The sequence below is a fragment of the Cyrtonyx montezumae genome, unplaced genomic scaffold (assembly GCF_038088225.1).
Source record: "Cyrtonyx montezumae isolate F1298 unplaced genomic scaffold, pur_monq_1.0 scaffold_36, whole genome shotgun sequence".
Taxonomy (NCBI): Eukaryota; Metazoa; Chordata; class Aves; order Galliformes; family Odontophoridae; genus Cyrtonyx; species Cyrtonyx montezumae.
The window spans coordinates 4,770,795-5,051,020 of NW_027072041.1; the positions used below are offsets into that span (position 1 = coordinate 4,770,795).

The following is a 280,226-nucleotide window of genomic DNA, read 5'->3' on the forward strand; positions in this document are numbered from 1 at the left end:
TGGGTCCAGAAGAGAGCCATAAAGAAAATCAGAAGGCTAGAGCACCGGTCCTATAAAGAAAGGTTGGGGGAGCTGGGCCTGTTTAATTTGAAGAAGAGAAGGCTCTGAGGAGATATCATTGCTGCCTTGTAGTACTTATAGAAAACTTATAATCAGGACTGAGATTTACTTTTTATACTGTCTAATAGTGATAGAGTAAGGGGGAATGGTTTGGTTTCAAGCTGAAAAGGGTGATTTAGATTAAATATTAGGAAAAAAACTCTTTACTCAGAGGGTGCTGAACACTGGCATAGTCTTCCCATTCCAGGAGGCATTGATGGTCAGGCTGGATGGGACTTTCAGCAAAATGGGCTAGTGGAAGCTGCCCCTGCTCATGTCAGGGAGGTTGGCCCTGGGTGATCATTAGAGTTCCTTCTGACTCAAGCCATTCTATGATAAGGAGCTGTGTCTAAATTTTGGCTCCTAATACTTGGGTTTTGCAGTCCTGACATCACCAGCAAGTGCCAGAATAGCAGGGAACAGTTCTACTGGGAAAATCACTGGGGATCTGAGGTGTTTGGAAAGTCATTCTTCTAGAAAAAGCCTGTATAGATCATACAAAGCTACCAAGAGTATTAGGGACTGAGTGGGTATTCAGGGTCTCACAGGGCTGTGGATCATGTGTGTTGCAGAAGATGAAAGAGTTGTCATTGCATTGCACATTGTAGTATTTTTAGATCCCTAAATGTATGAATCAGAGTCCCCTGAATTAGTGATCTTTACAAAGAAGAGTTAGCACGTTAAAATTAATTTCATTTATATTTTCTACCTCAGTTAGCAATTAAGGATTTAAATTAAAATCTTCAGCCTGGTCCATGACAGAAATGACCCCCATGTGGGTTGTAATATAAAAATTCTTGGGTCCTAAAATCAATGTGGTTTAACATAGGCCTCCTAAAATAGAAAAAAGAAGTAAAGTATTCTCAGAGGAGGGAGCAAATGTGAAGTCTAATGGAGACTGATAAAGACCTAAACCATATCCCAGTAGGAGAAGATGTGAGAGATTTTGTCTATTAAGCTGCTCTAAACATTTATTCTGTCAGGTACAAACCTTGATTTCTATAAGGTTTCTAACTTCACAAACTAAGACAGATTCTCATGAGGTTGGTAAAAATTAATCCTTCCCAATTGCTAATAGTTGTACTGTAGTGCAGGGTCATTAAAATATTTCAAATAAAATAACAATAAAATTTTATGTTGAAAAACAAGTATTTTGTTCTTAGAAGTATCTGAACTGATAGTGATTTTTAAAGTACATTCAATCTGAGCAGGACAGCAGACTTGTGAAATTTCCATAAGAAAATGTCAAGCTTGGCAGAGTTTAATACAACTGGAAATTGCATGTCTAGGTAGAAAATATGATGAGTCTATTTCCTGGCGAATGGAGGTACAACCATTTCTATAATTTCTTTATCATGTAGTTCAGTTATTCACGTTCTACTGAGGACCTCAGGATCTCACAGATTTCATGCTAGCATTGAGCTTGGTATCTACACTGAACAAACAGGTTGCATCTGTACATATGATTTTTACTCTCTTTCTTGTGAAGCACGTGTTCTTAATGACTGGTGAAGATGCTTATTAAGAAACACAAACAAGACAGCATTTTTTTAATCTACTCACAGAAGAACGTTTTTCAGATCCCACCAAAATCTTCTCTGGGGACAGACTGCTTTGGGACCATTATGGTTTGGTGATTCCTGGCAGAAACTTAGAAAGGAGTAAATTTAGCAAACTGCTCATAAATCATGATTAAAACTGTGTTGTCTTAGATGATTTACTGACAGTTGTTTTCCTGAAAGACTATAGAACACATCACAGACTAAATACACAAGTTTTACATGTTAGAATATAATGATTCTCAGGTATCCTTTGTCTGAACTTCCGAACAGAATTAGAGATATTTAAGCAGGAAGGGCAGAGAAGTGCAAAGTAATGCTTGCATTAAAAACTTTATGGCATTAGCAACATGCTGTAATAACAAATCTTCATGCTGCCTACAACTTCCACTGTAATCTTCCCATTTACATTCAAAAATAATGCTCTTTATGGTTATAACTATAATTTCTCTTTAACATTGCTCCTGAAGGACCACAGGAATTTATTTTCAGTGGTTTTAGAAAAAGAGTCTTGATAAAAGAAAAGGTAAAACAAAAACAAAAAATTAAAAAGGTTGAAAATTCTGCAAAATTCTGACAAAACCAGCTTATCCCGATTCTGAGATTTCTTTGTGCTTTAAATAATTAAAATATCTCTCTTTTTTTAAATTTATTCTTGGAAACTGATAAAAAAAGGTATATCACAATTAATTAAGTTGTTAATCAGAGATGAGATAATAAATTTTTGACCCATTCACTTTCACCATTTTTTTCTTATTTTTTTCTTGTTTAAAAGAATGAACTAGGGAAAGGAAAATAAAAAAGAGGAGAAAGAAAACAAAGGCAAAAATAGATAATATTTGAAATGCTTGCGTTCTTCAGATTATCTAATAGCATTCCTGGATATATTGGCTAATTACGGAAATGACTGGGAAAAAGGACATTTTGCCATTCTCCACAGGGTCTCGTTCCCCCCCAGCTTTCTTCCACTGAGAGGTTAGATCACACTGTAGAAGGTTCTTAGCTGCACTCAGATCATGCTTTCACAGGCATCTCGCTCCAGAACCTACTATGCTCCCAAGAAGAGCTCCTCAACCTTTCCAGTGCTGCTGTTTTTGCAAGGCCAGTTGATATCCAGACAGTTTACCTGATAGATCTCACTATGCAGCTGCAGCAACATGGCACGCAAGCAAAGGAAAGAGATAGAAGTGCCCATTTTAATAGTGATCCAGAGTTTTTCTAGATTACTTTTGCCCACAGCCTCAGTGTGAGCCAGGACTGCAGATTTGATGCCTTGACATTTTACTTTGTTTTTTCTAGTAAACTTCTAAATTACTTACATACTATCATATCATTCACAGCAGCAATTAGTGAAGGAGGTTCAAAGATATTCTAAAAGGTACTGGCAGAGAAAAAAGTTATCATTTTAATGCTCAAATTTAGGAGTGGTTTTCAGAACACTCTTAATTCAATCAACTATGTTACCTTCAAGATTTCTTCATTCTCTCAGCAATACAAATTATATAGAAGGTGTTTTAAAATGTCATTTAAAAAAAACATTATACACTACATCACACCTTTAAATATGTACCTCACAATGAACAAAGAGCTTTTGAACATTATGTAAGACTATATTTTTTCATAAAAAGATGTTTTTAGGGAACGATGCGTTTGAGAAAATTTCTTTCAAAGTGCAAATATGAATTTGTAATACTGCAGCTTTAATTTTACTGTGAGTGAATACAACAAGACACACTTCTTTTTGTATTTAAAATAGGTTGTTAAACAAAACATACAATAATAATGCTATTTAAGATTAAGCTTTCTGTCTGTACACTTTTAGTGTTTATCTTTTTTCACATATTTCTTTCTGTTCCTCATTGACATTCTAAACAAAAGCAAACATTCTCTACCTAAACCTGTGTCCAAGTGTGAGCAATAATCTAACGTTTTCAAGAGGATAATGATAGTCTTATTCGACAAACAAATTCTCCCTAAAGATTACATAGACAAACATTAGCACTGAAATCAATTCTGGTGAACTGTACTATCAAAGGCACTCTGTTATTTCTCAAAATATAATGGTTTGTGTTTGGCTATCAACACCTACATCTTTATTAACAACTCTAAAACTTTAAATTTCTCTTCCATGTGACATTTTGTTAAATCTTATACACTTTTAATCAACATATTGAAGTATAAGGATCTATAAGGATCTCTTTGTAGTCATTTATTTTTACTCTTAAGTCATGTGAAAATAATATGAATCATCTCTAATGTGAAATTGGCAATATCCTTTTGCACAGACTCATTTCCACTATCTTATTCTCTAACACCAGCAACATAGGCAAAAGTATGGAATAGAATGTGTGTGTGTCTTTAGAGTAGACCTTAATTCTCTCTAATTTTTTACTTTGTCCACTTAACAGATGTAATTTGCAGAAAAATAAAACCAAACAAAAAAACCCACAGTGTAAATTCATTGTTATCCTGTAATAGTAGCAATAATAACAATAACAACAATAATTAACTGGTTTATTTTGAATTTAAGAATTCACTTTTTTGAATTTAAGAATTTCACTTAAGGAAAGATATCAAGTGGTATAAGAATTTCACTTGAGGCCTACATTTTGTTAGTTATGCCAGGGCTAAGCAAATACTTTCAGCTACTGATCCATTGCACTGTCTGCACACCTGCACAGTGAACTGGATCAGGGAACCAGTCTGGCTGAAAAATTTAAATCAATAGTACCCATCAAGTTGCTTGCACAAAAACAGAGGTGATTCAGAGTTTTCTAACTTTCAGAGAAGTGTTCTAGCCTACACAGTCACACTCATTCTGTGGTTGAAAAAAAATAAAAACAAACAAACAAACAAAAACGACAAATTTCACAGCAGGAAACAGAACTGGAACTAGAACAATTCATAAAGTGGCAAAATATCTGTGTGTACTCACTAGATGTTAAATCTGAGCCGCTTATCTAGGCAATCTGGAGAATCAAGAGAAGAAAGAACCGTTAAGTATGGAAATACAATTTTTTGAAAAAGAATAAAAGATTTCTTCTGCTATTCTTGTGTGGTTTAAGAGCAGACTGTGCCTCTATGCATATCCTACACAGAACATTCTGCTGTAGATTCAGGCTCAGTGACTACTATAGTGGTCTGTGAATAAATCATGTGGATAGACTTTCACAACCTCCCTCTAAGTATGAGAGAAATCTATTTCTGCAATCTTGTGATGTAGGTGTTATAAAGCATTTGACCTTCTGTGGTTTTTCGTGAAAGGATTCCTACATCTTCCTTCTCATGTAATACAGATATTTTTCTGAAAATTATATAAATATACTTTAAATGCCAATAGTTTGTATGATATTTTACATAAACTACCCTGAATCTGAATTTTCTCCAGATCTTTTACATATTTCAGATGCTAAAAATATCTTCTCAACCTTGAATGCAAAGCTGTCAGGTTAGATATATTAAGCACTGCTGATTAAAAAAAAATGTTCTGAATTTGTTTGAAAAGGAACATTGAGATTCACTGTGAGTCAGTTTTGTCTCTTTTAAGAATGAAGAGGCAGGTGATTTAAAAAAAAAAAAAAGAATATTTTATTTCAAATGGAAACAAGTGAATGAATGGTTTTTACACACAGTGTAAATCACAAAAGTATTGCTAACAGGCACAATCACATTTCACTGTCATGTTCACATATTGGAATCATTTGAATTTTTAGTGCTTTAACAGGAAATCACTTTTCATTCCATAATGAGACTCATTTCTCATTTCCTTCTTTAAAGTTTAATTCCAGCAATGAGGAAGGAGAATGTGCACTTATTTAGCAAGTATAAACAACAAGGAGTTGGGTCCTCAGCTTGCCACTTCTGGCTCATAGTCCCATCGCAATTTGAATAATGCGCAAAGAACATGGCAATATTTCCTTGCATCACAAGTTCAGGAGTGTGATGCTGTGATGAATGAGAATATGAATGAGGTCAGTAGAGATGGATTTGGTGTAGAAAGCTTAGAACGGTCTACCCTGAGATGGGCAGTTGAAGAGTAGTTCTCCCCCACTAATCACAATTGCTCAGGTTGACTACTGAATAGATGAAGAGAAGGTAGAAAGAAAATAGTTGTAATTCATATAAAAGGAGAAACATGAAACAATCACTTACGTAAGGATGTTTGCATATTAGATATTGATGGTTTCTGCAGGGTTTTTTTTTTTAATACAAATGTTAAGGCGTCAGTTTGTTCTGTGAAAAAAGAAAATACGTTAACTTCATTAAGAACTCATACCCCAATGAAAGCTTTTATTTTTAATCTCTGGAGAAAATCAAATACTTTACCTTTTAATAAAGGGGCTATGTATGAAAATATCACAAATGATTTTGGGAAGTTGAATGTTTTCTTTAATATAGCAATGGAACGCTAAAAAAGTGAAATGAAATGTGGAGATGATCTTCACTGAGGAGTATTTTCCACTGGGAACTCCACTGGCATTCGGTTGTCTCATTTAATTATCACTTTCCTGATTCAACCATTATTCATGAGCTTCCTTGTGTTCTTAAAAAGCTCTGAGCTGTGCTTGCCAATGTTATGGCACATTATGAAGCACAGTTATGCAGCAAGAGGGAGGGGGTGATAATGCATTGGTCTATACTGCTGGCATGTTTTCTGTTTGAACTCCTTGGCTGCCAGCAGAATGCAGAGCTCTTTATTCAAAACCTACTGCTGTTTTTTAAGCATTGTGCTGGTATTATGACCCTTTGCATTGCTTAGGTAAAATACGGCAAGTTGGATTTGTGCAATACAGAAACAGTGTGAATCATTTGCATGAAGTTTACACTAGTTTCCATTTGACTGCATTTCTCTTTTGTAACAGTGTTAAAGGAAATGCTCAGAGAGAAAAGTTCCTAGCAGATGCAGGCAGAATTCACCCAGTTAGGTTTCAGATGAATTTTAATTGGCATCAGTTTTATCCATCCATAAAGCGGAAGTATACTCATTCTTCCTTAATGCCCTCTCTGCCAAATGTAAATGTTTAGATTTTTATCTGAATTATACATTTCTAATTTATAGGGTTTGGATTTCTGCTAAAAATATATGTGTCCAAGGTAGTCAGGATAATGATAAGGACAGAAAAGCTAAATTAAAAATAGCTGTTCTCCTAAATGTGCCTCAAATCATGTCATAGTGAATTTAAAACAGAGGGAGGGAGGGTAGTCAGAATTGTATAACTTCTGTTCTAAACCACTGAATTTAGTTTATAATAGTAATAATCCTGAGAAAATCGGTCATTAATGAAGTTAACAGACAGTTTGCTAAAGTGTTATCTGCCCTTGGCTTTACCTTAGGCCATTAAGTCAAAACTCATCACTTGTTAATAAAGATGGAATTTTTTTTCCCCCAGAATTTTTGCTTAAATACAGAACTGGCACTTTCTAAGCACATTTATACAGCTCAGAACGTGGTTAGGTGGAATATTTATTTATTGAGATAAACACTGTGGGTTTTTTATTTTTATTTTTTATTTTCAGACGTGGAAAGCAAAAACAGGAAAAAAGCCCAGTGGGATTCTCAATTCTTAACTGTCTTGCATCAAATATACGTGAGAGTAAAAGTTGAACCACCCAAATTTATGCTGGGGTGAATGAAATAAAGACCAAAACTTGCTACACGGCCTTGTTGAAACATTTATTATCTCAAATTCCTCTTGCAAGCATGCAGACTCTTTTGCTTTAAATGAAACTATGAGGCAGTTTGAAATGAGATGCAGCTCCAATAAATTCAGTAGAGTTGCCTTTAACTCAGTTTGAATTTGGCAGCGAATTATACACTAACTGAATATTTACAAAATTCTGAAGTCTACACTTAGTCAAACCTTTCATTAATTTCAGTGGGAACAGGAATATTATGTGAGTGGGAGGTTGCTTGAATAAGCATTATTTTCATATCTAAATCCATTAACACTAGTATGAGCTATGAATGAATAAAACAGGCCAGCATCTATTCAGAATTACATCAGTGTAACTAAGAACAGAACTTGGCTCAGTATGCTTGGCTGAGGCTGCAGTTGCTAAGACTAGTCTATGAATTAAAAAAGCTGCTGCAACCATCATGTGCCAACTGAACCAGTACTGGAACTGTTGCACCTTCTTTGCTCCAAGGACTCATGGACAAAGCTTCCTCCACAAACCTCTGTCCCTCTGAGTGAGAACCATCAGGACTGATCTCCATGTTGTGCCAACTGCACCTTGTTCTTTAGAGCAGGATATCCAGCAAGTTACTCTAAGAAAGCAATACAACACTAAAAGGAGTAACCCCAGTAGACTGAGATGGTAATATTTTGGAGATGGCTGCTTATATTTTTAAAAATATGAATAGAAGTTGTTAGCTTTAGGAAGAGGACATAGTAAGTAATCTATTAGTGATAAATCTCAAATTAATCTTGGATGTTTTGCTTAAAAATTATGCTTTAACTCAAACAAATTCCTGTGGAAAACCTGTAGAATTTCTGGTCTTAATTGGAAATTATATCTGTATTAGAAGAAAATCTGGAATGATATTTGCATATACCCTCAGACCACAACAAGGTAAAAAGGTAGTTTTCTCTCATGCTGGTGGTTCCTATATTTCTCTATTAAGCAGTACAACTTTATTACATAACTTCACTTAACAGTTTCCTTAGTGCCTGTAATTAGAAGCTTGACCATACAACACCACTAGTTTTTCTTGCGCTCCATATCATCAAATAATCACTATTTTTCATAGCTATTCCTTGATGACATCACAATCTAAGTGCAAACACAGCATAGTAACTACAAATGATATTTTACTATATATATATATAGAGAGAGAGAAAACTGCACTTTTAAAATACACAATATCTCAACACTTACTACACATTTGGAGCATTTTATTTTTCATATGATATAGAACTAGCAGAAGTATGTAACCAAAATTGTATTTAACTGTGCAGAGTGTGAGATTCTTTTTTTAAATATCGTATAGATATAAAAGTAGAAAAATTTTGAATGCATAATTGGTTAAATACACTTTTCATTGGAAGCAAAAATTTTTTATGGTCTTCTTTGCGATATAAATGAATTTCAAGTACCAAAGAAGCCTCTGAGAAGTCCTTATCTCATACAATTTACCCTTCCTGTAGAAAGTTCCATCGTGCCAGAAGAATCCAGATGCAATGCCAGAGCTTTAAGCAGTCTCCCACATACCTAGGAACCCAACTGTAAAGACAAGTAAAGAGTCCTTGAATCTGAATAAAAATTCTATAGGAAAGTAGTAGAAGATCTCCTATGTTTGTGGTAATTCTGTTGCTAAAGATATGTGACAGTATTCTGAGCTAGCTGGAGTTCCCTAATCATCAGTGGTTGCACAACCAACTGTACTTCATGGCTGTAGTTCACACAAAGGAAGTATTTTTTTTCTGGAAATATTGAATGGATTGTCATGCAGAAAGAGAGATGATTGAAAGCATTTTTAATTCATGCTTCTCAGATATGCCTGGTTTTGACCATCTCTTCCTAGCCAGGTTGGTGGCCAAGATACACTGAAGGACAGATTGAGCTGAGCACTGCATACCTGTTGTGACATTTCTATACTTCTCTAGTGGTTTATAGAAATTACGCACAGAACTAGAGGAAAAGAAAATTGATCCTCATGGAAGTTTATAATTTAAATGTCAACTGACAGAGGCACAGTTTTGCAGGCAAGAAAGTTATGATCAATAGTTGTAAAAAAGTATAGAAGAATGTGAGTGGGTTTAGTGCGACAAGACAGCAATTTCCATTAGGAAAACCATATTTAACAATGTTTGCATGTTTTGAAAACAAACGGTTTCAGACAGAAAGTGAATCCTGGCCTTTGCCTTCCTCTTGGACAGAATGAAAGGTGTGGTTCACAAGGAGCTCTTCTAAATGTGACGCATGCAGTATGGTTGCCACAGGAGGAAATACATGCAGGGTGGTTCATTGGTTGCTTTGGAGTTCATATGATTGTTGTATATTTGACAGAGAAAAAAATTTATTTTATTTAGAAGTTATTCCTATTTCAGGAAGACAGCTTGTTGCATAAAGGAAGCAAGATTTATTAAAATAAAAGTACTAGTAGTCTCTTTCTTTTTTTTCTTTTTTTTTTTTTTTTTGAGTTTTGAGTTTTGGAGGAAAAAAAAACCAAACAACTGTAAACCTGGCTCAGCTTTGATTGCTTTCAAGGAATCTTTCACAATTTTGATGTGAATAATGTTTCCATTATACTTGTGGTTGCTTATAGTTACTTTATTTTTTCTGTTATTTTGAAATGATTTGGTACTGTTTGATATAATTTTATTTTTTGACACTTTACACATTTTTTGTATTATCTTTCCAATCAAAAAGAAAAACTGACAACGGCAGTCCAAAAATTTCTACTATCATACCAGGCACTATGAAGATCAACTCTGTCCCATCTAAAACCAGGATGAAAACATATAAGAATTATTTGATCATACTAATATCCTACCAAAGTTTTCTAAGATTGTACTTTTTCTTTTCTCCTAAGGATGAAGATTTTGAAAATTATGTTCACACATACAAGCTTGCACAAGCATAACACTTGCTCATTCTAGCAATCTTCATGAAATACAGGAATTATTATACTGTTTCATGTAATAGTCAAAGCTAATGTTTATTCTCCAACAGTTTTAAGCATCTTACATTTTAAATACATTTTAAATTTTCTGATCAACTTTTTGTTGTACAAACAGGTTCCAAAATCAAAGTGATGCATGCCAGTAGAATAGAGAGAAAGTCGTTAGTTTAATTATTGTTTGGATTAGGTTTTTTTCCACCTCTTCATTCTTTCACTGTACCTTTGCCTTCTGAGGCAAATAAATAAAATGAAAATAGAAGTCCTAGTGCCAACATCTTCTATCACTAACTCTTTTGTTAATAAATACTTCCCTTTTGTAAGGAAACTATCATAGCTTTGTCAGTCAGTTGACATGATGGCTCTCCCAGATCATAAATTTTCATCTTCTTCCTTTGAAAATTTATTTGTCAAAGACTTGTTTTGGACTAACACATTTCATGACTGTACCAATGCAGATTGCAAAGTTTTCTGTAACTTACTCTAAAACAAACACTGACTTCTTTTTACTCTCTCTTCTTACTGACCAACAACTTCAGAATCTCTAGCAGTATCATCATTGCTCAAATGATAGCATTTGCAAATTCTTCTGCAATACAGTTTTGGAAGAACTATTACGCAGCATTCCATCTCCTCAGTGTTTCCTCTGTTTGGAATCATCACTGTAGTTGTATGGTGCTGGATGTAGTTATTGCAAAATATATTATAGAAAACAATATGTAGCACTACAGTACATCAGGTAGGGTTTTTGGAGAGCAGAATGTGCCTGTAGGTCCTATTTCTTCAGTAAAAGTATAGGTTTATTTATCAGTGTTTTCATTTTTTCTATTTTTCTTTTCTCCTCTGTGTGTCTGTATCTATTGGTATTTATCTTTCTGTTTATTCTCTACCCTGTTGTTTTTGTAAGACAGTCATTTTACCATAAAAGCTTAAGAATTATGCATAATATAGAGTAACACAAATTTCTGTCCCACTTTAAAGCAATTTTCTATTTATTTTTTGTGACTAAGATGTTTACAAATCACAAATTTTTGGAAAGGTATAAGGAATATGAACATTATATTCTTTTTTTCTTTTTATTGTGGTAAATAATAGTGAAAAACACAGTGATCTTTGTGCATTTCTGTTTCCATATAGATCTCTAATCTTAGGTTATAATCATTCATTTGTGAATATGGGGTTTTAGCCTATCTTTCCATTCTTAATTTTACTGTATTGAAAATTGAGTCCTTTTCATCTGTATCCCTGCTGTTCTTCCATGAACATCATCTAAATGTTTTTGACTGATTCTATATTTTGTCTGTTAATTGAAATTACTATTGTGTTTTCATACCCCTTAATCATGGGCTTAATACCTCTTTAGAGAGTTGTTCCTTGTCTACCTGTCAAGAAATGAAATGTGTTTTAATGCATGAGCCTCTTCACTGAGATGCAGTGGCAAACTAAAATGAGTTTGAGGGCCTGGGATCTTGTTCTCTGTGACTGATATTCACACCAAAGAGAGATACTCACATTTTTGGCATGTCCTATTAGCAGCAGCATTCTGGAAGCAGTTTGCTTCATTTGAGAGTCTTGTAATAACTGGACATGTTTGGAGACTGACTTTTGTTTTCTGCATTCATAAATAGTGATATAGCATTCCTTAAGAAATCTCTCTCCTATTTCATGTTCAATGAATATTCAATGTTTAGAGAGATATTCATCTTTAAACTGGCCATATTTCACTTCAGAAAGTTCAGATAGAGTGAAGTGTTATCACTAGATAATAATAAGAATAAAAAATCATTAGAAAAATATGTGCACTTTACAGTGCAGTGAAAGTCTAACCTAGCTAGCTTTTTTTTTGCCAAGTGCCTTTACTTTGTTAGATACATTTTGCGGGTATTATGCAAAATGTTATGTTGCAGTCATATCACAATAGCTGCATATAGTGCAGGACAGGGTGCTAAACCTGCCTATGCAGCAAAATAAACTTCTTACACAAAGTTAACTCTCTATCACAGCTTGACTGTTGCCAGTACCCAAAATAATTCATTTAAAGCTTGCTCTGGCATCTTTATCCTTCGCTGTGTCCTAGTGGGCTTTTAAAACATCTTCCTATTCTTAGGATTTAAGGGTAAAACACCAGCAGAGAATATTTGCAGCGTGTCAGGTAAAACTTGCCATCCCGGGAAATGGAGATTTAAAGAGATTTTTGATCCTTGTTCTGTCTTCCACTTATACTTCCATGAGTCAGTTATACTGGAGATACTGAGATAGCTACTACTCACTGAGCTATTGAACACTAAAGACATTTAGCATTGTCTCCTTTTATGCTGAAACAATACACGATGACATTATACATCCCAAGAATTTGACAACAATTATTATTTTCAAATATATCTTATGAGAGTTTTATTCTGCACATTATCCGCAAATACGAGTTACTCAGCAATTTTGTATCTCTATACCTAGGAGATATCTCCTGGACTCAGCAGTACTTTTGTCTTATTGTAGTGAATATTAAATAAAGAAAATATATGATAACAGACAATTTTTATTAGTTAACATACATCTTTCATAAAAATATGTATACATCATAAATAACGTACTCAAAACAAAATAAAAGGCCCTTTCAAAACAATGTCATTTTCTGTATTAGATCAATCAGTACAGGAAAACATCAGAATTGTAGCAAAACAAGCATCCTTACACATATTTTAATTCAGAAAAACACATAACCACTTTTAATCTTAAGTATTTGTGTTAATATATTGTCATATCAAGACTTGCTATATCTGTCTGCCTCATATAAGGGGTTGAACTGAGGACACTTTTCCTCTCCTGGGACCAGCCTATGAAGTGGAAAAAAAAATTAACTGCGCAAATTGAAGTGGTGTTAACAACTTTGTAAGAGAGTTTTTTTAATGAAAAGAGAGCATGTATATTCACTTCTGCTCTTGGAGACTGTTTTTGTTATCTGACGTAACTATCTCGTTTGCCTTGTGGTGGCCTGTAAATGGATCATGCCAAAAATAGGGGTAAGCAATCTGTAGACTCTTTTATTCTCTTTAAATATCTGCTTTCACATTAAAAAAAAAAACGCAAATCTGTCTTTTTAGCATGTGTATTTTCAAAAGCCTGTGACTATTCTCATCTGCTTCGAAAACTAGGCCAACATTGGGCACTTTGAAAATCTCTGGTCTTACAGTTTGGACAGTGTTTGAGCATATTTTCACTTATCTGAAAATCAGTGTATTTTAGGATATGAATTTTATAGGTGATTATACTGAAAGCAATTTTAGTTTCATCATAAAAATAGGAGGTAACTTACTGTAGATCTTTTAGCCCACTCAAGATCTTTTCTAAACGTCTATTTGAAATTCATATATTTCTTTTTCATTGAGGATTTCAGTTTCAGTCATCATCTGAATGGAAGTGCAAAAAAGAGTTATGTTTCCCCTTAATTATACCTGCTCAGAAAGAGAAGTAACTAAGAAATACACTGGGTTTGAGCCTTCTTAGAATATAGAATTCATGTTAGTAAAACTAGCTAAATAGCTAGGTCACCAAAATGGATGGAACTAAAACAATGATTTTCTGTATAGACATAAGCTACTAACAGGAAAAATAAATATCAATTAATATTTTAAAATTCATTTTTACCTTATTTGATTTTAAAATATATAAAAGCATGAATAGCAAAACTCGTATTTCACCAGAAAAAATAAATTAATTTACTGATCAGCAAAAAGTCTGCATTCTGCTTCAGATACTTCAGATTGTTTTCATGATGCAAAAAGTAAGTTTAGTTGAGAGCTCAGTATAAATTTGAAGTGGAAACTCTCTGGATGCAATACATCCTTACTTTCTAATTTAATGTCTGATACTAATCCATATTGAAAAAATCACCTTGTTTCAACATATACTCCTGGTCCCCAGAGACTCTCTGGAGGAAGGTTGGAAATCTGTAGGTTGGTCTTTTGCCTCCTGCTTCTTGGAGCATGTTTTAGTTTGCTTTCTTATATTTCTTCCAGCTCTCATCTCTCTTTTTTCTTTCCTCAAACCCATTCTTGATCTTGGATTGTCTCAAAATAACTCAGGAAAGCGTGGCCCTGCCAAGGAAGGAGAACGTGGATGTTAATTTCTGGAGGTCATCACCTCTCAGCAGCTTTATCTCCAGAAAGACAGTCTTACACTGCTGCCTACTCATTACATCAGCATTCAGACATTCTGTACTTTCTCCAGAGCAAACACCAGGTTATCTGGGCTTAGGTGATACCATCAAATATAGCCTTTTCTTAGCCTGAGTGCTACAAGCCAAACTACTGTTTTAAGGTTTCAAGTTTAATGCGACTCTGACCAGCAACTGCACTCTTATAGAGATTTTTTGATTACAAGCCATCTTAGCAAAACATCATGAGAACAAAACAGAATATTTTCCCACCTGTTATCCACCCTTGCTTACAGGTATATTTAACTGAGAGATTTTATTCAGTGGTTTGGTGGCTGGCTCTGCACCTAAAGCTGGTGTAAGCCACTGTGTAACTTCAGCCTTTGGGGCGGGGGAGACTACACAGAAAGAAATTAGGCTTCCGTAACACTTAAAAAACAATACACAAGTAAGAAAAAGAACCTAAATTGTACACATTTTAAATTAAATTTTTGAAGCATTTCATAAAACATCATAAAATGCCATGAAGTACTTACAGGAGTTGACATTCCTTCTGCATGGGTAGGGATTGCTTTTCATTTAACAAAATGTAGGAAAGAAATGAAGTATGTTTTGCATCTTTTTTTGATTAAAAATAATCACCATAATAATAATATGTTACAAACTTACCTTCTAAAGCTAAACTGAAATAATAAAAGATTTCCTGCTACTGAATACTGTTTCTGAATGTGTCAGACTTTTTCAGGACTGTTTTTAAAACTATCTGTCTAGTTCAGAAAAAAAAAATCCAGTTGTTGAATTAAATAATATTCTGAAGAAAGTTTGAAATTTCATAGTGGTTATGAAACTTGATAGAACATAGAACCAATTTAGTGTTTGTGCATTCTTTTTTCCTCTTTTATTTATTTATTTATTTCTTTTCAGACTGCAGTGGGGAAGAATTTAGAAAGTGAATTAAAAGTGAAGAATCTATGGGAGAAGTTCAGATTCTTGAGTCTCTCAATAATTCCATTCCCTTCAATAATTCCAAATCATAAAACACGAAATTAGAAACTCTGTCTCATGGTTACATACAGTTAGTAATGTCTGCCTCTGAACTGTATCTGCTGGAGACAGATGAGACCAAGAAAACTCTTGACTAATCTTACTCCAATCACAACTAAGAAATTAGTTTTGGCTACAAGATAGATCTGACTTCCTTTCATGCAAACAGAAATTGGACACTGATATTCAAGAGAATGGAATGGGGCCTGTGGACACTGTTCTGCATTCACTAATTTTTAGGGGTGGAACTAAATCAGGCATAACTTGAGAAAGGTCTAATGAAGATAATGCAAATGATTAAAATAATAAAACCATATGACCCTAAATACTGTCTTAGAAGCGTCTCCAAAGAGGCTGGGGAAAGGTGTTAATGCAAGTGAATGTTCTGAAAGGCAATTTCTTAGTATTTAGTTTCCAGTGAAAGTATGACATCAATTACATCTTTTTCTACAATGTAATTGTTAACATTTTGAATAAAAGAACTCATCTATTATATTTTAACTCTTTTTGCCCTGCTTCTTCTAAGCTTTTTCTCTGAAGCACTCATGAAATGAGAAATCCTTTGAGACCATCTAACAAGAGCAGTGAACTGTGAGTACCATTTGGTTTATTTATACTGCTGAAGATAAGAGTTGAGTTTTGAAGAGTACTATAAATGTTGTACATAACCTCAGGTCTTGACGCTTTCCTGTATCATGCCTACCTGCTTGGGTATACAGTGATTGCAGTAGCCCTACATTTTGCAGTGCAGTTTTCATAACTCACTGGTGCTCACTGATGTTCACGTGTGTTTGTTGCATGTATAATTCAATTGCCACCACTAATGCTTGTCAAACAATATCTCATCTGAAGTATCAGGTAAATTGCAAATGCAGCAGCTCACTCCAGCTGCTGTAGAAGTTATCTCAGACATCAACATGTCTGAGCTCAGACTCAGACACTGATGGACCACAACAGAGGAACAAACTAAAAGTCTACCAGGACTTCTGAAAACAAATACATAAAAATTGCCACTTCGTATGGTAGAGGGAAAAGTAAGAGAATTTTATGGCTGAAATGATCTGAGCTTTGTAGATTAAAAAATAAAATAAAAAAATAGAAAATATACAAAAAAGTAATCATAGTCAAATAGAGGTATTTTGGTTTCTCTTGTTCTCTTTGTCTTCCTTGCCAAAAGCACCCTGTAAATTCCGAATCAATGTGTACTGGTACTTACTGCAGCAGAGTGAAATAGGAAAGAGTAAACAATGTGCTGCTTAGCAGGTAAACAGCTTGTTATTACCTATCAAAGTTTTGACTGGTGTTAAGATGTAGCTTTACAACAATAAAATCTTAAAGTCATGTTGGCATGGGCAATAAAAACAGGACTAGAAATACAAAAGAAGAGTCCTTATCTCCTCTTCAAATTTACCTGGCTTTTGTTACGGCTGCTGCACGGACATCCAGGAGGAATAAAAGTGTATTGGTTGCAGCAGACAAACTGAGAAGTAGGTAGAATATCTCTATCTCCCGGCAGCTTTTCTAAACCCTCTGGCACTAGACATGAGTTAATTAAAGCTTCACTCAAATTCCAAATTAGATATTAGGTAAATTATACACAATAGAAAGATTATATATATTTACACTTTCTAACTTGCTTTGTAAACTGAAGTACAAGTGTTGTTTTACTTCAATTATCTTAGAACGTTTTGCTCACCATAGTCAGGCTGATGGGAAAATACACCGAAAAGCCTTTTAGTCAGAAATGTCTGCAGCCACTCACATCTGCTGGGGTCTCCATTATAAAGAAAATATGCCACCGTTCTTGTGAAGGGAAAGGATGGAAAACATCATACGGAAGGTCTGCTGATGTAAGCAAATATAAGCAGCCTGTAAGGGTCTGTGAATAAAGATTCTAATTAAATGTCTCAAATGAATGCTAACAAGCAGCTATAAATTGCAGTATATAAATTGAATTAATTGATACAATCAGGTGGTCAAGGATATGAAAAGTGTATAATATCTGAGGAATTTCATGTGCTGGGTTTCGCTGATATTTTATTGTCTCCATCTTCTCCACATTAAGCCCAGTTAAGACAAAATTTAACAAGATCAGTTAGATCTGAACGTTTTCAGCACTGGCAGAGTTTTCTTCACATCGCAGTTCATTTTCAAACAGGTGTTTGGAGAGATGCTGCCTGCAAATCAGTCACTTGCTCCCAGGACTGAAGCTTTCCTAGTTTGTACCCAGTGAAAGCATCACAGCGCCTCTTTTCTATGCTGATTTTTAACTTTTTTCAGTGGAAATATGACTTATTGGATACCTCTGCTTTCTTGTATAACAGAACTGATAGAATTTCTTACATGAAAATGTATGAAATGTATGAAAGAATAAATCCATTCCGTCAGGTTCACATTTAACTGAACAGAATCTCAATTTGAAGTACATTGCATTTTGATTTATGGAGTTGATATGAATAATTTTGTCGGGACATACTTCAGTTTTGTTGGTGTTTTTTTGTTTGCTCTTTTTTTGTTTTTCTATTTCACTTTATGCTTGGAGTTAAAAACTGCGATCCTTGGAGTCAGGGTCTTGTTTCTAAAATGACCCGCTGTGACTGTATTCCATGATTTAGCACACGGAAAACAAAAATAAAAGCATTGGGAAGAGGCTGCAGCCAGTTTTCTCATGGGCAAAACGAGAGTTAATTCAGAGAGGGGGATATATCTTAGGAGAAATCTTGCTGTCCGCGGAACAGATCCGCTCCCGCACTGCCTGTCCCACAGCGGGAAAGCAAGCTGGTTTGTGCATCCAGGTTCGCTCTTTCATGAGAAAATAACTCACCACCAAACTTTCTTACTTTCGTCGGAAAAGGGCTTGCAGTTCCCCAAGTGCCAGTCTGACCGAAGCGAGCGCTTCCCACCCCCAAAGCAGCCCCGCCGCTCCACCCTCTCAACATACAACAACACGAAGGAACGAAGGTCCTTCCTGCGCGGTTACCTTTCTCCGCAGCTCCGGCGGACAGCACAGCCCTGCGCCGCCGCACCCAGCCCCGGCTGCCGGACAGCACCCGCCGGCAGCGGCACAAGTTGCCGAGCGCGGCGCGGAGCCCCCCGCGTGGCCGGGGCCGGGCCGGGGCTGGAGGCGGCGGCGCCGTGCCGCCCGCGGGCGCGGTGCCGGCCGGGCTGCGATTGGCGGCGGCGCTGACAGCGGGCGGGGCCGTGCCGGCGGCGCCGCCCGCCCCCCGCTATAAGCCGCTCGGCCGCGTCCTCCCAGGGTCTTTCTCCCGCTCTGCGCTGAGTCCCTGTCGCTGCGCGGTGGAAATCCGCACCGGGGAGCTGCTGAGGGGCGCGGGTGTCATGTGAAAGCGCACATGCTCCGCCAGCCCTGCAGCCCTCCTCGCTTCTCTCCCTCTTCTTTTTCCTGTCTGTGTGTGTTTGTGTGTTTTCCTTTATTTTTAACGTAACTCAGTTCCTTCCCCCTCCCCTGCCTGTCGCCAGCCAGCCGCGGCCCCGCCGGCCCCCGCAGAGCTCCGCGGAGGGCGGACGGGCGAGGAGCGCGCCCGGCGGCGAGCAGCCCGCGGAGCCGCGCCCCGCGGAGCCGCCTGGGAGGGATGGTTTTCCCGACAGAGCAGAGCCGCGGCGGCTGCCGCCTCCGCGGGTGCTGAGACGGGATTTTCGTGGTGCGGTTCCCGGGCTCCCAGCTTCATGACTGCGCGGAGCTGGGAGTCGCCAACACCATGCGAGGTAAGCGGGCCGGCGGAAGGGGAGCGGGTCTCTTCTGGGCAAGGGGCCGGGGAGGAGGCTTTATGAGAGGCGGAGGCTCGGGGCAGAAAGTTGGTGGGTCGCGCCCGCCCGTTGGCGTGTCCGCGGGGGATGTGCTATTCGCAGCCGCGGGCTCAGCCCCGAAGTGCTCTCCCTGGGCACCGCGCGAGGAGAAACGCGGCGCCGCCCTGGGCCGCAGAGGGCAGAGAGGGAGCGCGATGGGCGATGTCTGTGCCTCGAAGCCCCCACCGCCGCCCAGACCGTCCCCGTGACGCCGACGGGCGCGCTCTCCCGCTGCGGAGCCCGCACCGCAGGGCCCGCCTGCCCCGTGGTTCCTTTTCGCTGCTCGCAAGGAGTGCTGTTCCCCTTTCCCTCCCAGAAAGTTGTTCTCCGGACTTTTCGTAGCTTTGCGCGGATTCCCATGCGGTGCGCCTCCAGGCACCCCCTCACCGTGCCCGCAGCTCTCCTCCGTGGTTCCCCGAGTGAGCGTCCTGCGTAGCCCTGTTCCGTCCCTCTCCAGAGAGCAGCCGGAGCCGCGTCCTCTGCGCGGGGGAGCGCGAAGCATCCCTTCATCTGGGCTCACTGCAGGCTCGTGGAGAAGCCCCGTTGGGGCCGGGGGGGCTGCGTGCTGGGGTCCCCACTCCGGACCTTTCTTGAGGGCTTGTTGTTTCCGCGTGTTTCGGGGACAGGCGTGTCGCGGCCCTTTTTCATGGATCAAACGAGCAGAGGTGGGACGAGCAGCCCCGCGTAGCCGCGGGATTTGCGGACCTCCTCCTCCCCCCACCCAGTCCCTCTGTCCAGTTGCTATCCTCGCCCCACGGGCAGTAGTGGATCGCAAAGTGGGCTTCCTTGGTGTTATGGGGCCGGACGACTACAGCTCACGAGGAGCGGAACGCACTCGCGAGTGACAGCCCCGTGGCGTGCACGTTTCCTAGGTTTCCGAACTGTGTAATGAATGGGGGCAGAGATGCTAGAAACAACTTCTAGCTAGGATTTTCCTCGTGGAGTTTGTCTGCTCATTCAGCTGCGTGTGCTAGTAGAGCTAACAACCGCGCGTGTCTGATTTTTCTTTATAGAAACTGTAACTTTGTCGTTAGCACGGGGAAACAAAAAATCTCTTTCCCTCTCTTTTCCAAGAAGACAGGGTGTGCGCTTTGGAGTATCTGGCAAGTACTTGCTAAGCAGTATTTCTTTCATGAAAGAGCAGCCGGAAACTAAGAGGGAAAAACTCTCAAATCTGTATGCTGCTACCTTCCCCCTCTCCCAGTTTCAGCTTTTTCTTTTTTTTCTTCCCTTATTTAAAACGAAGCTTCTTCAGTGCGAGGAGGGCCAGTCGAGGGTTACTTTTGAAACCTGCCTGTGCTGCCTCGGCCTCCTCCCCGCCGTGCTGCGGGGCTGAGTGGTGGCCTTACTCCTGTGACGTTTAATGCAAGAAGCAGGGAGCAGGACCACGGCACACCTGGAGGCACCTCCACGAAGGGCTGTGCTGCGCTGTCCGCAGTGGTCCATGCAGAGGGTGATGCTGTAGCTTGAAGTTTGCGTGTTAGCGTGTGCGTTTTGCTTACGCTTGGAAATTCATGGGTGGGGAGAGAAGGTGTTGGTGTAGAGTGGAGAGAGGGCAAGCAGTCAACTTTCAGCCTTGTGCAGAAGTCGCTGTTGTAAAACACCTCTCTGGTCATGTCTTGCACTGACTACTTCAGCACTTTTCTCCTCAAGATGAGAGCAGTGTTTTACCCCATCAGATGGATGAGAACGCTGTATGCTAATAGAATATCTGTCCATCGCGTTTGTGGCTTGCCTAATAAATGAAATAAATATCACAAGTAATAGATTCTGACCTTCAGTGGATTAATGCTTTTAGACAGCTATAAACATCCATGTTAAGGGTTTAATGAGTTTAGCTGTTAGACTCGATGTTGGGTTTTGAGTAAGAAGCCTTCTTGTATGCGTGAGCTTTTCTCCAAGGCTTTTCTGGTCAGACTGTGATGTCCAAGCTGCAGCTGACACTCCCAGCCCAAAAAGCTGGAGTTGTGCCGGTATTGGACACCCAAGCACTGGGCAGGGGCTACCACCATCCCATCCCCTGGTAGCATTGCTAACACTGTAATACTGCATTTACGGTCACATCATTTTCAGAATGATGATCCTCTCTACTAACTCTGGCTTAAATCCTATTGAAGAAGCACAGCCATGATGATTTACAGCTAAACAATGCAGGAGACTGAGCGCTCAATCTGCCAGTGCTGTTGTGGTCAGAGCAGGTCCATATCTCTCCCTCTCGAACAAGCAAGTTGGTGGCTTTCCCTCTATAAAATGTAGGATGTAGGTAAAAAAGAGCAACATTCACAATGGCATTCCCATCCTCCCCACTCCTCTCAAAATCTTATGAGGGGGTAAAGACTGAAGAAATTTATGAAAAGCATTTTTAGTAAGACAGCTACATAATGCTCTGAAATAAACTTACTGTCTAACTAAAAAGAAAATAAGACATGGATTTTACCTTTTTGTCTAATTTGTTAAACTCATTTGCAAAGTTAACAGCTTTAACTTAGTGAATGATTTAAATAATGCAGCTGAGATGCAAACGTGTAGTTAGCAAGTCAAATTGCCTAATCTGGTCACTTGTTACCTGTATGTGCATAAAAACAGTGTGTGTTTACAACAATTTGATCTGTGGAAGTAACATAAAACAGCTGCATGGAATAGCCCTTTTATTGAGGTAGTATTCGAGCTTTCATTTCAGAATCTTGCAGAAGTGTTTTATGTTTTAAAGTGTAACTGAGCACCACAAAGCCAAGAAGTTTTTCTGTGTAGCTTGCTCATGTTGATGTCAGGATTGAGCAATGATGCAGGTTACATAATATTATTTTCCTAACATCCATGGAGTATTTATAAGCAACTAAACAAAACCTGTCTGTGGTATTGCTGAGAGAGGTTAAGTAACATGTACCGATAGTCTGCATAACAGAGGAATATGCAAGTTTTCTTCAATTTAACAGATGAGTGCAGGAGGTCTTGCTATAATCATTAAGGCAAATGAAATCTTTTTCAGAAGTTATTCCAGGAATAAGAAATCCAACTGAATTTGGAACTCTTAGCACTATTATTCTTAAAAAATAGAAATGAAGAATTTAAAAAGGTGCACCGACTATTTAAAGCAAATGTGGTAAAATGGAAGCAATGTTGATTTTTGATGGACTTAGTACCCTACCCCATGACACCAAAACCTATTTGTCATCACAGCATGGTGCACCCGACTGGTACCTGAATAATGTTATTTGACTTCATTGAGACTCCTTGAAACGTGATGGAAATGAAGCTTCTGGTGTTAGGCCTTTGCAGGTCAATTTTTAATAAATGTTAGTAAATGCGTAGAAAATAATGAGTCAGTAACAAACTGTTGCTATATTACATGGTAGGAAATACAAAGGTGTATTTTCATATAGAGCCACAGATCTCTATTTGGAATAAGCAAGTCTGAAGAATGAGATTCTGTTTATACTTCTGTATTTTATGTTGAATTACATTATATTTATGTTCCAAAAGGGTACTGTCCATTTATTTCTTTGTTTATACTACATTGTTGTATCATGCTAGAGCATTCGGGTGGGGGAAAGAGAGCATATTGAAGCTTCTTTACATACAACCATCTATCTGTTTTGTTTTCTTAGGAATTTTTACTTTAGAAATTTTTTTTCTATTAATGCAAAAATGAGTTTAGATTAGTAGAAATCTGGTGTCCTGTAGTATCGTGGTGAATTTTAAAACCATAAGGATATGGCACGTGTTAGCTGGAAGTAACTACTTGTTCGTGATACAGAAAATGTCTGGACATGCACTATTGACCTTTCACAAATAAATAGTGATCAACAATAACTTGGTATAATTTGCCTCTTTAACAATACAGTCATGGTTATGTGAAGAGGTTACTTAATTTGTCTTTTGTCATTTAAGTTACATCAATACAGGGAAAAATGTATCAAAAACAAACAAATAGGTATGTTTTGTGTAAATCAGATGTCAGAATTTCTGATTGAATTGCCTGTAGGGTGTTATCATGGATACTGCGATACAAGTATTAAGAAATGCATGTCTGAAGTATAACTTCAGCAGCACTGTGTGTTATTAACAGTTTGAGGAACTAGGATCCATAGTGGTATGGACACTGGTCGCCTGACACAGGAAAACAAAATCAAAGGAGTGAGTGATTCCCAAGCTATCCAGGAAATTGCTTTCCTTCCTCTCAAATAATGTGACAAATTTACAAACAAGGTCTGTGCTATGAAATTGAAGAATGCATGCTTTGTAGCTGAAGACAAAAGAAGCACACAGGAGTAAATATTGATTGAACTAATCATCAGATGAATAGGAATGAGCTTTACCAGTGCACCATTATAATGGGTTATGTTAACTAGCCCTTTGGTAGCCCATATGCTGCCCTTTCAACCCACGACCCTATGTATTGGGCACTTAATGAGGGAAGCCACAGGTGTTATAACGGCATTTATGGTAAATCAGGCTAAATAGTATAGTTATATAAATAACTGTATGCAGATTAAAAAAAATAATAATAATGTTAAAGTACTCAAGCACTATACAGAATCAGGAAATAACAATAGTGCATTAATATTATGCATTGTTTTACACTTTAAAGTTCTAAATCTCTTGATGTTGAGCTTAGTAATAAACCTGTTAAATTAACTTCAACCAGAGTACAAATTTTATAGAACCTGATATATTTGAATTTAAAATCAGTTGCTTTAAAGAGTAATTTTAACAGCTTTGATCACTTAGCACAGTTGGGGCTTTCCATAATGACTTTCATAGACAAACTATAGATGTCAAAACGTTGTTCCTTGTGCTTTATGTTTATAAAGTTCAGTGCTGTTTTTCCTTCAGATTCTGTTTGCAGTCTGGGCAAAGTCTGTAGTGCAGCTTTGAGAATAAGGCATCACACAGAGTCGCTGAGGGTGGCAGACAGAAGGCGCATTTTTTTGATTAAGCCATTTTCCTGCTTCTTTCTAATATTCCTTCCATAAATATATTCAAAACTATTTATGCTTGGGATTGAGAATAAAACACAGCTATGATCATGGCCTGAATTTCACTTAACTGAGGAGTACTTACTCCCTTGAGTGGTCCTGTGAATGAGAAGCACAGCCCTTTGTATGTCTGCTGTCTCTGTGTATGCCCGAGCTATATTTTTTTAAAGAAATACTCATGCTTAACTTTGCCAGACACATTCTGGTGGAAATTAATGCAAACAGAATGACAGCTGTTTCTGCCTCTGATTCAAGTATATAAGCTAATTCAGTTTGACATAAATGTGGTTATTATGATGTTAATGATGAATTATTTTGATGAATTGGCAATTACAATACATCTATAGAATTTTTAAGGAAGATCAACGCCTTTACTACTGCTCAAAAATGCAGTACATTTTAAAAATCATATGTTTATCTGGAATTTATTCATATACATTTGAAACTAAAACCCAAATACTCTTTACAAAGAGTAAACCAAAAGTAGTTGTGTTTGCTTGACAGACAAACTCATTTTGAATGAGTTTTTCTGTTATCGTGGGCCTTGTTTATACAAGTAGTTCATTTTGATTTGATGGGAGTTAGTCACATAAATAGGGCAAGCTAAGTTTGAGGCTGTTCTGTGTCCCTTTGATATCAATTGTTTTGTAATTGTAAATATATATATATGAAACATTAAAAAGGTCTAGTGATTGCTTCCCTGGAATTTCCATAAAATGAACTTCTACTCTTAACTGCCTTGGTCTCCTTGCTGCTCAAGTATAGCTATTGGCTCAGCTGGAAATCTGTATTTGCTGAAAGAGATGTCAGTAAAGATGCTACTTGTTTTCTAAGTTAATGCTGAAGTATAAAAATATATATATATTTGAAAACATCATTTTCTAACCAGTTGTCAATAAATCACTGTAATTGCTAAGCTTATTCTGGATACAGCACTGCTGCTGGCTTAAAAAAATAAAAAAGCCTTTATGTAAGAGAATACATATATCCACAGTATATTTAGGTATTAATATGCTATTGGAGATAATGAACATTTTAGCATGTCTAAAAAAAGCAGTATGGTTTAAGATTAGTTTTTCTGACTACTACAAAGTCAGTCTTTAATACATTTTCTCCTTATACAAGAGAGAGTATTCCAGTTAATGTCTGCTTAGTTTTAACACGATCACTTTGAAGGTTTTTTGAACTAGACAAGATCTTCACACCAAAATTACTCTTCAAAAATTTTTGTCTCTGCTTTACTATTCTAAGAGTGACTTTGTACTTCAGGGTAACACTTCCAATCAGACATGACTTTCTTGTATTTCATTTTTCCACTTTTTTTTTATAAATAATACTTATGAGGGTTTTTTCAGTGTAGATGTTCATAGAGGGAAAGAAAAATTAGATCAAAAGAAGACAAAGAAGTTGTTGAATTGCAGTTCAATGTGCTGTCAAAATAATGAGCTGTCAAGAGGGTAGCATACTGTATTTTGGAGCATGATAGTTTTGGTCTCAGATGAAATTATTGTTCTCCTAAAATAAACTTCAAGCATAAAAGGTGAAGCCATGGCTATTTATAAATAACTAACATTTAAATAACTGTTGTTATTGCAGGTAAAGTGCAACAGACTTTATCCAATTGGGTAGTTAAGGGGAAGATAAATATTTAGCATACATTGCACACTGAAGAATGACTAGAAACTATAGAAACTCTGCCCTGGAGCCAGTGGCACGTTCCTGTTAGCTACCTGAGTTAAAAGTATGCAACAATTACATTTCTGAAAGATTTATTAAGAATGAGAATCATTCCTGGAGAAGAATATCATCAATATATTAATATGTGAATTTAATATATAAGAACTCTATAAAACAAGCAAACAAACAAAAAAAAAACAAACAAGTATTCAGGAAAAATGTTACTTAAAGAAATTTGTCTTTGTCTTCTCCTTCCTTCTTGAAAAATTTGCTGTTTTACTAGGGATAAACTGCTTCCTGTAAACTTCTTAATTTAAGAGCCTGCCAGAGGAGTCCTCTGGAAAGCTGCTTTTTGGCACACTGCTAGAAACTCTTTCCTTTATCACTTTTATACTTCAACAGTGCAGCACTGATTTTGCTTCTGAAAGAAAGATGGAAAGAATGAAAGCAAATGTTACATTTCAGATCCCAACTGAGCAATGAAACAGGTGCTTTATTGTTTCTTTTCATATTTGTCTGTCTGGAAGAAGAATGAAGCAGCAAAGTGGCTTACTTCAACATGTATTGTTTGGGGGGATTTTGCACAATATTTGTGCAAAGATCTAGAATTGATACGTAATTGGAATTAACTGAAAGAGAGACCATGAACAGAAATTCAGTCCAGATATTCATATAGAGTGGGAACACAGAAATGAACAAATGTAGCACAGTCGCTAGAGAAGTATATTCGTAACTCGCAGCACAGTCATCAAACCTTTGTGAAGAGAAGAAACTTTTATTTTGGAGAAGGTTGCAATGATGATCAAGCAGAGCTTATTTAAGTTTGCTGTCATTATTTTATTTTCCCCTACATGTAAAAAATTTTGAAAGGGCACATTGGTTTGCTGTGAGCCCGCTAACGTTCTTCCCTTCCCCTTTAATGACACAACCTATTCGCTTTGTATCAGTACACGAAGAAATGTCTTACAAGAAAGCTACTCTTTTAATCCTTATTAATTGTTATATTATTATCTTAATAATCTTTATTATATGTATCAACTGTAGTTGTGGGAAATTTGCATTTAAAATTAGTTTTACTATATATTGGAAAATTCAAAAGCAGCAAGTATTTTGTAAGCTTTCTCATTTCTGTGTCTTCTAAGTAACCTGAAGTTACACCTAGAATCCTAAGAAAGTGTGATATAGAACAGTTTTCATTTATTTTATTGGAATGTACTTTGCTGAAGAGTCACCATTGTTAATATATGCTTGTTTCTTCTTAACTATGGCTGATTTGGGAAAATTCTATTAATCTATCAAATGATTAAGCAGCTAGATTAAAACCACGTCACCATTCTAAATAATTCAAGCTATGGATTGTTCAGTAGCTCAATGTTAATACCACTTTGCTGTACTATGCATTTATGAAGTTAAATATTTTTGTGGATTGAAAACAAAGTCTCTATCTGTGTTTCTGCAACTGTTGGAATTTGAAAGGTGAAAATTCAATAGTACCTGCAAATGACTATCTGTAACTTAATTAATAATTAATAACAATCTTCTGTAAGAGTTTGTATAGAACATCTGCTGAAGCATTTTGAGAAGCAGCAATTATCATACAAAGATTTCTTGAAAAACTGTTGCTATGTGTGTTTCAAGGGGATACACTTTATGGTGTATATGCACATCAGAAGAGTGCCGTCTTTCTGCAGAGTTGAGCTGTAGCTGATCCGAGCTGTATCTTTAATTTTGAAACAGAATTCCCTGTAGACTTTGCTCAAACATTTTGCTCTAAACCTAATGGTCTTATATGGCTCATCGGTTATTTACAGTCTAATGCTTTAGATGACGGAGCTAAACAATAATATCACCTTGAGTTCAGAGAATAAGGGGGAAGAGAACTTGCACTGTCTTACTTCATGACCCTATGCTGAAGTTCCTTTCTCTGTTTATTATTTGATTTGAGCTTGCCAAGATTTCAATATTTAATTTTGCAGAAATTCAAATGCTTTTTTTGTGAGCATCTGAACCAAGATGTTCTCTAAATCAGCAATTGCTATCATGTCTATTGTCCTGTCCTTCACAGCACTCCCTGTAAATAAGACCATTTGCAGCATGTCATTTTCAGGCTTCAGCAGAATACGGGAGGGAAACACTATGTCAGTTGCATCATAAAACTTAATAATATATGATTTCAAGAGGCAATTGAAACAAGTACAAGAGAAGATGAGAAGGAAAAAGAGAAAAAATACTTCTAAATTATGCTCTTTCAAAGGAAGGATAGTGACATGGAGGAAAAATTTTGAAATGTAAACAAAAAGTATATGAAGAGGAGGGATGAGGAGGGTTTTGGTTTGACTGGGCTTGTTTTATGTGGATCTGGGGGCAATGAGTACAGTCTTCAAAGTACTGATCTCTTCAATTTCCACTTGTTGGAGGCTGTGTTAACTACAGTGGGCATACCTTCAGGAATAAAGAAAGAGAAAAGTGGGACTAATGGAACAAAAGAATGAAATAAGAAATAAAAATACATGATGTGAATGCATTCCATGTGCTAGTTCTACTACTCGTTGTTACACTTGTATTTGTTGTAATAGGGCTGAAATCTATTTAGAGTTTAGCTAAATGCTGACATTAGAAATCCTCCCTCATTCATTTTACTGTATATCTAGAGCTCAGCTACTCAAGAGTGTTAGAAGTTGGAACATCACATACACAGTTATGTAAGCTGTCTGTAAGAATTTGGCGTTCACAGTGTTTCAGCCAAGTTAGTCATTTGCAAAATTAAAATGTCATTTACAAAATACATCCAAACCTGATCTTTTAAAACTCTGGATCAAAGCAAATGTGTTCACTTGTTGGTTGTGGGATTTTTTTTTCCCTAGCTTTCATATATTTTTGTCTCTCATTCTTAACTGTATTTTTTCAGCTATTGTAGTTAAAAAGCAGTACACATGGAAAGCTCCTTGACATTAAGTTTCATTCATGTGTTGGAAAACACAGAATTAGTTGATTAGTTTATTGGATCGTGATAAATGTCCATGCTATATAGAATGTTTTGCCCTTTTCACTTTTTTTCTCACATAAACAAAGGTTTATTTTTGTTTGGGATATGCTGTAGGAAATAAATAAAGGACCTGTTAAAACTTGGCTTGAGTACATCTCCATCATATACCTCTATTACATTTGTGTGCCTGTAGCCTTGGAGATAGAAGAGGTGCTTGAGAGATGAATCTCTTCTTCCCTTGTGTACTGCCTGCTTACCAGCACCTGCTCTTTCTCTTGCATGGCAAAAGAATTTGTCTTATGGGTTTTCTATGTTTTTTGGAGTTGTGTTTTTGAGGTTTGGTTGTTCTTTTGTGGTTTTTTTGTTTGTTTGTTTGTTTTTGTTTCTTTCTCTTTTTTTTTTTTTTTGGAGAAAACATTCTACTCTGCCTACTTCTTATATTAGGCTTTTTGAGATAGTGTAAACATGTAATGCTGAAGAGAGAATGTCCTGCCTTATAGCAGCAAAACATCTTTAGTTATATTTAAATAGAAACAGTGCACACAAGTCCTTTCTCCTTGCTCAGAAAATAAAGAGAAACAAAGAGCACTTTTATGATACTTTCCATTTTCCCAATACCAGGGTGGTTTTTAAGTATCTGCACCAGGTTTTCTTTCCCTTCTCTAGCAACCCTGCAGAGTTCATTGCAGAAGCAAATGATCACAAAATTCTCTATCACCAAAACAAAAAAGAAATCTGAATTTTCGGAAAACTACTCTAGTAGCGTAGGAGTTTCATTTACATGAATTCACTGCTTTCCCACCTCCCCCCTGTAGTTTTCTGTAAGTCCTAAGCATAAAACAGGCAGAGAGCCAAGCTGTCATCCGTTAACATCTATTTCATCCATTCTCAGGATCAGCTGAGCTAAAGGAGGTTACATGTCTCAGAGAAAAGTCCTTATGCTCTTATTGAAATGTTTGGGAATGCATCGCATTTTGACCCACTGTTAACCTACATTATCTTACGGTCAGAAATAAGCAACAGGATAAAATCATTTCAAAAAAGGAAATGCTATTAAATGCATATTGCATTTTTTCATAGTGTATCAAAGGAAATACTTCTATTTTACTATTAATAATAGTATAACTTCTTTATGAATTATTTTTATTTAAGTAATGAAGTTATTTCTGTGGAAATACTGATCACTGCCTAGAGGTCAACAATAATATTTTTTTTGTGGACTACTAAACCATCATTAACTTTATACTTACTTTACTATGGGAAGACAAGTGGAAAAGTTTTATGCTTGAGTTATGTGTATAGACTGGTTTTATGAAGGAATGGGTGTCATTTTGATGTTTTCTTGCATACGATATTTTGAAAACCCCTTAATGAAAAGAATGCTGAATTAAAGAATAAATTCAAATATATATATTATTTTACCATTTTGTGAATTAAAAAAACCCATCAATTTTCACTAGATATATTCACACATAAGCATACAAATTTACTTTTAATATCTATGTTTTTGTATAGTCTATAACGAGGAGGAAAAAAAAGAAATGATACACCACTTTCAAGTACTGCTTGCTGTAGGAGTCATTTAAATGTATGATTATGAGTTTTGGTTTTTACTGCAGTTTCATTTTTAGGATTTTAGATTTTATATGCAGTATTAATATTAATCTTTACCTCCACTGAGTATTTTGTTGCTTTAGTATGTCTCACATTATTTTAGTCTTGGTGCTTCTTCACTTCAGGAGTTGCTTCTATTGCAGATAGAGTTTTATTGGCAGACTAAACAGAAAATGGCCATTGAGTAGATATGAAGGACAGAACAGGAAGAAAATCCTCCTATCCTGTGCTGCTGAGAAAGGCCAGTTGAAGACAAGCTTGTATCTGTCCATACTACAATTGTCTATCATTTTGCATATGAATGAGTGGTTTTTGTAGTGATATTTGTCATCTCTATATACACGACAGCCAAAATAAATTGTAATTTTGTCTTGTTTTCTTCCCTACGTGACTGTTTTTACCTATTTGAAGAAAATAGTTCCCTTTCTATTGTGAAGACAGGCAGCATTGTTATTTCATAAAGTAAATAACTTTACTTTTTACAATAAAGTTCAATGGAATTTTGTTAATTAGTTAAATTGGAACTTCGGCAAGGATTTCTCGAAGGCAGGGAGTGATATCTGTGCCTTTGTATGTGATGTATTCTTCACTAGCAAAGGTTTCCAGCTTGATATCTCTTCTGCAATTTGACAAAAATTTAAAACCTGTTCTAGAAGGGTTATTTTTTCATTTGAATAGCTGCATGGGTGAGGTTACTGATGTAACAAAAGTCTTTGTCAGGTTGATCTCGTTAGGTGCAGATGAGATCCCAGGAGCCAAACTGTCCATGGCACTGAGGCTGTCTCCCTCCCATGTCATTTCACTATTGTGCCTCAATACTGACCTTGAAAGACCCTTTTCCTGTGGCCGTTATAACCTTGGCCTTGCTACTGACTGTGTCAACAGGGGTGCCAATTAGCGCTATGTGGTGGGTTTTGTTTTCCTTTTTTATGAACGAAGTCCATTGAGACCACCAGCTTACTTCAAGCAGGCCACCAAGTGCTGTGGCATTTTTATTTTGTTCTGTCACTAACCGACCTAGTGTTGAACCTACATCTGTAATCTGTTTGTAGGCTCTTTATTTATCGTTAGTTCTAAATCATTTCACTTTCTAAGAGAAAATGTTTTGTTTTGTTCTTTTTTCCTGAAGTACTATATGTTAACACAGTATTGAATGTAGCAAATATGAAAAATAGTTCAAGTTGCTTCTTGTGGATAGAGTTTGATTTTGCTTTAGAAAACTTGCAAAATTTTTATCAGAACTCTAAAGAATTTGCCAGACACAGAAAGAGATCACAGCAGGAATGAAAGATGCATTAGAATTTTGTATCAGATAAAGAGAATCCCATGTGTTACAGTAAACTTTGCAATCTAATATACAAACATGAGACTCTCTGTTATAGACTTCTCATAAGCAATCATGGTATATTTTCTAGTTACTGGGACATTTCCATCAAAAATATTTAAACCTATTCAGACATATTCCAGACTTTTAAGGTTTCAGTGATAGAAAATTGAGCTGAAAAATAGAGTTGTGCATAAGCCTAGCAGGGAGCCTAGGATTAAATCAGGTGTTCTGAAACATGATTCTCTATTTTTCTGTCAGCACTAAAGTTAGTTCAAATGAATCCTTTTTGGATGTATGTCAGCAAGATTTGCTCAATGTCCAATCAAAATGGTGATCATAAATCTCCATTTAATCTGTAATAGCACATGTCAAGTAATACGTGTATGTCTATATATTAGGCATTTCAATGGAACACAACATTCCTATTCTTATGTTTTTACAGTACATTTAGTATTTTAAACCTTTAAATATTTTTTTTCATAGTTGAGCAGAAAATAAGTTATGTAACTTAAACTGTTATGGGGTATTTTTTCATTATTTTCTCTCCCTCTTCTTGAAATCTGTGATCTCCAGTAATAAGACATTATTATAGTTGTTTCTATACCTTTTAATCCTTTGATGTTAAAGTTAAATAAATGTTAGAATTTTGTTATTGGCTACAGTAGACTGGAAATCACAAAGAGAGCAGAATTGGCTTGCTATTAAGTCATATTAAGGTTGCAGATTGGGCCATGCATATATACTTTTAAAGTAGCTGTCCTGGTACTGAAAAAAAAAGTCTTTATTTTGATTATTTGTATTTCTGAAAAAGCTGTAGCAGCAAACATATATGAGGGCTGCTCTGAAAGTAACATCTTCTATTTTATTATGTTTGCCCTCAATATCAGAGGTGGATGCTGGTGACATGACAATAGAGGTGGAGCCCCTCTCCCAGTAATCCCTTCATTTTGTTTTGTGTGACAGATGGCAGCAGAGGGGCAGTCTGACAAAACTGCGTCTGACGTGGAAGTGCATTTGAAGCAAAAGTCTGGAATTGAATTCCTCCATGGGCAAAAAGTGGCACCCATCGACACTCATCATTGCTTGTTAAATGTTACTGGTACCAACAGTGGATATGAGCACAGTGAGGCAGTGCTTAGTGTGTTGCAGCAGCATCAACAGCTACAGTGGGGTACCTCTGCTGGTGTGGATTTTTATTAACGTGGCATGCAGGTTCCAGTTCATTTCTGACAAAAATGCGTAGCAAGTAATGGTGATTGTTGAAAAATAGTGTTTTGTAGCTGAGGTTTTTTTTTTTCTATCAAATAGTGCTGATGTGCTCTTTGTAACTGCAATAATTTCCATAGAAATAAATAAGGAGCATTACTTTTGGAGTCACACAGGTAAACGATGGAACAGCTTAGCACATTATGCCAGAGCAGGTTTTTATCCCAATTGAGTAAATTCAACTGGCTACCTATCTAAGAATGAGAAGGCCATGAGGAGGAAGGACAAATGTATGAGTGTGAGGAACTCCATGAAGAGAGGGGGGGAAAATATCTGTGACAGAGATGAGAGAACTGGAGGATGGAGACACTTTGATCTTTCCTTTAGGTAAAATCTCCCTCCTGAGTACATTTTCTTCCATTATGATGAACTAGAAGAGATCTTTGTTTAGTGGTGCAGTGCCTCTGAGACCTAATTTAGCTTTTATAGGAAATTCAAAAGAAGATAGAGTGAACAAGAGAGACCAGAACAAAGATATGAGTTTGTGCTGTGAATATTGATACTTATGTTGCTTCTGTAAATCCTTTAAAAGAAATTCTATTAGAAAATGCCAACTTAGTCTTTTTACTAGAGGAAGAGTGAACTTTAGTGATGAACATTACTTCGTTATTCAGCTTTAGTAATGAAGGAATGGTACAAAAGTGTGTTCTAGTGCAGCAGGGTTTTGTTACTTTTAAATAACAGCTAGAAAGCCATTAAAGTCAAGTAGAAGTGCGTAAAAATGTAATTTAAATATGCTTTTGAAACTGCATCTTTTGATCTATAGTTTGAAGCAGATATTGGATTTGGAGAATATCATAAAAACATTCTCAGAAGTCTCAAAACCAAACATATGACATTTGTTATTTCTTCATTTGAATGAACTTACTTCCTTTGAGAGTTTTAAATGGCTTTGCTTTCTTCTAACATTTATTTTTGTAAAGGTCATCATTATCCTCACGAATTTGGAGCCTCCATGATGAGTTTGTATATATTTTCCCCTGTACTATACAATGCTATCTTTTCTTCAGGAATGGAGTAGTGTCATGTGTTCATATAACTCCATGACTGTTAGTCAGTAGGACCCATTTCCATGGAGTCTTGACATCAAAGCCCTGTTTTGCCACACTACAGATGTGCCTTTTGAGTATCACTTTGTACAAAGTGAAACAAATTCAGATGTTGGGGAAATTTCTTAGGAGTGATGTATGTTTCTATTATCAACACAGACAAGTTGGCTTGACATACAGTGTTACGAACAACTGTGAAACTCTTTTAGGCTAAAATGAGATAAATGAGATGAAATGAAGTGAATCACCCGTTAGTTGATTTAGGTTTTATTGGTACTTTTTATTATTTTCTTTTGCTGATCTATTTGTCCCACAGGTTCATGTTTTACTCGAAAATTTCCTTCAAAGAGTATTTGATAAATAAAAAATAAGCTTGTCAACACATATGAAAAGCTGATTTGAGTCAGCTCAAAAGCATACACTTTAAAGCGCACACTTTTAAGCAAGTCATATTTATACTTTATTCATCATCTAATTTTGACTGGCTTCCTGTTTCTTCTCTGATGAGCAGTCACTAGTAAATATCCTACTTTCGTAAACTCATGCCCACAGTGGCAGACACTAGTTTATGTCATGTTACTTACTGAAGCTTGTTGCTCCTGTTACTAGGCAGCTCAATTTACACAAACCAATAGAATTGTACAGTTTTCTTTCTCAGCAGATTTCAATTAAAGCCTGGAAATGTAACTGATTTATTTAGCTGGTCAGTTTGATTGTGAGAGGAAAGGCATCAAGAGCAGTTCTGCACAAAAGTTTGATCATTTAAAGTTTTTTATACTGAATTCAGTCAGTATCAGTAAAAATATTTAAAAAAAAACCTAAATATGGTGTGTTTCTGTTTTCTAGCGTATAAGTCAATTTGAATGAGAAATTAGAGCTTAACAGTTTTGTTTCCTTTGTTTTCCATGTAGATTGTATTGTTGAGGAGAAAAGCACTTGAACATGAACCAACAGAAAATCCCCATTTTATCTAATGTAATTAGGTGTTCCTCAGAATGAGTCTGTTGTGCAAAGGTACTTTTTGCTGAAGAAGGAAGCATAGGAGAAATTTTAAGAAATATTTGTTTCAAAAATATTATATTTAGAGCAAAAAGATTTGATATTAAACAAGATTCTTTGAAATGAACCCTGTAACTTTGTTGCCACCATTCTGGAAGGTTGGATCGCTGGGGCTAGCGATCTCCCCTGCTAGGGCCATTGCCATCACAGAAACCAATATGGATACGTAGAAAATGGCAAAATGGCATTTAATAAGGCATGGCAGCTCCTTATATACATATATATATCATTGTCTACGCCCCCTAGAGCATGTATCATACATCGCTCACAGAGCAAGGAAGGGCCTATCGCGTCACATCCCAGTGTCCCAGCCACGCCTACTGCAACATAACTTACATTTGTAAAAACACTGAGTATGTTGTGGATATAGGAACTCAAGTCTCAAAATAGGAAACTTTTTGAGGAATGTGTGCTGGTGTGCTGAGCTGTTGTTGAAAAAATGGAAACAGAAAAAGCAGAGCTTGATGGCATCATCTGCTACATTTAAATTAATTTTTTTAGTTATGTCTATAGCACAGATTGAAGAACGTTTTTATTGTCATGTGGCTGTTTTTCCTCAACAAAATGTTGGTATATCATTTTTGCCCATTGAGTGTTTTAACCATTTATTACTGGTTTTCAAGTATTTTTCTTGTTTTATCCCTCAACATTTTATGAACATACAGCTTTTTACCGAGAGTGATACAGAACTTGCTACTCAGAATTATACTGAATTTTAATTCTACAGTTGCGGTTGCTGCATTTTCAACTAATCTTTAATAGTAAGTAGGTCTGACCTACTCTTAAGGAGTAACATTGGTTAAAAAAAACATTGCTTAAAGAAGCACTAAGAAAATACAGAGATCAGTACGTACTACAGTTTTCCACAGCAACCCAGATAATTAAATTGCACGTTTTATTCTGATATCCAGGCATGCAAATTCGTTGTTTCATTTGCCCAAGTGTTAATTCAGAGAATAATTTGTATTAAGAATTTTATTTTGTTATTAAGGTGTCCAGGGACTTTTTCACCAAGTTCTGTCCAAATATGTAACATGTTCCTATGCTCTAGAAAGAAAGAGATGCATGTTTCCATGTTTAGATAATCATCTGATTCTTGGACTGTGTCCAATTGTTCAAGCCTTCCTAAATAATTACTGAAGTCTGTTCCACGCTTCCAGTTTTTCCAGTTGTCAGATGTGGTCTCTAGGGCACAATCAAGCTGGATACTTAATTCATGAGTTCTCAGAACATCTATGGCAAGATTCTAATACCTTCATACATAGAACTAGTGCTCTATACAGAGCCCCGTGATCTACTTCATAGTGTACCTTCTATGTTGCATCTGGTGCCAATATCCATCTCCTGGGGTCCTCCATTTCCTTCATCATTCCATGCAGGCTTCACAGCACCTACTGGAAGTCAGTATACTTTAGTAGGACAAAAGGGATTTTGCACAGAGGAATATAGACAGGAAGATGAAATATTTGTTAACATACTTGTACAGAAGAGAATGAAAAATGAAGAAGCTTCTCTACAGGACAGTGAGTCAAGAGGCAGAAATAGTAAGATACTGTATGATGTACTTAACACTCAACAAGAGCTAACAAAGCTTAGTGTTGACAAAGACTGGGTACTTTTGTCTCTCCTTATTTGTGCAGTATACAAAGAACAAGTATGACTTCACTTCTCAAGAAAGCTATATGAAACACTAGTTCTCCTTAATCTTTTCCATTTCCTTTGTTTCTGTTTTTTGTTTGTTTGTTTGTTGTTGCTTTGTTTTGTTTTTCTCCAAAGCTGTCTAAAGCACTGAATAAGGAATCTTCTTGGTGGATTGTGCAGTGCTACAAATTTCAATGCTTGTTTGTAAATCAATCTGAAGATGAAAAAAAGTTGATAGTATGAAAATAAACATCTTTTAAGATATCCTTCTGCAGGAAGACTGTATTAATTTAAATTTATTCTATCTCTGTGTCCTCAGCTCTTGATCTTCAGAAAATAAACACTGACAGTCGTCAAAGATGGACATGTTGCAGTTTTAAATATGTGGGTTTCTTTTCCAGACAGTGAGCTTGGCTAAAAAAAAACAGGGTAGTCCCCCAAAAGACTGTTTTTTCATTTCACACAAGCAGTTGTTAGGATTTAATGACTGTTGCAGCTTGTTCAGCCTGCAAGTATAGCTTCCCTCTAGGCCAGGTATGCTGGGGAAACATTTATTGAAGACTTTATTGACCAGATCGAAGGAATATCTATATTTCTATTAAAAACATGACAAGTTGAATGTTGATTCCAGGAAGGCTGTGGCAGAAATGAACATGGCTCTGGGAATCACTGTGGAGATCTAATCTGTGGAGTGCTATCTCTGGAAAGCATTCCCAAGGTTACTCCTTGACAGGGTCAGGTAAGCTGAACAAACGATGCTTTCAGGTGTACTCCAAAGTAAAGACAGCATGGACGTTAAGGAACTTTTGCCCCATAAGATAGTGTAGAAATACGATTACGGGTTTTTTTGCATCACAGTGGCATCTTATATTCCTTAAGTCTTAAAACTGAATGGGTCTTGGTAAGAATAGTCACAAGACATTCAGAGAATATCCTATGGTTGACAGACTAGAGACTAGAGAACTGCAGAAGTGCTGTGCGTCAGAACTGTTCTAACAGATACAGATGTGTGTCTGGTGTTGACCTTTATGTAGCTGGTAGCACTGGTTTTTAAGTCTTGTTTTCTTGTGAGCAGAAGATGAGTCAAGCATTTCTTGAGTTAAAACAGTAAAGTTAGGATTCATACAGAAGTAAACCAAACTGGCAAACATTATATTCTGTTATATGCTGAAAGTCCTCACTATCTGTAAGAACAATTCCCAGAATGTTTTTCATGATTTCAAATTCAATTCAAGAAAAGTTTACTTTGGTAACAATCATCTACCATCTTATGATATTTCTGTGACAGTTATTCAAACTGGAAAAGGTCAAAACAATGTATGTTTCTATTGTTAGTATTTTATATATTTTTACATATGTTCTGACTTTCATCTACTTTTACCTGTATTTTTTCCACATTGTATTCCCTTAATCTGACTTTTTTTACATTCTTTGCTGTTTTCAGTTATTTTGCTAACTGTCCAAATGTTGCATCTTTCCATTGAGCTTGAATCAATAGTATTAGCAATTAAAAATAAAAAAATTCAGTCATAAATTTTAAGGGTTAAGTGATCTCCTGTATGCCTGATCTCCAGAGGTTATGGATGCAATTGGAGCTTTCTAGAAAAATGAAGTTAGTCTCTTCTTGATAGTTTTCACTGAAGATGGTATGCCTACAGAATTATTTAGTTCTTGATCTTGTCAATTTATTACGTCTTTCAAAAGATAATACGGCTCATGGTGTTTCCATGAAAATTAAACATATTACAGAAATTATTGACTTCTCTATAATGGGTTAAGAGATTTTGAAGATTATTTTGCGTTGGTAAAATTACACTAGCACTTTTCTGACACTATAGAAACTTAGATCATCCCACACCAAATCATTATAATTGCAATTTAATACTGTGATAGATGTTTAACTCCAAAATTGTGACTTTTAGACCTTATCTTCAGAACACTTAATCTCCATAAGATGATGTGATTTCTGCGTTAAAGATTTTCTGGAATTAGAAGGTCCTATTTTCTTTTTCCCTTGCTTGTGTATCACATCCATACTCATAATGCAAAGGGTGCTCTTATGCCTGTGCTCTTCTGAGGACCAAGTCAACAATAAGGATATCCCTAACAGAGCATGTTGTACAAAAAACACAAATGGAAAGGGAGGTGATGAAAGCATTTTTCTTTTTAATCGCTAGGACCCAGTTAGGAGTATTTTCCAAGACTTTCATAACTGTGGTCATGTCCCAGCTCAGAGAAGTACCCTACACTGCTGTTGGCAATTTGTAGTAAGAAAAGATACTCCTCAACAGTATTTCTACAGACATACTGATTCAGAAACAGAGCAAGCATGATTTATTAGTCCTATAGAGCAGAACTGACTGTCAAAATTTCATAGTCTGACCTCAGATCTTCCTTCTGAATTTGAAATTGGATAAAAATAACTAGTCAGAAATTCGAGCAGGAGCTGCTTTCCCAAGTGAATTGTTGACAGTGCTAAAGGAAACATGCTCACTCTCGTTTTCAGTTCACCAGGAGATTCTCGTTATTCCTTGTTTATAAAGAATGTCCAAAATTGAACATAATGAGGGAAGACTAAGGATATTCACCATTACTCATAATCTCTGAAGCTGAGTATTGTGATGTCTTTGTAGCTCTGCATATAGACCTTAGTTGCTGTACTACTAAACAACAAATGCAACTGGTTTGATTTTGACTACCATTTTGTTGAAAATGCTAAAGTGGTGATAATTTAGCGCATAATTTGCACGAATGGATGAGCTGTATCAGTGTCTTTAAAGATCATAACTGGAATCATATTAGGATATCACTGTCAAAGTAAGAAGTCGTCATTTGCTTGTAATGGAATGACATTGCTGCCTTCTAAATTAACAATATCTGTTGCTAAACAGTAAACAAGGATTCTAAAGGGTTATTGAAGTCCTGAATAACATAGCTGTATAAGAATGGTTTGTTTCATTACGAGTATTTTTTCACCATTATTGTTTTTTCCACGCTCTGTAATCTAGTAAAATATCTTGGCTCACAGTGATATATTGAGTATGTGTCCACACTGATCAAGAGTTCACAAAGTCAGACTTTTTAAAGGTGGTGAAAAAAGCAGTGTGGACCAGCAGCACTCTTAGCACTGAACAGTGCTGTGTCACTCAGAGTATCACACTGCTACCAATAGGAGTCACAGCTTAAGGTGGTGGTTTGGCAGAAAAAGCAGAAGTATCTTGGTCATTTATTGTTCTATCACAGCATCAGAATATCACTGAATATTATTTCCATGTTAATGCACACAAATTTATGGACCACACTGAGTAGCAGATTGTTCTTTAAACAGTCCCCTTGTTTCCTCTGAGGACAGAGTCAGAATTACTGAATCTAAGGATGAGTTTCAACTCGGGGTATTTGTTATGTCTGTCTCTCAGCTCCATCCCACTTGCACAATAAGAATATTTGTCAGAAATTCAGTGTGGGGATTGCTTGGAGTTCTCCTAAGCTATTAAATATCCAATTGAATAATTTATTCTTTTGTACAAGCCAAACTTGATCCTTGTGGCTGGAGAAGTAAAATCACTCAATCTTTTTCCACTCACTATTTGTAAGACAAAGACAGAGGATCTCCAAAGATACAATGATCACTTGAGCTGCTGTAGCTGACTTTAACTGAACGTGCGTTTTAACAACAAAAAATCCATTTCATTAAAAAATAAAGCCTGTGTCTCAAGCATTCACTTATATTTTTTTTATTTTTTATTTTTTTGATTATCAAAAGGATACTTGCAGCAGTGCAATAAGGTATGGTTAAGTATAGAATTAGTATGTGTATATTCTTTACATTTTCTCTGCTTTAGTTCTTAATATGTTTCCAAAGTCTTTTGCTTGTACCGTATCACCATATTGTCTTAGCAAGCCTTACTATTTGAGGTTCTTTTTCATTGCTGTTTATCTTGTCTATTCCACTGTTAACTGATTTTTTCTAGCTGATTCTGATGTTGTACTTCCTTGATGTTTGATGTAAACTTGAACCAAACCACTGTTGCTCTGACAGTGAAACTTCTTTCATATTAGACTTCTTCGTTATGTAGAACACAGCCTTGTTTGATCTTCTCTACTACTGCTCAGGAGCTGGTCAAGAACAAGGTTGCTTTTCATTACTTAACTACCATTGCTCAGTTTATGTACAGCTGTGTTTCTGTACAGCTAGTTTTCCTGTTGGAAAACTGTCCTAATTGTCCCTCTTTTCAGATATGTGTTTAACAATCTTTCTGTACATTAGAAACATTTACTAATTGAATCACAAGGAATTTCATATGCTACATGCTTAGAGGAGCTGTGCTTTCTGTTAACTGAACGAAAAGTGTTGCCTTTTGAACAGATCTGTCTAAACTATCAAAACATGGTAAAAGAAAAAAAATGAAAATATAAACTGCCTGACTGGATCATAGATGTATGAAATATCCCAAATTTTGATGTCATTACGTGAAATAAGATCATGATGCCTCTAGTAACATTGACTATTTGGATAATGATGAATTATGAAATGTCAGTTTACCAATTCTTTTAAATGTACATGATTCTCTGTTATATTTTTTGTCATATATTATTTAATAATATTGGATCAAATTGTGTTAAATTTTCCTGTCAATTCCTGACAGTTGATGACAGCTAATGATTAATAATTCTGAAGTGGACTGGTAATTGGGGTCAAGCTAAAAAATGTGAGTCTTCTTATATATTGTGGCTCACACATTTATTTGAATCATTTACTCTTCTCCAAACTTCTATTGAAAAATTGAAGTGATAGACAGTGTGTTCAGATGAGGCATCAAAGTCAGCTTTCTCAAACTCTCTTCCCTGTTATATTTCAGCTTAATGAAACTTTATTTCTGCAAAGTAGTGCTGCCTGTGTACTACTGGGTTAACAATTGCTACATTCCGGTGATATTAACTGAATTCTTGTAGGCTCTATATGATGTTAATATCTAATGTAGAGCATTCCATGGCTGAAATTGAATGCAGCCTCCACTTATACCCCGCCCTGTATTACACACTAATGAAAATTAATACTGAAAGAAGAGGAAATAGAGAATAAAAACACTATGCTGAAATTAGTATGGTGGCAATCAGAATTTGCCAGGTAATAACTCTGTTGAAACATTTTTGGAAAAAACAACACAACACAATAACAACAACAAAAAAAAAAAAAACCCAACACGATAGAGTCATCTGTTACTTCATTGTTTTTACTTGCTGTTAATGTATTGCCTTAAACATACTGTCTGGACTTTTGTGAGAACTATATCTAAAATACTTGTCTCTTAAGATGTAGAAGGGCTTCATGTTGGAGTATTTCCCTGTATTTTTGGCACATTCGGTCTTTCTGGCTTTGGTACAGCTCTGGGAAAGATATATTGCAGGACATTAGTATTTTAAAAAAGAAACGTATATGAAAGGTGATAAAATACGTGGATTTTCACCAGGTTATAGAGATCTTTTAAGCTTATTTTCATTTTAAATTGAACATATATAATTGCACTATTAAAATTTTAATACTAAAATACAGCATTTCTTTATATAGACATTCAATCTATGCTAAATCATAGTTTTTCTTACATATTTTGTTTGTCTTTAAGTTATTCTCATAATTTTAGTAGCTTTAAATTATTTGCCCAGATAGAGAAAAATCTTTGTTTTGGTGGTTATAAATAAATTTTTAAACAAAATCAGTGGAATTAAGTGGGCCTCTTTCATGTTTCTTACAATACCTCTTGACAGATATTTGATGTAAGGAAACATGCTTCATGTAAACTAAGGCTAGAAGTTGATGTTTATATTCTTCACCTTTTTATCAGAGTTTCAGGCGCAGTGATTTTGTTGTTCTGTTCCAGAATGTGGAAATACAAGGTTATAGTATGAGCTGGCTTGGAACTTACTGAAGTTGGTTTTTTTTGCAAGCAAATCTCTTGAATTTTCAGCTGGTGCTTTTCTTCATACCATAAGAAAGTTGGAAATTTTAATTTACATCTGTAACTGGATAACTAGAGACCATTCATACATAGTGTTTCATACATAGTGTTTTCTGCAGCAAGAAAATTTGTTAAAAAGTTCGCAGTATAATTTTCAACATTGTGCTGTGGAAGTTTAGATTCTATCAGTTTACTTGTGTCTAAATAGTTGATTAACTTTGCAACTGTAGATAAACACGTCAGAACTATGAGTGCTAAATAATTTATTTTTGTAAATTAAGGAGAAACCTAAGGCATGCGTAAGGTGAGATTTTTTTTGTAATGTTGTATATAATCTTCAAATTAGGAGAGTTATCAGCTCAGCGTATCATAATTACAAATGGTGTCATGTTCACAAAGCTGGAATAAATACTGACAAAAATAAGGAGTACTTCTGCATTACTTTGTATTGTTAAACTCTCTGAGTTAAAAGGCAGTCATAAACTAGATGGCATATTGATTTTTTTTAATAAGCTAAGGAGTTTGCTTACAGTTCAAAACTTGTGGCAGAAAGTAGTAATGGCTCTGAAATTCTTTTAAGAAAACTAGCAGAAAATGAAACAGCCATCTGCCTTACTTTTGCAATTCTGTGTGGTATGTACAGATAGTGAGGCACTATTTTCTTTTCTTCTGATGTTAGGAACATGGAATGGGAAGGTTTTGCTGTTTCAAGAGGGTTGGTAATTAAATTTACAGAATGCAGGCAAGCTTCATTTTCAAGCATATTCTTCATATGTGTACTCACATACAGGTGTGAAAAATCAGGCTGCTATTTTCTTCAGTTATTCACATTTAGTTGTTGAAATTGCCCCACAAATAAGCTTGTGTTCCTATACTGTCAATAAGCAATTCATTGGAAAAATATGGTGTTTAAAATTCTAAGTATGATCATTCTCTTTGAAAAATATGACATATGAAATACTTTGTAACAAACAAAGGCTATTCTAACAATTATCATTCTAGTCATTCATTAACATAGTGAAATATTCATTTAATGTAACTTTTTAAAAATAAAAGTCAGTAAATTTGTTTGCCAAAATACTTGCAGAAGTTTTGAAATAAACTGAAGTTAAATGAATCTTTTTTCTTTATAAATATATTTTCTGACATTGCTTAAAAAAAACTCTTATCAACATACTGACAATTTATATCTCATCTATCTGCACACATTTACAGATACATATATACAGCAGTCTACATCAGTATATTGCTCTTCTGTGCAAATTGATATATTTAGAGGGCAGACACAGGATATGTAAGTTGTTACTGTGCCCTGCTACTGTGGTACTTGTTTTACCACAGTGTTACTTGCAGTACTTGCTCAGAGCTTCTGAGGGGGTCAGCAAGCACTTTTTAGTATTAGATCTTATAAATTTAGTTTTGGCATAATAAATTTTTGAATAACTGAATAATTGTTTACTTAATTTCTTAATTATGTCGTAAGAGACTGTCAGATCTTTTCTGGACCCAAAAATGGTCACTGACCTAGTTTTATAGCAGAAAACAATAAATTAATTAAGACTTTTTTTTTTTTTTTTCATCTTGATGCAAAGCCGTGCTCATTTTAAGCCCCATTGTAAGAAAGCTTTTGTAAGCAACTTTGTAAAACTTTGTAAGAAACTTGGAAGCAGTAATGGAAAAGGATGCTAGACGTGGTTCAAATATTGTTTGTTTATCAGCTAGATATTGCTCAGTAGTCTAATATGCATTTTGATCATTTACAATTTAGGTTAAAATTTGCAGAAGTATCTGTATTACTTTTCAGTCTAATTTTAACCAACTGAAAGACTGAAGCTATTTTTCAGAAAGACTTAAACACGATTTGCAAGGGCAGCTAATGTGCACGTTTATGCATAGTCGTGTTTAGAAAACTTCCAGGACAGGACAAATGCCTGATTTTCAGAAAAAAAAATGGAAGTTCCCAAGACTTCATAGGAATTTTGTAAATGTAACTACACAGCTTCCTTCATTACAAGCTTCAAAAGGTAGTCAAGTTCACAAGCACTGTAAAAAGTGATCTGGAAATATAGCTCAAACTTCTCTGGATTACGGTTGCTAATGCTCTGCTCTCATCGACAGTCTGTATTTTAAACTGGAGCTCATCACTGAAGGGATACATTCTCAGACAAAAAAAATTCTTCAGTAGTAGATATTGAAGCTTGAATATCTTCATCAATACCATCAACAGTGGGATCGAGTGCACCCTCATCAAACTGTGGGTTGTAGTTGACACACCAGAGGGACGGGATGACATTCAGAAGGATCTAGACAGGTTCAAGTAGTGGGTCCAGGTGAACCTCAGGAGATTCAGTAAGTCCAAGTTCAAGATCTTCCATCTGGGTTGAGGCAATCCCCATTACCAATGCAAGCTGAGGGATGAAAGAATTGAGCACAGCCAAAAAAGACCTGGGAGTAATAATGGATGGAAATGTGGACATGAGCCAGTGATGTACCCTCACAGTCTGGAAAGCCAACCATATTTTGGGCTTCATCAAAATAGTATGGTGACTAGAATGCTCACCTGGAGTACTGTTTCCATATGTGAAGTCGTCAGGACAGGAGAGACATGGACCTGTTGGTGTGTGTGCAGAAAAGGGCCACAAAAATGATTGAAGAGATGGAACACCTTCCCTACAATGACAGGCTGAGGGCTGGGGCTGTTCAGCATGGAGAAGGCTCTAGGGGATGTTGTAGTGGCTTTCCAGTACCTGAAGAAGGCCTACAGGAAAGCTGGGGGGGACTTTTTATAAGGGCATGTAGTAACAGGATGAAGGCAAATGTCTTTAAAATGAAAGAGGGAAGATTTAGACTGGATATACAAATAAATACCATGAGAGTGGTGTGATGCTGGTTGCCCAGTGATGCGGTGGATGCCCCCTCCCTTTAGGCTTTCAAGGCCAGGCTGGATTTGACTTTGAGCAGCCTGGTCTAGTAGAAGGTGTCACTGCCTATAGCAGGGGAGTTGGAGATAGAAGATCTCAATGGTCCTTTCCAACCCAAGCCATTCTATGGTTCTATGAGTCTATGAATAGAAAATGCTGGAGACGCCTGATTGCAGTCTTTCAGTATCTGAAGGGGTCTGTAAGAAAGAAGGAGTCACACTGTTTTGCAAGGTCTGTTGTGAAACAACAAGAGGAGTGGTTTCAAGTTAAAAGAGGAGAGATTTAAACTGGACATAAGGAAGTGTATTACAATACAAGTGGTGAGGCACTGCAACAGCTTTCCCTGAGATTTGATGGAGACACTCAAAGTCAGGCCAGACAGGGCTCTGGCAGCCTGGTCTAGCCATAGCTGTCCCTGTTCATTGCAGAGGAGTTGGTCTGATGACCTTTAAAAGTCTCTTCCAGCTCAAAAGATTCTGTGATTCTGTAACGATGTTGACTGTATGCATTAGAACTAGACATACATTCCTCTTACAGTAAGACCTTAATTTTTTTTAAAGATGGTACTACTACTCGGATAGCCCCTCAGAAACATAAAAAACTTCTAGAGAAATGTGTCTCTATGTTATTGCCAGTTTTTAACTCATTTCTGACACTTGCATGTTCCTGAGAACATTTTTCTGGTAACTTAATTTTATGAATGTGATTATCATTAAAAACTTAACAAATATTGTTTGACTTCCCTTTGAATAAAAGAACAGCTCTTTTGAGACACTTACTGAACTTGACTCCAGGCATTGGAGTTCATATAACAGGAAATCTGGCAGTTATGAATAAATAAATACATTTTATTTTATTTTATAACTTACTGGAGCAAATGAAAAGCAAAATGGCTTGCTTTTTGCATCCATATCCTGCCCCATTGTCCCAGATCCCTACCTTCCTTATCTGTAATGAGAAGCTAGGTTCAAAATGAACTGAACCAACTGCCTAAAATTCAGTAGAGAGTGGCATTTACTACCTGTGCCTACTGCACAGGTTGCGTTGGGTGGAGTAAAGGACTTGTGTCAACGACAGTCTTGTGGATTCCCAAACAGAGTAGAGAAGGAATGAAAACTCAATGAGAATAACAGCAACGTAATGAAATACTGGACTGTCAGAGGTCCTAGAGGAAGTTTGCTGGTCATGTGCAGTCATTGATACAAATCCATGAGTAAGTAAAATTTCAGTTCTACATGGAAATTTTCTCATATCTCATGTCTTCTGAACATGGGGGAAAAATCTGTGGGATATCAGCTCTTCACATTGACTGTTTTTTTCTCATCCAACTGAGGAACTGTTGTCAGATGAATTTTAATAAAAATCTAAATGAAAAAGAGGAGCAAAAACTCCAGTGACCTTGCTGACAGCCCTACATGTGTTTAAATGTTGCTTCCTATTTAGATGTTCCACATGGGAGGTGTCTTAGGACTCCAACCTTTCAATAAGAAAAGTAGGTATAAGCTTGTACACTAGGTTTATGCCTATCATTTCTCAACTGTTCGTGTTTTCAGAAAAGTACCGTTCTTCAGGTTACTGAGATTACTGTTATCCTATAGCATCTAATATAATTATTAGCAAACATGAGCAATTTGGTTTCCTCTGCATCTGGTTGTACACTGTATTTTGTCCATCAAAGAACAAAATCAAAGAATTCAGAAATTAAGTATAGAATAGATGTTTTACTGTATGTGTAAACCATGTGCAATGCATATTAAAAATTCATAATGAAGATGATATTCTTCCCATAATGTTCAAGGATTTTCAGATGTAACACTAGGATGAAAAGTTATAATATCCATGTAAAAAAAGCATACTTGAAAATGCAAAACGTGCCTATTTTCCGAAGTGAATATTAGAATATTAAATATTTCTAATTATGCATATATTATTGTAATGCTTTATGTATGCCAATACACTGATACTGAAAATGCTCATAACATTTCCATTTGATCATTAAATAAATAGACTGTTTTGTTGTTTATTTAAAAAAAAAATGTGTATAATCAAAGTTACCCTATCTTTACTGCAGGGGAAAATATGGAATATTTAAAATGATGCTGTATAATAATTTATGTCATTACTAATTAGTGAGACTATACTTATTTTGTCATTCTAGTGTGTGTTTCGTGACTGAAGCTGCACTAAAAATGTGGCTCTTGGTGTTTAATTCTATAGTACAAATTCTTGTGATCTGGCATTTCCATACAAGTAGAACTCCAGTGCAAAGGGTTCAAGATTATATTGAAGTTGGGAGAGGAGAAAGCTGAAAGAAGTATTTTGACAGTTTGACAGTATTTTGATGTCAAGACTCTCTAGGAGGAGTAGAACTCAAAACAGCAAGTGAGGAATTAATGGGAAACTGTATATGATAACTATAGTTTGAAAGATGGAAATTGCTGAAAGAAAAAGATCACAGAACAGCAACAAAATAAATGCTTGAGGGGAAGCAGAAAGATTAAGAAAACCTTCTGAAAATATCTGCTGCTCATTATTATTCATTAATGTGAGACTATATGACAGAATTAAATGATTCTGTAACCTTCTCTTAAATAAGAACCAAATTCTTACATTTGCTATAATATTTCATTGATATAAAAATGTTTTAGTGAGAAATTAATAATTATTTACTGCCTACTAATTCATGGAAGTAAAGAAAACTTCTGTCTATTTTGAGATCAAACCCAGATTTTTGTGAGATCTATGCTTGCATTTACAGGCCTGTACCGAAAGTTTATGCTACTTTTCAGGATGCATTTAAAGTGAATTCTTTGTGGAAATGTTTTCACAGTGCTTTTGTATCAGGACAGTACTTCCAGCAATAACAAAAGAGCCTGACTACAGAGGAGCTGGCATAACATGATAAAAGGCAAGATGGCTGATTCACGCCAATGATTCATCAATAGCACCTACATTTAGCAGCACGGAGTAGGAAAAGGGAAGGATTAGATTTATTTGACACTCAAAGAGGAAAAAAGTTTTTCTGGTACAAAAGGAAAATCATAAACTTTCATAATGATTTTGTTGATGGCAAACTACATAAGGGCTGCCTCTGATTAACAGATTGCCTGGAAACACCTGTTCCCAAATAAGAATATCTTATTCTTTTCCAAAATCATACTGAGATATCTAAACTATTGCACAGACTCTAAATTTCACATGCACAGCTAACAGGTTAAGGCATATGTAGGTTTGTGTTTACACTGGAGGAAGTGCATGAGCTATTGAACTTTGATGTCTGGGCATATAAATCCAGGTTTGAGCGCTCCTCCACCATGCACATACACATATACATCTTGCAGCTGCAGAGCAAAAAGCATTTGCTTCTAAATCAGACTGCGGTATGGCAGAGCAATAAAATAAATCACAGGAGCTTACAGTAGCAATTATTATCAAACGTTTTAAAACAAGTCTTTTTGTTGTTACATTCTTCTTATTTGGTGGGTTAGAGCTGGTATGTAAACAGTACTTCAGACAAATACTGAGAGGGTCCTTGCGAAAATCTGTGGGAAGGAGTTTTAGCACATTGTTTCTCCAGATCTGTTACAATCTTCTATAAACTAAGGGAATTTTCCAGTTCTTAATTGGTAGAGGAATGTGTCAGAATAAAAGTTTCAGCTGAGACGCTACTCACATTATTGTTGTAAATAATTGGATTGTTTTCAGCTAGCGCATAAGCTATTGTGAATGTGATATGGCTGTTACTAGCTAACACTGAAACATGTATTAGAGGATGACAGGCAGGTAGAAAATCACAGACCAGAAAAAAAAGATTAAAATAAATTTTATTATACTGTCCAGTGGGAAAAGCATGACACAAGTAAAAAGATCAAATTTTGCCAATAGATTTGCAATTACTTTACTTATCTTGAGTAAACATCAGTGATTCTTGGGTTTTTAAGAAAGAAATGCAGTCAGCTTGCTCATGATGTGTAAAGCCCTATTCCTAATTGCTGACAAGAACTGGGATCCATGGTTTAATAGCATCACTACTTGCTCATCTGCATTTGTCCCTGTCTAGAAGGTTTTAGATTTTCTCTTACAAAATAATATGGTATGAGAGATTGCAGGAGTACATTATAATTTTTGTTTTATGGTAAGCTGGGTAGTAAACAGGACACTTATTTATAAATCAAGTGGTATACAACCTAAATTAAAAAAAAAAAAAAAGTTTACAAAAGTTTACCATGAATAAATAAATCCTAATTAAAAGGATATTACACTGTTGCAGCAAAGTGTTTATTTTGTATGACATTAGAAACTTTGTAGTGGTGAAGTCGGTGGAACTAAAGCTCTCTCATAATAGGCCATGCAAACTCTTAAGATTCAGCCATTTAAAGAGCAAAACCTTAACATGAATTAGATCAGACATGATGCTGAACCCTCTGCAGGGTGCTGGTACACACAATGGCTAGATTGTGAGAAGACTGACTCATAAAGAGTGTCTTACATAAAGCATATTATATAAAGTAGCTCTTCACCCGCTGGCATACATTCAGGACTCCAGAAAGTTCTGCAAATCTCCCAAAGTTTGAATGTGTCTCCATGTTCAAATCTGTCCGCACATATAAGCTGCCGCCACTATTACATTTTAGTAATATGTAAATAGTGGCCCAACATTCAAGCACAGTTGTAGAGGCACTCAGTAAGGACAGACAAGTTGTGCCTTTGGGAAAAATTGGCAAACGCTTCTTTTTGCTGAAAATGTTACTGCAATTTTAGTGTAAGCACTGAGAAAATAAGAATTAAGCCTGTTCATGAAAGATTTCGTATAGTGAACTGCTTGAAACCGAAAGAGCGTATTTCTCTGTTCTAGTATGAACCAGTTTATCATTGTTTATTATTATTAATACTTATTTTATTTCAAAGATTGCCAATATGCTGAAATGTACTATTAGAATTATATTTTAACATACAAGCAAGTCTCGTTCTGCTCTGATTTGCTTTATAGCTCTCAGTATCAGTCCATTAATCACAAGGTGACACTCCTAAGTGATAAACCTGATGATACATATTAATATTTATGGTTTTGCTTTACTGTACTCTTCTTTTTGCTATACTGGGAAAGAGCAGTGCTGTCTATCAGTATGAGCTAGCACCTCTTTAAAGCTGTAAACTGACAAGCAGCACACTGGCATTTTTACTAATTATTTTACCAAGCTGCCGACAACTAATCAAACTGAACTGCCAGGCAGCCTGTGCAGTAGTTGGCACTGTTTGTTTTCCTACCTGTTTTGTGGTTTTATGACTTCTCTTTCTCAGAAACATCTGCTGAATATAACATTTTCCTTGAATGCAAATTGATTCAAGAAAATCAGGAAAATAAAAGTATTCACACAGCCAGCCCAAAATATTCAACATTCCTTTATCTAAAACTAATATTTTCTGTGGGAAAACTCTGAGTACTTCAGAAATCAGGCAAAGCATCTAGTTATATAGTACTTTAAATGTAATAGTACTTTTTGATATAATATCTAAATTTGATAGTGCTTCTAGTTCTGTCCCAGTGTTTTAAAGATAAATCTTTTCAGAGCTGCATGACTTATTTGGACGTACAGATCTTAATATTTTTTAAAAATCTTACATTTGGGGAAATAGTCTGTTTATCTTTGGCTGTTACAAACATGAACCATTAAAATGACGTTTTGCATTAAAATCTAGGAGACTATTTGACCTTTAAAAGCAGTATTTTTTTTTCACCAGTATGAGCTCTCTCATTGCCCTCATATACACAATCCTTGAGGCTCAATCTATGAGTCATAAACACGGATACAGCTACTTGTGTGGAATATTTCTATTGAAAATATTCTACCTTGAGAACATTGGCTTAGCTTATGTTTGGGTTCCTGAGTTCAAAAATTTTTGACAACTCTGAAATTTCCTTAAATCTAGTGCTTACATGAAGTATGCTTGTTGAGTGTATGCTGTTCTTTAGCTGAGTTAACATATTGCCTCTCCAGATGAAAGTCAGCTGATCTAGAGTGCTGAAGCCAGATTTGAAGCAGAGTTTTCTATCAAGATTTCTTTTTCCTAAGCAGCTCTCCACATCTTTAGTTTAGTCTTAAAAGTGTACATGTATCAACTGAATACAGTAGGCAATAGGACATCTTCTGGTATTCTTTTGTGCAAATAATGAATTGTGAATGTTGAGTATTCTTCATAACTAAAATCACTGTCAGATTGTGATTGAGGGGGATGTCTGCTCTCAGATACTGTAAAAGCATATTTGAGATCATCTGTGGCTTGGTTTTTTGCATGTGTGTATATTGAAGGCCTAAGCCAAAAGTAATGCCTCCTATTAATTATACTGACCGTCAGTGTCTGAGGTGGATGTTGGTGGTATGGCAGTAGAGGCTGAGCCTCACCAGTACTCACCAGTACTCCCTTACATTTTGTCGTTATGTGACAGTTGGCAGCAGAGGGGCAAAATAGTATCTGACATGGAAGAGTGTGTATGAAGAAAAAGTGTGTCACTGCATTCTTCCATATGGAAAAAGTGTCGCCCATTGACATTCATTGATGATTGCTGAACATTTCTTGAGACCAAATAGTGGATGTTGGCACAGTGAGGTAGTGGGTGGTGCATTTCAGCAGTGACAACAACAACCGTGGGTCACCTTTGCCAGTCAGATTTTTATGAACGTGACATTCAGGCTTTTCTTCATTGCTGGTGAAAATGTATAGCTAACAATGGTGCTTATGTTGATACATAATGTTCTGCAGCTGTGCATTTGCTCAATCAGATAGTGTTACCATGCTCTTTGTATCTGTTGTAGCTTCCATGGAAATAAATAGGAAATGTTACCTTCATAATGATCTGCATATATATGTACATTTCTACAGTACATCTTTATGTACTAATATGTATGTAAATATATATATATATATATATATATATATATACACACGCACACACACACACAAATACACACGTGTGTGCATATAGCAACATCTTCTGAAGTCATGTTTTGGCCGTGTTCCACCACCTTTTTGTTATCTGTTTTAAATATTCATATTGATTCCTTCCAGAATATTAGAACCAGAATTGTCAAAGCTTTATTTTCAACAAAAATACTATCAACATGATCATGAAGTTCCCTGAAATGTTCTGTAAATATCCACATTCAGGATTTGTGAAAATCTCCATCTTGTTCCCTAAGAGTGTTCATATATATATATATATAAGTTTTTGCTGAACCTATCATATAGCCTGTTGACCCAAGAGGCTCTTTTTAACAATGATACTGTATGTCAGCTGAAATATCTAAGTAAGTAATTTGACTGACAGCTTTTTTACATGCAGAGTACAGTGTTTTATTCAATACAAATGAAAAGTTAGAAAAATAGTGCAAGATCACCAACTAGGTAACTTTTACCTTCTTTGATGTATTCATTTCCAGCCACCTTGATTCCTCATCATGCTACAGAGCACACAAAAGATTATGTCTGAACCTTGTATGGCTTTTTCTCCTGATGAATCCAGTCATTTTAGCTTTCACAAAGAACAAGCCTGTCTAAAACCAGAGTGGATTTTTAAAGTGTTTACTAAGCTTTAAAATCCAGCATAACAGGCATGATTAAATAGACACCAATGACAAACAGTTCTGTAAGAAACAGCACAACACATAACAATAACTGCTCTGCAAGATTACTGTTTGTTGCTGCTGCTTTCAGAGGAAGTGAGAATGTGTGGTATTTTTTTCTTCCAGAATTTATTGGAGTACTTGAAGAGCTCTGTTTTATGTGTGACTTTTTCATTGCCAATTTATTATAAAACAATGCTATTTTTACAGCCAGTGGAACTCTAAATAAAATGACTCTTGCAAACAATATATTGTTCATAACAGGATTGTGCTTCAGATGTGAAGGCACTGCTGAAGAAGCAGCTTGCTATTTCATTCTGTGGCAACAGATAGTTGCATTGCACCATAATGATGAGTAACTACTTCGTTTTATTGCCTCCCACTAAGTGAGACCAAACCACAGAGAGAATTAATGACCAGCTAAGTTTACTGTGATGGCACCAAGACCTCTCTCCTGTACTTAGACAGGGAAGTTTGAGCATAGAGAAGCATCCAGAGCATGCTGAATGAGCTTCTGTAGGCCTAGCGCAGTTATTGGCGTGGATGATACGGCAAGTATCTTATGAAAAGTCAGGCTGTAAGCCAAAGTCTGATTTGGAAAAAGAGTTACCAAATCCTGATTCTTTTTTCCATTACAAGCTACTGCCTACCAGCAGTTAGCTTAATCTGTACAGACATAAACTAATATAGCTACTATTACACTATGACAGTATGAGAAGAAATGATAAAATAGATTCTATTGCTATTCCTTCTCACAAGTGATAAGGAATGCAGCATTCTGAGCAGTCTTCTGTCCATCAGCAGCAAAATAGCCTTTATGCATAACAATTAAATACACTTGATGCAATTAATATTATCTCCCTAATTACTCCTTTAGTTTAAAAAATAATAACTGAGAATATAAATCACCACTGCAATCAGCTGCCACATTAGTACAAAGCTTTCATGGCTCTTGTGCAGGCAGGCATGGATAGGACCGTCTAAAACCCCTGAAGAGAGAACAGATCTTGACCTGTCCAGGCCAGCAGTTTTGTGCCACTTGTGTAGATATGTTTCTGTAGCTTCTGTAATAAACACAGTGATGGACTGAAAAAGGCTTCTGCAAATCTTGTGTACTTGACACTTCATTTCACCTATTTTATGCTACCCCTGCTCTCTTGAAATCTAATTGTTAGATGTTTGTCATTTGTGATGTGCTTTTTTTGCTAAGGTGGTTAAGTTTACTTTTCACCTTTTCAGTCTAATCTGCCTGTAGTTAAGAGTTCTGACAAAGCATGTGAGTGAGGGACACTGGGGCAGAGTCTCAGGATTGGTGGTAAAAGACATTAGAGGAAGGAAGCACAGGCAGGAATAAAGCGTAAACTAGGCAGACGGGCAGGTAGGAAGTTATCTTCATGCTCTTTATCCCTTCTTGCATTCCCATATACTCTCATTTTTGTTGCAAGTGGCTTTCTGTAAGGTGTCACCTGTGTCTCCAGTAGAAAAGCAGTCATCACCTCACAGCTGGGAGGATAGACTTGCAGAGACAAAGGTGCTGCTCCTGGTAGGTCTTATTAGCTCTTGCTTGGAGTGCCAGGTATTTGAGCAGACTTACTTGCATCCTGTCTCTGTCTGAACTCCAGACTGGGAGAAGCATAAACCCTGTCAGCCCACTGAGTTATAAACCAAGCAACAAGAAAGTGTCACCACATCAAGAAAAATCGACTGCTGCTATGACTGTGCATTAACATGACTTGAAGATAGTGACACTTTAGCCTGAGAAATAGACCACTCAGAGCCTACTCTATTTGCAGTAAGGACTCTCCAGTTTTAAAGCAAAACTAAAAAATAAAATGAAGATAAAAAATAAAAAAAAAAAGACCGTTGTATGATAAGGGCTCTCCTTCCTCTTGCAATCAGCAGATCTCTTTTGCAGCACTGTGCTACTGTTTTTGGGGAGGGGTTTTGTTTGTTTTTGTTTTTGTTTTGATGGTGACACATTTACTAGATAAAATACTATGTAAAATTTCTTCATTATTAGAGCCCTAGGAGGGACAGGTGTCAGTTACTGCATTGTGCTGTGCTGTACTGCATTCTGAGTGCACTGCAATGTCTGGATAAAGGTTATGAAATAACTCCAGGACCAATGTAGCTGGCCTGGAAGATAGAATCACAGCACTACAGTGGTTATAAGATTATTTTTTTATCCATGGTTATTGCATCCTAAAGCGGTTGTGTCAGGACATCACTACTTCTTTTATTTTTTTCTTTTTTTTTTTATTTTTTCCAAATACAAAACTAGGCTCAGAATTTGATTTGGCAGCTGCTGAGCCACTGTAATATAACAGCAGACAAATTCAGGCAAAGAACAGATCTATCACTGTATCTGACTGATCTCTTTTCTTATGCATAGTGACAAATTCTCACCTCTCCATATAGATCAGCAGGCTCTGCAGCCAGTCAGTCACGCATAAGTTGTGACAACACATCACAAGATTGGCAATTTGGAACTCCAGAGTACAAGGAAAAACATGCAGCTACTTTACATGAAAGTATCAGCCTTTTCCATTCTGATACTTTTTACCCTTGCACCCCTCATCATTCTTTTACAAGAAAAACATGTTCTTCTTTCCACCATCCAATACATAGAAAAACATGCAAAAAAAATGAAGTAATGAAAACAAATACTTCAACATGAATTTTCTGTACAATTTATTTCTGTTTCTTTAATATATTTTCATTCTATCATATCAGGAATGTTTAAGAAATAAATTCCTGCATGGCATGCTATATTTAAAATGTAAAGCTGAAAAATATAATCTTAAGATAAAAAGTTGGGCATACTGTGTAAGTGTATATATGTATATTAAGTATATATGCATGTTGTTAAAGATGTGTTCCTGAAAAAAATATTAGATATCCAGAGTATCAGTTATCTTTGGTGTCAGTGAACAGTGGAGGTATACGACACGTTTTCAGAGGCTGGCGATAAAGATATAGGATATTTTAAAAGTAGCTTCACCAGTTGCAATGATTTTCTATCAAATTTGAATTCATACAGTTGTTGCATGTAAGGCATGTCAGAAAACTCATTCCATGGCTACCATTTAAAAGCACTGAAATGACTTAGAAACACCATATTTCAAGAATGTGCTGAAGCACACAAACATTTTGTATGTTTGTATGTTGAATGATACCATTAGTAACCACAAATATAGGAAATTTAGCTGAAACATAGTTCAGTTGAAATTAATAAGTCGTAGAATTAACTGGATTGATTTTCAGGCATTTTTATTATTGATAAAATATCAAGGACAAACGAAATATGCTGCTTCTCCTTAACAATGCTGATAACAAGGAAAACCTGTTATGTCAGCTTTATAGTTTTCTGTGAAAATGTTAACTAAAAATGAAAAGGAGCTTCCAGTTCAGATTGCTGAGGTAAGACTTGTAGAAAGACAAATGAGTAACTAAGGTTTTTAAACCATATTCCATGTGCATTCTATTGCATGACATGAGTCTGCTAGAGATCTGCCCTTTAAAGGATGAGGTTTTCTATCAAGTAGATAGTATTCCTGACTTTGCTTTTAATACGATGATTCTCAAATCTTTTTATTCATTATAACCAGTATGTACCAATCATCCAGTTCTTTAATTCCTCACAATTCAACCTGATCATTGAACTTTTAATTGAAAACTCATTTTAAGATTATGCAAATGAAATTGAAGTAATAGCCTCACTGAAGCAACTGCAGGACACTGAGCATGGACTCAAAGACCACCCACTAACCTCTAGACCACAGCCTGGAAGCTAATGTTTAATGGGCATATCTGATTATTTAAATACATACAAATATGTATACATATATATATATATATGCATATAATTAGCTTGGCTCAGCTTGTTCCCTAGAGTTTTATCCACATTCTGAAATCGACAGTTTGGTGGAGATCACAAACTTGGACATAAAATGAAGCAGCCTGCTCAAGAGATAGTCACTGATTTCTCAAGTGCCAGCATGCAGGATTTCGGAAAATGTCATTCCACTGCAGCAACCTATGCGGTGTGAATGACTAGTAAAAGAACGTAGGTGAGTAGGGTGATCCTGGCCACAGACCACAGTGAAAGCCTGGCATTCCTTTAGATTAGAAAATTCAAGTGACAGAATAATGGAAGCTTTGAAACTGTCAATATGTTAATTATTGAGGTTGTATTGTTCTGAATTGCTGGTTTCCTGTGCCTGAACTGTCATTGATTATAATGATAGCCCAGACTACCATTGTAACAAGAAGAAAACATACTTGAAGTGGCTCATTTACATTTAAGAAAGGTGAAGCCTTAAATCATTCGTATTTTAATGAGCATAACACATAGAAATACACAGTTCTGCAAGGTACTTTCATACATCTCTTCATTATAGTATCATCATAGAATCATAGACGGACTTGGGTTGGAAGGAACATTAAAGATCATGCAGTTTCAACCCCCTGCTGTCAATTGAGTTGCCACCACTAGATCAGGTTTCACAGGGCCCCATCCTGCCTGACCTCAAATGCCTCCAGGGATAGGGCATCCACATCTTCGCTGGACAACATATCCCAGTGCCTCATTACCCTCTATGTAAAGAACTTCCTCCTAATTTTTAATCTAAATCTCCTGTGTTTTAATTTAAAACCATTCCCACATATCCTATCACTATCGGATTATGTAAAATATTGATCTCCCTCCTGTTTACAAGCTCTCTTTAGGTACTTTAAGGCTGCACTGAGGTCACTTCAGAGCGTTCTCTGTAAGGCTCAAGTAACCCAGCTCCCTCAGCCTTTCTTTGAAGGAAAGGTGCTTCAGCACTCTGATCATCTTCTTTGACCTCTTTTAGTCCCACTCCAAAAGCTCCACATCCTTCCTGTGCCGGAGGTTCCAGACCTGGATGCAGTACTCCAGATGAGACCTCATGAAGGCAGAGCAGAGACAATACCCTCCCTTTCCCTGCTCACCACTCCTGTTTTGATGCAGCTCAAGATGCACCTGGCCTTCCTGGCTGGAAGAACAAACTGCTGTCTCGTGTCCAGCTTTTCGTCTACCAGATCCCCTAAGTCCTTCGCCATGGGGCTGCTCTCAAGGAGTTCACTTGAGAGCCATTAACTAGAGCCATAGCCAAAGTCTCAGTGAAAAGGAGATAATATTTTTAATTAACAAAGAGATAAATAATCTGTTCTGGAATTATTATTGCTACTTTTTTGTTGTGAGAATTTATGTTCTCTTGCATTCATGGTAAAGTGGCCATGCTGTAAGTGTTACAAACGTCAGTAGTTTTTATAGTGTATTTGCTATACAAGGCAGCTGATAAGGGATAACTCTGAAGTCACTAAAATTTAGGCACTGGAGTTTTCAAAACCCCCTGGGTTCTGCCTTTCCTCCTCGAAAGTTCTAAGTTCATATTTTCAACACTGTATCTTCCTTTAATTTGCTGGATGTTGGTCAATTATTTTCTATAGGCCTTAGAGAACTTCAGAACTGTTTCATTCAATGATGAAAGCACGAGTTCAAAGTACATAAACAAATTCCAGCCTCAAGGGGAATAATAAGATATGCAAATATTCACAGATTAATGCATCCTCTTCTTCTCATGAGGATGACCTGCTTTGAGCAGGTGAAGAAGAAATGAGTCCAGGGTAAAGAAAAGGTATAAGAATCAAAATGCTTCTACGTATGGTAAAAAGATCACTTGTGGAAAAGGGAACCAGGAGCATCCATTGTTTGTCAGAGCTTACAGAAGTTGTACGGGGCAGCATGGGAGAGAAAGGGAGGATTTAACAGCCACATATATTTTTCACTTAAAACTTATCATGATACCTCTGGTGTAATACACAATGATGCCGTTTTTCAGAAACAGTTAAATAAACAACATATCAGCAGCAACATCAACAACAGAATCAGATGAAAGAAGTAATTTTTCCAAGACCATGATTCAAATACTATTTGGAATATCGAGATGCCAGCCTAACTTCAATTTCCAATCCAATTTCAGTTCTCCAGATATATGATGTGGATGTAAAAATCAAGTCTTTTGGATGCTCTCAGTACTAGGACAGGTACCTTTGTTGGATACTTCTCACTTGACCAGAAATGTGAACATTATTTATGTATTACAGAAAGCTGGTAGTATTAAAAAAAAAAAAGTATCTGTTGAAAAAAAAGCTTTATTTCAAGAGATTAAAATCTCTCTAGTTGATGTATAAAAACAGATTGGTTTCTTTTTTGTTGTTGTTTTAATGAAGAGTCAATATCAGTCTAGCAGAACAAAATATTAAGTTCTCAAAAAAAAAAAAAAAACCAAAAAACCCAAAACAGTAAAGTAACATTCACATTCATTAAGTGAGAAATCCTTGTGTAGGCTACGTATCCTAGAAGAATTAAGGCTAAGTAGCATAGAGGAACCTTGAAGTTGCAGAAGAAAGAAGAACCTTCATTTTAATCCCACCTATTAATTCAGTAAGCAGCCCTATCCAAGGTGTAAAAACTGTACTCGGCATCACGTGGCCTGTTTAGAAACATGTAAAAATGCAGTTTCAAGAAACAACTGTGCAGTTCATTTCAATTAAGACTCTTTAGTTCAATAGAGAAAATAAGCACGTGCCTCGCTGTTTTCATATAGACCAATATAAATGTGGTGCAACAAAAGCAACATTCAAAATCACAAGTCTGAGAGAAAATTACATGCTGTTCTATTAAATCCTGACTCAAAGGAAAATACATAATACATTTTCCATCCACCAACTTTTTCTTACAGAAGATGAAAGTAACCCACGAGATAATTTTTCATCAAAATAAGTTCTGTTTTCAACATGAAGGCAGATATTCAAGTTCAGGTGTCTGGAACCCCTTTCTGTACAATGAAAGAGGAAAATCTGGCTGTTTGGTGTCACTGGCTTTTTTTTCTGTTTTGTTATTTTGTTTATTGTTGGGCTGTTTTGTTTTTTGTTAATTTTTCTCTCAAATTTGGAGCTCAAATTTGGAGCTTTCACATCTTTTCTTTACCATGTTAAAATTGCTATCCTCATGCTCTCATTGCACCAAACACAACACAAAAAGTGGGAAAAAGAATTCCTCCAGCACTTCTGGAATTTGTATTGTAGATGGGTAAATTAGCACGTGCCCTGCTTGTAATTCACAGCCACCCAGATAGTATGAAGGGAAAAGCAACAGTTCTGCATAGTGCCCATTGGCAGCTGTGCCAAAGGCAGCAGGATAAAACAGTGAATGGTCAAGTCCAAAGCAATGCTTTGTTCCCTGTCTACAGGGATCTGATCTAAAATGGGAGCAAGTGCTCTGCAACTACCCCAAGCCATGCTTTCCAAAGAGATGCCTAAACAAAATCTGAGCCTTGAACAGTGTGAAATTTTGAGGAAAGAGACAGTATTCCTGTTGCCTGTGATGTATAAACCATTGTGCAAATCTGTGAGAACACTCTCCGAGAAAGATATTCACTACCCTTTATCACTGAAGATAGACAATCAAACAGTTACTGGATATGTGCTAGACACAAAGCAAATTGATTGGTTTATAAAGGGCTTCTTTTTCCACGCAATGTTCAACATCTATTGTGTTTGTTCCCTTGCTGAAGTATCCATTTCTTGGTAAGCCTTTTCAAAGAAAAGAAAACTCGCTTAGGAGAATAGCTTCAGTTCTCTTTCATTTGACTAAGTCAGTGAATAATTGGTAATATATATTCCTAAGGATAAGAAGAAATCAAGTCAGTAGAATACTTAGAAATTATGTGAGTTTTGTATTTTCTCAAAAAACATTGCTTTAAATAAAATCTAGTAGAAGAAAAAGAAGTCAAGTGTCTACATGTTTCTTTTGATTTCAAAGTAAATCCACCAAAATCATAGATCGAAATGGTTTTGGAAAATGATACAACTGAATGCAAGATTTATGTATGTGTTTCTAAAAACATAGAATAAGAAACTGAACCTGTGTCCTAAATACCTTTTCCTAAATTAAGGAAATTAATTTGTACTTGCATAAGGTAAGAAGGAGTCAGGTCTTCTGACTTTATGCTCCTGCTGTTGTTTACTTACTAGATTAAGTTTTTATGAACTTTAAAGAGACAGGATCTCTCTTCAGCACCTGTCCTGTAGATAAATAATAATGTGGGGAAAAGTTAGGGGGACTGAGACCTTTGGGAACTGTATAGATCTGAAATGCTTGTCAGGATTAAACAATAAAATGCAGGTAGTCATGTTCAACCAATAAAGTGATCTGCAGATACCCTTAAGTACATTGTATAATACCAGGAGCAGGAATATGCCTATTAATAAATAGGCTGTTTTTTATAGATAAAATATAATATCTGCTTAAACCTGTATTAAGATAATAATAGTGAACTATTTTGTGACCAGAAGTATCTTCTGTAGCGCGCATATATGTGTTAACAATGATTGTAAAAAAAATGTGATCTTATGACATAAATTAGTTGCTGCTGGAATCAGGAAGGCATTGTTCAGTTCCTCATTCAAGCAGCAGGTTGGACTAGGTGGCTTCAGAGCTCCCTGAACTGTTATGTAATTTTGTGATGATCGGCTCTACAGGTAAGCAACAGTTGAGATGTGTGAAATTCTGTAGACTTTTGTGTTCCTGTAAAGAATTAGGACTGGCATATATGGAAGGAGAATAGCAGACTTACTGAAATATCTTCCCTAAAACTGCTGGATGTATTCGATTTTCCCAAGTGTAATGCAGCATAATTGCTGTCTGCATAACTTATATTTTTAGACAATTCCATCTAATTCAACCTTTAAATGTAGCTTCAAATGAAGAAGCATTTTTGGTAGTCACCCATAATGCTGTTTTATGGAAAGAGGCTTGGACGGGATAGAAAAAAAAAGAAGTCACCTATTTTATAAAGGTGCATTTGTCATTTGCAAGTGAATGATTGCAACTTTCAAGATATTCTCTTTACACCAATCAGTATGTTTGTAATGAGAACAGCCCAAGCTGCAGCATGTAGATCTGCATGAAAAGCTCATGTATTGTTATAGATGGATAATGGCAAGAATGGCATTCATAATATTCAAAACAAAATCTGTATTCAGGGTATGAAAGCATATGCAGGGTTTCTTATCCTGCAGTTTGGACTGATATTCATCCTTAACATAAATGATTTTAAAACAAATCAACGTTTAGTTTGGGGGCTGGAAATCAACAATAATCCTAAACAGTTTAGACTAAATCTTTTGCCAATTTTTGCAAGATGTGGTCATACATCAGTTGTCTACAAAAACATCTCAAAAGTTACCATTTTGACTGTAAGGATTTTGACAGTATACTGATGTATAAATTTTGCACTAGAATTCATGAATATGATCTACATCCATTCTACCACTGTAAAAGTTACTGACATTTCATTTGAAAATAGCTCTTCATTTTTTTAAGTATAATCCATTCAATCTTTACATCGTCCTCAGTACTCCTACCTGTAAGAAATGCTGCATATGGGGTTAGCTGCTGTTGGCTTTTGCTTGTTTCCTCTTGTCTTGCATCATATAACTATAGTCTAATTTTCCTGAATATTTAGGACAATTGGGAAAGCTTCACACAGATGGAATAATTTCGTGTCTTCCCTGTCTAGCACTCCATAGTAAACACTGTTTCAATGTCTTTAAGAATTAAAGGTAAGGCCATTATTCCTTTCACAGTCATTATCTGATTGAAACTTGAAGTCTCCTTTTTGTTGAAGAATGGATTACTGCAGATAGTTCCAGAAGAAACATTAGGTGGCTGAAATACTAACCTGGCTGCTATGATGACTCAAAAGCACTTTTAGAAGCCCATACTGATTGAGTGACATAGTTTCCTTTTCCCTGAGACAATTTGGGTTAAATGGTGTTACACAAAATCTTTTTTGTAGTCTCTTATTCCTATTACTGTTAAAGTGAATGTCATATAATTACCCCGGGGAGCAAATAAATGGAAAAAAACTGAAGCTGGGAATATTATTTATTATCTAGAACAACAAAAACAGGTTGAACCTTACTTTCTTTCCCAGTTCCCTTTGACTGCTTGATTTCCTGATGTGCTGACAATATAACATGGTTCTGCCTCTTATGTAAGTCTGAAATCAGAGCTAGCATGTGGTTTCTTTTAGCCCGTCAAAGATGCAGTATGCTATATTCATTTCAACAAGGCTGCTCAATACAGCATATGACTGTAAATCTTCTTTTTACGTACACTACAGTGGAGACCTTTGTCCCTAGTGATTTACCAGGTTTTATTCATTTGTAAAGGGACTGGTGTTCAAGAGCTGTTTCAGGAGGGGCTTAACAATTCCTGAGAGGGTCCAAAAAAAAAAAAAATTCCTTTAGAAAAAAAAGATAGCTAAAAGAAACAGACACAGGACAATGTATAGAGTTTACTTTCATGTAGTGACAATTCTGACTATATATTTGCTTACAAAATTATTTGTCGATATAATTTTGAAATTAATAACTGGAAATCCCAGAGCAGTAAAGGCAATCCCAGATACAAGTACAGACTGGGAGTACTCTTTGAGAGCAGCCCTGATGAGAACAGTTCATGCCCAGCTTGGGGCTCACAGTACTGAAAGTTCAGTACAGCTGTTGAAGCAGGTTCTGAGGAGGGCTGCAAAGATGATCAGAGGGCTGGAGCACCTCTTCTATTAAGGCAGTTTGTGGGAGTTGAGCTTGTATAGCTTGAAGAAGGGAATGCTCCGAGGACTCCTTATTGTGGCCTTCCAGTACTTGAAGGGATCTTACAGGCAGGAGGGGAACCAACTTTGTATGTGGTCTAATAGTGATAGAACAAGGAGGAATAGCTTTAAAATAAAAGAGGGAAGATACAGGTCAGATGTTAAGTAGAAAGTTTTTTCTCAGTGCACTCAGCATGTGCTACCCAGAGAAAATGTGGATGTTTCAGCTCTGAAGGCATTCAAGGCCAAGTTGGACAGCGCCCTGGACAGCCTGATCTGGTGAATGTCAGCCCTGCCCACGGCAGGTGGCTGGAACTGGGTGATCTTTAAGGTCCCCTCCAACCTAAGTGATTCTGTGTTCTGTGATTCTATGAGATGTAAGTCAGGAAGCCCCTGCAGTCAAGAAAGCAGTATTTTGTCTATTATGTATTCTCTTTAAACTCTTGGAAGTTTTTACTGTTTAATTTTATACTACTGTATAATCAAGCTAAGGTCTGGACTCATTTTTAAAAGTAACTGCAAACAAGACCTAATAATGCTTCGTTTAGCTGCTTCTGAATGTAGATTTGACACGGCAGTTTGTGTGTCAGAAAGAAAGAAGGAATTAGCATCTGTAAGACTATCAGAAGTTTTCATGGGAGACATACATCAAGCCAACACTGCTGAACACACAGTTTAGACACTTCTTAAAAGTATATATTTAAGCCTTAAAGTCCTGTCAGTTACTGTATTTGTATTGCCAAGACTTAACTAGACTCCGCAAAAATCATGTATTGTATTCCTACTAAGTGTCAGCTATCTTCTTCCTATATGTCATTTCAACCTAGATTTCTGAATAAAGCATTTTGGAGATTTAAACCATGGTATTAACCCATTCTACACTGAATTTCTGAGCCATTAAGAAGCTTCACATAAATTAGTTTGAATAAATTCTGCCCAATTTTTATCATTGTTAATGTTGACATCTCCCACAAAACTGCAAATAACATTTTTTTTTCTCCTTATAGCTGGTATCACAACGAATTGTAAATACACAGTGCCAAGAAGCTTCTGATTTTGCTATTGATCCATAACAAACAACATGCACAGGCCAATCTATTGTTCTGCAGACAGCTAGAAGAATAAACATGCAGCTCAGAAAAGTTTACATTTAAACTCAAATAGCCTCAATATGAATTTAAATAAGAATTTGCATGGAAAAACAATCTTTTTTGTAGTGTGAAGAGGTGCCTTGGGATGATTCACAATCATACACTATCCAAGGTGGCATAAGATCTAAGATAGGCTCACTATCATCTTGAACAAGATGTTCCAGTAAGCAAAAAATGCAAATGTATATTACAAGGAAAAAAAAAAAGAATGAATAAGAGAATAAAAGAGTTTCTCGAGGTCGCATAAATTATCCTGCAAAGACAAAAAAATGTGAGGGGTGTATATGTTTTTTCTGTGTAGTTATATATGTACATGGAATTCAAAGATTTGGGGTTTTTTGATTGGCTATTCTTTTGCTTTTGGTAGGTTTTTGTAATGTTTTTTGGTTGATTTTTTTGTTTGTTTTTGTTTTTGTTTTTGTTTTTTGAATTACACATAAATATGGTGGGAAAACTGTATTCAGTGGGTGAGAAGCTGTGAAAATAGAAAAACAAATTATGTGATAATTAAATTCAATTTTGTTCTATCTATACGGAGGATGAGATATGAGCTATTTTATAAATCCCTGAGAGGAGTTTTCACAGGCCTAAATGAATTTGTACATTTGAATACAGTGTTTGGAAGATGAAAAAATACTTATGACATTTTAAGGTTTATTTATTCATATAATCATCTGAAATGAAATTTCATACGCTCGTTTCACAGTAGTTAGTGGGTAAAAATGCACAGCTCTATCCTGCTTGTCCATCTTGTTATTTATGTTGGCTTCATACAGAAGGTGTGAATTATACTCTTATTGGGATGATTGTAGTAAAATTTCCACCATAAAGATGTGAACTGTGTTGCATACTAGACATTCATGTTACTTTTTTTGCAGAGGTTAAGGTCAATTTTATGTTAGCATAGACATAAAAATGAGCTTACAAATAAATGTCATAGAAATGAAAATTTACAGTCTTGATGGTCAATTTTCAACACTCACTGAACTTAATGTTTCTGTGTTCCTGGCCAGACAATGTTGTCATAAAGCAGCAGAAATTATGTATCACTGGCAGAAAGCATAACAAAATATTAGGTGTTTGCACTGAAATATTACATATAATGTTATCAAAGAGGCAAAAGAGAGAAAGGGAAGGTAGCATGATTTTAATAGTTCATAGTTATAAGCAAGATTTTTTAAGTATCACCAGCATAATAAATACCTTGAACTAGCATATCCAGTTTCAGGTTTTTATATTGTGATTGAAATTTCTTGCCAGAATTTATACTTTCTAAGGTATATTACTGTATCAAGGCTGGAAACAAAAAGCATATACCTTTACTTGAATATACATACAAGTACATACATTAAAGCAGAACAGCCCAAGCTATCTGGTTTCATCAGCTGTTATTATGAAGCTACAGTTATTATAAGAAAGTTAGAAGTTAGGTGGATTGTTCACATATGTTAGTACACATGAAAAATTTACTTTCATATAAAATATACACTAATGTATATTCATGCAGCTTATGAAATAAGATCAAACAGAGAAAAAAAAAAAAAGATTAATAATACTAATAGAGTACTTGAATTTACCCTTCAGCCACTATCTTTTTTTCTAATCTTCAGAAATCTTTAAAAAGAGTCCTCAATAATTTTAAATTATTAAATATTTTTGTGGGGTCATTATTTCTATCATTATAATGCATTTGTAATCAAATAGTAAGAATATAGCTGGGATCAAAATGTACAATCTCATAAATGTATAGATCCCTGTAAAAGTCACTGGGTTTAATTGAAATGGTTAGAAAGTTAGGAATTATATTTTAAATGAGTGCTCTAATATAAAGAGGATTTGAGCTTCGTCTATACATTTTTGTATTTAGCTGAACTGTTAAACTGTCAGTGTTTGTGATCGAGGAGAAAAAGAAATCTGCGAATAAAAAAATAAACAGGCAAAAAAATGCAAGAAAATTGGGAAATTGTGTCTGCCAATCGTTGAAATTCTTGGGCTTAGATTCCTCCGTGAATTTCATAGGAGTAAAAAGAGTAAAAAACATGTTTTTCAGAACTTAAAACAAATTTCATCTAAAACCTGGAGTTTTGACTGTTTTGAAATAAGTAAAGATATTTGAAGACCATTAATTTGAAAGTTAATGTGAAAATCACTTGCTGCTGAGTTACAAATCTCAAATCAATCTTATTTTCAAGAATACAGAAATTGATAATACTTCCTGGTGAAAGAAGATGTTGACAGGAAATTTTCATTCATTTAGTTCCATTCAGTAACAAGCTCTGAAATGTGATCAAGCTCATCTACAGATTTTTAACAATTCAAGAACAATTTTCTTGATTTATAGGATGTGTAAAGTAAAAGGGTATCTTGGCATCAGCCTGCGAAACTTTAGTGGAGGATTTTATGCTTTTGCTTCAGTTAAGATGGTAGTACTTGCTGGATGCAGCCAAATTCTCCCTACCATTTTAATTTGATATATGCTTTTAGCTATGATTTTTTTTTTTTTTTTTTTGCTCTGGATCAGGTCATCACATGTGAATGGCTGGCTCACATGTGAAATAATCTGAAAGCTAAGGGGGACTGCAAATCATTGATATTTCTTGGAGAATAGGGTCATAATTTTAAATAATAATATATAATTTATAATATATATAAATATATAAACATACAATAAAATTTAGTATAATACTGTAAAATATAATATATGCATTATAAAGTGTAATTAGTAGAAATCAAGGTTTAAAAGTGCAAAAAAGCAAAACCTTTTTGCTTGATCTGTTACAGAGGATACTTTATTATGCTCCTGCTATTAAAAACTTCTAGGAGATTCTGAACAACTTATCTTTGTTTTTGCTAGTCTAATTTCTGTAGCTAGTCTATATATCATAAATTAGAAAACAACATACATATTTTAGTAACAAAACATGCTAACCTTTTTTCATACATGTCAGTAGCTTTCTTTGTCCTCTATGCCCAGAAACATTTATTAAAATTCAGCCTGCAGTTATGATACTGAATATGTATGACGTGGTTGAATACAAAATTGAATATAATTCAGCACTGGACAGCATTTTTGGAAAGATGAGTGAATCAGGTTAAAACTGCTTCATTTCTGTGTTTGTCTGCAGCATGTATTTACATTAGTTTTCCAAAAATGAAAGTCAATGTGGTGATGACGATGATAAAATTTCTTGTTTTACCCACTGACACAGGAAAGTGACAGCATGAATGTGGCTATAAACAGAGCTATCACTTCTTCTCCCCAGAAGAACCAATTAGGACATAACAGATTTCTTCTCATAATAAGTAACCTGTAGGTTTCAATCTTCTGTTCGTGACCAAAAAAAAATCAAATAAATTAAAAGTGTTCTCCCATTTAACATACTGGGACTTTTTAAATACAAAACAGAAATAACTCACATAACAGAAATGTCTCTCATCAAGAAAAATAAATACACTATAACTATTTCTAAGCCTTCTATGTTCTGGAATTCATGCTGTGAATTTAAATGATGAAATTCATTAGCCTCAACATTGTATATTCATAACTGAAGGAGAAAAAAAATTATCATGTAGGTTTACATCCTGTTTGCACATACAAAACGTTGCTACAATATACTGAATCCTGCAAAGATGCTTTTCACTGAATGTTTGAAAGGTGGATGGTCAAGAGTTTAGAAGAATTGCCCTCGCGCAGTAATACACTTTGGAAGAGATATTGTATTAATTAATAATCTGCACTATGAATATAACTAATAAATGTACAAGGTGATTAGATATTCGCATACATGCGTTGGCTTGATTGTGTGATCATAGTGATAAACTCACTTCAGAAAACAGTGGCTTGTTTTTTGAAACCAAAATAGGGAGTGAAGTTTACAAGTAACTAATTTTACACACGCACATTTTGGTAATACTTTCTGCACCAGTGATAAATTGCACTTTTAATATTGTTATTCTTAAATGTGACACACAATAAAAGTAAACTTGGACAAGCTCTCAACTATGGTAAATTAGTAGTTCCAATAAAGTCAGTGTAATTATCTGAATTTATAGCAGCTATGAAACTAGGATCTGGAGTTGTACTTGTCATGAATTTCACAGATTAGATATCTGTGTTTAGGTATGTATGTGGTGAAGGACCTCACTGTCAGAAGAAAGTATACAGGGGTACTTTGGGTGTAGGAAATATTTACTTCAGGTACAGTGTATATTTCAAAAGATATACTGCTACCTTACTCTAAATACTCACTGCACACACTCAAATCACTTGCAGTTGGACAGTAAAAAATGGACATATATAAACATATAAATATATAACTTACATATGTATAGTAACTAACTGTTAATACATGTATTTGAATTTTCTAACATATAAGTCTATGCTTCTTAAATTGCCATAATCTTTTACTATTACAGTGCAAGTACAGTAAGTATTAAACAGAGGGCATGTAAGAGAAGTTTTCCTGTTATTATCTACTGATAGTGACCTTGTCACTTGAAATTTATTATTCGGAAAGAAAAAAAAAGTCACTTAGGTTATGTAGGAAACCTGGTCTTGCAAGAACTGCTTTTGTGGGACTAATCTTCATCCTCAGAGATAATGTCTGATTTTCTGCTTTCATCAATTTGTCCAATATTCAGATAGATTTACCAATCCATAATAATTTATGCAGTTTTGATCAGATATATAAATTACTGTTAAGAGTTTTAAGCATTTACATTAAAAACAAGTTATTTCCTCTAGATGAAGCCAGATTGGTTCCTGCATGTTTCTGTGTAAAATAACACATTTGAAAGAAATCATTGTATATTAATTCCCCTAGACATTTATCAAGCTGCTTATTAATAATAGACAGCCTTTCTTTCCATGGCTTTATCTTTCTGCAGTAATAATTGGGGAAAACAACTTGTCAGGTTTTAATCAGATGGATTCATAAATGGAATATAAATTGTGGTGGAAGCAGCACAGTAATAACAAGCTATATTCTTATAGCAGCCAATGATAAGTTTTGCTTTACCACATTACTTATGTTAAGTGCTTTGAAAGAGAAATACCTGAATTCCCTTCCCATTGCATAGATATATAAGCTTCATACAACAATAATCGTGTTTTGATGATCTATGGATGCTGCATTCTCAAGAAAAATATGTATCCTACAACTTCAGTTCCGAAAGGCCCCTTAAAACCAAATCAAACAAAATTATTTTAACTCAACCTTGTAATTCAGTAATGAACTTGTCCCACTGAACTAGCATGCAAGTAAGTACGTGACATATTTATCCAACTTCCTGCACATTACTTTTATAACCTTTAGGACAGTGTAAGCATCAGTAGCATTGTTTGACTGAACAGTGGAATAGTTCCATCCACTGGTGTGATAAATCAATCAATACCTTAAAATAGATGCATTCTGATCTATTTAACAGAGCACTGTAATTGTTCCTGATCTGCAAAAAAAAAAATTGGCTGAACTTTATCATTGTTAATTTATAATTAGAGCCTTATTTTTCTCCCTCTTTAATTGAAATGTAAGAGAGACCGTTTGCCCTGTAATTTTACTTGCTTGGAACGTTATTAGAGAGGTATGCAGTGATATGTTATTTTATCATCGTATTATAATTAAAGAAGGAACATTAGAATGACCCTCCCTCTTCTTAAGGACTTTAGTGCATACTAATTAATTACAGGATTAACAGGAATGCTATTGCCTGAAGAAATCAGAAGCATTTCTGAAATAACTGTGATGCATTATTAATTAAGGAGCTGGATGTTACTGGGCTTGTCTCCAAACTCTGAGAGTGCCCAAGGAAAGAGTGCTAGTTTCACTGCTGGAATTACCCACCACAACTGAGTTCTGGTAACCAGAAAAGCCCTTCAATGCTTGTAGCAGGAAGTAGGGCAAGTAGAAGACTGAAAACTTGTGCCCTCCATAGTATATGAATTTAATCTGTGATATGTCATTTGTGAGGCTCAGGTACCATGCACAGTTTTTAAGAACTGGGCTAACTGACTTTGAAATGGGAATCAAAGCTTGTTTATCTTGGTGGAAAAAATTATTTGTAGTTCAAAACTTTTATTAAGTGATGTTATTATAAACACAAGTAAAAAAAATAGCTTTAAGGACACAGAAAAAAAATGCATTCAATGTTGGTCTAGTCCTTAGGTTTCACTAAATTAATTTATTGTAGCTGCAGACCCTCCATTTTGTCAAATGGTAAAATCCATTTTTGGTGCTATTCTGCAATGAAGTAGTGTTTCAGAGTACCAAAAATGTTTCTGTTGTATTGTGCAACAAATAAATATCATTCAACTACTCTGTCGTTTGTAAAACAGCTGAGATTTTATTAAGATTTATAATTTTTTCTGATGATGGAAAAAGACATACTTTTTGCTTTTGGTTGTCTTTGTTTAAATCAGAAAGTATTGAAACTCAGAACTACTTGTGAGGGCAGATAGGACACATTATGAGGGAATAAAATTTGAATAAAAAATAATGTAGTGAGGTGGAAAAGAGATGTTTTGGGTTTTTTTCCCACTGCAAGCGCAGCCTTTTCTAGAGGCAAAGACAGCCATGTGGACTGTTCTATTTTCTACTAAAGGTATGTCAGCATTTGTTCAAAGTAAAACCTCCAGAAGACACAATAGATGGGTAATAAGAAAGATCATCAATGTTACAAGAAGGCATAGGTCACATACTTAATTAAAGACAGGGAGTTAAATAGTGGTATATTCATACATCTGATTAATCTAGATGCAATACTAAAGTTGAGATGTCTGTGGTGTACTTTTTGTAACGTTCCTAATGGGTCCTTGAATTTCCTATTTCAGAATGAGAAAACCTGTGAAATACCCAAATTTTTTACGTGGTAGCAAAATGCTTTTCCACTATGTCTGAAACAACTTTAGCAATCCTTTGCAGGCTGCTCTGTGGGTTGCAGCAGATGAAGCCAGGTAACAAGCCGTGCATGGTTCAGATCATATTCTTCTGTGATTTAAGCTGTCAAGTTTTAAGGTTTGTACATGTTTTTGCTTTTCTGTTCCCCTCTTTAGAACAGATACATTTATAGTATACTTTGCCAAATCTGGAGAGAAGGAGCCATATGTTTTTATTTACGTTTCTGGGAATTTTTCAATCTGAGCAGGCATTCCTTTAATTCAATCTGTCATTCCAGGCTATTGTCACTGTAACCATCCCTCAAACCTCACAAGTTATAAACCACAGCTTTTAGCTGTGTGAAAGATTTTTTGCACTGGACAGAAATAGTAGCTCTTTCCTAATTGTGCTGTGATCAGCTGAAAACGTAAACTGTTCCAGAGATAGCTTTCGCTATAAAGTTCTCTATGACAATGACAGGATTTTTTTTTTTAATTGGAAAATTTGAAGAATAACCACAGCAGTTAAAAATATGCAACTTATTAAACCATATAAAGCTTTATTTTGTAGTTTCATTGATATTTCTGCACTACCAGATAAGAAACTCTAGATGAAAGTGTTTTCAAAGCTGCTGTCTGATCCTTAGTTTTGGGTAAAACTCATCTTCAGTTACTCCAGTGACTACTGTACATTGTGCTCTTTCATGGCTTTTCACATCCACCAATATTGTTTCATTTACAAAAATTACATAAGACTTTATAGTAAATACAAATATTCGCTCATATGATGCTCACATAGTAGCAATTATGTTAGAAAGATCCCTTGCAGTTTCAGGAGGAGTGATTTCATTATAACTGTGACTTTGTCTTGAGTTATTGTCAGACATGCTGAAATATCAGAGTCATATTGTGACAGTGAGTAAAATGGCTGTGAAAATGTTTTATGTGCTTTGAGTTTTCATCTTTTCTTCTGCTGCAACAATGTAGCACGAAATCTTTTCAGACAAAGTAGGTAGATTAAATATTTCCATTAGGGTCATTACATCAACTTCATTCTTCTGAAAGTAATGAAAACTTAGCACACTATCCGAACCCATCCTGGCACTTTAAGGAATATCTACGCATTTGTGGTCACAAAGAATAAAATTAAAAATTATTTTCCCTCACATTTGTTTAAAGGCATTTTTTCTAATGGAAAAATCCAGCCTGCATGCACTTTTCAGCTGTAGGAATAATAAAAACAGGTAGGTTGCTCTGAAAGTGATGCCTCCTATTTATTTCCATGGAAACAACATATGCAAAGGGCATGATAATACTATCTGACAGAGCAATTTCACAGCTACAAAACAAAAAATGAAGAAGAGCTTGCATGCCACGCTCATAAAAATCTGAGCCAATGGACGTGATCCACTGTTGCTCGTGCCTTGCTGAAATGCATCACTCACTATTTTGCTTTGTTCACATCCACTGTTTTGTCTCCAGAAATGTTTAGCAAGTGTCAATGAATGTCAGTGTGTGCCATTTTTTCCACATGGAGTAACTCAGTGACACCTTTGCCTCATACGCAGATCCATGTCAGATTCCATTTTGTCAGACTGCCCCTCTGCTGTCATCTGTCACACAGCAACAAAATGTAAGTATTGGTGGAAAGGTTCAAAGTTTAGATTTAGTTTAGTTTTCCTTTTTCAAAGCAAAGTTTAAAAATCCTGAAAATCTCAGAAATCACCAGACCAAAATAAGACTAAAAAGCAGCCTCTGTTCCAAATGTTACTTTGTCTGTCTTAACTTGTATCATTTAATAGTCGAGAGAGGCAGGTAGCAATTGGGTACCACTGATCATAGTATGCATAGTTCAGGTCTTTAAACACCAAAAGTGCATTATGAAAGTTCAGATTCTTCCTGGTAATTAGCCACCTCTTATGTAAACTTTTATACATCAGTTGGTTGTTGTTAAATGGAATGACACAAAGTTGCAGAGTTTAAAAATAGGTACTAGACAACTGAGACATAGTCTGGTCTGTTTCTTTTACATATGGACTAGAATTTTTTACTGAATAGTCTAGACGGTGGCAGAATGTAGTGAGGCAACAGCCCACACACAACTTAGGGACCAAATGCTCAAGCAGGTTTCTGAGTTCTTCTCCCACCCAGGGATTTTGATGAGGAGTAGGGTAAAATATTCAGAGGTATTTTGGGTCCCTCTGAGTACCAGTTAGAGAAGAAAGTATGAATAGTTCCATTATGCTGACCTTTGATATTTAGAACACACTTCTGTGCAGTAAGGATGGATCACAACAGAGATAGAAGTGTCCATAACTCACTGACTTTCAGTCAGTCCTAGAGAAGAGGTAGCAGTTCATCATGAAAACTCTGTGAAGTAAGAATTGCTGTCATATGCATAGAGTAAGGATCAACAGTCTTCGTGAACGGAAGAGTGAAATGCATGAAAACAATTTCATAGAAGTGTGGTATTGCCCAGTATTTGAAGTCTACAGTCTGGCAAGGAAGACAGAAATCCAGAATCTGCTCATACAAACAAGTTGTCATATTGTTCACTCATTTGGAAGAGAGAGATTTGAAAACCTTCAGAGCACAGATCTTAGGCTGATGAAGACATTTAGAAAATTGCTAGTGTAAAATTTTTCTGCAGTAAGTGGAATACATAGCAACATTTTAGCAGCAAATGAAAAATAAACTTTGGATAACTCATTGCTTTTGAGTTGCAAGAACTGTATAAAAAATACACAGGTCTCTCAAGGATGGTTTTTCATTATTCTTCTGCAGTGTCAGTAGGTTTGTGCTCTATGCTGTAGGTATTTTTAGACACAGCCATAAAGTGCATCTTTTCAGTGGTCTACCCTCTAACTATCAGAATGTTTCTCAGTAGCTTGCAGTGTTATGCTTATGTCCAGAGTTTCTGAATATGCAAGGCTGCTATTTGCCAGTAGAAATGATACTGTGTGTGACAACAGTGAACAGTGTAATTTTATAAATGAAACAAAAAATGCCATATCTGTGGGGTACAATCAGCCTGTTGTCCTTTTGTAAATGCATTTACAGTATGTCCATGCTGAATGCAACAATGCTGGGCTAGAGCTACCTGAAAGTTGAACTCAAGGATGGGAACAAATATGTGCATGGTGAAGTCCATTCCCAATCTGCCTCCACATATTCACAGAAAAGTCTCCATAGCCCAGAAAATGTAACCTTAAATGATTCACTGACATCACTTTGGATTTATTAAATTGTTGAGTATAATTTTGAAGACAATGAGAAAATAAGTAGGTGTGAGTGAAAAACTGAGTTAATTTGCAGTTTACAGTTTTCTGTAGTTTGTCTCAGGCTTTTCAGACATAAGAGAAAATAAATGATACATTTATAGCAGAGATATACAATAACAAACAGAAAAGAAAATTTTTCCTAGTGGAACTCAAGCATAATTTTTTGTCACAGATGTTGTTTATAATTTCTGTTAACTACCATGGCACAATTATTAGGGAAGTACTGACATAAAAAAAATGGTTGAAGAAGGCTTTGGTTCCACTACAGGAAGTGACTGAAATGAAATTTCTGAGCTTAGATGTGGAAACTTAAAAGAAAGATCAACAGAAAGTAGTCACTGGGTAACTATAGATTAGTTTTCTGTATTTTCATAGTTTGCTTTTTTTCTTTCTTCCTTCTTTCTTCCTTCACTTCTTTCTTTCTTCCTCTTTCCTTCTATTTCCTTTTTCCTCTTTTTCTCCCTAACTTGCAAGAGGAGATTTAAAACATACTCTCACTATTGACTGATATCAATAAAGACAACCCTGGCAGGGTTACTGCTCCCCTGTTACCCGGTATTTATGGCAGTTTCTTTTCATCTTGGAGACAGAGTCTTAAGCCAAGACTACTGCCAACATAGAGTAGAGCAGCCCCTATACCATATGTTGGGGAGTAGATTTGTGTCTGTGTGTATCTTAGTGTCTGTGTGTGAAACACTAAAAAAGAGAAGATAGGGCATCATGAACCCTAGGCTAGAACTTCCACCCTGGGAGAGAGAAGCACAACTTCTTCAAGTAATCAAATGTTAAGAAGGAAGAGGGTGTCTCCTCATCTTGATGATGGGCCAAGGAAGAAAATCATCTTAGACTATTTAGTGGTGTGTTAAGTTGTGAATGGTACCTTCTGTTTCTAAGTATTTTCCTTCTGGTTTCATTATGCTAAAAATGTAAACAGTAATTGTTCTTGGATGTGTTTTTATTATTATTAGAAGTAGTAGTAGTCAGATTAGAAAGTTGAAAACAAATTTTTGCTGTTTATAGTTTTTTCTTTGTTCAAAGATCCAAAATAAAAAAAAAATCTACCCTAACAGCAAGCTCAGTATATAAAACCCTACAATTCTCAGCCACATACTTTCAATTCATCTTTTATTTTCTCATCTTCATTCTATTTATTTGAAAGGAGATGCATATTTTGAAAATCCAGTCATTTTCTTAGCATACTTGCTCTTTCAAATCTCTATTGGTCTAAGGGGCTTTGTGTTTTGAAGAGGATAACTGAGATCAGAACCCCCCACCAAAAAAAAAAAAAAAAAGAAAAAAAGAAACAGCCAACAGCAGCATTTATACACGTCGTTTGAACTAATGAATTTCTCCATTATTCTTATATTTTAGATGGCAGCTTTGGCACTTATATTTATTTTGTGTAGCAACTGAAATGTAGAGCTCCTGCAAACCTGATCTGACAACCTTCACCACTAAGGCAGAGTTCCAGTTGTTAAACAACTGGACTTAATGATCACGGCAAGCAGGATTGAAATTTTATTGGTGTGCTTCTGTGTGACTGTGACAGTGTTGACACTAAATCAAATTCAATTAGCAAGGGCTTGCTAATGAGTTATACTGCTTTGCAAAGTAGGGAGGACAAAGCACTTTACAATCTCTAGCCTGCAGACTAGTTACTCTCCCTGTTAACAGAGCAATAGCTTAAGGAACCACTGCAGGATTTTCTCCCTAGATTAATGTTAAAGAATGCTTTGCTAATGAATCCTTGAACAAATGTGTTGTGTGTTACTGGTGAGGGGGGTAGCAAGAGAGAAAACACAAGTAGCTTTTTTGTCCTTAAGTGCTCTTGAAGTGATTTATAAGACCAGCATATAGCAATGGGAACAGCAGAACCAGCATCAGCAGAGAATATGTCTGACACAGGTGCTGCAGCAGAAGGGCATCCTGCCAGCACAGGGAGGGCCGCAGAGGCAGCTTCATGGAGCAGACAGCCTTCACTGAAAGGGCTTGGCTGGTTGGCCCAGGCAGCTGAGGTGTCACACTCCCTGGCATGGATCGGTCTTACAAGCCTTCAAGTGGGCATGGCAGCTTTCCTGATGCTATCAGTGACATGGGTGGTGGAAGGTGCGTGCAACCCCTTGGCTGCCCTCATCCATTTTCCACTTGTTCAGCTAAAAGACATGTCCATGTGGGTGACATTTCATTTCATAATGTGTATTAATGTCCCCATTTAAATTATGGGATAGCAATAACAATAATAGTTTTCTCTTTAGTATCAACTGACAAGTCCAGCACTGAATTCTGAAGTCAGTCATTCAAACTGAATTGTCTCCTTACTGTGATATTTCAATTTAACTTTTTGAAATATTTTAATTGTTTCTGTATATGACATCTCCTTATGTTAGCAGATACACTCTTAGCTTTAATGTGTATGTTTAAAATCAGTGTTACATACTAATGTTGTATGATTTCATAATTTGGGCCTGTATTTTTCTCCAGAACCACTTGTCTCCCTCTGAGTAAATGTTCCTGAAAAATTTTAGCATTTCATCTGCATTGAGAACAAAGGCTTGACTTCATGTTGTCTAAACTGAGGGTATCACCAAAACCAAACTGTATTACCGGGTTACTAATTTCTTCACGTTAACTCTGGATTAATTTAAGCACACATGCATATTCTTATCATGTTAAAAAAAAAAAGAAGAGAGAAAATCATGTGTAACACATTATGTTCACACTGGTTTTATGGTAGCTATAGTGAAATCAGAACAGAGCTGGGATTTTTTTTCAAAAATTTGTGAATGAGGCTGAAGGAGTTAGAACGTAACAGCTCAGCCCTTACCATAATCTGGCTAGTGGTTTTAATCCACTAATGTATTATTTCAGTGATATTTTTTAATGAATCAAAACTGTTTAAGAGATTAATGCAGCCATGCTGCAATTCGCTGTGTTCTAACCTTCCTCTGTGTGGACCATAATGTACACCTAGTCATCAGTATCATCAGATTCACTGATATCAATCTAAGAACAAAAGCGAGAAAATGTAATACTGTAAGCACCATACTTTGGAGCAAACACTGGTTGTTTGATAGAAGCAGAAGACTGATTCTGAGACCTACATATCCTCTCATTACCATGGAGATTCACCTCAGGGAAAATACGTTTCACACATGATCTGGAGAGACACTCCAGCACTTTGGAGCTGTATTTCAACGAGCTTCTGTTTGTATGGGACCTCTGACAGGCTTGTAGTAAGCAGGATTTTTCGCCTGAAATAGTCTGGGTCAAGGACTGAAGTTGAGATCTGGGAACCTGTGGCCCTATGACCCTTCCTGAAATCATTTGCTTCAAAGATAGGTATATTTTACAGATATACTTCTTTCAGTTTTTCCATTCCATTCTTTCAGTCTTTCCATTCCTTGGCTGCTGCTCTTTAAAATTTGCATCTGTATACCTGAGTAAAGTAATGTAAAATAAATATATTAATATTTATGAAGTATTTGAATATCAGTGAACATAATTATAAAGACTTCTGAGAAAATTAGGAATTCTGTTTCCAGAGCAGTGTTGTGCAATGTGTCCTGTAAATAAGACCCCAGGCCAAACGCTGAACAACTAGAAGAGAACATGTTATTGATGGGTTGCCTTTTCAATGAATACCATTTGCTCTATTAGTAAATGGAGTAGAGTTCTAGGGAGAAAACAACCTCAAATCTCATAATTACAGGCAGTATTATAATGCATACATGCTAGAGGGAAAAACTAATTTGGGTACTCCCTAATTTTAGGACCTGAATCTGTTGACTCAATGAGATTCTGTTAAATTAGGTTGTGAGTTATGCATGCTTTGTAGCATGAAGGACAACACTAACCAAAGATGGCTCCATGCAGTCTAAGCATTCAATCAGAAACAGGAGGAAGATACAGTATTTTGGTTCACCAGTGAATCAAATGTTTTATATTTTCACTTAGAAATGATCAGTGTAAGAGGAGGCTGGAGCTCCACAGCTTTTATTTCAATTCTGCTAATAAACTGACAATTGCCTTTGGGCAAATTGTTCAGTCAACCTCTGATCTTGGTTATGCTGGTGAGCCTGAAGTAATTCAATCAAAAACAAAGACATTGAACTGAATTTACATGACCATAACAGATCAAAATCTGTGTGTAAAAGTTCAATGTAAGATCTGGAGGGAGGTATAATTATTATTTATTGTTTTATTTCAAACATGAACTGTTTGTATAAGCTTCAACCTTTACCTATTCCAGAGGTTTCCTATCTCTTCTACATGATAGCAAAACAAATAGTTTTGGAAGATAAAAAATTATTTTCTTTCCTATTGTGAAAATATTTCAAATATCTTGATAGCATTAGTTGATATTGATTAGTTGATATCTTGATAGCATTAGTTGAACCATAAATTATGAGTCCTTTTTTACAGAGTCACAAGGGTTGGAAGCGACGTCAAGAGGTCATCAAGTCCAACCCCACTGCTAAAACAAGTAACCTGCAGTAAGTCCCACAGATAATCATCCAGCCATGTCTTGAATATCTCCATAGAAGGAGACTCCACAACCTCTCTGGGCAACTTGTTCCAGTACTCTGCCACCCTTACCATAAATAAGTTCTTCTGCATGGCAGTATGGAACTTCCTATGTACAAGTTTTAGGTCATTACTCCTTGTCCTGTCATTACATAGCACCAAGAAGAGCCTGGCTCCCATACAGTTTGCCTTCCATCTCCCTTCAGATATTCATAAACATTTATCCAATCCTGTCTCAGTCTTCTTTTCCCCAGGCTGAACATACCCAGGTTACACAGCTTTTCCTCATAGTGGAGATGCACCAAGCGCTTTATCATTTTTGTGGCTATCCGCTGGATCCTTCTAAGAGTTCCTGTCTTTTTAAACCAAGAATCCGGTAGCTGGACGCATTATTCTAAATGTAGCCTTACTTGGTCATAGGGGGAGGATCACCTCCCTTGGCCTGCGGGCTGCGCTCTTTTTAGTTAATTCCAGGATAACGTTGGTCTTCTTGGCTAAAAGGGTACACTGCTGGCTTCTGGCCAACCTGTTGTCCAGCAGGACCCCCAGGTCCTTCTCTGCTGGAAAAGTTCATCCCCTGACCTGTACTGACGTGTGGTTATTCCTCCCCAGCTTTAAGACTTTTGCTCTTTTTAAACCTCATCAGGTTACTCCCTGCAAAACTCTCCAGACATGTTGATTGGTAGCACTGCCTTCAAAGTGTGTAAGCCACTCCTTTTAGCTTTTTATCATCAGCACTCTTGCTGAGGATGGACTCTATCCCTTCATAGAGGTTATTGATGAAAATACTGAACAAGACTGTACCTAGTACTGACTCCTGGGAAACTCAACTACTCTTCACCACTGATGACAGCCCTCTGAACTCTGCCAGTCAGCCAGTTGTCAATACACTTCACTGTCCACTCATCTATCCACTTTCTAAGTTTCATAGTAAGGATACTGTGAGAGACAGTATCAAATGTCTTGCTGAAGTCAGGGTAGACAGGACTTACTGTTTTCTCCCATCTACTCAGCCAGTGATGGTGTCATAGAAGGCTACTAGGTTAGTCAAACCTTGTTTCCTTTTGGTGTTGATTACTCCTGATAACCTTCTTCTCTTCCAATTGCTTGAAGATGGAATCCAATACAAATTTTTCTATCACCTTTCCAGGGATAAAGGTGAGGATGAATTAACTGTAGTTTCCCAGATCCTTCTTGCCATTTTTGAAGACTAGAGTGACCTTGGCTGTCATCCAGTCTTCAGACACCTCTCCCATTTTCCAAGACCTTTCAAAGAGAGTAGTTCAGCAATCTCTTATGCCAGTCCGCTCAGCACATGTGGGTGCATGATGGGTATATGTGAAGCTCACAATCTTACAGAACAATTTAATTACTTTAGAAAGACTTGATGTTAGAATAAAATTGCCATTGAGAGAAAAGAAACTAATGCAATGGAAAGCAAACCCATGATTTCCTGTTGATTGAGCATATTCATATGAATGTCAAATCATAAAATGGCTTAGGTTGGATGGAACCTTAAAGATCTTCCAGTTCCAACATTCCTGCTGTAGGCAGAGTTGCCAGCCACCAGCTTAGGGCACTCAGAGCCCCATCCAACCTGGCCTTGAATTCCTCCAGGGATAGGGTATTCACAGATTCTCTTGAAAGCATATTCTACTGTCTCATACCCTACAGTGGAGCCATTTGTAAAGGTAAGAATATTACCAAGGATTTTTATCAGGGTAAAATCCTGTCAGACTGAAGGATTAAGCAGCTGCATTTATTCTGATCTTGGGAAGACAGCAGTGTGTGCACCATTAAGAAACAACTTTTTGTTCCTCATCCAAAGCTGAAATGGGTATGTCCTCTAGCTGAATGGCTAGACACAAACTTCTTTCTCTTCCATGCTGTCTGTCATAAAATGTTGGTAAAAAAAGTAGACATCTGCTGTGAAACAAATTCAGGATAATAGGTTATCTTAGACAGAAGTGTGAAAGTATCTGGGAGAGTGTAATATCATGTTTAAGAGAAAATTTGAATTGTGTCTTTATCAAGACCGGTCTCTGAGGAAAGTCATTGATTCACCCTTAGTTCATAGTCCAAAATGGAATTTTAAATTGCTGACTCCACTGCTAAATATTTTAAGAACTTAATCTTTTCACATTAGTGAAGTAATCTGTTCATCTGTGAAGAGAAGGCTGCTTTTCCATATTTGTTTCTGTAAGATCAATAAATTCTTTGATATAAAAACACTGTGAAAAGGAAGCTGTGGTGGCATTTTAAATTTATTGGTCAATAGATTTATTTTATCGTCTCCACCGATGACAGTTACTCTAATTTTACTTTAAACTGTTGCCTCCTTTCAAGCCTACAACAAAGTAAAGGGATGCTTTCCACTGCACAGTGAGTGTGGGTACCAGTAGGGCACAGGTTCCTGATGGAAACTGAAGTAGGAAACCCTCTCAGTACAATTAAAGCTGAAGGAAATAAGTGAGTTGTAGAAAAATTAATTAGATAAAGTAGGATTTAGCTACATTTTTTAGAGGACAGGTACAACAGCAGATCTCCTGGACTTGTTAATGTATGGTGATTTTTCTGGGCTTGTGCAGTGGGTCATATTAGACTTTATTTCTAATTTATTAGGCTCTGCCATGTGCTTCTAAAGACAAGTCTTTAGTATCCAATATTGGAATGACAGAGAAATTATAAGTGCCTTCTTCTCTACATTTTTTGTATACCTAGTTTTTTTCTGATAGTGGGAAGAATAAAATAAGTGCCTCTTCTAGATTTTGTAAGTGAAAGACATCAGATTACTGAAATCTTTGAAAAACATTAAAAAACAATTACAAAGCCACCCAAATGAGTATTCCAGAACTACTACAGCTAGTGATGAAATTAGAGTGTCCTTACTGCCTGTATCTCTCTGTGAAAAAAAAAAAAATGTTTAGGCAAGTATGCCTCTCTAATTCTGCTTTACAAGTCTTTTCAAATTCAGACAGTTATTCCCTTAGGTTTTGTTTGTTTGTTTGTTTGTTTGATTGATTGATTAAATGGCATCTTGAGGTGCATAGAGTGTGAATCTAAAATTTGAGGAAGTAGAATATGATTAAATCTGGAATGGCGGCTTGACCCCATTTGTCTACTAGTGTAGGCATGACTGAATCCACGCTGTAGTATGTGTTCAGTGAGGTTTCTCCAGGAGTTATTAAAATTTATCACCAATAAAATATTAATTGTACAAATACTATGAATACTGAAGGCTTCCTCCTCTCTATCTTAAAAATTAGACAGTAGGTATGTATGTTATTCTACAGAACGGCAGTAAGCCCTGGGTGGTTCAAACTGTTCTTAAAAATACTGAGAAATACAGCAGGATTTCAAAAGTGAGTTGCATGGTTTTCTTATCTGAAATGTAGGCTTTTAAGTCTTCGTACTGTAAGAAGTTAATGAATAGTGCTGTAACATAATATCAGACTGATACAGCTCCTGATTTGTTTATTTTATTTTGCATTTTCCAGTATAACCAAGAAATTGAACTATGTTAAATCATTGTCATCCCTTTACTTTGTTGTTGTCATTGCTTTTGTTTTATTTTCTTTGTTTGGAAGGCTTTTATTTAACTCTTTAAATATAGGTCAACCCTTATGGAATTAATTTATTAAAGTGTTAACTAAGTTGGATCGATAGGTCAGTTCAAAGGAAAGTAGATTCACTGTTTAGGGATTTTATTTTGTTTTTTATCACCTGATAGTAGCTTATAAACTTTTTAAAATAAATAGGTATTAGGCTTTATGTTGTTTGTGAAATCATCCTTCAGAAAGAGAAGTATCTACCTAAGCACAGGACTTGATGATTTTGAAGGTCTTTTCCAACCTGAGCAATTCTATGATTTTATGATTCTGTAAGTGGACAAAGGTTGGGATGGTGTCAAGCAGATAAAAATGCTTTTGTATCCCTCTATCTTTTTATTCTATCTAATTGAAATAAGTCCCCTTTTCATGACATTTCAAAGATAAGTCATATCATACTGATTTTCAATCAGGGCTTGGGCAGTGTACAGCTAATGACTCTGTAGAAGTCTACCTAATTTATAAGGAGGAATTGAACCTGCTGTCTAATCTGTATATTTATTTTAGATCTAAACAATGCCAATTTGTAAAATAATAGTTACCAGATCTTAATGTGTAGTCACAGACATTTTCATACGTTTTAATTTGTATTTAAACCTTCCTATTTAAGCATATATACTTTGTAAGCAAATGCCCATGAATACAAGCAGAAATTAAACACACTGGCTTCTTTTTTTTTTTCTATTGTTGATTACTAATGTATCTGACTGGTATATCTGTGAGTGTGAGTAGCTGCCATGTCAGACTTCTACCACTTTATAATACAGTTACTGTTTTACAATACACCTATTCTTTTACGGTACGCCTAGTAGGTAACAAAAATGTAAAACTTTCACGAGGTCTGTTCTGAGCATAAACTGATGACACATGGCAAAAAAATGATCTTCTAGCTAGGGTAGAGGACATGTAGAAAAGTATTTTCTGGTTGCTCCTGCGGAATTTCACAAGAACTCTTCATTTTATTTGTCAAATGCAAAGCATTTTGGTAGTGTCAAGTGAGATAATGACTATATTTTTTTCAACTAAAGGAAAAGGTATTCTTCATTATTTTCATTTTGCTAGCTGCCTAGATGCAGCGTGAGCAGAATTGCTCATCAAATTCTTGCCACGTCTCACCAGTCTTAGTGAAAGAAGTATGCAATGTTAGACAATTGATAATTATATTTTTAATTCATTGCAGATTAAGAGTTCTATTGTTATCAGGATAAATTAGAGCTATATAGTGTATGGCTGATTCAGAATATTACAGGATAAATACTTGATCTCTATATGTTGCCTATGTAAGAATTATGAATTTCATGGTGGTGGTGGTGGGATAGCAAAGAGACTGTAAGAGAGGACTTCAGCAGGGATTTAAAAGCTCCTGTTTTAAAGTATTTCTTCAGGTATAAGAGACAAAAAGGGACCCAGTGGGTCTTCATGACTGATGTTTTTTTTTGAGTTTACATTTCTGACAGTGGCAAATAAGCTCTCTCATTTAACCAAGTTAATTTAGAATGATAATCCTAATGAAAGTACATTTGAAGGGTCACAGTGCCATTTTTAAATAGCTTTAGCAGAAGCAAGCTGAACTTCAGTAAAGTTTTATATATTAACACTGGCAAAAGTAGCAGATGCTACTAAGATCTGTGGTATGAAAAAGATTAAGGATGGCAGGAGTTACCCTGTAGGAACACAAAGAATACTGAAGAGTAGGCTGTGTATAAGTTATTTCTTATTAAAATACATGGCACACAAGGTGGCTGTAGGTTTGCACAGGACAATAAATTCATCATACATGCATCTCTTTTGAAATAGATGGACAATACATGACAATGAGGGACATATTTTGCTTTCAAAGTTCTTTGTGTATGTTGTGAGATCTGTGCAACTCAGCTGAAATAGTTTAATAAGGTAATTCAATTATTTCACTAAATTTCAGTTCTCTTAAGTTGATCCGATTAAAAAAAATGACAAAAGTCATGGGAAATTTGTAGACATTTATATTTACATTGTCATAACTGATTCTCCGTTGCTCCCCCACACAAAGGCAGTAATCGTTCACTCTATTGAGGAAATGAAATCTTTGTGGTTGCTAAGCAGAAATTCACTGACACAAAGATTAAAAACAGCTTCAGATTCACACTGGTAGTTAAAAGAAAATATTTACATCCTGTGAAGTGATAGTGATTATTTTCACTGAAAGGAAATATACTTGAAATACATGAGAATTACATTTATCCTTGAATGAATGACATCACTTAGAGTTGAGTTCATATCCGAAAAACACTGTAGGCAGGTCTGCCACATTAGAGTAAAGAAAAAATTTTATTTGTGAGTCAAGAGAAAAACTGGCTGAAATTAAAAAATTAATGAAAAAAAAAAAAAAAGACAGTATCTTGTCGAGCAATTTACAATCTTTAGAAAGAATATTTGTTTTTTGGAGTTCCTTAAATACCCAAAAGTAAATGAGGTGCAGTGATTAATTTTGATGCTTATACAACATTTTGTCCTCTTTGCCAGTGTGAAAAAATAAAAAAAATTAAAAAGATATCTGAGTTATTTAAAAACAGAACAGACCGAAGTAATTGTTTTATCCTCTTCTCCTAAGTCACTGACAGAAAAAAATCTCCTTTTCCCAGTTTTAGGGATATGTGCAGGAGAGAATTTGCTTAACATTTTTCCCCTCAGGAAACTATCTTCATATTATTAAATCAAATGGTTGACATCCTTTTGTGCAGTATTTGTATTTTTACATATATAGATATGCGTATTTGTATAGTTAGATACTTAAAGATACACTTTTCTCTCTATTTTTTTAATTCAACCTGTTTTCTGTTAATTACTTGTGAACTGCTTTGCTTGCTTTTGCAGAATGTTAATACTTGATCTCAGACAAAGAACAGAATGCATTAAATGAATTTCACTTGACCCTATCTTACTTAACTGTCTAGCAGTAAGATATTAAATATTTCTCTTGTGGATCTCTGCCCACTGCTTTTATATGTATATGGAATTGGGGAACACTGGGGATTGTCATCAAGAAAGATCAGGTAAATGCTAAGAACAGGCAGTGCATAAAGCATCATCCTGCTCTTTACATCTTTTCTGTTCCTGCTACCAGTTTGAAAGTCAGAAATTGAACATTGGATCTGGAATTATCCAGATCTGTCCTCCATATTCCTGCATTATTTGACTTATTTGTATGAGGTGTATGACTCAGGGGATGGACATGAAAGTACTCTATCAAGAAGTCTTTCTTGCAATTAGGTGTTAATTTTATTCTTGGCTAGTACTTAGAGTTGCTACGACATTGTGGGAAATAACATCTGTAGGCTGTCAGGAAAAATCTTATAAAGATCACTTTGAGAGTGAGGACAGCAACAGAACAGAGTATACACTGTAAATGTTTGGACATCCGTTAACGACCGAGCCCACTTGAACAATTCCATACTTTATCTTAATCTGCCAGCGTACCTGGTTCATCAAGAATTTATTCACAGTAGTTATCATTTCTTTCAAATTTGTTATATTTCTTTCCCTGGAGTTCTGGCACTTCGAAAAAAAAATTTGAAATGCATAAGATTTTTCAGCCAAGGTCACTTACAACCTATATTTGACTTCTGTCACCACTTTTCTATTTCACTGAGGGAAGGAATCATCATGGAAAACAGACATGCTCCCAAGCCACGCTGTTATCATTGAGTAAGATTTTCCTTGCTATTTTTCTTTAAAGATATCTATGCATTTTAATGTTATTAAACAATAAAATACCCCAAAAAATGTTTCTGTCACTCTGAAGCAATTCTTTTAAGCCTATGTCCCTGGGGAAGCATGTAGGTATCTGTAAGTTCAAGTGCTTTTCTCAGCTGTTAAACCTCCATAATAAATTTTGTCTTAGTTATGTTCTTTGTCTGCCATAGCTATCCATTCCCATTATACAAAATACATATTCTAATATAATGTTTCAATATTACACTGAAATGCACATTTATAAAAATGCCTAGTACTGAAATAAGCTTTCTCTAGCTCGTTGAGAAAGTATTTGTGGTACATTTTTATTGTTAATTTAATACTTAGTGTAAATAGGTGCATTTGTTCCTACGTGGCACCTGAATAGCAACTTACAGATTCTGTAAAGGACCATTTTTTAGAAAGCTCATTTGGATTAAATGATATAAATCTATGTAGTTTATATCAAACAGAATTAGATTGTTTGAGTCTTTGTTTATTTTCTTGAGCCTTTTTTATTATTATTAAAGAAAGATTCTGCTGTAGTTCATTTTCACCGGACGGAGATTTCATAAACTACAGATATTGCCTTTAAAAAAATGGTATGATAATTTATTTAGGTTCAAATTAAAGGTCATGATTTCATTTTTTTTAGATTATTCTTATACTATATTTATTCCCCACTGTAATTTTCACAGCACTTCCTCATATACTGGGTTACGGTTCAAAATCTACATAACTCTTGAGCTTCATTTCACAAGAGTATGAAATACAAAAATAATTCAAAACAAGATATGATAAAAGTTATGCAAAACTAAATAACAATTCAGTTATTTATACAGAATTGCAAAGAAATCTAGAATTGAAAGTTTACTGCTGAGAATCGTGCATTCAGCATATCATTGAAAAGACAGAAGAAGTTTGCATAAATGTTTATATATCCTCTACTGTTTGGATTCTATGAATTTTCTGTTTCTTTCAATGTTTTAAATACTGTGCCTAAATATTACTAGAAAAATTCTCCTTGATATTATTCCAGATATACAGCTAATGAAAAGACTAGGTTTACTCACTTCAATCTATTTGTAACACCACATTAACATGCTATATCTAATGTAGTGGTCATAATTAACAGAAGCCAGTCAATTCTGTGCCCTACAAACTTATTTTATTCAGGGCTGATTTTAATTACCATTTTTCCTTGTTTGCTCTTTCAGATCAATCACTGTATTATTTCACTTTGGGCCAGGTTCTTCTGAGGAGTATTTTGGAATCTGTCCAATTACAATTCCATATTAATATGCACAGCAGGAATTTTTATTTTGGGTGTGGGAGAAGGAGAGGTTGTTTTTTTGTTTTGTTTTTGTTTGTGTTGCTGAGTGTAACCATTATTGCTTTTTACCATTTGTTTTAATAAAAAGCAAAGGTAGGTAAAGAAAACTACTTTTTGTGTGAGAATGAAAAACAAAATAACTGTAACCACTTACCATTGGTCAGATTCTGTTGTGCTTTTATTCAATCTGACTGGCTTGTTAACTTCACATACATCCCCTTGAGCATAATTGCTTCCATCAAGCTTAGGCATTATTCAGTAACTCTTTGAGAAACAAATTTATTTTTAAATTATAATATTTATTGATGTATAAAATGTTATAAGTTAGACAGGAACTTGTAAGCAGTTGACAATGCAGAAAACATTTGTGTTGTTTAAAACTGCGGACTAATTTTGGGTCTACTCTCTTTGCAATGGCAGCTATATACATATACCTCCAAAGCTTTCTCTTGCTAACGTGTGTAACATCAATACTAGTTACAAAGTCTTGTCTCAGATCGATGGATTCCTACCTTTAAGGTCCATTTTCCATATTTTTTAGTGTATTTATTCCCTTATGTTCAATTTTCTGTATTCTGCTGAAGTTGGCTAGATCCTTGAAAAATTTAGGCAATTGGCTCTTGTAACAAAACTGTTCGTTTACACTTCATATAGACATTCTGGCCCAACTCCATTTGACTCATTTTTCCAGTTACCAGCAGTATTTTCTTTTGCCCTATTGCTCTTGACATGAAAGTCTCAAATGCTTAAAGCACTTACATGGAAATGATTCCTCTATTCTTTTCATTCTCTGCTCACTGCTCAGCTTATGCCATGATATATATTTAAAAAAAATAGCGAATTTTCTGAGATATAACAGTTTGTTTCCATGTGATGTTTATGATTATCACCTGGTAACACGCTGGTTGATAAGTTTGCTTCTGGAAATAAATTGTCCAAGTACACTAATTATATATTTCAAAATTATCACAAAGACCATTCCTACTATTTTTTTCCTGGTATATCTAAAGGTAAGAATACAACTATAGATGGAGTAATCCTTTGCAGTCCTTTGCTCGAGAAAGCAATTCTCAAGCTGTCAACCTCTATCATTTCAATTTACTCCATCATAGTGGATTGATAAATGATCAGTCAGCATAGTGGGTAGATATGCTAAATAGAAACAAATTATATTAGCATGATACTACAAGCTTAAAATAGTGTAAACAATGTGTTCTCAGGTCATTCATGATATGTGCTTCGTCTCCATTTGTCATCCTTTCATGCATCCTGTAGTCACAAATTACTATGTGTGTTAAGATGTTTATCTAATTGAGAACTTTACACATTGGATTTCTGAAGCAACATGATGTGTGCCCCTTGATGCAGATTTAAAGTACAATAGGAACGGAAATTTCTTGTGTGCCAAGCTAGCAAGGCATAATGTGTCCAATTTGCATAAGTTGCCCACATTATACATTAGCTGAATTAGCTCTTAAATGCTATCCAAACTTATGAATTAGCTCTTAAATACTATCCGTACATATCTATACATCAACGATTATAAACTATGTATAGATGTGAACATAAGTCTTTTACTCATTTATGTGTCCAGACTACTTTTTCACAAACAACTGTTTATCTCTTTGAACACCAAATTTTGTATTCTTTTTTTGTCTCCAGGTTGGTTGAAAAATGCATACAGTCATGTGTAGGAGTACAGCTTCTTATTAGCATTTGAAGAAATAGGGAATGTTATATCTTTGAAGCACACAAAGACAGATATCAGTTTTTGAGAAATTATTAGGCAAGTAAAAGATGTTCTGTTAACAACTGGAATTCATATACGTTAGCATATTGGCTGTATGATAGTAGTCATAAATTTAAAATAGTCCTGCTGTTATGTCCTCATATATTGTAACTGTACAGTAGCTTTAGAATCTGAAAATCTAGAAACAAGAGAAGAAGAAATAGTAGTAGAAAACTATCCTGTCACAAAGACTATTCAGCCTTGCAAATCATTTGTACCTGATCAGCTAATATCAGCTTTCAATTGTATTGACCAAAGTGATACTGTGTAAACTGTAACAGGGGTGTATTAGTCAAGTGAAGCCTCGGACTAAAATCAAATGCATGGTTCTGGATCTTAAGCAGATCTTGAACCTTTCCTAAACAAAAGGGGAAATGAGGACAAAAAAAAAAAGCAATGGAAAAAGTTACAGCCAGTAGCCTTTTTTTGATCAAAGTAGCCACAAATGCTTTACAGTTGTTTCAATAAAAATAGTAAGAGAGACATTTAGTTTTAAAAAAGAAAAAGAAAAAAAAAAAGATAGTTGCTTTTTGTTACTTCAGAACAGTTTATCTGGATCTATGTGTAGTCGGCTTGAAAGATTCATTTTGAGTTTTCATTTCTCAGCCTTTAATAAATTCTTCATTTTATTTTCTTTAAAATGTCATTAAATTGGAACATTTCTAACTCTATTGTGCATTCAAATTTTATAATCACTTTAGTAAAAAATGAATTTTATACTTAGCGGGATTTAATTCTTTATAAAGTTGCTACATTTGTAAGAATCTGATCAGCTGAGAGTGTGTTATGTGCTCTGCTTGTTCTTGTGCATCATCATGTTCATTATCAGGCTATGTATCAGATAAATTAGCCACTTAGAATTTTCACTTTTTTTGTCGTGGAAGACAAATGAGGAGACAGTGGAAAATGAACGTTATTTTTCCAGAAAATAGGTTATAGAAAATAAAGAAATATCTAGATTGTCAGATCCCAGGCTAAATTCTCAGGACCTGCAATTAGGAAAAATTAAAAAAAAAAGAGTAATAAAAAGCAAGCAAAATGAATAAAAGTAAAATATTATTTAAAAAATTAACTTTTTGGATGCAGTTTATTCTGCGTATTTTTCAGACAACCCAATCATATAAAGTACCAAGGGTAAATATTCCCATAATCACTGGACAAATTATGTTACATTCATCTATTTGAGACATGGCTTCAAACATTACACTATTTCAAGTATTTTCTATTTCCCCTTGAAATTCACAAATCTCTTGCTTCTTTGAAGTAATTATCTGTGGAAAGACAAATAGAAATAGCAGAAAGTTGGGTTAGCTTTCTGGGAGCACCTGTACAACTAAGCTGCCAGTTTTGCAGCCACAAATAATATTATTCTGCACATGTCACAGAAGAATTTCTCAGGATTCTTGCTACTAGCTGTAGCTGTGGTAAGCCTCTTGATCTAGCCATGGACACCTGACCAGCAAAGGAGGGATACAGCTCACATAGAGCTATAGCAGCTGATAAGCTTACCTGTAAAACAAGACGTTCAAAGATGCCTTGGTTAATGGAGTGTATGTTAAAGAAACGCTGAACCGAGGGTTTCATCTGGAAATGAATGGGAATGTAATCCAGAGGGATTGAATAGAAATATATGTTTGAATAAGATACTTTCCTGTGAGAGATGTGGGGTGGCATCTTTCTTCTAGTGTGTCAGCACTGTCCCATAAGTAAAAATTAACCCTCCCTTTTTACCAACTCCCACCTTTCTACTCTGTAGGGTCTGTATTCCTTTTACCTTTTTTTTCTGAATTCTTACATCAAGAAGGGCTCAGAATCCCTTCAGCTCCTTCTAACTCCCTGCTTAATGATGACGGGCAATTTGGAACCTTACAGTTGTTTATTTGCTTGAATCTCTGAGTGAACTTGTTCTTCGTAGGCTTGAAATTGTTAAAATCAATAGTGCTTTTTTAAGAAAAAAAAATAAAGTCTTTTTCTAAACATCAAGAACTAAGTATCACTAAAAGGAATCTGAATTCATATTGCAAATTTTTGTCTTCTTAGCTAGGGAGGGGAGATAGGAGAGGCTATATATTTTATATAGGTTGGATTATATGGAAAACAGGACAGTACCAACAACACTTGGAAAGAACAAGGAAATAGCAACTACTGAAAAAATAATCTGGACATTTGGTCAGAGTACGGACAACTATGCTATTCCAATTACCCAGCCTTCAGAACTATGTCTGTGTATGTTTCTTTGCCCAAGGTGCAAATGTCTTTACGAGAAGAAACATATCAACAGACTTAAGCAGTGAAAGGCCATTTCTTGAAATAATCTTTCTCAACTCTATGAGGAGATTTAGGAAAATATTTGTTAACAGCATTTAGGATGTAGAATTCAATGCCATTATTTTAAATTTACTTATTTATATGCCTTATCTAACTTCTATTGTCCAGTGCTTCTGATGCCAAACAAGACTATCCTGTTACAAAAATATTGTTTTCAACAATAAGAGCAATAAATATACCATTTTTAGTAGTTATCTCATTGATATATATTGCAAGTAACATGGGCTGTAGGTACTCAAGGCAAGTAAAAAAAATTAAGGCAAGAAAAAAAGGAAAAGATTGGTACTATTCAAAGAATATTCTGTACAATTAATATAATTGTACTTTATCTAATATAATGTGAACTCAACTGATGATGTAAAGTTACTTTTTAAAATCGTCTTTCTCAGATTCATATGACAGATCATCCACTGAAATAATTCTATTAAATTTACAATTTGCTTTCTTTGTTTTGTTTTTGTGTGTGTGTGTTTGAGTTATTTCACTTGGGGAAAGGTATTTCTCACTCACTGGAGAATAAGAAATTACTTTAGAAATCACTGGAGAATTACAAATTATATTTCTCATAGTTTTCAATGGCTGGGGAGCTACATACACTTGAAATATCTTGAGTCATATCAAGGCAGTTTCAACTATTTATGAGTCAGGATATTCTTGAATATGTCTGTAACTACTATTTAAATAAAACATAAGTGTAGTTTTGTATTAGAAAACACTTATATTCTGTTGATTGATTCACAATTTTGAAATTTCAGGAAAAAAATGCCCTTAACTAATATATTGGCTTTGTAAAAGATATCTTTTATCATACTTAAGATAACAAAAACATAATCAGCAATCACAGCATGACTTACCACAAAATTCCCAATTAACTTTTCATTTAAATCTATGTGACACTTTCTGCCAGGTGATAGTAAAAATTTTCTTCTACAAGATCTGACATTTCTGTCATTATTGTTAAGATTGTATGTCACTGCTGAATTTATATGAGTTTCATCAATAGTTTTTAACACAAATGATACTCAGAGACTACGGGAATTCTCTTACATTGGGTTGTGTCATGAGCTTCTCCAGTACATTCTGACTACTAAAGCATAAGATCATTCTAGTGACCTTATAATTCTGATCTCTGCTGCTATTTTTCTTCTGACGAATAGTGTCCTTGCATGTGAATATATATATATATATATATATATATATATATAGAGAGAGAGAGAGAGAGAGAGAGAGAGAATTTTTTGTGGGAAATTTCCATGTTACAAAAGCTGAACTATGTCATTACTTGCAAAGAACAAAACAATTGGTATCATTGGGAATTTTAAAAATTCCCAGCAAATATATTGCAGTGAATAAATGGGGCATGGGGTGGTTGAGCAAGTATGAGTCATCTGCACAGTGGTGAATAGACAGTGGAAATAGTTAACAGCTGCAATAGACAATCACTTTCAAAATTTCTCATTATACTGAGGCAGAGATGGTCAGCTCCAAATCACACTGAGTGACCAGTTGTTGTGGGTTTTTTTTTCATTTAGTTGGTTGGTTTTTGGCTTTGTTTTTTTGTTGTTATTGTTGGGGTTTTCACTGGTCTTTTTTTTTTTTTTCCCTGTTTTGACTCCAAGAAAGAATGAAGGATTTGAAAGAAAGAATTCATGTGAAAGCATAGGAAGTGTATTTTTGTGTATGTCCGTTTTAAATCTGTAAGAACTTTGAGAAAAGGAGTTGATCAGTAGAATTTCAGTGTACAGTAAGGAGTTAAAGCAGCGGGAGTCTAGCAGAAAGGCATCATAAGCTGGCTTTTGGAAAAGTAGACTGAGCAGCAAGCAACAGTGCTGAATTCATTTATTATGAAACCAGTAAGTGATAGGAGAAGCAAAAAAAAAAAAAAAAAAAAAAAAAGAATTCTAACCCAAACATTGTCCTCTATCCACTTGTAGGCAACATGACAGATGAAAAGTTTCAAATCCTCCATAGCACTACACAGTAAAAACATGCAATCTGTACCTTTTTGGAGGAAGCCAAGCTGTCAAAGCTTGTAATCTTTTGAGATACTCAGTATCACACAGATATTAAATTGTGTGCACCCCGCTAGGATTAACAATGGAAGTCTATAATAAAAGGAAATCATGATCATAATAGCTGTTCTCAAATCCAAGCTAGTATTTCCTTCTTCATCAGCTCAGTGTCTGTGATTCTGTCAAAAATATATCGAGGTTCATCACTTACGGAAAGGATCCTGAGACCACAGTTTCACATATCATTGAAATTTGATCAAGTGAGTACACCAGTTTGGACCAGGATCATTATCTGCTCTTTCCTATGTAGAATGGACAGAAATGATTGCTGCTGGTGCAAATATTGCACCTGGGACAATTTAAGGTCAATTTTGGTGAAAACAAAATACTCAAAGTTAAGCTAATAAATAGTAAATCCTGGGAAATTGCAAGTGCCGTGTGACCATCTTTCTTAGAAAATTTAGTCAGCAGCTGGCACTGAGTTCTGGCTTCCTGTCTGCCCTTGCACTCTTTTGTAGGTGCCTTCTCTGATGTTGAATGTGTTACATGAATTCCTGCTGTATCGATCTATGTGCTATATGACAAGTTGTGATACAAGCACAAGAGACACAGGAAACCAGAGTTCTGAATCAATGCAAACCTGAGACATAAGCCATCTAAAGCTCCCTTTTGTTTGCTTTCAGCTATTTTCTTTCATTTCAGTTATTGAATATTATCTCAGTGAGGGTATAAAATTGCTTGAGATTTCAGTCTTAAGTTTAGGTCTATTTTTTATGTGTTTTTTGTTTTGTTTTACTAAGATAATAGACATTCTTTTCACAGGGATGATCTTGGAAGGCACCCAATAAGGATTTATGTTCTTTTAGCTAGTTGCTGTCATCTGACAAAAAGTAGAGAAAATTTTAGAGAATCACAGACTACTAGTGCTAGCAGCAGCAGCATTTGAAATACCACTAAGCGAAGAGCCTGTTGTTACCCGTAATATCCCTAACTTTGTATTAGGATAAGAGTGCATGAGTAAGAAGATTCATATTTTCTCCCAGACATGTCTTTTCTTTGCATACTGTTTTAAAGACTGAACTGTATAAAACAGCATTGACATTATGTAATTACTTGCCTCTTACACTGTGCTAACTCAATTTGCCTTTCATTCCCAGGTATTTAAAAGACCATTATTTTCCCATCAGACTTTACTGTCTGCCAGTTAAAGCTTTAGATTGATGATGTGGAGAGGGAACTTTATTATAAAATCTTTCAGGTAGACATATTGAAAACATCTGTTTTGAATTGCTGTTCTTTCCTCTTCTCCTTTCTTAATTTCTACATTTTTTAGCAGATATAACAGTTTCCCTGACATTTTATATATATATATATATTTAAAGTATTGTTCTGCAAAGCAAAACATTTGTGTCTGAATGCCAGATTTGCTTAACAATAATTGCTAAGAGAGTAAAAGGTAAGGCTTCTAATGCTGCAGGACTTAACATTTCTTTTGTCTGCTTTGATCTAAATACTGAAGTCACACTGAAGATGTTAACATGGGTTGCTCCTAGAATAGATATCTGTAGCATATTGTTTTCCCTTTACCTAGCAAGATAATTCTTGGTGGGACACAGCTTTTCTGAGTCACGCAATGAGAAGTCATTAGTGTCCAAGGGAACATGAGGTAGGGCTGGTTAATAATCAAGTGAATAACCACCTGAGTTGAAAATTCTGGTGCTATACATAGTTATTCAGTGTCATCTTAAGTAATAAAAGCCATGTTAGTAAGGTCTCTCCCTTGTAAAATAATTTGAATTCAGGTCATTTTCTTTCTGTCTGTGTAGTTATGGAAAATGGCTGCACTTTTGAGGTACAGAAAATCACAGTAATTCCATTATACATGAGAACTGTGCAAAGGGGCAGATGATAGAAAGTCATACAATTTCCCCCCACAGAAAAAGCGTTTGTAGAGAAAAGAAAAATGGATAAAAAGATCATTATAAGCAGACCTGAGTATACCATCCAATTAAAACATTTTTAATAGCAACACCATTTCTGACAGCTATAATATGATTACAGTTCACTATTTAAGAATATGACAGTATCTTCATACTTAACTTTAATAAGTAAAATTATTCTGCTGTACCTTTCATTTAACCTTTTCAAGCAAATTAAGTTATCAGTCACAGACTATAGAGCAGAAACTCTTACACTCTCAGGCAAGTAGACTTTTCTTGTTTAGACAGGTATCAGATTTCAGTTATTACAGGAAACACGTATTTGACTGTGATCTTCTAACCAAATTCTTAATTTAATCTGTTACCATATTTCCATAGGAGATAGCAAATTTGCATCTAATCATTGTATTTTTTTCAACAAACTATTTCTTTCACTGTCTTCAGCCTAGGCCACGGCACCATGACAGCAATGAAGAAACTCCAGCAAGAGACCACTATTCTACTGGTGGTCTCTTTTCTCATTTCAACTTACTCTTGTTTCTTTTGAAATGGCCATATGAAAGGATTCTAAGATGTACTATTTCATATGTGCGTCAGAAAGTATATTTGTGATTCATTTGGTATTGCTCTTTCCTTTTATCCTGTAGATGGCGACAGGCTCAGTCAGTTACTCAGAAGAGGTGAGGAGCTGTTAGTAAGGGCTCTTACTGGGTTTTCAGAACATGCTCTGATGCATCAGTCCTAATGTGCCATGCACATTTCCCTAATTAATGAAATGTCCCAAAAGTTCTGTTTGGTAAAGACATTCTAAATTTCTTTGTCTTTACTGTTGTTTAAGGCTTAAAAGCTATTGCAATCTGCCTCAGATATGGCCACATTTCTATTGTGGTTGTCATTCACAGATACTGTGATGTGTGTATAAACAGGTAAACAAACAGATTCTGTTTTCCCTTGTATTTTAACAGCAGACTTTGTACAGTTATGCTGAGAAAGCAGTATTTGTTTTAACCCTAATGAAGTTAGAGATGTTTTCATTATTTCTTATGGAAAAAAACTGAGATACTTCAGGCAGAGTTTTTCTTAAAAATCATGCAAGAAATTGCTTACATTTGCTGTATCAAATTATACACCATATAAAAGAGTGACTGAATAATTCATTCACTCTTTTACTTTCATTCGGATACCATTTTGTTGATTAGAGGAAGTTAGGAGGAAATTCATTAAACTTTCAGAATTAAATCCTTCATTAGGTTATCCTACACACACACCTAAGATATCTTCTTAGTCTGCTCAAAATTTTCTGTGTGACTAATCCACAAACACATGGATGCAATAGTAAATCACTGGACTATCATATCCTGTGGAGGAGTTTAGGCATTTCATACAGGTTTACTGATTCCACATTGAATTAAAGTGATCTCAGAAGACAGGTGTTGTCGAAGCAAGAGAATTTTAGGAGTATCTACCTTTTATATATATTGGCCCTTCTGAGTAGCATCTCATTCTTGTCAGCAGCTGGAACAAAGCTGTCATACTGACTGCAGTTTCTCTGCACTCTGTTTCATTCCATCCTGGAGGACTTCCAAGATTGGTGCCACTGGCTTTACCAGGTGTTTGGAGATCCTATTGAATACAGAAGTTAAAATAGCAGCATAGTACATTGGCTGGTGCATCCTCACCCTTCATTACATTCCTATTGCCTGCAGCTGATATGACCTTTAGTTAGTAATTTTTTATTATTATTCTTTAAATTGTTGACCTATGCATCTATTATTCACATGCTACACTCACTATCAGAATCCTCTACTAGAGTTTAGTATAGTTACTTAAAAGCACTCACTGTTTCTGTCAAAAGCACAATCCTCATCTTCAGGAGCGCAAAGGAAAAGTGCTGACAGAGGTATTAAAGCAAAGTTCTGGGCTTGTTGTTTTAGAAAGGTTTGATGTTGTATTGTGTATTATTAATGAGCACAAGATTTGAGATTAGAAACCCAGCAGTGAAGCTTTCTTTGTGGTTGACCTTGTAACATGGCAGGCAATGTTCCCATTTGTGGAAGCTTATTTGAGTTTAATGTAAAGCATAAAATCCCTCTTCTCCCCCTAGCTGGATGTAACACAAATTCATGATAAGTTCAAGATCCGCACTGAAACAATTCTGCTGTGTTTGTCATCTTGCTCCACTGTTTCCGATATTTGGACTTGGCAGACAAAAGGGACATGATACAAGCACTGTTCAAAGGCAGTATTGCTGGCAATCAAATACCAAAGATACAAAGCAATCATGCCTGAGACATTTTATTGTTTCCTGGCATTAAAGTAAATACACAAAGGCTTCAGTCTGAACTCTGCAGGGTTACACTAGATTCACTAAATTTTTGAAGGTAAATGTAGTCATTGGTGGATAAACTGTCCTGTCCTGTTAGAATTCCAACTAGACATTATAGAGTGTAATCCACAGTTTAAAGTGTACTGCATTGTAGGAGACGGAATCCAGTCAGAGTGCTTTATGAGAGTAAAATCAAGACGTTTCAGTTCCTACTTTAAATATTAAAGGCTAAGGCTTTTAGTATTTCTTGAAAACTTTAAAATATTTCAGGTAATACTTCATGTAATTACAAAACTTGCATAAATCATTACAGTTTGTTTTTTATTTTCAAGACCAGTTCAGTAAGTGTGGGAAAATGTCTAATTGTTTCTGCTGTTTTATAAAGAACTGAAGAAAGTCATTTACTCAGGAAGGAAAAAAAAAAAAGAACCTTAGATGATTTATCATTGCTTTTCTTGAGAGACACAGGCCTGTGTTAGCTACACCTTTCATTAGCAGTTCAGACATTATGGCAGATGACAATGATTCTCTTGTTCCAGAAAGTTCATTTATTTATTTTCCTTGTGGAAGCAGAAAGACTCAGGAAAGTGAATGAGGCTTTTTTACAGGATGCATGAGGAGATATCTTCAGTTCTTATCAAGGTCTTTGGTTTTTACCAAGACTGTTGAGTCTCAAAAGTAAAGCCATGTTAAATGATAAAATGCTGTTTTCCCTTTCATCATTCCATGTTTTGCACAGTAGTTCAACTGATATGTTTCTTATGATGCCACTTTGCATGTACAGCCAGTGAGAGTCCACCAGAGCAAGATTTTTCCCTTGGTCCAGATGGAACTCTTCTATTACAATAACCATCAGCCCCCAGGAACCTAAAAAGTTGACATCAGTCAAAAATGTCAATCTAGGAGGGAAAAAGAGACAAAATTAAACAGCTAACTGGATTACTAGAGTAACGGCTGCTGTAAAAGATAGAGACAATAAAATAAAATATGCTTTATCGCTAGTGTATAGCTAGTATTGCAAGGTTTTTATACAGCTATCATAATAAAATCATTTCTTTTATTGGCCAAAACCTGAGACATATAGTTATTCACTCTACGCATGTAGATAAAGCTATTTTTTTGATAACTGGACTATATAATCCATGTTCAGACTATCAAGAAAAATGTTGAATAATTCAGGTCACTATGATCAACCGTCAAAGAATTCCTACTTTTCATAAAGTGACAAACAGGGGATTATATATTGGTAGTCCTAATCATAGTAAGAATAATGTCACGTTGGTTAATCAATTAGGATTGGCATATAACCCACTGACTGAATCTGTCCACTGCTTCAAGTCTTTGGGAACCTGTGAATGAAGAGTGTTAGCTCCTTGTCCAGAAGTGCTGCAATTCATTACATGTTAAATGTAAAGTGGGTTATGGCAAACCCAACATGAACCTTGGTGTTTTCTGACGTCCTCCAGTCATTATAAAAATATGTCTAATTGCTCTACTGTTATAAAAGAAAACTGCATTTCTACATAAAATTTATGTGTACTTTGCAAAAGTATAGTTCTTTGGACTCCTGACAATAAGTATGCAACTTGCTCCAGACTTCATCTGGAAGCAACTTATTCACACATTGGTGAGCCATTGGTACCATATCAACTATATTTTGGAGGTCATTTTGATTGCATAGTTCTGAATATAGCGTTGCAGAGGATCTCAAGTACTACTGACCACTTTGCTTCCAAAGGAGCTTTTTTAGGTATGTCTTCATGATACTGGTAGTTACAGCCCCACTAGAAATAGTACCACTATGCAAATAGACTTGTGGAAATAATCAGTAGTTCCACATGCCTGTGGAACTGGCCCGTATTTTCAAACAGTAGTTGATGGCAAACAATTCACTCAAGTGCAATATAGAGAGATTGATGTAAGATGTAATATGAGGTTTGAAATCATGAAAACATGGGAATGACTGCTTTGCAAAGACAGTAGCTTCCAATAGTGATTATTTGATAGTCTTACCAGATGGTTTTGTGAACAGCCAAACTGTAAAAGTCTAATATATCTGACTTGCTTCTTGGATTTATCCCTAAATTTCTTTTTATGTTTTCCAATGATATGCAGCATTTTAAGAAACAGACTTTTTATCAAGAGGAGCATATCACTTCTTGGAAAGAGAAATGAGAACTGGTGAGACAAAAATTCACTCAGAACAAATTCACTCACCCAGACACTGCAAGATTTCTCAGTGAAGTTTAATAATAGACCAGCAGAAAGTCTGAGGTCAGCACTTTCTACTTGGTTCAGAGATACTATTTCCTACATGTCCATGATTTTCTTCAAATTTTGTATGGATAACCATGTAGTTCTCAGTTCTTAAAACTAATTCAATGTGTTTCAAAGCTGTTAGAGGTCATACCAACAGAGGAAGTCTGTCGCCCTAATGTTACAAGGTTTTCCAGAGATCCTTCTTTTCTGCACATAAAGGTATAGCCTCTGTTATCATTTCAGAAGTCCTTGAACTTAAAAATCACTGCACAGTGTACTAATTGACCTTTTCTGGCATGCTCTCTTTTATTCTCTTCACCCATTCTAATGGGGGGACTCTTCACCAGGTCTCAGAAAACAAAACAGAACAAAAAGGAAAGAACCAACAGAAACCCCTGGTACCTATTCTTTCCTATTCTTTTGCTGTGATTCCCCTATATATATAGCAGCCCTGATTAAAGCCCCTGGAATCTCTATACAATTGTATTGATTTTACTTTAAACCAGGAGGTAGCATCACCAGTTTTGTATCTTTAGCTTGCAAGTGGAATAGAATTTGATTCACCTTGTTGAAATGTCCCCAGGGCTGTGGAGACTTAGATTTACAGATCACAAGACTTCAGGATGTAGTAAGCCAATTTTTTCTGTTCTGTATCCACAAGGGAGGAAGGCCAACCTCCAAAAGGACATTTGCAAGGTGGATCAGAGCTTGCATGGCTAAAGAACATACAAAGAAAAAGAGACCAAGTGGCACTCTCATCTAATCACATTCCCCAAGGACAATACCTACTTCCTGCAATGAAAGAGCAAAAGCTCCGTCTTTGAAATTGTGCAGGGCCACAACCCAGAAGCAGACACACAATTTCTTCTGGCTCTGGAAGTTGAGACTTGGGGGCTGCATCATGTGCAGCCTTCAAGAGGAGAACAGTACAGTCTGTAGCCTCTCTAATAACACTCTCTTCCTTTATTTCTTAACTGCAGTGTAATGAAGGAATAAATGAGAAAGAGGACCTGACCTGCAGTTAATATAATTTGACTGACTTCACCGACTTCAGCAGCCCTGCACCAGTTCACACCTAATGAAGTTCTGAACCCATACAAGATTGTACATAAACATACACTCATTTTTGTCATTCCCTTTGCTCCCTAGGCAGATGGATGCTTTTGTGATTTAACAAACAAACATAACAACAAAATAGATAAATAAATAATACAGGAATAAATCTGGAGCAAGAGAAAAATATTTCTATCTGTGGAAGGATCTTCTGCCTATTCTGAGCATGAGCAGAGTGTCAAGGTGGAACTGAATCCCACTTGGTCTGCTCAGTAATCCCCATGTTTATTAGTCTCAAAAAGGGTGGCAAGATTGCCCTGGATGTAGCCAAACCATTTTGACCTGGATTATCACTTGGAACAGATTTTATGTACAGCAGCTGGAGGACTCCCATTAACTATCAACATGCCTGGGATGGCTCCAGAAAATGGTGTCCTCAAGTATTCACAGACTTAGGAAAATCCTGTAATATCCAATAGGTTGCCTCTTTTTAATTTGAATATGTTTTTTTTTTTTTCAGCTGCATTGTGCTTATTCCTTTTTTTTTTTGTTTGTTTGTTTTGTTTTGCTTTCTACAACAGTGCAAAAGTCATTGTGCAACAGCTTTTGTAGTTTATTTTCTTTCTAAGTCTGTACCTGTGATTGTATGTTACTAGATGCTTGGAGCTGCTAAGCAAATTGGACTGATGTAGGATGTTAAGGAATAAGGTTCTATTACATAACATTAATCAGTTTCAGATTCTTGACTTTATCTTAAAATATCTCTCACAAACAGGTTTGCTTGTTCATTTATTTATTTATTTATTTATTTATTAACTTAATAAGGCAATTAAATACGTCAGCCTTTTATTCAGATTGTCTCTTCATTGAAGCCAAGCTCATAAGAAAGCTTTCTAGTCAAAATGCAGCTAGTAATGCATGGAAATCAGAGCTTGTTTACTCTACCCTTTAATGAGTGAAGTTGTCATTTTATATTTGTTCAGCTTGTGTACTTGTCCTTCAATATCATTTTTTCAGCTGAGAGTGTGAGACACATTTGTTTCAGTGCAAACTTCAATTTGAAAAGTATGTTGCCATTTTATTTTTCATAAGAGCTTAAATATTGCCATTTTTTTCTGAAACCTAGGACTTCTGAGTCCGAATTCTGCCTGCGTCAATGCTGATGGAGGCAGAACACCGCCTATAAGACTTAAAGGATTGCAATTTACTGTTAGGCTGGTACTCAAGTGTGATGATTCTCAGTTTGAAAACCAGTGTGTCTGGAGTTGTTTCTCAGCACTGATTTGATGTTAAGTCCTGCATCAGAAAGGTTTGTCATATTTGGCAGCAATCTATTGATTTTTTTTTCTGTCTCAGGCAGAACTAATTTTCAGTTACACAAATTAGAGGAGGGTAGAAAGAAAAAAAAAAGAATAAAATCCCTAAAAAACCTTAAATGTTGTTCATTTCTTTCGGCCATTTCTTTGATCCGTGTTTTTTATCCGTAAGTGGTGTGTCTAATATGGAACTGTAATATATTACGGAACAGCAAGGCACAGAAATCTTGTTTGGCAATCACTACTTCAGCAGAATGAGATGCTGTTGCAACAGGAGGAAAATTATACACCAATTATTTATCCAGTCAAGAAATATTATGCCCCATAACATCAAAGACTTCCACTTATGAAATAATAGAGAGAAGGCAATTCTTTTTTTTTTTTTTTTTTTTTTTTTTTTAGCAAGCTGAAGAATTTTTATTCATCTAAAATACAGCAAGCCTAAAGTTTGGGACCTTGTTTAAGATTATAGTCCCACAGTGTCACATGTAGCCTATGTGACTGGTTCTAGGAACAGTCATGAAATAAAAAAACAGCAGTGTAATGTTTATGCAGATTGAAATGAGTTATTATAAGTAATTAACTCATCCTGTTTCTTATTATTCTTCAAAGAATTTTTTCCTTGTTATTGGAAAAATGTTTTCTTCAGGCTGCCTATTCCCAGCTCATATGTTTGTTTGTTTAATGTACTTCTCCTAATCTTCAGTAATCATCCTTATTTTCATAAACTTTGGAACTCTGTACAAGTTTTTGCCTTCCATCAGATTCTTTTCTTGAAAATTTCTCAACTTCTGTGTCTAATCAGAACAAACACTGAAATCAAAGTCTGAGATTGTAGCAATTTTGAACATCTTATTTCAATAGTAGGTAGGATTGACAGTCTATGTGTCAGCCTTACTGCGTCTTGAAAATGAAGTCCTCTCTGTTTCATCTTCGGTACAAATTCCAAGGGAATGAATACGCAGAGCTAGCAGAACAGAACTGCTAAAATCTGAATCATCTGTTATTCCAACAAGTGCTTTATGCAAAAGGTTAGGACATGAGAAAATGGTGTACCAAGGAAAGGTTACCTTGAAATGAAATAAACTGACAGAGCCCTCCCAGCAAAGATGCCTGGGAATGTGTAACAGGCAGGTAAAGGAAATTCTTTCTGACTGCAAAGGTCCCACAAAGACTAATGAGTTAGCTGTCTTGAAAAGTGCTCTCTTTTATGTCTTGGTTTTTTTTCACTTTCTTTTTGACAGAAAGCCTGTGTAAAATTTGTGGTCTTTTGTGTTTGTCAATACCAGCCGCTGCATGTCTGAGTGTGATGTGTGAGCAAGGATGTGATCCTAGGCAAGGGTCAATATGGGAACTTAGAAGCTTCTAAGATAAGAGAATTGTTAGAGGCTGTGACCAGCTGTATTATGGGTTTCATACTAAAAACAAAACTTTCAGGCCCCAAGAACTTGTGTCCTATTTCCTACATTCCCTAAATGGCTATGCAAACAAAGGTCAACTAGATTTCACTTGATACTATTCCAATGTAATGGTTGTCCATCAGTCTGGCCTGTTACATAGTGTATAAAAACACTGTGAGCAAATAAACTTTTTATGTCTGGGTATACATAGTTTTAATACAGGTATTATTTCACAAGATTTTTTTTTTCCATCTGTAATAATTTTGCGTCTTATATCTGCTAATCTAATTTTGCTTTTTTAATATGCAACTGAAATGAAAGCAAAGAAAGTAAAGGAAAACTGAGACTTATGTTCAGAATTTCCAGAAAATAAGTATTACTTAGAAGTGATAGGGCTGGAATAAGAAATTCATTCTATGTGAAGACAGAAGAAAATGTTCCATTACATAGTTCCTCAAGCAGTCTTCCTCCCTTCCTTAATGAAATGGAACAGTCTATGTCTTTATCACTTGTTCCACTTAATCTTGTTAATGCAGTCTGTTAAGACTTTTGCAGCAGTACAGGTGTGACCACATAAAGCATATTCTTCTGCACCTAGGCATTTTATTTATTTACTACAAAATGTGTGATATTCAACACAAAATAAAAACTGAAGCAACTGGTGAGTTCGAATATTTTTCTTCTTATTTTTTTTAACAGTCTGATGTACTTCCATGAAGAATAAATAGGGAAATATTAATCACACCATACCAAAGCTATCCTTGAGAAAACAACTCTTGGAGTTTTACTGAAGATTCTTTTTACTGTGTTAAAATATGGCAGATTAAATTGGTGAGTAGACATTTGGGAAGTATAACATTTTTCAGACTGTAACAGATGCAAATCCAAGAATATCTCCAGCTGATTTGATTGCTTTTCAAAAGAAAGAGCAAAGATTTTAAATAAAAAATGTGTAAAAGTGAAAATCCATAGTGGTGATAAAGAAAATATGATAAAATTCAAGACATTCTAAGGAGATAACATTTCTAAGTCATTTCAGGCTGAAATCGCTTTTATTGTTTGCTTGTTGTTTTCTGTATGTCTTATCATTTTGCCTTGTAGAAGTTAAATTGTGCCTAAAGGATGGGGGAAGGTATTATAAGGAAAAAGATCCAGAAAAGTGGATCGGAAATTATTCCTTTGACTGTGATGACTGTTACGTAAAGTCCCAGACTGTGTAAGTTAGATCCTCTTTTTTGCTGAAGTTCTGCAATTCCTCTTGAGAATGTTGAATTAGTCCAGATTTACTTAGTACTACTCAGAGCCAGAATCTATACCAGTAGAAACACATTTTCCCATCCCTTCTTCCCCTTGGGCATTCAGCCTGATGATCCCGTCTTAAAAGAGAGAAAAAAAATGTTGAGAGAAAGTAAAAGCAACTTTCTCATTTTTAAGACAACTTTTGCTAGAGAATCATGCTTATTAACAGAAGAAAAAGACATAAACTATGCTTATGTATTCTTCCATCTCAACTTTTCGTTGAGCGTTACAGTTAGCTATTTTGGCAAGAAGTTTTAAGCTCTGACACATTTCACATAAGCTGAATTAATTAGTGGTTTCTCAGGACTGCAAATATGCAGTATAGTTAGCTTACTAAAATGCTTTAGTGTGTTAAATTGCACCATGTCTTGTGGTTCACCAAAGTATTGTTAATCAAAGTAGATGATTGTAATAGTTAAATCAGATGTACTTTTCCTGAAGATACAGCAGCAGTAGTAGTAATACAACTAAGTATAATTGTAATTGATTGATGGATTTAGAGAGATTCTAGGAATTAAAACTTGTACAGAAATGGGACTTCTGAAGGAAAAGGGTGGGGCATAGAAGTTGACAAAATCTAATTTGTCAGGGTGCAAAATAACTCTTTGTACTCCTCTTCATTCTCTTTTGCTATTCTCACACCTTGGTTTGTTGTCCATACTCTGTCATGATTAGTTATCTATTTCTTCACTGGTTATTTCTGTACTACCGTATGTGCTGTGCTTTATTTTCAGGAATTGATAAAAGCAAACACCAAGAACTGAATTTCCAGAAATGTAATTTTTGTGAAATTCTACTTCCTAGAATAGGAGATACGACTATAAAAAATTCCTATTGGAGATTGTGTATTTGGGGAACATTGAGGAAATGGTAGTCAGCTATTTATATGATTTTACAGTCATGCATATTTAAAGAAATACAGAGGGGTGTTTAGCTAGTTACAGTAAGGTGGTATAGGCCATCAGCTATGCTAATCAAGTAAAATACCAGGCTAATTGATATAGCGTAAGTAATATCTTTTTATTTTCTGTTTGCTTTGCACAGCAGAATACTTATGACATATATCCTCATTTTGCATCATTATTGGATGTGAATATTTTTTTCTGTGTCTTCTCACTAGCTTAATTACATTTAGAAGTAGGGGAAAATGTTAAAATTAAAATTTTCCAGATATATTAGTAACTACTAAGTATACTTTAAGAATGTATTTAAGACATTTTTTAAGTCACATTTTTTTACACTGTGAAATAAAATGCCATGCTTGGTTACAGGGTCCTCTGAGGTATTATTAAAGGTAACTGTAACAATGATTTAAGTATAAATATACAGATTTATTTTTTAAAGGTGCATTCCAAATGTAAAAATTATTGAACTTTCTGTGTACATGACTGCATGCAGTGATTTCTGGACTTTCAGGTGCTTTTTTGTCCCTACTAAAACTGACATTTTAAGCCTGGCTTTTTCTTCCTGTGAAAGCTTAACATGGCAGTAGTTACCTGGGTGTGTTTTAGGTTTGAAATTTTTAAATCCCAGCCTCTCTTCTTACCTTTTCCATTAGTTTGTTTAGGAAAAGAAGACCATTCCTGAGACCTCAATAAAAGTCAGCATATGGTTGAACATTCAGTACTACTGACTGTTCAAAAAACAAAAGAATATGTCATTTATGTAAGTTATGAGCTGTTGTGAAGGGTAAAATACCTTTCTGTTCTAAGTATCACATAGAGATTTTTCTGTTTCTGTCATACTTTTAATATACTTCTGGTAGTGTTGAACTTAAAAATTTCCAGAAATAAGGATGTAGTTACTGATTGATTCTATTTTGTTATCTTTTATGAGTACAAAGGAAAAATGCTGTAAGTTCTCTAAGTGTTCCAGAATTTGTTGACAACTTTTGCAAAAATTAGAATATCAGAAACAGAATATTCAAGAGGTGGGATGACAGAAGGCAGTTCTGACCCAGCTGGCAATTTCTCTAAAACTACCGTTTTTGTAGGTCCAGCAGCTCTGATTTGTGTGTATCCACAGACTGAACAAGTCTCTTAAATCTTTAATCATACACACTACACTGTAATATTGCACTTCTATCACTCATCCCACAGGATGTTGCTATTTCTTTTAGATCTCCAGCCATGGTGTTGCTGCACGTTTTTATTCCCTTATCAGCACAAGTGCTTGGGAAGCAGTTCGGAAGATAAGCATTTGTAGAGGAGGAGTTAAATAGGCTTATACTTCTGGTTACACTGAGGTTGGCTTCAGTCTCTGTTAGTGGCACTTGAGTCATGAGTACTGAAAATGCTGAGTGCCAGTTGCTTCTGTGGCCTGGACTGTACAGTTGTCCTTTTCCTTAATCACCATCTAGGTGTGAGAAGGATAAGGCTATGTGGTCCCACATCCTTAAAGTACAAATTTGTACTTTAAAGTAAAGTACATTATTCAAGGAAAAAGAAGAAAAAGGTGGATTGATGTCTGAAAAAAAGGCACAATGAGGAAAAAGAATTGTTTCTGCTAAACTGCTGCAATATCGTAAAGCATGTAAGGGAAACACCCACCAATTATGACAAATAGGTAGGCAGAGTAAAAATTACATCTGCTTCTGGAAAGAAGTTAGTGTATTAAACTTAGCGTGTTCAATGAATTTTCTGTATAAGGTGCTATTTTTTGAACACGTGCACATTTGCTCTATGGAGAATTGCATAGAAAAACATGGTCATCACTGCTCAAATAACCATCCTGACCAGCTTATATAAACACTGTCTAAAGCTGCAAGAGATTATTTGCAGAACACTGGATCTGATGAGCTCAAATGTAAGATAGCTTGGGTAGTATAATATTTGGGATTACCATAATAATCTCTTTAGGGAAAGTGTGCAGTATCAGCAGAACCATTGCTTGAGTCTTTGAGGGAAGTGGAAACTGTACAGTAATAACTCTGCATTTATTATACACTTAAATCTTTCCCTGTGAAGAAGGCAAGTTTCTGAGCTCTCCAGAGGGCCTAGGCTAGGTCTTTGAGTATTTAATTAAATACCTCTGATTTGAACTCACCTAGGGAGTCCAAATTGTTGACTGGCAACTTGTTTTTTGTTGCATAGTAACTTGTTTTACTGTAGCATCATCCTTTGAAGTTACACACATAATTTCTATGCATATTCAGTTACCAGGAAAGAGTTCATAGGCTAATATAGAAATATTCATCAGTACATATTTCCAGAGCACAAGATGAACTGTCAAAGTTTACCAGCCTTTTGAGCCTTTGTGACCTTGTTAAGCATAGCTATTCAGAGGTCAGGCTTTGAGCTGTAGACTCTGACAGTAAAGTTAATGTTCATATTTTTGAATCTGGACACTAGAATGTACTTGGTCTTTGCTTTCCATCACTGCCTTGCACAATATACTACCGGGTTCTGCTTTCCAGCATGAGAACAAGACAGCTTCCCACACTGTTGATTCTGTATTCTCAAAAAAAACCAAACAAACAAAAACACAAGCTGATAAGTGGTATTTCCTAAGCCTTTGGCATATTCTTAGACTTTTGGTGTTTTGTTGAGTGCTGGACTGCCACTGATGAGAAACAAAAACAAATAAGAATAATTTAAAAATAAAAAATACAATAAAAATAAGCGGTGCTTTTGTGTAGAATCCAGGAACTGACAACTCTACCACTCTCTTGTAATAACACCATGGAAGTGCAGCTTTTTGGTTAATTTACTGTAGGTATTTAAGTCATTAAAATCATCAGTTCTGCACAAAACAAGAAACAAACAAAAAAGCCGCAAACAAACAACTGATGTTCCAAATTAAACGTATATCAATTATATAATAACATTGTGTCTGTACTCTTAAAACCCTCTCTTCCTCACAACCATCTTCATTCCTCTGAGAATTATCCAGCCTTGCACATCTTTCAGCTTTTCTAGTTGATTAGCATAATGAAATTCTGCTCTTAGCAATTATCCTTGCCCTGTCTTAAGCCTGAAATCTTTTGCTCTTATTTCAGGTGAGATAAAAATCTAGAGGCCCAAAATCTATTTTTTTTTTAATTTAAAGAAAACATCTTTGGCCTAATAAAGGGTAATATATCTAGCTGAAAATCTCCTCTATATACCCAAATCATCACAAATATAACAAATAATTACTATTCATAAATTGTTAAATAAGGCTGTTAGGTCCATTGTAGTTAGGAAAGAAAATAAAGGACGTCTTAACAAAATATACATGTATATTAATCTGTAGTTAAAATGATAAGAAAATGTCCTACTGAGTTTTCTTTTTCCTTGTAATTTCATCTTCCCAACTGATTGTAAAGACAATAAACCAAGACAATTATTTCCAGGTTTGTTCCCAAATTGCTTTGTAACAAAAAAGAAAACTGTCTGAATATTGAATATAGAAGCAGTCTGGATATTGCCTTTAGCACTGAAGCAGCCATAATGATGTGAACTTGTATTATTTCATCTATCTATTCCAAAGCACTAGACAATGGTCTGTAAACGCTATTGTGGTCATCAGAAACTTATATAAAATGTCATCCAAAATATAGATCCACAGTTTGGTTATAAATATTTTTCTATCACATATGAAACCTTCAAAAAGGCTGATATTCAACACGTCATTTTGAAACTTCAAAACATTTGTCTGTAGACATTGTAATGCCTTCTTCTAAGGTATTATCCAGACATTTCTATCTGAAAAAAAAAAAATACTAAGTCACGCAATAAGGATACATGTTCTAACAGTCTGTTTGTTTTATTCACTGAAAAAAGAAAAGAAAAACAAAAAACATTTTTTTTCAAGTCTTTTTCTCCAGGCCTCTTTAGGATAGCCAGGCAGTGAAGGGCTGAGGTGATCTGTAAAATGAGCTGATGTACAATTCTGTGCTTTTCTTTTTAGCGTTGTTGTTGTTTGGGGTTTTTGTTGTTGTTGTTGCTTGTTTGTTTCATTTTGGTTTTTTGTTTGTCTTATTTTCGTTTTTTTTGTTTGTGTGTTTTGTTTTTGTCCTGGGAAATCATAAAAGAGGAAGGACAAAAGAAAATGTATCATGAAAAAACCTTCCAAGTGACATTGCTTATAAGCTAAATAAACTTCAGCTGAGACTATGAGACCATGAAAGAAATCAGATATGACAACAGTGTGGATATGTGGGAAAAACAATTTCTTTAGCAGTAATCTATCACTGCTATTTTGAGTGATGATCTATCAGTTTTCTTAATATCCAACAGCCAGGGCTACCACTTTCCTTGAAATTCATGGTAAGTTGTTACAAACCATGTACAGATAATTCTAACGTGTACTCCATGAGACTTAAGAACTGCTGCTTTTTGGGAATCTCCATGTCTCCACATATGAGCAGTAGGATGGGCAGATTTGATAATCATCAGCCTTGCAATAATGCACTGGGCTGGGTGGACCCAGCAATCATCGTAGATGGCACCAGAGCAGGGATCCAGGCATATATGTATCACTGTGTATACATGCTACAATTATCCAAAGCAGGTATTTTCCTGAGTTCCATGGTGTCTGTTCACTCTAACGGGTCATTTGTGGTATGGCTGACAACAAACATGTAACTACAGATATATTAATTAACATTACCTGGCATTATTAGCTTACTTAGATGTTGTTCATAGTGCAGTTGTCATTGTATGAGGTACAGAAGAGGCTGGAAAATGTAACTAGTATCCTCATCTGCACTTAGAATCTTGCTGTAGCCTCAGAACAAAGAATTTTGGTGGCAAAGAAGTTACCAAGTTCTGCTTGGCAGCACTGCCTGTAGTGGAAGCTTCTATTGGTGATAATATGCAAGGATAAACTTTTCACACAAACGAGGATGAAAAAAGGAGAGCTGGTGACTAGATAAGAATTAATTTATTTGATTTGAAATCGTTTAGGGATAAAAAATATGAAAGACCTCTGGGTCATTTTACAATTATTTTTCAAAGAACTTCTTTTGAAATTTTGGGGAAATCTTAGACTGGTACTATTATTTTTAACACTGGTGTTCTGATTGGCTTTGAGATTTCCACACATAATTCCACCTAGATCAAGAAATTATGGAGAAGATTTCTTCTTCAAAGTTTGTTCTCAATACATTTTAGTATGTTCTTTTGATCAGGAACTAAATATTAAAAGCTCAAGGGTTTTGTTTGTTTGTTTGTTTGTTTGTTTTCCTTGAAACAAAAGCTACAAGTTTTAATTGTGTTTCTCCTGAATGACGTCCCTCAGATATTTAACTGAGATTCAGGCCTTGTTTTCTTCTTGTCAGACAACCTATGGATGTAAACAGCAGTCCTCATAATTATACTGTAGACCTATTAGATGCCTTGTTGAGTTTTGATTTTGTTTCACGACGAATTCAGAAAATAACTGTGTAACCCCGTTATTCCAAATTTCACCAAAATAACAATTATTGAACTTTAGTTATTGCTCTACTTTTAAAATAATGAATTTTGTTCTAGTAAGTGTATTTTTATGATAATGAAGAAAAAACTTCCTGTAAGCCTTTTTCTCTTGGGGCAGCATATGACAAAATAGCTAATGTTTCATATTTAAAGGGTTCATTTCAAATGTATAAGAAGATTTTGTATTTGCTTCCTTAATAGAATTTTGCTCTTCCTGTTGTCCTGAGAGAATGAATTATGTTCCAGGTGGTAAACATATTGTGTGTGGATTATTAATTCTAGTCATATTGAATTAATTAATTTTCACTGTGGCTTTCTAATTTGTAGGATATCATCTAAACTTATAGGAACATCCCTGTCTCAGTGAGATTCAACCTAAAGTATAAAGTAGGAGATGAATACCACTGAGAGGAAGTGGTACTGATGAGAGAAGTTACTGTCGGTGATAAGGAGCAATCATGATACAGCATATATCCAAACATTATTAATGGTTTTTGTGATGGTGGCTTTGCAGACTTTTATTGAGTGATACATCTCAAGACAGGTTGAAAACTGAATGTGCTTGCTGAAAAATTGAATAAATGGACAGTTGAGAACCTGTTTTTGCCTTTTTGAAAAAGGCAGAAGCTGTTATTCTTCCGCACATTATTAAAGTAGATGGGTAAGAAGGTAAGTGGAAGGACTTTCAAAGCACAGATAAGTAGTTTTGCTGTTATATGCTTCCTCATTGGATGAAAATAAGTTGTTTCCGTATGCTGCAGAAAGTTTTCATTATGGCAACTTCACTATTAGTCAGTCCCCTTTTTAATTCTATGTTCAGGAGTCAGTATTAAATCGATGTATTTTATACTTACAAGGAATTCAGAAGTGAGCTACTTATTTTATAGCAGCTATTGATATGAGAAGGATATACAGTTTTCTATACTGCTGACCTGAGAGGAGAAGGAAAGAACAAAGTGAAATTACAGTTGTCTGAACAAAGATACAATGTGAAAATGTGTGGTAGTCCCTGACAATCATTAAATCTGCAAAAGAAACCCGGTACAGTGGGTGTTAATTACAGTAATTCAAGATGTTTTGGGGAATACAGTGTCTTCTTTTTCATCAGGACAGTACAACTAATGACTCAAGTTTTCTGTTACAAATCCTTAAATTGTTCTGCTGTCTTATGAACAAAAAGAAGTGCATAGCAGGCAACAGCTGAGTCAACTTTTCCTAACTTCCTCAAGTGCTTTCTGTGTACTAAAGATGGTGCATTTTCTGTGAGCTTTCTAAGGAGTCCTGGTAACAATTTTATAGAGATCCTCTATTTACTAATTTATAGAATGGTTAATTTTGAATAAGAGTTTGAATTAATTGATGAATTGCAAGCCTGGTGTATTTATTTCATATTAATGGAAATCCAGAGCTATAGCATTTAGTGACTCAATCCAGAAAAATTTATCTCAAGTGTACTGTTTATAATTGCAAGTCACGTATAGAATTATTGATTGCTCACAGTAACGAGCACTCTGCTAAATGCAATGTGTGTCACAGGATCAATACTTCTGTCTCTGTTCGTATCACTTACAAACCGTATATGCAAGTCACATTAAAAGTACCTTCAAACTGTTTTTATTTTTTTCTTCCCTTGTCATTACTTTTCCTCAAGATCTCTTCATCTTGTCACAGTAGTCTCTGCCTCTGACATTGAGATATGTCTTTGAACTTTTCAGTGTATCGTCCCAGAACCTATCCTTGCACCTTCCACTTGACTCTCAAGCAGATACCTGTGAGCAGTGGCTTCAACTGTCTTCTGAAAAAGCGGTACCTGAGGGTGGATGTTAAAACATTTTAATTACTGTGGTTGGTGGGGACAAGGAACACAAAATTTTAAATGAGAACAGCTTGACAAAATTACCAAGAAGCTAAAGCTATGTTCTATGTGGAATTTCCTTCTTCTTTATGTGTTATGTAGGATGGCTAGTCCATTTTAACTTCATAAGTAAAACTACATCTCTTGGTCTGCAAAAACAAAACAAGATACAGATACTAATCCCAAAACCGTGGATGACATAGAAAATTGTATTACTAAATATGAACTTTCTTAAGCTCAAGGACAGCCAATATTTCTGCCTCAGCTATCTTCACCCAAAATATATTAACAATAAGAAAATATATTAACAATATAATGATTATAACATAGAAGTGGCCTGTTAATGTTCGCCTTTAGTGTTTACCTACTCAAAGTAATACCCGTGGAATGAGAGGTGTAAGTACCTTTCCATGGCAGATGTGACTGAAGGATTGTTCTGAGATTTGGTTGTTTAACTTCAAGGTGGTAGGAAGGAACTCGTAGAAATCTGGTCTCCTGAAAAGAGTAAAAAATAGTATGGGCAAAATCCAGATTGTACCATTACACTGCCACGACATCCACAGCACAACTATGTTTAGTGCATATCTTATTTAGTGCCATCACTTATAAATAAGTTTTCTCCAGCGTTTGTAGACTTCTTGTGTTCCAAAAGATTTGAAATGAAAGGATGAACATCTGAATTATTGTCTTGTTTCCCTGACTACCAATCCATCTTGGGGTTGAATGTACTCAACCAAAGTACTAATGGCTAGCAACTCTTGTCCTCAGGGTTGCTCTACTGTGGAAGATCTCAGCTGAGCTGCCCAACTATTTGATGAGCGACTAATGTTGCAGTGAACAGCTGCTACTGTTATCCTGAATACAGGATATTCTCTTGATTTTGGCTGGGATTGAGTCAGTTTTCTTCATAGTAACCGGTATGGCACATGCTTTGGATTAGCGATGAAAATGAAGTTGATAATGCACCAGTGTTTTGTTTGTTGCTGAAACCTGCTTGCACTGAGCGAAAGACTAATCTACTTCTCATGATGCTCTACCACCTTGTATGTCTGGATGTGTGCAAGAAAGTGGGCAGAGACATGATCATTACAGCTGACACCAGCTGAGCAAAGGATCCTGCCTTACCTATGACATCGTGCTTAGCTATAAAAGCTGGGGGAAAAGTAGGAGAGGGAGTTAGGAGTTTCAGTGTTTCCATTCCCACATAACCATTACATGGTGATGAAGACATGCTTTCTGGAAGTGGTTTAACATCTGCCTGCCAGTGGGAATGAATTATTTTTTCTTTGCTTGCACATGCAGATTTTGCTTTTCCTATTAATCTGTCTTTTATCTCATTCCATGACTTTTCTTACTATTTTTATTCTTTCCTTCATCCAACGTGTGAGCAAGATGCTCTGTGGGGTTTGGCTGTGTATGGTTGTTAAACCACAAGTGACACTGACGAGCAGTACTAAGTAAGCATGATACTCATTCCAAGTAAGAATTCAGGAGAACAATGAGATCCCACAGAGGAAAACAAATCACTGGAAAGAACATAGACTTTTTGTTTCTTCTCGATGCTTCTTACTAGAATAAGGCACAAGCCTGACCTACATTTAGGAGTGTGTGCTCTTACAGTTTAGACAATGGAAACTCACAGGATTCTAAGTAACTGAGGGAAGAAAATAGCTATGTTAGTAAAAGGAAAAAAAAAAAGCATAGAAAATAACAATTTCCTAATCATTTGGTTTATAAAGGGATTTGAAACGCATTCATACTCAAGCATACTCAGATAGCACTGACTCTCCCATCACACAGCCACTGTGTACTTAAACTCAGTCTATGGGTCTCACCTACATCTGCCCTGATTCTCAAGCAAATAGCTTGACAAGGGGGAGAGATTAAGTGGCCATTTGCAAGCTCATCTCTGCCAGTGAGATTGTTACCTTTGTATATTTTTAACCCATAATCTGAAAGATATGAATGCTTCATTGCCTCTACAGGCTGAAAAATGCATCAAAACATACCATGTAAAACCACCATAGCAAAATGAATAATAAAGTCATGAATATTGTAAATGTGTAAGTAAGAAGAATCTAGATGATTATTTAGAATCTCTAATGACTGTCATTAGCAATAATGATGATGAAATTAACAAGTAAAAACAAAAGAGTAGATTATGAGAAAAACTATCTAATCATGAGATAGCTTAAACTGTTGAAGAGTTTTGTGGGGAGTAGTCAGTACATAATGTGAAGCAGTTAAAATCTGTGAAATCAAAGCATTCAGAAACACACAGTACAATGAAAAGCAGTTTTAGATTTTCAGAGGAGGGGGATAAAGTGTGTGAAGGAAGAAAGAAATGAAATAGAATTATATACTCAAAATGTTTGTCTTATTTTTCAGCACAAATTGAAGTGATACCATGCAAAATTTGTGGTGATAAGTCCTCTGGAATACACTATGGAGTCATCACATGTGAAGGCTGCAAGGTATGAGATTTTAATACAGCATAGTCATCAGCATCTGCACTAGCCTCAGGCACCTGTGTACGTAATAATACACTCCTACACTCTTTCAAGCAAGTAATACCAAAGGCCATAAAGCCTGCTGCTTATATACATGCATTTCATGCCTAATTTTACTGGCTGCTCTCCTTTTCATCAATAGCCTTTAGAGTTACTTCCTCTTTTGAAACATGAATTAATCACATCTGATGCAGTACAAGTGCTGATAGAAAGGCAGGCAACTTGAAGTCGCACATGTTAAATAAGCTTGAGAACTGGATTTGTGACTTTGTTTCCTATACAATCTGAGCAGCATTAGAAGTTGTTGTGGTATCTGAGTTCAACATCTTAAAAGCTTACAGGTGTCAGTTTAGTCCTATTGTATACTCTTTGTACTCTTTGCAAGCCAAATTGTGATCTCCAAAAGAAAAAAAAAAAAAAGAAAGAAAAAACACCTTATATTATGGCATTATGGGTAGTGTAAAAGGATCCTTTGCTTTCTTCCTTATAGGCTCCAGCACAGTGGAATTGTTTGGAACAGGAGGCTAGACAAAAAAAAAAATAAAATAAAAGCCAACAACCATATTAGCATATTATCCCAGACATTGGCTCAAATAACTTTTATCAGACACCAAGCAAACACAAGAAAGGTTTTCATTTACAATTATAGAAAGACTGTGCTTTTTGTTATCAAAGGAATTTTACCATTGCTTATGGAACAGCAGAATTTTATACTAGACATTGACATTTCAGGACTGACTATAACAATGAAGCTGTAAAGATGAAGGGCAGCATCTCTGGTTTCTTCTACATAAAAACTCACAAGCTGGTACTTTCAGAAGTGGATAGATATTTGCAGAGTGAAAGACCTACTTAATGCTTTATAATAATTAAGAACGAGTAAAAACTCTATAAATCTGTGTACAGTCATTCACAAAACAATGTGTTTAATGTAAATTCTTTAACAATTTTAAATGAAGTGCTTACCCTGTGAGGATGTCTTATTGTGAGACTGGACTGGAAATAAGCATCTTCTTATGACAACTGCATGCAAAGGAGCATCTTGACTGTCTCCAGCCTCCACAGAGCACTGAGGGGTAGTGTCCTGTAGATGTGATCAGGGTTAATGCTGACCCTTGTGTGTGCCTCAAGGGGAGACAATACCCTTAGCTCTATGTGGGGACTACTTAAAGATAGGAGATAAAGAGCTTTTCTTCCACTTAGAGCAGTTTTAAATCCATGGGTTTTGTGCCAGTTTTGAAGTATCAGATCAATTAGTCTAATGCAGTTTTGCAAGCCTCTTGTGAAAAAAGATGTCTAACAGAAGGCATCTTCCTCTGCAAGGGCTCTCTCTTAAGTTAAGCACTATCTCAGGCAGTGCAACACTGCTCCTGTTTGCCCAGCAGTTAAATAAGTATTTGTTTTCCCCACATATTAATAACTGGTCATTTCTAGCTCCTTTTGTCTGAATGAATTAGAAATCTGAACTAATTATGAGAATTAGAATTACAAACGAGGCCAGAAGGGCTTCCACAAGACTGCGCTCATTGAGCCAGGCACCAGAGGGCCTCACTGTTTTGGGAAATGGCATCGGAGGATTGCGCTCCCTCAGGCAATGCTACAGACTCCAAGGGACAGAAAATCCTTTCACTCCTTGTCTCTGCATTAGTTCTGCCACTGCAAATGCATATCATAACTGCTTAAGGGGCATTGTAAACGCTAGAGCAGTTTCATGCTGCACGCCTGCACAGGCTGAGCAGTATGCTGGGCCCACTAAGGAAAATGGTGGCTCTGCCAACTGTCAGCACAGACAGGGTGAAACTTGAAGATGGGTTTTCCATCCCATTATCTCTGTGACTCCTTTTGCTGAGACTCCTCTTGTCATCCACTGCACAACAAGGATCTAGAGGACAGATTGTGTGACTATTCCCTTCTCAGGCTGACTGTCAGTGATGGATAAGTTTAAGATGCAGGAAGACGTGTTGTCAGTACTGGGAACAGTGGAAAACTTGTCTTTACTTCCTTAACTCCTCTGTAATCAATTATGTCCTGCTTCCCCACAATGGTATTATTCCCAGTTAATATTGTTAATGTTATGTAAAGATCTCCTAACATGAAATGAAAGGTTTCTCTGTAAGAAAGCACAAGAAAGCACTTAGATCTTTGCTGAAAGAACCGAGCACAAAAGTCTCCTTGGAGAAATAAATTACCTGCTGTAGATTAACTTCATTATGTAACCCTTGATTTTTTCCTAAGAGAGGCAGGGATGGAAAAAAAAAAAATCTTGTAAGAAGAGATCAAACTTAATGGGAAAGAAGAAAACAAATTCTTTTGAGAGGAGGTCAGCCTTAATGGATAAAAACAGTACTGCATGATAAGACGCAGTTGATACTAGATGGTAGTGTGGGATATTTTAACATCATTTAACTCATTTGTTCTTTCAAATCTGTATCACATAAGAGCTGCTAAAATCTAAAGCAGAAAATGTTCCTCGTGCCAAAAACAAAATTGGCTGTAAAGTTCAACAAGTATATAAGAAATATCTACAATTGTCATCCATCTAGCAATAACATTAAGCTCGTCTTCACTTCTAAAAGAAGTTTGGTCAACTAGAATCAGGTAAATCTATAAAGAACTTTCCCTGAGAGCTGTCCTAAAGGGTATCTATGCTGTTAACCATGCAAATCGTAAACCTTAATTTAGTAATCACTGTATACTGTAATCACTGATAAAGACATCATGGGCTAGATGAAGTAAGCCTCTTTGTGACAATCAGTCTCTAGAACTATCTCTCCCATCTCTTCAGCAGAACATCATGCTCATTCCCCATTGTTACTGAAATCTCATGCCACCCTAATTTGCTTTTCAAGGACTGAAGTGTGACTACAGGTGCTACCTGTAGCAAGAAAATGGAATCCTCTGACAACATCACCCTGTCGTTTTCCCACTCCCTCCCCCTTAAACCCACAAGAGTTGTAAATTCCATCCCTTATTAGTATCTTCTGTCAGCCTGAACGAAGATAACAACAGTTTTGCCTGGTGAGTGCAGTCAGCTCTTGCTTTCTGGCTCCACTGAGAGCTGTTTAAAAACCAACACGGAAAGACACAACCACTTTGGTGTCACTTCTCCCAGTGACTAGTGTAAGTGCAGCAATGATGCTTTCCCTTCATAGCTTCTTGCAGTGGCTGTGCCATCCTTCATCTCTCCCACCATACAGCCATTCAGTTACCTTTTTCTAAATCTGCTAAGTTTGCCAATTAATTTCTTTTCATTGTTTCTCCTCTCCTTCTCTCTCAACAAATTGATCCTCCTGTGCTTTATTTTACAGGAAAGAAAAGAATACAATAAAATGCTTTCTCCCCGGTTTCATTTTTCTTTTGATCTCTGCCACTTCATGTCATCTATGCAGTAACTACCTCTCAGTGCTGTTTGCAGCATTCAAGATTTCATAAGCCATTAAGTATGAGTTCTCACCTTCTGATATTTAGCCAAATAGGCCAGCAACAGGCCAGAAAAACCCTTTAGGATATAGAGTATCTAACTATTTTTAGTAGATTAAATGGTTAATGTTGCATTCAATTGACATGGAAAATATCTTTACTTTCTCATGGTAGTGTCTAAAGGTGTTGCTTTCTCCTTTGTGTGTCAGATTTACTTGATACAGCCATTAAGTCCTAGTGCTTTTGTAATGTTTGAATTTGAATTACTTTTCACTCCCAAAGTGTATGGTCGCTCCAGATCAGATCAACATTTGCCAGATTAAATTAAACAGCAGACTTCAGCTTCTAATGCTGTACATAGCTAGTGCCAGATGTTAGATATTTCAATAAACATAGAAAATAGTCAGAACAAATACTTTAATGTTATCTGTTTACCAGTGCTGACAAGCTTTTCCTCTGTGAGGGGCAAGAATTAGATGATACAAGGTAGTTATTACACATACATTATATATTCTGTAACTCTTTATTGCTTGTTCTTTAACAAGGTAGTATTGTATTCTTCACTGAACAATTAAAGATCCCCATTATGAAGAGTTAATGCTCTTTAATCTCACTGTACAAGGCTAGTTTACATGCAAAGCCCTAGCAAAAATAACGTTATGCTACATGAGAGTTTGCATGGCTGTGTGTCCTTGTGTTTGTGTGTGCGCACGCGCATATTCTCACATGGTAATACTCTGTCTCTCTTCCTCATTTCCCCTAGGGATTCTTTCGGAGGAGCCAGCAGAACAATGCCTCCTACTCCTGCCCAAGGCAGAGAAACTGTTTAATTGACAGAACCAACAGAAATCGTTGCCAACACTGCCGACTGCAGAAATGTCTTGCCCTGGGAATGTCTAGAGATGGTAAGGAGTCAGATTCCTGCTTCATGCCTAAATCTTTTGAAACTCTTCTCTGCCGTCTTACTTAAACTCCCTGTAGATTTCTAGGAAAAGAGAAGCTCCTTGATTTGTAATGTACACAATGTGAGAGACATATCTTTGCCATTCATTTAACAATGGAGGCTATTTTCATGAAGAGGGTGGGAAAATAGCAAAATGGGAAGCAATGTTAGGTTGGAAGTGAAAGAGTTGGAAGAGGAGTGCATTGTTCTGATCAAAATAACAAAACTTATGTCTGGAAAGATGGATTTATATTCCAGATAACTTTTTATATTAACAGTGTTAAATGTGAAGAAGCATCCTTTCCTTGACATCTCTGAAGGTCAGTGGCAGTGCATATGCAATTTAAAAAGAAAAGTACACCTTGATAATACTAAGGTTTTTCACCTATTTGTTGTATTCAAAACACTTCGAGTAAGCATTTTGCCTTGAGAAAAAAAAAAGCATTTAACTGGTGCAGTGCTTCTGTGCATTCCAGGACCTATAGGAGAAACATTTCATTGCTAATGCAGTGGCTTTCCAGCTCACAGTAGCGTTAGAAACAGTCAGAAAGTATTGAGAAGAGAAGGTTCTATCTCTGGAGGCAGGTTACATTTGCGTTAGCAAGGCATCATTACCTGGAAGCATTGGTCTGTATTAAAAAATGTTTATAAAACTCATTCTTTGGAATTAACAGGGATTGATGAAGTTACTTAGACTTATTTCTTTAGGTAGTTCAGAGTTTATAAACTTGCTTAACTTCTGAAGTATTTTTTTCCTACCTCACTGTGTTTTGTGTCTCACTGAAACAATGAGCTCACCTGTCTCAACAGACTGAGAAGGGCATTGCTTTACCTTTAATTCATGGATTCCTTTTGGCCCTTGCTTGCAGTACACTTTGACACCTTAGTTGCTTCTTCCTGGAGAGCATTGTATTAATATTTCAGTAATTTAACAGCATGTACTTGCCCACTAAAAGTAATACCTTCCAAATATTTGAGATTTAACGGAAATATTTAACTCACAGAGTTATCTTCCCAACCTATAACACAGGGACTGCTGCATACAAGGAGAGATTCCTCTGTCAGTGTCACTTTCTTCTCTCATTGTTGCTGTGAGTGTTTTTGCTTAATGATATGGAGAGCTCTTGCAGGTTTAGAATAGCCTGTCTAGATACTTTTTTTTTTACAGAAAAATTGAATGTGAATTTTACCTCTCAGCCATATAACAGATTCATTTTTATCATGCAGAGGCAGGATGCTAATTGACAGCAGCTGGAGAATCCAATTAATGAATATATAATGAGAATAAACTGTGGGTGTTTGTTTTTATTACTGAGGCCCTACATTTGAAGAAAACACGCAGTTGTATTTTTCAAAATCCAGTCATAATATATAGTCCATAACAGTGTGTGATGCAGTTGCAGAGCAGCCATAGTCTATGTGAGGTACTCACAGACTACGTGGCAGGCTGTAAGTAAGCTGGAGCAGTGCAAATAAATTGAAAAGGCTACCATCCCCTCAATTTTATGCTATTTCCTTCTAATATAGCTCTCTTCCTTTTCTGTGTTTTTTGTTGTCATTGTTTGGGATTTTTTTTGTTGTTAATGTTCTAATAAAAAAATATATTGTTATGACCATATGTAGGCGCACAATCTTCTGGAGGACTATAACAGAAATGCAGTCAAAGTGGGAGCCAAGCCATTAATAAGTGTGACGATTCTGAACTGATCTCCGTTACAAGTGGACAGGAAACAGCACTGGAAAATAGTCTGCATAATATGTAAAATACGTATTTTCAGAGAAATGTCCTCCTGTATGTTCTCTGATAAATTATGCTGAATGTAGCTAATTGACAGATCTCACTTGTCTGACTGCATGATTAATAGCTACCACTTCTCTGAGATCTCAAGATCTAGACCAGTAGAAGGCCAGAATTTAAAGAGAGAGAGAAAAAAAAGGAAAAGATAATCATCTGCGACCCACTGTATATGTAGGCTGTGGATTTACTCTTTGTAGTTCCACAGCAATCAGACTGGCTTTTGTGAAATTTTCAATCTCAGTGTAGTGAGCCCTATTCCTGGGGACAGTGGTTTGCACTCTGATGTTTTCCTACCCTTCTCATTAGAAGGAATGCATGGATTTTGTGCATGGAGATTATGTAAATTGATTGTGTAAATCCCTGAGACTTCTCTCTGTGAAAAAGATGACATTCATTTGTGCTGTTTACCTTCCAATCTGCTATTTTCCTCTAGGCTCGAAATCTAACCTGCAAGATTTTTTTAAAAGTGTGAAGATAACACCCCATTGAAGAAATGTGATAATAGGGCTGTAGGGCTTGTTTTCATCCAGAGTACTAATCCTTTTAGCGCACAGTTTAAAGGTTTTGTGGAAAGTTAGAAAAATGCAATGGTTATAAGCAGACTGTGTGTTTCATACAACTCTGGGTTGTATGAGATAAAAACAAAAAAGATGCACTGGCTTTTTAACATTCACAGTAGAAAGTGAGTTGCCTGAATAATAATAAGAATTATTGTCAAATAAGAATCATTGTCACCTTGTAAATCCAAGTACATGATGGTTTCTCCTTTCTGAGATGAATACAGAGTAAAGTTTTGCATTCTTTCTCCTTCCAAAAGAAAAGGATAAGTTTCCATAGAAAAAGTGATGCTAAAAGTGAATATCAGGGTAGTGGTGGTATTGAAGGGAATGGAGAAGAAAAGAAAAATGACAATGGCTTGCACTGTGCTTTGCTTTTCAGCTGTGAAATTTGGAAGAATGTCCAAAAAGCAGAGGGATAGCTTGTATGCTGAAGTGCAGAAGCACCAGCAGCGATTGCAGGAACAGCGGCAGCAGCAGAGCGGTGAGGCAGAAGCCCTTGCCAGGGTTTACAGCAACAGCATCAGCAACGGCTTGGGCAATCTGAATAACGAAACAGGCAGCACCTACTCAAATGGGCATGTCATCGACCTGCCAAAGTCTGAGGGTTATTACAACGTGGATTCTGCCCAGCCTTCTCCAGATCAGTCTGGTTTAGACATGACTGGAATCAAACAGATAAAGCAGGAACCTATCTATGACCTCACCTCTGTACCAAACTTGTTTACCTATAGCTCTTTCAACAATGGGCAGTTAGCTCCGGGGATATCTATGACTGAAATAGGTAAGGAAAACTATTATTTCTCAATTATAATGTCTAAATATAAGCTAAATTATAATATTGTCTTTATTTAAATATTATATAAGCATTCTATATGTATTCATACAGTAATTAACTGTTCGCAGTCATATATTTGCATATATGCATATACAGGGATTAAAGGAAAGAAAATCAATCTGACAGTAATTACGCAGTATAGAATCCCTTCTGTTATTAACAAACTGCATTTTATTCAGATTCTTAAGCTAAGCAGTTATGTTCCCATTTGTGAAATGTGCCCACCAAAGCAGGTGATAAATCAATAAGAATCACAAGTGATAATTAGTATTATGTCACTTGCTTCAAATGAGCTCATTATGAGGAGGCTCTTTGGCTAGCCAGCCATATTCTTGTCAACCCTCAGAATCTCCATACAATCTAATTCATTGTCACCATTTCCCTACTTCTGGTATGTGGATGCACATGCAGAGCACTCTGATCTCATGAGGTGCACAAAGTCAGCTAGGGTGATGGTAGTTGGAGGATATCCCCACTGCTCTGCTTGAATGGCTTGGAGAAGCGTCTGTCCCTTCATTTTTTCTTTTAAAAGTTGCCAAGAAACCTTTCTGTCAGATAACACAGTTTGAAAGATTACAGGTGATGCTGTGATTTCTGTAAGTCTATTGCCTTTGGTATCAAGCTTGACTAGAGATACTATCTCTCTGATAAATAAATGTAATGAGAGATTTGCAACCTAATTTGGCGCTTTCCACCTTAACAAGTAAAACGGGCTGATTCAGCTGTGGTTGAGGATATAATCAAAGGGCAACACTTTTCTAATGAGATTTAATTAAAAGGAAAGTGGAAGGAAAATAAGGAAAAAAAAAGACGAAAAGATGTTCAAGAGCACTCATAACAAAAGAACTAATGTCTTACTATAAACAACTTCTTAAACTCTTACCTGGCCTTATTGCCACATGAATGTATGCTTAAATGTGCAAATGTAACAGTTAGCCCTGGAGATTTGACTCCTCACTGTGCCCATGTTGTATTCCTGTGACATATTCTATGTCAGATTTGGTTTAGGCTGTCTTATGAAGACCTATACACACGGTACAGCAGTACTGAGGATCAGTGGAACATTTTCTTCACCTTCCTTTTTATCTTTTCTGGTTATATGAACAGTACTCAAAAAGGACTTATACTAGCCTTAGTCCTGGAGCAGTGGTTAGCAGGACAAAGCTGAGAAACAATTTCAACAGTTACAAGAGCTGTTTCTGTGTAGCGTCCTGTACCAAATGGCAGTGCTTCTAGAGATACCTAATAAGGTATCAGAAATACAACCATTCTGATAATCTAATTATAGAAGTGAACCAAACAGAGAAAAGATGGCCGTGACTTAGTCTATAGTGACTAAAGGATTTCACTGAAATCAGTGATATCTTCTGACTTACAGAGGTTTAGAGAAGCATTTAACTTTTACTTCTTTCAGAATCACCTAGAAACAATGCATCACTCTTAAAATTTCACCCACCCTTCTGCTCTTCTAGATCTGAAACTCATTACTGTAAACCTCGGATCACATTTACCAGTCTTTCATCTTCCATACCATCAAACCAGTGTTCCACTACTTCTCGAGCATAGAAAGGGGGAAAAATCCCTGGGCACAGACAGTGGAGTGTAGCTAAGTCTCTGAGCCAGCAGTAGAAGTGAGGTGCTGGGATTTGTTTCTCATCTATTTAAAACTGAAGATTGGGCTCCTCTGTATCTGGAGTTTTACTTGAGTTCTGTTTGTATGCCATTTAAGGTACCTGCAGCAGAGAGGTGAGGGTATTAATGAGAGATAATGTAGTATAACAGAACTGACACAAACACAGCTAAAAAAATATATATATATATGTATCATAAAGAACTAGGATTAATGTAGAGGGGAGTTTTTCAGGGTTTAAAAACAAACAGAAAACATCTCTTAATGCTGGAGTGTGTTGTGGGAGCACCTGTATAGCTGCAGTCCTGCAGTCAAAGAAAGAAAACTCTTAAGCAGAAGGGTGCATTGATTTCATATTAAAATTAGATTAAATTTCACCGTAGCATTATATCTTACTCCAATGAGACTTAGGAATAATCTCAAATCATATTAAGTAGAAGTTATGGTCTTAAGTGGTAGGTGAAATCATAGAGAATGTAGGAGCTGGAAAAGCTGTATTGCATTGATCCTTGTACCTGACAGAAATTTCTTACACTTCCCTGTCTGATGGTATACTGAAATGTTGTTTTAAGTATCTAGGTAATGTTAGTTCTTTTCCTTATTTAAGACTTTCTACAAGATTTATATTTCCAGCTTTTCTGCTCCTCAGGTTTCATATTCGTCAAATAGACGCATTTTTAAAGCAGTGTCTCACCACTTACCCGATCTTGACTGTATGCAATACTTCTCATAAAGGCATGTGTGAGAATCCTTCCAAACATGAGCTTCTTAAAGTTTTTTTTTAACTTTCCTAGGCATACTTTTTCACAGGCAGTACAAAATTGAAATAGTCTTTGCAGCTTCTACATAATATGCTAACAAATATCCACTTCACTTCGTACTCTTTTAGTGTTACTGCTTTGTTTCTCGCTTACCTTCTCAGTGTCTGGGTCAGATATTAAGACATCTTTGACTGCACTTGAATCTCTGACTGAGCTTGGATCTCTTTTTCTCTTTCTTATTTTTCAGTCGTTTTACATCCGGTTGCACTAGGTCTCAGTCCACATTGATGTTTTGTGACTTCTCTCAATTTAGAATTATCTACACATTTAATTAACATTAATTAACTGCGTAAATTATCTTAGTGTGAGCTCTTCGCTCACTACACAGCAGTAAGATTCTTTCAAGAATCGAATATCAATTCTTCCTTTCAAATTGACTCAGTTATAGAAATAATATTTTCTATGATACTTAGTTTAGGAGAGGATAGAATTGTTTTCTGGTATGAATTTGTGTGTCTCGTATGAAGCTATGTTTTGGTTCTAGGAGAACCAAAAACTGATAGCACACTCCAGTTTATAGTTGCTACTAAGCAGTGTTGCACAAGCCAAGGCCATTCACAGCAAAGGGCCTAAGGAGCTGGTGGGGAACAGAATTAGGACAGCTGATCGGCCAAGGGGATGTTCCATACCGTGTGACATAAAGTAGAAGGAGTTTTAAAGAGGTGGGAGTGCATCTGTCTCTCTTCTGCTGCTCAGGGGGTAGCTGGGCATCATTCAGAGAGTGCCTTCTCTGTCTTTGTAAATAATTTTATCTCAGCCCAGAGTTCTCCTTTACATTTTTTCAGTTCTCTCCCCCATCCCACTGGAAAGGGGGAAGTGAGTAAACCACAATGGATACTCTACTAAATAATTTACGTAACATCTACGTTACTTTCTTCACATTTTAATTTATGAATTCTCACCCAAATAATCAAAATTATCAGACATAAATTTGATCTTTAACTGTCATATACAGTTCCATAAAAATTCCTTGATCTTTGGTAGACTTAGTAGTATAAATGGAAATTGTTAATCTTAAAAACTTTTTCTTAACAACTTTCAAAACTTATGGCAGATATTTCAGCATATAATCAGAATGGCATGACAAGCAAAATATAGCTCATATTTCATTGCATGCTTATTTACAAAAAAACAGTATTAGTAAATGAGTGTAGGAGAAAGCGGTGCTTACAAATTAAAAGTTATATTGGGCTCCTTCAGAGGTATATAGAACTATCATATTCCTTCAAATGAGTTGAATATTCCAGGATATAAATGCACATTATCTGATCATGAGAGAAGCAGGACTGGTAATGTCTTGTGTAGTAGAGAAGTCTAAGAAAGAACAGTCTTTCAAATACAGAAGCAAATTTCTTGTGTAAGTGCCAGAGCCTGTGATGGAGAAAAAGTTGATAAAAATGAGAAGTTCCGCATTAAGTAGAATTATTCTCAGCCCCGCTCAGTGTCCCATTTCCAGATAAAAAAGAAACTCAAAACATCACTCTGATGCTGGTAAATAACCACACAGGCCTAATCATCGTACAGTGTGTGGTCCTATTTCTCCCTGGCCATCTGCAGGTCTGGAAAAAGGCAGAAATTTCTCCAGTTCTGGTAGGAGCTCAAGCTCTGGTATCAAATATGTTTGTGTGTTCAAAGAAAGGATTTTGTTGTACATAGAACAGCTTTCTCCTCATAGAGATAGTGGCAGAGGTCAGATAATTCTTAGGAACTATTTAAGAGAAAATGGGTCTCTGTTTCCTGACCCTAGTAGTCCCACAGAGAAATGGTAATACTTGCTCTCAAGTGTGAATTTAAATCAGCAGGTATTAAAGGCTTATTTTTAAACTTGGTCAAATTAAAGACTGTCTTGTTGCAATATATGTGCATAACATTATCTGTTACAGAACTGAGCATTGTGTTCTTCTCACAAAATGTCTGGCTCAGTTCTTGGTCTGCAGAATTAAGGGAAAGGTTTCCATGCCTTAACTGTCATTAAGATTGCCAGACTATGATACCTTACACTTGGAAATAAAATTAATAGTGAACATTATGGATAATACAGATGGGTTAAGGGTTCAGTTGGTCATCAAACTGAAGTGTGCCCTATGTCTTACGTATTTACGTAGTTGATATCAGAGAGTACAGGAGGTCATAGGTTCAGAGCTCCTGTAGCTACAGGAAGAAAAAGTATTCTTTTATTTATATTTTCATTATATTTTGTCAACATGAGCAGTATTTAAAAATACCCAGTGGTTTGAAGAGCTTGATTACCTACCAATTCTGGAGCTAAATAGTAAGGCCCATAAGCTCGAGCTTCATCTTCCCTATCTCCATCCTGACCTGGTCTATACTTTAATATGGAAATTTAACGCACTGTGGCAGCTGTGTGTGAGAACTAGAAGAGGCATCGCCTGCTCTACCTGCCAAAACCCATATTACATACAGCTTTCTTGAACCTTACTCATTGACTAGAAACTTTCAGACGAGCAAAACATGTAAAATGTCATAGAGGCTGACTCAGAATATATATGTAAAAGAAAAGCCTCCTTGATAACTGCAAAAAACACCTGATACATATGTAAGCCTTAATTTTGCTGGCTTCATACGCTCATCTCAGGACCTACAGTACACCACTTTCTATGCTGTAGAGTTAGTAAATATTTTCTATTGTCACAATAGCATATGAGAAGCAGCTTAGCACTAAGTTTATTCAGTGTTCTGCCTCAAAAGATCTTCACGTGGGAACATTCTCAGCTCCTTTGGTGGTATAAATGGAAGTTGATCCCACACATTTATTCTCTCAGTAGAAATCTTTGCAAAATCTTTAAAAGAAACTGATTTAATTTTCTATGTCTATGCCATTAATGGATGCCCATACCAATGTATGCAGTGTATGCAATATACAAACCAGCACTGGACTGATCACTCAAAAAGTGTGCTGTGCATTTTTGCTGATGGCTGCAATAGCACTTCTCCAAGGGTGGTAACTGTTAAATTTTCTTTTTCTTTTCCTTTTTTTTTTTTTTATTTTTTTCATGTCTTTAACTCCCTTCTCTATATCTCCAGCTCTTATTTTCTGTGCTATATCAAATATTAATGGATAGCTTACAGAACATACTTTTAACATCAGACATTATTTGAAAGGTTATTATAGGGATCAGCTGACTCATAATTAAAACCCGTACCTAAGGTGACATAAATTAACAGCTATGTTTATGTTCCCTTTTGTGTGTAACTTCAAGGTCATGGCCCACCATACAGGAAAAGAGAAATGATGCTTATGTAACCATGGTCCACTGTAACAGTTGAATATCCTCTTTACCAAGTTGACAATCAAATTTTTCAGGGCAGATGTTTACAGCTAGAGTGGAAGCCTTATAGCTGTATTTCAGCAGAGCAATGTTGCCATCTAGTGAAGAATTACAAATGTGTAGCATGTGCATTTCTTCACAGATACCCTTAGGGCACTATTTCTAACCATCATTACCTATTTAAAGGTGACAATCCGAATAAATTAATATTTCAGTTCTGTGTTCTTTTTAAATCATGTATAAAAACTTAGAACCCTTATTTTGTTAATTTTCTAAGTAATTATTTCTCCTTCTTGTACTCTAAAGAAAACAGAATTAGAAGATTGAAAACTTATTTGACAGTTTAGCTCAGTTAGAAAACATAACCACTTCATCAAAAATGGACAGAAAAGTGGAGGAATAAATTAGAGCACTGCGATGCTGTAACAGAGAAGCTGGGCTGATGTTGAAGTGAAAATAGTTTTTTATAATTTCAGATTCTGATTTTAAATACTTATTCAGAAATACTTAGCTACTAAAATTTGTATATAAAATAATATAATATATTGTATAATATAATGTATATAAAATAATTTAAATAATCTAGATGTTCATAAATATGTGATTATGTTGCTATACTTAACTAAACACATGCTTTAGCACTTGCTGGCTTAAAGATAGGGAAGAGTTTGTGTTACAACTCTTAATTTAGATTTAGAAAATAAAGACTGCTTTCTAGAAGTTACTGTATTTAAAAAATGGATTTTCCACCCTGTGATTTTCAAATGCCTATCCACTGCCTCACAGTATTTACAGTAAACTTCAGATGGTCTTATATTGATTCTGACAGTTGTCCTCAACATACTCAATGCACACTGTATCCGTTTAAAAAGGAATATGTAGTGTGCCTTCTTAATAATAAATAATAAAGTTCAAATTTATACAACATAGCAGTTAATCTAAAACTATTTGAATTCTAAAAAACAAAAAGAATGGACTTTCCTAAGAGGTGTAAAGTTTTCTAAAACTATTTGAATTCTAAAAAACAAAAAGAATGGACTTTCCTAAGAGGTGTAAAGTTTTCTGGGTATTTTTTAGCAGAATTTGACTTCTCTTTCAAGTACATAAATTCATATGTCAAATGCCAGCCAACTAATGAAGCTTCATCAGTTTTACCCAAGGTAGTCAATAGAGGTTGATCACACTATAGACTGTGCAGTATAGATGTTACAGTAAAGGTCATTTTAGGTGTTGTACTCTATGCTTACTGTGATAAATGTTGCAAGTAGGAATGTGATTTGGAATTGCTTTCACAAAGAGAAAAATAATTATTCCTGGCATATTATGCATCTTTTCAGGAAACTCAGAATTTCAGTTTGTCTTTGTTTCTTTCCAGCACCCAGCACCAGGGCAATGAGGTCCATATGATTATGACTATTGCAAAAGTATAAATCACTGAATTAAGCATTTAATTAGTAAAATCAATGATTTCTTTTGCCTGAGGTTGAGCATGGGAAAAATTTTTCATCATTGTTCTATTTATTCTATTCTTGCTTGTTGGACATATTTCTTAAATGTATTAATATATTTATTTTAAGTGGAAATATTTCAAATACATTAAAGCAAGTAGCTAAAACTCCTTTTCTCAGAAGACATATTTTCTTACATAAGCAAACTTGACAATGTATTAATTCTATTGAGAATCCAAAAGACAGTTAGAAAGCAACCATTTCTATCAGTCAAAATATGTAAAATACTGTAACATACATCCCATATATTATTATACATCATGATATTCTTTTCAGAAATAGCACTGTACTGTGAATCTGATCATATTATAAACCATACAAAAAGACTAATGTAAAGCCAGTAGTATAAAGAGTACTGAGGCAAGCTAGTGCTGTCAGGTGTAGGAATTCAGCAGTTCAGCAGTTTCCCTATCATATGCTTCAATGCAGTAATGTCAGTAGCAGAAGAAATTATACCTGCCCTTCTGTGAGGAACTCTTGAAAAGGCAAGAACAGGTGCCAGAGCTTGGAGGGCATGTGATGGACTAGCATCCATCCATTTGTCTAGCAAGGCTTTGAGGCAGCAAATACACCACTGCAGATGGGAATCAGCAGAATAAAACAGTGATAATTTCGGAATCACTGCAGTATACAGAAGTAGAATGCTATCTCCAAAAACCTATGTGCATCATTAGTGATATGTTGCTTACTGCCTCATCTGAGCAAACTCTTTATCACAGTGTCAGTGCTGCCCTCTCCTTAATGTTCCTGCATGGTGTTTTTTTATAACTTGGCATTGACAGTATGTACACTTACCCTGTGCTTTCTGAGTGCTTAATCTGGGGTCCATACTGTGTTTCTTTGTCATCCTCTATAATATTTTTCAATCGTTCTCTAACTTTTAGCCACAAGGAAGCTAATATAAACTTGGCTTTAACTTTTTTTTCCTTTGTATCCCAAAGTACATGCAACATCTTAGCTATGACTTCCTATTGCCATACTTCACTTCCACACACCACATGCCTTCTGTGTGTTAGATTTAATCTCTCCCCTCACGCTTTTCACTACTTTCCCGTTTACAATAAAGCAAAGCTTCTAGGCAGTTTGTGATTTTGTTCCCAGCTCTGCAGAGAGCAATGCCTTTTTTTAGTTCACACATTCCTAATAGTTCATTTCAAAGAACAACAACGCTATTTTTCTACAAGAGTGGAAACATCAGGAAAAGGTTGGAGTGAAACATGAGAGGAGAATATGCATGTGCCTGTGGGAGAACACAGTGAAACAAGATTGAAATTCAGACAAACGATAAAGATGAGTATCTGAATACAGTTTTTTTATAGTTAAGTACTTTTGCATAGATGAAAACTGCATAAAAATTGGAATAGTTAAAGCAAGATATTCATATATGGAGCACTGTCTTGTGGTTTTTGTTTTTGTTTTTATTTTTGTTTTTGACTGCATGTGTTTCTTTTTTATCTATCAGTGAAGATACTAGGATTGCTTACAATAACCAGGTTGTTTCACTTTCTTACTCTGTACGGTGATGCCACTCTGATTTAATGCAAATGTCTGCAGGACAATAGAATTTCTGCAGAAATTCTTTGTAAATCATTTTTACATAGACGATATAAAATCCTCATAAAAATCTGAATGTATGTCCATTTCAGTGAGTGAAGTACCCAAATGTTTTCCTAGCCTCTTCCAACATTTTGATGACTATGACAAAGCAGTCACCCAACTCTAAATTGAAACTCTTAGTATTCTGACTGTTCCATGCACATGTCTCAAGAGCTCATCTCAAGAAATTTGTGATAATTATATGGTGCCTACAGAGCCCATGTCCTGTAATCTCTAGCCATTGCCGCAGTTCATGGTTTCGCTGCAAGCTAAATGTTGATGTAAATGTAAATGTAAATGTTGATGTAAACGTAAAGCTAATTAGTTCAAAATATACGGTTTTGGTTTGTTTGTTTTTTGTTTTTTGTTTTGTTTGTTTTTTGTTTTTTGTTTTGTTTGTTTGCTGTTTCTTTGTTTTTTAATTTTTTTTATTTTTGTTTTGTTTGTTTATTTGTTTTTGGAAGGGCAAATAAAACATGGGTTTATTTGAAGAGAGAGAGAGAGAAAGAGGAAATAGAGAATTCACGCACATAATATTCCCCTAATGGGTAGTCTGAGCCTGATACTATGTATTCAATAACTCGCACACAGGAGAAAGTTATTCCTGAACCATTTTTAAGCACTTTTAGCCTCATATGGAGTTTTAATGTTTCGTATCAACTTCCTAGGCTGCATACTGAATGATGTTACAAGTTCATTAAACAAGTGAGACCTATGGAAATTACTAGTACATCTAGAATGATTTTTTGAAAGTAAGTCATTTCTGTAGTATGATGTTGAGAAAACAAAGGACAGAAGAAAAATGAAAATTGTTTGTTTGCCACCACTTTACAGAAAAGACTGTTCTTGGCTTTCTGACGAAAGAAAAAAAAAGAATAAAAAGAAAAAGTTTAGCATTTTCAGCCAGGCCATTTAAAGAAAAAAATATTGGGGACCCATTATTCATGTATGACTACCATTTCAGGACATACTTTTTCATTGCTGCCTGCATTACTGCCTCTACTACTGTCTAATAGGTTTGTAAGGAATCTGTATAGTGAAACTAGTTCAAAAAATTCCTATTTTGTAGTAATGATTACCTTTTATTACAATCTAGAAAAGTGTTGATTTAGTACAAGACTAGCATTCTTCTGAGTACTATAAAATAAATTTTATTTAGAATATATAACTAGAGTTTTGATAGTTTTATGAACTGGTATAGCGGGCAGGCAAAGCTGTGATGTTTTTGAAGCATTAATTCGAAGTGGATCCCTATGAGAGCTCAACTTAGGATATAAGCTGAGATGAGCTCTTAGCTACTCAACTGGATCCTAAGGGTAAGTGGCAAATTAAAAATTCATTATTCATTTTAATTGGGGATGATTATCAGTGTTTTAGGAGGCATACTTCAAAGTTCTTCAGTTCCCAGTGCAAAAGAAGGGAACAGTGAGAAAAACTAGTATCTCTCATGAGAGAAGAGTGGCAAACGATAGAACTAAAGAGCTTGTAGGGAGCAGACACTGCCAAATCCTGTGGATAATTTCCACTCAGCAGGCCAAATTCACAGCTGGTGAATGTTGCGTGCAGTCTTTGTAGTTATTACACTTGTACCCACCAGCATTGAACTGGACACCAAGCTGGAGCTTTTCCTCAGTGCTGCAGTAGGATATCACCAAATATTATAAGGAAATGTCTGTAAAAGGCAAGGCTGACTCATCAGTTGACAATAGACCCCTGCAGGTCTGTCCTAGGCTGATTTATATTATCTAGGTTGCAGTGTTCAGTTTTCTGCACGTCCTTTGGATCTAAGCGGCTCCTAACGCACTGGTGCGATGCATATTTGAGCTATCATAACCTCACCTTTTGTGAGGTGTCTCTGAAACCTAAAATAAGAATTTCTATAGGTAAGGAAGGAAGGAAGAACTCAGCAGAATAGCTAAAAATTGAAATAGCAAAGGTCATTTGCTGTTCTAGAAGTTTTAAGTTGTAGACCCAAATTTATGCCACATAGCTGTACAGTCTGTGTACTGTTGCTCTTTCCTTGCCACGTACCCTTTTGGCCCATTCCGCTGACAGAATACGGCTATCTAGTCTTGTTATCTGTCCAGTCTTTCTGTCAGGACCACCTACTTTAACTACTGTGCAACTTCAAAAAAAGAGAAGGAGCTGTCTCAAAAATTTAGGTTCTGCCAAGTTTTGTAGAAGAGGTTATTCAGCAGGTGACAGAAACTGACAAGAGCAGGGCAGAAGCTATGGCCAAGCCCACGTGTGCCTCGGAAGGCAGCAGCCTACTGGCCTTTGCAGGCTGGTCTCATGTAGGTTCTCGAGGTACCTTTTACTCAGCAAGTCATGAGGAGAAAGGAGGCTAGAGGGGAAATGGCAAGTGACATGACTGTAAGCGTCCAAAGCTTTGTTGCACTAATGATGTTAGGGCTTACTGGTTTGTTCACTTGGCAGAATCATGTGTTTTTCTTCTCCCTGTAGTTATAGGTAGGTCAGGCCAAACTTGGAAGCTATTTCTTTTGCTAGAGCAGCTCTGATCTCTCGTGGTCCTATCTCGTCATTGTCCTGCATTCCACTTTTCACTGCTCAGATGCTACTCTTCCCTAATAGCTTCGTTTAATTCTTTAAGTGCAAGTGAGCTCCCTCATTATGCTTCAGGACAGTTCCCATCAGTATTTGCATGTGGCCTCTTTCTTACATAGCCTGTAACAGCCTAATTTACATCCCCTGATCTGCAAAACCAGGAGCACATTCTGCAGACATTTGTTTTATCACCATTCTCCCTTGCATGTTGAACAGCCTTTGTTTTACTCACAGTACATGTGTACATCTTTCATTCATGTTTTTGTCGCTCCTTCTCCTTACAAGCTTTGAGACCATATTGTCTGACCAGTTGCATTTCACAAACCATAGAATTACATGCATACACAAAGGATTTCTTTCAAGAGATCCACAATTGTTCTCTGACATAGAACAAATCTTTTTGTCAGGTAATCTTTCAGCTTCCTGAAGTATGATTTTCAGCTTCTTCTGCACAGCTCCTACTATAAATTTGACTTTATTTTTCAGTGCAGCATTACAAATTCCCCATTAATTCATTGTCTAATTGTGCTTCTGTATCTCACTGGGTGCTACTCATTCCTCCTACGCACTGGAGAGCAGTACAATTCAACTTACAGCTTCTCAATCTTTCTTAATTTTAGTTTGCTTTTTTTTTTTTTTCTGATTTGTTTCACTTTCTGTTACTTTCTTCCAATCTTTCTTACTATAATCTTTGGCAAGGCTTTTTGGAGCAAGCTTTGGCAGCAGAGGCGTATAATGGAGGTATGACATGCAGCAGAGCTGTTAAAAAACACAGGCTGTTGTTGTCAAGATCTTGTCACATGAGGAAAAGCTGAGGAACAAAAGGGTTGATGTCTGCTTCAGAGTGGGGGCCTATCTCCCAGTGAATGCCACTATCTGCCCAATAATTCAACATCTTTCAGGGCCCCTTTCAGCAGTACATCAGGCGAGTGCCTCCACAACCTTCTCATGATTTCAATTCACTCTGTCCCAACCTGAGCTGCCCTAAACTCACTGCCCACTTATTTATTTGAGAAAGAACCTAGTTTTGCAAATTTTCTCATTAATCAGTTATTTAGGGGGGAGCATCTGAAATATCTCAAGCACATTTTTCTTCTTCTGTACCATTTTTGTCAGGGCTTAGTCAAGTTATGGTGTGGGGACATCTCTCCCTGGGGATTTGAGCTGAGTGCTGTTATTAAATTCTTGTCTGTCCTGTTGTGCTGGAGCATCCTGTAAAAGCAGGACATATTAAATCTCCCCTATTTATCTGTGCTGGAATACCAGTCCTACTGGCAGACATTCCTATAATCCAAGGGGTGAAACCAGGAAATCAGCTTTCTTTAATTATCATGGATCTTTTGAAGTATCACTTCTAATATTTATCATTTTTGTGTGTTTTACTTCAGAACAGGTGCTTACCACATGGACTGTTTTGGTGTGTCTTAATTTTGTTTGTAAATTCAGAGACACTATGAGCCAACAATATCTAGGCTTCTTTGTCACCCCTAAGAATGAATGGGACAGTACAGCTAGTATACTGGGTCTGTGAGAAAACTAGTAACACAGGTACACAACAGAAATGAAAAATGACTTATTGATCCAAGATGCATCTTCTCTGAGTATTTCTGATTTTTCAAGACCTCATGTTGTTTAAAGCCACTTATCATTTACTTGATTGATAATGTTTCTAGTGTTCCTCTCTGAAAGCAAATGCTTCCTTCTGAAGATTTTTTTTTCTTAATATATATTTGTTCAAATATAGTCTGTTTTCCACCAAAAATAACAAGGTAAAAATACAAAAAAAAAAACCCTTCAAATTTAGAACTAAAATATTTAATGGAAATGTTACTGTGTCTCAATGCATACTGGAGATCAGCCACTGGCCATGTTTCCCAGCCAGAGTCAATCTGCCAGGATATGCTGTGCCTTCCAGAAACCCCATGGTGTTATGCAGTATTAACTGATCCCACTGCATACATAACTCTAATATGATAAACCCAGGCAACTGCAGAGGAGGAAACACCTAATGTTTACATATTATGGTAGATAAGCTTTGAAATCATGCAGTTTACAGTTGTGATTATTAATACTGATGAGATATTTTCATACAGTCTTACTAATTCCTTTTTGTGGAAGTCATTAATTTTTACTCAAAACTTGCAGATAATGCCCCATGTAAAGGAAAGTTTTTCAGTTTTATTCTCACTCTTAATAATGGCATCTCTTTTGTTTGCCTTTCCATACAATGAAAGTTGCAAATCAGATGTAATTTACGTAAGATGGATGCTGAAACATTTCAGTGGGAAATACTCTGAGGTCTCAAGACTGATATTGTCATTTTAGTCCTTTGCAGCCCGTCCAAACAGGATTTTTAACTAGAGATACATTTCTGCAGTTTCCTGGTGTCAGGGGACCCTTGAAATCTCTGGTTTAAGATGGTGAAATGAAATGAAATGAAAATGAAAATGAAAATGAAAATGAAAACGAAAACGAAAACGAAAACGAAAACGAAATTGACTTGAAGTCAAGACCTTATGTGTGGAGTGGCTGTAGTGGAATCTTCTAGCCTGTAGAGCAGGAGTGACATAGCTGTTGAGAGTCCTCCCAACAGGGTACTGCCATGGAGCTGAGGCCAAAGGTACTGCATTAAGACTCTCCTCCCACTGAACTAAGTTGCTTTTCTCCCTCATTGTCCCATGTGTTGATTGAACTCAGCTGCCAGCAATGCTTCAGAGCTGTTAGGTCTCCCAGAAATGCATTGTATTTTGTATTCTAAACAGTATTAGTTGCTATCCATCAGAACAGATTTAGATTGAATGACAGTACATTATTTCCAATGGTTTAGGAGCTTCTTTCTGCATGGAATTTGCAGTGATGTTTGTAGTTTCCAGCTGTGCAAGTGAAAAGAGCTAAAATCTACAAATGACATAACTATGCTTCTTGAAATCATTTTGAAAGTTACCTTCTTTGTTCTGTCTGCATTGTATCTTTGCTTGCTGGACTCTGCAAAGCCAAGAGGAGCTTTTCCTTTTACTTTTTGCACCATGTCTGCATTGCAGATTTTATGCATTATATATGTGTATTAGACACCATCCAGGAAGCTACAGCTCAGAGTGTAAGCAGGCAGCCTCCTTACACAAAATAGGCAGCATTCTCTACCCCAGAGACCATGTACCTTTTCCATCACACACTCAGCCTTGCCAAGCCAACAGCTCAAGATTTCCAAGTCTTTCTTGCACCTGGTTTCTCTTCGGATGTCAGCATTTGAAGATGCTTCTTGCTGTAATTGCCATAGGTGTTTGCATGTCTAAATGATTTTTATTGTCAGCTGAACATAAGCATAAGCATGTAAAGAAAAGGTATATAGAGTTTAAATGCAGGATGGCATCCCCACAAAACACCGAAGATTCATGAAGTGTCACTCAGCTCTTTGACCCTTCATTAAATACATAAATGTCAGGAAAGACAATGGGACTGGGAATATTTTCAGTGATGTAAAATAGAGCTGCTGATCAAATATATTTGACATCAGTTTAGTGAAATGAAAAGGTCTTATCTTTGTATTGTTTGCACCAGGCCAACAATGTGACCAGCCTCATCTGATCTGAAATCTGGCTATGCAGTTTAAAGTATTTGATATATATATTAAATGTAAAAAAAAATGAATAGCCTCATTTTTTGTATAACAAATGGCAAGGCTTGTGGAGCTGGGCTAAGACTCACAGACTCACCAGCCAGTGGCTGGAGAGAGCAAAATCCTTCATCGTTCAGACTGGGGCAGTGTAATACTAGTTCAAACCATATTTCTTTCAATAGTGTTTTAGATTTTAATGTTCCTCTAGTTATAATTAAGTTTATTCTGGTTAAATCCAGGAACATATTTTGGAAGATCTATGCCTTTTACAGTCAGATTTACTATAGTTTATGATATTTTCAGAAAACTGGTTTTATTAAAACTGTTTTAAATATATCAATATGGGGGTGAAAGTCGGAAATAGGTTATTTACAAAACAGGGCTTTTTTAACTAGTATTCATTTAATTAACCTTTATTCATCTTTAGAACAAAAGTAGTTTAGATTTATCATATCTTTATTCCAACATGCCCATTTATCTTTAATGTTTTAACTACAAAATACAGTATGTTAAGATCATGAGGTAAGACTTGCATCCATTCTTCCATGGCAGAATGTTGGGTAGATTCCTGTAATCACACACATTTTCTATTCCTGTAATACACACTTTTAGCTATCTTTACTCATGAGTCAGTTCTTTCATAGGAAATCTAAGAGTACTATTGGCCTGTTAAAGGCCTGTAAAGACTGAATAGAGAAGAAATTCTCATCTGTACAAAAACCTGGAATTCTTTTGTGCTTTCTTCAGAACCCTTCCACTCAAACTCAGTTTATTAACTGTAACAATAGCACAGACATCTCTCCTTCAAATTGTACTCCTATAGCAGTGATTGCAGGCAGCATGTATGTTTACATTCATTTTTCAGCTCTCCTTCTTGCTAGTGTTTTCAAATCCAGGTAACATTTGGCCAAGACAACAGTCTTATTTTGGGACTCCAAAGAACCATATCCACCCACTGTAAGAAAACTGTTGAAGATGTGGATGACTAAATGATGACATTCCTAGTTCTTTATATTTCCTGCACTCAGGTTCAGCTAATACATTTATCAGAGTCCTCTCCTTTTTTGAAGAATATGTTTTCTGATAAATGCACATTTTACTGTAAGTGTTTCAGTTCGGTTCTGTTGTCCTCTTAGATATATAGGTCTCAAAGCTGCAAGTTAATAGACATCACATTCAGTATCTTAATCAGGACATTTCAACTTCCATTGCTAATGAATTCATGCTACTATTTTTTTTTGTGAAAATTTTTAATCCACTCAAGTAGCTTATGGGGCAAAGGTCTTCTTTCAAATGCTTCCCTGAGAAGTTTACTATTAGTCTCAAGGGGACCTCCAGCACACAGTGCTTATTTTTCCCTTTGCATCTCACACTTCTTGTTCTGCAATAGTACATAAAGCTGTGTTTTCAGAATAACTTTAATGTAACTTATTCATGTGCCGTCACACATTGTGAGACCTGTTCCTCTTTCCTTTAAAATCTGGGCTACTAGTTGCAGCTTTCATACCTCGCTAACACAAATCTATATACTAGAAATCATTGAAATGATTCAGAAATTGATCAGCCTAACTGAAGAAAACTAGTTCAGCTTCCAGCTTCTTTGATTTAAGTCACACCCAAGTAATGCAAATGCCCATGTCAGGACTGAGCAACCATGTTTGGCCTGGGATAAGACAGAAGTGATCAAGTAATTGGGATGTCTAAAAGACACTTATTTGAGCACATCAAGAAGAATAATAAAAAGAAAAATCACTTCCAGAATGAAAGAATTTAAATAGTTTCATAAGATTCACTGACATTTTCATGTGCAGACCTGTTATTTGTCAACCATCCTTTGGCTTTTGGAAACTGAAATATCTAGCAACAGCCAATTTCAGAAATATGAGAGAAAGAGAAAGAGATGAGGAGGGAGAGAAGGAGAGCGAAGAAGAAAATTAGAAGGGAAGATTTAAAAAAAATATATTTCTTTTCAAACTTAAATGTTTTCAGCATTTTGCTGATGCAAATTACTGTTCACTGAAATGTCTCATGTGAGCTCTTCTTTCTCCTCAGATCGAATTGCACAGAATATCATTAAATCTCACTTGGAGACATGCCAATATACAATGGAGGAGCTACACCAGCTAGCATGGCAAACCCACACGTATGAAGAAATTAAGGTTTACCAGAGCAAGGTACAAAAATCCTATAATATACTTCTTCTTCTGCTCCCTATGGTTTGAAATTGTTAACCGTGTATCTTATCTGACAGTGACGAGCTGGTTAAAGTATTCTCTTAAGTATCTTACTGGAAACTGGTCACTGAAAGCAGAGGAGAAACATTTCATAACTGGTAGTAGTAGCTTTGCAGCATGCTGGGATATTTTTGGTCACAGAATCCAGATTTCTACACATTGCTTGTTATCACAGGTATAAACCTTATGCAGAAATTCAGTTGATTTTAATGATGAGAATTGAATCTTTCTGTTATAAGGCTTTCAAAAGATGATTTAAAAATGCTTTATTCCTTATCATTTTGAAATCTGTTAGAAGCACATTCCTTTTCTGTGTAAAAGATACTTTCACTGTGTGCAAGCCAAATATCACCTACAAGGAGTAAATAATTATAAATCTAAGTAATCTTTTACGTGAGATTTTTCAAAAGTGGCTGGAAAAATGATCTCAGTACATTGAATTTTTGTTGTGTCTTTGTAATTCTCAGGTAACAGAGTATTTCTTATTTACACCTCTTCAGATGTAGCCCAGTTAACAGAAATCAAGATGTGTTCTTGAACTCTTGTGCCTCCATCACTAGCGTTGATTCTGCAGTCAGGTATCTGTTGGGAGATTATCTGACCATACAAAAGACTGAAGAAACTCCTGCTTGTTCTAGGAAAGCCACAGGACTAAGAAGTACAAGCAGAAGTAGAAACATACTGCAGCTTGCATAGTTATTGCAGCTGATCCAAGGCACAAGTTTGCATTTACACATTGCATGCTCAAAGAAAATAGCTTTGAAGTAGACAAAAATTTCCTGTAAACATTATTCAGACAGTGATTATACTTCAATAATTTTTTATAGTTTCAAACAAGCAAAAATATTCTGTTAGGTGACTCAGTAACACTGTGCCACTTTCTCCCTAGGAGTGCACTGAGTTGTTTACATTGTTAGTACCACTGTCTGTCTTTCATGCACAACATCATATTTTATCATTGGTTGATGCATTCTCCTCCTTTGAAGAGGCAATGCCAGAGTTTGGATCATTGGGGCATTTAACAGCCTTCTCATGAAAATTGTCAGGCACCTTGAAAAGCAGAGATGCCACTGGTTATGACATGGTGGAGAGCGAGGGCGTGAGTTAGTCAGAGGACTGTGCCTTCCTGCAAGGCCACTTGAAGTCCTTAGCACATGAATGATCTCTCTTATTGTTTTGCTCTTCCCTCTGTGTTTTCCCGGAAGACCAGAGAAGCTCTTTGGCAGCAGTGTGCCATTCAGATCACTCATGCTATCCAGTACGTGGTGGAGTTTGCAAAGCGGATAACAGGTTTCATGGAGCTCTGCCAGAATGACCAAATTCTCCTCCTTAAGTCAGGTGGGTAAGCACCAAAGGCTTGTGACTGGTTTAGCTCCCAGTACACTGCAAATGTGCTCTGCTGTCCCATTCTTTGGGTCATTTTTGTTTTGACAGAAGCTTACTTTTCAGTCCGTTTCATTAGCTGCATTAACCCTTCTGTAGTTTTCCCCATTAATCATGTTACTGTTTTCTGATCCCCTTCCCTCTACAGTCACTTGTAGTTATTAAATAAACACACAGACAGTCATTGCAGCAACTGCAGTCTCCAACCTGACATGTAGTGGAAGGACCCCGTGAATTGAGCGGGTCGAATCAGTCATCTGCCGCTCTGTAAATCCCCACTTGTCATTAGTGAATGCCTCTGTGGTCATCTGTAATCTTTTTAATGAGACTATGGAGATACCCTCCAGCCAGCACACAGGAGGGAAAATCCATGCTGGCGCCAGTTGGTTTTGGACTAAATGAGAGCAGATTACAACAGCGTGCTCTGGCCGTGCTCCCTGTGCATGCCTGGGTGTGCATGTGTGTGCTTAAGGCAAGGTGGGAAAGGGTTTCCTTCCTTGATGTGGGACACAGTAATTTCTGTCCTCCATAGGAAGCATGACAAGATTTATTGTGACTGTGCAATAACTGCTAAAATCAGTAGGACTAAATGGCGTGACTAAGTGAGCCACTGCTGGTAATTAACTGCACTCACCCTGTCGTATGAGTTTCTCACTCCCTCCATGTGTAAAAGGTGTGATGCACTGTGAGGTGGCTCATTAAAGCATAAGATGTGCTTCCTGTTTCAAGAGGGAACTGTTTATTCCATCTGAAAGCTGGTTCTTTGCTCTGTACACAGGGGTCTGTGGTTCAGAGTGGGACTGGATTGAGGCAGCAGAGTTGCAAAGGCCAAGGGATGCAGACACCTCAGGAATATGCATGCAGAGAGAGTCATAGATAACTTCTATTTTATATTTTATTTTATTTTATTTTATTTTATTTTACTTTACTAGCTTTAAAACTTCTGCAAATGACAATGCATCCCTGTAACTTCCTTCAACTGGTAAAAGTAGGAACACAGTTGCAGCTTAAACTAAAGATATAATTGTATTTGTCTGTACTACTGAACAACTTTGTTTAGCTTGGCATGTATAGATATTTTAGGTTCTATTTTCTGTTTTGCAGTTAATGCTGAGCAGAAGTTACAGACATGGACTTTTCATTCAAAAACATATTTGCAAAACAATTCTCAAATTCAGTTTCTCTTATAGGAAGTTCAGATTTAGTTAGAGGGTGTTTAAAATTATTTTTTCCTTCATTTTCACAAAACAGGAAATCCTGGAAGAATTAAAAACAATTTCCACAAAAAAAAAAAAAAAAAATCTGTTCCTTTGTATCTTCGCCAACCTAAAAGAAAAATAAGGGCAACAAAAATTTGCAGGATAAAGCATTTTGAATTAAAACTAAATGCTGAGGTCTAAATTCAGATTAAGTCCACGTTATCAATTTGCTGCATTGAAGAAAATAAGCCTAAGGAAAAGTTTGTCTGTCTGGACGAGAAATTACCCATTTCCTATACTTAAAGAGATGTATTGTTCCCCGTATTCAGAGGGAAATCATCTTGATGGCTCCAAAGAGCCTGGGCCTGCAATAACTTGTGGTATTTTTGCTCTTTTTTCTCTCCTATAGGCTGCTTGGAAGTGGTTTTGGTGAGAATGTGCCGTGCCTTCAACCCACTCAACAATACGGTTCTGTTTGAAGGAAAGTATGGAGGGATGCAGATGTTCAAAGCCTTGGGTACGTTGGTCTTCTTCCTTTCAATCAGCTGCGTTGATCCAAATAATGTCAGATTTATCTTTCTGAAAGCACTGGTGCACATTAAAAACCCTCAGTAAATACTGACACCAAAACCTCCAAATCTGTGAATCAGAAATGGAAAAGTGTTTCCACTGGCTGTTGGTAATAGTAGATGTTTTTCTCTAAAGAGCACTATGAGGATTTTATCAGACTTTTTACTCTGCCATCTAGGGCTTTGATTAAAACACAGGTTGTGGTGGAAGCTAAGTGGTTTATCACCACATGTCAGTTATACTTGACATATCAGATTAGTCCCAGTAATCGTGTCCTGTAAAAAGCCATTTCATCCCAGCAAAGAGTAGTCTAAAGTGATGAACTACAACAAAACATACAAAGGGACTTAGCAAATATGCTGTTTAGGCTAAAACTCTTAAACTCATTTAGATTTGTGTGTTGAAAAAATTGGTTCATTTCTGAACATGATATAAATTGCTACCTGAAATGTCAATGGCTAAATGGGTGGCTTTTGTCAACCATGGAAGCAATACATGTTTGGCGAATTTAGCATGATGCAAGCAGAACCAAATTCAAGTGTAGTAATTTTCTGCAAAAATTTACCATACAGATACTTCTTTTTCTTGAATGAGAAAAAACATGACAGTTCCTTGCATGAATAAAACATATCAGTGTTACTATGTTTACAGTGTATGATTTGATGTATTTTTGAATTTTTCAAATATTTTCTAGAATATTTGTACTGTTAATTAATAGATTTTATAAGGTAAAATAAATCACGACTGATCATTCTTCCTCCTTAGCTTTCACATCTGTTTATAAATAACATTTCTTTTCACACTGGGAAAGCATAACCCCTTTCTAAATCTCTATGTGCTTTTTGTATAAGTCATAATAAGTCCATAATTATTGATAATTTTTGTATTCCATTGCATCATTTACTGATGCATAAAGTGACTGATTTTTAGAGCAAGTGGAATTCTAACAGCTGCCAAAAGGCACATGTTTTAAAAACACAGACATTTACTCATTGTTCCCTTTTTTCTTTTTTTTTCTATTTTTTTCTTTTTTCTTCTTTTCTTTTTTTTTCTATTTTTTCTTTTTTTAATTTTCAAGCCATGTGACAGTACTAATAAATTTTTAACTTTGACTTTGTTCTCTGTGGTCTGTAGGTTCTGATGATCTGGTGAATGAAGCATTTGACTTTGCAAAGAATCTATGTTCCTTACAGCTGACTGAGGAGGAGATTGCCTTGTTTTCATCTGCTGTTCTGATATCACCAGGTATTGTTCCAGTCTACCTACTTAAATAATGGTTTAAGCTTTAATAATCAATGTACATATTAAGTAGCATTTTAAGCAATGAAAGAATACCTGCATTACTCAAACACTCCTCCATCTCTTTTTGGTAGAATGTCAGCAGTTACACATATTGGAAATAGATTCAAAGTTTGGTGACCTCATCACAGAAATTTACAGATAGGCAAAAAACGTATGATACCAGTTACATATTTTAAAAAATAATTATAAAAATAAATTGTCTACCTGACCTTAACATATAGGCAAAGATTAGTTATGTTTCAGTCATGGACCATCTCCTTAGCATCAGAGATATTTATTGAAACAAAAGAAATGCAGACTGGAAAATGAGAGAGAGGTAAGTGCTGAGAACAAAGGTAATAGGCATGGAGAAGGTTCATGCAGACAAGCAGTGCCTGCTGGCATTGCTTCAAAATGCAGTGAACTCAAACCTCACAGCCCTCGGCAGGTTTAGGGAATCCTCAGCTATGAATGGATTCTTCTAAACCAATAAGAACATGAGAGTAAAAATCTCCATAAAGTTCTGTCTGAATTTAACTCCATTTAAGAGGTAATAATTCCAGGGGCAAAATGTTCTTCATCAAGTATTCACATACTGCAGCAACACAGAAGCAACTTTAGAGTTTAGTATGGGATTTTAAACATGTCTCAGGAGAGGTAGGCCTCCAGCTCCCACTAAGAGTAACCCTTTGAAAAGTCTTTACAAAAAATCCCACCATTAATTATTTTTCCAGTCTGTTCCACTAAAGACTTCCTCTTGGTCACTTTGTCCTCTTGTACGTCTGTGGAGGAGATTACGTTAGGCAGAATTAGACTAGCACAGATGGTGTCAACATGCTTGTTCTCATCATTAATGACACCTCCAGAAAGAACGCCTAATTTCCCTCTGAGCTATTCTTGTGATCATTTGCTTGGAGATGAAGTGGTCAAACCAGTGCCTGCATATAACACAAGATCAGATTGCTCCAGAGAGGGACCTCCAGAGAGCTTTCATTGCCACGTGTGTTCCTCAGTACATCTCATTTGTGCATAGAGGTGAAAATTGCCTGTGAAACACCTCCCAGGGGGCCTGATTTCTTCTGAGACAGGGAACTCACAGTACTCTGACAGGTACTCAATCAGTCCTTTTCTCCCCAGCAAAGACCAACCCATGATAGAGATGTACAACACCTGCTTGGCATCAGTGACCCATCAACAGACTGACTCCATGCAAAGCTAAAGACAACCTGGGAATTCTGGGCCAGTCTAGACTGTGAAGTTCTTGAGCAACATGCTAAGAACCAAGCAACAGAAAATGAAGGGAATGATAGATTCGCTATAAGAAAGATATATGCATTTCTTTTTTTAATGTCTAAGTGTTTCCTGAAGAGACAGAAGCAATAAAATTGTTTCAGTGCTGACTTACATGCACTTTATATCAGAGGAAAGCATCTCATCTGTAGGGAGAAAGAAAGAAACATATTCAGATATTCAGACTAGAGATATTCAGATCTCTAGTCAAACTAAAACAAAGTCATATTTCTGTTGACTAGATTACCTGGGTGACAAGAACAAATTATTGCACAATTCAACAAAATCTAGTCACAGAAATATTCCATCATCTCTGAGTGTCCTATACTTTAGACTTGGACAAAGACTATCTAAGTAATGAAGTTTCCTATTAATTTTAATGGATATCTTTAATGGATTTTTGATCAAGTCATTTATGAAGTGCACTTAGCTACTGGTAGACATTTGATGGAAATTAAAGTTCTCGTGCAGCTTTGCAGTTTTTCACGTGCCTTTCAGTTTGCAAAGCAACAAAATCTCTCACACATCTGCAGCTGTACTAAATGCTTGAAAAAGCTGGCAGCTCAGCACGGGCTTTGAGCCTGCTGTACTGTGAGCATGAGTTGTAAAACCTTTTCCGCTGACTTTAGTAATTCATTTATGTCATGATATATATCAGTCATGATGTGGTACTTCAGGTCTCATTGTCTCCTGAATAGCAACCTCTGCTAAGTTAACACAGAAGTAATTCCAGGTTTTTCACCATTATCAAGCTTGAAAGTTGAAGCTGGAAATACTAGAGGAAATACTTCAATGACCCACAGTTTTCCTTTTCACATCTAAGTTGTTTTTTTTTCCTACTTGCTAGCAAGAGGACACGTACAATATCTATTATTCCTTTAACCAAAAAACAAAGGTGGAATTGTTTAATGCTGACTGCTTCCTCCTGTAGACTGCAAGCATGAGTATCTTTAGACATGGAAGAAGCAATAAAACAGGAAGGGCTGAAGCATCATAAATTTGAGAGAAGGCTCTTCCATTAGAAGACTGCAAATTTATGTCGTGCAAATAAACCCCATCTCAGCTGGGCTAAGTCTGTGAGTGGCAAGGGAAGGCAGTGCAAACTGTAATGACATTGAAAGTTGCAATTTATTTCCTTTCAAAAATAATAAAATGTAATAGAGAAATAATCAATTTCCTTCTGCACTAGATGTTCTGGTTTCTTCACAGTAAAGTGTTTCATCTTGTGAACATACAATAAAAGTGAAAAAAGAAAGCACTGGTTCTGAGAATAAACTGTTCTTCCACTCACTAATTTAGGGACATAGCCACTCTCTTTGAGAAGCATTCATATTCATGTTTTTCTTCTACAGAAGCCACCGCACTAAAAGGTGATTATTGTGCTCTTAATCTCAGCATTCACAGGGAACAGAGCAGTATCAGCAGGAGTGGGGTGACCTAAGAACATCTGTTAACACACTGTTTAGGTTTTGAAACCAAGCTTCAGACCCATTTCCCAAAGTGATTGGAGGTGATTCTTTGACTTGATTTCTGATTCTAAGGTTAATGTTGTAGAATGACTCTTCACTTGCATACATGCTGGAAATGGGTGGTATGACATCAACCTTGCCAAAATCTTTTCTGAAATTCTTTCTGAGCACCTTTCTTTATGTCTTTCACCCTTTTCTACACTGTTCTCTTGCCTAGTGGCTAGAGCACCCCTCAAAGGTAAAAGAGTCAAAACCCAAGAGGAAAATCACAGAATCAAACCAGTTTTAAAATCCTGTATGGGTAGTCACTAATCTAATGATTTTTCCTGAACTTTTGTGAATATAATTAAAGGTATATGGAAGGTCAAAACAAATTTGCAGATGGTGATAAAGTGGCAGAAACTACATTTTGGGAGACAGGCTTTCATACTCATAATAAAAGTTTCACCTAGCACACATAGTGATTTTAAGAACTCTTGCATTATATACAGCATACTCCATGAAGGCAAGAGATGAAATCTGTGATCCCACTGCCTCAGTCTATTTTTAAGCTCATCTTTGTGGCAGAAAGATAAATCTTCAAAGATGGCTTTCTATGATAAATCTTCCTAGCTTCAGCCTGCCACCTATTAGGTGTTGATTTAATGCTACTGAAAGGCATGTTTTTTAACAACACAAAATTTGACACTTAGCCTGTGAAGCCTAAATGTTATTGTGAGCTTATTTGTGTCAATACTGAGTGTGCGCATAGCTAATTCTGTTTCTATGGCCACTGTCAGTATAGGTTCTGTTGGTTTTCCTTGCAAGATCATGATTCTCTAAGCTATGCAAAAATATTTTTTTCTTTGTCTGACTTCCTGCTGTCTCCAGAGGCTTGGGCTTGTCTCTTTTCAGAGAATTTGGTGATGGACATTTTCCATCTCTGCAGACAATCAGATAAATGGCAGTCCTGATATTCCTGTGCTGAAATACTGTTCAGTATCTCAACTTACATTATTTCTATGAATTATTTTGGTAACATGGGGAGGTAGGAAAAAGAGCTCTGGAAATGAGAGGGATTTTCCCACACCTTTAAATGTGCATTTTAAGATTCAAGCCCTGTAGCAAAATACAGTTTCCTATTTCTAAGCTAAAATCAATGCCCAGAGATCGGTGTGTCTATGAGAGTGAGGTAAATAAGTTTGCAGAATGGGACCACAGACAGTTTGGCAGTGCTGTAAACACTATTATGTTTTGGAGATTGTCTTGGGGTTTCCTATTTTGCTTCATGTGTGGTTGTTTTTAGAAGCTACGACTTGAAAGAATATACATCTTGCTAAAGGCCTCCTACATTTGGGATTTGAGTTCAGTATAAGTCCAAACAACTGTATCTGTAATTGTTAACTCTCCCAGATTATATCTTCCTTTGTGTCGTTAAAAAAAAAAATGAAAAAAAGAACATTTTTAAATCACGAGAAATTTGCACTTTAAGACATTACAACAGCTCATAGTTCTTTTGAATTATTAAAGAAATTCTTCTGAAGGAAGCCATTTCTTTTTTTTTACAGAATATAATATTTGGTCTCAAACTTTTAGCCTAGTAAATAATGAGATATATTTTTCAATAATTTTTCAATAATTTTATTCTTTTATTTTCAAAGAAGTGACTGTTTTGATCAATATGCTCATAGTTTATGAATTAAGACATGAAGATGACATGTTTTTCACCTAGACAATGTGAAGTTAGAACAGTGAATGTACCAGCAAAATATAATGAAATGCTTGGACTTTGTTTCACTTCTACTCCCATCTTTCCCTCTAACATGCTGAAACAGAAATACAGAGCAAATATTTTGTTACTGTATGCTTTTTATGTCTTTATTAAACTCTTAGCTGATCCTTTAATGGATTAAGATACTTTGTTTCTGAAAGTGTCTATTAATTATGAATCCTTTCCTCAGGGGAATTAAAATTGCTGAAATGCTTGCTAGTATGGAACATCAAGTTCACCCATGTGTATACCACCACCTTAGCTCTTGCCTTCCTTTTTCTTAGATCGAGCCTGGTTAATAGAGCCAAGGAAGGTCCAGAAGCTTCAGGAAAAGATTTACTTTGCACTTCAACATGTGATCCAGAAGAACCACCTCGATGATGAGACTTTGACAAAGGTAAAGTGTTAAAAAAAAGAGCTAAACCATTCTCAAACGTCTGTCTTTTTGCAGTTACTTCCCCACTGCTACATTAAAGTCAAAAGCATCACTCTACATGCTTCCATTATATAGAAGCAAGCATTGTTGTATTCTTCTCCTTGCTTGTCTTTTCTCTTACACCATATTTTGTTCAATCCATTATTTATTTTATTTGGTACCTTATCAAGAATCAGGCCACTTTAATAAGAGCCCATAGAGGCAGTTCCTTGTTAAATGTGGTTTTGGCACCTGGCTAAAATTTTACAGACAATGGTTTTCATACCATAACTGTAAGAACAGTGGACTTACCCAATGTCAGCATGGATAGTTTTGATGGATTTTGGGGTATTGTATTTTTCCAACAAGAAGCTGCCTTACTTAATTCTGGAATCAGTAATTTATACTAAATGTCTTTCCTCCATCTTCCTTTTCTATATATCTCACAGTTAATAGCCAAGATACCAACCATTACAGCACTTTGCAACTTGCACGGAGAGAAACTACAGGTATTTAAACAGTCTCACCCAGATATAGTGAACACACTATTTCCTCCATTATACAAGGAGCTTTTCAATCCAGACTCAACCACTGGCTGCAAGTGAAGGGGATAATGAAATTTTCACGTAGTCATGGAATGCATCACTGTTAAGACAAAAAGAAATGTTTTCATAATGAACTTATTAAAAATGTCACTACTGCAACACTAGGAATGTTCTGCACTTAATAGAATTATTTTTCACCGCTACAGTTTGAAGAATGTAAATATGCAATTCTGAGTGGGGATGTCTTTTTCTCTTTTCTTTGTTTACCTTTTTTTTTTTTTAACTGACAATGAATATACAAATATAGAACACTGGGTTTTACCTTTTTTTAATTTTATTTTATTGGGATATGTTTTGGGAGACAACTGTTCATAGAATTTTATTGTAGATATAAATGAGAATAGAGCAGTACTTTGCAGTATTACTCTCGCTGTTTATTGTTCAAATATAATTTAAGAAAATTCCACTTATTAGTCTTGCCTATTTCTATGTTTTTAGATAGTTTAATGCATGTGGAAATTTGTAGCTGTCTTGGAAATTATTGTGCATGTATGGAATACATATATATATATGTATATATTCTGTATACTTATATATATATGTACGCATTATATGCATACATGCTGTAGCTTAAAAGTCCCATGCCTACTTTTAAAGGATGCTCGGCCAGGCTGTCATGCATTTCTTGCTCTCCAATTAATATATTACATTTACTTTGGGCAGTCGTGATTTGCTTTGCCAGCCAGAGTTAAATCATCAACAGCCAGTGTGTAATGACAGGATCACTCCTGAAATGTGTAATGTAGTGCATATGTGCAGTCTGTAAATGAAACATCAGTAATATACCAGTGGTGCAAAAGCCTTGTCTGGATGATTTCAGTAGAGAGAGGAAAAGCTTTTCGTCAATTTTCTCCCTGCTACAGAGATACAGCATATGGAAAAGTGAACATTTTAGGACCTGTGTCAGTAAAGCATGTGAAACACAGAATAAAAACATAGACTGTCCCACCCATTTCTCTGATTACACTAAGGATTTTATTTTACTTTATTCTTATTTGAAAAGTAGTTGCAAGACTTGGCTTGTTTTTGTTTTTTGTTTGTTTGTTGTATTTTTTTTTTGTTTGGTTGGTTTTGTTCATTTGTTTTTGAAAGAAATTTAGTGAACTCAGTGAAAACCATAGGAAGCCTAAAATGTAGCTCTGAAAAGTAGCAGCAGAGAGAGGGAGGGAGGAGGAAAGTCAAAGTGAACAATAGCCATGGTTACAAAGACAAACATAATACAGTTTCCTATAAAGCCGTCACCTAAACAAGACTGATGGTTTCCATTCCACATATAAACATATATATATGTATATGTTAAATACACTTACATATGTAGGCATATAGGGTTGATTTGGTGCTCACTTCAGGAGGCAAGCAAAGGATTGGAGCTGTCTTTTTGTCCAACTAAATTACTTTTTGTGCATTTGCTTGCAAAACCAAAGGCGAACACAGAGAGGAGTGGAATTGGATTCTGCCAGAGATGAAAAACATAAACTTTTTCCTGTACAAGAGCAGGGATTCACTTCTTGCCATGTCTCTGTCCTTATCATTACATCTATCTGTTGGGAGATTTTCCAGAAATTTTCACAGAATCACAGAACTGTAGGGGATGGAAGGGACTTCTAGAGATCACTGAGTCCAACCCCCTGCCAAAGCAGCTCCCTAGCCCAGGTTGCACAGGTAGGCGTCCAGGCGGGTCTGGAACGTCTCCAGAGAAGGAGACTCCACCGCCTCTCTGTGCAGCTGTGCCACTGCTCCGTCACTGCACTGGGAAGAAGTTCCCATGCACATTTGTGCAGAACTTCCTCTGCTTCTGTTTGTGACTATTTCCCCTCATCCTATCACCACACACTGCTGAGAAGAGTTTTCTCATCCCTTTGCCTCCCACTCCGTAGATATTTATAGACATGGATCAGATCGCCTCTGAGTCTTCTTTTCTCGAGGCTGAACAGACCCAGGTCTCTCAGCCTTTCCTCATAAGAGAGGTATTCCACAGTCTTTATCATCTTTGTATCCCTCTGCTGGACTCTTTCCAGATCATGGTCTTATTTGTACTGGGAAACCCTGAACTGGACACAGTACTCCAGATGAGGCCTCACCAAGGCAGAGTAGAAGGGGAGGATCACCTCCCTCAACCTGCTGGCCACACTCTTTTTAATGCACCCCAGAATCATGTTGGCCTTCTTGGCCACCAGGGCACACTGCTGGCTCACGGCCAGCCTGTCATCCACCAGGACAACCAGGTCCCTCTCCTCAGAGCTCCTCTCCAGCAGGTCGTCCCCCATCTTGTACAGGTGCATGCGGTTATTCCTCCCTAGGTTCAAGACTCTACACTTGCTCTTGTTAAACCTCATCTGGTTCCTCTCTGCCGAACTATCCAGCTTGTCCAGGTCTTGCTGAAAGCACAGCCTTCTGTCATATCAGCCATTCCTCCCAACTTTGTATCATCAGCAAACTTGCTGAAGCTGGACTCTATCCCCTCATCAAGGTCACTGATGAAGATGAAAAGAAATAAGAGGAAGCAGAAATAAGTAGAAAAATAAATAAGTAGAAAAGAAGTGAAGTAGAGGCAGGATCATGAGCACATGCATTTCCTTATGTCAGAGCTCATAGAAGGCGATGTGAGCTGAGTGCTTGTGATGAGGAACTGAAGGCTCCACTGCCAGGCCGAAGGGCAGAGCTGAGTTACTTGGATACCCATGGGGACACAGCTGGGCCCCAGAATGGGTGCAGAAACTTGTATCACCAACAGCTTAATACCTCTGGCTTTTCCAGAAGACCACATAGATCCCATCTCAATCCGCTCTTCCTTTTTCTGCATCAGCAAGTAGTTCATAGCCTATTCCAAGCACTGGGTAAAGTTTTTACTCACCACCACCGGTCAGTTCCTAAGCTTACATACACACTGCATGACTTTATGACTATCTGTTCTGTTTTAGTAATCCTGGCCTTCCTGCAAGAGCAGTTACAAACCCCTAACTAATAGATGTTTTTCTGTGAAGCTGAGTGCATAATAGATATGAAAACTGTAAGCTGAGTTAATTTTGCTCAGAGATTTATTGTAAAAATGACACAATCTTCCAAGTCACTTAGTCCTAGAACAAATCAGTCTCCAAAATACACTTTTTGCACCAAATTTCTATCACATACTCTGATAATTATATTAAAATGTCTTCAGTTAATGTAGTAAAACATTTCTTTTGATACTTCTTTATGTCACTTAAACCCTAAGATTGGCATCCTCCTGTAATGTGATTTTATCTATTTGCAGCCAATTATACATGACAAATCCATGAACAGGAGTCCATATTCCATCTACTTATAATATTAAAAAAAAAATAACCAGTGTTTATGCAAGGTCAATTTGTATATATTTGAAAAGAAAAATCAAGTCAAACTGAGTCCTATAAGATCTTGATTTTAAGTGCAGGGGATTCATGATTTCCTTGTCTTTTTCGATGCAGGAACATATTTACATATATATATATATTACATATATGTATGTTTATTTGAAATCCATTATAATAATAATCCATTATTTTCAGTGTGTTAAAAGTTACATATTTAGCTAATACACAGAATATGGAATGTGATAAGTATCACTATCATTAGAGTTGATAAACAAAGAAGATTGTTACGTTTATAAACAATCCACATTTATGTATTACATATTGAAAATGTTTCAATGTTTTCAAATAAGACAATCAATAGCTGGTATTATGATTTATGCCTTAGGCAAGATGACAAAATGAATATTACCTGTGAGAAAGGCATATTATTTAATCATAATTAATTGGGAATATTTTATCCTTTAAGCACTATTCTTAAATCACTGCAACCTCATGATTCCGTGGATCAGTAAGGACTATTCCCTTTTTTTAAAGACAAAGAAATGAAGGCATAGAAGTTAAATGACTTGCCAGAGAGCACAAAGCTAGCAGTATCCAGTCTGAGATTAAAAATGGATTATTTTCTTTTGTCCTAAAACCATTAGCACAATGGTATGCAAAATCTTCAAGACTGTACAAACTACTACAAATATTGCCAAACAAATTTTTATCCTTAGATAAAATTAAAAAATAATTATCAATAATTTGTTCCATTTTTTTTCTGTTTTTACAGAATTTGAGCAAGTAATTCTACTATTTGTTTGGTAGCAAAAATCAATACTCATACACTATTTACTTGTGCTAACTAGAGCTGATGAAACTTATTGAATTTTGTGTGGTTTCAGTCTGACCATATAGGTAAATTAGTACTTCTGTTCTTTGTTCATTGGACATAGAACAAGAACTAGCAATGACATGCTACAGGCTAGATTTTTGTTGTTGTTCTTGATACAGTATAGTCATTTGTGTACAATATTTTAAATTCTCAATATTGGAATTTATATGTTCAAGTTATTCTTAGGCTTTAAACATTAAAACAATACAAGTTCAATTAAGTAACTGCATAGCCATTCACAAGATGCATTTCAGACAGTATTACTACAGTGCTTTATTTCTTGGCTTTCATTAATCGACAGTAGTATCTGAAGCACTTCATTTATACCTTTAGAGCTAGGAGTCACATCTGGTCTCTAGTAACTAGCTATATTTCTATTTTTTTAGTGATGATCTTTTCAAATGGGACATCATTTTTAATGAATGATTATCCCCAGATATTCAACAAAAGAATGTTTAAAACACACATTGAATCTTCTAGCATTGCTGTCAGATAATTGAGCCACACTGATCTAAATTATCCTTGGCATCAAGCAGGCAGACATAGACTATTTGTTACGCTGCCACAGGGACTTAATTTTGGTGTAAATGTCACTCTTGCCAGCTCTTTGTATAAAGAGTTAATTCCAAGAGTTGTATTTTTTTTCTAATGGAAAGATTTCTTTAGTAATTGATAGGGGAAAAAAAGAAAAAAAAACAACACAGGGTAATAAAAAGCATTCAGTTGAACCAACTGGTTTCCAAAAACAACGTATATTTTAAGACTGCTTTGTGACAGACAGCATTTAGCAATTGATTCAGCATGTTGTCAGGCTTCTGTAGCTCTAACACGCCACTAGAAATGGGGACATCTCACTACTGTACTGAAAGAAGATGCTCAACCCCTCATTAAGTCAGAGGCCCTTGGTGTTGCCAGGTCCCTTCTGTAATGAGATGTCATCACTCTTACTTTTATTACTTTAGTTCATGCTTCCTGTTGTTCACTTCAACTGCATTTCCCTGGGACTGGATTATTCTCTGTTGTGCTCTGAGCACCAGCGCTGTCTCCACACCCGTGCAAGGTTAAGATGCTCCAATAGAGTAACTACTGGGCTTTTCCATGAGGGTGATGTTTTGCTTTCTTTCATGGCCACAACTTGCACAGGTGTTCATTTCTTTTTGGGTTACTGTTGCTGAGATTTCCGATGTAGCTACTACTACACAAGGAGGGTGCAAACCTATTGCTATGCACCCTTCCTCAGCCTCTCATCACTGGACTGTGGCAGTCCACCAAGGCCACAGCAGTCTGCAAGGCAGTCAGGTAGCTCAAATAGAGATACACAGCTGGTGGCTTCTTTCTGCATTGTCTTTCTCACCTCCTCTAAAGCTGTGCTACAAAGCATAGATCAGTCACATGCAAGCTGCCTGCATCTTTCTTCCTTCTGACTTGACAGTGTGTTGAATTTGAGAAGAACCAAGGTCCAGCATGGTTCCGACTTTCATAGCCACTGTCTATTACATTCACCAGGAATATAGAACTTGGGCAACCATATCAAATTAAAACACAGTACAGGTTTTTTTTAAGTACATGTGAAATGGAAACCTGGGACAGAATAGCTTTCTTCTCCTGGCAGTAACAGAATGCCTACACCTACCATCCTACCCCTACGCCTCTGCTTTGGAGACTAACTCCTCTCTCTGACATCCATTAGGAACAGCGTGTTGGAGACTCAGTCCTCTTCTTTCTTTTTTATGTTTCACGCTTTGTAAATGACAATCACTGCTTGATGCAGATGTTGCACTGTATGCCACTCAGGGATGTTTCAATATTAAAAATAGCTATATAAATATAATGGTGATAATAAGGAAGAGAATGCTAGAGGCTTTGAAGGGCACTGCTTGAGCTGCCCAGTGAACATGACCCAGACAAGGCTTTCCAGACAGTGATTAGGAGTATCACTGGTATAAACTGCATTCACTGACAGAATTTCCTCAGCTTGTTGCAGGACTCACCTCACCTGTTGTTTTACAGTCATCAGAGCCCTACTCCAGTCAGTAGGTAATCCAGTCAGTTTATGATATGTCCTTTTCGAAACAAAATGTAAGCAAGCTCTGTATGAGTTACTGAATTTAGACAATCGACAAAAGAAAGTGCAGTTCAAATGTGCTGAGTTTAGGTACAACTAATGCGAGTTCATATTCAGAACTGATGCAGGCATGTAACAGGAAAAGCTAAGATGTGGAATAAATGGTTACATTAGCATGGATGACAACAGTGTTGTTGAGCTACCATGTGGAGGAATGCCTGTAAAGACCAAGCAGTATAAAATAAAGTGGCTACGAGCTGCCCTTTTCTCTCAGGGAAACACGAAACCAGAGCTATGCCTAGGCCTCTGTGGCATTGTTCTCCATGGTCTGACAAGTCCTTTTCTCATCTCCAGCAAACATGATCGATTTTTAAACAGCACCATTGAAAAAGACTCACATTTCCTACTAATAGGAAATGTGAAATGCTCTTCTGCTTATTGCTAGTTTTACATTAAATGTTTTCATTAGGCTCTAACATCACAATGACACATACAGAACCATAACTTTTTATCCTTTTAATTGTATCTCCTAATGAATGAGGCCTTGAGTGCTACAAAGGTGAAACATCTTTGCTGCCTCCCAAAGCCAAAGTTCATGTGGCACCTAAAAAAAGGCTGCAGCCAGGAGATGGGAAGCAGGCTTCCTTCTGCTGTCAGCCACCATCTCCTCACTTAGCTGCGTTGTCCCTGCACGTGTTGTCCCTGCAAGTCAGACTGATTCTAGGACAGTAAGTCCAACACCACAGTAGCTTGCCATCCCAGAAAAGGTTTGCAGCAGACCACTTAACAAAAAAAAACTACTTGTTTATGGAGTCTAAACTGCAGACAAAAGCCATTGAGAAATTAAGAGACCTAAAATTTCTCCAGTGGTAACTCACAGATCAGTAACTCAAAAAGGCAGCCCGAATGTTAAATGGCATTATGTATGTGTCAGCATCCTCTAGAAAAATCCTTCCATGTGAAAAATGTGTCCTGATGGAAGAAGGCAATGCACATCGCATGCTAGAAAAGAAGAGATATTTCCTGGGTGTTACTGCAGTCAGTGAGGCTAATACTGCTCACAAGGAGTTCAGTAACATAGTGTACTACATTTACATATTTTCTTCATCCTCACAATTCAAGCACAGCATATAAGGAGAGAAAGAAAACATCACTGGATATAGCAGCAATAAATAAATTATGTGTTTCTGTGTAACTGTACATGCAGAAAATGTTTGCTTTGCACGTGGTCTTCTCCAGAATAACATAAAGAAAAAACTTCATCTAATGTAGATATCACAGTGGTTTTGCATATTTGTTGGGCTCACTGGATGGAGCTGCTAATTTGTGATCGAAGATACTGCTGTTGGAAAAAAAAGCATTGGCTCCAAGAATAGACTGAGGCCCTTGTTTATGGCGGTACATTGGCAACTGTAAAGTGTTTTTATATAAAACTCCGTCCGGACAGAATGAAAGAATTGTCTCCTAGTTTTCAGTACTATGATCATGTTGGGCCCTTATTATTTGACCAATGAAAAACTGATTGCATGGAAAAACAAGTGGGGCCAGATGGGCGACCACAGAACAGGCTTTACCGTGAAGACTGTTTCAGATAAAACCAGCTTATTTAAAATAAAATAAAAAATAAAAATAAATAAATAAATAAATAGAGCACTTATACTTGTCTTGATTAGACACACAGCTTAATAAGTCAGAGTTACTACATTAGGCTGTCAGCTTCTATGGGGATTCAGATTCAGATGCACTACAGTTGTGTTTTTTTAATGTGTCACTTCAATGTCAGAATCAGGCAAAAAAAAAAAAAAAAAAAAAGGGTGTTTTGTTGTTAATCAGAAATTATAATATGTTACCCTACAAAGTGTGGACTACACATTCTCGTGCAGTAGACAGGGATTTTTTCATGGACTTATTCTTACGAAGCCACTAAGATGATAGCAAAGGAACTAACTAGCCGCGGCAGTCTTTGCCTCTTGCACAACTGTAGTGTGACCTCTGGCAGGCTGCAGTGTGGCTCTGCAATTGTACTTGTGACCACGAGTAAAGCACAACAGAACTCTGAGTACGCTGTTATCAACACCCAGCTAGACTGAACTCATGGGGGTTTTTTGAGATTTATACTAATCGCTGTGAGATAATTCCCATGTTAAACTAATTACTCTGGCTGTAATGAATGGATGGTATAAATAAATTAAGAATCAGAATAGCAACAAAATCCCTTATTTCACAACTGCACTGTCTGCCTCATCTGATTAACACTAAAGAAAGTTACTTAGAAACTAAACAAACGAAACGAGAAGAAAGAAACCTGAGTACGTATTGTAGAAATGTAGAAGAAGAATAAAATATTTTTTCAAATGTAATTACTTTTAATATATGCTTGTGGAAGGTCTAATACTATGTATGCTGTCTCTGTAATTTTTGCTGTACATAACTGGGGACAGCGAATACACTGATTTTTTCTATGTCTCTGTTTAAGCATAAGACTTTGTAATGATTTTTTTTAAAGAGGAAAAACATCGAAGAGCAAACTATGTACTTGCTTCCTATAAGTGTATTGTACTCTTCAGTTTTTATGGAAACTGATTGTAATAGATAAAGCCTTTTGACCAGCTGTTGATGTTTAGTGTAAAATTCTGTTTGTTTGTAATGGGGGGAAAAAAAAAAAAAAGATGGGGCTGTCAATCAAACATGCTCCCAGTGAGTCTGTACAGTGAGAATTGTATTAATACCTGCAGACTGCATTTGACTAATATGATTTGAAGAAAGGTTGCTTAAGCTAATAATGTTTCCTTACAGCTTACGGCTTTTATGAATTCTTCTGGCATGGGTTGTACTAGTAGAAACAGTTTTTTCTTTCCAAGGAGCAAAATATTTTTGTATGCTTTTAATTGCTTATTAAAATCTGAGGTCAGGTCACTCATTAGCTGTAATCTGAAGCCATAACTGACCTTCACCAGATACCTGTTTAAAAGATCATAGTAGAGAAAGAAATTCTGTCCAGTTCATCAACAGCTATAATAACACAGGCAGGAACACAAATGACACAAAAACCATTTGGATGCTTTTCCTGCGTCTCAGTATGACTTTAATGGCTAGTATTTTCTGATTACCAATTTGTAAAAAAAGAAAAACATAATTAAAATAGATATTTAGATTTAAATGAAACTTTCTAATATTTTTGAAATATCCCTGGAAATGCTTCTTTGCTTTTAGGATTATGAGAGAAACCGATTTTTCGTATACTTCCCACTTTCAAATATCTAATTTTTTTATGCTATTTCCAGTTCATTTTGTTAGAGTGAAATGTGATGCTATGACCAGATTTCCAGGCCTCAAACTGTTTGGTGTTTAGCTGTAGCTACATTGTTCAAAATCAATTTAATTTGAATTGTGGTGGGGATGCTACTTGCAAACCACTTGCTACCACTGTTGGTAACGCACAAGAGTTGCATTGCCTGTCAAAACAGTCAAAGAAAATGCATATAACAAAATGAATCACTCTGAAAAGCAGAATTCATTTCTAAAATCAAACGCCTCACAGAGTTAACTTTTTTTTTTTCTGAAGCTTATTTGTATAATAACTATAATGTATCTTAACTGGCTTGTAGATACAAAAAGCAAAAACCACAAACAAGCGATGGCAAACCTGGTAAAACCCTGGTTCCATTGAAAACAATGGCAAAATTCCCACTGATTTCTGTGAAGCCAGGAGTTCACCCAGTGTTTTTACACCTGCAGTTTTCTTCTGATCTTTATCCCTTGTTTAATATAACTGACCTAATTTATGTATATGTGAGTAAAACTACAGCCTGATTCATTTAGAAAGTGACCATTTGAGGGTTTTTATTTTTTATTATAAATTTCCTAGGACCAGCATTCTTGTCAAATGAAAAGTTTCTATATTACTTTAGAATGTAATAGATTTTTGTCTTATTTTATGTCCTGTAAATTATTAGTTTAATACTGCTAGCATTCCATAATAATGCACACATGATTTTTGAATGTTTTCTGTAAATGACAATCAATGTTGATGAAGTTCCTTTCTTTAATGCTGAAGAAAATTAAAAAAAAATCCTGCATAAGAAAATAAAGTCTGTTTTGTTATTTTTTTCCCCAATTCCCTTTAAATCAGCTGAATTTGTCAGGAAAAAGTAATGTGTATGCATTTTCAAAAAAGAGTAAAAATAAAAGCCTAAAAATAAGGAGTCTATATTTACTTTCATGATTTCTAGTAATCTATTAGATTAAGTATTGCATATTTCTCCATCAATGCACCAAAAGTGGCTCGGTTTTGCAATTTAAATTACAGCTGCATCTTTTGAATATGTAAATTGTTAGATTTCTTCATTTATTTCTCTGTTATTTTAAGGAAACCCTTAGCTAGTAGAAGGCCAAAAGACTTAGAGCAAGAGGCATTTTCATGAAGGCGTGCTGAACAATAATACAACAGCAGGCTGTCCTATTAAGAAAAAGACACTGCATTTAGAAGAACAGACAATTACATCTTTTTTTTTTTAAGTTTGTGTATTTCCAATGGTAATTAATAATGAAAGATGAAACAAAAAGCTAGCTGTTAAAGACGGTACCCTTCAAATATACAACCACCTAATTTTTAGAAGGACAAATTCAAATCAGGAGAAAATCCAGAAAGAATATCTAAGGCTTCATTTTGCAAGTTGCTAAGCATAAACCTAAAGCCAGCTATGTATTTAAATGTTTCTCAAAACACATTTAGGTGCTGGAATGCCATAAGTGCATCTCAGCATATTTAAGTTTTCAAGTCCTAGAGATTTAAGACTTATCCGGAGATTTTGCATCCATCTAATATAAATGTAAGAATAAGTGCATGCATGACCATCTATGTTTCAGGCTTCATGAAAATGAATGGTTTACTAGCCCCATTAAATAAATGCATTGTTGTGTTCAACTGTATGATAAGTATGCTTGTGGTATTTGAATAAGCATTGCTTCAGTATCGTAGGTGATTATTTCATATTAATTTGCACATTTTAAAGCTGGAAAATCAGAAACTGTATTCTGAAACAATACAAACAGGTTTTGTGTAGTTTGCATTTCCCTTCTTTTGTATTTAAAGACTGCAATACCTTTCTTGTCCTTCTATGAAGAAAAGACGTGGTAAAAAACCTTCTCTTGAAAGGCAAACAAACTTTCATAGGTACTAATAGGCAAACAGTACAGTCACCAACACTGAGAGGAGACAATGTTATGGTTGTATGATTTTTGTTGTATTGTTGATATTCCACATCATAACATCATGTGGTGTGTTGGGAGTTAAAGAGCTAATGCTCCAGCTGCATTCTGGGTATTCTTGTCCAGGAATCAAACCCAGCTCAGGGCGGTAAGAACCCCGGCTCCTAACCACTAGCCCAGGAGCATTAGCTCTTTAACTCTGTGTTAACCATAACAGACATACAGAATGCTATTTTAAAAGAGAGTTACAGGGCACGGCCCCCTATTCTGTAGTGCAAGCTCAGTGTCAATGTAGCTCCGTCATCCAGGCTTATGACAGCTTTATTCCTGCGCGTACAAACTGTCCTACACATTTTGCATGTTATAGTTAATCAAAGATAGATGGTGATTCAGATTAATATAAGTTCTCAAGAAACACAATAGCAAAATGTTTTACACAATACAACATCGGATAACAATTATCAGTCCCAGAAGGATTATACACTTACAGGTATTCACTCAATTAATTACTTGTGTATTCAAATGTAGTCTTCTGCATCATGCTGTAAGGTAGATGCATCTAATGATTACTTACCATATACTTTGAGCAACATCTTCATAGCAGGAGCAGCCTCATGAAATGGGATAGACATTCCCAAAAGTAGTCCTGCATTTAGAATGGGTGAATCAAAACCTGGCTGAGCAATTTCTCTGCCTCTTCCCCTTCTTCATAGGCCTCTACTCTACACCTCTACTCACCATGAAAGAAAATCTTCTGAAAACTGGATTGAATGATCCTTTGGGGGGATAGAGACAAATTTTAACTGTTCCTGATGTGAAGTACCGGTTTGTTGTGAAAGGTTGAGGTAATTTTAGTGTTATGGGCCACGCTTCTGTTCCTGGAAAATGCTTCCTTACCTTCCTATATATTCAATAGTTTTGTTCAGTGGTCTATGTATATGAAGGAAACAAGACTTACAGAAGACTTACAAGTTTCAGTTAGATGAAAGGACTCTGAACTGAGAAGGGTTTTATTTCAGTTATGTTGAACAGACTAATAAAAATTACCTCATCCTACAGACATGCATTAAAACACCACGTGTAGCTATGGTTCTCCAAAGATCAGAGTAAATCTTTCATGCAGTTTTTCTGCCTGTAAGAGTTCCGTGCAGCAGGTCAGAGAGGTTTGTTAGTCCTGCCCACATTGCACAAGGGTACCTTGCTTGACATCCACCTGCTGCTGCTGCTGCTCAAGGCCTCTGGGCTCACATGCATGGGCTCTTGGGAGAACCTAGGGCAACTCCAAAGGAAATAAAAGCTGGCATTTAGGTGTCCATGGAGAGTGTGCAGCAGACATGCTTCATGCAAAAGCCTGGAACTCTGCGTGAATAAGAGTAAACAGATCAGGCACCATCTGTGATTTAGAAATAATTGTTATTTCCCTTGAAAATCCCCACAAAATAAATGCAGTACTGAGCTTAAGAGATTACTTCCGTGATCAGCAGATTCAGTCTTAATAAAGCTGATGTGTGCATTGCTTCCATTTCAACTAATTAACCAATAGCAATTCTGACCAAATGCTGAGCTTGTCTGGAATTTCTTCAGATTAATAAAATCCTTTATCAGAGGGCTTTAAAAACTGTGTCCTCTATCCCCCTGTTTTTGTTACAGTTTGGAAATCAACAGTGCATTCAGTTACAGTGATGGAGCGATTAAAATTGCAGTAGCAGTTGATTGGCTTTGCAGAACTTCTCTAAATGACTCTGTGACTAGCATAGGACAGGTTTAGGGTTGTTTTTTTTTTTTTTTTTTTGCCTCCTTGTGATTGCTGAAAATCAAACATTGAGATGTTTTTGGCTTTAAAGTATTAGTAGACATCTTTTGGCATTACTTTCTTACCAAAAATATGTCCTGCCATCTAGAAATCAGATTTCTCATTGTCTGGGCCTGTATGTGGGCCCCAACATTTATGCTGTGGCACTGCAATATGTTCAGTAGCACTCTTAAAATCAAATGTGATGGAAAAGGCTTTCTGGTGAGATGGTGATGTTAGGAAACACCTCATTTTCATCTTCTTTATTGGCTATGTTGCCCTAATAAACATGCACATCTTCTCACTACAGTAGAAACGTAATTAATTAATCTTTTTCCAGCTTATTAAGCAGTTTTGTATACAGCACTTCCTACTGGATGTTTCTGGAGACATTCCCAGAGGTGACAGGGAATACAGGATGTCTCCCTATTATTTCCTGGCTTTTGTGTTTGCCTGTGCAGTTACTGAATTGCCACGTGTATACTGCAGGGTAAATCAAACAGGGAAGTACCTTTCAGGAGCACTTTGCCATTTCTGTCTCTTAGGAAGGTTCTTTACCATTATCTATTTTCTTCTCTCCATTCCCTGCCTTATAACAGAGGAGAGGTTAAAGGTCACATTTTTGAGGAGTCCCAGCAGAGTCTGAGGTATTAGCTTGTGTTCACCTGTTAAGCTCATTCCCCATATAAAGAAATCAATACCTCTTCCGATGAGCTTAAAGCTAGACATGTGCTTAAGTAACCATCTGAATATGGCTATCCAAGCAGCTTTAGGTAGTGCAGAATATTTTATCATCCAAAACTCTGCAGAAAAACAAATATGCTACTTTAAGAAATTAATATATTCCTCTTCATAAACTAAATGATAATAATATCCTACAACCAATTGAGAGGCCTGCTGGAAAATGAGCACAGCACCAAGCTTAAAAAATACTTGTTGGAGAGGTTTGTTCTGATTATTTGTTGTCCCTGTCATTTTCAGCAAGCAGATGATTTGGCATCTGTATATCTATTTATCTATTTCTTTTCAGTTTTAAGGTGTAAACACTGTCTTCATCTTTACTGTAAGGTTTCCAGATGTTATCAAATAAGACCAGATTTTCTAGGCAATGTCTGCTTCACTCTTTTGCTGCCATCTGGGTTACTAATGAAACCCACTCTGTCTCTGATGTGAATTATTTCTCCACTGCCTCCGAGTGACTTGTTCTATACAAGTCAGCCTGAACTGTGGTGACATTTCCATCAAGATAAAACCCTACAATCCTATAACTTCACTAAAAAAAAAACTTCCCTGAGAAGCTTTGCAAATCAGAATTTAATGCTATCACTGAACCCTCTATTCAGCATACAAATGTATCCAGTTCCTTGAACTGACACCATTTACATCTCCAAAGAGCAGCCAAGAACATGAACCATGCTTTTTACAATACATGCCCTCTAAACATCCCTGAACCAAACCAATAGATTTCAAAATCTTGCATGGAAATGGAAGCTCAAATTTCTCATTTTTGTTTAAATTTGAATTTCAGTGAGTACAGTCAAGTAAGTTTCATGATTTCAAAAGTGTTGAACTTATTAATCATATCTTTGTATGATGGGAAGGTTAGTAATCAGAACAAAAAGCACAGGAGGCTGGTAACATAAGCTCCATTTAAACTTTTTCAGTCGTTTAATGGCTGTACGCAACTCAGTGTATGCTATTAAATATGACCAAGAATAAGAGTGCTTGCAGCAACAGCACAGAGAAAAGCCCTAAATTTTTTTTTTTTAGATTTATGGACCACGATTTAGTGCCACTTGAACTAGTAGTTGGTCTTCATTAGAAGAGCCTGAGGCATTAACAGCTTCGGGCAGTATCTATTTAGGCTGTTTCCCCAAGATAATTTCTTGTCAGTGCTGCATTGAACTTGGACCTCTGAGCTTCTGTAGCGTTCTTTCCTTATCCTTTGCATGGTAGTGCTGCAACATCGGAGTCACTGACACAGTGCCCTCTTTTGGAAAGATCAATTTATTGTAAAAGTACTTCATCTAGCCTCCTGCAGAGCAGTGCACGCAGGAGTGCTTCACTTCTGACTGATCTGTTCCATTCTGTTAGAAATTAAACTTCTCCAGTGCTAAGTAGACAAAATTCTCATCCAATCACATTTCGACTGCAACAATTATGCTATCTTTATACAGTTTTTAAATCAATAGTCATTTTTTTAATGGTCAAAAGGATTCCCTTAGTTAATATTTGTAAGAAAGCACGAGTACATGAAACAAGGAAGGATTTACTCCTTTGGAAATCAAAAGTGCTCTTTTTATCATTTTAATACATAGTTACTCCACTGAAATCAGCAACATTACGTGATATTCATGGAACTGGAGGCAAAAAATCACTGCAAAATAGTAAAACTTAGTTAAATAAATTTATACGTAAACTACATATTTGCAATTGTAAAGTAAAATAATTATATACCAGCAATATTTATAGCTGCTACCAAACACTCATCATTTTGTATATGAATTCAGTTAAAAAATCCTTTACTGAAATATAAATTCCAGACACTGGCTGCAAAAACCCAATCAGTGTACAAATAAACCCTTTCATCTCAAAAAGGTTCTTGCTGAATTTTGTTTCTTAGCTGCCTTTGGCCAAACAGCTTGCAGATTGGTACAATGCCAAGGAAACATTCAGAGCAGGTGGGAAACTTTCTCATTATCTTTCATCAACACATATGCTGGTCCTTTGTCACTCTTCTTAGTTATTGAGAACTCTAGTTTAAACACATAAGTCCAGCCCGTAGGTGATAGAATCACAGAATCATAGAACAAAATATGTTAGAAGGTTCCTTAAAAGATAATCAAATCCAATATTTCATGGGAAATAGGAGTCTAGGTGAGATTATCTAGCAATGAAACAGCACTAGATGCAGTATTCCAGGCACAGCCTGACAAGTACCGAGTGGAATAATCACATCTCTATCTCTGCTAATAATGCCCCCGTGGATGCAGCCCATGATCTGAATTGCATGCTGCACTGCTAACTCAAGTTCCCCTCTCGTCTACCAGGACCCTGAGGTTTTACTTATCAGAGCAGCTCCCCAGCCACAAAGATTCTAGCCTATACTGAGCTGTTTGATATTGCTGTCCCAGGTGCAAGACTTGTCTTTGTTAAGCTTCATGCAGTTCTTTCTTGCCTACTTTTCAAGCCCATCCAGGTCTGTCTGTAAGAGGGCTCTCCCATGACAGGTCCATCTCACTACCTAGCTCAGTGTAATCTGCAGATTTAGTAAGAGCACTGTCAATCCCGTCATCCAAATCATTAATGAAGATAATGAACAACGTGGAGCCCAATGCTGTTCACGGCAGGTAGAATAAAATGTGTTCAGTCTTATAGTTGCTAGTTATTTGCCCACAGAACAGTGCATTTTAGCACAGAATCAGTCTGAAACCAGAAGGCTTTGAAATAGTATTAGCTGTAGCTAGGTTAAATTTTTCCTCCTTCTGAAATTTGGATGATGCCAGTAAGTAATCATACAGTATCTACTAACAGCAATCCTGAAAACCACTCACCTGTAGCTAAAACAAGCATGAGAAAGAAGTATTCTCCACCACATCCAGCTGAATACCTCCATGCATGTACTGCAGCCACAGCAGCTAGAAATTATGGATGAATCGGCATGGAAACGCCTGGGAAGGTTCCAAAATTAACACCTTGCTCTCCAAAACAAGAAAACACATGTGCCATGTGACAGTCAGGTCTAAGTTTGCCTCAACATTTCTGAATTTGAACAGAAGATGGAGTCAGCACTCTAGTTCAGGTGTAATAGCATTTCAAATACTCTAGAGAGGTCTCTCAGCTTCCTCTTGTTGAGAAAGCTGGTTTACAGAATCAGAGAATCTCAGGGGTTGGAAGGGACCTTGAGAGGTCATTGAGTCGACCCCCTTGCTAAAACAAACTCCCTACAACAGATCTCACTAGTAAGTATCCAGACAGCTCTTGAGTATCTCCATAGAAGGAGAATCCACTCTGGACAACCTGTTCCTCTGCTCCATCACCTTTACAATAAATAAGTTCTTCCACACGTTAGTTTAAGTTTATATCTGGACCTCCTCAAAACAAGGAATTCTTCCCATTTAATTCCAACAGAAGCAGATGATTGCCAGGTCCACTACTGTGTGCTCATATTTCTGCCCTACTCCAACTGCTCTGAGTAGCCTACTCTGAGCAACTGAGATGCATCTGAGTAAATTCCAAGTTAATTGAGTATTTGAAGACCTGAATTCATTCTTGCGTTGTAACAAGTCTTGGAACAAGCATTACTGTTTGATAAGAAACAGTAGGCTTTGGGAAGGTGTTATTCTACTGGAAGAGAGAGATTTGAGTGATGAATATTTTCCATAGAAATTTCTTCTTCTGAACAAAAGCCAGCTGCTGCCAATTGATGCACTGCAGCTGTACCACAGTACATCCCTTTCTAAAGTAGGACTCATAAGAAGAGTACATCAGTGTGCTCATGTTGTTCAGCTTCTAGACCTGCAATGAATTCATAAGGAAGCATCATCTCTCTCCCTCCCCCTGGTAAGACTCAGGTGCCACAAATGTTCCTCAGCATCACCCACTTTCTCCAGTGCACAAAGATGGACTGTGTTATTGGGATCAATTTTTTCCATCAGGCTATTCATTCTTCTGTGTAACGATGTCATTACATCTCTGGTCCTTGTCTTTTGATGAAGGCAGCTGAAGTCATTTAAAGTCCCAATGGTTCCCAGCATCTTCTCAGCTCCTTTTCAGGGCATTACTGACAGTGGGAATGGTGGTAGTGAACACTTACTGGTCTCTAAACCATGTAGTTTGCAGGCTGATATATTAACCAAGGACCCCTTGATTGCTTTCTTGATGAAGTTTTCTTGAATGTATCAGTAAGAGCTTCCAAGCTGAAATATGACAGGCCTGAAGAAGAACAAGAGGAGATCAGTGCTTCTAAATATCTAAAGGATGGGTAATAAGTGGATGGGGCCAGGTTCTTTTCAACAGCAAATGGGCACAAACTGGAACGCAGAAACTTCCATCTGAACATAAGAAAGAACTTATTTACTGTGAGGGTGACAGAGCACTGGAATAGGCTGCACAGAGAGGTTATGGAGCCTCCTTCTCTGCAGCTATTCAAGACCTAACTGGATGCCTACCCATTGGATCTGCTGCAGGGAACTTCTTTAGCAGGCATTTTAACTCAGTGATTTCCAGGGGTCCATTCCAACCATTGCAATTCTGAGATTCTTTAAAAGCTCCTTGAGTACACTGACTTCTTGTATAGGCTCCAGAGAGACACAGATTCATGCTCAGTGACCAGGCCATATTTGGAGTATGTTTTCTGTGGGATAGAAAAGATGAGTACAACAGTCACAGAATCACAGAATGGTCCATTCTGACCATATCATCTGTGATGGAAGTCAATGCCTCTGCCAAAAGCCATCTGTTTGAGAAGGGCCAGGTTTTCATAAAGACTCAAACTGCTCTTCTGTCTTGCTTCATATTCTCACCCACCTTCTTGTCAAGAGACTCAGAGGCAGATAACAACATGAGATGCCACTAGAAAATAACTAGGAAAGCACGCCATATGGAAAGCAGAGTACTCCATAGTTTGTCCTGCCAGATGTGAACTAGCATGCTTCACTGACCAGACTTTATTTCTTAAACTTTCAGGGCCAGGAAAGGAAAACTCCTCTCACAGCACCTTCATCAGAAAGGAACAATAGCCTCCATGTTTAATGCAGCCCAAAATCAAACCAACTCATCATTGCTTTGCCTGCAGGCAGGGGGGTACAAACTCCTTAGGTTGATATCATTGAGTCTTCAGTAGATATGGAAGAATCTCACTGAAAGGATTGGGGGAGGAGGGGGAAGAACAAGGAAAAAAGAAAAGCAATAAAAAGCCAAGGCCACGTTTGCTTGGTAATGAGCTTACAATTAAAACAAATAAATACATCTAGTCACTTCCTACCCTCAAAAGCCTTAGAAGAAAATAAGCTGCATTCAAAGTGGTGTTAATCATGCTCAATCTATTTCCCCTCTCACTGCAAATCAGTGCAGTTTTCAGCTAACAAGAATGGGTGCCCTACTTGAGCCGGCAAACCTTATTCCCCCTGGTAGGAGAGGCACTTAGCATGGCATTACCATCATTACATCCCAAGGTTAAAGGCAATGAAACACCAGGAATGGCAAAGTCAAATCAGTTCAATTGTCTGATTGTTCATACTCATGAAGTAGTGAGGCTGGCAGGGGTCCAGCATAAAACTTAGGGCTTTCCAGAGGAGCTCCTTTAAGGTAATTCATTGCCCTCTACAGTAGCTTAAATCAGAAGGGCAAGAATGGTCACAGTAAATGTGGCTCCTGACGCTTCTTAAGAGCAATATTAGCAGCTAGCCAGCTGCTAGGCCAGATGTCAAAGGTGCATTAAGAGCACTTGGTTTTGATCTAATCCATTCCCGAGAAGTTGAATGGATTTGGCTTTGAGCAATGCAATAAAAAAGATTGTGATTAATGAAGCAGTACAACTTAGTAACATAAGTTGACTCCCGCTTCCTTCTCTCCAGCATTTTCACTGTCCACAAAGCAGTTCTTTTACTTACCAGCAGGGACATGTAAAATGTTAATCATCAATCTGTGGGCCATTAAAGAAGTTGCTTTTCCTTTCTCAACTTGAAAACCAAGGGAGAAAGATAATAGGTTTGGTTAACAGAGCTGTTCAGATAATGGAGAATTTCAAAGAAAAGCTTTCATGGAGTCAGCATGGGAGCTCAGTGCCTTAATCCATCTCTTTTACTAACCTGAATTCAGCACCTAGATAGAGACAGGAATTAGGATTGCAACGGAGAGCATTGCAATCTTCAGCATGGCCTAGAACAGTAAGAGAAAATGAAAGGATACTTATTACTCTTCGTGCCTTATCTAAGCAGAGGACACACTTCCCGGAACATCAGGCTAATATCTGCACTTTTTCACTTTCTACTGGGTAATCAAATAAACTGCATGCAAATGCATATTCAAGGCAGAAAACTAGAGTACCTTATCTAATAAATGAGATGTATTTATAGGAAGAAGTGAGCATATACAGCTCTCTCTACTGTTATATTTTTATAGAGAGCATCATTCACAGACAACATTTTTGCAACAGACTTGGAAAATTGGAGGGAATGACAACATTTAGAATAGACTTTATGCCAAACTATAAGCCATTTTGCAACCTGTGGCTGAAGGGGTGCCTAGTTCTACCAGTCCAAGGAGAGGACAGGATATATTTATTTCAAATACGAAGAATTACTGGAAGGCCGCTGATCAGCAATGACACTCAGAGGACCCTGGAGACAGCTGTAAAACCAGAAGCCTGTCAAGAATCTCAGTCCACCTGGGACCTCAAACTGGATTCAAGCTACAGGTCTGTCTTCACAGAGTACTTAAACTTGCCTTATTACTGTGTCTGACTCTTCAATTTTATGTGTGCTTTGAGATGTGGGTCCAAAAAAAAGAAGAAAAAAGAAAGTAAGTATAGGCTACTCTTCATAAGAATTTATTTACCTCTGTATTATCCATTTGTCGCACATTTCAGAACTTATTAGCCAAGCAGTGAGCTTCAGCTGCTCCAGATACAACCCTGTAGCCACACTGAAAGTTACTGCATTAAGTTAATCTGAAAATACAAGGAGCCAATTCATTATATCATAACTGTAATTAAATCATCACTTTGGAAGATTTACATGGCAGTGAATGAAACAGCAGGCTCATAGAACCAGAAGAGCTTGGGTTCAGGTGGGTGTAGCTAACTGCAAGGCTGTGCTTGCTAGAACTGTTATGCTGAAAATAAAGCATCCTTTCCTCTTTCCCTCCCATTCATTTTTCTTTCCTAATATTTATTACTTTATTTCCATTTACTTTTGTCTTTTCCTGAACATCAGCTGTTGAAAAAGCACTTTAAGTTTTGCAATTTTTTTTTTCCTGGGAAGAGTTAGGGAACAAAGTATTGGTTTTGTTTTGTCATTGTTTGGTTTGGTTTTGTTCTTGTCAAACAGATTGTACAATAAGTGGTAATTTTACAAGATCTGTCAAACGTTAATTGAAAAGCTGGCACCAGCACTGACTATAACTTCTTCCATGTTGTGGTCCCTGCATGCTGAAATTAGATGTCATTGCTGTACCCTATATTTCAGTTTCGTGAGGAGAAGCAGGGAGGGATTGCTTTGTGAGCCCACATTTCCCTTACCTACAAGCTTAATTGTCAGTCCTTGAGCTGCTGATTCCAGATGCAGAATTTGTAATTTTTAACATGATTTCCTAACAACAGGTGTGAGAGTCTCCAAACTCCATTGTCAGATTTTATTGTTTCTGTGGTTGATTGGTTGTTTTATTTATTAGTTTTGTTTGTTTGTTTATACCATTGAGTCTGGTTATTTATAACAAAAGAACAATAAAAAAAACAAAACCTTACTGGAGTACCTGGTTATGTAAACAGTGCTTAGTAGTTGTGGTGCTGAGGAGCAACTGGATTTGAGATTTGCAAAACATTAGTGGAGGTTTCTCATTGCTCAATCCCATTCTTACATAAGCATCAGTGTTGGGAAGCCAAGTGCAACTGCTGTGCAAAATATGTGCATGACACTAAACAGGAGACAGGAAGGACTTAACACCTGAATTACACCAATCAAATAAAAAGACTAGATGTGTCTGATTGAAAATGTGCTTTTTTGGCACTGACGCCTTCATGCTTTGAAAGGAACTGTGTGTGCTGTTTCTTTCAGGTTTAAGGGATTTGACAAGGAGAAGGAAACTGCAGATAATTCTAACTGGCAAGAGCTGTGTTTGAGATACACAGTCCCATGAGGCATGTGCATAAGGTGCTTGATGTCAGACAAACAAATGCGTTTTTGTGTTGTTTGTTATTTTAGTAAGAATTTACATATTGAACAGAGAGGTTTCTAATAGGGTTTTCATTAAATGAGTATTTAAATGATTCATTAAATGATTCTCTGCTCCATGGGAGCCAGCAGATCATTCTGCCACTGCCTCTGTGATAGGGTTAAGGTTTGGTTTGTTAAGGAATATAGCAGTGTACTAGTTGTAATGGGAGTATAGCACTTACAGCAAGTATTGACTGGAAGACAGTGATATCCCAGTGGAAAAAATTAAAAAAAAAAGAAATAGCAAGGGAGGGCCCAGAAGAGACAGAGTCAATCCTGCTACTTGGTAAGGTTTCCATTCCTCTGGGTCACATGGTGGCCCACCTTTCATCAGGCTGTATGTAGAGAGAATAGCTGAAGTGGAACAATAGTGGTGAAAAGTTTCAGATTGCTTTCCTAGAGAACTTGGACAAAAATGCAGTAGTTTGAAGCTCCATGAGTGGAGAGCAAAAGACTTTGCATTTACATTTGAACAAATGCTGCAGAGCAGCAAACACAGTGACAGCTAGCTTCTGTGATTGTTGTTTTGAATGCAAGTTCTCACAGTGGGGCAGAAATGCCCTCCTGCTGCTCCCCTTCGTGGTCTGCTCAAAGCGATGACTGAGGCCGAGACACTGAATCCCATGATATGGAGGTATTGAGATTGGTAAGGGCATGAAAACTAGTGGATAGGCATTGAGGAGTAACTCTGTTTTTAAGGAAGCATGTGAAAAAAGAGAGTGAAGCATGCAAAGGATTACTAAAATAACACTTTCAGCTAGGCTGAACTCAGGAAGACCAAGATGATAGCAAGCAGAAGGGGAGAAATAGCAGGATGGACCATGTAAAATGAAGAGTGAAAGTAAGGATAGTGGTCTGAGACTGAAGTGAATACTGGTGTTGAATTTCTATGCTTGCTAAGTAGGGTTATAGGATTAGATGCTAGAAGATCCCTTCAACTAGGAAGTAATGCAAAAGCAAGTCTCGTATTATGAAGGTGAAAAGCTCAAAGCAAACTTAAGATTTTCTGATGCCCACTTAATGGAAGTGGTGGTAAATAAAAATCTTCACTGGCTCTCCATTAATTAAAATTGTGCTTCCCTGATGTGTTGGTTTCCAGGTCTTTCTCCCAGAGGTTAAACATTGTTGATGGCCAAAAATGCATCACCTAAAAACACTTCCTGTGTTACTGTGTTACAGTAACTTACTGTGTTACTGTGGATTTGAACCAACGTGGCTATATTTTAAGGATGGGGAGAGCAAAACAATCTTTATTCTCATAAATAATTTTTTATATTCATTAAATTGAAGCAAGAATGTAGGTATGTAAAGCAATTATCTGAAATTTGCTGGCACATAGAGGGTAAAGAGCCAGCTGTCTGACTTGTCTCTTGGGAATCCCAGGGTTTCCAATTAGTGCACACATTCATGCAGAGGAAAAAGACAGCAAATCCATTTTTTACTCATACTTAGCCCATCCAATTTGTTTCATAATGATCTATTATGTACTTAAAAGATAGTAATATAGATGTGTCTACAAAAATTTAATTTAAACATCAGAGCTGCAGCTCTCCAGAAAGTCTATTAATTTTAGATCAATATCCATTCATGTTAGGATTTCACCAAATGGAGAAAGAAGGTCTGGCATTCTTCCAGACAAATCTCAACCCCTTAGCTCTGCCCATGCAGAAAATATACACCCTCTGCCACAACCCTTACCACAGTCTCCCCTCCACCTACTGCCACATGCACTAATACTCAAGTGCTAGGCCCGTCAGCACAGGAATATTTGCTGTCAGTGTATGCAGGTCACCCTGAAAGTAATGTCTCTGATTTGTTTTCACTGAAGCTACAACACATATAAAGAGCACAATAGCACTACTCAGTAGAACAAATTCTCAGGTGTAAAGCACTATTTTTCAACACAGTCACTACTGTTAGCTATGCATTTTCACCAGTGATGAACAAGAGCCTGAATGCCACACTCACATCAGTGTTTACCAGCAGAGTTGAACCACTGTTGATATCACTCACCACTGCTGAAATGCATCACCCACTGCCTCAGTGCACTCACATGCACTGCTTGGTCTCCAAAAATGTTCAGCAAACATCAGTTTCATATATAAAGATATACTCAGGTCAAACACCACTTCAGCTATCTACTTGAGGAGATTGTTGGAGATCAAACACTTGACATATTCTCTAACCTGATGTTTTCTGAAGTAACAGTTCTCCACACAACTACTAAAAGGATATTACTGTGAGACGTGCCACATCAATTTTTGTCAGTAGGAAGATCTGTATGTGCTTCAGTGCCACCATATTTTGTTGATAAGACGTCTGAAGTCATGATCTACCTGGGATCATTTTGGAGTCAACTAGAGTGCACAAAATGGAGCAGGATCACTGGATAGCACCATAGCCATTACTTCCCACTCAGGGATCATCTGAGGTCAATTTGAGGGCTAGATAATCAACATTGCATGATCTGAGGTCAACCTAAGGGCCACGAAATATGTCCAGAGGAGTAACCTGACATCATCATGAGGCAAGATACGTGTAAGGCATTATTTGAGGTCATCTAGGTTATTTGTTGAAGTCCAGGATCATCTGAGATCAAGTTGACTTCCAATTACATGTACAGTAGTCATTTAAGATCAACACTGTTCTCATTCGAAGGAGGGAACAACCATTTAATGTCAACTTGAGATCCAATCAGGTTGTCGTCCATTTGAGGTTCATTTGAGGTCAAAAAGAGAACCTGTGATGTTAGGGTTCATCTGAGGCCAGTGCAGCATGTTTTTGTATCCAGAAGTTACTTAAGGTGAAACTGAGACCTAATTAATTGCTTGGGTTGTAAATGGAGGTGCCTATTTGGTGCTCAGAGTCCATTAGAAGTCAATCATAGTGCTTGTTCCCTGACTAGATTCACCTGAGCTCAACTTCACATTCAAATCTCATTGCAGAATCATCTGAGCTTGCAGCAGGAGGTCAGTTTAGGTAAAATATGAGCTCTAATTAGTAGAAAGTGTCACTTGAGGTTAAACTAGCACTTGTTCCATCCGCTAGACTCATCTGAGGTCAGCATGCCAGCGAATTAGCTAAAAGAGATCATCTGAGGGCAAGAGATCAATTGAAGGTCAGCTTTACACTAAATGGTCAACTTCATCCTTGCTTTTATTTCACTAGTTGTTTGGAGTCAAACTCAGAACCATCTAACCTGCTCCAGAATCAGGTCAATCGGAACTCCAGCTAATTTTCTCAACTGATTGAGTTTGGCTTTGCTTTTTTTATATCTCAGGAGTCACCTGAAGTTCATCCAGTCCTCCAAGTCATTTGGGACCAATTTCAAAGCCAGTTAACAGCATAGGGACAGATAAAGGTCTCTTTTGCTGTTATGAGAGCATTGAAGAATGCCATGCATCCCTTTCACTGTCCTAGGTGAGTTGTTTGCAGTGGGGTCCCCTAAGTCTAGCTCCCTCTCTCACAAATTAATGCATAGTAGATATCTGAGGTCTTATTTAGGCCTCTTCTCGTGACTTTGTGTCTATATCCTACCTAAGTGTCCTTCAGGTTTAACCCTAGCCCTCCTATGCTTCTTAGAGATTGAGAGTGGTGATAGTCAGTTTATTCCTGTGTATGATGGCTACTTAACTTCAGTCACAGGCCTAATTTTTAGGGGTTGCCATAAGAAAAAGTCATTCATCATGTGGGTGCAGCCTGAGATTTCCTGGGGTCAAACGTTGTCTTCCCTTTGTGTAGCAGTCAGCAGAGTTCAGTCAAATCCAATGCTTTTAGTATCCTAAGTTCAGTTGAGGTCAGTTCCTCAAACATTTTGCGAGCAACCTATACAATTTGAGTACCTATACAATTTGAGTACCACTCCAGACTTCTTATTCTGTGCACCTTTTATCTCAGCTGTAATTCCTCTTTAGCATTGCAGAAGATGGTTATGCAACATTAGCTACAAATCCAGGCAGCTACTCAAGATTTATCTGAGACTGAATATTCTTATCTTTTTCTATTCTGATTACATTCTGAAAATCAGTCACCAGTTTCATTCTCCACTATGCTGTGGGCTTAAGTTCAAAGTTGATTTCATGGAATAGTTTGTCCTCATTTGTGTGACACAACATTTTGTTGCTCAGACATTTTCAGAGGTCTAATTATACTTCACATTTCATAGTAGGGTTCAGTTGAGGAGAATTCTCTCTTTTTTTTCATGATCACTTGAGAAACGTTCCTACACACTCCGAACCATCTGGTATGCATGGTGCACACAAGTAGTCTGTGTTTTAGTACAGCCTGAATCACAACCAGTTCACAGAAACAGGTCATAGAAACAACTGACATTGGCAGTATCTCTGTGGCAATAAGAGTTCAGTCAGGAAATACAGCAGTGGAAAAGTTCAAAAGTCAGTTCCTCTTCACACCTCAATCTTATCCTTTCTCCTCCTCCTTCTCCTTTATCTCTTCCATTCTGCCAGCTGTGTGAATGTCAGCCTGTGCAGTGTCCAAACCCAAATTATATTTTGCAATAACAATCTGAGAAATTGCAGCTTTTAGCCTTCTGCCTAGATCCCTGACACAAAGAACAACACTCATCTTTTTTTTAGGCAATAAAGTCACTGGTTTTCTACATGACTTTGTTCTGATTTCCATTTAATCTGCAGCATTTTGTCACAATTGGACATCAAAATCTAAATGGGTCTTCATGATTTTAAAACACTAATTTATTTACTTGATCTCTGCAAATAAAGTTAATGCTATATAGGCAAAGGAAGAGAATATTTCAGTGGCTTCAGTGTCAAATAGAAAAATATCTTTTGGTTCTAGTTAGAGGGTCCTTTTTTTCCAGTAATGGCTAGCTAAGGCAGGGGATCAAAATTCTCTTCTGGAATCAAGATATTACAAAGAAAAAAACATAAAGAGAAGCTGAGAAGCACTAGTTGATCTCACAAAAGGTCTAGCAACAAGGTAAGGGCTGACAACTCCAGTGTGCTCACAGCTGATGTGAAGGCCAGTCTCACTGCAGACAGCCTTTTGTTTATTTATGGCCTGAATATTTAAATCTATTTAAATAAAAAGGTGGTTAACAAAGAGAAAGGATTAGAAGGGAGATATAAAAAGTAGCTGAAGGAACACATTTGACAAGGAAATCAATGGACTGCCATTAATTTATATCTACTCCTTGTTTATACCAGTGGTTGCAGTGGTTTTTCATATCACAGTCCAGCTCAAGTTGCTGCAGGAAAAAATAAGATTCCACTGTCAATTACATTTTTATTCCTGAAACAGCAAGTGATTTTTTTTACTAATTAACAAGTTTTTCAAGAATTGGACAAACATTTCAACTCAAAAAAAAAAAAAAAATCCAAAGGTTATTGAGCATCTAATGCATTATGATCCAATAAACAAATAAAACATCTAATAAAGTATCCAATTTTTGGTTTTGTAAAAAATAAAGTACTTATGAGATGTGAATATATTTTTCCTGCAAGTATATAGAAACTAATGCTACTCAATAAACAAAACAAAAGGAGAGCCAGAGACCACATGGTAGACATACATTTATTACATTGAAATTAAAAATAACCACGCCATTTTCTATGTGCAACTTTCACCTTACTATTTCAGCATTTCATTTTACACCCATCAAGAAAAGAAACATTCTGAAAATTTATTTTTTATTCTTTTGAAGCAGTACAAAATAAATTGACAAAATTTGCTGTACAACTCAATTTCTAAGGAAGATAGATATATTATCTCTTCTGTTTTTATTCTTAGCAATAGAGAAAGAATCACAAATACACTATAACTGTGAATAAAATAAATGAAAAAAAAAAAAACTTTCTGAGAATGAGCTTTGCAATTTCTGAATATTTTCATAAGTCGTAGCTGTGTTTCCAATGCAGTAGTTGCCAAATACACATTTGGCTTTGATTCAATTGAATTCTTAAATAAGTTTCCTTTAAGATCTTGCTATTGGAACTGGTCCAGAGGAGATCAGGAGGATGATCAGAAGACTAGAGCACTTCTCCTATGAAGACAGGCTGAGAGAGCTAGGCTTGTTCAGACTGGAGGAGAGAACAACCCAGGCAGACCTCATTGTGGTCTTCCAGCACTTGAGGAGAGCTTATAGACAGCAGGGAGACTGACTTTTTACATGATCTGATATTGATAGGGCAAGTGGGAATGACTTTAAAACAAAAGAGGGGAGATTTAGGCAGAAATTCTTAACTCAGAGGGCAGTGAAGCACTGGCACAGGCTGCGAAGAGAAGGTGTGAGTATAAGAATTTATGGCAATGACTTCAGGGTAGTATTTAAAACAATCTAAGTGTCATTTAACTTGGCCAAATGTAAAGGCATCATAACTATCAAGCGAGCGATCCTTTAGAAAAAGTTCAGTCTTTAAAGAATCTGTGTATGTATGTAACTGTATACATCTCTACAGCCCTATTTTAAGATAAAGCTGCCTGAAGCTGTGTCATATCAGCCATGCAACAAAAATCCATCATCATTCTGTAAAGACAAAATTAAACAACCTCACTAGGAAGCTGCAAAATATCCCCTGTAAATGAAAGGTGACCTCTTTCATAGAAGTCAAAATGAAAAAAAATTTTTATATGTTGAACAGATTAAAAAGAAAAGGAAAAAGGAAAAAACAAAAAGAAAAAGAAAAGCATGGATAGTAAAATCTAATAAGAAGGTGGGGGGGGTTGTGTGTGTGTTGACAATGCTTTGTTTTGTTTTGTTTTGGTTTGGTTTGGTTTTGCAGAAAAAAAATAAAAAGCAAGAAGAATCACTTCAAGGTGGACTCAGGAACTGAAGACAGCTGTCTCAGCTGAATGCACTGTTGGTGGTTATGTCAATGTCATAATCAATATCATAATCAACACAGAAAGAGGGAACATAACTGGGAACGTAAAACTTCTGCAGAAGGCCATCCATATCATGGTTTGCATCAAAAGCAGTATGACCAGCAGGTTCAGGGAAGCAATTCTCCCCCACTTCTCCACTCCTTTAGGACACCACTTGATTTACCACATTAAGCTCTGGAAACCTCATAAGAAAGTCAGAAACCTGTTAAATTAGGTCCAGAGGAAGGCCTCAAGGATGATTAGATGGAGCACCTCTATAGTGTTATAAAGGCTAAGAATGTTGGGATTATTTAGCCCCAAGCCTCTTGGGAGACTATACAACCATCTTTCAGTACTTACAGGGGCCTGTGAGAAAGATTGTAAATCACTCTTTATGAGGAAGTATAGCAATTATGGCATAGGCTCTGAACTGAAAGAGTGTAGATTTAGATCAGATATTCAGAAGAAATTTTTTACTCAAAGGGTGGTGAGGTGCTGGAACAGAGAAGTTGTGGATACCTAATCCCTGGAATCAATCAAGGCCAGGATGGATGAGGCTCTGAGCAACCTAATCTAGTCCCTGGACCACATTTATTAATCCCTGGACACCTCTTCTAACAGCCGGCAACTGTGCTGTTAGAACAGAGCCGGATGGTCTTTACAGTCCCTTCCAACTCAAACCATTCTGTGATTCCATGTTTCTAATTCCTATGTGTACATGGACATTTTCTAAATATACCAAGTTAATGGTAAGCATAACAAGTAGATTCTTTAAACATTAAAATTTACTATACATTGTGGTGGAAATATGATTTTGTTTCTTATTCAAGTATTGTTTTCTGCTGATTTTCATGTCTGCTTTAATTATTTCTACTCTTAATACAAAAATTGATGTTTTAATGGTAAAAGGGATCTTTAATACAGTGTAGGTTGTATTAGATATTTGTGCAGAGCAGTTCATTTCAATTCTTACTCTACAAAAATCATATTGCACATAACTGATTTTAATTTTTTATGAACTTCCACTGAATCTACAGAAAAACATATGAGTATGTTGTAAAGGCATTCAGATACCACACCACTATCTGTACAAAGAATCCTTTGTACAGTCTAGCATTGACAATAAAAGGCTAAGTACCAAATAGAACACATTTTTTATGACTTTTAAAATCCATTTTTGCAATTAAGCACCTAATGACTTTATGTTACCTCTGAAGGTAACATAAAGGAAAGTAGATCCTGTTAGAATTTAAATCACATTCAAGGTTATTCTTTATGTTTGTACTAAAGACCATGGATCTATCAACACAGAATAAGAAAGGTAAGTGATGCTTGTGGGCCCTGTAAAGTAGCTCTTCATGGTTTGGATTGGTTTTGGTATGTGAAAGCTCCCCAAAAGTTCTGGATTATACTTGTTATATCAGCGACTACTGTAAAACCATTAACATATTACTTGGACAGGTTTCCAAGCTTCCAAGTGTGCATTCTTCTCACAGACACTGCTTTACAGACGTGTGTCATACTCCACAACCTCATTTGCATCATCAGTTCCTCTGTCGCTCGTGTCTACTTCTTTTTTGAAGGCTGGACAGAGTCTTTCCATTGTGTAGTCATTTATTCTCAAATCTATGGCAAGAAAAAAACAGTGATTCAACCTAGAAAATACTTGAAAAGCACGTACACCCTGGGTAGAATGTCTAGGCCTGCAACTGACAGCCAGCAGTCTGCTACTAGCTTCTAAGATGAAGAAAATCTGGAGCGACGCAGATCAGAGACAAGGGAAAGAGAGACTTGGAGGGGCAAATAATAGTGTGAGCTGGTATGAATGAGTCTCCCTTACTGTGTCTAATCAGCTTTATTATCTCTGTCTGCCACAGACACAAATAATCCAAATCCGTAACACTGCAGTTCCCATTTTCAAATCAAACAGCAATTATTATGCTGTGTAGGCACTGAAAGGAAGAAGCTTTTTGTGGAAAAAAAATATATAGGTGGAAATTCATCCAAAGTAGCAATCTGTTTTGGCTTTGAAACTTTAAATCTGCATTAGAATGAAGTCCATTCTATCACACCTTAACACAAACAAGTGGCAATTCAGCTAAGCAGGAAGTAAAAGCTGCAGTGTATAGTACCCAATCCACAGGTCTGGAAAGATCCAGTGATTTCTCTCTGGCTAATGCTTTGATAATCCTTAGATTGCTTTTCTTTCTAAAAATTATTGCTGATGTTATCTGTAGAGATCACCTTGGAAAAAGGATTAATTTGCACAGTAAATGAAACAAAGGAGCAAAATAGCAAGGTAAAAGATCAGTGTTCTCTTATTTGTCTTCACCCTAAGAGAATGTGTCAGCTAAAATCTCTCAACTCTGTAGAATTTCTGAACTTGTTGCAGAACATCTGGGCCTGCACTACCATGTACTTAGAAAACCAAACGGAGGTTAAAAATTCATCTTCATTTTGAATACCAGGAAGTTTCAGCCTCTTGCAGCAGGAGTTACAACGATGCTTTGCAATGAAGTTTCTTATTGCATCTTCTCCTAGGTTTGCTGGTCCAAATACCATCTTTCCAGATCTAAAAGTAATAACATTGAATAATCAACAAATTCAAAATAATGCAATTGTAGAGAAGAGAAAGGTTGATCATTTCCATTTACTAAACCAGAGGCAAGTTAACCATTTGGTTAAAAAAAAAAAAGAAAATAACCAAAACCTAGTGCACATCTCTAGTTCTTAGCTCTGATATGAGAAAACTGACAATTCTGGTAAAGAATTAGCCTACATGTAACCCATATCTACTTTTCCTTCCTGCAGCAATGCAGAGGTTGAGTGTGGTTGCATACTGGTATAGCAGAAATGCTAAGCTATGGCCTGAAACAGTGATACAGCACCTGGTGGGAAGGCAAAGCCAACCCGGGGGAGCTCAGGTGGATGCAAGGTACCTGAGTGATCAGAAGGGGTGAAGCCAGGATCCACCCCTTCCCAGACCTCGTATAAGGGTTGGCAGTGGCAGCAAGGGAATTTCTTAGTGGAGATTACTGCCTACCTGAGGCCTTCTAAAGGTAAGCAGCAGCTTTCCTTTATTTCTACTCACTCCATAGGCCCTGCTTTTGGGTTTGTTCTCATTTGCTGTAGCCAAAAACTTTGCCACCGTGCACTTATTGCAGTACTTTCCATCCCATTATAGCATTATACCTTCTCTGAAGGGAGACAGGATACACCTAGCAGCTCCTACTAAAATGCTCAAAAAGAAAATTAGGGCTCAATGATAGTAAGGTGTTGTATGCCAGAATCTAACCTGAATGACTCTATTACAGTCACTGTTCATTTTCATCAAGCAAACATTTTGGGTTTTGTTTTAATGCTGGGCACCTGGAAACAAACCAGTACTAGCAAAGACTTATCTTATTTAAGAACTGAAAACTGAAAGTCCTAGTCATATCAGTATGCAACACTGAATAAAGATTAAGTATATTGCTGGCAGGCAAGGCTTTAAAATTTATTGGCTTCCTCCTATGCTCATTTACATGTGTCTTCACTCTGGCCAATTCTGCAGCATTACTAAGGGATCTATCTGTGGAAATGCATTGCATATTCTGAATTAAACTGACACAATTACAAATAAATGCAAGCTATTGGCATGCATGTATTAGAAGTACCACATAATTATATCAGATCTTTAATATAGACTGATAGAAGAGCATTCATTATTTTTAACATTGCTCCACCATTTTTCTCAAGAATTTAATTGACATTCCAGACATCACAGAGCAGAGCACACAAGAAACACTTCTAAAGAAACTTTATGAATGCAAGTGCTTTATTTTAATGAGATGCAGAGTAGAAACAATACATTTTAATATCTGAAATCAATTGTAGATCTGGGAAGCTACATAAAAAAACTTTAACTCTCTCAAATCAATCTGTAATTCATACTAATGTAAAATATATTCTAAGGAAAGCAGTTTTCAAATATGACGCTCCCCCTCCATAATGGAGAAGAGCAATAAAAACAAAACTAGTATTTGTCTAATTTCTCGTGGATAGCAATGATTATCCACTTCCTGGGTCATTTGAAGGACTGGTCCATTCAGCTTTAACTACGTATTAGTACAACAAAACATGTAGGAAGCAGAATACTATGCAAGCGCTGCATATGCACTTTACCTAACGTGGTGCTACATTATCATTTCTATTTAGTAGGTAAATAATTAGGTGGAAGGTTGTGAACAGAGAACTACTGAATAGTGTCTCTCAGTGGTCCATCTTGGGATCAGCAGTCTTTAACATCTTTATCACTGACACTGATGACAGAATCCAGTACAGTGTTTGCAAGTCTGCAGGTGACACTGAGTGCTGCAGTCAATATGACAGAAGGAGGGGATGCCATCCAGGGAGATCCTGACAAACACAAAGAGTGAGGCCTAATGAGGTTCAACAAAGCTAAGTGCAAGGGACTGCACTTGAATTGATGTAAAACTTAACATGAGCCAGCAGAATGCACTTGCAGTCCACAAGGCCAACAGTATCCTGGACTGCATCAGAAGAAAGGTGGCCAGCAGGACAAGGGAGGTGGTTGTCTTTCTCTACCCTGCATTTGTGAGCCTTTATCTGGGTTATTGCAGCCAGGCCTGTGGACCTATTGGAGAGAGACTAGAAGAGGGCTATGACAATATGAAGACAGACTGAGGAAGTTGAGCTTCTTCAGTATGAAGAAGAGACAGCTTCTGAAAGACCTAATTGTGGCCTTCCTGTATTTAAAGTGAGATTATTAACATGATGGAGAGATAAACTTTCACATGTGCAAACAGTGATAGAACAAGGCAGAATGGTTTTAAACTAAAGGACGGCAGAATAGATCAGATGTCAAGGGGAAGTTTTTCACAGAGTGGATGATAAGGAACTGGCACAGGCTGCTTAGAGAAATCAAGGATGCCCTGTTCCTGGAAGTGTTCAAGGCCAGGCTGGATATGACCCTAGGCAGACTGATCTAGTGCTTGATCTAACAGTTGGCAACCCTGCCCATAGCAAGGGTCTGGAAGTAGGTGTTCTTTGAGGTTTCTTCCTCAAAGAAGCTTCAAGCCATTCTAAGATTCTTTGATTCCATGATGGTAAACTGTTGAAAACAGATGTTCTGTGAAGTTGGCTGTACAATATCTTACAGGTCTGACTCAGGAGTTACATGGTCAAGAATGGCCATCTGAACACTTCATCTCTGTGGCTCTCCTGTGGACTGCTCCAAAAGCTTCATGTCTTTGAGGTCCTCATCTAGATGTACTCAAAAAGCTTACGCCATATTTGTGCTGGTGGGCATCCCTGAAAGCCACTCTCCTGATTGCTCATGGGCTATTTTTGAGAAAAACACTATACCCAGCTTTCTCTGTCTCAAAAAAGTGTATAACTATGAGCCAATGGATTTTTTCTAAAAAAAAAAAAAAAAAAAAAGGTTCCTCCTTTTGTGAAGAATCTTACTTCACAGATGTGCCCATAAGTATTTACCAGATCATCTTAGACTAGTTTTGTCTGCCAGACAGGTAACACAGTGCATGTTGATGCTTCTTGTATTCAACTAGGAGCTGCTGATGTACAAAGCAGACCATAACACATCTATTGGCCTTATTTGATAAAATGTAATGGAAAGTTTCATGGCAAGCAGCTCTATTCCAGGGAAGCACCCACTTCAGCTAATCAGCATGTTTGTAAAATTAGTTTCATGTTCACCTGTTTCACCTGTGCAAGTGTCTACAGCAGAGGTTCAGTACAAGCAAATATTTTATCTATTGTCAGCAATTCAACTATAAATTATATGTCTGAAACTTCAAAGCGTGATAAAGATTCAGTAAGTCTGTTCTCCAAAATGCACGTTAATGAGTAAATTCAGATAACACAATCTACAATAATACTACATCCTCCAGCCCATCACTATGTGCTTCAGAGTTTTCTAAAAGGGGAAGAAAAGAGGTCTAGAACCTCTTATTTCTCCTTTTTACATGTTTGTAATGAGACACTTTGACCACCAAAGGCCTTCTCATGTCCCTCAACAGGCCTAATGCATCAGTTCTTTTCAACATAAAATTCAGCCAGATATTTTCCTCATCTCTGAATCTGCTCTTCATTCTACACTCTGTGAAAGCTTTATCAGGATGAACTTTATTATAGACATGTAAGTGGTACGCTCTGAAAAGAGCATCCAGAGTACTATTTGTAATGTGACTCTTTCCAGTGTTTGGGTGGTACAGAAGTCTGCAGGGACTAGCACTGTGTCATAACCCTGCTGCTGTATCTGGAATATTTCTGTTTTTAAAGGAAAACTTTTCACTTACATTATACCTACATAATTTTAACACCTCATAAATCCTAGTCAGTGCGTATGGCCAGATGTTCAACTGATGTTAAATATCCATCAAGTTACAACTGTGTACATGAGTTCAGGATGTGCCAAAGACTTCACAGTATCACACACACTTCCAAACTGATCTATTATTTTTTATATTAGTATTGTATATAAATCAAAGATGATATAGCACACGGAGCTACAGATCAAATTTTGACATTAAAAAATTCATTTCAAGTCAGCATGAAGTACACATGAAAGACTTATTGCAAGGTATGTGCGTGAGCCACTATAACAATGGAATAAAATAAACAATAATAAATAATGTAATTATAAATAGTGTTAAAATTTGTAACAGCCCCATCAGTCAGCTGTCAGCTACTTTCTCTCAGGCATCTAAAAGGATGTGAGCTTAAAGCAACTTTTTAGGTAGTGCACAGATTTTGATTAAGTATCTTACTAACAAATGAAAATTTAGATCTTGATAGAGACAGAAATATTTCCCCAGTGAGCAAATAAAGGTTACAGCAAAGATAGTGCTTTTACATTATTATTTTATAAAGTGTTCCTTAGAATTGAGTATCTGCTAGCTGCTTACTGAATATATCTATGATTTCACCACCTTATTCCTTTAGATCTCCAAATCAAAATACAGCTTCATAACATGCTGTGCTGAAGATTTCCCAGAACATAAGAAAATCAAGACAGTCTTGATTAATTAATCAACACTTGCTCTTTAACTGGGACTTGACTGTTTTGTAAATGATAGAGGAAATAAAAAAGCTCTGAAAATAAAATCTATGTGATCAAATTTTAGTAGCTGTAGCAAATAATTTAACAACAGAAGAAAAAAAAACACAGAAGGATACTAACATACACTTCAAGATAATGCAGGTAGATATGATTCCTATTTTAAGGAGGATAAACTGAGGTGCCACATGAATTACTGTGGTCAAATGACCAGCAGCAGCCTCCAGAAATAACTAACACAGTTTAAGTTCTATGTTTCCTTTTACTGATAAAAAGAATCCACTTGAGAATTTGTAAAGTATATATTTATAAATTTGTAGCAGTACTTTCAAAATGTTTGCTCAAATGTATGTAATGAACAGCTTTATAAACAACCTCTCTGCTAAATTATCCTTGTGTTGCTGTCATGATCCCATATCCTACACACAGCAGGCATCCCTGTTGGTGACATGGACAGCAAGATTAAGAGCACCCTTTGCAAGGGTCATCCTCTGGATGACACTAAACTGAGTAGAGCAGTTGACACACTGAAGGGAAGGGGTGCCATCCAGGGGAATCATGACAGACTCTGTGGCTGTATCTTACAATTTTTCACTGCTTAAAGGTGGTCTGCAGGAAAGATGTGGAGCAACTGTTTACCAGGTCTTGTAGTGATAAGACAGGGGGTAATGGTTTTAAACCAAAAGAGGGCAGGTTTATATTAGGCATCAGGGTAGTGAGGCATTGGAACAAGGAAGTTGGGGGTGTCCCATCCCTGGAGGTGTTCAGGGCCAGGCTGGATAGGGCACTGGGCAGCCTGATCTAGTGGGTGGTAACCCTGCCCATAGCAGAGGGGCTGGAAATGGGTGATTATTAAGATTCATTTCAAACCAGGCCATTTTATGATCTATGAAGACTTTGTCACTGTGGAGTTCAGCGTATTTTCTGTTTCCTTCAGAATAAATATTATATAGACAGCACACCTGCATCCATAATTCAGCATTCAAACATTAATACAGTCATTTATAAATAATTATATTAATGAAATCTAAATAGAACTAAGAACTCCAAAATCGCCCTATTCTCATTTCTAGGCTACTGATCTTATATTTCTGTAGTTAATGTCCCTTTGCATTTAAAGTGACTATTAAGATACCTTTCCAAACATGAGATATCTTTTCAACCGGATGACATGTGCTGAGTGAGAGAAGCCAAACTAAGAATGCCAGAACACAGCTGGAGGGGTGCGTGAGCTTAGTAAGACTCCTCAGAAAACATGACTTTGCAGGCTAGCAAACATTGACACGACTGCTTCTTTTCCGCTTCACTATAGTACATACTATCAAGGAGCAAGGTCACAGGGAATAGCCATTGCACAACATGACAGAAAAGATGCAGGGGTATGTACCCAGGAGCCAGTTGTGTTTGTCTGATACTACAGAGTGCAAATGGGTGAGATTATTTTACTTATTACATTAGAAACAGTGATGTCTGCCTAGATACATCTCAGTTTCTGCAGCCTGATGCATAAAGGCATCATATGGTACTACATTTTTCATAACCTCCAATGCAAGATTTATGATCTCAGCATGACAGCTATGGACTTGCAAAGTGGAGCATGCTTAAACACACCACTAGGACCTGTTGGAAAGATCAGACATCCAGAGTCACTCTCCTTGAGTCCTGTGGCCCTGTATACTCAAAGAAACAGTGCCTCACTAGGCAGGGGATACCATACTACAACATTTAAGTTACTGATAAACTTGCTAAAAAACTTACATGGTCTTCAGGCTCCAATTCTCATTCTCCTTGCAAAAGCTCCTGTGAAGATTCCCCTCACTTTTCATAAACTGCTCAGGATATGTAGGAAACTGAAATACATACAGACTCCCAAGGCACAGCAGAGGGCACAGCTTTGCCTCTGCTATCACAGCTTCATGTACCCAAACACCATCCAATAAATAATTAAATCACAAATAACATAAAAATGCCCTACATATACACAGTCCATCAGTAGAATGATTCCACTGAATGATAATTTAATCATAGAAAAACCTACTTTTTGTCTTCAGGTTTAATCACAGATGGGTCTGTAAGGTTTTCCCCAACACCTACAATAAAATCAATAGGGTGTGTTACAACAGTAGATGGACATGATTTCACAACCTGACACTTAAGTAAAAAGTAATTACCCTTTTTCATTTTAGATCATAAAGTGTCACAATTAAAATGATCATGAGCTAAAATGAGAATGCCATGATTATAAAAATTTGTGAAGTATTGGCAAGCATACAGTTTTGCAGTTTATTATTATGTAGACAGAATGCTTATGCAAATACTTCTAAACCCTGAACATTGTGCTAAAGCCGAAATAACTAAGTAAAATGTGACCAGCAGTAGGACTTGTATTTAAGACAGAGTACTAAACGAACAAGAAACTTACTGATATCAATAGATCTAATCCCATACATAGACTCTCTTCAAGGCAGCAAACACAACAAGCCACAGCTCATTGTTCAGTTATATGATGTGCAAAAGCTTGGATCTGTTACTCCTTTTCTGTCCGTGTAGCCACAGAAGTGAATTAAGTAATTTCACTGTAATAACTAAATGCTGATTTTTATGTTGTCGTTTTCCCAAAATGATGTAATGATATCATTTTACCAAAAACCTTACATCTGAGGAAACTTGTACTTCTACAGTAAAGAAGAGATTCTGCAAGAATATAATATGCAATAATTTGTATTTCAGTAGGCCACTGGTGATGAGTTTATGTTTCGCAGCTAACACCAGTAAAGACTACAGAAACTACTGTTCAGCAACTGAAATATCCTCAAATTGCAATACTCTTCAACAGAAGTAATTTGAATTAACATAAAATAGACGAAAATGCAGTGTACATGTGGAGATGGCCCCACAGTATTATATAACTTGTGACTGAGTTAAAACTGATCAGAACACCGAGGGAAGCAACCCTTACACTCTTCTTAAACACCAGATAAGAGAACTACAGAATAAACATGAGAACAAAACTTGAGCAGATTTTAGTTTGTTTCCTCATTTGAGATGGAAACTGAAGCTCCTCCAGTCTTGATGAGATTTACATAGATGTTTAAATTCTCCACGCTTGAGCCAACACAGTTGGACTGGAACTGTCAAGAGTTGTATAATAAACTCAAGGAAACCTAAGACAAATTCTAGTAGGCTATGGTTGAAGACACACTTTCTATATTTTTTTTCATGGGATTCTAAAACCACATGAAGGCAAGGATGGAATTATAGGCTTACTTTGCATATCTTTTTGTAATTCACAGCTTCTGGATGCTGTAGAATGTAAATATGTTAAGTCTCGGTCTACTCGTACACATTTCCCTTGACAGAAATGACAAACAATTGTGTTTATACCATTTGATGGGTGCTGTTCATCTTGTGAACATTGTCAACTGCTTTATCTCTTAAAAATATGCCATGTTCCTACTTATACATGTACAGTAAAGTCATCACATGCTCTTTGAAGGAGCCACCAGACTTTGTGAATAGCACTCAGGTTTACAGCTTATGTAAACTGCTTACAGATTTATTAAAAAGAAAAATGAAAATATACAGACAGCAGTTCAAACTCTCCAGAAAGATATACACACATTAAGTATGTATATATACATGGGTATACTTGAATTTCTGCATTATTTATATTTCTTAATAAAAATAAAAATATCTGAACTGTGGAGCGTTTTTCTGGAGCTGGCTTAAATGTTCCCACACACGTTAACCACCTGCTGTTTGCCCATTCATCCTAGGTGTACTTGAAACTGAATTATTGTCCCATAACACCTACATTAATCCAGAGTAATTCTATTGATGCTCAATTATCAGGACTTCACAACAGATATCCAGGGGTTACACAAGCTTTTCCAGTTTGCAGAAAAGAAGAGAATTTGGCCTGTTTCTCAGTATTAAATTCTCTTTCAAGAGAATTGCTTCTCACTTGGTTTAAAGCTATAGTAGTCCCATACTAGCAGTCACCTTGCAAATCCAGGACAAGGAGCTCCCCACGAGTATAAACATAGGTCCAGTGAGAGAAGGCCAGCATCAGCTCTTCAAGCAAGCTGCTGGGTGTAATCTCATCTCCATTGTTGTTGTTGTATTTTCGAAATTCACCAGTCATGTACTTCTCAATGGTGAGCCACTGGTTTGCGGAATGGCAGTAGATGAGGAAAACTTCCAGGAACCTGTGGATATAAAGGAGTATATAAGGGTTACAAACATCATAGGCACCATATAGCATAATGCCAAGCAAATATATCAAAAAGGAGGACATGTCTTCACTAGGTGGATTATTTTCAATAGCAAGAGGTACCAAACATTCTACAGCACAACAGCTTTCCCAGCTTGGTAGATAACAAAACAATGTATTCCATCAAAAGACAGTTTATAGAACATAATTTGGTGTCCTGGTAACATAAACTGATGTACTGGTTTTGGTTGAGATAATTTCCTTCTTAGAAGCAGGTATGGTGCTGTCTGTGTTTTGGATTCAGGATGAGAACCTTTTAGTTGTTGCAGAATTAAGGACTTTCCTGCTTTTCATGCTGCTCTGCCAGCAAGAAGCTGGGGATGCACAAGATGATGGAAGGAGGAAGAACATACACAGATGACCCAAACTAGCAAAGGGGTGTCATGGTTTTGTGTTGTGTTGTTGATATTCCACATCATGACATCATGTGGTATTCAGTAGGTGGTGAACAACTGTATTGTGCAACACACAACGTTTCATTTAGCTTTTATCACTGTTATTTTCTCTTCTTTTTCTGTCCTATTAAACTGTCTTTATCTTGTCCAATGAGTTTTACCTGTTTTCTGATTCACTCCTCCATCTCACTAAGGGGGAGTGAGCAAACAGCTATGTGATGCTCAGCACCCTGATGGGTTGAATCACAACACCTGATTCAACTCCAGACAACCGTAATAAGCTAAATATCATTTTTTTTCTTATGCTAATTTTGTTAAAGGTAATTCTTGTACAGGGAGCAGCATCATGAGGAAGCTTATTTTGCTACCATATCTAGCTATAAAGGTAAAGTACAGTGATACCTTTAAAAAGTTTTAAAGGGTGGGTTACTGGACAGAAATAATCAAAATTCTGTACAAAGAGCTGAAATGAGAAACACTACCTTGCTCCTGCCCTGGAAGTTGTAGAATCCACTCAAGTGGGAGGAAAGGAGGAAAAAAGGCCTCTTGGAAGTAAATCACTCAGAATCACTCATTAAAACTCATCTCATTGTACCCACTGAAGTAACTTCTAGGCTGAAGACAGAAAGTGCCAAACCCATCTGTACCAATTCTCTCAAGGAGGAAAAAGACCACAGAAGTAGCATATCTGAATAACAGATTGAAAAAGCAGTGGAACTAAGGTTTGCTGTGCCACACTCCCTATTTTCCCTCCCCATCTCACCTTCTACAAAATTCTCATCAGACATCATGTGCTGCACATTAAGCATATACCAGTTGGCTATGCACTGTCATGCTAGTGTTCACCAGCCAAAGAACTGCTACCAGAGCAAATCCAAAAAAGCTCAATTCTGCTTGCATTTTTTCCCTGTAGTGGCCTTAAATAGGGCATCTCTTTTTCTGTTAACCTGTTCATAAATCTGTACCCAACAAGATAAGGGAAAGTCTGTTCTAATATGGGGCTGCATCATTTCACAAGTGCAGGTTTTAAAAGAAGCAATTCTAGAAACAATCAATGCAAGTGGGGAGAAAAAATTAACTAGAAGGTAAAAACTCAAATACAGGTTAGAAATAGTGTCTCTTAGCACTTTCTAGGTCAGACCTGCCTGTCTTTCCTAAAAATATGACAAAGCTCTTCCAGGGAAAGATCTTTTGCTTTGCAGAGCTTTTATGAGCTGAAAGCCTGGTGTTTTTTGGTATGCTCAAAAAGACCCATGTAAAAGAAACAGTAAAAATCTTTTCTAACTACTTCCAGTTATGATATGTTTTACCAAACAAATACAGATGTACACAGAGGATCTCAAGACATTGTAGTATAAAGGCCCTTTAAAAACAGACTGTGCAGGGCAATGGCATCTTTCTCAAGAACTATGTATTTCAATCCATTACTAATAAAATAATAATATTATTTAAATAATATCAAATACATGGACAAGTCTCTCACATTAATACATGATTGTATATGACTGAAACGCACATAAATGGCCTGCTGCTTTGGCTAATAATATCTCTCTAAAACATTCAGTTCTTCCACCTACTGCCTGACTATTTGTGTTGTTAAAAAAAATACCAAACACATAACAATCACCAAAAACAGATAGTAATACCCTCTTCTTTAAGTCCCTATTATCCTTATTATCTTCTACCCTGAATTCTACCCTTTATTCTTACACACTGATGTACCTATGTCTTTTAATTAAGTATTTAAGACATAAATATTACTTAAAGTAGCAGCTACTTCAATCCACTACAGAAAAAGAGTCAACAGTAGACCTGGGACATAGGTGAGAAAAGAAACCCTTGATACTTAATCCTTAAAGACAGTGATTTTACCTTGGAGTATAAGGAATAGTATGAGGCTTTACTTGATTGAAGGTATAGATTAACTTTTGGGCAGCCCTTTGCTGTTGGATCTCCTGAAGAAAAGCGTGTTGATAAGCATCACTTTAATTTGTTATCATGAAAAAAAGAAAGCATTAATTGATCATGAAAAAAAGAAAGCATTAATTGAAAAACAAACAAACAAATAAACAAATAAATAAATAAACACTAACCATAAGAATGTATATAGTTTAAAAGTGGGAGATACATCTTCCTCAAAAACATTTTCCTTTCCAGAAGGTAGCATCAAAGCACACATCAACTATACTAATTCTAAAATGTATAAGCAATATAACATTTAAGACATGTCAAGTCAGCGTCTCTTCAGATCTGTACTCACCCTCAAGCAGAGATGTAACACTGTACCATCATGAAAGATCTTTTGCCAAGTCTGAACCACTTCTGGCAAAAAAGACTTCACAATAAATACTTGTCCCAACTTTAACACATCATTCTCAGACCAAGTACAAATGACCTTCATGGCCCTCCGCAGACCCCCATCCATCTCCTCCTGTGACAAGACTTGGATCATTGCAGCCATACCATGCTGGGACCAAGAAGACATGCTTTTACCAAGGTTCATAGGCGAACTCTCTTCTAGTCGATAGACAGTCACTTCCTCTCCAGCTTCAATGAACAAAAGTTTTGTCAGTAGAAGTCTCATATTGCAGAAAGAGGAGAGAACTGCATTTTCATTCAGTGTCTTAGAATAACATACTACTTTACATACCTTTGCAAGCAATTTTTGTGAAAACTTGTCCAAGTCTTATCTAAGCTTCTACTATCTATGCCTATAGGTCTCTTGTGACAACATAAGATGCCCAAATACATCAAACCTCCAGACAGAAATGAATTGAAGATCTCATGAATACTTTCACAGAAACAAAGCTCAGTGATAGCCTGGTCTATATAAAACAATCTCTTTTGACACAATGTTTAAGTACTTAAAAATAACTGAACTTTAAAAATGAATATTTTTAACAGTTATCATCTTCAGTACAAACTTTAATCTAATAATGACTCTCTCTGTTAAGGCACCATGTGGAAATGGGATTTTTAGTAAGACTTGTTTTAAGCTATTCAAAACCCAGGCAACATACAATATTTTCCTTGAAACTGTGCTTGACTAAACAAATATTAGACAAGACAAACAGATAAACACAGCTTGTAATAGTTAATGACTACAAAAATAAAGGGCTAGAGATCGTCACCTTTTGAGGAAGAGAACTGAGTTGCTCAGAAGAAATGAATAGTGAATTGGCCATAATAAACCAGGAAGATTAGATTGAGAAGGGAACTGTCCTTCCACAGAGAAAGGAATCCTAGAAGAACAAGCTAAAGCAAGTAGAAAGGAAGTATACAATCCTGACATTTTAAATTAAGAGTTATCTTTTTCCTATAAGTTCCCATATTTGTTTGTTTGTTTGTTTTTGTACTGTATTAAATTTCAGAAGTTCTGCTCTTGTTAATAACTTAATTCCAGAGAACTGAATAAATCTGGTGAGTTTTAATTCTGTCATGAAGTTTCCCTGTATACATAGATTGCACCAAAAGTAATGTCTCCTGCTTGTTTTCAGGGGAACTACAACAGATACAAAGAGCATAATAACTCTTATTTCATTGAGAAAACTCAACTACAAAACACTATTTTTCAATGCAGTTGATACTATTTGCTATGCATTTTTGCTAGTAATGAACAAGAGTCTGCATGCCATGCTTGTAAAAATCTGTACCAGTGAAGGTGATGCTGTTTCACAAGTGATATGACAATGTTGTTGCTAGGAAAACGCTGTCCACGCAACATGTTATCCATCTTTAATTGGACAGAACAGATGGAAGCCAGAATGAGTCAGATCCAGACTATTCAATAGGTGTGGTAGGACAGTCCAGCCAAAATAGGCACGGAGCTCCAGGGTCCTCAAACTGATACAAGGCCCATTGTTACAGTGTTGTAAGAGAAAGATTGACTTCTCTGAACTGATTCTTGAAGTTTGAGTTTTCAGCTTAGACAGAATCTCAAGGCAGCAGTCAGAGTGGACATTTGTTTCATACGCACCTCCGTGTCAGATGCCATTTTATCAGACTGCCCCCAGACCGTTGCTATGTGGCTACCATTAGGCACATAGCAACAACATTTTTCAGAACACTGCTGGGAAGCTTCTACCTCTACTGACATATCACTAACACCTGCTTTTGATATTACGGGCCAGTGTAGTAAAATAGGAGACACTATTTTTGGAGCAGCTCTCTCAGTTGTTAGGGCATTCTTTTCTTATAGTGCAAGCAAGACACATTTCTGCTTCTATCATTTGTAAACTAACACAAAAGTGGAGGCAACTCATGCTATTTGCAATGGGAACTCATTAGAAACAGGTTTAACTGGTAAGTGGGATGAAGTAACTGCATCTGCAAATAGCAAACACAACAGAGGACAAGCAGAGTTCAGAAAGAAATGTTCTGCCCCAGAACATATCTTCATCAGTTAGCACTGATGAAGGTGCTATTGGAATGCCACAGTGCAACTGTTTTACTTAAAATAAATCAATGGAAAAGTCAGTGTACTACACGAAAGACACTTGAATAAGGGTACTAATAACTATGCACTATTCTTTCTTAATCTTATATTAATTCTTCATTTTATTACCTTTTGACAATTTAATACTTAAAATGGTGTCTCCTGAGAGTCTCAGAGATCAGAATGTTCAATATGCTCGTAGCTGTATTAATTATCTGCAGCAACCTTTCAACAAATGCCTATTTTTCTCATCTTTTTGACAAGATATCCTGACATATATATTGAGGCAGGATGGTGTAGTGGTAACAATGCATTCATAAACATTAGTGGAATCTCATTGCTATCTTCATCTACCTAATGAGAAGTTATAGAGAAAATAAAGTTAGACTCCTCTATGAGGTTCACAGGAATCATGTGAATGCCAGCAGACACGAGGTGCAGCAAGAGAAGCTCCAAGAAAGAATTTTAAAAAAGGTTTACAGTGAAGCAGTAAAACAAGTTGTCCAGAGAGGGTATGGAAGCTCTGTTTATATTCAAAACACAACTAGATAGACCCTCAGTAAGCTGATCTGAATTGGTCACCCAGAGAGTTGGACCAGATGACCTTGAGAAGTCTGCCAATAACTGCATGATTGCAATTCTATCTTAGTTCATTTCTTTTAGAAAAGAAGGAATACTGATATTAATTCAAAGTAGTGTTTCAAATTCAGTCTTCTAAAAATAATGCATGAAACATTCATATAGTAAGAAAACATAACCAGGAAACTGGTACTCACCAAAGAGTTGGACTGGTGTAAATGGTATCGTCTGAGAAAGTCTCATTAAGTTGTTTCTTTCAACAGCTGCGAAGAAGACAAATTTCACTGCCATACTGAATATATAACAAGCCAAGTGACTTTCAAAAGTATCTGACAACTTTTTAGTGATTGAAGTCAAGTAAGCAGCAGCATGGTCCTAAGTCATATCTTCTGACTGCCATTTGAGAGGTTCTATCCAGCCACAAGCACCCCTTTGCATGGTGTCATATATCACAAGCATCGACCTCCATTCTTTTCAATGTTCATTGCTTCTTTTCTTACAAGAAAACAGACTGTGGGAGAAGTGCCTTGCACCCTGGCTAGTAAGACTGTTTCTGCTTTTCATCCTTCTTCCAATAGCTGCTGCCACTACTTTCTCCTCTTGCCAGCTCCACCACAGTGCACTATGCCAATAAGATGCACTGGCCTCAGCTGCCCTCACATACAGTTGCTGTCAGGCAAGGCAATGAAGGGAAATCCCATCTTGCCCTACAGATGACAATATCATCAACTGGGCTCCACACCAAACAAAATAATTAGCTTTATTACACCTCCTTAACTGGGGTCCTTTTTCTCAGTCAAACACCTTCAAAATTCAGAGTGCCAACTAAATATTTAAGACTTGTTCTCACTATGACTCGGTTTTTGGGAAACAGAAGAGAGGTGCAGAGTAAGCCACAAAGGTGTTGAAGAAGGAGGCAAATCATATACTTACTACCTTAGCTATGTTTCTCTGAACAGTACTGACAAAGTCCTTAAGGATGACTTCTGGAGATTAGATACTCAGTATTCTTGTTTTTAACCCTTTTGAAAGCTGAAGTTCAGCCTTAATGCACCATTAGAAACATACTCTGGTCACTAAACTACTGCATACCAGGAAAAAGGATGTAAACAAGGTAAATGCCACAGTTATGCTGTTTGTCAGACCCTGTCAATGCTCACTACAGAGACATGAGAAGCATTGTGAAGTCACTTTACACCACTCCTAAGCCTGAAGCAAAACTCAAGATCTTTTGACTGTGAGGAGAGGCAAAACTGTATTTGACTGTAAAGCACAGTAGCAAAATAAACCATAATCAGTATAGGCTACAAGACTTTATAATCACAGAATCCTTACAGTTGGAAGGGACCTTTAAAGTCCATCTAGTCCAACTCCTCTGCATTGCACAGAAACATGGGTAGCTCAATCAGGTTGCCTACAGTATGATCCAGCCTCATCCTGTATGACTTCAGGGACGGGGCATCCACCACATCTCAGTTTGGGCTTTGTTAATTTCTAGCACATTCTTCCCGAAAAAGGACACATCTATTCTGGAAACATCTCAAGATCTTTGTCAGCTTGTAATATAAGACTGTCATCCGTGTTACAAAGCCCTATCCAATTTCAAATGGCATGCATACAACCAAATTAATCATTGTAACAATGCCACAATGGCAGAGAAAATGCTCCTGTACACTGAATACAAACCAGGAGTTGTTATTCCCGGTGAAAACCACATCATTTTTCGAACTTCAGAAGGCTGCTAATGCTTTGGATTTACCCTATGCCACCCTTGAAAGGAGCTAAAGCCATGCATGCAACAGAGACATCTACTGGCAAGCTCCGCACAGTTCTCCTCTGGGAAAAAAAAAAAAATAAAAGAGAAATCCAAGACTTGTGGAAAAATCTCTGCCTATTCAGTTCAGGAAGACAGGACTGTGGGCAATTAACATCCAAATGATTTATTTTCTGCCAGATTTCCAAGAGTTCATAGGTATATAAACACGGGTTAGGTAATACAGGACCAATTAACTGAAGAAACCAATTCCAGCAAGTACAAACGAGGATGTGGGAGATGTGAGGAGATATGATAGCTATAAACAAATGAATGTCTCTTATGGCTCCCCAGGAATCAGAGGTCTATTCATTGTTTCCACAGATATTTTAAAAGCAATTACCTACATTCTGACTGGCTCTGCCACAAATAGCTGGAATGGAGCAATTAGTAGCAGGAAAATAATTCATAACTTCCTCTCTGCAGTATTAGGCATGAATTAATGCAGAAACTTCTTAACAGTGGTCAACTGTGCAACCTTTCCAAATGAAAATCACAGAGAATGACAAAGGATGAAGTAATGTTCCTTTTAATTTGATAAATTACTCAGCTATCATTCTGGTGCCTCCTGCTTACCTGAATAATGACAGTGCAGATCTTGAGATGTTTTCAAGCAGCCAAAGATATCTGAAATAATGTTTAAAGGATCATTATGTTAATTACTATAGCAGAGATAAATGCATGAGTTTTGAATTTCTTCCATCCCAGAGTTTGTCATGAAACAGATTAACCAGAATTACCATCTTCACATTCTAAAGAGGAGAATTACTAATAGGCTTAAGCTACATTATAATGTACAGTATATTGGCAGATTTCAGTCACCTGTGTAATATAGCCAGACAACTTATTTATTCAGAGAAATGGTGGGAAACTAGTAATATTAACCTCAAGGACATGTAGCTTCTCTGAACCAATTACACCTCTGGGATATTAAAAGCATTTTGCTGTCCATCATGCTTCACAGTCTCCCAAAGGCACAATTTTTCAAACTCCATCTTCAGTCATTAAGCATTCCATTAACAAACTTATAACAATATTGTCTCATTAATCCATGATCTCAGATGCTCTTAAGGTATAAACATAACAATTTCTGTGATTACATACATAATAGGCAGAGTCACATAAGATTTGGTCCAAAATCTTGTTTTAGAAAACGTCTTTTAAATAAAGCCAAGATTAATAACCACATTTCCATTAATTAGATGAAATCATTTCATTCTATTGGAAATTCATCCTATAAAATACTAGGTTTAAAAACAAACAAGAAAAAAAAACCACAGCATTTATGCTGTAATACTTTCTGTTTTGAAAAATGAGTTAATCAGAACTATATCTTCATCAAACTGTGCAAACATAACCTCTTCTTGTTGGTATACGTTATTCAGTTAGCTCCCCATCCCTAACAGAAGAGATTTTAGATGAAGAACATTAGCATGTTCCAGGGTGAGGGTCATCATTTGCAATGAGTCTACTTGGTCCTTTCTGATCTCATAGACCCAACTAGCTTTACTGTATTTCATATATTGTTAAACAGAAAGCATGAAAACAGGAATGGAGTTCTACCAATTCCTTCTGAGGGTAGGAAAGCTGGATTTTAAACAAAATTATGGTGCATCCTGGAGAACAACCCTAAAACATCTCACACTGACAGCAGTGTGCTTCACCACAGCTCCATTTTGTGCACAGACTGACGATATATGGAGTGTAAATAAGTCAAAGACCATCTAATATCTGCCTCACAGCCACTTTCAGAGATACAAGTCCAGATGCACATCCTGTTATGGCTAAATGGCATGTCAGGAAAACTGGAAGACAGATTAAAAGGCAACAAATACAAGTGAAGTTAACGACCATTCTACTACTGTGCAACAAAGTCAGTCTTCATTATGATCCTGAATGGATCATTGGTCATTCCATACTAAATTCAGTGTATCACCCTCTCCTTAATTTCAGTGAAGCCAAACAGATTTAATTATACCAAACAACCATTTGAAAAATCAAGCATACATTACATCATATATAATAGTCCATTCTCAGATGTAGACCCAGTTTTAACTAAGGACTTCTCTCAGACTGCCAATGATTAAATTTTAAAATGATTATTCCTCCTGGAAAGGATAGCATTATGGGGCAGACTTCCATAAAACTAAGTCTTTTCTTTCAGGATTTTGCCACTACCATATATAAGAACTTGCACTTTAAAACAAAAGTAGGAAATAACATATGAAACAATGATTAAACATTTCTTATAACTATCCAAATAGAATGAACCGATTTTCTTTTTTATTATGCACTTCACAGCTGTCAAAGAGAGGAATTGAAATGAGTGGCAAGTAACCAGAAACTTACTGTCAGCTCCTTCTGAAGCTCTTAACCTGTTTAAAAGCAAACATTTGGTATTTTACTTCAAAATCCGTCTTTAAACTAATTCTAATACATATGAAGAGAGTTGATGTACATGAACACAAAACTCGAAAAGTTTTGATCAGCAAATATAAAAGAATATAACCCCCTGGATTTTTGTTCATTTGAACAACTAGCAAATAATCTTCAGCTACTAAAGAATAGCCAATTTTTTTCTGCATGTTTCTTTCTCTGTTTTATGTTGAGCTGCTCTTAAGATTCCGCACTGCTGTTCATGTCATTTACAATGCAGCATCAGCTAAACACCTTCAATCACATACACAATTGTTCATTTTTCAAATGTGAATCAATGCTAAGATGTACTCAGAACTACATATGCCATTACGATTGCTTGCATAAAAACAGACTTTTTACATTGACGGTCCTTTGGATTAGCAAGGCTACAAGAGACTACAGCATCAACATTAACATTAAAACACTCTTTGTTACAGAACACAGTGGATATGATTCATGTAACATGCCAATGAAGACAGCAGACAAAGTGACAGAATCAGGCTACTTAGAAGTTTGTAAATCCTGCTGGTAAGTACATAGTTTGGCTATTGCCTATGAATGACTGAGTTAGAAAAAAAAAAAAAGACATAGGATCTATCAAACTAAAAATAATTCCTAAAACCATTCAAAATACTTACGAAAACAGTATAATTTTAATAAATATATTTGAAGCTTATTAACTATTGAAAAATCATTATAAAATCAAGCTAAACATTTTGTAAATATGCAGACAGTAAAAAAGAAATGAATTATGAAACAAGAGAAGGTTTCAATAGCTGCTAGTTTTTAAATTATTAATAACGAAAATATGCAATTTTCACAGCAATATCGCATGAAATTTTTCTTGCTTACTATATTGTCTAGTTAAAGACACTCTTGTATATTAGAGATCGAATGAGAAAATTTAGTATTGCTAGAATACAAAGTTGTGTCCATTCCAACTAAATCTATGCATATTCTTTGAATGGATTTCCTTTACCTTCATTAACAAGCCTTCACTTAAATAAACTAAAACAGGCTGAATTGCCTTAAATCTTCATTTCACATAACTTTTTCATCTTAAGTATACTACAGAACTGAAGTGGAAACCTGCCAAAAGAACAGAATTCTCTCACTGAACACATATGATAAATATCTTAATATACCAGTAATACATACGAGGAATTCCTGCTCAGATTATTTCTGTGGATGTTTCCAGACATGCTATTACTCGAATCCTATAAAGAAGAAAGGTAAAAATTTTTTTTTTACTGGTAAAAATCTGTACACCACTGTCACATATTCAAAGAGCAATTCAAAATTGCAAACTCTTGAAAACATTTCTTGATAAGATTGTTGTTAAAATGAATAACCCCACTCACAGCATTGTCACAGCAAAATGGAATATTATTTTGCTCACACTGCAGTTCTCCATTGTTGTCTCTATAAAATTGAACAAAATACTCTGGTTCAGAGCTATTATCTCAGTGCACTGGTGAAGGCAACACACTGAACAGTTCTCCAGTGACTTAGACAAAACATTTTCAAATCATCATTCAGTCTTATAGCTCTACTAAGGAAAATCATATCAGCCTGCCATTTCCAAGGTCCTTCTAAAGTGCTGGCCAGAGATGGGACTATTCTTCTGTAAAGAGAAATCAGGCAGATTAAAAATCCTCAAAAGGAGCAGAGCTCAAATTAAAAGCTTTAAGAAGACGAAGTCTAAAGATAATCTAAAGATCTGCTTTGAATATTTTGAGTCTTAACTTTTTTATTATTTTAATTTCAGAGCTCACTCATGTTTTTACCTTCTAAAGTGTTTGCAGATGAAAACATCTTTAGTATAACTGAAAAATTCACATACACACACACACCGTTATCTTTGCTACTTGATACACATCAGGAGGGATTTCTGAACCACTACTGTTCAATGAGTAGAGCTGAAAGGAGTCATTGTAGGGAAAATTCATTAGTTTAAAATATATTTTAACCCAAAATGAAGAGATAGATGCAGCAGTATCATGATATCTCAATGACGTATGCATACAGTCTCATAAACCAGACAGTACTAAAGCGGAGGCATAGAGATGAAGCAGTATTGGAGACTATGCCTTAATTGTAAAAAAATTTGAAATTCATGTTCTTGAAGTGACTAGTTTCAGTCTAATAAATGGAATTATTTCTGAGGGCTTTAAAAATCCCACCCTTGAGTTTTACCCAAGAAAGTTTAATACAAGTTTTGAAGCATTAGATTACTAGGTCCCTTCACACAGCTTCCCTGACTGTACCTTTATTTTGCTTGTCTGACCTTTTGTTTCACGTTCTAAAGATTCACTGATTTAGTCTCCAAACTCAGGTTTTACACAATACATCATCAGCAAATTTATTTCTACTTTCATCTCTAACTCTCACACACACATAGAAAAATGCTGTTTCTTTTACATTATGATTCAAGCTCTCTTCCCAAGCATCTGGGATTTAAATTTTATACCACTCAGAATATCAGATCTGAAACTATTCTCTTTCTCATCTTAAAAAAGCAAATGACACTATGTACAGTGAAAAATAAGCTAAATTGTTAGAGATCATTGTTTTAATAACCGACTGCTGTAAGTAAAACTGGCAAGAATTGATGCTGTTGAAAAGGAAGAGGAAAGGACTATTTCACAGTTCCCCTTCTCAATTTATGCCTTGTTAACTTCCTTTCATACCTTTGAGATAGTTCTGTACAACAGTGAAAAATACATTTTCCTCCATTAGCCACATCATTTAAAAACAGATATAAATTTCTATACTCCAGTTTCCTTGCAGCAGTCTTCTGGACAAGTAAATTGGTCTAGCTCAACTAAAGCCAGTGGACGTTTGCTGATTTACATAGTCAGAAGTTTGTTACGCTACAGAGTTGCAAATTAATTCTGATAAAATATGAGATATGGTGTTCATAAGCCACAGCTTGAAAACTCCAACCTTTGCAATTATTATAAATATTTAACTCACAGTTAGTGAGAAATAATTATCTCTGTATGATGAAGAGCTATGCAGCTAACTTTCCAATAATCATTTCATTGTGCTGACCAATTCCGCTCACAGGTTCAAGACCAAGTTCTGTATTTGCTCACTGCCTAGTGAGACACCAACTCACACTTCATTTCTGACCACCTTCTTCATACTCAGTTCACTCTGTGATTCAATAATTTACTATCCTACTTCAATAATATTCACAGACTGTTAACAGCTCTTAAATTATTTATTTACTTGCACGTATGCACTGTGACAACATTCAGGAAAGTTTCTCATGTCTAAGAAGGCATTTTGTGATAAAGAACCTACAGTGGCAAGCCCATGGAGGTCAGCAGAGCTATGCTAGGCTCTTAACAAAAAAAAAAACAACCTATGGACTAGGATGTATAATCTTTGGTCTTACCTCTCGAGAATGCCTCAGGTAATCACAAAATGGTATGGTATGCCTATGGATGTCTTGATTTTTCATTTTCTGGTGCATGTAACTGAGATACTCCAAACCTAGCCAAAAGAGCAGGTGTCAGCTATTTCCAGAGTTTGTATGAATAGCATTAAAGCTACAGACCTATGCAGTGCTATAAAATAAACACCTATATACCATATTGCCCCAGCACATGTGTAACAGGCTATAAAAGCAGTAGTAGAATTTCATAGGGTTAAAAACGTTTCCATTCTCTGTTAGCAGACTTCAGAGGAGTGCAGCCCTACTCAGGACATGCTGCCCTGAGTCACAGCATTCCCTTGTGTCTCTCCCAGCAGCCTGCAGAATAAAGCAAGTGAAATGCATACTGCAAAGCCTAAAGATAAAGTAGTCTATGCAGTGATTTCTTAGAATGAAAGAGCTAGAAAACTGTTAAAAGAAGAATGCCATTCCCTTTTCGTTTCAGCAGAAGTGATGAAGAATTCATTTATTCACTTTAAAGGATGCATTTCAGAGCAATGAGTAATGAATTATGCATCCATAGAATCTGCCAACAGATACAGTATCACAGCACTGCCTGTGAGTGTATATGCCCTGAAAAATTCACCAGAGTTTATTTTCGCAATAAGTCAGAATGCCACTTCAGAAGACTCTAGAGGAGAGGAGGATATCATCCTTCCTGCTTCCCACTTATTCTTAATCTACTATTTACCACTCAGGAAAGGTAACATTCCAAGAAGGACACAGCTGACCTTCCATCCCCTTTTTCTCTGACATAACATAATAGATAGCAACTCATGCACGCCTGCAATCTATTCCAAATTCTGTAAAAATTATGCTGGGAGATGAATATAGAGGATGACACTTGGAGTTTGTGAAATTTTATTTACTGCTCCTTTTTCAATCCTGTCCTGAATTTTACTGTCTTCAGTATCACATACTTAGCTGACTGAAATTAGACACAGTGAGCCAGTTCTTGCTGTGTTTTTCTTCCCCATCCCAGATACCAATCTCTGTAGGCTCTGAGCTCACTTGGGTGTTCTGGGGACAACCATCCACTCTAATCACCTGGTAAGACACAGACAAAACAAAATCTGGTTTATAGAATGACTAGCACCTCTGCAATTCTTCTGACAGCTGTGCTATGACATGGCCTTTCAGAGCATTACTGAAATGCCAGTGACTGAACTGGCTCTCAAACTGACAAAAAATTTCCCATATGTGTTAGAAGCTGCCGAAGTCACATTGCTTTTGTCTAGTAAAGACAAAAGATCTGATCTACTGAAAGATCTGGTATTGCAGGTTTAAAAAAAAAACAAAAAACATCAAAGTCTGTCAGAACACCTTATGAGATGATTAAATCTCTAAGTTCGAGACTCAAATCTGTTGCTGATTTGAGAATCTTATGTAAACAAATCAGTCTTCATCTTTCATTTCATTGAATAGGAATAACTCTTTCCAGATGACAAAGATGCTGATAATCTCCTTAGAAATATTTTTTAATATATGTACATACACATACAGTTATGAAGGTTGACTCATAAATATGACACAGTCAATATGCAGTATAAATGTGCTGTATTGTTGATGGACTCAGAGAAAACACTGTGGGACCTTTCTATGCAAGTGAGAACAATAGAAAGCCAGTAGCATACAGGCTCCACTACTTCAGTGTATCCTAGATCATGGGAATCTACCCTAAGTGATTCTGCCAGCTAGAGTGCAAAGGATAATTCATCCCTGTGTGAAAAACTCCAGACCCACTATCTGGCAAAATCTACAATCTACAAAATCTACAACTTTTTAATCACTTTTAAAACTGAAATCCCACACATTCAAACAAAAGGGAGATAAAATCAACACCCCTCCCCCCAAAAAAAAACCAAAAATATTTCCCAATTTCTGTGCAGCATTTTCACTATACATTACACCAAAACATTTTCAGTTAATCTATACTTAGTCTTACGTTGCAGAACTGTTCTTACTGAGTGAAAAAGAAAGCTATGGGATATATGCTTCTCTCTTCCATCTACACATACCGGCACCTGAAGAGGTTTTTGATCCTTCTTTTCTCTCCCAGACTTTCTGTCTCTGTTTTCTTGTTTTGCTTTTGTTTCCTCACTGTGGTGTAGCTCACAAGATGGTAAAGACTCTGTGGGAAAGAATCAAAAAAACATCATTAAGCTACAGAGCTTTTGTTTACAAAGAGATGCTCTGATAAGACTGAGAGTTGGCAGGACTCCAAAGCAAGCTGAGAAAAACTTGTGACACCCGAAAATAATACTCATGAAATTTATGCAGTTTGGTGCAAAGATGGTCACCATCATAAGATAGGAAACAGCAAATGTTATCTATAATCTTGTACTGTTTATACTTAGAAGTGTAATCTGCTATATTTAAGCTGTTGGTAAGAAAACTTGGTTGTGGACAGGGAGGATTTTAAGCTTGCTATAAAACTGTGTACCTATTCATTCTCAACGAAACCATCTGACCTACGATAATGTCAACATACCTCTTAGGGATTCTGCAATATCTTTTGGTTTCTGTAACTCTTACATTGCTTCACCAGGGCAGGAAACTACCCCAGAGCCAGTACAGTTGCTCTGACCACAACTGTGTAGCTAGTGCTGTGAGATGCAGAGAATCAGGGTAGGACTGCTATTGTGGCTGACACCACGATGCTGTCCAGCTCAGACATTAGACACACTTTAGAACTCCCCCACAGCAATTATTCCCAGCACAAAGAAAATGAATGAGCTCTCTGCTTACTACCCTCAGCTACAACTGAGATGCCAAAGAGACACTTCTTTAATAATGTCTTGAGTTTCTCATAAACCTCAGAGGTACAACATTGTATTATTACCACCTATGGACTTGCAGGTTTTCCCTCTTCTCTCCTTTTTAGAGGATGGTAAGCTCTTGCTCCTGCAGAAACTCCACTGCTTCCAGAGTGGGCTGATCCAGAAGGAGGTGCTATGTTTCAGTTTATTCTCAGAGACAATGATGCCGCACTGTGAGCTGTCAGAGTTACAGGAGAAGGACTTGGATTCTTTTATCTGTATGTGCCTGGGAGGTCTACCTGTACAACTACAGTCACAGTTAAAGGTGGAATGTATGCACAGGTCCTTCTTCTGTTTCTTCCTTGAGCTGAAAACCCCTTTTTCATCACCTTCAGAGAATCCCCAGTTCACATAACCACCTTCAGTTTCTACCCTATCATCACAGTAGGGTGCTGCATTTTCTCTGACATCAGGTGATGTCTGGAGACTCAGAGAATGATCAGCATCTGTGGCATTAGTCTTTGTTGATGGCAGGTGAATAACAAAATCTCTCTGGCTCCATTGATAGTCTTCAGACTCTTTTTCAACAAGGCTAATGCTCTGCAGGTTTTGCTGCACAGCTATGCTGCTTTGCAGTCCATCACTGAACATATCTTCCCTGTACTTGGTAGGACTGCTTGAAAAGGACAAGTTTAAGGTGATGTCATCAGAGAAAGGTGCTCGCTGGTGATCAGAAGGAACTAGCAAAAATCTTCCATATCTGGGGGATGACTTAGCCTCAGAGGACACGCCCGAAGTAAGTGTGTCATCGCTTTCTATTTCTATCTTCTGAGAGCTGTCTTCTACCAGCTTGTTACTCTCAGTCCTCAGTACGTGGTCTTTACATTCTGATGGCCACTGACTCCCTACCAGGCTCCGTAACAGTGAGGGTGGCATACTGTAGTAGTGATACTTCTTGTCATACAAACATTCTAGACTGCTCAGAGTCTTGGAATAGAGCACATTGCTCCAACTGTGGGGCAGCTTTCTACAAGATCGATGTTTTTTGTCAGCCAGTAAGGCTTCTTCCACTTGCAGTGTGTCTACGGCTGAAAGCACTTTCAGGATATCCACTGTCAAAGCAGAAAGGTCTTGCAAATGTCCTAGCTGGCTGTCCAAGGAGAGTAAAGATTCCTTGATATAAAATACCTTCTCATACACTTCTTTCAACTGCAGAAACATCTCCTCCACTCTAGATGGAAAAAGAAAAGATAATTAAAATAACTTCAGCTTACCAGATGATTAACACATTTTAAAAGGACAGTATTTTAAACAGTCTTCTGTATTTCATAGGGTGACTTCCATTCCCATGAAAATGTATATTCAGCATCCCATGAAGGTTTGAAACATGTCATTCAGTTTACTGATCCAAAAGTCAGTGACTGTTAAGAAAGTTAGGCTTTTTGCTCAGGGATTATCAATTAAAAACTACCATATTTCTACTAATCTACAGTTCATGATATAGAACTATTATGCCATGGACAAGAGGACACAGCTTTAGAAATGCTTTACTGTAAGTGTAAATGCTGTAAAAATAAATATGAAATTAGTACAGTTCTTCTTGTCTGCCAGTATCTTTCATTTCTACACTTCCTGTGCCAACATGGAAAGGATGAAGCTCTATGCTACAGATACTCTAGAGATACTATTCCATTTCTCAAATACTGCAAAGTGCTAGGAAAAGTCTTCTCAACAACTTGTACAGCCTTTTGGAATGTATTTTGAACATTTGATGATATCAGTTATCATAAAGAAAAATTAAGCTGCAGAAGAAGCAAGGCTTTCTTAATGTTTTTCAAATTTCCAGGGAATAGTGCAAGAACTTCTTGGCATGAAACAGTATCATTTTTACCAATTCATTATCTTTACATTTGTTAAAGATACTCTCCCTTGTTCTCTGTCACTAAGACAATGATGAATCAGCTCCAGGCAATGTGCAAAAGAAGTTTTTCTTTGTCACTGAATAACTAGGAGACGCAGTAACCAATCAACCAATTAAAAGAAATTTGATTATTGAAGTTCCAAAATGTTTTTCTTGCTTAAATGAATTTCCTCTATTAATGTGATGCAATGCTATGAAGTATACCTGAACCTGGCACTTAAAAAAAATCCCTTTCTAAATATATAATTATCCACAGAATAAATCTTGCTGTAATTGATTCTTTAGCCTTTGATTAAAAGTATTTTATTTCTTTTACAGGGGACATTCTTTTTTTGTACACGCTTTATCTTGGTATGCAAAAAAATAAACCTTGAACAGGTAAACATTAAGGAGCTACCTTTCTCTGGGCAAAATAAATTTCTTACATCAGATTTGTATTGGCATTCAGTAAGATCTTCTATGGTGCCAGTTTGTTTAACTCTTCCTGTTAAGCGTAATGTCAGCTTTGTCACTGATTTCAAGAGAAAGCTAAATTAGACCAATACTGGGAGTTCTGAAATCCTATTGATAGTTGCATTTTGATACTTTGCGAATCAAGACAGCTGATAATGGTACAGAGATTATATAGTTATTTCTGTAAACAGTAGTAATATTTAACTGAAAGCAATACTCTCACAACATTCTTATACTGTTAAGGCTTTGAATAAGTAAATGCATACCATGTTCTACTACAAGCTCTTCATGCCACATTGCCTGCAAAAGTAGAAACGCACAACACCATATTGTACCCTTGCTTACATGGCCAGGTTTTGATTTCAGAGGGGCTGCAGTGATGGCCTCTGAGCAGACACCAATGCTGCCCCGCGTCAGATCAGAGCCGGCTCTGAGAAAGAAGACTGAAGAAAGGGAAAAACTCCTGGGTCACTGTGGCTAGTAGTGAGAAATGTGAGAGAAACTGCACTTCAGGCACCAAGGTTAGTGCAGGAGGGCAGGAGGTGCTCCAGACCCTGGAGCAGCAGCTCCCTGCAGCCTAGGAGAGGCCCATGGAGGAGATGGATGTCCCTCTGCAGCCCATGGGCATCACATGGACCAGATTTCCAAGTGCAGCCATGGAAGGAGCCCACACAGAGAGGTGGATGACGGTTGAAGGAGGAATAGCCCAGGAAGAGCTTCTGCAACATGAGGAGAAGGGGAAGGGAGTGACCACGAGGGAGTGGTAGATGAAGTATTACTATGGAATCACAAGCCCCATTCCCCTTCTCTGTCTGGAGAGGTCAGCAGTAGAAGATGGAAGATGTGGGAAAAGTGTTTTCAGTTTGCTTTTAGTTTCTCACTGCCCTAGTCTGTTAGTAATAGGAAATAAATTATATTAATCTCCCTATGCTGAGTATGTTTTGCCCATAATGGTAACTGCTGTGCAAACTCCTTGTCCTTATCTCACCACCTGAACCCTTTTTTATTGTGCTTTCTCCCCTTACTCCTTCGAAGAGGGGAAGTGGTGAGAGAGGTGTAGTGTTTAGCTGCCTGTCCATATGAAACCTTCTGAATCCCATTAACCACCTACAAGCTCTATAAATATGAAGGGATACAAGTCTGCCAACAAGGATTCCCAGCCAGGCCAACCATTCTGCTCAAACAGAAAAGTTAAATTTCCACCAGATTAGAAGGGCCTACATGTGCCTCTTATTTTCATAATGATCAGAACCTGCTGAAGGTTTTTTATAGAAGAAATGTAAACAAAGAGCCTAAATGTGTAGCAAAGCATACCTTTCTGTCGTCACACGGATCCTTTCACTGTCACTGGAACTCAAGCTTTCATTCTTCTCATGAAAATATTTTTCTACACACTGTTCCTCAAAGTCATGAAGTTTCTTCAACTCATCATCACTCAGGTACAACTCTGAATAAAGAAGTAGAAGTTAGTAAGAAGTGAGCTTACAAATGCAACTGTTGAAAAGTGTCCATGAAAAAAAAAACCTGACAAAATAGGTTTCCTTCCCCTTCTTTGACAACAAGCCCATTAAATTTGGTTTTATGTAAAAAAGTTCAACCATGCCAACTGCACATAAATTGTTTTTTCACCTTCTTTTAGGCAGGGAACAAAACCCATTGATAAGAATTTCACTGTATTCCCTCTTGTAGACACAGCATTAAATATGACTGTTCACAAGCACTTATTCTCTCCCAGAATCACAAAACTTATACAGAGGTATGTAAGATTTTACTTCAGTTTGGTCCAGGCACTCCTTAAGAGCTAGTCATCTTTAACAAGGCACTTTTCAGGTAGATTCATAGATACACTAGGTGGGAAAGGACCTACAAGATCATCTAGTCCAACCATCCTCCTATCACCATCCCTACCCACTAAATTCACTTAATCGCTTTACTACCTTATTCACTTAATTGCTTGAAATGTTCATAGGCAAAAAAATAGTAAGCAAGATCCCTGGGAGAAAAAAAAGAAAAACATATTCAAAACTTTAAAACTCCACAGCTTAGACGGTTCATAATGGTATTCTACCACACTAAGTAAGATTTCTGAGAGAATGGATCAATTATTAGTCAGCATGAAGAAATGTTTATGAATGAAAGCTACTTCTCTGATACAAATTTCAAATATTCCAAGCTTCCTTTTTCTTTTCTTTTAAACACTAAAGTTCCTGCTGTGCTTCCAAGAAACTATGCCAAGCAACATGGCTATGTTTGTAACAGGTGTATACATCTGTAATACACAACATCCCAGGGAAACACCACACCACGTTCTGAGTAACCCTGGATCAACTCCTAAGCTCCTTGCCTCAGACCTCTTCATAATCTTGCTTCCGAGATTTCACTTTCTCTATGTGGAATTTTCATTGATTTTCCACAGGGTGGCACTGGATCCTCATCACTAAAAGCAATTGTTTCATCACACCAAAAATTTAAGTACAATAAATGGGTCAAGCAATATACAGGCATATAAAAAAAGAATACAAGAGCATATAAGTGGGAAAAAAACTCTCTTTCTGAGAAAAGTTTAGGCAAGATATGAGTTCTATTCAATAATTTTTGAATGCACTGAGCAGTCCCAGAGTCTTAATCTTTCTGGATGCCTAATGTATCCTGCAAGCAAGAAAAACTGTGCTCTGTCAGTCAGTATTACAGTATACATATACAGTATACATGCATATAAAGATATTTCAAAGGAGGCTGATGCATTCACCCACGAAGGAGTTGAGTCTAGGAGTAGCAGTACAGCTGCTTCAGCATTGCTTAGTTAACTAGCTTTTGAAACCTGTAAATCTGTAAATTTTGAAATCTATAAATGTGGCAGATATCTTCAGAGTTTCTTGTTCAGTACAGAAAGTCTTGAATGAACTGTAAACCAAGAAGGGTCTGATCAGGTCAGTTATTAGTTATCAAGTCTGTTCACTACTGCACAAAGCATAAAGCTGTGTATATGCACAAACATTCCCCTTTTCTTTAGATAAGGTGACACCTACCACCTTCTCATTCCCTTGCTTGTTTCTTCATTCACCAAGTCCTACTGCTGAGTACTTGTTCCCCATCTTGACACACTGTAATCTCCTCCCTTCAATGACTATGCCTGTTCCTGGCAGAGCTTCTAGACACAGTGGGACAAAAAGGAGCTGACTGCCATGAGGAGACATTAGGAAGGTCCTGGTTACAGAGAAGTCCAGGCTGGGAAAGGTGAAGGAGACAGGATTAAGGTGCATTAGTAAGCCAATGCACAAAGGCACTGGATGACAGTGAGGAGATCACAGGATTCTCCCAACATCCATCACTGAATGACTCCTGTCCTCAGGCTCCGCAGCTTTCTCAGAATCCATATTGACTCTCCATTTCCTGGCATAGGAGGCAACAACTGTGAAGTACTGCATGGGTACTTGTTCTGGACATTATTCTTCATGTTGCTACCTACTACTATAAACTGATGTTAGCACACTGACAAACAACCAGGCTGAAACATAATTATAACAAAGCATAATTGTATTATACTATGCATGATCAAAGATCTAGCAAGCTCACGTTTCCTTCTATAAACCCTACTTACTCAAAAGCTCAGATAATCTAGAAGGATTTTTCCCTTATATCTCCTTTACATCTACAAACAGGGTTTGTTAAATGATGCAGAAATATATCCTCTTATGTCAGGTATCACATCCTCAGCTGCTGCCATGGAAGTCAGGAATGATTTCTGCACACATACACTGCAGTACATAAGAAGTCAAGGACATGAGTCACTTGCTGAAGGATCTTTTATGAGCTGCTAGGACCTTGCACTTCAAAATACCCTGAACTAACTACATATTCTCATTAAAAAAGGAACTGAAAGCAGGAGTCTCATCCCACTCAGTGGTTTTTCACTTAACACATAAACTTTCACTGCACTTTAAGAAACCCAGACCTGAACTACTAAAGCTCCAGAAAAATAAAGTGTGAAAACCTAATGGTACATGGAGGATGCATGGGGAAGAAGTCACTGAACTGTATCGAAAGAATAAATACAGGGTTATCTAAAGCATTTGTAACTTTGGGCAGTTAAAAAGGAATCGATAGTCTTTTTAGGATAAATGTGCAAAAACATCTTAAAAATGGGGTTATTTTGTACTACAGAAAAAGTCAGCGTCATGTCATTTCACCTCTGATTTGTGTTATATCTATGCCATTCCAGAAAGATACATCTGTAGCATCTTCTTGCCAGTTTAGGCCAGCGGCAATGAAAATAACTATGACTGAGCACAAAGTAAGTTAAAACTGAGAGTCAGAGCCTAAGTTCTTCACTGTTATTATCTGTATTACATCTGCACTGATGCACAATAATTGAGAAAAGCAAAAGACAAACAAAAAGTAACACATTGCCCTAGTCACGTTTTTTTCCCTACAAGTCCTTTCACAGGTACACTAAATTCTGCTTTGCAAATGAAAACAGCTGCTGGCCTGGAAAATCTCTTTCTTGAAAAACTGAGCTACAAAGTGATGTGAAACTGGCAAAATATTTTTTATAAGCTATTTCTGCTGTTGTTTATATTAGCTCTGCTTACTCAGTCCAGCGTCACCATCCTCTTGATCAGACTCATTTGAAGGTCGATGGTGGAAGATATGGTTTATCAGAAGTCCAATGTGGCTCAAGAGAATGAAAGGTGGAGGCAGCCATGGCTTCTCATGATACATCATAATATAGCGGTACCGGTTGTACTTCCAGAGCTTGTTCGATATGGATTTCAAATCATAATAAACATTACTGAGAAGACATAAAGGGGTAAGGAAGGTAAAACACTCCTGTGAGGAATCTTCTGAACACAGCACAAGATGTCTGTCTAAAGATCTGACGTGACACAGAAGTCCCATTCCTCCAGTGAAGTCAATCAGCTTAGCAGCTTTCATTTAATAAAGCAGCAGCATGTGCCTGCAGCTACAGCACAGAGAATTAGATCTTCAAAGCTGCCTAACAAACTGGGAGATCCAATTCCCATTCACATTAATGGGAACTGAGCAAAAAAGTATCCCTAAAGTGTCTTTGAAATCTCAACCAGATTATTTAAACTGTAATACATAGCCTATATGGGAATTCAACATTGTCTGCCTCTTTGGACTGGATTAAGTACATGAGTCAAGCTAAGGGAAAAGTGTTAACAACATTTTTGCTGCCTTTTCAGTGCACTCCCCCTACAACAAAACAATTGCTTTTAGAGGCAGCTACATAAGCAATTCTTCTGTGGGATGCTCTTTAGAGTAGTGAAATTACTAAATATGGATCTGTTGTTGCACAGACCATTCTCATTGATCCAAGTACAGGAAAGCAACTTCGTAGCCTCTGGCACTTCAATTTCAGTTGCACTGTCAAACTAAACACTCAACATATCTTCACAAAAACATCAGCTTTGCTTTTGGGAACTATAATTAAATATATCCCTCATACTCATTTTTGGTCTCAGTTCTGGAACAATCAAATCACTAAGCAGAAGGTTTAACATATCATCATTGCTAAAGGTTTAAATCTAGAAATAAGTCAAATTAGAATTTGACATCTGTGTATTAAGGAAAAAATTAGTGTCTTGCCACAGTTTGAGGAAAGAGACTTCTAATTGGAAGTGGGAATACAATGAATTTTGATCATTCAGTTTTCTTGAATATTAATCACTACATTTCTAGTTCAGAAATATTTTCAACCTACAGGTGACCTTTTCTTCCCCAGAAATGCTAGAACTCTAAAAATGAAAAAATTAACTACTTCAGTTACATTCTTCTTGACTAATATTGGCATAGAACCACTTTGTTTCCTTGCTAAAACTCAAATAGTTAAAATCACTATAAAGACATTGACAAAAGCCTTCTACTCTGGCAGCAGATATTAAAAAACAAACTGTTCAGTAAATTATGTTTAGATTTCAGTTCTAGACCACAGTAAACTGCACAGAACAGCAGGAATTTTTGAACTTCCTAAAGGAAGAGCATGCTACTCCAAGGTCATCATTCTCTTTCCTTATATACCCTCATATATCTACCAATTTAAATCTTGTGCTACCTTGTGATGAAAGGTATATAGGCTATCAGTGCAACAAATACAATTTTTAATGACAAAGAACAAATTATTTAAGAGCTGAATTTATGTTGCTTATTTGCCAAATAGAGCTGTCCACTGCCAGATTCTATTCAAACCATAAAATAGTCAACAAAGAAGTGCTGGCAGAACTTCTATTATTTGTTCGGGGGGGGGGGGGGGGTTGTTTGTTTTTGTTTTGTTTTGTTTTGTTTTCAATATTATAATATGGTACCTACTTAAAGAAAGCAATGAGTAAGTTGACCATGATGATGTATTGCACAAAAAGGTAGACAGCTTGGAGGAATGGTGTGAGAAAGGACCCAGGAGGACATTCTTGATTGGTTTCGCAGACTGAAAGGGAAGAACATATACCATTAGCAAGAAAATCAAAGCAGAGCACAGCAAGGGCATATGCTGCTCTTTTGCCTCAGCAAAAGTCCCTGGTAACTTCCACAAATACATGCTGTTAAATGTCTACCTCGATGTAAGGAAGTTAGGAGACATCTTCCTGATCATACTGCCTCATAGCTCTTGTTGCAATTTAGAAGCTCCAAAAAATATTTCATACATATCAGTTACTATACCAGACACTACAACTTTTTGATGAGGGGGTAAATAGTGTTACTATACCAGACACTACAACTTTTTGATGAGGGGGTAAATAGTGTAACTTCAATATATTTGAGAGATGGTACACACTTAGATTTACTGAAACTGATCCCTAAAGCAAGTAGCAAAGCTTTCACTGACTCCACTGTGGAAAGAATACAGCTGTAAGATTGTTTTATTGTTATTGAAGTATTAATCCTGCATAGCTTCAGTAAGACTAAATTAATTCATGTGCACATGTACATGTGGCAATGGATATATTTGATATTCTGCAGAAACTAAGAGATCCCTCCTAATTTTTTTTTTCTGAACTGACAAAATAAAAGCTTTCCAATGTTTATAATTTCTTAATCAAATTAACCTTTGAAGAGGTTTAAAAACACATTTATAACACAGCAGACCTAAACTCAGGAGATACTTCACAGCATACAGATTCATCAGAGAAATCATCTCTGAAGTTTCTAACTTCTTAAAGCTTAGCATTAGTAAGTGATTAAATGAATTAAATAGTAAAAAATAATGGTGAATTGTTTTGGATTACACAACCAAGATACTTATCTGTCATGTAACTGTTTCAGCAATGATAACAGATGTTACATCTTTAACTATTTATAAGAAGTAGGCTTAAGCTGAACTATATAGCTCAAATATTTGTATCTATCTGCATACTTCCTTTTCTATTTAAAAAAATGTTTTATGGGCACCCATCCCTTAGTAGTAGCATCAGAGTGCTTTCTATTATAATGAAAAATCTACTGGAGTGACTGGTTCTCCTGCCTTACTGAATCAAGGTCAAAGTCATAATCAAGAATTAAACAACTTTCCTATTCAAGTAATCTATTTATTTTCATTTTCAACTGTTTAAGAACCCCAGGTAACTCTTAGCACCATTAGGTTATTCTAATCACAAACTCGTTTAACTGTCAAATACCCACATCAAGAGTTAGCTTATTATTAGTCCTTAAGTGCTTTGCTCTGAGCCTCGTAATATGCTTCATTTCAAAGGTTAGATTTTAATGTTTTAAAGTTTAATTTTCATTTTATAGACATTTTATAGACAAATACTGTCATCTTTAATCATGCAATAGTACAATTTAAGGCTATATGTATCTTTGAATCTAAACTATTTGAAAAAGAACAGACCCAATATGCCATCAAAACTATCAGTTCAAACCGAACCCATTTGAGCATATATCACATCTAAACTACCTACCATCTATTTCTCCAGCATAGACTTCACCAAACATCATCCAGTAAGGCTGAAATACAATATCTCGTGCCAGAGTCCAAGAAGGTGGTTCTTCTGGTGAAAGGATTGCCTTTCGTGAGACGCCAAAGCTCAACAGAACTATGGCCATCATGACCACAATATAGAACATATTTGCTGTCTAGACATTGAAGAATTAACTGTGTTAATTATATGTAAAATCTTATACATATATACATATATATATTTGCAAATACATTTTAAGGAAGATCATCAGTTACTGCTTTTACAAATGGGAATTTAAAAACAAGGTCAACAGTGTAACACATTGGAGGAAATAAAAACTTTTTCTAGGGGTTAAAATCCTTTTGGTCCAAAAAGGCCATAGGTCCTACTTGCTGCTTAAATCTTTCTTAATATCTTAAGCAAGATTTGTGATTTGAAAAATGCAGAGGCCTTGTGATGGTGCTTTTCATCTACAGCAACTTTTTCCAAATTGAGAGTAAGGATTAGCAGTTAAAAAGATTTTCCCTTCTAACTGTGAATCAGAATTACTATGCAAGACAGAATGTAAGAGTATTAATAAGATAGTTCCCAATATCCAAGGGAAATTACAGTGGGAATCTGCATATGTCCCTCAAGAGTAGTCAGCAGTTCAGCAGCAGTTCAGATACCAAAAGAGAAAAAAAAAATAATTAACTTTGATCTCAGAGAAATTTTGCCAGCTAAAAATGGAATATAATTATTTGAATCAAAATGTAAAATAATAATGAGGCACTTTCCAAGAGCTACGGGAATTATCTGTAGTAGTGAACCCATATCAAGACACGGTGATTTTTCTTCCTCTATTATCAAGCTGGATCAGAAACTCAACTCAGATACAACCCTTCTCTATGGAACTAAGTGAAAAAGGCTTCTGTGAATAAACTGAAATCTGATTATTATCAAGTCACAAACAGAAAGAATCATGGTAGTTCCAAGTAATGCATTTATTGTGGGTTATTAGGTAACATCTCACTTGACCATTGCTCTTTCCTGTCACTGCCAACCTTTACAGATATCTCAGTAGATGTCATGAGTACAAGAAAATTGGTCCATAGTGTAACACTTACCATCTTCCCAATCATTGTCAGATATGGGCCAGCATGCTGATTCACAGCAAAAAGATCAAGGAGCCGGGCATACCAAAATATTATATCCAAGCAGTAAAGTAGTCGCCCTGCTGTTTGAACAGGGGGCTTAGACCAGCGCAATCCAAAACCAATCATAAACAGGATGATAGCTATAGAATCAGTAAAATTCCAGTATTCATAAATCCACACCTTCACTTTCTGGCGGAATTTTCCAGGTTCTGAGATAAATACCTGAATAGAAAGTGGAGGTGGGAAAAAATCCATTAAATCACTTTCTTTAACTTCCTCTGTCTAAACTGTTTTATGATGTTTGTAAAATTCTTTTCCTTTTTTTTCTTTTTTTGCAGGCTCACATATTATATAATGCAATTCAGTCTTTACTGAGGTTTAGACTTAATCTGTATTATCATATTGCTCAAATATGTCAAAAGAAATATGATAGCTATTCCTAAGGAAAAGGTAATTCTAAGTCTGTACCCATTCACTGAAGATCATGTTCCTCAGTAGAAAACAGCAGGCAATAGAGAACAGTTATGAATATTTATCATTATAAATTAGTATTTTCTAGAGGAATGGTTATGACCTGCAACAGTCCTTTCAAAAGCCCGTAGTCATGGAAAATATCAAAGTAACCTCGCTGACGGGAAAATAATTAATTCCTCTTTTGTCAGAGCAAAAATACAAAGTAAGATCCTTGCATTATACCAAGGACACACTAAAAAAAGAGAGTTGGCAACTAGCAAGGTAAAGAATGAAATGTGCACTCCTTGAACTGTGAGGTGTGCCAAAGGGATTTTAAGCTTCACTGAGTAAATGTGTAAAGTGGAATCCTTGGTAGGCTGTAAATAAAATCTCTGCACATTGCATAAGCGTGACCAATAACACAGTGCTGTGTAAGATCATACTGATAAGAACAAAGTGAAGGAAAGATTTTTAAATGTTATACCCTGATCCTGTAATAATTTATGCATATGAACATATTCAGGTAAGCAAGTGATCCTACTCAATTCAACTGAAGTAACTCACATGAGGTACTAGTTGATGGATCAGGGTTTAAGGCTTTAACTGTTATTTGAAACAATCTAGAGAAATGGAGGCTTGTGGGTACATATAATCAGACCCTCAGCAGTTAATTAGATGGATATGTAAGATACATTGTCCTACAAAGTCTTTGACAGCTGACCAGAACTAGTACATGGAGAAAGAAAATAAGGAAGACACAAATTTCAAAGTCTCCAATGAATGTTAATGCAAGAAAGAGGAGCTAGTGTTTCCGCTGTCCTACTACCAGCACAGTGCAACGACGCAACACTGATCTTCCAAGTTCCTGACATTTCATATTCTCTTTAATTTTTTTTTCCCAGTTACAAAATCCCTGTACAGATTTTTTTTCAATCTCATCTCATGCAGACATAAAAATTCTATGCTCTCCCCACACTTCAATATATTCATAGTATTCCTGCTTAGCCTTAAAATTCTTCACATCTTTCACACTGATGTTGCAATTTTCTGAGTTATCTGTCGTAACAGAATCCTTCATTCAGAACAGTGAACAGTTTGTTCCAGTTTTTTCCTTCTAAAAGTAAAGCATTCCAAAAGCCATATAAAGGACACCTCATAGCACTGTTGATGATGCCCAAGTCAATTCCACACTGAAGATAAGGCTCAGCATATTAAATAAAAAAATTGAGATATATATAGATGCATTTATCCATTGGACTGGGGTGCAAGGTGTGTTCAGAAATTCAGATACAGACAAATTAACAGTAACTATTTTTGACTGCACTATTATTTTTTCATGCCCAATTAATCCAGCATTAAAATTTGCTAGTTATTTCAGTTTTGTTTCTAGATGGTTATAGAATCACAGAAGCATAGGGGTTGGAGACCTCTAGAGATCAGCTAGTCCAACCGCCCTGTAAACACAGATTCCCCTAGAACCTGCAAAGGAAAGCATCCAGGCAGATTTTGAATATCCCCAGAGAAGGAGACACCACAACCTCCCTAGGCAGTTTGTTTCAGTGCTCTGTCATCCAAAAAGTAAAGAAGTTCTTTCTCATGTTCAGATGGAACTTCCTGTGCTCTAGTCTGTTCCCACCACCTTTTGTCCTGTTGCTATGCACCATAAGAAAGAGCAAGGCCCCATCCTTCAGCAAGGCTCCCATGACTCCCATGACTCCCATGACTTCAGCAAGGCCTTTGACACGGTCTCCCATAGTATTCTCCTAAGGAAATTGGCAGCCCGTGGTGTGGACAGGTTCACTCTTCTCTGGGTGGAGAACTGGCTGGAGGGCTGTGCTCAGAGGGTGGTGGTTAATGGAGTTAAGTCCAGCTGGTGTCCTGTTACGAGTGGTGTCCCCCAAGGGTCAGTTTTGGGGCCCATCTTGTTTAATATCTTTATTGATGACCTAGACGAGGGAATTGAGTGTACCCTCTGTAAGTTTGCAGATGACACAAAGTTGGGAGGATGTGTCAAACTGCCTGAGGGTGGGGAGGCCCTACAGAGGGATCTGGATAGGCTGAACAGCTGGGCTGAGCTCAATGGGATGAGGTTCAATAAGACCAAGTGCCGGGTCCTGCACTTTGGCCACAATAACCCCATGCAATGCTATAGGCTTGGGGCAGAATGGCTTGAAGAATGTAGTGAGGAAAAGGACCTGGGGGTGTTGGTTGATGCTCGGCTCAACATGAGCCGGCAGTGTGCCCAGGTGGCCAAGAAGGCCAACAGCATCCTGGCCTGTATTAGAAATAGTGTAGCCAGCAGGAGCAGGGAGGTGATCATCCCCCTGTACTCAGCTCTGGTACAGCCGCACCTCGAGTACTGTGTTCAGTTTTGGGCCCCTCACTACAAGAAGGACATTGAGGCCCTGGAGCGTGTTCAGAGAAGGGCAACAAAACTGGTGAGGGGTCTGGAGCACAAGTCTTATGAGGAGCGGCTGAGGGAGCTGGGATTGTTTAGCCTGGTGAAAAGGAGGCTCAGAGGAGACCTTATTGCACTCTACCACTTCCTGAAGGGGGGCTGTGGTGAGGAGGGGGTGGGCATCTTCTCCCTGATAAATAACGACGAGAGGGAATGGCCACAAGTTGCGCCAGGGAAGATTTAGATTGGACCTGAGGAAGCATTTCTTTTCTGAAAGAGTGGTCAGGCACTGGAATGGCCTGCCTAGGGAGGTGGTTGAGGCACCATCCCTAGCGCTGTTCAAGAAGTGTTTAGATGAGGTGCTAAAGGATTTAATTTAGTAGTTGGGTTGAGATAGTGATAGGAGGTTGTTTGGACTAGATGATCTTGTATGTCCTTTCCAACCTTATGAACTTATGAACTTATCCTCTTGATAAGATTCCCTCTCAGTCTCTTCCCCAGGCTAAACAGTCCCATATCCCTTATCGTTTCCTCATACAGGAGATGCTCCAGGCCCCTAAACATCTTTGCACCACTCTACTGGACTCTCTTCAGAAGTTCCCTGTCTTTCTTCAACTGGGGAGCCTGGACACTGTACTCCAGATGTGGCTTCACCAAAGCAACCTGTTGGCCACACTCTTTGTAAAGCACTCCAGGATACCACTGGTCTTCTTGGCCACAAGAGATGCTGCTGCCTCATGACTGACCTGTTGTTCATCAGGCCAACAATGGCCTTCTCCACAGAGCTCCTTTCCAGAAGATTAGCCCAAAACCTATATGCATGCAAATCAGTGGGACTTGGTGGAAAGCCTTAGATTATTCTACATATCGCATTTGATAACAAGCTCCACATTCAAAGTGATATCTTAAGACTAATTTCATATTTGTTATGGGAAATCTCATGGTCTAGTTCTCCACCCTGGAGCTCAAAATCCCAATTTAGCACAATTATTTTAAAACAAACTGTAAAGTACCAGTGGCTTAAACATACGCACACACACACACACACACACACACACAAAAGATTTAAGAACAAGCTTTAAGATTTATTTTGAAAGCCCAAGTAGTGGTCTTCATATTTACAAATAATAATAAATAAATAAATCACAGAAATAAAATGTTTCACGCAATTCTTTATTCCACTAAATTCTTTCCAATGGAGAATTCAAGGCTTGGCATTCTCTAGTAAGTTTTGTTTTGTTGTTTATATTATATTCTTAATATAAGAGAAGAGTGAATGGAAAAACTTACCTCTCTGACTTTTTCAATGGCAGTGCTGAAAATATAAATAATAACAAGCCACTCTTGCACACTTGGTCTTGGTTCCATTTTCACCAACACAGTGTAAGTAAAGAGCATGAGAAAGGCCATGTATGCCATCTACAAAGCAGACAGTATATAATCCAGATGCATGAAAACCTTTCACAAATTTCTGTAAACATACTAACAAATGTTTACCCTGAGTATAACCAAATATACTTTGAATTTAATATATTTAAACAATTGGGGCACTTCAAGATTTTTGAGCTCTTCAAAGTATTTTTTGGGAAAACTCTTGAACATCAGCAAACTTGTGCTTTAATGCTCAAAAATGGAAGCAGAAGATGAATTACTGCAGTGCATATTCACTTAGGCCCCAGTCACACAATATGAAATAGACTATTGTCTATCTTTCTAATTACCTACCTATCTTTCTATCTAGAAAATAACTATCTGCATGCTGATGTTGCACTTGAATGCACTTGAATGTAAAAGCAGTGCTACATTATTATCCTGACCTTATGTCGGAGCGAGTAAACATTCTTAAAGCTAAGTGAATTATAACTGGTTTACAAGAGCTTTCCAAAACACAAAAAGAACAGAATCAACGGCAAACATATTTTAAAGGTATCACACCACACAATAAATAAATCTGAGATTAAAAATATATGAAGTAGTTGACTGTTAAAAGAATAAAAGTTCGTGTAAACAGTAGCCTGACCTTAGAGGCATCTTTATATTAAATATGCTACGTCCTACTAATACAGAGTTAGTTATTCAAATTGATTTAACAAACATATGTAGCATAAAATGAAAATCAATTCAGTAAATACTCAGTAGTAAATGACTGTTTCTAGATTAATTTTCTCTGCTTCAAGAAAGAGTTCCTAACTACAGAGGTATAAATACATGTGACAGCCTATGCATTTAAAATCAGTTTCAAATTTATCTCTATGTTGGCAATTAAACACTGTAGAAAAGCTCTGCTTAGATTTTTCTTTTGTTCCTCACAACAATTTTGTAGGTTTTTAACTCATTTTTTGTTTTCTTTTTTTTCTTTTTTTTTTTTGACTGTGATGTTTCTTTGCTTTTTTATATTAACTACATGATTTTAGCTGAAAAGATTTTCAGCAATTACAAGAGAAATATTCACAACTTTTCCCACTCCACCCACCACTTAGTGATTTTAAATCCATGATGCAAAAACTACAAGAAGTAGCATTGAGTAGTATTTGAGGAATCAGAGTAGAATTTTGACAATCTAAGTTCTTGTGCAATGACCAACCGTGTGAAACCAGAACTTGACAATCGGTGCATTGTAGAACTCATAGATTTTTCTAGTGCCAGTCAGGTTTCCTTGTCCATCGTCTACTTGGTTTTCAGCAGATGCCTGAGCTACCTTCTCCACATCACAATCTTTCTTTAAAAGGAAAGAGCATTTTAAAAGTAAGAATCTGTAGTCTATGACTACATAGTCTATGACTGCAAAGGTCGTGCTATGTTAGCAAAACACACAAATGTTTAAGCTTCATTCAGAATCTGTAAAAAGTTACTCTAGCTTGATTTTATCTTGTTACAGCCATCTCATCAGCATCACCAATTTTCCATTATAAATATCTTCTAGTGTTTGCTCTTACGATTACAGGCAGTGGACAGGCAGAGATCAGCAGACCTAAACTTTCGTCTGTGTCTGACAACATTTCTCTCTCAGCAAGTCACTTGTCCCTCTCTAACTGTAAAGTAGCAAATAGCAACTTACAATTTGACTTAAGTGTGTTGCCTAGAAATCCACTCACATTTACGGGGCACTAAGAAAAAAAGGAATAAGTACCCCAGATCTTGTAAACAATATGAATTCAGTTGCACAGAAAATGTGAGGACTTTGAAGTAATAAACACAAAATCCATTTACTATTTTTGATGTATTATATGTCTCATTAGAAGATGGGGATGAAATAATCATTTTCTCCCAAAATCTACTTAGAAAAAAATATACAGGTAATTTCGTACTCAGCAAAATAAAAAGAAAGGAAAAAGTAAATGATTACACATTCACAGTTGGACACTTGTAAGAGAACCCCTCTCATGACACAAGACTTGCTGCAGACTCACAGCAGCATCCAACTGAAATAAATAAATAAATAAAACAAGAGATGTTGAAAGGAGTTTCAAAAGATAACACGGAGTACCCTTAGAAAACAGTGGATAGATAATACCTGGTCAGGGCTGGAGAAACCAAGCTATCTCATTTGATTTTGTTTCAGTGTTAGCCAACTGTCATGGTTAATATTAATGCTAAGACTTAATGTTAGCAGACATCTGCAGTATAGCATTTTAGGGACATGGAGATTTGTGTCCGTTACACAACACTTCCTTGAATTATGGGCTGAAAACTAATTTTTTTTTTCCATCATCTTTGATTCAGAGAAGTAATAAAACAGAGAAATGGATACACTGAATCATTCTGACATTCTAACACCAGAAACTCTGAGATAAAAAAGAATTTGTCCCATGGAAAGACTTCAATATCCAGCTGCAGCAAGAAAGTAGAATTTATGTGTGAAAAATGTTCAATGTGGCACACGTACTCTGTTGAAATGTTCCATAATTTTTCCTACTATATTCTGTATAAGAGTATTAAAGAAAACTAGGTCGGACTTTTAAACAACTGTCTTATTAGATTAGAAGTTAAATCTTCTGCTAGCTTAGAAGGGAAGCAGCTGTTGTGGGGCACATCAGAAAAGCACTGCATTGCCTTCTACCAGACTGCAGGGGGTCCCTAGAGCAAGTGATTACAACTTACCCTTTCTCTGTATCATAGCTACTACCTAAACCCTCAGGAAGCACTTTTTGAGCTGACTGTATTACACAGACACTGTAGGGAGTAAGAGCTTTGAGAATTTTTCCGCATCATAGATAGAAAACAAAGGTGTGGCACCAACAGGTCTGTCATTCTGCAGCAAAAGCCCTAGACAATTATTCACTCTTGTTTTGCACAAATTGAAAGTTAACTGAGAATGTCCAAGGCAAGCTATACCATTTCTGCTCTACGTAGACAGAGCAAGTAAGACTGCCTGACCCATTTCATTTGACAATCATGTCTTCGCTGGTCAATGTTTCATCAACATTTACCCCTTGAGATAGAAGTTCTCTAAGTCTGATGTCTGCCTCACACTGAAAACTTTTAGATAATTTTATTTCAAGGAATGTCTTGTGAAGAATGAGGAAAAGAAAGGACACATAACACTGCTTAGCAGAAGTCTGAACAAATTCAGATCTTAATGGGAAAAGTCTTCACCTATGCTAGAGACTCTCTACACTCAGATCTAGGACTTCTGTGCAAATGCAAGCCCCTGAAGAGTGTGTCAGTTCACATGTCTAAACCAAAGCATAGTGCTTCTCTTGTGCTTGAAATGATACCTCTACTAGACTGAAGAGACTCAGAAGTAGAGATACTCTTGAATAAGGAGAACAGAGAGTTTATACCCTAAAATAACAGCATAATGGACTGACAGCTATAGCCTCTATACTCCTTGTGAGATTGGGAATGATTTTCTCAATATAATCAATGCAGGACAGAGTGACTCACCAAAGGTCCATTCAGATTCTGCCAAAACAAGAAATCAAAACCCTACTTCTTGAGAATCTGGTCCCATTGTTTCCAGCTGATCAGTCCCTCCTCATTCAACCAAAAGACAAATAACTGTTCATCACAGACTAACCAGAGACAAGACATCTTTGGTGCTGGATGGGCTCTGATCACCATGGTACCATGTGAACTGGTGGAAGTCTTGAGACTGAGGCACATGAGACATTTCTGCCTTGCTTTTAAATTCCAGCATCAAGATAGTGGGAGGTAGGAGAATACTTATAATGACCTAAAAGAGGAACACAAGATTCAGGAAATTAATTCAGCAGTGATAGCATAGTCCTGAAGCCAAAGTCAGGCAAGCCCAGTGACAGCACAAAAGCAGAGCTACTCCCTTGGCCTAGAAAGGAGCCACTGTGGCAGGAATCTGCACAATATTCTCCTACTGTTTCTGAAGAACTATGTTGCTCTAGGTTCTTTGACAGAGAGCCAGCTGTGCAGAAGGGAGGTGGGGAGGGATTGAAGGGTACTGAGGAAATGAGAACAGAGAAATCTCAGAATATGTGTCTGACTACTACCCCCAGTTTGCTTTCACAAAGAAGTAAAACCAAAGCAAATACTGTCATTCCTTCCCGTCTTTTTCTTTCCCAGATGAGCATTTTCCAATCCATGCTCAAGCACATCTGTCTGAAGCTACATTAGACTAGTTCATAGTCACACAGACATGTATTAAGCATCCGAACAGCACCTAAGTGCTCAGAAAGCTAATGTGAGTGATGTTACCTTAAACCAGGAGTTCTTCCGCATCTTCAGACGTCCCATCCACATATCAGTCAGCAGCATCTGTGTACAGGTATGAGACACAAAAGGCCGAAGGCCCACAGACACTGCTAGTTTTAAGCATGTTGAGTTGCTCCAGTTTTTCAGTTCATAGGTCAGCAACTTCATGGCCATTTGTTCATTTTGCTTGAACGCTTTCTCCAGTATGTCTAAAGCAAGTTGCCCAAACTCCCTAAAACAGAAAAGAATTAATAGCCACTGTTAAAGGGACCTGTCAAAACTTAAAATCACTACTCCAAAGAGTTGTACTGTAAACTCTATAAACTAAAATTCTGTGAAAAATCACAGTATGCCTTCTCCCATCATTCACATTGCTTTATCAGTATATATAGTAAAAAATAATTTGGGAGGTAAATGTAGTAATTATTTAGTCCTAACCATGGGGTTTTCTGTCATTTTGGTTTCCATTTTTTTATTATTTTGTTTGTTCCTAACCTCATTCAGTGATCAAATGTATCCTACTGTGTACTTCCTTCAGCAACTCATCAATGTGAGAAAGCATTGCAGGTAGTTGAAAAAACCTCTTCTATTACACTGGCTCCACCAAAAGATCCTTTAAACTGAACTGGATTTAAATGCTTTGCAAGCCAGAATAATTTACTGTACTCTGAAATTGAGGAATTATAGTTACAAAACCAATATCATGACAATATAACATTTAAAAACAAAAACAGAAACAAACAAGCAAACAAACAAATAAATAAATAAATAAACACGGAAACACTAAAATGAAATAACGACCAAAATTCTTGATCTATTTCTTTTTTTTTAATGCAGATATTTCAGCAAAATACTTTTCTTTTGGTCTTACACAGAGCAGGACTTAAGCACTGATTTTACTCTGCTCGTTCACAATTATTATTGCTCTTCTGAAAGGTTTAATAAAGTTGTATCATAATGGCTTTTTGAAAAGTAAAGCTGATAAGGGAAGCTACAAAGGAAATTTCAACTTTCCACTTAACCACTTCGCAGACAGTGAGATATGTATTACTTACATATATTTTCATTTTCAATTGTGCAACTAGATTACATGCTAGTAGACTTCCCTTAATACTTGATTAGACTGTGCACTAATACAGAGCTCTATGTATGTTACAGTGTGCAGCTGAAGGTATTTGACACCCCAAAGTCTACAGCACCATTAATCTGAAACTCTCCTAGTAGATTAAGTAAAAGGGAGAACTCATACTTTGAGTACTTCTTAAGTTCTTCTGAAGTGTCATCCACCATGTTGCTCTGTCTAGCTTCATGTGCCATTGCCCTGTAGAGTTTACAAGCCACAACTGCTTTGACCATTGCTTCCTCTCCATGCTGCCAGAAGAACATTGCCATCTTCTGCCTTCTCATTAGTACTGCCCAAACCAGGAGGTCATTATATGGGTAGATAAAACCAGACGACTCATAGCTCTCTGGAAATTTTATATTCTCTTTTGATTTCTTCTTAGACTTATGGAAACCAGTTGATTTTTCCTATAAACACAAAATCTCTATGAATGGTTGAGGTTCATGTAATGAAAACTACAAGCAAACCCTAACTGCAAATAGCAAAGTGTTAAATTTTTATATATATCAAAGACATAAACTACAGCTAATATTAGAGTCAGATTACCAATGCTAAGAAGGGATAACATTTGTGGAGGAAAAACACTCCTTGCTCTGTACCCTTTCCATTTACTGCCATCCCTTGTCTCCAGTACTTGCAACACCAAGATACTACTTTCACTCTCTTCTTGTACTTGCATCATGACAAGAGAAAAAGCAATAGGAAAATCAAAGGTACACAAAGGACTTAAGAGTTAAATGTACTTTTTATTGTCTACTGCACATTCAGTGTAGATTTTCTACACATTCCTATCTGGGTATTTCTCTGCTAAAGGCAAAGTAAAGATCTTGCTAAAGCAGGCTCATTTTGGCTCAGACAAATTCTAATAAAGCCAACTGAACTCATTCAACTTTATGTTAACATATCAGATATGTAATACATATGTGGTGATCTTCACTCTTTTAATATTCATTCCTTGAGAGAAAATATTGCTGCACTTTTTGAGATATCAGAATGGTATCTTCCTTTGTGCAGCTACCTTAATAGGCAATTCTGAGAAAACATGAGGAAAATCAGAAATTTCCTACTGCTACTTCCAAATATGAAGACTTTCATCCACAATTGATGTTCACAGATTTTATTTACTTTAGTGAACGTAGTTCCCTAATAACAGGTGGATTAAAGTCACAAAATATCATCAGGGGAGTCCATTACTTTATGAATAATGGATAATAAAATCTTACAACAAAACAACAGCTTGGAAGTTTATGTCTCAAACAAATCTTTCAGAAAACTGATTAGCAGACTAGTAAGTTCTAAGAACAGTTTAGAACAAGTAATTACTTTACCTTGCATTTATAAGGCTGTGCTGTTCTGAAAAACTGAGAATGTAAAGTATTTTCAGAAGATTCTATTCTGCTGCCCATTGGAGTACTCTGATGAAGCGAGTGAGACATGTTCTGCGAAAAGTGGGAAAGCACTCTCTAGATGTGAAGGCAGACCATAAATGACAAAACAAAAGAAATGCAAATCAGGGATAAGATTTACCTGCATTTAACACTTTTTAATGGTGTCTCTCAGTTATACAGAGAATTCTTGAGTCAGCCATCATTGTAACTACAGCTGGAGTTTACACCATTAAAAAAAAAATGTCCTGTTTGAAATCTAATTTAAAAATTTAAATTATACATATATTTCTAATTCTCTAAAAGACGAAATACATATTTCCTCAACAGCACACACTCAGTTACATAGAGGTTTTGCTACTATTGAATCGCCCAAACTGGATATTCTTCCTAGTGTCTCTCATTATAAAAGGTAGCAAAAGCTCTTTAAAAGACAAAAAAGTTCTATGAACTTTTTACTGACCATTTCATCTGAATGACAGCATATCTAGCATTTTGTCTGGATGTAAGGTGCATTTATCTGTTTTATTTGCAACCTCTCCACAGCTGACAAATTCATAAACCAAGCAAGCATAGAATACACTTGACTTAAGGTCTTCAAATGAGCCACAGTGACATCCTGAGCTATTTGCAGGTGTTATGCTTTGGTTTTTCTTTGTGCCCAGTGGTAAGCATTTCACAGAAGTTACCTTGTGCTTTCTGTAGAGATTATTGTACAGGACTCTGAAATGTTTCCTTGTGTAGCTGCTCCGATAAGCTTCACCAAGGAGATACTCTATCACGAGCCCAATATCAATCAAGGATATCTTATAATCCAAGGGAAGTGTGCTCTGGAACACAAAATGTCACAAGAATTTCATGATGTTATCATATGCAACATTCAACACCTGTTACTATGAGGGAATTCTGGCAAGGTGTTTTGGCAACTGACAGCTCCGGCATCTGTCAGAAAGAGTACACATTTTCTAAGCATATGGAATTTCTTTAGGAAAGAGAAAACAGGCACACTGACATTTTTAGCCTAAGAAGTGTGACTTCTGCTGCACACTGCATACATGTCACATAGGGACATACTGTGTAGTGTTTACAAGACCAGCTGAATTTGATGGTGAGAGTAATCGTAGTTCAGAAAAATCACTGACAGCCAGACAGACTGATAAATGTCTTTTTGTGATAACAAGAGGCAACAGGCAATTGCTCATTAAACCAATTCATTAATTAAAAATGAAGAAGTGGAAGAGTAATTCCATGAGACGAGACTCTTGCAGAGGCTCAAGACTACCATGACAACTAAGACAAGAGCTGCACTTCTACATTATCTGTATCTTCCAAGTCTGTCACAACTTGTGTTTAAAATACCACTAATTCCCTGCTTATGTTAAATGTGCTTCTAAGACAAAAAGCTTGTGACCAATTAACTGAAGAACAGATTACTAGTCATGTAGACTACAAAGATTATCAGCAAAATCTTAAACCATAACTCCTGGATGTGAAAAATGGGCCTGAATGTACAGGGCCAGAGGTTTTATGTATTCCCAGCAGTCTACATCTTTCTGACAGTGAAAAGCCATTTTCTTCACTAGGCTGTTTTTTCTTCAACAAACTTCAGTAGCAACCCTTGGGATAACCAGATAACACTATCCATTCCTTGAAACAAATGGCACCAACAAACATATTGAGTACTCTGGGGCATGTCTCACAGGATAGGTAGGTCTTGGCTTGTTAGCTCCAGAATTAAGGAATAGGACAGTATTTCTGACTATCTATATCTGTAGATACTTGCATGAAAAACATATATTTTATGCTTGTAGGACAGGCTGCAATTTATTTCTATTAAAACACTAGCAACAAAGCTGGTCACACTAATGGAGAAAGTATGTCCATTCTCAGCATGGAAAGTTAGAATGTATTTTCAAGACTGTGACTTTCTCACTCCACCACATAAATTAGACCTCAAATACTTCCATCAGCATGGGAAATCACAGAAAATAGCTTGCCATAAAAATCAGAACATGCTGCACAATGACATTAACATGAAGGTCATCTACAAAAAGAAACTTGTTTCATAATACCCAATACATGAGACCAGAGAATTCTGCAAGCAGTCATCTTTCTTTATTTTTCTTTCTTTCTTATCTTAGTATTCATAACCTGGAAAGAATTAGCTAATTAATCTAGTTTTGGATCTTAGGCATCTCCAGTAGTGTAGACAAGATGCAGAAAGAACAGCTCATCCTTTCCTGACTAAGCAAAGCTGTCAGATACAATAGATAATGGTAATATGAAATAAATTAAATGTAGCGAAATAATAAGGCTCCCACTAAACTAATTCAGCCAGAGCTCCATGCAGTAGTCATCCACTGCCACCTTCTGTTCTTCTAGACACTGCAGCACATGAAAATATACATTGTCACAGCATCTTTCTATTATTGCTTAACAAGGAAGATCTTTAGCTTTAGGGGGAAAAAAACTTTTAAGCTTAAATATAATTATTGCACTAATTCACTCTTTCGTGCAGCCACTTCATACTGTCATTTCAGTAACTTGAGAAATAAGCAGTCTGATCTATACAAACTGCCTAGCTTTGAAATTAAGATATAGGACCCTTGGGAACATTCAGTAGTAGGTTAGTTAATTGCTTGGGGGTATTAGAGCGATGAGGATAAAACTATTTAGTAGATAAAGGATTTTAGTAATTCACCCATCACTTCCATTATTTTGTATTCCCCAGTATTGTCTAATAGTAGTGTATCATTGGACACTGAAAGTTTTAAGTTACTATTTTAGCTCTTCAGCTTCTCCTGTATCCATTACCTGTTTCACATCTCGAATAAGGTGCTGCAAAAGTAGATTGGATGGTCCTTGCTTCTGTTATGTGAAAAGAAAAAAAAAAAAGAGTAAACCAACAACGCCTCTCTACATTAGAAAAGCAAAGAAGCTTGAAGATCTTCAGAATACACCACTGTGATTCACTTTCCTCACAAACCTATTCGAAATAATTCATCATCAATCTGCAGCACTTCTCCAGTCTTCAATCTTGACATACACTAAAAGGAAGTAAGTATCACTTTGGTTAAACAGCATACTATTTCCAGCAAGATAAGCATACATCAAATATCAGATTAAAATCAGAGAATGTTTCTCATAAGCTTCGAGTAAATACTCAGTTTGGTTCAAGTCAATAAACTGAAAAATAAAAAGATAGGACACATCCTTCATTAAAATAAAAAATGATTGAAAAACATTAATTTCCTTTTTTTTTCAAAAGCCTTTTGTAAAAAACATGGGCTTATCTCTTCAGCAGAAAGTCATCTTCCTATATATTTTTATCCCACGTTATCTGTGTGCCTCTTGTACACTGGGATTTCAAATACTCACTGTATTGTAGAGCTCTTCCAGGCGGGATATGGTAAGAAAACGGTGCATGTTCACTCCATGCTCTATTAACAGCTTTACAAAATCCACACGGTCCATCACTAAAGCATCCAGCATTGCTTGCTCCAATGCACCAACCTTCAGATGGACAGAGACAGAGGGAAACCTTGGAAAAAAATCTTATTTTGGAGATGAAAACACAAGATTTCTGAACCCTTGAGGAACTCTTTATCACAATGATTTATCTTCATGTGTACTTACAGTGCATGGTATGAAAGAAAAATATGGTGGAGGAAGCATCTCCATTAAAAAATCTAGTAACAAGGAGGAGTACAACAGAGTCTCCGTAAAGACACTGTCCATAAAGAATTTTACATAAGATTACACAACCAAACTTGGATTATACTGTACTCTACAGTAGGATAATACTCTCCTACACTAATTCATTTTAGAAGCTAATGTATGATAATGCTCCAGGCAGAAGGAAAGCTTTTCTTTTTTGACATATGACAAAAGCTACTTCAAGGTAATATAGTTCAAGATCTCTCTGCAGAACTTGAAGCTCTTTAAGCAGACTTCACATATGAATCTGCACTAGGATAAGAACTAAAGAACTTGGATATACGTGGAATTCATAAAAAGATTTCTGCAGAACTCAGGTGTGCAGAAAATGCAGGTGAGCAGAATGAGAATGATGGCACCCAAATAGGGAAGTTGCTAATGCTCATTTGGAATTAAAAGTTACTCTTTCCCATGCATATACTCAGTTTCATGGATGTTACACTTAAATATGACCAGTAAATGTTATAAAAGTGTCACATGAAAAGCAATAACTTGTGCAAAGCCCCTGGATTATTGGTACTTCTTACTAAAATATCTCAAAGTCTATTCTTGGATCAAATTTTCAGGAACAGTTACTCCTTATGCTTTATGAGGTTACTCCTTATGCTCCTTATGAGGTTTACAGCAGTGCAGTTACTACTAAAATGACATTCTTTGTTGTAAAGTCCATTAGAGACTGAGATGACCTTTAAGCAGAAACATAGTTACAGCTGGTCATAACCCTTACTTCTCAATTTTTAAGGCTCGAGTGCAAAAAAGAAATACCCCCAATTTGTGCATAGTCATGCATGTTTCCTCGAAGAACTTAAATACATGAAGAATACTATGTCTGGATGGATAATCACTTGCTTAAATGGATGATTAAAAATCTGTTTCAAAATTTCAACATCCAGCTGTAGTAAGTGTGCACAAACTACATACTCTTATGACTGCACTGGTTGAGTGACCATCTAGGTAAAAAAATAACCATTGTACTCATATGTTTTTCTTCTTTCCAGTTTATGAAGAAAATAATGTTATTTCAGATTGTTTTCTCCTTAATTGGAAGAAAATTTTCAAGGATATGTTTCTTTCCAATTTCTTGCTGGAGAAGCAAAGAGACGTAACAGCTGTTTATTACAAGCTCTTTACACCTTGCTTGAAGGGGAGAACATTATTCATTATTCAACAGTGATTGCGCTGAACAATTGTGCTGAAGCAGGTAGGAACACAGACAGATCTTGTTTCAAACACATCTGAAGCAGAGCAAGGGAGCAGGGGAATTGCCAGTACTTCCATAAGACCAGAAGATGATCAAGGTGTTAAAGAAACATGAAAAGAGATAAGGTTATTGCAGAAATGGTATGAAAGACAGAAACTGTTTTCTTTTCTTTTTATTTGTCTCAAAGTTTGCTTCATGAGGCCCTTCTGGTGATAAGACTCCAAGTGAGAACTGCAGGTTATCAAGGTGAGTGTCACCATGCCACAGTGCCTCTGCTTATTGTTGTAAAGATAAGCAGAAGCAGGGCCAAGCCTGTCTTTTTTGGGGTTCGGCTTGGAGAAGCTGATCACTAATTATGCTTGTGCATGGCAACAAAGGTACCACCCCCTGCTGGCTTATCTGTTGGGCCAGGTATGTCACACTAACAGAAAGAAAAGAAAAAAAACTTGAGAAATAGGGGATAAAAGGCCCTCGCTAAACTAACGACTTTGGAGAAGAACTCCCAAAGAAAACATCTTTGATGGAGAACTCCCGAAGAGCAATCAGATTCCCTGAGGGCAGAAACTCTTCGGATGAACCCCTTGGCCTGCTTGCTGCAAAGCTTCCCGGCTTTCTCCCATCCCCCGCAGTGACCACAGAGTTCCTGAGATCAATGGGCTACAGACCTCGCTGGATCCACGGTGGTGATGCTCTCTCTCTCTCTCGCTTTCTGACAAGTCTTCTTACTTTTCATCTCTTTTCTATTGCCCACCTTCCCTTCCCCATATCCCTAAGCAACTAGTATTTGTAATAAACTGGTTGGGCTAACATTTGACCCGCTGTGTCTTAATCTCACACCGGGTATACACATACATATAAAGAACATCATCTCTCTCCTTTATATTGGAGCATGGCAGATGGTAAATTAATTCACTGCCTCACTCCGCACTACAGAATGTATTAGGAAAGTTCCTACAACAGAGATTTCTTTAGGGCAGATAAATCTGAGGAACTGTGTCAAATTAAAATGTCAGTAGAAAAGATTTTAGGAGTCATCAGTAAAATGGTAGCAAATTGTTGGTACCAGGCAATATTCACCTAAGATTTCTGATTATTACAGTATATTTGTATCCCCTTAAACTATGTCAGCAATGGCTTTCTTAAAGGAGTTCTGAATGAATTATACTGTCAGAAGGTCTTCTAATTGACCAACAACTAACAAAGTGGTAGGAAAAAAAGACCAATAAATTTCCACATACTGAATACTGCTTTGACAAAAAATACTCATAGTAAATAAACTGACTGTGAAGAAGTACAGAAAAATCTCACAATATGGGCCAACCAAACAAAAAAAAAAAGATTAAATACTATGCACTTGGCTAAAAAAAAAAATAACCTACTTTCACAGCATCAGCCTTGAAAGTAGCCAACAAAAATTGCCAGTGCACAAATACTAGACAATTTATTTACGCTTAAATTAATGCAGAATCATATAAAAATATTTCTATTTCACCAAATATCTCAATGAAGAACCCTGTCTTGAACAGTGGGTACATTACCAGCCAGTTTACTGGTATGTAGGAACTAGGAAATTGCTACTTGTTATTCCCCACACCTCAAAGAGCAGAAGGCATAAAAAAAAATGATTAGGCAGCAAACAGTCTTAGACATTTAATATTCTTAGTTTAAGATCTCAGCTTTCTCTCTTCATTTTTTGTATCAGTTATATTAATTCACAGCTCAAAGTAAGCTTAACCTGCCACATACATAAATACGAATGAGTGATGCAGACTCACAGGCCTTGTAAGAATACATCTTCAGTGATAAAAATGGCAAAAGCTTAATACTTCTGTTACTACAATAGCATAGACTTTAAAACAGTAAGAACAGATGCTCCCCGTTCTTCCTGAACATCTTACACAGATCGTGTAAATAAAGCTTATCAACAACACAAAGAGTACTAGATTGAAGAATTGCCAGAGGCAAACAACTAAATAAATGCAAATAAAGAAACATCAATTCCCTTTATAGGGTCAAAACATAACAGCATATTTAAAAATAAATAAATAAATAAATAAGGCAAAAATATGCAAACATTCTTGTTTATACACACATCTTTTCCATATCTTTTTTTTTCCTTTCTCATAAAAACAAATGTCTGTGCTACTGAAACACAATTAAGGTTATGCAGTCAATCACTCAGAAGTTATCAAATAATTCATCACCATGAATAATTGTACAATTACTCATTGCACCATCACATACTATGTTTCCCCAGAGGGCTCAGGCTCATTCAGTTCACACAGTGAATGATGCTCACTCAGCAGGCAGCTGTTCAACATTTTGATCTAGCTTTATTGTTCCAGGCTTGGAACACTCTTTATCATCTACACAACATTCAAATCCCAAAAAATAACTGGAAAAATTCTTTCTTTATTTTTCAGTGAGCACTCAACACCATTTTCACCATTTAAAAAAGGTTACGTTATCACCATCACTTCACAGATAGTGAACTGAGCCCAAAGAGGTAACATTTAATTTACAGATGCCCAAATATCTCAAGTATAATATTCACATATTCAGCTCTATATACCACAGGAGGTGTATTATGAACGATATAAAGTGTACTGAAAGTGTATAAATACTAGTGACCAATAAATTCAAGTATTTTTTTGTGTTTAGCAATCAGGTATACTAGCAAAATATATATGCTGACTGTCCATTACACAAAATTTATTCTGGAAAGTCAAAAAAAGTTCTTGGAATGGCAAAATCAACAATGTAATTATGTACTTTTAGGAGCTTCAGATGCCATTTTTTTCTGAAAATATTTACTCATGTTATCAGTGGGAAGTCCCAGCACTCTCAGCAATTCCAAATAGCTGAGGTGTTCCAGTTCTTCAGTCATTTCTGTGGCCCCATGCTGGACTCCAGTACATCCAAATCTGTCTTGTTCTTGGGACCCAGAAATGGACACAGCTCAAGTGCAGCCTCAACAGTACTGAGTAGAGTGGACAGATCACCTTTCTGGATCTGCTAGCAACACTGCCTAACAGCTAAAAACATTGTTAGGCCTTAGTATTCTAAATGGCAAGGGCTGCTGACTCATGTTCACCTTGGTGTCTGCTGGGTCTTTTTCTGCAAAGCTAAGCCACAGTGTCATATTAATGATGGTTTTTTTCTACCTGTCAATAACATAAAGTATTCACTTCTGGTTTTTAGAGATCCTCATTTTCTAGATCTAGGAAAATAGAACCAACACTCCTTTGTAGTTTATTCTTTCATAAATATATTATATATATATATATATATATATATATATATATATATATATATATATATTACAAAGGATTACAAAGAAATGTCCATGATCATCACAGATTGTCAATGCAGGCTTGAAAGATATACATCCAGAAGGACCACTGAAACTATTTGGAAAGGCTAGTAGTGAAAACTGTACAAATTTTAGATAGAATCTCTTTTCTAGGTAAACACTGCATTTGATTCTTCATATGACTCCCACTGCAATTGAACATTTTAAAGTTTTAAGGATAGCAACTCTTCAAAATCAGAGATCATTACTCCAGAAATAATGAGCACCATACCAATCCCCACCTAGAGCCTGACAAATGCAAGTCACGGAAAATTAGTCATCACAGCAAAGTGCAAAGACATTGTGAAAAACTAAAACATAGAAGTACCTTCCAGTGTTGTCCATAAACCAGTATATGTTTCTTGGCAATATCTAGCTGATTCCAAGCCAGTGCCAAATCCAGTTGATCTGATGCAGACATACTTGTACCTAGGAAACAAGCAAAAACTGAGCAATTTACATAATCAGTATTACTCCTTTGCTTTAAAAAGGTAAGCCAACAAGACTGTATGTCAAATGAAATCTGTACTTTCAAATACATACCTTTTAGGAGTGCAGTTAGAATGGACAAATCAATGTCTTGCTGTTCTTCAGACTCCACATCAAGTATAGTTATCTGTTAGAATTGCAGAAGTACACTAATTGAGGTGTGATTATTTCCTCTTGGCTGTGGTAGATTCAACCATACTTCAGCATAAACACTGGCAGACTAATTTTCCTTTCTTTTGGAAAGGAAATGTACCATTTTGCTTGTAATGCAATAGCATCCAAGACCAACTGCCATCAACCTGCTGCATAATAACATGTGTCTATTTCCTTTCAATTATCTTTAAAGCTGTGAAACATAAAAATGCATGACTGTGATAAGTAACTAATGCATATGATAAGTATGATAAGTATGCATGCATATGATAAGTAACTAATCAGCTTTCAACTAGAGAACAGACACTTCAACAAAGTAAAACAAATAATAACAAAAACAGATTGGATAGTTTCCACTTTAGTAATCACAGTCATTATTCCCAAAACAAATATTTGGCAGCCCTAAATGAGCTCATGAGTCACTAAACATGACAGAACACTTTGAAAATCCCAATACCCCACGACAAATTCTAGAACAGTGCTGTTATGAGTAGAAAAAAGGATAGAAACATTTCCAAATTATAAAGAAAACACTGCTAAATAGTTTAAAAAGTAAAATGTACTTGATCTTCCCTGTGAAAATAAAGACGCCCAGTCTCTAACTAAAATCAGAAAGGCTGTCATTTCTTGAGCAGGCACTGAGAAAACGAAGTTAACTAAGTTTTCGAAGCAAAGTTAACTAAGCCGCTTCTGTGGAGCTGCCTAAGATACGAATTAGCACAGACACTTTCGTGTTACTTTTATTTTAGGGATAACATTATTACTTTTTCAACTGTGATGTCAATCCAACACAGGAAGAGAAAAAAAAGGTAACAGCAGAGGAATATATTGTTAAGTCAGAGCATGAATCCCACTCACAGACTCTCTGTGCTCCATGCATTCCATCAAAATGTGAAATAGATGACTGGACTGTTTCTGTCCCAAACTAAACATGTTTTGAATCATTACTAAAACCTCCTCCTTCACTCGAGGGCGCAGATGCCTGAAAAGGAGATACAAGTTAAAACATTTTTTGCTACTTCTCCCCTGCCAAAACATCACCTAAGGAAGAGGGGGAAACTGTGTTAAACAGAAACACTTCTCTGCTGTCTTACATTCTTCCTTCCTCGAATAAAAGATGGTAAAGGTACACTATAACATCAGTTATTATTCACACAGATATTTGCTCTGATAATACATATTGAAAGTAAAAGAAATGAGACAGATAATTTCCAAAGGACTGTCCATGAATATAGAGCAAAAAGTCACTGATACTTTGGCAATCATCCTCTTCCTTTAAATAGCAATTTATAAATAAATTCAATTCCTCATTATTTGCTCATTAATCTTAACATATCTCATTTTTTCCTGCACTCATTTCCCCCTTATTTCTCTCTGCTTACTCTTCTGTTAATATTCTTCTCTCCTGTTCAAATGACCAGATTTTTTTATTTTTATTTTTTTAAAGAACAAGAAATATGGAGGAAAAGAAAGTGAAAAAAGTTCTCATTACAATATGTTGGGTGAAAATAGCATGCTCTGAAAAGGATATTGAGATAAGACAATAAATAAATTATTACTGCATATATGCAATGGACAACTGAAGTTTACTAAATCGTCATTTTTTAATTAGAACAAATCCAGCTCAATTTTCCAATAATTAACTATTAAGTAAAAAGCTCTTCTGACTTCGAAAAATTTTCACAGAAAAAAATTAATTTGCTACATAACTTCGTATATTTATTTATTTTCATTCTCGATCCAAAATTGGCATCATAGTAGGTTTAATGTAGAGTCTGCAGCCAAGGCTGTACTGAAGGTAATAAAAAAATAAATTAAAAAAAAAAAACACACAGCAAAAATTACAAATACAATTACAAATACACTGGGTTAACCAAAGACAAACCCAAGGCACACTGCACCTCCTCCTACCTCAGTCTTAGTTGCCTACAGCTACAAACCCCAATCTAGTGGCATTATAAGCATTAGAAATCATGTCTGTGGTTTTGGCATTTTTAGGTCCCTCCCAGCATGGCAGATTATGCACTACTTACCCTGTATCACCAGTGTGTTTGTGAGTAAAAGCCAGGATATCTGCAGCTCTGCCAGTGCCCTCATAGACCACCACTGGGACAGGTGGGCTGGTCCTTACATACTCCCACACCATTAGAATCACACTGGCATCTCCTTCCACCACCAATCCAACTACGGGTACTCCTTGGCCTATTCCTGGTTCAAAACACACCTTACCCAGTTACAAATAGGTTTCAGTTGTGCACACAAAAAAAAACATCAACAGAAGATAAAATCATTGCTGGGTGGATTATACATGATGGAGTCTCATAGTAAATAGTTCAACAGAAAGGAAATCATTAGTACAGCATCTTTAGTTTGACTTAATTATTCTAAGACTGATGTTCAAAGTACTCAGTGATGGTGTTTTAAAGGTGATCCATACCCTTTTTGTTACTTGAACACACAGAAAAGTCATTAGGTACTCTTTCTTAAATATTTTCTTAAATTGAACACCAGTAGGGTATTCTTCTTAATAATCTAAAATAAATTTCAAGTAAGATACAATAGAAATAAAATAAAATAAATAAATAAATTTTGACTTCATATTTCTCCTGATATGGAAAAAGTCAGAGATTGACTTAGAATCTCTAAATACAAAAACATTAATAACTGAGTTAGTCTCTAAATACTATATTGTAAGCAGATAAAGAAAACAAGGATTCAATATCGTAATTCAGCTAATATTTTTAACATATTTTAAGGTTTAAATCACTGTGTAAGAATGAATTTCCACAAATGACTTATATAATCTAGTACACAAAAAGAAATAATCATAAATGATGTGTTAATTCCAATGCATAACACTTCATGAAAATGCTGTTCTTCTCATTTTTTCTGATATTCAGAACTGAGCGACTTTCAACCTCAGTGAAATCCATCTCAACTGACCTACAGAATTGTTCATGTTGGAAAAGACCTTTAAGACTAGTTTAACGCTAGCAGTTGCACCATTAAACCATGTCCCTATGCATCATACCCAAGAGAAGATAACAGGAAATGTCAAGTAGCTCCATGACTTTTTAGGCAGGGTTTTCTGTGATAAAGCTGACTACTGCAGTACTTACTAGTGTGTATTTTTTGAAGTGATAAATACTTCTCCAAATTCCTCCTGAGCACCATTTCATTCCCATACTTCCCTACTGTCCCATCGTCTGCCATTAGAAAATGAGAATGCATGCTGTTGAGGGTACTTAGTTTGCTGAGAGGATTACCAAGAGTCTGGTACAAGCAAACAACCTATAAAAACAAAATTAAAAAGTTACTCTCATAAGCTAGCAAAATATCACCACGCATATTGCCTCATTTATATCTATTCCTTCATCATATAACAGTCTAAATAAATACTCTATTGTGCTTTTTGTTGCTCAAATAAAAACCCAAGATCATTCAATATGATCTAACAGACATGTTATTTATAGCCAGAAAACATTTCTGGTTAGGCAGGCTGGCAGTTCTTATTAAGAGACACTGACAACCTTTCTTTGCAGTAGTTGAAACACAATGGAATTTTTTCCTGAGTGTACTTCCAATAAAAATATGTAAGCTACCATTTATCAGGGAAGATTTTGCCTTACTTGTCAAGTGTCTTTAAACAGTTACATAGACTGCGCCCTCACACTGACACTTATTTATAATTCTAATTTATGAAGAAAAATCACACATGTTAATGGCCTGTTTGTGTGTACAACTAACCTTATTGCTTATCTCAAACCACATGAATATAGAAATGCATAATTTGGATCCACAAGGGAATTAGCTAACTAACTGCATTTTTTTTAAAGGAATGGCAATTTCCTGTAAGAAAAAATGTTCTAAAACTGTACACTTGCATAAGAAAAACCGAACACAGTGCCTCAACATGCCACAACATTCTGCTCTGGAGAAAAACCTAAACCTCTGTTGCTAAGAAAAAAATATCAAATTAGTAAAATGAAGCAAGCACAAAATAAAGTATGTAAGAAAGCCAAAGCATTGCTCAAACATGAAGGTTTTTATTATTAAAATACATCAACTCACATCTTTCCCAATGAGATCCCTCTGGTTCTCAATGATACCCCATGGAGGGATCCCAACAGCACATATCTTTCTCAGGTATGGCGAGGCACGGCCTTTCAGTGCATCCCCCACATATCTGGATACTCCTAAACAGATAATTAGCCATAATTTTAATTCTAAATTTGAGATTTGCTACAGAACAATAACTGAAGGACTTCCCATCCTGCAAGAGAGCTGCTCTGAAAGTAATGACTCTTATTTTGTTATGTTGGCCTGCAGACTCAGCGGTGGATGATAGTGGTAGGATAGTAGAGGTTGAACCTTCTCATAAACACTCTGTTCAATTTTGTTGCCATGAGATAGATGGCAGCAGAGGGGCGCTCTTACAAAATGGCATCTGACACCATTGAGTTCTTCCATACCAAGTACTAGATTTGTCCATGCAGGAAAAATGGCATCCATTGACATCTGTCAGTGCAGGTGGTGAGTGGAGCATTTCAGCAGTGCCAACAGCAACATGAAAGAGAAGCCACGCACAACTGTCATAGCACAAAATGAATTGATTGGCTCATCCACACAAATCAGCAGATTACGACCAGGGGACTGTGTATAGAACCAAGTAATGGCTTCAGTGTATTGGAAACAATGGTGGCAACATTGGAATATTGCAAAGTATGTACCAGCTGCTCACACAGGAATAGAAGGAACACTGTACACAGGTTTGTTAGGACCTACTGAACTAATATAGTGCTGAAAGTGACCATTTTCTGGATTGCATCATTACCAGTGATGAGATGTTGTGTCACCACAATGAGTCAAAATCAAAACAGCAATCCATGGTGTGGCAACATGTGAATTCAACACTTAAGTAAAAGGTCAAGACACAGCCCTCAATAGGTAAAGGGATATGCACTGTCTTTTGGAATAAGAAAGGGGTGATAAATCCTGGAACCCAGAAAAAAATCCACTCTGACTGCTGTCATCACAATGTTGTGTAATCTGAAGGCTCAGCTTCATTAAGAGTCAGGCCAGAAAAGAAGACCTTTCTCTAGCAACATGATAACACTAGGCTCCATACCAGTTCGTAGACAGAGGAGTTTATTGTTAACCAAGTCTGGACTGTCCTACCACACTCCCCTAATAGTCTGCAATTGGCACTTTCTCACTTCTGTCTATTCAGGCCAGTGAAAGATGGACTGCATAGGAAACACTTTCCTAGCAGTGACATCAACACAGCAGCTATGAAACAACAGGTCACCTCCACTGTTGCAGACTGTCATGATTGCTGCACACAAGCTTTTGCTTATCATTGGTGAAAATGTATAGCCAATAATGGTAACTATGCTGAAAAATAGTTTTCTGTAGCTGAGAATTTCCTTTATCGAAGTGTTATTATACCCTTTGTATCTGTTGTAGTTTCCATGGAAATAAAGAGGAGGAATTACTTTCAAAGCAACCTATATATTGTATTCTGTGATTATGTTTTAGGCAGAAATAAACCATCCATCCTGCTTGTATACATGATGTGTGCTGCAGTAATTGTAATGCTCCAATGTAATGACTAATTGCTTCAAACTCAAATTTTTAGTTAATAATTTCCATATACATGCTAATGTCACTTTCTACCTAGTCATAAAAATTCATTATTTACATACAGGGTAGTTCCCCAGTAAGGTCCCTGGACTAAATAAAAGATAAAAGAAGTAATCTGTGTCTGATCAACCACCTCAGTTTTTGAGAGGATAATATGCTAATAGATCAATTGTAAGGATTATCATAATTCAAAACTTTCCCAGTGTTAAAACAACAACAAAACAGAAACTAAATATAGATTTGAAAAGAGTTTCTAAAAATACCGCTCAGTCATCAGAAACTGAATATTTTAATGAAGCAGACAAAATTAACTGCAAGTAAGTCTTTGTTATCCACTATCAGTTGGCGCTGTGTTTCTTATTACTTGTAGAATACACTGCTGTTAAAATAAATAAATAAATAAATAAATAAGAACACCTGTATACATTGTTAGTCTTTGAATTGTGCATTGTTATAAAACAAAAATGTTTTACTCTGTAAAAAAAAAATAGCACAAATTATAAAACTAACGATTTTAACATTATATTTGCCCCAAACCTTTATGTTTATACACACAAAAAGAACACCAGAGGAAGACTGAAACAATTAGAAGAATTACACTACCACTGTTGATGCCTTCAGTAATTATCCATGCTCCTGTAGTCTCAGCAGCCTTCACCAATCCTCTGCTGAAAACCTGCTTGACCTTTGAGGGAAGTTTGAAATTTTCAGTGCCTCCGTGAACAGAGATGACCAGCTTTGGCAACTCCATCTGCCATTCATTAACCATCAGGTGCAACAGCTGATCCAAATTGCTATCATAAGAGAGTCTAATATACTGGAAGAAATAATCATAAATAAAATAAACATTATTGAAATACTTGAAGAGAGGAAACTGCAACATCTTACCAAGTTCCCAGCTCTAGCATCTTAAAGACTTTGTTGTGGGTTAGAATTTTCATAATACTGTGATTGCACAGAAATGTGTCAGTGAGCAGTACAGGCAGCAAGACAAGCAGCTACTCTTAATTGTGATGAAGTTCAACATAAAGATATTATGCACATACACTAACATGACTTACTTCTAGGTTTCTCCTGTTATCTTGAAGCAAAATAGTCTATAGTCACCAAGTGCCACTCTTTGCCTTTCTTCCAGGGGAATTATAAAAAGAAAGCAAATAAATAAACCCAGCCATCAATGGGAATCATTCAAACCTTGGCATGGTAAGTGTGATCTCCGTCTTGAAAATTGATTGTACCATATGCATCCGTTGGACTTGTCTTTGTGTGTTTTTGCACAGACCATTCTTCATCTCTCTGCAGGGAAGTCTGACAGACAGGCCAGCTACAGTCTACTCCTGGGTGATCTCCAATCAGCCTTCCACAGCAACATCTCACATTAAAAATAAAATTAAAAAATGATTTTATATTATACACACTAGTGCACAGATCTAGGATATTCACCAGAGTAGCTCAAACACTCTTCTGCTAAGAAGGATATTGTAGCATTCTAACACTAAATAAAATAGAAATCTCAGTGATGGTAAAATGACACTGAATTAAATAATAAAAAGGTTTTTCTGGATATATCGTTTGTTCTCCTCCTGGGGAACACTGATAGCGCTCTGACAGTTTACCCACAAGTTAATTCTGACCTGAGCTCTACAGCTCAGATTTATTGGAGTCTTACATAAAATTTCAGAGGAATATCTTAAAACACAGAAATTTTCTATAGCTATTACAATAGGTTATTCTGGGTGCTGAAGGAGCTACAGTCATGAATGCAAATGAGAGCAGCAGCTTTCAGTCAAAAGAGAACTCTAGGCTAACTCCAGGACGCCAGCATATTGAAAATACAAAATAAATACATGTAATGTTAATTGAAATATAACAGAAGCTCAGTTAGCATTTAAGATTTGCAACAGGATGAATAACTCAGAGTCCAAATTCAATCAGTATTACTGTCACATAGACTTCAGCAGGCTCCAGCCGGTTCTACAGGATTAAATTTGATATATTCATAGTGATATATGACACTCTAGTTTTCTTTTACATATTTTAGATATTAACAAGCTGTCAGAGAGGGAAGGGAAGGGAAGGGAAGGGAAGGGAAGGGAAGGGAAGGGAAGGGAAGGGAAGGGAAGGGAAGGGAAGGGAAGGGAAGGGAAGGGAAGGGAAGGGAAGGGAAGGGAAGGGAAGGGAAGGGAAGGGAAGGGAAGGGAAGGGAAGGGAAGGGAAGGGAAGGGAAGGGAAGGGAAGGGAAGGGAAGGGAAGGGAAGGGAAGGGAAGGGAAGGGAAGGGAAGGGAAGGGAAGGGAAGGGAAGGGAAGGGAAGGGAAGGGAAGGGAAGGGAAGGGAAGGGAAGGGAAGGGAAGGGAAGGGACACAGGGAATTGCATAGGAAGCACAGGAACTGCTGAAACAAACTAGTCATCTATAAACCTTATTCTGATGAACCTGAAAGCACAATTCATGGTAAATTTTGCCTCCTCATAGACCATCCAGGTCAAGGCTGATGATCTATACAAAAGTATCCAAGCTGGAGCTTGGATAAGCCAAGTTTCCTGCAGATATGCAATTAAATAGCTATTACAAGGAATCAAGGGTTCAACAGAAATGAAAGATCATTCCTGACATTTCAAGTGCTGTCAAATAGCATGTGGACTCAGACTTCACTTGGAGGTGCTCTACAGGCATATATGTTCTAAAACCATTCCAGAGCAATGTAGCTGCAAAATCAGGTAACACAAGGAAAGAAGCTTTGAACATTTGCCTATAAGGAACATGAATCCAGTGGCCATATTTATTCATGGCTCTCAGCATGTAACTTAAAGGAAGGATAAGAAAAAGAGGGATTTTTGATTACATTATTGGTCTTTAGAGGATAAATACCCTTACAGCTGTGAAATTAGCCTCCCTGCTCCAATTGTTTTCTCTTTTTTTTTTTTTTTTATTCTGGGGACTCCAGGGTAACAGCAAAATATCCATTAAAAATATCCTCAACAGAAAAGGTTAGTAACTCTGTGGATACCCCATCATTTTTGGTCCTGCAAATATCTTGTAGCCATCATACTGCTCCTACAGTGGTCTCACTAAAATAAATTCTCTTATCCAGGAGTCATTCTGGAAGACAGTAAAACAAAAGCAGTCTCAACTAAATAGTATGTTAACTTCCATTATTTACTTACTACACCATATTACACAATCTGACTCAACAAATGCCAGTGCTTGGAAGAACAGCACTGAAAAGCATTCAGACTTATTAGCAGTGGATTACATTTTCTAAAATCTGAATTAATTTCAGTCCACAGAGTAAATCTCCATCAATTAAGAAAACAGGATGACTGTCCCACACGTCATGCTCCATAAACGGAGCAATCATGCCAGTGCATATCAGAGCAGCAGGAACCACAGCAACCTTACTTTTTTAAATCAGAAATCCTATGGAAAGCAATCATCTGACATGACAAATAACCGCACTAACCATGAAATTGACAGGCCCAATGAACACTGAGCAATTTTCATCATTAGCAGTATTTTCACTGCATATTTAACCTTTAAATTCAAATATACCCACAGATGAGCTGCACTCAGAACAGTTTAAATACACTGTGCAGACAGCAAAGGAACCGCACGTGGACCTAACACATGCACTGCAGGGTACATGCACCTGTTTTTATCTAGGAGATATTCACAACAAGAGGTATGAACTAAAAAGAACTGGTATTTCCTGAACAGCTCATGCTCCACCTCAAGTTGGCATGCTCATTCTCTTGAGCCAAATAGAAGGAATGGACAAAGTGCTAAAGGCCTCCATAATCTGGAAGGTCAAAAGCCAAGATCAAGAGACTAGAATGGGTGAGGAAACTAAAGTACAACTAAAGTACAACTAAAGTTGTTTGGCTTTGTTTTGCTTTTCCATAAGCTTTTGTGCTCTGTGCCTGGTGAGGGAACTCAAGGAGGAGAGGAGCTAGCAGCCAAAAATAGTGGTTGAGCCATGTATTCCTTCAGGGCACTGGAGCCACACACATCCCCAGGACCTGCTGAGATGCTATGAAATTTGATAAAAGATCAAATTTCCCGAAGTCCCATTCATCCTAGCCTTGAACACCTCCAGGGATGGAGGATCCATAGCTTCTCTATGCAATCATTCCATTGCTTCATCACTTTCACAATGAAATTTTTTCCTGTCTAATCTAAATCTGTATTCCATCACTTTAAAACCATTATTACTTGGTCCTATCACTGCACTCCCAAATAAAGAATCTCTTCTCATTTCTCCTGTAGGACCTCTTCAAATATTTAATGCCTGCAATGATGTCTCTCTTTAGAGCCTTCTCTTCTCCAGACTAAACAACCCCAGCTCCATCAGGCTCTCTTTGTAGAAGATGTGCCTCAGTGGTCTGATCACCCTTGTGGCTCTTCTCACATCTCACTCCAGCAGGTCCACACTGGGATCCCAGATCTGAATGCAGTACTCTTAAATCGGGTCTCACAAGCAAGGAGTGAGATAATCACTTCCCTTAGTTTGCTGGTCATGCTTATTTTGATGCAGTCTACAATATGACTAGGCATAAATGTGCCTAGAAGGTCAGACAGAGACAACTTGTGAAACACCTCAAATCTGCATTCCTGAATATTCACACAGTAAGACTGGTCTAGGTGCTGTCTGGGATGTGATTGTGAACACATACTGAACAGTGAGTAGAGGTAATTTCAGCACACCACAGAAGCAGTAAGTTTCCCAAATTTCATTAGGAACTACTTAACAGAGTTATTCTACTTAGTATTAGCAAATACTTGCATAACCCACTCATAAACCGTTCGCAAACCTTCGGAAGTTCTTTGCAAATAAGAAACCACTAAAAGATTTCAATTGCCTATGACACTGTGATATTTGGTTGAATCATAATAGATGTCAAGTTCATTCATGTCTATTTTGGACTATGTGGAAAATTACAAATCTCAAGCTGACTTCACAGCTGATCTAATAAATACAATATAAGCAATTATTATGCTCTGATGAAAATGACTTCCTGTTAGGAAAATTCTTCTGTGTCAGAAGACTGATTTGATGTAAAGCTTTTCTGTTTTTTTTTTTGTTTTTTTTTCCCCCAGGTTCATTTTCATACCATTGAGTTTCTCATACCAACTAACAATATTGTAACACTGAGAGGGGAGATGGCACAGAACTGCAGAAATGCTGTGATATTACCTTAAATCAGATTAAACCATGAAACTATACCCTAAGTACTCCTTACTTGGCTTACCTAGCCCTAAAGGAGTAAGTACAAGTTAACCAGTTCAAAGCACAAGTTAACTTCTGCTTACATACACATCAAAGTATCAGCAAATTAGCAGGAAACGATAAATCTTTACAGCATTTCTAGTTCTAAAATGTTTGCAAGAATTTTAAGATCTCTTTTCTTCTGCTCTACAGAAACCATTCTTTTTGCACAAATCATTTCCTTTGGTTTTAAGACCAGTGTTATTCTCTGTATTAATCATTTTCAGCAATGTGATTCAAAGAAGCAATTTATTTGCTTTTTGGAAAATGTGATTCTTGTTTCACATAAGTCTTATAAGTGAATAAACAATAGAATAGAGTAGAACAGAGTAGAATGGAGTAGAGTACTTTAGTTCTATTAGAAAGCACCTTCAAAGATCATCTAGTCCAGCTGCAAAATGTTAAATGTAAAATAAAAAAGCAAAAAATATTGGATGGAAACCAACTAGTTAGTATAACCTACAATACTAGCTGCTTCAAAAATATACACATCAGTTAAAAGCACCAGAATAATGTAATTTTTGTTACTTGAAGGAGTGAATGCCCAGTGCAGAGCAGATGAAAAAAAATCTACAGAAAATCTGTCACTGGGGATGTTTCCATTGCCTTTTTTCTTCTCTTTATTTCATTATTCCTCTTTTTCTGATTCTTACTGTTTCCCATTACCTTCCCCTCTCTCTCCTTGTATCACCCAGGATACAGCCTGAATCCTAAGATAAACTCACTCACAGATGTTACCATATATACATTATTTTTGCATTCTCACCTGATTAAATTCTGGCACACCTGGCACCCTACAGGACATCTATGAGAAAGATAAATAATTACTATATGCATGGACAAAAGAAAACATCTGTAACAGTATTCATAAAATATTGATTCCTCTATGCCAAAATTCTTACCAGCAGAATTAAAGGTTGTCTTCTTCTGCATTAATCATCGGAAGAGCTACCAGATAATTTCAGTGATTTGGTTTGCATGTTTCATCTCAAAATATATATTCTAACTACATTTCAAAAATAAGTTCTCGATTGTCTACACAATCCATGTGCTCAAAACGACATAATACAAATTGCAAGTTCACATCCTCAAAACATGACCTTGCTGAGCATAATTAGGAAGCACCTTCCATTAGATAAACTCTGGAGTGTCAAATTATGCTTTTCTTCTCACAGAATAGCTGAAGAGTTTGATCTGTTCCTTACTCTTTTCACACTCTATGCCAATCTGAGTGGAAACCTGTGTCTCATAAGATTGCAATCAACAGTGGGCATTATTTTGAGGATGGGAGAAAACAGTAGAACAGGATTACAGATTTCTGTGCAGCAGTAGTTCAATATCAGAAGCACATCAATTTTTCTCTCTTTCATTTGGATGACATGACGCAGTTTTGGTTATTGGACTGACAGCAGGACATCCAGGATGGCATGGAAAGTTAACTGTTCATAATTTCTAATTCAAATGAACAGCAACATTTAAAATGTACTGGTGAAAGGATCTATGAAATTTACCAACTTTATCATGGTAAAGATGCATAGAATTACATCCAAACTTCACAAAACACCCATAAATGTTCACTCCGACTCTTTCTAGAATTAACAGAAAGAAAATGAAAGTCATTGTTTTACCTGTGAGGATCTTTCAAAGAGGGAATAATGTTTGCACATTCTCTTTTACTGAAGACCTCTTCTATCCAAGATCTGGGGGTCTGAAAAGACATTTCAAACAAAATTATATTCCTTAACAATGGAACATAAAACAAAAAATTGCATTACAAAGTTTAGGCTGCTGTAAATGCCTAGCTCTGAATGATTCCCATCACAACGTTAGATGAAACCACACACTATTAGCTGAAAATACAGCTCTGAATTGTCCTAGCCCTTTACTCCCAAGCTTTCTTTCATGGAAATATGAATTCTAAAGTATGTTCCCATTCCTCAGCAATAAACATGAAAATGATTTAGAGGGTCACATACATAGAATCACAGAATCACTCAGGTTGGAAAAGACTTTAAAGATCAAGTCCAACCATGACCTAACCATACTACCCTAACTCTTAACTACCCTATGCTTAATCATGACCCTGAGCACCACATCAACACATACAGGGATGGTGACTCAACCACCTCCCTGGGGAGCCTATTCCAGTGCTTCAAAACCCTTTCTATAAAGGGCTTAAACTTACCCTGGTACAACTTGAGGCCATTTCCCCTTGTCCTGTCACCTGTCACCAGAGAGAAGAGACCAACCCCACTCTTGCTGTAAGCACCTTTCAGATATTGGAAGAGAGCAATAAGGTATCTTCTATACATGTAACTGAAAGTATTGCACACTCCTTCTGATAGAAGACTACCAAACAGCAATATTACTAAAACTGATAATGTGTAAAAAAGGCATTATTTCATTTTTACGTGAAATACACTATTTATTCTTTCTTATTTTATTATTATAAGAGATTTCAGAATTTATGCATTCTGATTACATGTTTACTGAACTAGGACTATACTGAAAAACTAAAGACAGGGAACAAAGACTGGTCCTAGCATTTAAAGTGATGTTAGTTGGAATTTCCCCACTGGGATACCGTCCCAGTGAAGGCTGTTGTAGCTGAATGAACTGAACACTCACTGTTGTAAATAGATTTTTTTCAAAGAACCTTTTTTTGTTCTAGCCAATCAAACTACAGGAAACAAAGGATCCCCCTACAGTCTTGCCTCAAGGCAGAAGGAGGGACCAATCACACAGAGGTGAACGGATGCAGGTGCTTCATTGCTGCACAGGGCAGCAAGCAAACTCCCAGTCTGCCCACCTCACCTCCAAGATACCCTCAGAAAACAGGTATGAAGCTCTGGAATTTGACAGACAAACAGTGATTTAAATGAAGGTCTATCCAGGTTGGAGGGGTAACCAATCATAAGTCAACCTAACATCCATATCACAACTACAAGACAAAAAGAAGCATTTCTGTCATAGCTGAGTCCCTTGAGAGGGAACAGAGGGCCAGACCAGACCAACAGGGAAGTCTGCCATCTCTTTGGGTCCCAAGTAAGAGATATTAATGGAAAACTCTCTAGCTTGGTACAGCCCCCTGATTATTAACCATTATTGATTTTTCACATCAGCAACGAGGTATCAAAAAGATACCTCAAAAACAGAGAAGGTCTTGTGAGTGAAGTGGAAATTAGTGACTTTCTTGCTGATCATGAAGTATTCAAGTTTAAAATTTTTGGTGCTAGGAGGAAAACTGCCATCAGAATTTCAGCTCCAGATATGGGGAGAGCAGACTTCATGCTACTCATTTCATGATTAGCCATGCAAGGCAAATGGTAGTCAAATAATAAACACTGACTCCTTGTTCATTTTCTAGGTTGAAAATTGATTACTCCCATGTAATATGCCTAACTTGCAAAAATCCTTATGGTGAGTACTTGTCTCAATACTTGTTTATTAAATGTCTTCTTCATACAATGAATTAGAAAAGAATTCAATTCATGACGGTGACAACTGATTAAGAGCTGTGCTCAGAGCATTTCTGAGGTTGGAGTTCAGCAATAATTCTTTTAAAGAGAATACTTCTCTTTTATCTCTTGAAAGGAATTAATACTGTTAATTGAAAAAAAAAAAAGAAAAAAGTTTTGTTTGAGGATTTTTACTCCAGCTTCATATCCCTAAAAACCCCTGCATAAACTCACAGCTAATCACCTGGTTATGGAATATCAAGACATACATGGGTGAAAAATCAACTTGTCTGCAGGTTCAGATCCAGCTCCCATCAAGGCTAACAGCAGTCCTTTTGATTTTAATGTAGTCTGAATCACTCCCGCATTGATTAAGATGAAAGAGTTTATTAAAAAGCAGTTTGCAGGTATTGATATGCATGTGTATTCTTCCAAGGGTAACTAATTTAATTGTATCTGGTTGAGCTTAGAGTAAAGAAGAGCATGGAAGACCCTTGGGGCTGGACAGAGCATGGGCACACAGGAAAATTAATTACCTCAGAAAGACAACTACTGAAGACAAGAGACAAAAATTAAAACCAAGGAAAAACCTGAGAAGCAGTGAAGAAAATTTCTTTGAGGGCAGGCATGCACTGCTTTCAATAGTAGTCTTTTTAGTAATCATTATTGTTTCACGCTTCCCAAATCACTTTTTCCTAGTTGTCTGAGCTATCAAGTAAAACAGAGAAATGTTTCTACTGTTATAACACACTGGGACTCTGACTTTCTGAAATCCTTTAATACTTCTGGTAACACTTTTCAATTTGAAGGAACAAGAAATCTATTTATGGGGTGCCTCAGATAAGAATGAACTTCAGCAAACTTCTCATTAACAGGACAAAGAGTAATGGAATTGCCAAGAGGTTGCCAAACCTCACAGAACTTGCTAAGAAAACATGCTCAGCCTTATGAGAAAAGAACATTCACATTGCTGTCATTTTGATTAGTAACAACACTAGCAGTTTATATATTTTTGAACAAGCTGTTGGCATTATTCAATCTTCCCCCCAGCTATATTATCTCCAGCTTTCTGGAAATAAAGTGTTTTTGGGGTATCTTGCCTGGTATACTTATCCCTAAAATAACATATCTTGTTCTAAACATAATTTTTTTCATCCTCTGGAGAGAGGTAAGGTAGTTAAGACAAAAGTAAGGATGCTTAAAATTCTGGATGCTTTGTGCAAAATTTTACTATTTTGGTCCAAAACCACTTGTTTTCTTATGCAGTTGAGGCAGTGACTAACATATCCTACAACTGATCAAGCCACTCTAATTTCAGTTTTGTTAGATTTAGTGTCTAACAAATCCAGTGGAAAAATCCTACTGATACTGATAAACTTTGGACAACTTACCATGAATCCAATCTTGGATCATTGATAAAATTCCCGTTTAATTTGAGTGAACGAAGTAATAATTCAACTACTTTGGCCCTTGTTTCTCTGAGATAGCCCTATAGCCACACACTCATCTCAGTTAGCTTCATTTCAAGATTCTTCAGTATTTCTTTTTATAACCAATTAGAAGCAAACAAACATTGCAAAAAAACATAGTTCACAAATTCTCTATAATTTTTGTCTAGATGAAATTCTAGACAGTTTCACTTAAATAAATAAATAAATTGAAATCCCAGTCAGCCATAGGAAAAAAATAAAACACAAGTTTGTATCACTCTATTTCATCTTATTATGAACAAGTTCCAAAACTGAAACACTGTGACATGCAAAATACTTACCATTATTATACAAAACACAGTTGAAATCTTTGCTTAACATGTAAAATATATGCCATAAAAATAACACCCATTTGTCAATCTAAGGCTTTAATTAGATGTCCAAATTAATAAACAGGAGAAGGATTCTAAACCTTCATGTTCTTTACAGCAATTTGTGACTTCAGTACTGGGTAAGTAAGAATGAAATGAGATTTCTCCTCTGCTGTTTGTCCAATCTTGCTTCCTGGCTTTCTGAAACACCTCCGTAATACGTGTATTTCTCTCTTAAAACATTTCAAAAGTGTCATCATTCAATTAAACTTCAACAACAGATCAAAAATTATTCCTTCACTACAACTGAGATATATTTCTTCCAGTCAGTATCAACAAGCATGCTTCCTACTACAAAAATAGATCTACCCACTGTTTCTGATTTACAAATTTATTTTCTGATATACTGAAGACCGAAAGCAATATTGTAATTTTCCTTCTAGAAAATCTTGAGACCTTTATTTGGGAGATTTGCCTTCACTTTTCTTACCAGACTAAGGATTAGGACCGCTGCTTATGCTTCCTTGCCACAGAATAGGCTTTGGAGATTTCTAGCCTGATTTAGTCAATGAAGTGGGAAGAGTTTGGCGCTGAAATTTAAGGCACATGAGTAGTTTTTAGAAAACCGCTTTTAATCACTTCTCCAGTATATTTAGTGTCTGAGATTCTTACATAATATGGCATTAAAGGGACACTCTCAGGTCAAATTTAATTACACAAAAGTAAGGTTTCCAGTAGTAAAGAATGAGATCAAGAGAGTAAAATTCAGAGAACACCTCAAATGTCTATTTCTTTCAAACTCCTGTTGGGCGGGGATGCAAGGCAAAACACAAAGCAGCAGGAAGATAAACAATCCTCCAAAGCCTGGCAGGGACACCTGTGACATGCTGCCACAACTGAGACTTCTTGTGGGGGGTTCAGCAACTCCTCATACCTGGGGGCCAGACAGCACGAGCAGGTGAATCACCCAGGCATCACACGCTGTCCCTGGTTCTCAGGGGTTCCCAGTTGTCTCAGAGAAACACCGTGATCCCTGTTCCTGCTGTCTTCTGCCCATGCTCATGCTGCTCCCTCCTATACCTCTTCTCAGAGTCAAACCTCGTAGATGTATACTGCACCAATTACATACTAACAAGCAGTGGCAAAAGTACAATTGTTGTGCTTTGTAACCAGTTTTCCTAAGACAAGGTTTGCAAGAAACATTCAGCCTCTTCAAGAACAGATAACATGCACTATTAAGTACTAAACTCGGGAAAACTAGGTTACACTGCAAATACTAACCAGTATTTTTTTAGGACTATTAGGTATAATAATGTCCACTTTGGAGTGAAAGGCACAGATACAGACATATTCTAAAGACACCAAATGCTATTCCTGATCCTCAAATCTTCTGCAAAAGATAATGGAAAGGCACACACATCTCTGTTTCAGAATTACACCCATTACTGAAATATAACCACTTCCTCCACAAAAAAGCAGCATCTGCCTTTAATTGCATATTATAGCTTTAGACAAGGGAAGATAACATAAATTAAATAATGACTAGACAGTTTAAGTAATAATAGGCTAAGTCATTCGAACAAAATCTGTTCATGCAGAAAACTACTCATGACAATCAAGTTTGTAATCACTCACTACACTGCAACAAATTGTACTGATACCACAAACTGCAATGATCTGTATGTCATGTCTCAGCCAAAACACTTCTCAAAGAGCTGAAAGGTGCTACCAAACACTGCACCTCTGCTCTGCACAGAATCCACTACACACAACCACTTTTCTGATTGGTATCTCAAAGGCTCATTCAAATATTCAATGAGTATCCCTAAAGATCTTAACTCTGAGAATCAACATTTTTAAAAAGCTGAGCAGATATGGCAGAATCTCTGCAAAACAAGACATAGCTGTACTGTTTTCAGTTAAGAAATGTTTTGTTATTATTAAAATGATGAGATGAAAGCAAATACTAATTTAGTAGCAACAGATAATCACAGGGCTGATACATTTGCTCCAGGACTCCACAGCACCCATACAGTACCTGTAAAAGCTGTAACTACTGATGTCAAGAAAAAGACTCAGAAGTCCTAAAAGTGATTTCCTGTGCTTAGAAAGGAGGGAGCTATCATTACTGGGTGAAAGCTGCGGGAAATCAACCAAAGGGAGTGTGCAACCAACCTTCTTCAAACACAAAGTGAGGGGAGGGAAAGAGGAACGAGGAACTTCTCAGCATAGCCTCTACAGGAATACAGTTCAGCAAAGTATCCTAAAACATTTTAAACCCTTTTAAAAATTAACTAAACATAGAGCAAGCCACTTGCAAGAACAGCAGGTACCTGAAATGCAGCCAGATTTCTTGTAAGTTAACACTCAAAACTGTTTCACAAGAGCTCAGCCTGTCAGCAAATTTATGTCTGTTTTAACCCTGAGTCCTGGAATGTTTCCTGAGCTATAAAAGCTGAAGTGGTCTTGCAGGTATTGTAATTTCATGCATAAAATTCCTACATGAAACACAGGACTTCAGCAATATTTCTACTTCCCATGATAACTACTAAATTTCTGCCAGCATGAAGGATTTCAGACTTCAACACTGTTGAAGCTGTCTTGGGATAGGAACTCTCCTCTTTAGTTTCCATTACATACACACTTATGGTATGAGGTAATATAGCAACTGATCATAACAAAGAACACCACTTCAGATTCATGTAGGGCAGAAGTGTATTTTACAACACCAGATTGCAATACAAACCCAACATGAGGTTTTCAACACACTCCCAGGTATTCTAAAATGTTCTTGTGTTCAGGCTACACTGTTGGAGGACAGCAGCCTGGCTTTACAGCACAGAAATGCCACAGTTACCCCCAACTTTCATCACTGCAGTACATCACTCCATCTGTTACTAACAAGTATCTTTCACTTTTGCAATTTTTCTCACTGGCTCCTTTGCTCAAGCGTTTAAAACTCCGTACATCTGCAAAAATACTACATCATAAGTAATTGAATTTGTGAGAAAACTGTCATCACTACATTTTGAGAAGACTCACAGAAGTACTGTACAGAACACTGAATTTGTACACTCCACTGTTCAAGAGTGAAATACCCAATTATGAAAGACAACTGCCAGTTACTCCCGAGCCACTTCCACAGGAATTCCACAGCTAGGTATTCTTTTTTTTTTTTCCTATTTTTTAAAATAAAGAATAATTTCAGCAGAAGCTCTCTGTCTTTTTCCTAGTAATCCATTTAGTCATATTAGCTGTTAATTCTCAATTCTTTGTTGATACTTGCAGTAAAATAAGAGTCACCTGTGCTAGTAGAGTAAATGCAGACCCAGGTTAGGGGTAAGCAAAAAAGAACTTGCACAAAAACAAGAACTCTGCACAAAAGAACTTGCTAAGAATCTTCAGTCATACAGAAAAGAGATTTCAGATGATTTTCCTAGAACAAAAGGAATCTATCAGCTTCTCAGAAATACATAAATTCAGTCTTCAAACAATGTGATACTGTGGCATTTACTTTCACACTTAGTCAATTGCACATAAAAGTAAAGTATGCATGCCTAAGTGCCTTTCTGGATTGCAGTCCTAAATTGAAGGCTCATAAAAATGTTTCCAAAACTGCAATCCCAAGCTCAGCCAGCGAAGGAAAACCTGTTTGACTATAATGAGCTTTCCAACACACTGCTTCTAATCCCAAAGTGGACCACACAAGACAATCAGAAGAACATTTATAAATGCAAGCAGAAGTTGAGCCATGGCAACAAATACTAAATAGAAAATTATCTCCTTACTGCTGTTGAAGAAGTTTTTTGGTCATATTCCCCAGCTGGAAATGACAAAAAGTCTCCATGACATGGAATGTGATTTGGCCTTCTGCCTGAAATAGGCTGATCCATAACCCACAACTCCAGCAGAGTCGTATTTTTAAGACAGTTTGAATGTGGCTATGCTTCTTAACTGTAATCCATACAGAAAACAAGGAATCTGTACTTAAAGCTGATGGCAGTTGCCTTGCTAAACACTGACATCTGTCTCACATTGCTAGCATTGGAACACAGTATAATACAATACATCACTGCCTATTACAAAGCCAGTTCAATAAGCAGCCCAAAATATAGATTATTAAACCAAATAGCCATACATAACGACATACAAGTATATATTCTAACGATTTTAATTGATGGAAAACAGTCCAAAATTGCAGAGTAAATTATAAAAGACAAAATCTTATGATAGACAAGAGCAGGCACAAATAATACAGTATTTGCAAATAATTATAAATCCTTAAATATAAAAATGGCTTTGCTTTTCCATGTTTCTTTTAGAAGGCTCTTTAATGAATAGCTCTGCCTGTTTCACTGGCAATCTTTCTCAACTCAGTACTATTGGTAACACAGAGAAAATAAAGCAGTTAGTCTCCTTGTATTCACTAATGAAGCATCATCAGAAAATCCCACAAATTCAAGCAAGTTACACACACACTTTGAAATTATTTTGCTGCAAGTCATTTTAAAGTAGCAAAACTCAAGGCAGTCATAAGAAAATGTTGCTTCCAGATTATTATTCAGAAGCCAGTACAGTACTTCAAGACTCACTCAGATTTCCACCTTGGGATCAACAGAAGCCAATGGTTTTTCACTGTTTGCATTTCACACTAGCAAAATCAACTTATGGTATCTGAAACTGTGTCTTTCCTTCCTGGCAGTGAGGCACTCAACCACCTACATCCATCAAAGATTCAAAACTAGACAAAGTTCTTTCTTGTTTAAACCAGCTACAGCATCATTTACAGTACATTATATCACTTGTGGCCCATACGTGACTTGATGAAATTATAAATAATTTTCTTTATGCTCATAGCACTGGACACAGCTTTACAGTAAATATGGTGAGCCATTGAACAATAGACAAAGATTTTATTTTGACAACCATCAAATTTCATTTGTTTCTTGAAGAATTTTTTTTTCCCAGGGAAGTTAACAGCACATTTTGCATTCAATTAAAATTACTCCTCTACTCTAAAAACATTCCATGTCTACCTAGAAATTTAGTCTCTGCATATATAGTCACACTGAAATGTGTTTTATGTCTGCAATTAAACAGAATATTCCTCCTTCCTCATTTCTCTTGTCCTTTGGACTAACAACCAAAGATTTTCTTCACCAAGAGGATGTTCAAGAGGAAAGAAAGAAGTTACATCTGACACCTGCAGGTAAATTTCAGAGCTTTCCTTTATTTATTTTTTTTTCAAAACAGAAGAATATTAGATACAGAGGTGACCCTCTGAAGATAGGATATACCTAAAGTATCTGAAGTTACTGATGAAAAGAAAACAGGTTGCAGAACTCACCTGCAAGAGACACAAAAAGTGCCAAGAAGCAAGCTTGAAAGCAGTCTGCCTAGACTACTGGACTCTGAAGGCCGTCAACCATTTGCTGTCACTCCTGACAGTCCTGTTCATTTTACTCCCCTGCTTGTCACACACCCTAATAAAACTTTATGGCTATACTTGTACACAGCAAATTTCACAGACACTGAGAGAGCCTTACTTTCCATAGTGTCAAAATCTCATTTTGCTAAGAGAGGGAACACAGCTTTAATGACCTCCAAGAATGCCAAGAAGGTAGAAACCATGGGCTTGGCTCTGGCACCCAGGCTTTCCAGTGAGTGCTGGTGAAATGGTGGACAGATACATCTTGTAAGTACTTGGTTTGTGCTGCTACAAGCTCCTCTATTCCTCTAAAATTGGTGCTAAATTGTCCCAGTAATGTACAAACAAGAACAGCATTTTATAGTGGACTGGTAAAAAATGTATATCCACAACCAAACATTAGAAACACAGCCTAGTCCAATTGAGATTAAAGTCAAAGTTAGTGACAAAATCTTCCACGGAGCTCCTCAGCAATGAGAAACCCACTTATATAATGGAATGTTTCATTTTTTGACCCCGCAGAGCTGACACCATGGCACAGCCTGCCTGTTAGCTCAGTTCCAGACCAAGTACACAGAGAGCCATCACCTGCAGCTATGCACAAGTGCACTGAACTCTACTCTAATCACTGATAGTTACTAATCAGAGAAGAATAGAAATACTCATTCCAGAAGCAACCTGATGTCATTTGATGTGAAATACTGAGATTTCACAACTCCAACACATGTTAAAAACCCCTTTTTCTGGATTGCATCTACCAGTATGTCTTTCTTCTGTCCCAAGGCAAAAGCAGCAAGAAGCCCCAGAAAGTATTTTCAGATGCTTTCTTCTATGCCTGCATGATGGATAGAGGAAACTTAATACAGAGACAACTTAGAACAGCATGTGCCAAGACCAGCACTGTGGGAGAAGCAAAGCAATTACAGAATTGTACCACAGAATCACAGAATCAAATCATAGAATATCACATATCATATCATAGCATAGAATATCATAGAATCTATCATTATGATGACAGAAGCTTAATAAATCCTGCCCTTCTTGCTGTGTAAGCACTTGCCTTGCAGTTATGACCTCTCAAGAAGTATCTAAGTACTCCAAAAAATGTTAAAAATGAAAGAACAGATTATACAGTTTACTCTTTTCTATTGCTTGTTGGAAGTTTCTGGTATTTGATCTCTCTCCAATAGTACTGAAAAGATACAGGAACAGTATTACACTTATATTCTTTTTCCCTTCTGCTTAAAGTTTTCCTCCTGGGAAGTTCTCATTCAGGTACTGTGGATCACGCCAAGACCAGACACACACACTCATGGACACCAAGACCAGACACACACTGAAGATGGGATGCTGCAGTGCTCCATGACTTTTGCCATCCCTTTAGTAACATCCTCCACATTCAGAGTGGTGCTGGTAACAAGTTGAAGGAACCAACCTTCTCTTCTACATCTGCAACCTTTCCCTGACAAGTCACTGTGTACCAAAACCCCACTTTAAAGACAGTACTTTAAAACAGGGATGATTCTGGACTCATGATGATGGCAACTTGTTTTCAGTTATCCCTGAGCATTTGTCAGTCATTACACACAGGAGCAAAGGAGGAATGGCATGCTATGGCTGTCCAACCAAGGGCTTCTCCACAAAGTGGCTGCAGTCTACACAAAGTTCAGCTGATTCCAAAGGCTCCTACAGAAAACTGCTGAAAACCAGGACATAGTGCATGAATTGCTGGAATGTTCTTTAAAAAGTTACCTGCAGCCCAGGAATGAGCTCTGCACTGTTACACGCATGCAGATGCTTAGTAAGACCTCAGTATCTTCCATGAGTTGCAAAAAATTTAAATTCTACTCTTTTAAAACTACTACATGACTTTTAGATTCCATTTTGGTGATGGCAAGTGAGAAAGGTAGCAAATATTTTCCTTATCCTTTCCTTGTCCATGCAACATTTAAGAAAAATAAAAGTTATTTTGGAGGTCAGAGGGAAATGTCTTTCTCTAGTAGAGTTAAGCAGTTCCTACGATTTCTCTCTGATGTTGGTTACTTCTAGGAAAGCATAATTCAGCACATTCACTATTGGGCAACTTCTTCTCCTCTGACCTTGTAACAGCTGAGAAAGCTTCATCCTTTGTCCCTTGTCAAGCCTGAACATGATTAAAGAAACTTAAGTTCAAACATAATTGAATCTACTTGCTGCTTATCATGTTTTTAATAGCACTGCCATGACTTTATGTGAGGTTGTTACAGCATCACATAAACTTATGAAGAGCCAGTAAAGCAATTCACAGCTGCAGGACATTCTCTGTTCTCCTTTTTCTTTTTTCTTTTCTTTTTTTTTTTTTTCTTTTAAAGATGCTTTCTTAAACTCATTTTAGCGCTGTACAAGTATGAGCGTATTCTCGCAGGCAGCACTGCAGATCCCCCTTGGTTAGGCTACCCATGGTGTTCCACGTGCAGTAAATCATGACTGAAAACAGTCACTCCACCTTGGTATTAAGAAATGAGCCTGTGATTTAGTATCAGGGTGCTCTCACCTTAAAACCTACGTGCATTGTTTACCAGTGTGTGGGCAAAAACTCTGTCCTTTGGAAATTATATTCATCAATACTTGCAAAGAAAACACTGCAAACGCACCAAAATATTAGAACTGGATACTTGAGGCTACAGCATAGCCCGCATAAAGCTCAGTCCCATCTGACAACTTCACCTACAGCGGCAGAGCTGCCTCCTCAGAACCCCAGCATCCGAACCATTCCACTCCCCAGTCCCAAACAAAACGCGGTACAGAGGCACGGGCAGCTCTCCCAAACCTCACGCCTCGCAGCCCCACGGCGGGGAAGCCTGACTGTGGGCATCCAGAGGCACCCAGACGGCGGGGAGCTGTGGCCGGACTCCGCTCCTAACGTGCTGCCCGACAACCCCGAGTCCCGGTGAGCTACGATGCCGGAGCGCTCAGCGCTGGGAAGGCACCCTGCCGCCCGCCAGCCCCTCACCTCACGCGGCGCGGAAGACGTGGGTTCGCGGCTGCTCTCTGCCCGGCCGCGGCGGCGCGGCTGCCGCCAGCCTGCCCCCCGCCAGTCCCTGCCGCCGAGGCACACGGGACCGAGCTGGGAGAAGAGCAGGTCCTGCCACGCCGCCATGCTTCTCGGCACCGCCGATCCTCGTCCCGCGGCAGCGGGGTAGGCGGGCGGCGCCTCTGCGGGGCGCGGCGGCTCCCGGGGCGCCGGCCTTCACCTCCGGCATGGTCGGCACGGAGCGCTCGCTCCGCCCGGCGGGACCCGGCGTCGTGTGGAGAGTCCCACGCAGCACGCGTGTGGCGTCCGCTCCTCGGCTCTCCCCATGAAGCCGGAGGGTTTTTTTGTGTGATTATTTATTAGGGTGATGTGAAAATAGAGTCGTGATAGTTACAGCAGTCACTGTGAACCTAATGGGAAAGTCAGATTGGAAACTTGTTCACTCTTGGATTACGAAGATTTGAATCATGTGTAATTGGCACGTCAGAAAGTGCCTGTATTATGGCTCATGACTGGAAAACTCAGCCACTGTGCAAGGAAATCAGTGCATTATCAGTGTGTTAGTTTAACTCTGCTTGAGCACAAAGGGTTGGCAGATGGATATAAGCCCAAACCTTTGAATGCTCAGCTTTTTCACAAAACTTTTTGTCACTTTTTCTACAGTGGCAAACAAAATTGAAAGCGAAAACCTCAGAATCACAGAATCACCAAGGCAGGAAGAGATCTGTAATGTCTTCCAGTCCAGCCATTCACCCAGCCATCACTAATAGCTCTCACTAAACCATGTCCCTCAACATCCAAAATGCACCTTGAACACTTCCAGGGTCAGTGACTCCACCACCTCCCTGGACAGCCCATTCCAGTGCCTGACCACTCTTTCAGAGTAGTAGTATTTCCTAATGTCCAGCCAGAATCTCCCCTGGTGCTGCTTGAAGCCACTCCATCTAGTCCTATCACTAGCCACACGAGAGAAGAGGCTGACCCCCAGCTCACTACAACCTCCCTTCAGGTAGTTATAGAAAGCAAGAAGGTCTCCCCAGAGCCTCCTCTTCTCCACACTGAACAATCCCAGCTCTCTCAGCTGCTCCTCATAAGGCCTGTGCTCCAGGCTTGGTTGCCCTTCTTTGAACACACTCCGGGGTCTCAATGTCTCAATGTCAACCTCAGCAGTCCTTCAGCAGTTACCTCTGTCTCCTGATGGGTTGAAGACCTTCAGTGCAGCAAAACCTACTGTCCTTGCACCAAAACAAGATCTCACAACAATCTGAATCACAGAATGGCTTGGGTTTGAGGAGTTCTTAAAGTCCATCCAGTTCCAGCCTCTCTACCACAGGCAGGGCTGCTACCCTCAAGCTCAGGCTGCCCAGTGGCCCATCCAACCTGGCCTTTAGCACCTGCAGGGATGAGGCACCCATAGCTTCTCTTGGCAGCCTGTGCCAGTGCCTCACCACCCTCTGAGGAAAGAATTTACTTCCACCATCTAACTTAAATGTTCCCTCTTTCAGTTTGAATCCATCACACTTTGTTCTATAGCTACACCTTTATGTATTGAAGGGTTTTGGTAAGGTATCCCCTTCTCTTTTCCAGGCTAAACAAGCCCAACTCCCTCATTCTGCTTTCACACGAGAGGTGCTCCAACCCTCTGATCATCTTTGTAACCCTCTGGACCCACTACAACAGCTCCACATCTCTCTTGTGCTTCAGGTCCCAGGCCTGAATGCAGTACTCCAGGTGAGACCTCCTCACCTCCCTCTCCCTGCCACTCTTTTTCATCCACCATTTCTTCTGAGTGCTTTCCTGTGAGGCTGTTCTCATCCAGTTCATTGCCCACACAATGTTGCCAGTAGGGACTGTCCTGACCCAGTGCAGGACTTGGCACTTACAGGTGGCAACACCTAAGGTGGTCTAACACATCTGACGTGGTTATTTTTCCTATATTCTGAGCTCCATTTGTTTCCATTCTCCTATATTTTTTCCAACCTGTTTCTCAAGTCTCACTTTTCTGAGCAATAAGTTGCTGGGTTGTTGTTTTTCTTTTTTTTTCCTCCCAAATAAGCTTCTTGCTATGACCAATAGATTCTTCAGTTTCTCTACCCTGCCCTCTCATCCTCTTTTCTCCTAATGTTTCTTTTCTTGGTTTCAGTTGTGCCACTGCATTTATTGTGACCCAGTGCTTGTGTGTGAATGCTCTGTATTCCCCATCTACTTTTCCATTTTCCAGTCTCTCCATTTCCAATTTTCCTGTGCAGGTAATCTCAGCAAGGTAATCCCTTGTTGCCTCGCAGCTTGTATGCCTTTCCTGCTTTACAGGTCAGCTCTGCCTTCAGACCAGGCTGTCTTCCTCTTTAAGGGCACCCACACACAGGTCATGTCAAGTACCCAGGCTTCACAGCTCTGTAAATCCCAGAAAAAATAAATGCCTGCTGAGCCCCAGAATATTCCTCCCAGCCTTCTGAGAAGCTTGCTGTCCAACTTAGTAGGACTTTACATAAACAGTTCTTCCATGGACAAGAAGGTTAAATCTGTGTTTCTAGCCCCCTGCAGGACACAGATCTATGCTTCTTACATTGATTCTATGTTGTTTTCAGTCTTCTTAACATTGCATTTAATTCCAGGAAATTTTAGCAGGTGATAAACAGCATGATCGTTCTTTCTCTTAATACATCTTTTGAATTATTTTCAGTTTTTGCAAACATATCATCCTGAGTCAGCATAGAAAGTCCAGTTTTTGCAAACATACCATCCTGAGTCAGCATAGCAGCTCCCCCTGCTAGTTTCACCAATGTTTATAAATGGAATAGAAAATGTTCTTTTAATAACCATATTATATGAACATATCAGCCAGTATTACTAGGTCCTGTCTTCATATGAATATGAACCTCACAAGAAAACTGAGATATGTGTATGCCAGCACCTGCAGTTGCTGTGGAATTTAACTAGAACACAGTAAGGTGTTCATATTCCTATTCAAGCATTTCCTTAATCGCAGATTTCTGCTTTTTAATTCTAAGCTGTGAGTATTCTCACACCCAGTTCTCCAGCACTTCACAAATATGAAAACGTGAGATGTGTTTTATAACAGACACTGTAAGATTTCAAAGTCCACAAAACTAACATATGCCCTTTCTTCTGTTATCTCTAGAAATTGGAACTGCTGGTATGCTTAATCCTACAGTCTTACTGCAGACAACCAGTCCTATTTCTACTGCTTTACCTTAAGATCAGAGACATCTTGCCTGTCTATATGCTTCTTTATTTAGGAATTCTATATTCCCAGTGTGTAAGTTGTTACTACAACAGTAATGAGGTCAGCTCAACTCTGGATGACCATTAGGAAGAATTCACATCTCCTGCTTTTCATGCCCTAAGCAAGCAAAATGCATGCATGTCAAAATATGCCTGCGTTAATTCATGCAGAACCTTCCGTTTTATTCAAAGTCCAAGAATCTTCTACCAAAAACAGAGTTTGAAGGAGGATAATGTACTTAATAGAACCTTTCACCAAAACGAGAATAGCCTCGTTTGTTTTGTTTTCTTGAGGTGCCTGGAATGAAGGGATCAGCACCCAGATGACCATTCTGTTCAGTGTATTCTGTTAGATAACACTTTCTGTCCATCAGGAATATGAAAAAGTTTTTCGATCAACTATATTTAATCAGGCAGGATCTATTGAAGAAGTATCAAGATTTTGGAATGAAAAACCCAAAACCAACCTACATTTTATACATGATCTACTTCAGAGGGAATGCCCAGTTTCCCTGTTTTATCGTCTCTAGCACTGAAAATATTCACGCACTGAAAATATTAAATTTAATAAAACTACTTAAAAATTTTCAATATTTTATCTTTTCCTGGCATACTAGTAGATCTTTAAGAAGCAAAGAGCACAATATGAAACTGATAGACTGTTAACTAGAGTTCTTACCCTGTACTCTCATTTCTTCATCAACAAATTAGCATTCTACTAGGCAATTTTCTTTTATTTTCTGATAGAAATTAAGAAGACTCATAAGATAGACCAACACTACGGTTAGCAGCAGATACAGTGGGCACACATTTATCAGGTGATTACTGAGTTGCTGCTTTATTATGCTGTGTAGCAGCACTGCAGCAGAAACAGAGAATATTTTCTACATAGCACAGAATTTATCACACAGAATCTAGACTACAGAAGAACAGAATAACCTGTCTTGGTCTTCCTCTTCAACTTCCAGGATGCATAGGCAACATATTGAGTTCAAGTCATGACTTACTGCTTAGTTCAGAGTATGTAAGGAAGACACTGAGGCCTTGGAACACATCCAGAGAAGGGCAACTAAACTGGTGAGGTGTCTGGAGCATAGGCCTTATGAGGAGTGACTGAGGGAGCTGGGATTGTTCAGTATGTAGAAGAGGAGGCTAAGGTGGGACCTCATTGCATTCTTCAACTTCCTGAAGGGAGGCTGTGATGAGGAGGGAATTGGCTTCTTATCCCAGGCAACAAACAGGACCCAAGGAAATGGACACAAGTTGTACCAAAGGAGATTTAGATTGGACATAAGGAAAAACTTTTTCTCTCAGAGAGTGGTGAGGCACTGGAATGGCCTGCCCAGGGAGGTGGTGGTGTCACCATCCTTGGCAGTGTTCAAAAAGTATCTGGATGAAGAGCTGCAAGAAATGGTTTAGTAGGTTGTGGTAATAATGGTAATGGGTGGATAGTTGGGCAAGGTTATCTAGTAGGTCCTTTCCAACCTTGTGATTCTATGATTCTATGATTCTATGACTCTATGATTCTATGTAAATATGCAGTGATAATTCCAGGTCTGATTGTAGTAAATCTGCTTTCATGCTGCTCCTGTATCTTGGTGTTAGAAACCTAGACTTAGAATGATATAGACTTAGAATGATATGGGTTGGAAGAGATATTAAAGAACATGTAATTCCAAATCCCCTACTGTGGGCAGGGCTGCCACACAGTAGATCAGGTTGCCCAACACTCCATATAACCTGGCCTTAAAAGCATCCAGCGACAGGGCATCCACAGCTTCTCTGGACAGCCTGTGCCAGTGCCTTGTCACACTCATAGTGAAGGTTTTCTTCCTATTGTCTAATCTGCAGCCCAAGATACAGTTGATTTTCTGGGCTGGTAGTGTACACTGCTGGCTCATGCTCAGATTTAATCCACTGTCCTTATCCATGGGGCTGTTCTCCATGCATTTTATCCTGTTTAGCTTTATGATGTTCACATGTGTTCATGTATCAAGCTTGTCCAGGTCCTTTTGGATGACATCCCTTCCTTCTGCCATATCAACTGCACCACTCAGCTTAGTGCTGTCCACAGACTTGCTGAGAGTGTACTTGATCCCACTGACCACCTCATTAATAAAGACATTAAACTATAGTCTCCTGAGGAACATTACTCATCACTGATCTCTACCTGGAGAAACTGATCTGCTGACAAAAGCTTTTCCAAGACGGAGAACATGGTTTCCCTCATGAAGAATAAAATAACATGCCATGCATTCAAATTAAGGATGATACAACTCAAGCAGGTGTATGAATTTTCATTAGGTATCAGTTCACATGATATTTGTGCTTCAGTAAGAGTTAAGAAAGACAGTGATTTTAAATATTGAATCATCCACAGTCAGTATGTCACACGTTGGTGGAGTTCATATTGTTTTCTCAGTCAGACCACTCAATGGTTACAACAGAGTAGTTACTGGTATCTTAACATGCCTCAGACTCTTCTATGACAGTTCAGACATCACTGTATTTCAATGAAGAATGATTCAAAGTAGTATTATCTGAAGAGTTTATTCTTTGCAGGAAAAAAAAGTTCTTATTAGAATCTGCAAGTAGACAGGAATGTAGTGGAGTATGTTTTGTCAGTTCAATGGTCACACCATAAACTATCCAATCACAAGTTCTCCCCATACAAATTCTGTAAATACCTTTGAAGTCAGTGCAAACCTAAGGAAGAACAAAATGTAACAGCATAATTTAGACTGTCATTCTAATAAGAAATAAATTTCTGGGCATCTAGTGATAACTCCATAGAAACGAGCACGCCGCATCTAAGGCAGGATGTCTGTTTGGAATTGAGAGATAACACTTCAGATGGTGTCATTGGTCTCGTTTGCCCAATTTTCATAAGAGACCTATGAGTTCTCAGTGTAGGAGTATGTTCTGCAGCTTTAGGAGGCAGTAGTTTCTATTTCTTGAGAAAATGGTTGGTTAACCATTAATGGTTGGAACTTGGTTAACAGATTTTTCGAACATCTCACCTTTCCGAGAACTCCTAGGAAATGTGAATTGACTTGTCAGCTCCCTTGCCTGTGTTAAACACATCCATTAGGATTGTGAGACTTTTGTCAGCTATGACCCAAGGACTTTCATACCTTCCTCTTTAAACAATTTTTCAAAATCTCACTTTCAATTTTTTTCATAACTGATATAATACATTTACCTCACAGGGCTTGTAGAGAAGGTAGCTGACAGGCTGGAGGTTTGTGTTGGCATTCAGTGATGTACCAAAGCAAGTATTTCAAGCTTTAGAGAGAGAGAGAGAGGGAAAGGAAGAAAGAGAGAAAGAGAGAAAGAGAGAAAGTAGGAAAGAAAGAAAGGAGGAAAGAAAGAAAGGAGGAAAGGAGGAAAGGAGGAAAGAAAGAAAGAAAGGAGGAAAGAAAGGAAAGAAAAAAAGAAAAGAAAAGAAAAGAAAAGAAAAGAAAAGAAAAGAAAAGAAAAGAAAAGAAAAGAAAAGAAAAGAAAAGAAAAGAAAAGAAAAGAAAAGAAAAGAAAAGAAAAGAAAAGAAAAGAAAAGAAAAGAAAAGAAAAGAAAAGAAAAGAAAAGAAAAGAAAAGAAAAGAAAAGAAAAAAAGAAAAGATAAGAAAAGAAAGGAAAAGATAAGAAAAGAAAGGAAAAGAAAAGAAAAGAAAGGAAAAGAAAAGAAAAGAAAAAGAAAGAATCCAATCTACATAACCTCTTTATTTTAAAGTTATCTAAAACTATTTACTTAAAAATCAAGGGTTAAACAGAAATGAGAGTACAGGGAGCATCAGATAACCACTTCAAAGAAAGAACTCTGTCCTTTAGTGACTCATGGCTGGAGGCAAGAGGAAAGCATAGTGCACTCTAAGTGCACCTGAGTGCACTCACTTTTTAAGTGGCATAATCTGTGCAGAAGTTAAAGCCATGGGTTGATTTAGGAAGAGTAGTATTGTCTCCCGCTCAATTGCTGGAGGCCAGATGCCAGCTGAGGACACCTCTGCAGCACATGTGACACCGTGCTTTCAAGACACAAATGCTGACTGCTCTGTAATTCCAACTTTGCTGTTGGTATTCACAGGCAGCTGTATTTATTTTCAGAGGCAGTGTTATAGGAACTGCATTTACTAGGCAACATCTCCCCGTCAGTCACAGTGTGATGGCAAGGCCATGGCAAAAGAGGCCAGTGATTGCATGGAACTACCCTTGGAGCTGGGTCTACAGGTCATTCCTTGGATCACTCCACCTGGAGCAGCATGCCATAAATAGTTGGCAAAAGCCCCACGTAAAAATAGTGAGATACTTGTATCAGTTAGACAGGGCTCTGTTATGATTATTTCTGCTTTTCACGCTGCTTTGAGAAGCTAATAAATACCATGTAACATAAAAACAATGTATCATCAATGTTCAAACCAACTAACTGGTCTGCTGCTGATTACTTGACAGTTTGACCTTCAGGTACCTACATTTCCAAGAGGAAAGCAGAATAAATATAAGCCTACTTTTATTCATCAAATTATCAAGATCTGGGGGGATGTCTTCTCTTCAGTCTCCCCTTTCTGAAACAATTTGCATTTGTATTATTTTTATACCAAAGTCTTGGCTAATAGTTATATATAAATAGTAGTTTCAAAAGTCATAGAAATCAGTCTCTGAAGTGTTTACCTCATATGAAAGTACCTCATGTATTTTTACATTTAAAGATTAAAAGTCAGCTAAAAAAAATAAATAAATAAATTCAAATTAATTTGGAAATGCTGAGCAGCCTAGGAGCTATGGTTTTACAATTTCTTTTTTACTTACAAACGTGCTGTGATCCAGGAAGCTCTGATTTTCTTGAGAAGCAACATTTAAAATACTGTTGTTTCTGTAACTGTTCAAGACTTAAGATTAAAAAAAAAAAATCAAGGACCTGCTTTTGTAAACACTTAACAGAGTTACTGCCAACTCCTGTGAGCTGTCCTGAAATCACATGCATTTACAGCACTGCTATGCTACATTTGAAGAACTAACTTGAAGAAATTAGAATAATATAGCTCAAAAATCAATTCCACTACTCTGACCTGTTGCACCACTGAAATACTGAGACCTTCAAAGTCATGTCTTCAAAAGTGTTTCTAGTTTACCTTACTAAAATGGAGAATCTGATAATGTATTTTTTTTTATTATTATTCAAGTTATATTGCAGACAATAGTAATCACCATGTGGTGTGATCTAAGTAACTTGAAAAAGCATTTGTATTGCTGAACTTATTAAAAATCAGTCTAAAAATGAACAATTCTGGCCTCAGAATGATAAGTGGCAAGAGGTTTGAGAGCAGAGTAGTGAGGACTGACAGATCCAGGATATGCAAAAACAATCTGCACAGTAGAAAAGAGGGAGAAAGAAATATATTGAAAAGTGATGAAAAAAAAGTCATATTTTTAGCATTGAAACCATCTTAATTCCACATTGGAGCCTTGCTATGTCACAGAAACTGAGGCAGTTTTATATTCACTGACATTATTTTCAATGTCCAAAGTATATACATTTTTGCTTGTTAGCCATTCCTTCCCATCTCATATCATCTTATGCTTTGGAATCACATTTCAGAATTATTTTGTGGCTTCCATTTCATCAGCGAGAAGATGTAATATTTTTCCTTCCTCTATTATTTGTATCTCTGAATTTTCACAGTACACACTGGGAAATACAGAGGTATATCTGAAGTGTACTTTTCTGTTTTTGTACAGGCTTCTGTAACTATTAAAAGACAAAAGTGTAGAAACAGCAACTATAGAAGAGCATAGATGCAACATTTTGCAGTTATTTGATCAAAATGACATTCACAACTGATAATCATGGAACTATAGGATTTTTGTAGCTTACTGCCACAGTAGTTCTCACATTTTAGAGGCTTTTTATACAATAGGAAGTAAAATTAATTTGTTTAAAATGGAGCACAGATTACACAAACTTTGTGTTAGAGCTGTCAGAATGCAGAACATAAAAGAAAATGAAAATAATATACTCCATGTTCTACAAATTGAAGCAGAGAGAAAATACAACTATTTTATGGCATCAGGCTGCAAAAAGAACATATTTGACAGTTAAGAGTAGATTCTATTTAATTAATAATGTTCGTATTTAATAGAGCATGGTGCATTGCTCAAATGAAGTAAATTACAAAATTCACCTGTGCAAGAAATCATAGAGCAGAAGTTGCTCATATCCGTTTATATTTTAGCACAAATAAAACTTCTTTATTCCGATGTGAAGTTTACTGAAAGTAGTACAATACTATTTTCTTTGTTTCTCCCTCTCATATTTGATAAACCACTTTTTTGTCATATTTCAACTGAACATAAACCCCTTGTATTCATGTAAGCAGACAAAAAATTGCATTTTTATAGCCAGACTCTATCCTGACAGAACCATTCTTAAAAAGGAAAGTAGAGTAACAAACAAAAAAAGATTTTTCCTCCATCCTCATTTCATAACTTTTATCCTGAGAATCATAACACATCAGCAACAAGGAAACAATTTTTTTTCCTGAAATTGTATATTTTTCACTATTGTATGTCTTTAAGAGAAAAGGAATAATAATTTTTAAGTCCTCAGAAGTGACTACAAGAGAGTTGTGACTGTTCCAGAAGAGTGCTGTAATTTTTGGTCAAGATCATTTAAAACATACTAATGAGTTTGCTTACAAAATAAAGCACCCGTAACTAAAACACAGCGCTTGCTGAATCAAAATAAAAATCTCTTATATGTAAAGTTTGAAATAAGTATTTTAAACAAATAACCTTCTAATGTGACTGCTATAAAAACCCTCTGAAATTTTCTCATGCATTTCCAACATGCTGTTATCCATATGCTGACATTTTGAATACTACTCAACAAATTAGTTTCTTTGCAGTTAGCGCACTTACCTCCTCTTTCCCCGTGTTTAATGAGCACATTTCAAGCAGCCTTCAGCCCTCTGAGCCGACACAATCAGAAAAAGCTTATTTTCCAGTTACAACCAATGGAAACAGTGCTAAGAAGCAGTGACAACAAATTCCCATGTGTTTAAATAGGTAGGTTTTTTGGTGGGGTGGGGTGGGGAAGAAGGAAGCTACAAACAAGAGATGAACCAAAAACTCTTGACAAATTGTTTTTACTCTAATTATGCTGAAGACTGTCATCTTCTAATCAGGATCTTGTGGCTTGATGTGCTTTATTTATGTATTATGGTCAGGAAATGATTAGCATTCATGATGTCACTGCTTGAATACTTAGCAGTAGTTCAGAACAAAAGCATACCCAAAACATATCACAGATCACTGTGGTTTACAGTGTAAGTGTATTGCCACCTAGAGTCAAGGTTATAGCAGAAGGTAGGCACTGAAATAACTAAGCCAGGCCAACTGTATGAGCAATTTTGAATGCATCTTTGAACACAAGTTTTGCTGTGACTATTACCCTATGCATACTAACACCTATTACTCTATCAAGTGGATTCCCCACAGTCAGATTCCCCCACTGTTCCCTACCATGAACAGAACTAGCTACCAAAAACTACACATACAGTCTTTCCATGCCACTTGGAATTATATACACTTGCACTCTTACATTCTGCACTAAGGTTTTTCAACTGTCCGTATACATGTGTATATCATTTAAAGTCCATTATATTTTGTAGTCATGCCAACAAGAAAACACATGAAGCAGTTACTGCCAAAACAATGATAAAACTAATAAAATTAGTTGATCACTGTGTTCAAATTGCTGTAAATGTTGCTTGTGCTAAAGATGGAGCCACTACGGCAAATACTGCTTCATGTCATTGCTCTGCTGACCAAGTGCCTGCTCTTACTCTACTCTCTTTAGTAGTTCTGCACTCATCTAATTTGGACTGACCTTCAACCTTCTCCTGGAGGCTTATCTACCTTAAGAGCTATAAAAACCTCAGCACATACAAGCAAGAGACAGCCTACATGTAACACAAGTGAAACCTCTTAAAAGAGGCATGACGTTTAGAATGAGACACAGAACTTACATAGGTGGACATGCTGGTAATGTGACCTTGCTGGAGTGAAAAGGTCAGAGGTTTAAACAGCAATGTACCTGTACCTGATTCTCATTAGCATTCCCATATCCTAATTGTGCTGTTCCACTTGCAACACTTAGCTTATCACAGAGATCTCTGTATGATCTCTGTAATTACATCATACATTTTCTTGCTCTTTTGAAAGTGGTTCTTTTCACTTTAGAAAGGAAAATTTTAGAGGAAACTCCCAAGTACTTTGAGAGAATATAAGCAATCTTCCTCTGAATGTTTGTGAACTAATCAAGCAAGAATTTTCAACTGGTAGATGTTGTATTTCTCATGAGTTGCCTTGGGATTTCTTTGTGCTCATTAATTAGACTTTTTTTTTTTTTTCTCACTGGACTTGAACATCCACATAGATTAAAAGGTTGTAAGCTTCCTTATAGCTCATGGACAGCACTTCAACTACAGCTGCCTTGAAGAACACAGCCAGAATTCGAGACCAGTGTTGTGGTAGCCCACAGTGACACGTTATCTGAAGACATTTAGATGTTCAGTAAAAACACTTCTTGATTACACCTTCTGCCATCTCTAATGCAAAGGTTATAATGTAATTTGACTACACTCTCACCTTGCCCAGCCTTTAAGTTAACCTACAATCTCAGCCTCATTTCAAAAGCCTTTCCAAGGCTACCTGGAAACAGTTGAATGGAAAAAATGAAATCAGCAACTGCTCTGAAAGTAGCTGTAACATTCCACCCCACAACCCAGAGCTCAGGAGTGGAACAAAATGAGGGGAAAGTGCTTGCCTACAGCATAATTGCAAATTAAGGAGATATATGGACTACAACATTATGCAAGCTCAATTTTTTAAAGGACTTATTTTCTTTTCAAGAGCTGAAATATATACATAAAAGGCAATTGTAAAAACTCTTGTTCTTTAAATACACAGCAAATGAGAGATTTTTAACATTAACACGTGGTCTACTTCTAGGATGCATCTACTGTATATAAAGTTTCAGCAGATTACAAACGAAATGACTACAGTAGGAGGGCTGCACCAAAAGTAATGCCTCCTATTTTATTATGTTGGCCCACAACTCCAGAGATGGATGTTGATGATATGGCACTAGAGGAAGAACCTTCCTGCCAATATCCCGTTACATGTTGTTGCCATCTGACAGATGGCAGCAGATGGGCAGCCTGACAAAATGGCATCTGACCTGGAGGGGTAATTTCAATTACCACGATATGTCTGGTGCAGATAACTGATACTCAGCTTTGAAATAATCTCCTGTTCCTGCCCGTTCTACTAATTAATTTGATGAGCTCTGTTTACTTTAAGGAAAAACTGAGATGTGATCAATCTAGCAGAAGCATTTAGATTTCAAGCTTGCCATCACCTTTCTCTGTAACATGTTCAACATGCTTAACAATATGATGATGTTTTTTGGACTCCAGATTCCAAAGTGTTAATTATTTCAGTTGTTAACATAAAATATTCCTTTCAATCTGGTGATAAAGACATGCAGGAAAAGAATAAATCCCTAAGGATATGCTTGAAAAGCAGGCAAGTATTATTCGTTTTGTAAGCCATGAGAAGCAGTAAATTTTCAATCATGAAAAAGGACAGATGCAATTCACACAGCTCTGAAAGTGTAAAGTGAAAATGTCAAGAAAACAGCTAGTGAATACTGATTGTGAAACTATAGTAAACCCCTTGTAGAGAAATATGACAATTGAAACTTCCAGTGTTTTAAGTACAAAAGATAAGCATTGGGTTAGTTGTCATTAGTTCATCCGGGAATATTTCTCTTACCTTTCAGATTCACCTTGAGTAGGATTTCAAAATCTAATACTCAGGTACTAGCTCAGATCTGAGTTGTCTCACCAAAAAGTAGTCTGGAGTTTTTATCTTCAGACTAATTGATCTGAAGTCTGAACAGAAAGTGAAATCACAGTGCAGTTGGCTAAAATTAAACTAAATTAACTTCAATATTTGTGGCCTGGAGCTGGCAGTATGAGAGGAAATGATCCTATCCTGATGACTTGATTACAGAACACCAGGTCCACCTTCTGTTTATTGGGGCCTGCTCTTGTTTCATTAGCACAGTTCTGACTGCTAGTTTCTGATCATAGAAATAAATCTGTGATTCTACAGCCTCACTCAGGATCAGAAGAGGGAGAAACCAGCGTAGGAAGATATAGCAGTTCTAACTGCCTTGTCAATAACAGAGACTTTATCTTTTTGTTTTGTTTTGCTTTCTCTTAGAAGCAGACTGAGAGGCAGATGTTCTCCTCCCAGCTCCCTGAGCCCTCTTGCAGGGTGGGGGTGAGTTCTGGGTGCTGCTATGGGCCTTCCTCTTTGGGGTGCACTTGTGTCCCCACACAAGCAGTCCCTGCCCTGGGTGGAGTGGTCCGCTGCTGCCATCTGCCCCAGCTCTTCCTGCAGCTCCTCCTCTAAGGATGCAGGGGTGGTAGTGTGCCCTGGATGCCCATGAATGACGCTAGGAAGCCCTTCAGCACTGGGGCCTGCAGGGCTGGCAGAGGCAGGAGGCCTGTGATGGAAAGCAGAGGGGCTGGGGGTGACTGTGGATGGCTGTGGAGCTCTGCTCCTGCACTCTCCTCAGCACAGGTATCTTTGGTGGTCCTGCTGACCGCAGATCTCAGGGCCACACAGGGCTACCAAGTGGTAATATGCCTCCTCAAAAAGAGAACCATGAAGCCTTGGAGAAATGATGGACATGCCCACAAAGCTGTCTGGTCGAGCCTGTACACAGGAAGCTGACAGTGCACTGACCTGCAGTCACCTCCCACTTGTTGCTGCAGATCCTCTCAGTCTCTTGTTGGAGTCACTGGAGCAGGGTTCCAAGGTCTTCCGGATGTTGCAGGAAAAACAGCAGCCCAGACACTGTAGGAAGCTGTGCTCAGCAGCAACAAACACCAGCTCTACGGTCTCCTGCTCATCCTGCAGGCCATGTGAATGTGCTGCGTGCCACAGGACAGGACACTGATCACTGTGCAACCTCACAGTGTCATTGGTGAGTGCACACGCACAACACAACTCAGCTTCTTCATTGCCCACCAGAATGCACAGCCATAGCAAATAGAAATGGGGTCATGCAGGTGACATCATCCCAACTGGACAGGTCCAGTCAGATGCCACCTTCATAGCCCCAGGCTGGGCAGTGGGTTGGGGAAAGCTTTAGCCAGGAGGCTGCTCCCTGACTGGTGCTGCAACAGGCAGCACACAACCTGCAAGAGATAGACTGCAGTCACAACATATAGCTGAAGCAAGGAGCAGTGATGCCAATTTCTCAGCAGCAAGCCCTCCCAGCCCCTGATCCCCACCAGCCACTTAGTGTCCCCATACCACTCACCTCTGCTGCTGCTGCAAGTGCACGTCGTAGGGCTCCAGCTGCCTGAGCCAGCCAGGACTAGGGAAACATCGTCAGAATGGGCACCAAAGAACTGCTGCCAGCAACCTTACAGCGCAACCCAACCAAAGCCTTGTTCATTTCTCCAAAGCTCACAGCCTGTTTGACTGGAGTCCAGGCACACATCCGTGCTGGGCTCGGCAATTTATACAGTGAGGGCCAGCAAGTTCACAGTCATCTCTTGCTACCACCACAACCTGTTGGTTGGGGACCTCAAAGATCATGGCTGCACACATTCAGGCACCAGCCTGGGCCTCCATCATGCTCTATCATTCAGTGATTTCCATTCAGAGGGTATTATGTTGTGAAAAAAAAATTGCATGTTTACTATCTCCACAATAATCCACCTCCTGTGAGCCATTTACACTTCCAGAAACTGAAAATTTTTGACTGTTCTGGTTTGTGTGCAACACAAACTGGTGGCAATCCACCCATCAGGCTTGCTTTTTATTCCAAGTGCTCATGCCTTCCTGTGCCAGCTGATGGGATTTGATTTTGCAGCGGGTTGGACTAGATGAGCTCCAGAGATCCCTTCCAACCACAATTCTGTGACAAATTCCTCCGTGCAGAAAAAATGGCACCGACTGACATCCACTGACACTTGAATGTTGATGGGAGACCGAACAGTGGATGTCAACACGGTGAGGCCATGGGCAGTGTGTTTCAGCAGAGATGACAGAAGCATGAAAGACAAGCCACATTCCAGACAGACACAGATTTTTATGAGCATTGCATGGAGGCTCTTGCTGGAAAAAAGTGCATTGTATCTGACGTTGTTTCCATGAAAATAAATAGGAGGCATTACTTTCAGGGTGAGCTACGTGCATCTGCATAAATACTAGGTAATAACGTAAAACAGTGGATCCTGAGAAATAATACTGAATGGTGTTAAATACTACATATATTGCAAATATGAGGCAGCATATTTGTGTTAAAAAAACCAACAAAACAAACAAACAACCCCCCCCACAAATCTATTATCTAACTTACTTTGATTCACAGTAAACAACAGTGGTTGCATTCTTTACAGAAATTGAGTATGTTTTTAAAGATACTTTTAAAGCATCTCTTAAGAGAACAAGATTTGGAGTTAATATTAAAATGCATGCTTAATATAAATACTGTTTTAAATGTGCACCTTGGTAATGTGAAAGCAGTTAGAAATATATCTGAACAAGTACCATGAAATGTCTAAGTCAGTAATCCTCCTCCTTTCTACAGACACAAGGAGACCCTGACAATAAAAATATTTTGCACTACAAATGCTGAAAAAAAGGTCTTGAAGAAGGCTGTCAAGCTGCCTCTTTTTAAATAAAGACACTCAATAAATGGAGTTAGAGAAACAATCTTAAGAAAGGTCAGGAGCTTCAAAGAGTTAACAGTCCCAAATCTTTCAAATGCGTAACGGTGACATTTTATTGATTATTAACAGACACATCAGTAACAAGAATTTTCTTTATTTGAAGATGATTCTAGCAAAAATATGACAAAGTCACCT

At 36.9% G+C, this 280,226-nt stretch overlaps 3 protein-coding genes across 3 annotated transcripts; 1 reads left to right on the top strand and 2 right to left on the bottom strand.

The window, feature by feature from the left end:
* The first annotated feature begins 19,171 nt into the window (after positions 1-19,171).
* RORB (RAR related orphan receptor B) lies at positions 19,172-151,996 on the top strand. The gene is made up of 10 exons (XM_065745462.1): positions 19,172-19,204; positions 116,917-117,002; positions 121,222-121,363; positions 124,139-124,540; positions 141,673-141,794; positions 143,060-143,192; positions 144,846-144,953; positions 146,141-146,251; positions 151,081-151,193; positions 151,661-151,996. Exons 1-10 carry the CDS (start codon positions 19,198-19,200, stop codon positions 151,814-151,816), a joined length of 1,380 nt encoding a protein of 459 aa, XP_065601534.1. The 5' UTR covers positions 19,172-19,197; the 3' UTR covers positions 151,817-151,996.
* Positions 151,997-182,327: 30,331 nt separating this feature from the next.
* On the bottom strand, positions 182,328-223,748 carry LOC136054362 (transient receptor potential cation channel subfamily M member 6-like). Its single transcript, XM_065745610.1, has 20 exons — positions 223,629-223,748; positions 219,458-219,709; positions 218,352-218,526; positions 216,766-216,880; positions 215,028-215,227; positions 211,750-211,882; positions 208,148-209,292; positions 207,321-207,433; positions 206,223-206,349; positions 205,264-205,361; positions 203,019-203,077; positions 201,792-201,817; positions 200,019-200,069; positions 197,827-197,892; positions 194,876-195,162; positions 194,488-194,570; positions 191,950-192,155; positions 189,986-190,037; positions 183,332-183,438; positions 182,328-182,492 (listed from the first exon to the last, which is right to left on the bottom strand). Exons 1-20 carry the CDS (start codon positions 223,746-223,748, stop codon positions 182,371-182,373), a joined length of 3,537 nt encoding a protein of 1,178 aa, XP_065601682.1. The 3' UTR covers positions 182,328-182,370.
* Positions 223,749-224,851: 1,103 nt separating this feature from the next.
* On the bottom strand, positions 224,852-274,247 carry LOC136054270 (transient receptor potential cation channel subfamily M member 6-like). The gene is made up of 19 exons (XM_065745457.1): positions 274,192-274,247; positions 251,961-252,040; positions 251,099-251,137; positions 246,263-246,440; positions 245,672-245,885; positions 243,497-243,621; positions 242,545-242,716; positions 241,459-241,633; positions 240,284-240,407; positions 239,327-239,399; positions 239,112-239,212; positions 233,892-234,026; positions 233,328-233,381; positions 231,203-231,343; positions 230,457-230,591; positions 229,255-229,535; positions 228,009-228,237; positions 227,359-227,514; positions 224,852-225,057 (listed from the first exon to the last, which is right to left on the bottom strand). Exons 1-19 carry the CDS (start codon positions 274,219-274,221, stop codon positions 224,899-224,901), a joined length of 2,601 nt encoding a protein of 866 aa, XP_065601529.1. The 5' UTR covers positions 274,222-274,247; the 3' UTR covers positions 224,852-224,898.
* Between the last annotated feature and the right edge of the window lie 5,979 nt (positions 274,248-280,226).

Excerpts from the sequence above, each read along its gene's own strand:
- LOC136054270 (XM_065745457.1), bottom strand. The coding sequence starts at position 274,221 with ATGTGCTCATTAAACACGGGGAAAGAGGAG. Across the intron at positions 251,138-251,960 it reads TCTTTGAAAGATCCTCACAG|ATGTCCTGTAGGGTGCCAGG; the intron begins GTAAAACAATGA and ends TCTTTCTCATAG. Across the intron at positions 241,634-242,544 it reads ACTTCAAAAAATACACACTA|GAATAGGCCAAGGAGTACCC; the intron begins GTAAGTACTGCA and ends GTTTTGAACCAG.
- RORB (XM_065745462.1), top strand. Across the intron at positions 144,954-146,140 it reads GCAGATGTTCAAAGCCTTGG|GTTCTGATGATCTGGTGAAT; the intron begins GTACGTTGGTCT and ends TGTGGTCTGTAG. Across the intron at positions 146,252-151,080 it reads TGCTGTTCTGATATCACCAG|ATCGAGCCTGGTTAATAGAG; the intron begins GTATTGTTCCAG and ends CCTTTTTCTTAG.
- LOC136054362 (XM_065745610.1), bottom strand. The coding sequence starts at position 223,748 with ATGGCCTTTCTCATGCTCTTTACTTACACTGTGTTGGTGAAAATGGAA. Across the intron at positions 211,883-215,027 it reads GGATGGTGACGCTGGACTGA|AGTTGTACCTGAGTGATGAT; the intron begins GTAAGCAGAGCT and ends TTCTTTATTCAG. Across the intron at positions 209,293-211,749 it reads ATCCGTGTGACGACAGAAAG|AGTGGAGGAGATGTTTCTGC; the intron begins GTATGCTTTGCT and ends TTTTCCATCTAG.